The sequence below is a fragment of the Sorex fumeus genome, unplaced genomic scaffold (genome assembly GCF_029834395.1).
Source record: "Sorex fumeus unplaced genomic scaffold, SorFum_2.1 ptg000055l, whole genome shotgun sequence".
Classification (NCBI taxonomy): domain Eukaryota; kingdom Metazoa; phylum Chordata; class Mammalia; order Eulipotyphla; family Soricidae; genus Sorex; species Sorex fumeus.
This window is the reverse complement of record NW_026606112.1, coordinates 3,820,154-4,047,832: the sequence shown is the minus strand read 5'-3', so window position 1 is coordinate 4,047,832 and position 227,679 is coordinate 3,820,154. Positions and strand designations below refer to the sequence as shown.

At 45.7% G+C, this 227,679-nt stretch overlaps 5 protein-coding genes across 7 annotated transcripts; 3 read left to right on the top strand and 2 right to left on the bottom strand.

Annotated features, from left to right (window-relative positions):
* The first annotated feature begins 14,191 nt into the window (after positions 1-14,191).
* Positions 14,192-84,061, top strand: WDR19 (WD repeat domain 19). The gene is made up of 37 exons (XM_056125621.1): positions 14,192-14,259; positions 17,367-17,458; positions 17,741-17,806; positions 18,988-19,113; positions 22,450-22,565; positions 27,389-27,504; positions 34,257-34,337; positions 35,630-35,742; positions 36,079-36,252; positions 38,019-38,089; positions 38,562-38,734; positions 38,829-38,943; positions 40,166-40,272; positions 41,089-41,211; positions 44,537-44,686; positions 45,761-45,908; positions 46,681-46,885; positions 48,731-48,890; positions 49,266-49,376; positions 50,952-51,061; positions 55,021-55,078; positions 62,181-62,321; positions 62,401-62,483; positions 63,380-63,463; positions 66,081-66,227; positions 66,731-66,855; positions 68,108-68,220; positions 70,592-70,660; positions 71,872-71,949; positions 73,093-73,189; positions 74,273-74,397; positions 75,062-75,143; positions 76,457-76,607; positions 78,305-78,428; positions 78,959-79,035; positions 79,556-79,676; positions 83,776-84,061. The coding sequence occupies exons 1-36, from the start codon at positions 14,254-14,256 to the stop codon at positions 79,665-79,667; spliced, it is 4,029 nt and encodes a 1,342-aa protein (XP_055981596.1). The 5' UTR covers positions 14,192-14,253; the 3' UTR covers positions 79,668-79,676; positions 83,776-84,061.
* Positions 84,062-85,832: 1,771 nt separating this feature from the next.
* Positions 85,833-147,228, bottom strand: RFC1 (replication factor C subunit 1). 2 transcript variants are annotated; one of them, XM_056125614.1, is made up of 25 exons: positions 147,110-147,228; positions 134,495-134,623; positions 132,120-132,192; positions 130,439-130,561; positions 115,360-115,592; positions 114,196-114,273; positions 112,538-112,615; positions 110,900-110,987; positions 109,413-109,696; positions 106,732-106,839; positions 104,133-104,312; positions 102,777-102,881; positions 101,291-101,693; positions 100,576-100,688; positions 98,205-98,319; positions 96,271-96,359; positions 95,951-96,088; positions 95,740-95,835; positions 95,526-95,624; positions 92,257-92,411; positions 92,051-92,168; positions 89,963-90,108; positions 89,389-89,602; positions 87,693-87,887; positions 85,833-86,670 (listed from the first exon to the last, which is right to left on the bottom strand). In XM_056125614.1, exons 1-25 carry the CDS (start codon positions 147,110-147,112, stop codon positions 86,584-86,586), a joined length of 3,450 nt encoding a protein of 1,149 aa, XP_055981589.1. In that variant the 5' UTR covers positions 147,113-147,228; the 3' UTR covers positions 85,833-86,583. The 2 variants fall into 2 exon arrangements, with proteins under 2 accessions (XP_055981589.1, XP_055981590.1); XM_056125615.1 differs by having other exon boundaries at positions 85,835-86,667.
* A 19,471-nt stretch (positions 147,229-166,699) lies between these two features.
* KLB (klotho beta) lies at positions 166,700-197,504 on the top strand. The gene is made up of 5 exons (XM_056125598.1): positions 166,700-167,524; positions 188,926-189,436; positions 190,985-191,253; positions 194,352-195,489; positions 197,116-197,504. The coding sequence occupies exons 1-5, from the start codon at positions 166,700-166,702 to the stop codon at positions 197,502-197,504; spliced, it is 3,132 nt and encodes a 1,043-aa protein (XP_055981573.1).
* Positions 197,505-202,234: 4,730 nt separating this feature from the next.
* On the bottom strand, positions 202,235-207,199 carry RPL9 (ribosomal protein L9). Its single transcript, XM_056125537.1, has 8 exons — positions 207,139-207,199; positions 206,819-206,865; positions 206,613-206,728; positions 205,663-205,758; positions 204,515-204,647; positions 203,100-203,180; positions 202,713-202,827; positions 202,235-202,326 (listed from the first exon to the last, which is right to left on the bottom strand). The coding sequence occupies exons 2-7, from the start codon at positions 206,862-206,864 to the stop codon at positions 202,721-202,723; spliced, it is 579 nt and encodes a 192-aa protein (XP_055981512.1). The 5' UTR covers position 206,865; positions 207,139-207,199; the 3' UTR covers positions 202,235-202,326; positions 202,713-202,720.
* Positions 207,200-207,278: 79 nt separating this feature from the next.
* On the top strand, positions 207,279-227,345 carry LIAS (lipoic acid synthetase). Of its 2 annotated transcripts, XM_056125535.1 has the most exons (11): positions 207,280-207,443; positions 209,304-209,476; positions 212,350-212,443; positions 213,214-213,294; positions 215,564-215,720; positions 215,802-215,859; positions 217,674-217,802; positions 219,493-219,638; positions 221,739-221,809; positions 224,607-224,718; positions 227,010-227,345. In XM_056125535.1, exons 1-11 carry the CDS (start codon positions 207,399-207,401, stop codon positions 227,060-227,062), a joined length of 1,119 nt encoding a protein of 372 aa, XP_055981510.1. In that variant the 5' UTR covers positions 207,280-207,398; the 3' UTR covers positions 227,063-227,345. The 2 variants fall into 2 exon arrangements, with proteins under 2 accessions (XP_055981511.1, XP_055981510.1); XM_056125536.1 differs by lacking the exons at positions 212,350-212,443; positions 215,564-215,720; positions 215,802-215,859 and having other exon boundaries at positions 207,279-207,443.
* The last annotated feature ends 334 nt before the right edge of the window (positions 227,346-227,679 follow it).

Genomic DNA, 227,679 nt, shown 5'->3' with positions numbered 1-227,679 from the left:
AAGCTGAATTCCCTTCCCTGCCTGACATCTATTTGCCAGTTATCAACCGTTAGTGCTTCTTTGTAGTCAAGCAGTTTGGGAAAATTGGATCTATTGAATGCTTAAAAAAATCAGTATAAAGTGTTTATTATCCAAAGTTTTGTACATTTGTAAACTCTAACCACATAGGTGAATGTTAATACTCTCAGTGAATTGTTTATTGTTTGCAAAAATGCACTGAGCAGTAACATTTTGTGATAAATCCTTTTAGATATAAGTCATTAACTTATATCTTAATATAAAATGAATATAAACTTTCATCTTTTAAAATGTCGTGGTATAGTGTTTTTACTTTTTTTACATCAGGGTTGCCTTTATTTTAGTTGCTTTCTTTAAAAACTAAGGCAAATTTTAAAACGTGAGCAAATGCTGAATGCTCATGATGTGTTTCTGTCGTGAAACTGAACTGAAAGTCAAGAAGCTGAACACTTGTATTCCAGGAAAAACTGTGCTCATTTTGCTTCTGTTCTTGCTAAGAAAGTAATAATGAGTATGAGAAATGTACTAGTGCTTCACTTATTCCTTGTGTTAGGAATTTCAGTTATTTTACTGCCAAGGAGGGAGATTGTATTTACGTAAGACAGAAGAGGAAAAGGTATTGGAAGCAAATTTCAAAGCCAGATACATGTTTATTTGGTATTGGGTCCACACCTGCCTGTGCGCAAAGCTTACTCCTGGCTCTGTGCTCAGGTGTCACTCCTGGCAGCACTCGGGGAGCATATGTGGTGCTGGGGATCGAACCCAGGGCAACCACATACAAGGCAAGTGCCTAAAACTAGACACTTGTTTAATAACTACATCATCACCATCTTTGTCACTTTTGTGAAACCTTACACCTACGACCGAAAGCAAGTACTTAAACTTGACATATTCTTCTAAAATACTCTTATGACCAGTTCCTGGATCCCTGTGGCCCTTGGGAGAGACCAGGTTCACATTAAAGAAATGATTCTCCTTTCCTAGGGTCTTCCTTTTCTCTATTTCTCTGTGGGACAGTCAGGACAGTTCCTTTCTGGACAGGATAATCTAGATGAATACAGCTGGTTTTTTTTTTCTAGTGACAGATTCCTCTCTGACACTGGGGAGACTTATATGATGGGGAAATTAGTAATGGATGCTTATTCTGTCTCAGAATTTGCTACAAAGAAACTAATAAGAATTTGAACACATTATTGCACTTCATCCTTAACCTTAAGATTCCTTTCTTCCTGATGACAGACATGGAGGTTACCCCCACGTTATATATGGCAAGAACATTGCAAAGCAGGGCTTCTGGTGCAGGTAATCTGGTATAAGAGTCAGTGTTTCTAAATAGGAAAGATTTATCATTTAATAAGAAAAGTAAATATTTACACATTTTAGAAGTAAAACTTATACCAGCAGCACCTTTATCAGAAATTCGGTTTCCAGGGTCAGTGCATCTGTAGAGTGGTAGGATGCTTTCCTTGCACATGGCCAATCCAGGTTGAATCCCCAGCATCCCATATAGTCCCCTGAGACCTCCAGGAGTAATTCCTGAGCCAGCAGTAACCACTGAGCACTGCCAGATGTAACCCAAAAACAAAACAAACAAAAACCTGGCTTAGAAATTGAATAACAGGATTTAAAACACAGTGCCTCAAACTATTTAAATAAGAAATGTAAGTGGCCTGAGAGAGAGTACAAGGGTTAAAGCACATGCTTCTGTATGGCTGACCCCTGTTCTAATCCCTGGCACTGCATATGGCCCCCTGAATTCCTCCAGGCATGATCCCTTTGTACAACTGGGTATAGTTCAAAATTTAAAATATTAGACCTATACCAGGTAAAGGAATTGAATTGGCCATCAAATATGCCTTCCAACAGAATTTAGGAATAAGTTTATTGGTGAATTCTGCCCTCCATTGCAAGAATAAATGCTAAATTTACTCTTAATCTTTCCCCTCAAATAGAGGAGTGAATACCTCTAAATCATTATATAAGATCACCAATACCTTGATAGCAAAGTTAGACTAAAGATCATACACCAAATGGCTGGAGCGATAGCACAACGGGTAAGGCGTTTGCCTTGCATGCGGCCATCCCGGGTTCGATTCCCAGCATCCCATAAGGTCCCTCGAGCACTGCCAGGAGTAATTCCTGAGTGCAGAGCCAGGAGTAACCCCTGAGCATCGCTGGGTATGAACCAAAAAGCAAAAAAAAAAAAAATTACACACCAAGACAAACTTAAGGGGCAGGAGGGAGTGTGGGGTTATGTACATGCCTTGCACACAGCCAATTCAGTTTCATCTCTGGTTCCCTGAGCACTGAGTAATCCCTGAGCACCACCAAGTATGACCCAAAAAGTCACAAACACAAAACAAACCTGAGACCAAAGGAATGCCAACATGGTTCAATATTGAAAAAAAAATCTAAGATATACCATATTATAGAATGAAAGGGGGTGGGGAACATAATTATCTCAATAGCACTGCACTGTAGCACTGTCCTCCCGTTGTTCATCAATTTGCTCGAGCGGGCCCAGTAACGTCTCCATCGTGAGACTCGTTACTGTGTTTGGCATATCGAATACGTCACAGGTAGCTTGCCAGGCTTTGCCAAGTGGGCGAGATACTCTCGGTAGCTTGCCAGGCTCCTCAAGAGGGGCAGAGGAATTGAACCCGGCTCCACCGTGTGCAAGGCAAACGCCCTACCTCTGTGCTCTCTCTCTAACCCCAATTATCTCAGTAGGCAAAAAATGGAAAAAAACAACTGGTTTTTTTTTTCCTTTGGATTCATGGGACCCTACCCAGCAGTGCTTAGGGCTTACTCCTGATTCCACTTAAAGGTCACTCCTAGCAGCATCAGGAGACCCTGTGGGGTGCCAGGGGTTGAAAGTGGGTTGGACAAGTGTAAAGCAAGCGCCCTACTCACTGTACTATCACTCTGACCCTAAAGTCTAACTTTTATGATTTAAAAAAAGAAGAGAAAGGAAAATTTTCATTTGTTAAAATCACTCAACAGATTGGAATAAATCCTGAGCACCTCCAGGCCTGACCATCCCCTAGAAAACAAACAAACAAAGGCATTCACAAAAGGGACCAAAAAGCTAGCTCAAAAAGCTGAGTGCACGCATTGCATCCAGAGTCCTGGATTTAATGATTGAATCTTCAAGTACCACGGAAGTTGGCACCAAACCCCCTGCACTGACAGGTATGACCCAGAAGCAACAAAAACACACTTATAAAAAATCCCCACTAGCACCATATTGAATGGTAAAAGGAGTTTCCCCTCTAAAATCAGGAACATTTCCTCTTACAACTAACTGTATCAGAACAATTGAACAAGAGAAAAAGAATCCTAATTAGGAAAAAGACTATCTTGTTGGCAGTTGACATGTTCTTATATAATAAAAATCTTTAGCCCTGCATCAGCAGCGTGATGGTGCCTTCAGGTTTCCTGACACCCCAAAATTGCCACTGTGCCTTTGGCCGGACCCCAACAACTTGGGACCAAGTTTACCAAGAAATTAAAAGGCCAAAAGTTTGGTATGTGGGAGCCATGCCCACAAACCACCTCCAGCTCAGCTACAAAAGCTTATTTATTGGCTTTATCTCAGAGACCCATAGATAAATCTCTAAGGAGACCAAAAGCCAAATTAATCTCGGACCCGTGCATGGCTGAACAGACTGGGGTAAATTGGAGGGGGGCAGGTTGGCCTGTGCCTGCTGAAGCAGAGCCCCCAGCAGCCGCTTGCTTCCAAATCCAAAATTGCCACCATACTCCTGGCCTGACTCAACCATCTTAAGATGGACCTCACAAAGATGTAATCTGCTGAAAATTCTGGTATGCGGGTTTTGTGACTGAAATCTCCAGGCTTTCACGGAGTTGGGGTGGGCTGCCTCCCCCTACTTCCCAATACACGTGGAAGCAGTCACCCCCACAAACCAACTCCAGCGCCACCCTGTAAAGTATTACTTGCCTTGCTTCAGAGACTCATAAATAAATCTCAAAAGAGATCAAAAGCCAGAGACACAGCAGCGAGTCCTTCAAGACATCACAGAGCGGAAGATCTCTCAGGGCCCCGTACAAGCTAATTTCACCAGAGCACCTCAGATGGAGCAGGTGCACCCTCCCCGCCTACTCCAGATGGAATCCTGGCAACCAAGAGCTTCCACAAGCAAGGCCCAGGTATGCAGGTTCCAGGACTAAATCTCCAGGCGACATGGCAGCAGAGGTCATTGACCTGGATGTCACACCCACAATGTTCCTCCGGGCGCCATCTTCGTGCACCAATAGCCCTGGTCCAGAGACCCCCAATTGAATCCCAAAATGTATTAGTGCCCTGTAAAAATGTCTCTGGAACCCAACATCTACAATCTAGGATTCTAGAAGTGTGTGGCTGCGACACCCAAGATATTCAAAATGAGCAATGGACAATAAATGATTTAGCATCTGCCCTGGCAGGCAGGCTTGAATGGTGTTGGGAAAATTTGAGCAAAACATAATGCCCAAAAGTAGAGAAAAATTGCCTGTCATGGAGGCAGGGTGAGGACTGGGATGGGGGGGGGGGGGGTGCAGTTAGGGCATATTCTAGGGACACTGGTGATGGGAACTGTGCATTGGTGGAGGGATGGCTGTTCGATCATTGTACAGCTGAATCTTGAACATGACAGCTTTGTAACTGTATCTCACAGTGATTTAATTAAAAAAGAAAAAGTAATGTGGAGTTCATGCCCAATTCAAACAGCTTAATCAATGGCTGAATAAATAGCAGTACCCCTAACTTAAAAAAAAATATTTAGCCCCAAGAAAATCTATTCACACTAATAAATTCAATACTGTTGCAAGATACAGAGTAAACACAAATCTGTTGATTATTGTGTACTGAAAGTATATAAGAAGGAAATTTAAATATTGCCAAAAGGAAGAAGGCCTAAGTAAATGGAAAGATACCTTATGTTCATGAAATGAGTTGAAAGGCAACAATACTCCTCAAACTAGCCTACAAATTTATTACAACTTCTATCAAAATCCCAATGGTCTATTTTTTTTAGGGTCTGTACCTGGTTAGGCTCAGGGCTTACTTCTGGCTCAGTGCTCAGGGATTATTCCTGGCAATGCCAGGAGACAGAGGGCAGTTGGGGTGGGGTGCATATACAGTGCTGGGAACTGAACCCAGGTGAGCTGTGCACAAGACCTTTCCTGCTATATTAGCCACCCCACCTCCTTCCACTGGCCTCTAAAAATAAAGTTACAGCGATGGAAAACCCAAATGACCATTTGGGATACTGGATAATCAAATTACAGTGTATACATATAATGGATTGCTTTTTCAGACACAAAAATTAAGTTCTAATAAGCCCCCACGAATAGCTAAAGCAATTCTTGGGAAAAAGAAAATGGGAGGAATCAACCTACCTAACTTCAAGCTCTACTACAAAGCAGTAATAATTAAAACAGCATGGTACTGGAACAAAGGCAGAGCTGCAGACCAATGGAACAGAGTTGAATATACTGACATCTCCTCCCAAACATATAATCATCTAATTGTCGATAAGGGGGCAAGAAAAGTGAAATGGAGCAGGGAAAGCCTCTTTAATAAATTGTGCTGGCAAAACTGGACGGCTACATGCAAAAAAGTGGGCTCAGATCTCTGCCTAACACCATGCACAAAAGTAAGATCGAAATGGATTTATGACCTCAACATCAGACCGGAATCCATAATGTTTATTGAAGACAAAGTTGGCAAAACTCTCCATGATATTGAAGCTAATGGTATCTTCAAAGATGTCATGCCACTGGCCGAGCAAGTGAAAACAGAGATAGACAAATGGGGCTATCTTAAACTAAGAAGCTTCTGCATCTCAAAAGAAAGTGACCAAAATACAAAGACAGCCTACAGAATGGGAAAGGATATTCACCAAATACACATCCAACAAGGGGTTGATATCAAGGATATACAAGGTACTGGTTGAACTCCACAAGAAGAAATCACCCAACCCCATCAAAAAATGGGGCGAGGAAATGAACAGAAACTTCCGCAAAGAAGAAATCCGAATGGCAAAAAGGCACGTGAGAAAATGCTCTACATCACTAATCATCAGAGAGATGCAGATCAAAACGACAATGAGATATCATTTCACACCACAGAGACTGGCCCACATCCAAAAGAACAAAAGCAACCGGTGCTGGCACAGATGTGGCGAGAAAGGGACCCTTCTTCACTGCTGGTGGGAATGCCGGCTGGTCCAAATATTTTTGGAAAACAGTATGGACGATTCTCAAAAAATTAGAATTTGATCTCCCATTTGACCCAGCTATAGCACTCCTGGGAATATATCCCAGAGAGGCAAAAAGGTATAGTCGAAGTGACATCTGCAATTGTTTGTTCATTGCAGCACTCTTTTACAATAGCCAGTATCTGAAAGAAACCTGAGTGCCCGAGAACAGATGACTGGTTAAAGAAGCTTTGGTACATTTACACAATGGAGTACTATGTAGCTGTTAGAAAAGATGATGTTATGAAATTTACATACAAGTGGTACTACATGGAAAGTATCATGTTAAGCGAAATGAGTCAGAAAAAGTGGGATAGACACAGAAAGATTGCATTCATCTGGGGAACATAAAGCAACAAAACGTGAGACTAACACCCAGGAATGGCTGAGATTAGTACCAGGAATTTTGCTCCATGACTTGGAAGCCAGCCACAAGTGCTAGGTGAAAAGTAAGCTCAGATAGAGAAGAGAGCACCAAATAAAGGGTGTTGTGAGGCCCCTCCCAGGGTGGGAGAAGCATGCTAAAAGTAGTCTATAGACCAAACATGATTGCCACTCAATGCCTTTCTTGCGAAACACAGTACCCAAAAGAAGAGAGAGAGAACAAGGGGGAATTCCCTGCCACAGAGGCAGGGTGGGACGAGGGGGATGGGGGGTGGGAGGGATGCTGGGACCCGTGGTGGTGGAGGATGGGCACTGGTGGAGGGATGGGTACTTGATCATTGTATAACTGAAACCCAAGCACAAATATTTATAAGTCTATAACTGTACCTCATGGTGTTTCACCAATAAAAAAAATTAAGTTCTAATACTTGCTACAACATGAGTTGTCGCATCTAAGAAACACTCTTAAGAGAAGCCAAACACAAGAGCCCACACACTATATGATTTCACTAGTATGAAATGTCCAAAATAAGCAAATTCCTGGGACAGAAAGCAGATGGACGGATGCCAAGGCCAAGAAAGCCATGGGGAATGCTGGGACTGCCGAATTTCCTCAAAGGGCTGGAGCGGATACTTTGCCTGTGGGAGGAGGCCTGATTCAACCCTCACACTGGATAGGCCCCTGCTCTGCTGGATGTATCCCCAAGGTATTTAAAATATAGCACTGTAGCATTGTAGCACTGTCCTCCCATTGTTTATCGATTTGCTTGAGCGGGCACCAGTACCGTCTCCATTGTGAGACTTTTTGTTTCTGTTTTTGGCATATCGAATATGCCACGGGGAGTTTGCCAGTCTCTGCCATGCGGGCGGGATACTCTCAGTAGGTTGCCAGGCTCTCAGAGAGGGACGAAGGAATCGAACCTGGGTTGGCCGTGTGCAAAGCAAACACCCTACCTGCTGTGCTATACAGCCCTTAAATAATATACTTGCAATTAAATAGACAACTCAATTTTTGAATGTTTTCTTTATGAATCTAAATACACATGATGCACTGAGCTGCTCAGAAGTGACATGAAGTCAATTCTGAGGAAGATTGGAGTCTTTGCTTTGTGGTGGCTGGAGGGAACCAGAGGGTAGAATCAAGAAGATGTCATTCAAAGAGCTGTGTCTGTGTCAGTGACAAAAATAGCCATGCTGAGAACTTCAGAGCAAGGCAATGCTGGCAAAAACTGACCTACTTAATCTGTGGGGGGTTTTTTTTGGTTTGTTTATTTTTTTTTTAAATCAGAGTCTTAGCAGCAAAGCTGCAGAGCAAGACTCAGGAAGTAAAATAATCCTTTTGAGAATTCATTTATCTCAGGTACTTTCTGATCAATGAGACATTGAACAAAGCAATAAGGTTACTAAAATCATGCAGGCGGGGAATGTAGTCTCAGAGGACAATAGAGATTGCATGTCAGTTTTAGAATGAACTATTGGGGTATTTTTCTATATCCCCTGCAAGATTCAGCATTTTAGCTATTATACTTAAATATATATTGAATATATTATGCTTTCACATAAGAGACTCTTGCTAATTACTGGTCCTCTGATCTTTGAGTTAAATCATTTCAGAAACACTGGAATGAGGTGTGCACAGTATTACAGATTTTGAAACAGACTGGGAAGAATGTGTAGGTTTTCCTCATGCATTTTTGGAGGGTGAAGGAAGTGGGGGGGTAAAAACAGGAGTGGTGAGTGTGGGCCAGGAGTAGGAGGGGCCAGACTGTCCAGATAGAGGCAGCTGAGACTGGCTGTAACAGCTACACTGGGCAGAGGAATGCAGGAAAATGTCAGCTAATTGAGCATTTGGTTCTAACTCCTGAGACAGTACATGACCCCAAAATAATATGACAAAGCTCCGGAAGGCTGGAGTCACAGATGCGGTCTGCATACAAATGCTCCTCCACTGAGTCTCCCACTCCTGCCCATCCCTCCCCCTCGCCACCACCACCACTGTTTCTTTCCAACCTTAAATAGTCGGTGGACCACTCTGAGCTCAGAGATGTAAAAAAAAAAACGATGGCCTATTTTCTCTTAGCATTTTCAAAAGTTATGGACGTTCTGCTCAGTATGTGAGTGGGAGGGAAACGTTGCAATCATTAATGTTACCTAAGTCTTTCCTAAGAAGAAATAATCATTGAAAAGATTATACTAGATGGTGTTAAAATGTAAGTCCTTTTCCTCTCCAATAAAAATTATGTACATTGGGGCATAGGGGTTAAGTTGCATGCTTGTATCCCACTGACCCTGGTTCAATCCCCAATACCCCATATGATCCCCCAAGCACTGCCAGAAGTCACTCAGCACAGACCCAGGAATGGCTCCTGAGCAGTGCTGATGTTATTAAATTTAACCAATAATGATAATATACATTGAATATATGGCAAAGCCTGGCAAGCTAACCAAGACATATTCAATATGCCAAAAACAGTAACAAGTCTCACAATGGAGACTTGTAACTGGTGCCTGCTCCAGCGGGCAACAGTGCTACAGTGCTACATTGAATATCATCTGAACAGCTCTTGATGTCCGTAAATAGACGTCAAGATATGGACGTCAAAGATATGGCAACTGATGGGTCCATCTCACCTTTGTTTCTTGTTTCTTTGTTTCTTTGTCTACCACATAAATCATCTGTTACTTATTCTCCCTCTTACTTAGCTTTAAAACCTACCCTCTCATATAGTTGAATCCAAGTTGTAGCAAAGTACCAAACTGTCTTTCCTTATAGCTGAGTAGTATTATTCCCTTGTGTATATAATAACATATATGTGTGTATGTGTATATGTGTGTCCATATATATATATATCTATATATTTCACAATTTCTTTAATCCTCTGTTGTTGGGCATTTGGCTGGTTGACTGAAACAGAAATATAAGTGCATTATCTCAGGTTCAAGGCACCTGTGCATCTCTCTCTCTCTCTCTCTCTGTCTCTCTCTCTTTCTGTCACCTTTTGGGCATTATGGTTTGTAATACAGGTACTGCAAGGTTATCATGTACATCCCTTGACCACTTTCAGCACTCAGTTCTTGTCCAGAGTGATCATTTCCAACTATTATTATCATGGTGGTCCCTTCTTCATCCTAACTGTCCTCCACCCCTACATACTTGTGGCAAGCTTCCAACCATGGACCAATCCGGCCATGGGTTGGAGCGATAGCACAGCGGGCAGGGTGTTTGCCTTGCACACGGCTGACCTGGGTTCGATTCCCCCGTCCCTCTCAGAGAGCCCGGAAAGCTAACAAGAGTGTCCCGCCCGCACAGCAGAGCCTGCCAAGCTCCTCGTGGTGTATTCGATATGCCAAAATATCCTGGCTCCTGTTTCTTCTATCCTTGAGTAATAGAATCATACTGTATTTTTTCATATCCCACAAATGAGTGTGATAATTCTATACTTGTCCCTCTCCTTCTGACTCATTTCATTCAGCACTATACTCTCCATGACCCTCTTTTCCTTATCTATCTTTCAAAATCCTACCTCATCAGTCAATTGAATGAGAGAAACAGCAGTATATAATAAATAGAAAAGTAGGCACTAATTAGGGCCCCTAGAGGCTGGAGCGATAGCACAGGGGGTAGGGCGTTTGCCCTGCACACGGCAGACCCAGGTTCAATTCCCAGCATCCCATATGGTCCCCCGAGCACCACCAGGAGTAACTCCTGAGTGCATGAGCCAGGAGTAACCCCTGTGCATCATCAGGTGTGACCCAAAAAAGCAAAAATAAAAAAAAATGGGACCCCTAATTTATATAGAATAAAACAGCTCACAGCTTATGAATACTAAATTAAAAATTGACTTTGAAGGCATGTACTAAGGAAGAATTTGTTGCTTTGTAAACATAAGAAAAAAGAATCTGCGTGTTTTTAGTCTAACACATACAATCAGCAAAGGAGATTTGAGAATATTACCTAAAGATCAGTGGCCTCAAAGTGCAACTGGCATAAAAAAACATCACCTGGGAAGGTGTTAAAAATGCAAATTACTAAGTTCCACTCTGGAACTCCTAAGTCAGACCCTAAGACAAAGCCTCCACAGCCCTCTAGGTGATTCCAATACTAATACACTCCGAACGTATCAGACATGAACACACACCAGAAAAACCCAGTCAAAATTATTGTATCTCAGAAGAGGAAGGGAACTGATGAGAACATTAACTTATTTTGTCTGTGAAAATGAAAACTCCATTCTATTAGGACTGTTCGCGTTCCTGCTGCTCATCTCCAGGCAGGCTCATTCTTATTTGACCTAAATGAATGTGTTAAACACACGCATCCATAAATATAAATGCATAAAAAATAAGTGGCCCAACCTAGAAGGAAGTGGGGGGGAAATGTTGATAGTGGGAGTGTATATTTTCTTTCTTATGAACTAATTTGGGCTGGAGCGATAGCACAGCATGTAGGGCGTTTGCCTTACATGCCGCCAACATGGCCGATCTGAGTTCGATTCCCTCGCCCCCCTCAGAGAGCCCAGCAAGCTTCCAAGAGTATCTTGCCCGCACGGCAAAGCCTGGCAAGCTACCCGTGACGTATTCGATATGCCAAACACAGTAACAACAAGTCTCATGATGGAGATGTTGCTGGGCCCACTCGAGCAAATCGATGAATAACGGGAAGACCGTGACCGTGACTGTGATGAACTAATTTAACGTCCCCAAAAATCAAATTAGGAGGTGTTATTCCCACTTTAGACTGGAGGGGACAGACTCAGAGGGAGTCATTGGCCCAAGGTTCTTATCGAAGAACTGATCACTGTATCACTGTCATCCTGTTATTCATTGATTTACTCAAGTGGGTGCCCATAATGTCCCCATTCATCCCAGCACTGAGGTTTTAGCAGCTTCTCCTTACTCAGCTTTCCCAATGCTGCCTTATTGGAGGCTCTTTCAGGGTCAGGGTAATGAGACCTGTTATTGTTACTGTTTTTGGCATGTCGAATACGCCACAAGGAGCTTGCCAGGCACTCTGTGCAGGAGGGATACTCTCGGTAGCTTTCTGGGCTCTCCAAGATGCATATATATATATATATATATATATATATATATATATATATATATATATATATCCCTCTATGATTTGTTCTTCCTCAGACAGTAGGCAACAAATCATAGAGGGAAGAACTGATAAATGTCATAAATTAAGTTTAAACTGGAAGTTTAAGAGAAAATTTAATCTTCTATTATCTCATGTATTTCTTTTTGTGTTTGTTTGCTTTTTGCCTTTATTTCGTTTTGCGGTCACACCCGGCAGTTCTACAGCTCACTTCTGGCTCTGTGCTCAGGAATCATTCCAGGCAGTGATTGGAGAAACCATATGTGGTGCTGGATATTGAAGGCAGGTTAGCCATGTGCAAGGCAAATGCTTTACCCACAGTATCACTCTGACCCCTATCTCTTGCATTTCTTAAGAGAATCACTGTCACTGTCACTGTCCTCCCGTTGTTCATCGATTTGCTTGAGCAGATCCAGTAGCGTCTCCATTGTGACAATTGTTAGGCATATAGAATACGTCATGGGTAGCTTGCCAGGCTTTGCTATGCAGGCGAGATACTCTCGGTAGCTTGCCAGGCTCTCCAAGAAGGGCGGAGGAATCGAACTCGGGTCAGCCATGTTGGCCGCTTGCAAGGCAAACGCCCTACCCGCTGTGCTATCGCTCCAGCCCATATTTTACAATAGAATAGCACTTGAAAGATATGAACACATCCTAGGAGGTACACACTGTTTTGAAAAGAAACAAAAAGATGGATTGTTTCAACAACAACTGATGCTTATGGGAAGAAGCTCTTCAAAACAGGAATGTAGTATAAATACTATGGTGCACTACTTTGGAAACATTGCCAGATCCAAGGTCTAAAGAGATACAACTGGACCTGTGAAAAGGTCAGAAGTGGGGTCTGGAGCTACAGCACATGGGGAGGGCACTTGTCTTGCAGCAGCAGACCTGGGGTTGATCCCTGGCACCGCATATGGTCCTCTGAGCCCTGTCAGGAATAATCCCTGATTGCAGAGCCAGGAAGATGCCCTGAGAATCTCTGAGTGTGATCAAAACAAAACAATAAAATGAAAAACATTTTAAAAAATTTTCAGAAGTAACAGAAGTAAAACTAAGGAACCACAGAAGTAGTAATTAATAAAAAGCTTTTGTGCACACAGCAACACAATTTACAGACTAGGAAAATCAAAAATAGAAAGAACTAGTGGGTGGAGGTGGTGGTAAGGGAAATAGCTCAAGGGGCTGAACAAAGTATTAGGTGGGTTTGGTCCCCCAGCAATATATATATATATATATATATATATATATATATATATATATGACTCTAACTTTAACATGTTACTAATCTCTTATAGAAGGGCTTAATGGCTCCTGGGTGCAATCTTCACCCACTTTCCTCTAAGAAATATTTTTTTGGATCATTTTTAGCGGATCATTCATAACAAGCAATATAAAATAGATTTCAGTTCTGCTTTGAGGGCAGGGTTTGGGGTTTAAGTTGAAAATATGGTGTGGGAAGTTGTAATGCTGGTGGGACTGGTATTGAAATATTAAATATGATCAAATATTGTGAACAACCTTAAATAAATTTAAATTTTAAAATAAATTTAAAATGTACCAGTTTGAGGCCGGGAAAATTGCTCTCAATGCCTATTCTGTATGTGATAGGCGTAGATTTCTGTCCCCACATACTCTTCACAACCACTACAACCACCAAATGATCCTGGACTACTCAAAGCACCACTGGCTGCGGCCCTGGTGGGCTCCAATATGCAGAAACCTAGCACTGAAGCATCATGTCAGCACAGCTGGGCTGAGTATGGCTGCGTGTGGTCCCCAGACACACCCCCCCTTCCCAGTATAAAAAATTTAAAACTCCAAACTAATTTTTACTTTTATTTTATTTTTTAAATAAATTTTTATTAGCGAAACACCATAAGGTACAGTTGTAGACTTACAAATTTTAGTGCTTGGGTTTCAGTTATACAATGATCGAGTACGCATCCCTCCACCAGTGCCCATTTTCCACCACCACTGATCCCAGCATCCCTCCCCAAACTAATTTTTATATCCCATCCCTTCAAGTCCAAAAAATCGGAAAGGGAGAAATAAGATAATACATGAGCTCTTCCAGGCCCTTTCCGTGGTCTCTATAGGAGTGTTTGTTCCGTGAGCCAAGTCCCACCTCCCTTAGCCCAACACTTAGCAAATCTCCTCGCCCCACTGGGCCAAGGTAAGTTGGTAGCAGAGGGCAGAGCAGTCATTTACGCAGGCGCCTTCAGAAACTCACGGAGTCCGCCTTCCCCCCCCCCCCACGTGTCAACCAATCAGAACCCAAGAACTAGCGCAGGCACCGCCTCCCGGATGCCACGTCCCAGTGCCGGGAGCCGGCGACGTCACGTGCTCCCCAGGCCCGGCCTTTCGCCCGCCCCTCCTTTCGGCTGGCGCTCGCTGATTGGCTGCCGCCGCCCGGTAGCCTGGGTGACGGAACGCTTGGAGGAGAGTGGGTGCGCCTGCGCGCTTGCTAGTTCGCGCGGCCTCTCGAGCTTTGCGATGAAGGTAAATAACTCAGAAACCCCGTGGGGGCGGGAAGCCGCGACCCCTGGCCTCCTCTCGGCCCGTCGGACCTCGCCTTCGAGCACAGGGTAGTGACTCGGGTGGAGGGAGAGCGAGGGCGATGTGGCCGGAGAGAGAGGAGAGGAAGGAGGAGGCGGAGGGGGAGGCCTCCCTTGCCCGGGTGCGGGCGGCGGGAGCCCCTCCACGCCGGGAAACGAGCGGGCTGCAATGGGGGGAACCCGATCCTCGGCGCGTCATAAGGAACGGAGGGTCGCAGTGGAAAGGACACAGGTGGGCTTCCCGGACTGCCTTGTTTCTTGCTGCGACCCTCCGGCAAGTCTTTGCACAAGTCCCGGCTAGTCTTTGCACGACCCCCCCCCAGCGCCCCCTAAAACGAGTGGAAAGTCTAGGGGAAATCTCCCATCTCAAATGTGATGGCCCGAGAGCTGTCCAAAGAGTCGGTCCCAAGAGCATCTTTCTCCGCCTTCTGGGTGCCCAGTGAACTCCAACTCCCAGGTCACGCCGCCTTTTGCTTTCCGTTGGCAATCACCCGGTTCACAGACCTGGGGGGCTCGCTGCAGCAATCAGGCGTCCCGAGCCTCCCCCGTTAGAGTGGGCTTTGAAATCGATCCTGTCTTCGGACCAGAAACTTTGGACCTGACTTAGGAGTTCTTATCGCTTGAGGCGTTTAGAGTGTTTTTGCTGTAATCCCCCGCAGCTGAACAACAAGCAAAATGTAAGCTACGGTTTCTGGGTTTCTGGCCACGAGGCCGGCACCTCTTCTCCCTGCACTGTGTCGAGGTGAAGCATCTGTATCGTTCCATCGGAGAAAACTGTGAGAACACAGCCAGACATGGTCTAACATGAGGTTCATGAAATTCCACCTCAGTGGTCCCTCCTAAGCGTGCAGCGCCTTTGCGCGGTGGGGGGGGGGGGGGGGGTCTAGCGCACAGCCGGCCACGAAACTGCCCAAGGGGATCCTTCTATTGCATTTCACTCATCCTTGTACTATGATACTTGGATGCATCATGGTTAAACACTTTAGTTTTCAGTAGAGACGGATTTTGTCTCTCACTTTGGAAATACATGTTGATGGATGTCTAATTTTGAACATTGGGAGAGTTTTCTGTTATTATTCAAACTGTCAGTGTCCCCGGTAGTGGTATTGAAAAAAATTTATGTAGAGCAGAGCGTTAGTACAGATAGTACAGTGGGGAGTCCCGCCAGCAGTGATCCCTGAGCACAGAGTCAGGAGCCAACCCTGAGTATTGCTGGGCGTGGCCCCAGAACAACAACAAGGAAAGTTAAAACTTCATGTGCTTAGGTATGGACATCACTGTATAATCTGACCATTAAAATCGAGATGTTTTTCATTCAAGGTCTATGTTCCTAGATGTTCTATTACCTGAATACGGTGCTATCTGATATAACTTAAAGTTTTAGTAGGTACACTAAATTTGAAAAATAAAAGGATAGGGGGCTGGAGCGATAGCACAGTGGGTAGGGCGTTTGCCTTGCACGCAGCCGACCCTAGTTCAATTCCCAGCATCCCATATGGTCCCCGAGCACCGCCGGGAGTAATTCCTGAATGCATGAGCCAGGAGTAACCCCTGTGCATCGCCGGGTGTGACCCCCCCCAAAAAATAAAATAAAAAGGTAAAATTAAATTATTAAGTTAGTTTTACCAAAATCCAAAATGTTATAATTTTAACGTGCAATTGGTACTCAAAATTATCAATAAAATAGATCAGCATTATTTTTCAACATCTTTGAAATCTGATACATGTTTTATGTTTGAGCATATCTAAATTCCAACTATCCACATTTCAAGACCTCAATAAATTTTCAAAACAATTTGTGGCTTGTGTCTACTATGCCACAAATTAAGATTGTCAAGGTGGAAATTAACCATTAAACCATTAAACAGTTAATGGTGAAGAGAGTATATCTAATGGGTGAATGAAGAAAATAACTTTTTCATTTAGTTTTGGGCTACATTGGGTGGTGCTCAGAGATTACTTCTGACTGCTGTCTTCAGGGAGTCATTCTTCATAGGATCAGGGGACCATATATGATTCTGTGAATTGAACCCCAGGTGGACCTTCTGCATGACAAGTGCCGTACTTGATGTCTTGACACTCTGTCATCTGAAGAAAATAACTTTGAAGGGAAGTGTAGATATTTTTTATTTCTATATCATTCCTAAGATTTTGTAAAAAGCAGTTTTCAATTTTTAAAAATCTATTCTGGGGACTGGAGCAATAGCACAGCAGGTAGGATGTTGCCATGCACACGGCCAACCCAGGTTCGATTCCCAGCATCCCAAATGATCCCCTGAGCACTGCCAGGAGAAATTCCTGAGTACAGAGCCAGGAGTAACCCCTGAATATTGCTGGGTGTGACCCAAAAAGAAAAAAAAATCTATGCTGCTAATAATTAGCTAAATTCTGTTTAAGCTCTATGTTTAGCAGCTTTCAGATATTATGTATTTTTAGAAAATTGATGTTCACAAATATTCAAAAATAAAAAAAACTGCTAACAAATGCTCTCCTGTATATTACTGAGGCCAGGCCAGATTGTGGTTTTCATTGATTATTTTATTTGCTGCATTGTGGACCTCTCTCAGGTGTATTCTAAGAAGATTTTACCATTCTTTTTAAGTTTTGGGTTTTTGTTTTTGAGCCCCACCCAGCAGCACTCAGGACTTATTCCTGGCTCTGTGCACAGAATCACTGCTGGCAGTGCTAGGGGATCATGTGGGGTGCCCGGGATAGAATTTGGGTCAGCCACTCACAAGGCAAAGGATCGATCGACCTACTGTACTGTCCCTCTGGCCCTACTGTTCTGTTTAAGTTCCAGGGCCCATATCCAGCTGTGCTCGGGGCTTACTCTTTGCTCTGTGCTCAGGGATTACTCCTGGCAAGATTTAGGTGATCATATGGGTGCCACGGATCAAATCTGGCTTGGTTGTATACAAGGCAAGTGCCCTACCCACTGAACTGTCTGTCCAGCCCCAAACCTACAGTTTTTATGATCATGCTTGGGCAATTTTCCAGCTCCATCATTGCTTGCCTGTCTTGAAAATATGAAAATTGTGTTTTCTTTTTAAGCGTGTTTTCTCACTTCTCGACAAGTCTTGGCTTGGTTCTCCAATACAGTTTGCCTGGCAAAAAACCTCAGGGAACTACCTGGCTGTAACAGGGTAAGTAAACCATCCTGACTTTATGTGGCTCTGGGACTGTGTAATTCACCACCTCTTCATTAGAAATTCCAGTGGGATGGTGGGAAAAGGAGTGTATTTATCACACTAACATAAAATTTCAGAGACTTCTTCTTTGTTAATATGGTAACTTTTTAGATACAGATAATGAAACTGGCATGAGATAAAGCTGAAGTTACTTAGATGGCAGTTTTATTTCTTCTTTTTCTATCATACAGAGACAAAAACATTTCAGTCCCACTTTTGTGTTGTAATTGCTTTTAGAGCTGATCACATTGTGAAAATCTTTGATCGCCATGGCCAAAAGAGAAGCAAAATTAATTTACCTGGGTAAGTGCAGAGATGTATTAAAATTTTTTTTCATAATTTGATCCCTTGAAGATAAAAATGTCCTCTCTTAAAGCTAGAAGCAAATGGAATTTTATAAAATATATAATCTGCATCTCCTTTTGATTTCTTCTTTGCAAAGTGTTTTTATTTGACACCAAAAGTAGTTAATGAGGGGGCTGGAGAGAGAATACAGCAAGAAGGATTCAAATATTCAAGTGTCTGCGGATCACTAAAATGCTCTTACCTGTTGTCATTAATTGCAGGTGATTCTATCAACAGTTTGAAAGTTTTCCTTTTCTGTATCTTCTGAAATCTCTGAGAATGCTCACTTGAACAGTCTGAAGAATAAAACAATTTTCCTAGGCCAGAGTGATGGTACAGTGGATAGAGCACTTGCCTTGCATGGGGCCAATCTAGATTTGATTCCCAGCATCCCATGGGGTCCTCTGAGCCCAACAGGCATGATTCCTGAGCACAGAACTAGGCATAAACCCTGAGCACAATAGAGTGTGGCCTCCGAATAAAACAAGTCACAATTCATTCTTTTGTTATTATTATTATCTTTTAATTATTATTATTATTATTATAATTATTATTATTATCTTTTAGATAAACAATTCATCTGGGTTTAATTCTATTTAAATTTTTTTTTTGAACGTTTCAGGCTACACATGGCTGTGCTCACAGGGTCTATTGGGGGCTGCTCCTTGCTGTACGCAAGTGACCATGCGGTACTGGTGATTAACCCAGGGTTCCCACATGCAAAACATGTCCTCCAGACCCTGGAGCTGTCTCCTGAGCCCAGATTTAACTTAATTTATTGTCAGAACCTTTTTCCTCTCTGTAAATCTGAAATAACCTTTCAGAACGACTCTACCCATTGTCCTCTTTCCCGCCCAAAACTTGATCATACATGTTAACTCTTGATTCTTTTGGTAGAGATGTTTGGTGAGTTTGTTTTAATTAAAGGCCGGGTTGTGTTGATGATTCGAGGAAATGCTGTCTTCTTAGATATTATGTTATGAAATAAGTGAAAATGAGATTTGAAATGTAAAGTTATTTTCCCTTCCACCTCCCAACAACAGAAATGAAGATATTATAAAAGCAATGAGTAGATGCGTTCCCCCATTAAAAAAATAATGCATATTGATGATTGATGTTTTGTTCTTTTTTTTTTTAAGTAACTGTGTTGCTATGGATTGGGATAAAGATGGAGACATCCTAGCAGTGATTGCTGAGACATCTAGTTGCATTTACCTGTGGGATGCCAACAAAAACAAAACCTGCCAGTTAGACAGTGGCCTGAGGTAAGGATAACTTTATTTTGTGGATCTGTACTTAGAAACATGATGATTTGTAGGTGTAATGCTATCCATACTTAGTCCTTTCATTATTAAGATGCACTGGTTATAAAATTTCTTATAGAAGTTCATTTTAGAGACTGAGTGATAGCACAGCAGGTAGGGTGTTTGCTGGTATGTGGCCAACCCGGGTGGGATTCCCAGCATTCCATATGGTCCCCCGAGCACTGCCACGAGTGATTCCTGAGTGCAGAGCCAGGAGTGACCCCTATGCATTGCCAGTGTGACCCAAAAAGGGGGAAAAAAAAAGAAGTTCATTTTATTGTTATATGTGATCCTATTGGTTTTGGAAGGTGTTTGGGGCCAGAGCAATAGTACAGCAGGAATAGTACAGCCTTATACCTGGCTGACTGGGTTTGATCCCCAGTATCCCTTATGGTCCCCAGAGCACCGCCAGGTGTGAACCAAACCCCCCTCCCCCCAAATAAATTATTTTTCAAAAAAAGTTGTTTTACTGGTAGTGGTATATACTGAAAAGACCTTTGTATAATCTGAGTCTCCTGGCTGGATTTTGTTTTTTGTTTATTTTATTTTATTTTGTGGACTGGAGCGATAGCACAGCAGGTAGGGTGTTTGCCTTTGCACGCGGCCAACCCGGGTTCAATTCCTCCGTCCCTCTCCGAGAGCCTGGCAACCTACCGAGTGTATCCCGCCCGCATGGCAGAGCCTGGCAAGCTCCCTGTGGCATATTCAATATGCCAGAAACAGTAACAACAAATCTCAATGGAGACATTACTGGTGCCCGCTGGAGCAAATCAATGAAAAATGGGAGGACAGTGTTACAGTGTTTATTTTTGAGCCGCCCAAGCAGTGTTGGTTGGGGAGGCCTGGGACCACATCTGACTGGGTTGGCCATTCAGTGCAAAAGTCTGAGAATTATCCAGATGGTTAGCTGTTTAGGAGGGTCTTCAGGACTACACGGGCAATGCTCAGGGTACTGTGTGGTGCTGGAGATTGAGCTGAGTTCAGCTGCAAGCAGGCGTGCACCATAAACCCTGTATTCTCTCTTGTTCTTTTTTTTTTAATGGTCAATATACTATCTACAGATAGTTAACAAACAGAATTTTGACTATCATCTTCTCTTAAATATTTTTATATCACATACTTACCCTAAACAACTTAAATTCCATTTATATTTTAATTTTATTTGAGTCCCTTGAGTCAAAGGACCTTAAATGGCAATTAAATAGTACATAAAACATCTTCCAAGATAGTCATACAAAACTTCCAATAGAGCCACTCAGGTCATTATGTTAACACAATTGTTGGATTTGCTTCATTTTTTACTAAATATATTTGTTATGCACCCTTGTAGGATTATAGTGGTACTTACCTGAACCTTCCGAGGCTTGCAGAAGTCATCATATAAAAAACAAAACTTTCATTGTTGTTCATTTGTTTGAGGTGCTGTGATTTGAACTCAGGGCCTCACACATGTAAAGCAAAAACCCTGTCACTGAACTACCTCAATCCGTATTTATGTATATATGATGTAGCAGTACCTTTTGGAAGAAACTCAAGATACAAACTCATCATCTACTTGCTTGGATCATAGTATAAGGCCACTGGACTTGATCACTCACTCACTCACACACTCACTCACTCATCATTCCACTCTGCTGCTCTTTTAGCTGGCCTTCAATTGTCCTATCAGCAGTACCTTTTAATTTTAATTTCTTACTTTTAGGTTCATACCTGGCAGTGCTCAGGTCTTGCTCCTGGTGGACAGGGAGACCATATGGGGTGCTGGGGATTGAACTCGGGTTGGCCATGTGCAAAGCAAGCACCCTCTGTTGTATTATTGCTCCGGCCCCAAACAGGACCTTTTAGAAGCCTGCGACTTGGAGAATTTGCCTTGTTTTTTAACCTGCTGCATTTCCCTAGAATGGTGTGTTTTGTTTTGTTGTGATGCCAGGGTTCAAACCCATGCGAGGCATGAGCTGCATCCCAGGCCCCCAGTATAATGTATCCTGCATTAAGTTTTGCTTGGCCAGAAATATGTACTATTATTTAACACTAACTAAATCTAGTAGTATTACTGGAAAGTTATGTGTGCCTTAGTATCTAGACACTTCTACAGTTCTTGTGTTTGAAGAAAAGAGAGTTGGGGCTGGAGCAATAGCACAGCAGGTAGGGTGTTTGCCTTGCATGTGGCCAACCTGGGTTCAATTCCCAGCATCCCATATGGTCCCCCCAGCCCCGCCAGGAGTAATTCCTGAGTTCGGAGCCAGGAGTAATCCTGTGCATCTTTGGGTGTGACCCAAAAATTAAAAAAAAAAAAAAGAGAGAGTTGTTTTTCAATTGATTCTTCTTTTAAGGGTATTTAAGTAACCTTGGACTACACCATTTACTCCTCTTTCTCGTTGGTGGTTATGTGATAGTTTGTATTTGCAAACCATTGTCTTGTCTAATGTTACACTTCCAGAGTTGCTTGGCACACACTTCCTTTCTCTGATATTATTCAGCTCACATATCCAGTTTACAGCTTTCACCTTGTGTTTTAGAGCAGCGGAGTTCAAAATAGGGTTACATTGGCCAGCAAGATAGTACAACGGGTAGGTTGCTTGCATTGCACGCAGCCAGTGGGGACCTGGATTTAGTTTTTAGCAGCACACACAGTCCCCTGAGTCCGCAGATCCCTGGGCACAACTGTACGTCGCCCCCCAAACCAAAAGCCAAAAACCAAAACCCTGAAAACAAACTAGGGTGAAATGAATTAGGAGATTTATGACAGGAAATGCCTTTGGGGGAACAATGAGGAGGAGAGAAGAAATCTGAAGATCCCCAGACCCCAGAGTCCATGTGATCCTGGCAAGGGAAAAGGGAAGGAAGAAAGGCTGGATAGAGCATCTTAGACCGCAGCCAGGTCCAAACAAGGCATATCTGAGCCACATTCACACATTGGAAGAACCTCTGTCTCCCAAGAATGGGCTGCTGCAGTATGCCTCGCTCGGTCACCTGCTGAGAGACCCCCCTAGCCCCACCAGGAGTAATTCCTGGGTGCAGAGCCCGTAGTAACTGCTAAGTATGGCCAGGTGTGGCTCAAAAACCAAACCAAACCAAATCAAACCAAAGACATAGTGTCTTCAAGATGTGTTGCGTTTCATTTTTGTCCTTTTCTTTAATGTTTAATTTTGTGTTTAATTTTTGTCCTAAAACATCAAGTTGTAATTTTGTAACCTTAAGTGTGTTACAACCATTCATGAAATACTTTCCTTTAAAGATTTTTAAGGTATAGATTTTGATTGTACATGTGTAAGTGTTTGTATCTTAATGTTACAGGGATCAAATGTCTTTTCTTCTGTGGTCAAAAGTTGGAAGTTACCTGGCTGTTGGAACTGTTAAAGGAAATCTGCTTATTTATAACCATCAGACATCTCGAAAGATTCCAGTCCTTGGTAGGTCATAGCTGGAAACACTGTTAAATATTTGTACAAATGTACATCTTGATGCTTCCTGTTTCCCTGCATATTTCAAGGAACATTTTGTGTCAGATTCCCCTATCTAGCTTAGAAACTCCCTTTCCAGGCTGTTTGGAGTAGATTGAGCCAAGGTCAACCTTGTTGTGCCTTTGGATCCAGCATTTTAATGTCATGGCTTCTGAACCTTCCATTCTCACCCATATGGTACCTCTGGTGTGGAATAACTAGTGTATCTGCCCCTTAACAGATGGGCTGAGCATTTGCTGACTCAAAGCACTCTCATCCTGCCTTCTGACTCTCACCAAACTCCGTTTACCTGGGCATGGACTAGGAGCTGTATTTGCCAGAGGATATGTGATGGGGCGGGGTGGGGGTGGGGTGGCTGCCTTTGTTCCTTGTTGGACCCTCTTGTTTCAGTTTCTCATTTGAGTCCCCTAACTCTGGTCACTGAGCGTCTGCCCCCTGGAGACCAGAGGATAACAGTGTCGGTGATGTGATATCACCTGGCGAGTGAGACCACTGGCTCATTTGCATCAGGAGCCCAGGGAAAGTCATTTACTTCTTATTCCTTAAAAGATGTTTAGTCATCATGGATTACACACATTTACTTCTTTTTTTGTTCGCTTTTGGGCCCACACTCAGGGCTCGTTCCTGGCTCTGTGCTCAGGGCACCATATGGGGTGACAGGGATCAAAGTCAGGCTGGCCAGAGTCAAGGCAAGACTGGACCATCTCTCCAGCCCGAAAGTCCTTTACTTCTCATTGAGGATTTAAACTCTAGTGCCCTAGAATATTTGAGCCTGTGCCTTGCATTTAAGGATGCTTCATCGTTTCCAAATCCTTATCTCTGAACACTTTGGATGTTACTATTTTCCATGCTGCTGCTGAAAGAAGTAATGTCACTGATTCGTTTGAAAATGTTCACTAGGGGCTGGAGCAATAGTACAGCGGGTGGGGTGTTTGCCTTGCACAGGGCCGACCCAGGTTTGATTCCCAACATCCCTTATGGTCTCCTGAGCACTGCCAGGAATAATTCTTGAGTGCATGAGCCAGGAGTAACCTCTGTGCATCACCGGGTGTGACCCAAAAAAGCAAAAAAAAAAAAAAAAAGTTCACTAAAAATTTAGAAATCAGCTGCTGCTCTCCAGACTACTCTGTTTGATATTGTGGCATGTTCTGCCCCCTCCTTCATCAAAAGGTGTTTCATCAGTCAGCCTGGGAGCCCCAGAAAATTGGCCTCTTGAGGTGTAAGAAAATAACTCATCAAAGCATGCTTATTTCATGCCAGGTATTTAGTCCTATGTACATGATTTTAGATGTGATCTTTGGAGTTGGTGTGAATGTTTATCCTGCTCACAGACTGGTCATTAAATCGAGCCTGGAAAGATCCCAGTGCAATGGGTCCCTTAGCTAAATATAGCTGCCTAGTTCGGAGTATGTTTGATTTCCAGATATGGCCCCTCTGCCCGCACCCTTTTTAAACAATTTACTTTCCTCACTCCAAGCTGTTCTGCGTTTGGCAGAGCCATAATAGTGTGACCTGGCAGCACTTTACCATCACCCAGTGACCCCTGTTTTCTCTTGCTTTGCTTTGTTCCCCTGAATGAGGGGAGGCGCAGGCCCAGCGTGGTCTAGACATGCAGGAATTTCACTTACCGGTGGCTCAGCTCAGTGTCCCCAGTCTCCTGACAGCACAGTTGAAAGCCCAACTGTCTTAGAGTGTCATGGTTTAATATTAATCAAAGGAGCCGGTTCCTGGAAAGGGCCCCACCACACGGCACATGTCAGCTGGCGTTAAGACAATTCTAAGCTGTGGAAGGAAGGTGAGCTTGGTGTTCATGGGAAAAAAGAAAAGAACACTTCTCCCTCTCATAGATACATGGGGTTGGTCTCTGGAAACTTTGACATCCTCACATAGTTTTCCCTTCTGAGTTGCCTACCTCACTTCATTTATGATCAGCAAAATCTCTTATCTACCCATCTATTCACTGAATGTTGTTTTCACTTTGTGTCCAGTAGCTAGTATTGTGAAATACTAGCCATCTCCTGACAGTCCCAGCTTTCTGTCTTTCACACTCAGGACTCTGTAGCACCAACATGCTTTCGCAAGCTCTCCCGAGAGAGGTTAGGGGACACTGCCTCTTTTGGCCCCGAGTTGTCCTTCTTGCTGTGAATAATGTTCCCTTCTTTCACATCTTCAAACCAAACCTTCAGGTCCTCTTCGACCTCTTTTTCTCATCCCTTCCATGTCTGGTTTGCCAGGAAATCTAAAAGGAATTCCCTGCGAGTATTTTCCAAATCAATCTTGCAAATAATGCTCCTGTCTTCACATGGGCCCGAAATTTTTGCCGTCTCTTAACCCGTTGCACTTCTTAAACTTTTGCTTTGCTGAAGAATATCCTGTCTTGGGGCTGGAGCAATAGCACAGCATGTAGGGTGTTTGCCTTGCACGCGGCAGACACGGGTTCGATTCCCAGCATCCCCTGAGCACCACCAGAAGTATTTCCTGAGTGTATGAGCCAGGAGTAACTCCTGTGCATCGCCGGGTGTGACCCAAAAAGAAAAAAAAAGAAAGAAAAAAGAACATCCTGTCTCAATGCCAGAATGAACGTTCTGGTCAGGATTTTCCAGCGGCCCTCCATCTCACAGATGGCTGAAGCTGGAGTCCTCACAGTGCCCACCCCCACCCCCCACCTGCGGTGACCTGGCCCTGCAGACTCAGACTGCGTCACACACTCCTCTTCCCTGGCTTCCTCTCCCCGGCCGCACCGTCCTTCTCCTGAGACTGTAAGACTCCAGGTACACTTCTGAGATGTGTTATCCTCACCCACTCCACTGGTGTTGGTAAATAACCTATTAACTAGTTAACTGATATTAACTAGTCAATGAGTGTAATAGTACCAAAAGTCTCATCAGGGCACACTTATATTTGCACTGGATTATCACACAAATCTTTTAATATGGAGAGCCAAATGGCTTAGTTAAAATGAAGTCAAAGGGCCAGAGAGGTGGTACAGCAGGCAGGGCACTTTCCTTGCATGCGACTGACTGGGTTTGATCTCTGGCACCACCTGTGGTCCCCAAGCACCCCCAGAAGTGATTTCTGAGTGCAGAGCCAGAAGTAAGCCCTGAGCACAGCCAGGTGTGGCCCTCAAACGAAACAAAAACAAAAAAATGAATAAATAAAACTGAATATTGAATTCATTTATGCCAAGGACCCACCACACAGTGAAGCTAATATGACAAAGATGACTTTAGTGCCTTGGGAATTACTTCTCTAAAGTGTTAGCATTGCAGCTTTGGTTTATAGGGCATACGAACTTGCTAAGGAGTAAAATGCCTTTATAAATTAGGGCCCGTGTTCTAGATTGGAAGTTAGAAAATAATATTTATTACATTTATGTATAGTTTCCTTGACTTAAGACTTAGTATGTTATAAGCAAAGTTAGTAAACTTTTAAAGAAGCTTTCTTTCTATAACTGTATTCTAAATTTCAGAATTCCCAGACCTTTCATACTCTAGCCCCCTGATGTACCAAAAGTAGCACACATTCATTTGGGCTTAACATACATGCCTGAAATCTCTTATACAAGGGCTTAAATGGTTCCAGGATGAAATGCAACAATCGTCACACACTTTCCTCTTATGGTGATGGGAAGGTACACGCTGGTGGGATTTGTTGTTTTTTTTTTTAATTTTTATTAGTGAAACACCATGAGGTACAGTTGTAGACTTACAAATTTTTGTGCTTGGGTTTCAGTTATACAATGATCGAGTTCCCATCCCTCCGCCAGTGTCCATTCTTCACCACCACTGATCCCAGTATCCCTCCCACCCCCCCACCCCCCTATCCCATCCCACCTCTGTGGCAGGGCATTCCCTTTTGTTCTCTCTCTCCTTTTGGGTTCTGTGGTTTGCAAAAGAGGCATTGATTGGAAATCATGGTCAGTCTATAGTCTACTTTCAGCATGCATCTCCCATCCTGGGAGGATCCTCCCAACACCCTTTATTTGGTGCTCCCTTCTCTATCTGAGCTGCCTTTTCCCCTAACGTGTGCGGCTGGCCTCCAAGCCATGGAGTGAACCTCCTGGTACTTATCTCAGCTGTTCTTGGGTGTTAGTCTCCTATTGTGTTACTTTATATTCCACAGATGAATGCAATCTTTCTATGTCTGTCCCTCTCTTTCTGACTCATTTCACTTAGCATACTTTCCATGTAGTACCACTTGTATGTAAATTTCATGACTTCATCTTTTCTAACTGCTGCATAGTACTCTACTGTGTAGATGTACCAAAGTTTCTTTAACCAGTCATCTGTTCTCGGGCACTTGGGGTTTTTCCAGATTTTGGCTATTGTGAACAGTGCAGCAATGAACAAAGAAGTACAGATATCGTTTTGATTATACTTTTTTGCCTCTCCGGGATATATTCCCAGGAGTGGTATTGCTGGGTCAAATGGGAGCTCAATTTCTAATTTTTTGAGATACTGTTTTCCAAAAGGGCTGAACCAGTCGGCATTCTAATAAGATTGGTGTTTGAATATTATCTGTAATGAACTGCTGTGAACAACTTTATAAAAATTAAAAGCAAACTCAAAGTAAATAAATAAGGCTTCTTAGTGCTGTAATGAAAAGTGAAATTCCTAATTTTGCTTAATTTCTACAATATCTCACATAACCTTTCAATTGACAGCACAGATTAAGAGGGATGGGTGTGTGTGTATGTGTGTGTGTGTGTGTGTGTGTGTGTGTGTGTGTGTTGAGAAATTCATGTGTCTGTACAACAATCATCTCTCTTTCAGGAAAACATACTAAGAGAATCACATGCGGCTGTTGGAACATGGAAAATTTGCTTGCTCTGGGTGGTGAAGACAAGTTGATTACAGTTAGCAATCAGGAAGGGGACACAATAAGACAGGTAATATGCTGACTTCAGTACCTGATGCAGTCCACATTTTTCCCAAATAAAAATTGCCTATGAAGGGCCAGAGCAATAGTACAGTGAGCAGTGCACATACCTTGCATGTAGCCAACCCATGTTTGATCCCTGGTACCACTCCTGAGTCCCACCAGGAGTGATCCCTAAGCACTACTAGGTGTGGCATCCTGCAAAAAAGGTATTATCTATCTGCTGAAGCCATAAGAAATTTTAAATATCGGGGCCAGAGCAATAGTACAGTGGCTAGGGCCTTGCAGGGAGCCGACCATGGTTTGATCCCCAGCATCCCATGTGGTCTCCTGAGCATCGCCAGGAGTGATTCCTGAGGCAGAGTTAGGAGTAAGGCCTGTGTTCTAGATCTTAGAAGTTAGACTATCCCCATCCCCATCACCTGAGCATCAACAGGTGTGGCCCCAAACCAGAAACAAAAAAAAAAATTGTTAAAAATGTAAAATTCATCTCTCGCCCCCAGCTTGAATGAATAAAAAACTTTAAAAAAATGTTTTTTTTTAATCTCAATGTGAAATAGATATACAATAACTTAATACCCTAAGCATCAGAAACGTTGTTTCTTGTGGTGGGGAGTGTAACGCAGGGGTGAGGTAGTTGGTGCATAGGTGAGGGCCTGGGTTTGATTCCCCAGCACTACCAAAATTTTTTTTTCTCTTTTTATGTACCAGAACATTTTTCTTCTCGGTGAGGTGGGAGGCCTCCCCAGGGGGTCTGGCGCTCGTGGAAGCTATACCCAGAGGTGCTCGGGAGGCCGTCTGGGGCCAGAGACCAAACCTGGGGCCCTGTGCATGCCAATATGTGCTCCTCTTGCTCCTCCTGGGCACAAGAATATGCTTCTTTGAAAAGAACTTTCGGTCTGAAAGAAGAACTCTGTACATTCCCCTTTTCTACCCTTACCACAGACTGTCTGCTCTAAGGGTTACACTCAAGCTGTGTCTTTGTGAAATAAATAAAAATATTACTCTACATACGTATACCTAGACCATAAATATCAGTAACCTGACTGAGACTTTGATCTGTCATTCTAAGTCATATTCCTTTAACATGATGCCAAATTAACCCTAATTAAATTTAATTCTTGAGTTCAATTTTACTGTTCAAGTTCCTCACAATTAATTAGATCTTTAGTTAAAAGATTAAACTCTTTCTTTCTTTCTTTTTTTCTTTCTTTCTTTCTTTCTTTCTCTTTTTCTCCTTCCTTTCTTTCTTGAAGGAATTTGCATTAATAGTAGCACTTAATCTCATGAAAGGGTATTCCACTGCACTACTTGGCTTATGGTTTAGCATTTCTGGAATAATATTGACTAACACATTTGGGCTTTCTTTTGGGGGTGGGGGAGCTACCTGGTAGTACTCAGGGCTTCCTCTGGGCTCTCTGCTTAGAGAGCCATGCAGTACTGGAAATTGAATCTGCGCCTCTCACCTGCCAAGCATGTTCTTGGTGCTTAGAGCTGTCTTTCAGATGTTCTTTCTCTCTGTCTTTCTCTCTCTCTCTCTTTCTTTCTTTCTTTTTCATTCTCTCTCTTTTTCTTTCTTTCATTCTCTTGTCCTCCCTCCCTTCCTTCCTTCCTCCCTTCCTTCCTTCTTTCCTTCCTTCCTTCCTTCCTTCCTTCCTTCCTTCCTTCCTTCCTTCCTTCTTTCCTTCCTTCCTTCCTTCCTTCCTTCCTTTTTCCTTCCCTTCCTTCTTTCCTTCCTTCCTTTTTCCCTCCTTTTCTTTCTCCCTCCCTCCCTCCTTCTCTCCCTCCCTCCCTCCCTCCCCTCCCTCACTCCCGCCTTTCTTTCTTTCTTCCTTTCTTCCTTCCTTCCTTCCTTCCTTCCTTCCTTCCTTCCTTCCTTCCTTCCCTCCCTCCCTCCCTCCCGCCTTTCTTTCTTTCTTTCTTCCTTCCTTCCTTCCTTCCTTCCTTCCTTTCCATTTTGTTTTTTGTTTTGGGGCCATACCCAGCAGTGCTCAAGACTTAATCCTGACTTTGTTCTCAGGAATTACTCTTGGTGGTGCTCAGGGGACCATATGGGATGCCAGGGATTAAACACATTCGGCTGCATACAAAGCAAATGCCCAACCTCCTGTACTATTACTCTACCCCTCAATATGTTCTTTAAATATCTGCCAAGTATGTAGTATTGGTCTGTGTATGTTAGAAGTCAGAAGGGCTGGGAGTCAGAGCAGATAGGGCGCTTGCCTTGAATGCAACCAGGTGGGTTCTGTCTCCAGCATCTCATATGGTCCCCTGAGCCTGCCAGGAATAATTCCTGAGTGCAGCAACAGGAGTAACTCAGGTGTGGCACAAAAACAAACGAAAAAGAGATTCCCCCATGAAAAAAATATATGGGTTGTGTTAGTTATTGTTGTTTGCCAAATGACAACCCCCATCCCAAACTCAACAGGTTAATGAACGCTGGGTCTGGGAACTTAGCTCAAAGAGCCTGCGAGGTTCCAGAGCAAGCTACAGCAGGTGGTGTGGGCATATACCCCACCAAGTTTCAATCCCCGACATTTCATATGGACCCCAGAGCACCACCAGGAGTAATTCCTGAGTGCAGAGCCAGGAGTAGCCCCTGAGCATTGCTGGGTGTGGCCAAAAAAAGCAAAATAATAATTAAAAAAAAAAAACCAAGGGTCAGCGAGGCTGAGGTTTTGGTCTTTGCACTGTGTGACCCAGAACTGTGGGGCCGAGTGGCGAGTAGGTGGGAGTAGCCCCAGGTCCTGGGTGCTGCTGGGCAGCCCACTCCCATCCCCCTTGCCTCCTATAGGTGAAATAAACTAAATATCAGTCATTGCTTCTGGGATTTTGCAGATAAGGAATCCAAGCCAAGCGAGTGGCTGCATACTTCTGCCTGATGGTTTCTCTGGAGACTGTTGTAAACATTTTATCCATCAGCACTGACTCATGGCAGATCTGTGTCTGTGCACCGTGCCTCAACTCCTCTCTGTTGCCTGGAATAACCCCTTCCAGCCCTCCCCATGGAGGGACCCACAGTCCAGCAGCTGGTGGGGGCAAGCCCACCACGGATGTGATGAGTCCGGAGGCCCAGCCCACATCAGAGGGGAGGGGATGGGGCTGACGTGCAGGCAGGAGACCCTGGGAGGCTGCCCACCACCAGCCCCTGTTCTCCAGAAGACAGAACCCCCCCCCCCCCCCATGCTGAGACACCCTTGGTCCCATGGAACCACCCATTTCAGATAACCATTTTGTGAATGAAAATCCTGGAGCACAGGTGCTTTGTGGAGTTGGCCAAGCATTGCAATCTTTTTCTTCTTTCCTTTTTGTTCTTGGGGCACACCTAGCAGTGCTCAGGGCTTACTTCCCCAGTGCTGGGGATTGAATCAGGGGCAGCCACATGCCAGGCAGGTCCCTTAACCCCTACACTATTTCTCTAACCCCTGAAATTGGATTTTATGATTGTTTGTTTGTGGGGGGAGGGGGCACACTTGGAGATATTCTGGGCTCGCTCCTGGCTCTCTGCTCAGGGATCACTCCTGGTGGGTTTGGGAGATCCTGTGGGGTACCTGGAATCTACTGAGGGTCAGTTGCATGGAAGGCGGGCTCCTTTCTCGCGGTACCATTGCTCCAGTCCCAGGATCTGAATCTTAAAGGAGACCTGGAGTGATCTGCTGGGTTCCAGGTGAAACTGGTGTGACTGAGAGCCCCAGCACAGTCTCGGAGCCCTGGCTGTGTGCTTGCTGTCCTCCGTTCCCTCTCGAGACAGCCGGCTGTCTGTGTATCCTGCACCGCAGCTTCCTTCCATCTTCCTCCCAGCCAGCATGGCCACATCTCACCAGCCTACCGTCCCAGAGAAGGGAGGAAAGGAAGGGCTGGGCTGGTGGTGGGATGCTCTGCTGTTTCTGTTTCTGTCATGTAACCCCACCCTGCTCAGAGGGTCACACAGCTCACTGCTGTCAAGCAGCTGCGATTCAGGCCACCTCGCGACCTTGGTCCTGGCAAGTTTGCTTTCAAGGGGACTGCAGGAAAGCGCATCGTCCCGGACACTCCCCCAAGTAAAACGGCCTCCACAAAGTAGGAAGACGTACTGCCGTCGCCCTGGTTGGCTCCAGACTTACCTGACTGAAGATCAGGGCTTTGAGGGGAAAAGGTTGAAGATGAACGTTGGTGGGGCTGGAGTGATAGCACAGCAGGTAGGGCGTTTGCCTTGCATGTGGCCGACCCAGGTTTGATTCCCAGCATCCCATATGGTCCCCTAGGTACCGCCAGGGGTATTTCCTGAGTGCAGAGCCAGGAGTGACCCCTGTGCATCACTGGGTGTGACCCAAAAAGAAAAAAAGATGAAAGTTGGTTTCTGTATCTGGAAAGCTTTGAAAATTGGGCAGAACCATTACTGATTTCAGTGGTTTTTAGGGAAGGTTAACCTGGAATTACTGTTTTTAAAAAAAGAAGTTTCCAGAGGCTATACAGGTAGTACAGCTATACTTGCACTCTGCACCTGACCCAGGTTTGATCCCCAGCATCCCATATGGACCCCCAAGCCCTCAGGAGTGATCCCTGAGTTCAGAGCTGGGAGCAAGCCCTGCGCACTGGCAGGTGTGACCCAAAAGCCGAAACAAAAAAGAAAGTTTTCAGATATCGTATAATTCTGATGTGTACTGGTTACTTTTGGAGCAGATTGATAGATAAATAGTACCAAATGCTATACACAGCTCCCCACTCTCATATCAATAGCAGATATCATTAGTAGATACTGACATTTCTCCCCTGTTAATCAAGACATGGTCTGATTCTTCATGAATATTTCTTCATGTAACATCTCAGTAAATCTCTACAAGATAAACATTCTCCATGTTTACTCTCTAAGATGCATGCTTCTGAGTTAGACAGACTGCCATGTCTAATTAGACTGCCGTGTGGCAAGCAAAGCGTGCATTTCAAGTATTGCTTGGTTCAGTTTTTTTTTTCTCTGAATTACTCTGGCTTTGCAATTCCACGTGTCACCCCAATCTTACCTGTTCATTTTTACTTATCCTCTTTGCTGTCTTTGAGAACCTGCCTTTGCTTCCTGAATTGGAAGATTGCAGTCTTTCATCCCTCTTTTTCATCACTGTGCAACCTTCTGGAAAATATATCAAATTGATTCACTTTTTTTTCTTGAAATTCGGCTAATCTGTCTATCCCATTGAGTCTTTAATTTTAATGGTTCTACTTTTTAATGATTCTAACTTTTATTCATAGAACTTCGTAGAGGTTGCATGTCTGACTGTGCTTGGGGGTTACTCTCAGCTGTGCTCAGGAGGCCAAGCATCGCTCCGGCCCTGCTGTTCTGGAAAGATAGGCCAAGGCATAGAGCATTGGCCTGGCATGTGCGCAGCTTTGAGTTTGACTTCTGGCACTGCATGACGCTCAGAGCACCACTGGAGCGGCCCCTGTTAAAAAATGAATAAGTGTAATATACGTTAAATATGTTTGGATTTTTTAATTTTTTTTCATATATTATTTTGAGTTTTATGTCTTTAATTATATAAAAGATTTCCTTTATGATTGTTCTCTCTCAGCTATTTTAAAAATCTATGGAGTCTTGGGGCTGGAGAAATAGTACAGTGGATAAGGCATTTGCCCTTGCACACGGCTGACCAGCCTCGATCCCCAGCACCCCGTATGGTCCTCTGAGCCCAGGAGTGATCCCTAAGTGCGGAGCTAGAAGGAACCCCTGAGCACAACTGAGTGGCCCAAAACCTCAAAAATAAATAAATAAATAAATAAATAATATAAATATATGCTAACTCTTGTGCTCTTGCCACAATACACATTTGTCTCATTTTATTTTTTTTAATTTAATTTTATTTTTTCTTTTTGGGTCACAGCCGGCGATGCACAGGGGTTACTCCTGACTCTGCACTCAGGATTTACCCGTGGCAGTGCTCAGGGGACCATACGGTCGCTGGGAATCGAACCTGGCTTGGCCATGTGCAAGGCAAACGCCCTACCCGCTGTGCTATATTGCTCTAGCCCTCATTTGTCTCATTTTAAATAAGTTGTGAACTCATCTTCATTGGATTAATCTGTGGAAATGTTTACAGCCTTTCAAGAGACCTTGAGAATTATTTTTTTTCCAAAGACTGCTGAGAGTTTCTGGAATACTTCAAGCATAAATTTGAACCTCAGAATATAAGGGAAGAGAGACCATGTTTGATCTAAAATGAGTGTTTTTAAGGTTTTGTCTGACCTGAAACTCACCCCTAGTCAAATGGGTTTTGTCATTCCCCTTGTGCTATACCAGATGGCACCCATAAGTGTCTGCATACACTTTGATTTTTCAGTCGGAACCTGCCTAATGGTCCCTGGAAATGTGCCTTCTTTCAAGTTTATCTAGCCATGTAATACGATATAAGTTCTCTTTCTTTACTTTTGAATAATGAATTGTTTTTATTTGTTTTTTGGGCCATATCCAGCTGTGCTCAGGCTTACCCCTGACTTTGATTCAGGGATCACTCCTGGAGGTTTTCGGGGGATCATAGGAGTGCCAGGGACCCAACCCAGATGGACGCTTGCAAGGCACACTCCCTACCTGCTGTACTGTCACTCCGACCCCAGTCTGTATTTTCTTCCCCTCTGAGTTTCTAGACGTGTGTAGCAGGGGGCTTTCTAGGCTCTTGCTACACCCCTCATCCAGACTGCAGTAGGGTTGATGGGGCAGGGAGCAGCTGCTGGTCGCTGTAAGGGGATGGGTCCAACGGTTGCGCTTCTCACTGCAGATACCTTCCCCCGCAGACAGCCTTGCGGTCGGAGCCCAGCAACATGCAGTTTTCCACCATGCGGACAGATGACTGGACGGCCACCTCAGAAAACACGGTGAGGGTTCCAGAGCTGATACTGGCCAGGGGATTGGCCATTGCGTCGCAGATGCAACCCTATTTATGGTGCTTGCACATGTTCTAGTTGTGCTCGCTGGGGGTTGCATACTTCAGTTGTGGAGCTCACATACACACACACACACATACACACACACACACACACACACCCTGGTTGTGATCACACACTCTACTGCAGTGCTGCTAGGGGGCGGGGGCCCAAAGAGCACAGCCACCAGAATTATGTGCCAGGGTCTCCAGGGATCTAACTCAGGGCCTTGCACCTATGAGGGGAGCACTTTTGCCTCCAGGCCACCCCCAGACCCAGCTTTTTAAAAAATCCTTAATAACTTAAGATACATTTTCTCTGCCATATTTTAACATTGTGGGCCTAGGAGTAATCCCGTAATCCTACACTGGTCAGAACCCGAATGATTTTTTAAAAACCCACCTGAATATATTTAATGAAGTGGTATTTATTTCTTTAAAAGCTGCTCATAAATTGATGGTGACTTTCATTTAATAGCATCCTAGGATCAAGGAGGTGGTTCATGTGTGTGTGTGTATATGTGTGTGTTTGTGTGTGTAAGCATACACATCCATTCATTCACAGAGTATGTATGAATAAGGTGTTTACTTTCCAATAGTCACTTCCTTTGCTAAAATTAAATATTAACTTGTCTGAGTTACATAGCTAGGACACATAGCTAGTCACATTGATGACCTGTCAGTGCTGAAAATTTGATGATCCAGCAGGCCCAGCTGGAATACCCACATGAGTATGGGCCTGTGATCCCAGCTGGCTCAGCATCAGACTGTCTCAGAGAATGGGAGGCTCTAAATTCCAGCTCTGCATTCCTTTTCAGTGGAATTCTGTCAGACGACATTCTAATGGGGCTCTTTCTCTAGGAGGTACATAGAGAATTCTTTGGGAGCTCATGCCTGGCAGCTCTTGGGGGTAACGTCTGATGGTATTTGGGAATCATACAGTGTGGGGGGATTGAACACTGGACTTTCACAGGCCGACCAAGTACTCGAACCCCTTTGGGGCCATCTTTTCACTCGGAGGATTTCAACAAGGTTTACCACACAGCCAGTTTCTGGATCCAAAGAGTATATTGATATATTGGATCTAGTCCGTACCACTACGATGTGCTTTTGGAGTTTGTCACACAGTTATGCTAACAATAGCATCTGACATATCCAAATTTGACCCGTTGCTTTTATCCTATTTGAAGTTGCTTATTGGTCTGATCATAAAGTATTAACTCATTTCATACTTTCTTCTTGTAGATAAGTGTGTTGGTTGGCAAGAAAAATTTATTTCTTTTTAAACTAAATGAACCAGAAAACCCAATTGATCTGGAATTTCAGCAGCGCTATGGCAGCATTGTCTGCTACAGTTGGTAGGTACAAAAAGGTCAGACAGAAAGATAGCCACGTGCTCTTTCCTAATAATTGTGATATTCCATTTGTCGCAGTTTTGCTTCTGGATAGAACTCTATCGTATAGTCTGTGGTTCAGTATGCAAAATTATTCAGCATAGTTTTGGTTACATAGACTAAGGTAGATTCTATTTATATTATAAAACAAGTATATTAATTTTGTGGAACCTATTTTCTAAATTTCCTATGATAATTTATTTTTTAAGGGCTATGTGTTGATTTATAGCAATACATTGGTTCTCAATCTATAACTTCAGTCTCCTTTTTTTTTCTGTTTTATTTCTTTCATTTTTATAGGTATGGTAATGGCTACATAATGATTGGTTTTTCCCGTGGAACTTTTGTGGTGATTTCCACTCATATTCGAGAGATTGGTCAAGAGGTAATTCAGGCTTGTGACCATAAAGATAATTTAACCAGTATTGCAGTATCACAGACCCTTAACAAAGCAGCTACGTGTGGTGATAACTGGTAAGTTAGATTCCCGAATTCTCAGGAAAGCCTCTACATTCCTTTTCAGTAGGATTCTGTCAGACACACATCCTAGTGGAGCACTTTCTCTAGGAGGTACATAGAAAATTCTTTGTTTGGGAGCTCATTCCTGGCGGTTCTTGGGGGGATGACTCCTGGTGGGAGTCAAGAGATTTAACAAGACATTGATAGCTAATTTGAATCTGACATCCAGAATTTCTTGCACTCTTAGAATATATTTGCAGTAGAAGTTTTCTTTTATTTTCCTTTCTTTTTTTGGGGGGGACACACCCAGTGTGATGCTCAGGGGTTACTTCTGGCTCTGCATTCAGGGATCACTCCTGGCAATGCTCAGGAGACTGTATGGGACACCAGGAATCGAACCCAGCTCAGCCATGTGCAAGGCAGACACTGTACACTATACTATCTGTCCAGCCCCTGAAATAAAAATATTCTAAGATTCTTTTACCACTACCTTTGCTATTCAGGGTAAAACTTCAAAAACAAAATGTACATTAAGTATAAAGCCTTAACTGAAATGTACTCTTTAATTTATTTATTTATTTATTTTTTAAGTAGGTTTGTTAGTGGAGTTGCATAGCAGAAGCATGCTGGACCCATTAAAAAATAAATAAATAAATAGAAGTAGGCATTTCTGTACCAGAGAGATAGTATAGTAGGTAAGGTCCTTTCCTGGACACAGCTGACCTCTAAGGTTTCCTGTTGCCACATATACTTCCCCAAGCACCATCAGGAGAGATCTCTGAGCACAGAACCAGGAGTAAGACCTGAGATTTTCCAAGTATAACCCGAAATTGTTTTAAAAAGGAGCCCCAGGGCCCGAGGAAGTGCCAGGGGCAGGTTCCTGAGAGGAAAGAGCTCTGCAGAGTAGCCATACACAGCCAGGTTGAGGGGTGGGAACCAAAGAAGGGTTAAGTGGCATTTACATGACCCAGACTGCAGTTTTACCCTCAGTACCACCTGGTCCCCCAGGCATTACTGGATACAGCTGTGAAAGCTCCCAAGTGTTATATATGTGACCCACAGGACCCCAGCACCACTGGGGTAGCCCTACAAGCACCTGAGCACTGCTGGGATGGCCCCAGGTAACTTCCAACATTGCGGGGCCCCAACTTCCGCCCCTGGAACTCCACTTGGGAAGTGGAAAAAAAAAAAAAGCAACAGCAGCAACTGGGCCAGAGATAATACAGAGATAATACAGCAGATTGGGCACTTGTCTTGCATGCAGTTGACCCATGTTTGATCCCCAACACCCCGTATGATCCCCCAAGCCCACCAGGAGTGACAGGAGTGATCTCTAAGTGCAGAACCAGGAGAAGGCCTTGAGCACTGCCATTGTGACCCCAAAATAGACAAACACACACACACACACACACAACCAAAAAGAGTAAAATGAAAGAAACCATTCCATCTCGTGTTAAAGTTTATTGCATCCCTATGATCACCAAGATCTGGTGCTGGGACCCACCCCTGACTGGTAGAGTGCAAGGCAAGACCCTCACGTGCCATACTATCCCCAGCCCCAAAGTGTTGTTTACCCAGTAGCTCATTTGGTACATCTCTTTTGAAGATGAGTGATCTATTATATAGCCTATCATTGTGAACAAATATGATTTTGCTTAAAATTCATATTTAAGACATCTTTGTTGTTGTTTTCAGCATTAAAATCCATAACTTAAGACATTTTTTAGTTTTTGTTTTTCAGCATCCATGACTGATCAGACTTTTTTTGTTGTTTTTTTCAGCATTAAAATTCATGACTTATCAGAATTAAAAGACATGTATGCGATCATCAACCTGGATGATGAAAATAAAGGTATTTGATCTGGGGGAAGCATATTGTCATTTTATCTTTTCTTTTACAAAGAGTAATGTTTATTCTTCTGTGAGTTACATCGGTTGTAGGAAATGTAAAATCAATATCAGTACCCTTCTCTAGAGTTCTCTGTAATAGCCTCCTTATTTTGACCAGAAGGTAAAGTTAAATTCCTCAACTAGAAGGATACAGGTCCATTGAGAGTCAAAGATTTTTCAGTGAATTTTATTCCAATTCTGGTGATATAAGTGAGATGCTTCCACATGTCTGTTTTGCCCTCCTGTTAACTGCCTCACTGCTCATGTCTGCTCTGCCAGCCACTCGAGAATGTCCTAGTCTCTGTACAGGCTCCAAAGCTACAGAAAGTCTCTGAAACTTGCAAGGGCTCCTGTAGCCGGTATGGACATACCAGCTTCTCTGCCCATTGGGAGCCTGTTTGCTGAAGGATGTGTTCTTTTATGCGTGATTTCAGGGCTGGGCACCTTGTCCTGGACAGACGATGGCCAGTTGCTGGCGTTGTCCACCCAGCGGGGCGCCCTGCACGTCTTCCTGACCAAGCTGCCCATCCTCGGGGACGCCTGCAGCACGAGGATCGCCTACCTCACCTCCCTCCTGGAAGTCACCGTCGCCAACCCCGTGGAAGGAGTGAGCTGACTCTTCCTCTTGTTTCTGAGCCCCGCGTGGGTGGCTGCTGGCTGATTGACTGTCTGCCCTTCCTTTCCTCTGTCCTCTGCCCCAGGAGCTCCCAGTCACGGTTTTCGTGGACGTGGAACCCAACTTCGTGGCCGTGGGGCTCTTTCACCTGGCTGTGGGGATGAATAACCGCGCCTGGTTCTATGTCCTCGGGGAGAATGGCAAGTCTGGAGCCGCTGGTTGCCTCAGCCAGTAATTGCCTTGACTCTTTCCGGAAGGGGCCAGCGTTTCTCGCATCGCTCAGTCTTTCACTGGTGTTTCCCTGGGACATCTCTCGTTTAGGTTCAGTGGGTTTGTGAATCTGCTAAGAAATTTGCATCGCTTGGGACAAGATACGATTTTTCCCCCTTTTGCTGGGGTGGCAGGATAGGGAAACACAGTCTCCAAATGTCCCTCAGCTGGGCCCAGAGTGATAGGATAGGGGGAGGGTGCTGGCCTTGCATGTGGCCAACCTGGGTTCAATCCCTGGCACCCCATATGGTCCCCTGAGCAATTAGGAATGATCCCTGAGCATCTTTGAGTATGCCTCTCCCCCCTCCCCCAACCAAGGAACAAAAGAAAGAGAGAGAAATACTCTTGTAAACCAACATGACTTCATCATAATGAAATAAATGAGATGGGTCTGGGACAGATGGGTCTGGTAGTGGATAAATAGCAGAAACTAGGACTAGCGTGATGGGATAGCAGGTAGGGCATTTGCCTCATATGCAGCCGACCTGGAATCGATCCCACGTACCACCTGTGGTCCCCTTGGCTCAGAGCCAAGAGTAAGTCCTGAGCACCGCCAGGTGTTGCCCACAAATCAGGAAAAAAAATATGCCCCATGCCTGACTTAGGCAGGCGACTGCAGGCAGTTGCCCCTCTGGACCTTGGTTTGCTCGACTGGAATATGAGGAGCTGCGCGGCCTTGTGGAGTCCTGAAACGAACCCTGTCATTTTGTCCTTGCACAGAAACTTTCAGGGACTCCTCTGTCCCGTAGGTACTTAGTAAGTGCTGCTTCTCTCCTGCCTTGTTTTCCTTTGAAGAGCGACCTACAGCACCCAAAGGGCACCCTGCCTTCACTTCCCTTCCTTCTCTCTCCTGCCTCCGGCCTGAGACATACTCTTGAGATTGACAACTGATCACCTGTTGTCACTAGAGTCTAATTTTTGGTCATGTGACTTTGTTTTCCATTGGTTTCCTGTGAATGGTTAAGGAAGTCCCCAAAGAAAATTTCTATGGCCACTAAGATCTTTTTTTAGAAATGATGCCACCCCCCCAAAAAAAAAAATTTGTAGAGAAGGGTTGAGATACCCTGGCAGAGGTCCTTCCATTTAAATGTTATTTACAAATGTTTATGTCATCTTGTTGCTGTTCTAATGGTTTTTTCTCAATCCTTACAGCTGTGAAAAGGTTGAAAGATGTGGAGTACCTGGGGACAGTGGCCAGCGTGTGCCTGCATTCTGACTATGCCGCAGCTCTTTTTGAAGGCAAAGTCCAGTTGCATTTGGTAAGTGTCCCACTTCGCCGAGGCCTGCTCGGGAAGTGCTGATGACCAGCCTGCTGGCCAGCTCTCTAGGACTTTGATCTGGAAAAAAGCCTCATAGGCCATTCAGGCACCGGACGTGGGCCTACCGATGATAGCTCTCTCCCAAGTGGGTGCGGCCTCAGGTCCTTCCTTCTGGTCCTTCCCCGGAAATCTATCTCCCCACCGCATGGCCTTTGCTAGAGAAAGACCCTGTTGTTGCCAGCTTCTGGGAGGAACTACAGCAAAGAGGACGCTGTCCTGTGGGGCCTCCTGGTGGAACTCCCATTACCGATAGTGTCCTTTTGTGGAGAGCTGCGAAACTAGGCCCTGCTGCCTGTTAGGGTCTGGGAGCTGTCAGCCTCTGGAATAGAGGCCCAAAACCTTCTCAGCTGATAGGCCAGAGCAGATAGGGAGTTTACCTTGACACAGCTGACCTAGGTTCCATCCCCCACATCCTCCATAGTCCCCTGAACACCACTAGCTGTAATCCCTGAGTTCAGAGCCAGGACTAACCCCGGAGCATCACAGGGTGTGGCCCAAAAGACAAAACCAGACTAAGCATAAACTCAACTGAGTTTCCTCTCTCTCCTCTCTGTGTCTGGAAGGACCCTGGCGTCAGATCCTAAAGAGCGGCAGAGCCTGCTGAGAGATGAGTTCCCACCACAAGGAGGGGGATCCAGTGCCTAGGAGTTAGGGCCCTGTGGGCATCCACAGAAAGTGCCCTGTGGGAGTATTGTGTGTCTGAGCTCAGCCCTGTTGGCTCTGATCTCTAAGCCCCTCTTGTTTTCTGTGATTTAGATAGAAAGTGAAATCTCAGACACTCAGGAAGAACGCGAGACACGGCTTTTCCCTGCTGTGGACGATAAGTGCCGGATTTTATGCCATGCGCTCACCGCAGACTTCCTCGTCTACGGGACAGATGTACGTATAGAATACAGAGAGGGCTTGTTTTTACTTTGCATTACAAATTACAATTGCTATATTTAAACATCTGTGCAGCTGTATATTATATGTAAACCAATAATATTAAAATCCGTGACATATAGCATAAAATATTTAGAATAATATATACTCACATCAAGCCCAAAGGTAGCCTGATTTGGTAGCATGACAGTGCTTGTGTGATAGCTAATTTTGAGGGCAGGGAAAGGGGCAAACTTTATCAGGACTCAGATGCCAATTTCATTACTTTTTAGCTGTTACTTAACACCTTCAAGCCTCATTTTTCTTGTCTTGATTCTTAAGGATTTAATTTAAGGAGTTAATTCAACTTTCTCTAATGTGGGGCCTCCTGGTGGAACTCCCACTACCGAGAGTGTCCTTTGTGGAGAACTACAAAACGACGCCCTAGTTTAGTTGGTGTTCATAAATACTAACACTGTAGCACTGTAGCACTATTCTCCCATTGTTCGTTGATTTGCTTGAGCAGGCCCAGTAACGTCTCCATTGTGTTGTTACTGTGTTTGGCATTTCGAATACATCACGGACGGGTAGCTTGCCAGGCTTTGCTGTGCAGGTGAGATACTCTCAGTAGCTTGCCGGGCTCTCCAAGAGGGGTGGAGGAATCAAATCTGGGTCAGCCAGGTCAGCCTTGTGCAAGGCAAACACCCTACCCGCTGTGCTATCGCCCCAGCCCCATAAATATTAAATTTAATTAAATGTTGAAAATCCACTTTTGTCTATTGCTATTTTGAATCATCGATAACTTGTACCTCTATTACATTAGCATATTATAATTATATCCTTTAATATGATGTTGGCATCTTATTATAATTACCTTATAAGTAATATAATAATCAACTGTATAAAATTTATATGATATATAGTATCTATAGTATAATGTAAATAACATTTTATGTAGCTGTATATATATGTGTGTGTGTGTGTGTGTGTGTGTGTGTGTGTGTGTGTGTTAGATAGCACCTATATAGAATATAGTAATAGCACCTTATATTTAGAAAAAGTTTTCAAGGATGTTTTCAAAGTATATAAGACCTAGTATTTATTTGTGTGAGCGTTTGGGTAACACCAGCAGTGCTCAGGGATTACTCCTTGCTCTATACTCAGTGACCATTCCTGATGGGACTCAGAGGTCCACAGGGGCTTTTGGAGGTTGACGCTAGTCAAGGGTGTGCAAAGCCAGCATCTTACCCTCTGCACTGTTGCTCTAGCTCCCCCCCCATTATTTTGTTCAGTCCCTAAAATAATACAATAAAGTTTTTGTAGAAAGTCATTATTCTACACTGAAAAGCATTGCATGTTGTTTCAAACACTCCATTTTATCACATAAAATGTATCTTTTAAGAGCATCTTTTTACTACAGCATGTGTTGTATTTAAAAAGTGAGTGCATAGTGTGCCTGCCTTGTATGTGCTGACCTGGATCCATTCTCTGGCAGCATCTGCCTCTCCAGACACTGCCTGAGGGATTCCTCAGCACAAAGCTAAAAGTGAGCCCCAAACAATGCTGGGTATGGCCCAAATACAAGAGGTGGGGGGGAAAAGAGCATCTTTTGCAGGGATGTAAATTTATGGTACCACATATGTTTTGCCTATTTGAAGCCCTGGGTTCAATACCCAACACCACACCAAACAAGAAAATAAACCAAATTTTCTTTTTTCTTAAAGCATGTGCTTATTACCATAAGAACAATTTTTTGAAATTAAGTTTGGGGCCAGGGAGGTAGATCAGAATTCGATTCCAGATCTCACGTGCGCCCTGAGCATCATGTGCCCTGGTGCCCCCAGCCCTGCTGAAACATCAGGTCCACTCAGCCAGGAGGGCCTCAGGCCCCTGGATCGCTGCTTGGTCAGTTCTCTAGCACCCTGAAATTAAGTGTCTCTATGCTGTTATATGGCAGAATGGTGTAGGGTAGGTTTCATGTATTGGTAGAACAAAACAGATAGAACAGTGCTTTAACCCTCCCCCTCCCCTGTCCCCCCATACTATCCAGTAAGTTTAAACTTGGGAAATGTTGAGGATGAGGACACTGCCAAAGGAGAGGGCAGTATGTTTATGGCAGAGGCAGAAACCTGAATAAGACTTCCTGATAGAGACATTACTCTTTTGCTATGCACGTGGCTTTTTATTTAGTTAGCTATGTTATATCTGGGCTGGGGCGATAGAACAGCAGGTAGGGCGTTTGCCTTGCACACGGCCAACGTGGGTTCGATTCCTCCATCCCTCTTGAAGAGCCCGGCAAGCTACCGAGGGTATCCCGCCTGCATGGCAGAGCCTGGCAAGCTCCCGTAGCGTATTCGATATGCCAAAAACAGTAACAACAAATCTCACAACAGAGACTTTTCTGGTGCCTGCTCAAGCAAATCGATGAACAATGGAAGGACAGTGCTACAGTGCAGCTATGGAGTTAGTTATTTTTTGCCTCCATGCTATGGAGACCCTGGGCTAAGGATGTGGTGCTGATATAGCCCTGAGGTGCTGGAGATCACCTGGGCCACCCTTGGCATGCTGGGGGCATCTAGCGCTGTACCTGATGATGTTTGGGACCTCCAGAACTCCCCCTCACCATGCTTTAACCAGAGTCAGCCTCGTGCAAGGCAAGCACCTGACCTCTGCGCTGTCAGTCTCTGCCCTCAGAGTCACTCTGAACTAATTAGCAGGAGATTTTCTGCAAGTGGAATGTCTAAAAAATCCATTAAGATTTACTATTAGAGGGGCTGGAGAAATAGCACAGCGGGTAGGGCATTTACCTTGCATGCGGCCGACCCAGGTTCGATTCCCAGCATCCATTATGGTCCCCCGAGCACCACCAGGAGTAATTCCTGAGTACAGAACCAGGAGTAACCCCTGTGCATCGCTGGGTGTGACCCCTCCCTCCAAAAAATAAAGATTTACGATTAGAGGGGGCTGGAGCAATAGCACAGCGGGTAGGGCATTTGCCTTGCATGCAGCTGACCCAGGTTCAATTCCCAGCATCCTATATGGTTCCCTGAGCACTGCTAGGAGTAATTCCTGAATGCAGAGCTAGGAGTAACCCCTGTGCATCACCGGGTGTGACCCCCCCAAAAAAAAGGCAAAAAGACTTACTATTAGAATTATTGAATCACATGAGCATTCTCATTTTGGTTATTTTCTTGGCTCTATACCTTATATGTTTACTAAATGTTATTTAGACTCATCAAAAATATGAATTTATTTTTTTTAAATTAGGAAGTATGTTTAATTTAAATGCTGAGAATATTTTCTTGACATTTTATATGGCTGACTCTTTTTTTTTCCCCCCCAGACTGGTGTGATTCAGTATTTCTACATTGAAGACTGGCAATTTGTGAATGATTATCGACATTCTGTCGGCGTGAAAAAGATTTTTCCTGACCCAAATGGGACCAGATTAGTTTTCATTGATGAGAAGAGCGAGGGATTTGTCTACTGTCCAGTAAGTTTAAAACTTGTTAAAATGCTTTATTTGCGGGTTATTTAACTGCCATCTTTATGCAGTGCTGTGATTTCTGATACCATCAGTAAAGGTTTCATGCCCACTCCATGTTTCATCACACTTTCCATTAGAGTGTCTTGTTTCCCTCCACCAGTGTCCCAGGGACCCCTCGAAGACATCCCGCCCACACCATCAGCCCAGGTCGGAAGGCCAGCTCTTCCATCTCCTTGCCTTTGGCGTGTTGCTCTTTGTTGCTCCCTAAGAGTGTTTTGCTATTAAACTTAAAAAAAAAATCAGCATGTGAAGAAAGGTATATTTTATGTATTATCATATATTTTTAAAATAAGTCTCATATATAAGATCATTTTCCTGGGCCAGATAGTACAGGGTTTAAGGTACCTGCCTTGTATGCTGCCAATCCAGGTTTGATCCCCTGCGCTGCAGATGGTCCCCTGGGTGTCACCAGGAGAGATCCCTGAGCACAGAACTGGGAATCAACCTGAGCCCTGATGGGTGGATTCCAGTCCCTCATCCCCACCCTGCGCCACCCCATAAATAATAATCAAATCATTTTTCCCACCAGTGCCAAGGGTACCTTTTTGTTATGTTTTTGCCTCCTTTTTTTTTTCTTTTTAGGTCACACCCAGCGATGCACAGGGGTTACTCCTGGCTCATACACTCAGGAGTTACTCCTGGCGGTGCTCAGGGAATGATGGGAAATATGGGATGCTGAGAATCAAACCCGGGTCAGCTGCGTGCAAGGCACATGCCCTACCTGCTGTGCTATCGCTCCAGCCCCCTGGATCTGAAATTTTATGCCTAACTTGATATTTTTTAATTGGGTATTTTCGAGATTTTAGATTTTTTAAAAACCTAATAGAAGCCGTAGGGTTGTTGGGGGAGTTGTTTCTTTTATGAAAGCTTTAGCATGGGAATGGGAGAAGAAACTTTCCCTCCTGTTGGTTAACATGTTAGGCTGACTGAACTGAGGCTGGTGAGCGGCTCGGCTGTCTGAAAGCCCAGGACGATGCCTTCAGGATTGACTCAGGCAAGTCTGAAAACCCTGTGTTGCAGGTTAACGACACTACCTACGAGATTCCAGATTTCCCCCCTACCATTAAAGGCATCCTTTGGGAAAACTGGCCCATGGACAAAGGTGTCTTTATCGCCTATGATGATGATAAAGTGTACACTTATGTCTTTCACAAGGACACCATACAAGGTACCTCATTTAAAAAAATTTTTTTAATATATATATATTTTTTATTATCATAAAGGTAATTCACAGTAGTTCATTACAGATAATATTCAAGCACAAATCCCACCACCAAGCACCTTCCCACCATGGAATAAAAGGGAAGTGTGTGAACGTTGTTGTATTTCATTCTGGCGCCATTTAAGCCCATAGATAAGAGAATACAAGTACGTAACAAATATGTGCTACTTTTGATAAATAAGTGAGCTAGAGTGTAAGAGGTCCAGAAAATTCTGCGTCACTCTCTTCCAGGAGCTTTAGTTTATAGTCTCTGGTTCTTGGCCATTAAGGAGATTACATGGCGTTGGGGCAGTTTGTGCATGTGACTGCCAAGCTATTGGAAAACTGGGGACCTGGGGAAGGAGGCCCAGTCCCGATCTGAGAGGGCTTGGAGATCTCAGTCATGGGTTCCCGTATATCTGGGTTTTTCTGCCATTCCCATCTTAGGTGAGGCTCATCCCCTCTTGGGTGAGGCTCATCTGAACATGTGGAGAGTGACCTTGAGCATGGCAGTTGGGTTCTGGAGGTTTTCATCTGCCAGGGTTTCGCTTGGGATGGGGAGGAAAACTCAACCCACCCCTCCTCCAAGGTGCCCCGGATACCCCATTTTTTGTTTGTTTGTTTGTTTGTTTGATTTGTTTTGTGCTGCTGTGGATAAATGAATTTCCACCGCTATGAAACGGAAGCGTCTTTTTCTGCCAAGTACTTGCTCTCCGCATCTGTTCTTATCCCTGACTAGGCTCCAAGGTCGTTTTGGTCGGCAGCACCAAAGTTCCCTTCTTGAATAAGCCTCTGCTCCTGTACAATGGGGAGTTGACCTGCCAGACCCAGAGCGGAAAGATCAACAACCTCTACCTGAGCACGCACAGCTTCCTGGACAGCATCGAGGACGTCAAGCCCGAGGAGCTGAGACGGATGCTTTCAGAGACGCTGATGCTCAAAAGGTAGCACGTCTCCGGGCCCTTCTCCACGAGTCACTCGCGGTGCTTGGTGGCATTTAAAGCTCACATCCTGCGGGAATAGATGGCGTATAGCAGTGTTTTCCCTATTCTCCTGCAGACTTATGGAGAGGCCCAGAGCAGGCCAAGGATCTGAGCCTGTGCATAAGGCCTTGAGGAAGGGCCATTGTGCTGTCAGTGCTGTGTACCCCCAAAACCCGAGGAATAAAAAATCGAACTCCTGACATAACGCCACAGGTGGCCAAGTCCAGTAAGCCTAAGTAGTTGGCAATTTTCTCAGTTTCATCTGAGTGCAGTTGGGTTTTTGCCTTGATTGAGATTTCCAGTTCCTGCCTTTTTCTCTTCCCTCTCTTTTTTTTTTTGCTCAGGGTTGGTGGAGGGTGGGACGGGGCATCATGTGGTGCCAAGGATTAGACCTGGGTTTTCTCCATATACAACATCTGCTCTTGCCCTTTGAGCTGTCTCTCCAGCCCCTGGGTCTCATTCTTATTACCGTTTCTCTTATTTTTCATTTATTATTATTTTGAGTTTAGGGACACACCCAACAATTCTCAGGGGTAAATCCTAGCTCTAAGCTCAAGAATTACTCCTGGCAGTGCTGGGGGGGGGGGGAGGGGCACTAGATGGGGTGTCAGGGATTGAACCTGGGTCGGCCACATGTATGGCAAATGCCCTCCCTGCTGTACTATCACTCAAGCCCCAGCAAACTTTCTGTGGCAGGTTGAATGGTAACTATTTCAGCCCTTGAGGGCCATTGGGCTCCTGTCAAAATCCTTAAGGCTAGCTGTTGTATAGAGGACAGCCCCAGACCATTCATAAACCAATGGGCAGACAAGCTGTAGTGTCCTCTCAAATTTTATTCAGAGAGGGATGGGTGTTCAACCATTGTATGACTGAAACTCAAACGTGAAAGCTTTGAAACTGTATCTCATGGTGATTGAATTAAAAAAAAATTTATTCAGAAAAAATACATCTGTCTGGGCTTGGACTCAGAGCCATAGCTTGCTGGCGCCAGTTTGAAACCTCTAAATGTGTAGGAATATTGTGCTAATTTCATTAGACTTAAGTGAGAACAAAAACAGTTTTCATTGACATGTGGTATAAAGTTAGTAAACCATGGTAGAATGATATTATTGGCTTTAAAATTTATTTCATTGCCTCAAGTTTCTGATTTAACGCTGTTTTTGTATTCTTCACCATGCTTTCCACAATTAACAACATATTACAATCTCTTGAATCAAAATTATGAGTCAGTGGGATTATTCATGCCTATACCTTCAGTGCTTTTTGAATTTTTTTTGTTTGGGGCCACACCCAGCTGTGCTCAGGCCTTACTCCTGGCTTTGCACTCAGGGGTCACTCTGAACAGGGCTTTGGGACCTGCCTTGGATGCCCTACCTGCTGTACTATCACTCCAGTCCCTGAGAACCTTTTGAATTTGTAGAAAATCTAAATATTATCAGTGAACTTATTTTGCTGCTAGGAATATGTGAATTTTATGACCCAGTTACTGAAACAAGCCTATTGTGTTTATTAATATGTGTAAAAAACGAAATTCAAAAATAATAAAAAGAAATGAGTAAAATTAGTTCAGAGCAGATGGTCAATACACAGCGTAGATTCCAAGTAATTAAAAAAGATTAAAAAAAATTATCCCAAGGAAGGTAAGTTATAGAGTTTTTCATTTCTCAGCATCATTTGCCAATTACTGAGACAGAAATGGTTTTCAAGTGTTGTATAGGAGGCACCTGGCCTTAATCTCTGTGGATTTGGCACTCACACTCCGGGGTGGGAGAGCGCCCTGTTGAAGCTTCTGCACTCACCTCCTAGGTTTCCTGATGCCTGGGAGATTTGCCGGGTTCTCAACGATCACACCGCCTGGAATGAGCTAGGCAGAGCTTGCCTCCATCACATGGAAGTGGAGTTTGCCATTCGCGTTTATCGGGCCATTGGAAACGTCGGCATGGTCATGTCCTTGGAACAAATAAAGGTAAACTGCATCTGGTGTGAATCTTCAGCCTGAGCTACAAAGGCTTTTGATGGAAAGCCTCTGTAGTAAACCTTACCTGGCTCATCAAGGTAATGGACAGAACACGCTGTTTCCTACTGAGCAGTCTTTAAAATTTTGTTTGGAAAAAGAAAAAAAAAGGAGAGGGGGTCTGAACTATAATACAGCAGGGAGGCTGTTCCAGGTTCCATCCCCGGCATCCCATATGGTCCCCCAAGCACCACCAGGTGTGATTACTGAACTCAGAGCCAGGAGGAACCCCTGACTATCACCTGGTATGGCCCCCAAAACAAAACAAAACAAAAGAGTTAAAGTCTGCTTTTTTTTTTTCCCCATGAAAACTGCTTTTATTTGTAGGGGATCGAGGACTACAATCTCTTAGCAGGACACCTTGCCATGTTTACCAGCGATTTCAACCTGGCTCAAGACCTGTACCTGGCATCCAGCTGCCCTATTGCTGCTCTGGAGGTAGGGGGCATGGGAGGTGGGGGGAGGAACTGGCCAGGGAGGGTTACCCACTTTCAGTGTTAAAATTTCAGGATAGCAGCTGGAGAGATACACAGGTCAAGGCGCTTCTCTTGACCCACGTTCAGTCCCTGGCACCTCATACGCCACCTTCGAGCCCCACCAGGACTCAGCCCTGAACACCGAGCCAGGAGTCTCCCGGTGTCACCCCAAAACCAAACCAAGCCAAAACAGACCAGGGATATGGTGCAGCAGTAATGCAGTTGTCTTGCACGTACAAGACCCGGGTTGGAGCCCTAGCACCACATGCCTCCACACACAATTAAGGACAAGTTTCACAGCACCCTTTCCCCTCCTGGAACCTTGGCTTTCAACTCCACACACCTCTGAGTACTTACGAATATCAGAAATATTTCCCTTCTGCATTCTGGCAACCCGTTCTAGGCTTGTAACATGACATGCAATTTAAATGTCTTAATGTCTCTGAAGAGATTTACCAAAACTCACACTGATAAAAAGGTCCGTGTTCCTGGGTGCCCGTGCAGTTGGGCAGTCACCTGAGCCCTTCGCTCCTTCAACTCTCATGGCCACCCCATGAGGTCATGATGGTAGTTTTCTGTTCTCCAAATGGAGAAAAGAGGGTGCGTGTGCCTCTGATGATAGGACATCTCAAGTTTGTGTGGAGGAGGACTCGAGACTCACATAGCTCCCCTGGGACCCAGCGAAGGGGATCCTGTGCGATAGCCACTCAGAACGTAGGGTCCCCCGAGTGAGAGTACAGTAGAATTACATCAGTTTCCACAGTAAGGTTTTCTCTAAAGTTTTCTAAACGTTCTAAAATCTTCCCTCTAAGAAAAAATAATTTATGGGACACCATAAAAGAGAGAGAGAAAAATCAATTTTAATATAATGGTTGAATTAAATTTTTTCCCTACTGAGAAAAATCAAATACCAAGGAATGGGATTCTGTTAGGTAGAATTGAATTTTAGAGGGTCACAGATCATTGTAACAGCCAAGATGTTCCGTTTTTATTTTGGTTTTTGGGTTTTGGTAACAGCTGGCAATGCTTAGGGTTACTTCTGGCTCTGCACTCAGGAATTACTCCTAGCAATGCTCAGCAGACCATATGGGATGCCGGGGATGCAAGGCAAGCAGCCTCCCTCGTCTATTATCTCTCCGGCACCCAGCAGCTGCCATGTTTTACTCCCCAAGGCATGACCTTCACCAATTATGGGCTCTAATGTAATTAATCCACACTGAGAATTCTATCGCTAGACATTCTCTTGCAAAGATCAAATTTCATTGTGGGGTTGTAGGATGTGACCGTGGCTCACACCTGCAGTGCTGGGGTTAATGTCTGGTTCCATGCCCAGAAACGACCTCTGGTGGTGCATAGGGGACCATTTTGTGGCACCACGGGTCCGAACCCAGCTGGGCTGTCTGCAAGGCAAATGCCTTTCCCTCCTGCATTGACTCTCGGGCCCAAGCTTCCCTTTGCAGTCACTCCCACTCGCGCTGCTGTCCGTGAGGATGGATACTCTACTCATCGGAAGTGAGCGTTTCTCTGGTTTCCCTAGATGAGGAAAGACCTGCAGCACTGGGACAGTGCACTGCAGCTGGCCAAGCGCCTGGCCCCCGAGCAGATGCCGCTGATATCCAAAGAATATGCTATTCAGCTGGAGTTCACGTAAGTCTCGGTCTCAGTTTTTCTCTGCTTCTGTCAGTAGGTAACCACAGGAAATCCCCAGGGCTACACTATCCCTTATCACCAGGCCTGCCATTGATTTCAGCACTGCTTTTTTTTTAACAGGATGGAGGGGAGAGGTGCTAGGGGAGGAGCCTTATTGAAGGAACATCTCCCACACACACACACTCCCAAATGCACTTTCTAACTAATAGTGTCTTGCCCATTTTTTAAAATTTTTTAATTTTTATTAGAGAGACACCATGAGGTACAATTGTAGACTTACAAATTTTTGTGCTTGGGTTTCAATTATACAGTGATCAAGTACCCATCCCTCCACCAGTGCCCATTTCCCACCACCATGGATCCCAGTATCCCTCCCACCCCCCATCCCCATCTTGCCCATTTTTGTCAGCCCTTATTATCAGCCCTCCGATCCTAACTGTGAGTCTTAACCTGCCCTACATTTACAGTACATGTTGCGGGGCATCACAGTTGGCACACAGGCTTTACGAAGTGATGGCACCAGGGAACCTGCAGTTTCTCAGAACCTGCTCATGGCCTTTTGCACTCATTGAGGATTTGTGGGGTGATTTCCAGGTGGCGAGAGGAATACGCGGTTTTGGCCTGCATCTTCTACTGGCTTAAAAGTAGTGGTTTTGCTTTTTTTCTCCTTCTCCCTTCCTTCTCCTTCTCCTTCTTCTCCTCCTCTGCTTCCTCCTCCTCCTCCTCCCCCTCACACTCCCTTCTTTCCTCCTCTTCCTCCTCCTCCTCTCCTCCTCCCTTTGCTACCTCCCTCCTTCCTTCTTCTCCTCCCTCTTTCCCCCCTTTTCCCTCCTTCTCATTTCTTCTTCATCTTTGGCACCACACCCAGCAATGCTCAGGGGGTACTCCTGGCTCAGGAATCACTTGTGGCAGTACTCAGGGGAGCACCTGAGGTGCCAGGGATCAAACCCAGATCAGCTGCATGCAAGACAAGTGCCCTACCCCACTATGCCATCACTCAAGCCCCAAAGGTGGATATTTTTCAACCCTTCCTGTTCAACATGACTGTGGAACTGTTAATTTCCCAAGCTCTCACTGATGCTTGTTTGCTGACCCCCACTGCCACCTTGTATCCTGACCCCCAATAATTGAAACATTTATCCTTGTGATAATAATAACTGGCTAGGTATATCTCCCTTTCATTGGCCAGTGTCCTGTTTGGACACCTTCGAGCCTCAGCCTTTGCCCAGTCCCAATTCTTGTCTGTTATACATCTCGGACCTTGATGAGGTCAGAGCCAGGGGAACCTCTGAGCTATGGGAACTTGAGTCTCTTGAATCTGGGAGTAAACAAACGGGCTAGAGCAGCACGAGAGTTACAAAATAAAAGGATTAAAAAGCATAGGAGTGAAGAGCACCTAAAATTAAAGTGAGGGTCAAGGGTGTGGCTCAGATTGGTGGGGCGTGTGAGAGGGTTTGAGGTCAGTTCCCAGCACCACTGGGGGTGGCCCAATAGTGAATACTGACCCACCAGAGCAGCCTGAGTAGACTTGCCCAGGCCCCTTGGGTCCCTGCCAGGTGAGGCCCTGCAGACAGAAATCAAGCAAATAAGGAAACTATGGAATTCTACTCAGCCACAAGAAAAGATGAACTCTTGCAGCTTGCTGAAACCTGCATGGAACTGGAAGGCGTCATGCTAAGTGGAGTAAGAGAATCACAATCACAATCACAACCATCCTGTTATTTGTCGATTGCCTCGAGCAGGCCCCAGTAACGTCTCTTCGTCCTAGCCCTGAGATTTTTTTTTTTTAAAGTGCCATATTCAAGGCTCTTTCAGAGTTAGGAGAATGAGACCCTTCATTGTTACTGATATTTGGCATATTGGGTATGCCACGGGGAGTTTGCCAGACTCTGCCGTGTGGGCAGGTTACATTCGGTAGCCTGCCAGTTTGTCTAAAGTAGGAATGAGATGATAAGATGTTGCGTGGCCGCAAATGCGGCCGCGCGCTTCCAGGAGCTGGGTTTTATAGTCTCTGAATCTTAGCCGTTGATGGGATTACACGGGCGCCAGGGGGCCAGTTGGTGGGTGTGACCCCCGCCTACTGGAATTTGGAGGATCTGGGTGGAGGATGCCCAGCCCCAATCCGAGTAGACTTGGAGTAAGAGAGTTAGAGACTAATACCGGGTGATGTTGTTTATATGCAGGGCATAAAGAAACAAAACAAAGAATTAGACCATCCCTGATGCACACAGACCCCGAGGCAGGCTCATAGGACTGGGAACCGGGAGCTAAAGTGTGCGTAGGGAGCGGGACAGGGAGGTGGGACTCTGGTGGGGGAATCACCCAGACTCTGGCGAAGGGATTAGAGTAGTGGCTCTGCACGTAGGAAGCAGTGGTTTCAGGATTACTGTCTGCTGTGATATTTCAATTTAAAAATAGATTCAAAGCAGACAGTGAGGATCTGGAGTGGTCACAGCGGGTAGGGCACTTGCCTTGCATGTGGCCAACCCAGATTTGATCCCCGGCATCCCGTATGGTCCCCTGAGCACCTCCAGGAGTGATTCCTGAGTGCAGAGCCAGGAGTATCACCTTGAGCATCACTGGGTGTGGCCCAAAGACAAAAGCAACAGCAAAGGAGTGAGCATGCTGAAGCCTTAACTCAAAACATCTCCAGTTTGGATTTGCCTACGGACAGCATTGGGCGCCTGAAGGAGGGACCCTCATTCTTGTCAGGACACACTTCCTGTAGTGTGGAGGTAACTGGGCCCACATGTGAGAAGCTCCCTCTGCCCCACACTGGCCGGAAAAGCCACTGGCTGCCTTCGAACTAAGTTCTCAGTTGAAATAACAGCATATCTACCCCCAAAAGTCCCCGCACAACCAACAAGTGGGAAAAATGAGTGAAGCCTAGAAACTGAGGAATTAGCCGAAGCTGACAAGGCCAAGCTCAGAAAGTGCCGTTCTCAGCGTTGATTCACTATTCTGAGGAAGATGGTGTGTTAGTGGGAGTAGAGGGAGAAGGATTTCCAGGTGGGTCTTGGGCAAATCCATTATGTCCCGACAGAGACCAAACTGAGATATAAGTGACTTCTGGGCTTGATCCATGTATTAGCATCAGTCACAGGAATAGGCAGTATTATTATTTTTATTATGTACAATCATTTTTTTTGGTTAATGGGTCACACCCAGCAGTGCTGAGGGCTTACTACTGGCTCTGTGCTCAGGAATCATTCTGGGTGGGCCTCAGGAGACCGTGTGGGGTGCTGGGGATTTTATTTTATTTTATTTTTTTGCTTTTTGGGTCACACCTGGCAATGCACAGGGGTTATTCCTGGCTCTGCACTCAGGAGTTACTCCTGGCAGTGCTCAGGGGACCATATGGGATGCTGGGAATCGAATCCGAGTCGGCCGCGTGCAAGGCAAATGCCCTACCCGCTGTGCTATCTCTCCAGCCCCCATGCTGGGGATTTTAAACCCAGCCAGCTATGTACAAGACAAGTTCCCTGCCCTCTGAATTTCTCCAGCCCCAATGTACAAGACTTTTTTTTAAAAAATCAAACTAAGAGCCAGGGCCCTAAATACTGTAAATCCTAATATGAACTTCCATTTTTACCCAGAATCTCTCAATACATATTCTTAGAAATACTGAACCTTTGTGAAATACATTGGCTTTTATGGTCGCATGATTTCCTTTAGTACCCCAAAGAATAGAATTAACCAAAAATAGCTCACAAGTTGAATAGAGTTTGCAAAAATGCCTGTCATACCTTCTGTAAGAAAATACAGTCAAACATAATCCAACTTAATACTTTTAAGTTTTAAAATAATAATTGATTGTAAAGAATGCATGCATTTATGTTTATCACAACTTTTATTAATTCAAGCTGTTCTTGGGCAAATATTGCATTACTTTCAAGTCTTATATATATAGAGAGGATTCTTCAGTGTGTGTTAAAGTTCACTCATTTTTCTTTCAGGGGTGATTATGTAAATGCTTTGGCTCATTACGAGAAAGGGATAACAGGTGATAATAAGGTAAACTTTAATAAAAATAAGGTATACACGACTCTTTTTGTGAATGCATTAGTTTCATTTAAAAAGTATGTTCTTATTTGCATTGTATTCAGTGTCTAGCTGGTGAGCCTTTTCTCAGCTTATTAACAGCTTGCCTTAGGGTGTTCTTCTGTGCTGGGACCACACAATGAAGCTCAGGGACTCTAGCACAGGGCTGTAGCTCAGCCCCTACATCATTCTGAGTACTTTCAGCTCTCCAAGGTTCAACATGACAATATAGTCTGTTTTATTTTATTATTATTTTGTTATTAGTGAAACACCATGAGGTACAGTTATAGACTTAAAATTTTTGTGCTTGGGTTTCAGTTATACAATGATCAAGTACCCATCCCTCTACCAGTGCCCATCCTCCACCACCACAGGTCCCAGCATCCCTCCCATCCCACCCTGCCTCTGTTTCAGGGCATTCCCTTTTGTTCTCTCTCTCTCCTTTTGAGTCCTGTGGTTTGCAAGAGAGGTATTGAGTGGCAATCATGTTTGATCTATAGTCTACTTTCAGCATGCTTCTCCCACCCTGGGAGGATCCTCCCAACACCCTTTATTTGGTGCTCTCTTCCCTGTCTGAGCTTCCTTTCCCCCTAGCACGTGTGGCTGGCCTCCAAGTCATGGAGCAAAACTCCTGGTACTAATCTCGGCCACTCCTGGGTGTTAGTGTCCCATTTTGTTGCTTTATGTTCCCCAGATGAATGCAATCTTTCTGTGTCTATCCCGCTCTTTCTGACTCATTTCGCTTAACATGATACTTTCCATGTAGTACCACTTGTATGTGAATTTCATGACTTCATCTTTTCTAACAGCTACATAGTACTCCATTTTGTAAATATACCAAAGTTTCTTTAACCAGTCATCTGTTCTCGGGCACTCAGGTTTTTTCCAGATTGTGGCTATTGTAAAGAGTGCTGCAATGAACAAACAAGTGCAGATGTCACTTCGGCTATACTTTTTTGCCTTTCTGAGATATATTCCTAGTAGTGGTATTGCTGGGTCAAATGGGAGATCAAATTCCAATTTTTTGAGAATCGTCCATACTGTTTTCCAAAAGGGTTGGACCAGTCGACATTCCCACCAGCAGTGAAGGAGGGTCCCTTTCTCGCCACATCCGTGCCAGCATTGGTTGCTTTTGTTCTTTTGGATGTGGGCCAGTCTCTGTGGTGTGAAATGATATCTCATTGTTGTTTTGATCTGCATCTCCTTGATGATTAGTGATGTAGAGCATTTTCTCATGTGCCTTTTAGCCATTCGGATTTCTTTGCGAAAGTTTCTGTTCATTTCCTCTCCCCATTTTTGATGGGGTTGGGTGTTTTCTTCTTGTGAAGTTCAATCAGTACCTTGTATATCCTTGGTATCAACCCCTTGTCGGATGTGTATTTGGTGAATATCCTTTCCCATTCTGTAGACTGTCTTTGTATTTTGGTCACTGTTTCTTTTGAGGTGCTGAAGCTTCTTAGTTTAAGATAGTCCCATTTGTCTATCTCTGTTTTCACTTGCTTGGCCAGTGGTGTGACATCTTTGAAGATACCATTAGCTTCAATATCATGGAGGGTTTTGCCAACATTGTCTGCAATGAACTTTATGGATTCTAGTCTGATGTTGAGGTCATAAATCCATTTTGATCTTACTTTTGTGCATAGCATTAGGCAGAGATCTGAGCCCACTTTTTTGCATGTAGCCATCCAGTTTTGCCAGCACAATTTATTAAAGAGGCTTTCCCTGCTCCATTTCATTTTTCTTGCCCCCTTATCGAAGATTAGATGATCATATGCTTGGGAGGAGATGTCAGTATATTCAACTCTCTTCCATTGGTCTGCAGCTCTTCCTTTGTTCCAGTACCATGCTGTTTTAATTATTACTGCTTTGTAGTAGAGCTTGAAGTTGGGGAGGTTAATTCCTCCCATTTTCTTTTTCCCAAGAATTGCTTTAGCTATTTGTGGGGGCTTATTGTTCCATATAAATTTCAGGAGTGTTTGCTCCATTTCTTTGAAGAATGTCACGGGTATCCTTATAGGGATCGCATTGAATTTGTACAGTGCTTTGGGAAGTATTGCCATTTTGAATATAGTCTGTTTTAAAAGTGTACATTTTCCATTGCAGCCTAAAGATGTCCTTCTTACTAAGGATGGGAGCAAGGAATTTTTGTTTGGTCGAGGGCCACACCTGGCAGTGCTTAGGATTTATTCCTGGCTCTACGTGTAGGAACCACACCTGATGAACTGTATGGACTGACAGGGATAGAACCTAGGTCATTTACAAGCAAGGCAAGTGCCCTACCGGCTGTTTTATCGCTTTGTTTTTCAGAATAAGACTTTTATCCCATCCTATTTACAGGCTTTGATTTCCTGAAACATTTCCTTTTTCTTTGAAAGAATTCCAGTAATTTTTTCTGGAAAGTGAAAGTGAATTCCTAATCCTTTCCATCATTATGTGCTCCTGGTGTAATTTTTATCATGAACCTGGAACTTCAGCTCCAGGAACTAATTTCTGTAATAAAAATGAAGATTTTTAAGCTGTGTGAAACCTTGTGAAGACAAAGCTTTTTCTGTTTTCTGTTTTAACACTTTTTATTACAGATTATTGTAATAATTGCAGTGTATTGAAGATTTATTATAGGGGCTGAAAAGATAGCACAGCAGGTAAGGCGTTTGCCTTGCACGCAGCCGACCTGGGTTCAATTCCCAGCATCCCGTATGGTCCCCTGAGCACCACCAGGGGTAATTCCTGAGTGCAGAGCCAGGAATTACCCCTGGTGACCCAAAAAAGAAAAAAAAAGATTTATTATAGTTGATTTGAAAAGTCAACAAACTTTATGGTAACATAAAAACATTTTCTCTTCCATCAACACCTCTTTAATGGTAGCAATTGTTCATAAATATTTTATATGTCTATTAATCCAGACATTCTTCTGGAGATAAATAAGCATGTTACTCTGCATATAATGTGGGTTTTTACTAAAAATGAAATCATTTCTATTCATTCAGCCAAAATAACTGAATTCAGTCCATGAAAAGACTTTTTTTTTAGCTTTTTTAATAGTCTTTCCAAGTCAATACATATGAATTTGTTTTAATATTTTTAAAGCCTCTGATATTTCATTGTTTGGATATGCCACAGTTTTAAAAAAAAAAAACCAAACTCCAATTCCTAACAAATTATTGTCAGTTATGACTTTTTTCCCTAAAAAAAACACTGCAGTGGATGTTCTACTAGTATCTTTGCCTAGCATCTTTCTGAAGATTTCTGAAGGATGTAGCCTGGCAGGCAGGATTTCAGATTGTAATATGTATGCCTTTAACTGAATTGCTCCTCCTGAAGAAACTGGGGTGGTGGAGGCCGTCACCATTTAGGGAACTGTCCTTCCCCCCACTTTCCTCAGCAACACTGATGTAATCAGTTGTCTTACCTCTACCAACTTGATCATTTTGTTTGTTTGGTTTTGGTTTTCATTTGGGGGAGACCACACCTGACTCTGCTCAGGAGTTACTCCTGGCAGTGCTCAGGGGACCATATGGGATGCAGGGAATAGATCCCAGGCTACTATGATCCACTCTTGAAATAGCCACTGTGGCTCTCCCATTGGGCTGGGCAGATGGGCGATTGTTAACTCTCATGGCATGGCTTCCTAGCTGTGTTACTCACTTCACATGAACTGTAACCCAACATTCCATTTGCTAGAGAAGATGTGTCCTTTGAAAGGATGGGTTAAATGATTCTAAAGAAATTTTATATGGTTAGTCATGAAGAGAATTCTTCAGTTTGGGAAGTAGGTTTCCTTCTATGTATTTTTTAAGTGCACAACCTGTGCTAGGTGTCGAGCATATTGATTCTTAGAGAAAACTTACATCAAGATGACACACAAAGATATGTAAAGATATTATTACCAGGGTAGTAAAATTATGCTTGTGTGCCTAAAAGATCTAGGCTTTTGAAAAGAAAAGAACCTGGTAACAGGTGATATTAAAAAGATGTTCTTCTTGGGGCTGGAAGTGATAGTCCAGCAGGGTATGCTCTTATTCTCAGACTCTTTCTTAACTTTTTTATTGAATCAGTGTGAGATAGCCCCTTACAAAGCTGTTCATGATTGGATTTCAGTCATAAAGTATTCCAACACCCATCCCTCCACCAGTGTACATTTCCCAACACCAATGTCCCCAGGTTCCCTCCCATCACTCCCACCTCGACCCACCTGCCTGCCTCTGTCTGTCTCTGTCTGTGTGTATGTGTGTCTCTCTTGCTCTCTCTCTCTCTCCCCTTTTGGGCATCGTGGCTTGCAATATTGATACTGAAAGGTTATCAAGAATATCCCTTCACCTACTTTTAACTCTCAGATCTTGTCCAGTATGATCATTCCCTGCTATTATTGTCATACTGGTTCTTATCTATATTACTGCCCTCAGCCCCACACATACTTTTTGGTTAGTTCCAAGCATTGACCAGTCCTTCTAGTCCCTGGTTTCCCTGGCCATGGATATTATTCTTCTACTATATATATATATATTTTATATACCACACATGAATGCAGTCATTCTATATCTGTCCCTTTCACTCAGCGTGATACTCTCTATGTCCATTCATTGATAGGCAAATTTCATGACTTCATTTTTCCTGACAGCTGCATACTATTCCATTCTAAAGATGTGCCATAGTTTCTTTATTCATTTGTCTGTTCTTGGACACTTAGGTTATTTCCATATTCTTTCTATGGTGAATAGTGATGCAATGAACAAAGGAGTGCAGGTAGTGTTTCTGCTGTGTGTTTTTGGGCCCCAGGGTATATTCCCACAAGTGCTATTGCTGGGTCAAATGGAAGCTCAATTTCTAGTTTTTTTGAGAAACGTCCATGTTGTTTTTCAAAAAGGCTGGACCAGTCGGCATTCCCACCAACAGTGAAGGAGAGTCCCTTTCTCCCCACATCCACACCAACACTGGTTGCTTTTGTTCTTTTTGGCTGTGTGCCAGTCTCTGTGGTGTGAGATGATATCTCATTGTTGTTTTGATCTGGATCTCACTGATGATTAGTGATGAAGAGCATTTTTTCATATACCTTTTGGCCATTCAAATTTCTTCTTTGAGAAAATTTCTACTCATTTCATCGCCCTATTTTCTTATAATATTGAATTTTTTTTTCTTGTAGAGTTCAACCAGTGCCTTGTAGATCTTTGATATTTACCCCTTATCAAAAGGGTATTAGGTGAATATCCTTTCCTATTCTTTAGCCTGTCTTTCTTGGTTGCTGTTTTGTTTGAGGTGCAGAAGCGTCTTAGTTTAATGTAGTCTCATTTGTTTATCTTTGCTTCCACTTGCTTGGTCAATGGCATTTCATCTTTGAAGATAGTTTTAGCTTCAATTTCGTGGAGTGTTTTGCTGATCTTTTCCTCAGTGTACTTTATGGATTCTGGTCTGATGTTAAGGTCTTTATACCATTTGGATCTGACTTTTGTGCATGGTGTTAGGTAGAGGTCTGAGCCTTTTTTTTTTTTTGCATGTAGCTATTTAGTTTTGCCACCATCATTTGTTAAGGAGGCTTTTCTTGCTCCACTTTGTATTTCTTGCTCTCTTATCAAAGATTACATTATCATGTATTTGAGGGTGTGTGCAAGGATATTCCATTGGTCTGAGGATCTGGCTTTATTCCAGTGCCATGCTGTTTTAATTATTAGTGCTTTGTAGTATAATTTGAGGTTGAGGACAGTGATGCGTCCCATCTTTTTCCCCTAAGAATTGCTTTAGCTATTCATGAGGGTTTATTATTCCATATGAATTTCAGGAGTGTCTGATCAATTTCTTTGGAAAATGTCATGGGTATCCTTAAAAGAATTGCATTGCATCTGTATAATGCTTTGGAAAGTATTGCCATTTTGACAATGTTAATTCTCCTGATCCATGAGCAGGGGATATATTTCCATTTCCTCGTGTCCTCTTTTATTTCATGAAAGTAGTGTTTTGTAGTTTTCTTTGTACAGGTCCTTTACCTCCTTAGTTAAGCTGATTCCGAGGTACTTGATTTTCTGAAGCATGATTGTGAACAAGATTTTTTTTTCATATCACTTTCTTTCCTTTCATTATTTGCATATTGGAAAGCCATGAACTTTTGGGTTTTGATTTTATAGCCTGCAACTTTACTATACAAATCTATTGTTTTCAGTAGCTTTTTGGTAGAGGCTTTAGGGTTCTCTAAGTATAATATAATGTCATCTGCAAATAGTGAGAGCTTGATTTCTTCCTTTCCTATATGGATGCCTTTATTATCTTTTTCTTCCCTAACTGATATGGCAGATATTTCCAGTACTATATTGAATAGAAGTGGTGAGAGTGGCATCCTTGTCTTGTCCCTGATCTTAGAGGGAAAGCTTTTAGTTTTTCTCCATTGAGAATAATGCTTGCTATGGGCTTGTGGTAGATGGCTATATTGAGGAAAGTTCCTTCAGTTCCCATTTTGCTGAGAGTTTGCATCATAAACGGGTGCTGGATCTTGTCCCACGCTTTCTCTGCATCTATGATCATATGGTTTTTATCTTTTCTTTTATTGATATGGTGGATTGTGTTGATTGACTTGCAAATGTTAAATCATCCTTGCATCCCCTCTTGCTCATCATGTATGATCCTTTTTTTTTCTATTGGGGTCACACCCAGCAATGCACAGGAGTTACTGCCTGCTCATGCACTCAGAAATTACCCCTGGCGGTGCTCAGGGGACAATATGGGATGCTGAGAATCGAACCTGGGTCATCCATGTGCAAGGCACATGCCCTACCCTCTCTGTGTTATCACTCCAGCCCTTGTGTGATCTTTTTGATTGAGTTGTTGGATTCTATTTGCTAATATTTTGTTCAGGATCTTTGCATTCATGTTCACCAGGGGTAACAGCCTGTAATTTTCTTTTATTGTGGTGTCTCTGTCTGTCTTTGGTATTAGGGTGATATGTGCCTCATAGAAACTTACTTTTAGACTCTTGAGGTTGATGAAAGTGAATCACAACATCAGGCTTGTTTTAGAGTTGCATGACTGGCTTGCTGAAGTCTCCCGCTGGGAGCAGCATTTTCGTTAGCTGCCCGCCCTGTTGGCACAGGAGCACGATGAAGTGTGTCTGGCGGGCGTGGCCCAGATGTCCATAAGGATGGGTGACATCCGACGCGGCGTGAGCCAGGCCCTCAAGCATCCCAGCCGGGTCCTGAAAAGAGACTGTGGGGCCATCCTGGAGAGTATGAAGGTAGGCTGTTCCCGGTGTGCATGTCCACAGGGTGGAAAGCGCTCAGGAAATGGGTCTTTGAGCCATCCTGTGTTTCCAGCAATTCTCCGAGGCGGCGCAGCTATACGAAAAGGGCCTGTACTACGACAAGGCAGCATCTGTGTACATCCGCTGTAAGAACTGGTAAGCACGGGAGATGAACACGTTCCCCTCGCGCCCCCAGCCCCTTGGCCCTGCTACCTGGCCCTGCCCTACATCACCTTTTCTTCTCAGACAAGTTCACATGAGTAGCTTTTCTGGGTTGCTTTGGTTTGCGGAAGTTCCTGATCAGATAAAATTCCTCAGGGAAGGAAGAGCCTGGGAATGGTTGAACTGAACTTACCTTCTTTACCACCCCTGGCAAGAGAAAAGAGAACATGGTAGCTGGTTTTTACTTTTATTCATTTGTTTATTTTATTAAAGTACGGTGAGTTACAAAGTTATTGATAGTTGAATGTTTTGGTTTTGTTTAGGGGTCACACTCAGTGGTACTCCGGGTGTACTCCTGGCGGTGCTCAGGGAACCATAAGGATGCCAGGAATTGAACGCTGGTGGGCTGCATGCAAGGCAGATGCCCTGCCCGCTATACTGTCTCTCTGGCCTCCTGGTAGTTGAGCTTTGGGCATATATCAGTACCAATCCCACCACCAGTGTCAGCTTCCCTCCAGCAGTGTTCCCATGTTCCCTCCCCACCCCAACCCCCATCCCATGTTCCATCCCCACCTGACTGGGTTTTTTTGGTTATTATTATTATTGTTGTTGTTGTTGTTATTGTTGTTGTTATTATTGCTTTTGGGGTCACAGCTGGTGATGCTCAGGGGTTACTCCTGGCTCTGCACTCAGGAGTTACTCCTGGCAGTGCTTGGACAATCATATGGGATGCTGGGGATTGAACCCAGGGTGGCCATGTGCAAGGCAAATGCCCTACCCGCTGTCCTATGACTTTCTGGTTTTTAAATTCTAAAAGCTCTCACTTGCTCTTAGGAAGTTATTTTCTGAGAGAAGAGGGTGCTGCTACTCTTCTAAAAACGTCTTTCTAGGGTGAAAGTTGGAGAGCTTCTGCCACACGTGTCTTCTCCGAAGATCCACCTGCAGTATGCCAAAGCTAAAGAAGCAGATGGAAGGTTTGTGTGCTTCTCAGTGTATCTCAATTTAAAGGAATATGAGCGAGAGGCAAAAACAGAGAAAGACAGAAAGCTTATTTATCCCTAGCCTGGTCTGAAGTTACAGGGTACTATTAAATTTTTCCCAGACCTTGGAAATTTGAATAATTTTATGTATTCAAATGTAGATTACTCTCTTCTTTTGAGGTGCAAATACTCAGTTGACATTCTTACTGAATATGGCATGAAAATGAACTTATGCAACAGTCACTTAATTGGCTTTATATTCATAATGTTGGAATGCGGAAGGAAAGTGAATAGGAATTCCATCCTTGTGGCAGCACTGTTTAAGCCACAAAGCAGTATTGAAATATAGCAATGATAGTTCATACCCTCAATTTGTAAAGATCTGCAACTTAATAAGGAGCTCAAGGATGTAGAAGGACATGGGCTGAAGGCCAGAAATCCCGGAGAGGAAATAATTATGAAGCTGTATTTAATGCACACCTGAAAAGATCTCCCTCACTAATAATAATGGAAGCAGCAGTCTTACCCTATACCACAGTAAGGATTTATGTTATTTATTTATTTTACTTTTGATGAAGCAAGATAATTTTTATTGAATGAATCTTATTAAGATGTGAGGGGAGGGGCTGGAGCAGTAGCACAGTGGGTAAGGCGTTTGGTTTGCATGTAGCCGACCCAGATTCGATTCCCAGCATCCCATATGGTCCCCTGAGCGCCGCCAGGGGTAATTCCTGAGTGCAGAGCCAGGAGCAACCCCTGTGCATGGCCGAGTGTGACCCAAAAAGCAAAAAAAAAAAAAGTGAGGGGAGAGAAGGAGAGGAAGTATGGGGCTCGAGCCATAGGACAGTGGGTAGGGCACTTGTCCATTATTTGACCGACCAGCTTTCCATCCTGGGCTGGAGCTCTACCAGGAGTGACCCCTGAGAGCAGAGTCTGGAGTAAACACTGAGCACTGCTGGGTGTGGCTAAAGGAAGGAAGAACTTGATCAAGAGAGAACATGGGCCAAACAGACTTAGAGATATGCAAACAAAATTTGCATGTTCAAGGAAAACCCAAAATGTATGACTGGTGGAAGTATAAATATTTTTAATAACATTTGGCAGTATGCATGAAGATATTTTTAAAGGTTACTTGCTTACCCTTCAACTTTTTAAAACAGTAACCATAGGAACTTGAAATTTTATCATTTTTGCTTTTCTTTTTTGGGGGCCCCACCCAGCTTTGCTTAGGGCTCTGCACACAGGGATCATTCTTGGCAGGGCTTGGGGGACCATATGGGGCACTGGGAGTCAAACCCAAGTCAGCCTTGTGCAAGGCAAGCACCCTACCCACTGTACTATCTCTCCAGCCCCCTCTAAAATTCCGTCTTGAAATTGGGAAATGCCTGAGAGTGGGCAGAGACCTAAACTGTCCAGTTCCATCTAAAGGTCGCACAAAGATTCTACTTGTTACTACTGAAGGGTTTAAAAGGATAGAATTTTCTGTGTCCTCTAAAGTAAGTCTAGGTTACTGCTACAGTATTTCCCCTCCAAAAGACAAAAAACTGAAATTTTTTTGTCTTCGTTAGTTTGGGGGCTCCACCTGGCAGTGCTCTAAGCTTACTCCTAGCTCTGTCCTCAGCAATCACTCCTGACATTGCTCAGGAGGACCATATGGGGTGCCAGGAATTGAACCAGGACTGATCCATGCAAGCCAATCACCTTAACCCCTACATTATCTTTTAAGTTCCAAAAGATGAGTGAAATGTAAATGTATAGCCCCATGGTTCAGATAACACCATTTAGTACTGATATTTTATTGTTAGTTTATGAAGCCCTGAGAAGAACGTGTTTGGGTTTTGTTTGTTATTGTTTGCGACCCAACCAGTGTGTTTAGAGGCTACTACTAGGTGCTCAGGTGGCATCAGGGTTAGAACCGGGACCTCCAGTGTGCAGTGTATGAGCCCCTACGCCAAATATTTGCCTCTAAGAAAAACATACTTGGTGGGGCACAGAGGGAGGGGGCAGGAAAATGTCCAGTAGTGCTCGGGGCTGATTCCTGACTCGATCCTGAGATCTCCTCTGGTGGGGTTCAGGGAGCCACATGTGGTGCTAGGGATCAAACCTGGGTCGGGCATATGTTAGACAAGTGTCTCACTCTCTGTGCTCATCTCTGGTCCAGGAGAGCTTGCTTTTTTTTTGCGGGGGGGGGAGGTTGTCACATCCAGTTATACTCAGGGTTTACTCCTGGCTCTGCTCTCAGTAATCACTCCTGGTGGTGCTCGGAGAACTATATGGGATGCCAGGAATCAAACCTGTATCAGCCATGTACAAGGCAAATACCCAAATGCCCTACCTGCTCTACTATTGCTCCAGCCCCCAGAATATACATTAATGAAATGGTTCCTGGTGTTTGTTTGTTTGTTTGTTTCCAGTGAAAGAAAAAGCAGCTCAGGAAAATGAGCAGCCACATAGATAAAGAAAATACCCCTGTTGTTTATTGGAATCCACTCCCCCCTCAACATACACACACACACACACACACACACACACACACACACACACACACACACACACACACACAATGTGTCAGCGTTAAGAAAGTTTTTCTAAAACTAGGTACTTCTTGTAGATACAAAGAAGCTGTTGTGGCTTATGAGAATGCAAAGCAGTGGAACAGCGTCATCCGCATCTACCTGGATCAGCTCAATAACCCCGAGAAGGCCGTCAGTATCGTCAGAGAGACCCAGTCCCTGGATGGAGCCAAAATGGTAGCCAGGTAATGTCAGGCACCCCTAGGCTGGACCGCCCTGAAGCCAAGCCCCCAGTCAAGGAAAGACATTCAGATGGACTATTTTTATTAGGTCTAAGTGTTTAAATACAAAAGCTGCATCTTTTTCATTATTGGACGTGGGGATATACCTAACAGTGCTTAGGAGATACTCCAGGCTTTTTGCCTGAGGTCACACCCAGCAGTGCTCAGGGAACCTGTGTGGTGCCAGGGATCAGATCAGATTCAGGCCTCCCACATGCAGAGCCTGCACTCAACCCAGGGAATCTCTTTCTTTGTTCCCTAAAAGTCATTTATGAGGGTCAGTGTATGATTTTCATATTGTACATATTGTAAGCCTGTTCTTAAGAATTGCAGTTTACCCAAAAAAAGAAAAAGTTATTTTCAGTAGATTCTTCAGGGTGGAAGAAGATTTTACTTTGTAAATCACATTTACAAATTAAATTTGTTTTAAAAGAGAAGCCAAAGCTAATTAATGTGCGTTCTTGCAGGTTTTTCCTTCAGCTTGGTGACTATGGATCCGCCATCCAATTTCTTGTCATGTCCAAATGCTACATTGAGGCTTTCACGCTGGCTCAGCAGCACAACAAGATGGAAATCTATGCAGACATTATCGGTGAGGACTACTGCTCGCCCTGTTGCCTCTTTCAAGACTTTCAGCATACACATTTACTTTTAAAGCCCAGTAATAAGATTGCTGTCCCCCAAGCACATACACACAAATCATTTATACACAGACACACACATCTATTAAATACGACCACATACATGTTAAATAGAAATGTCTTTACTATCACCTTCGAAGTGATGGGAAATCGGAGGCCAGAGCAATAGTTCCAGAGGGAGGGCATTTGCCTTGCACACTGCCAACCCAGGTTCAATCCCCAGCATCCCATATGGTCCCCAAAGCACCATCAGGAGTAATGATTCCTGAGTGCAGAGCCAGGAGGAACCCTGAGCAGTGCCAGGTGTAGCAGGGCTATACACCAATGTGAAATTATCGGGTAAAAGATTTGGGGGCCTTGGAAGTGGCTCATGTTTCCCAGGTATGAGGCCCTGGGTTTGGTCCTCTGCACCTTCCCCTCAAAAAATAAGGGCCCTTTTTTCAAAAATTAGGGTCCTAGAGTTCTAGCTAGACTTCCACTCTAGGCCACATTCTCCCAAATCCTGCTATGTGTCACCTAGCAATAAGTTTCCACAATGATGTGTTTTCAAAACACAGAATGGTTTTGAAAAAGTAAAACTTTTCAAGGTGTTTTTAAAAATTGAGTTCAGGGGGCTGGAGTAATAGCACAGCGGGTAGGGCATTTGCCTTGCACGTGGCTGACCCAGGTTCGATACTCAGCATCCAGTATGGTCCCCCCTGAGCACCGCCAGGGATAATTCCTGAGTGCAGAGCCAGGAGTAACCCCTGTACATCCCCGCGTGTGACCCAAAAAGCAAAAAAAAAAAAAAAAATTGAGTTCAGTGGGTAGACACTTGCTGTGCATGTGACTGACTCAGGTTCTGTCCCTGGTGCCCCATATGGTCCCCTGAGCATACCGGGAGTGATCTGTGAATGCAGAGCCAGGAGTAAGCCTGAGCACTGCTTGGGTATGGCTGGAGAAAAAAATATGCAGGGTCACCTGGTGTATCAAAAGCCTCAGTTCCTTTCCTGACGCCTGCCCCACGGGAAAGGAACATGAGCAGTGTTTTGGCCCTGGGGTGATGTTGACGGCTTATGACGAATGTGGACGGTGGTAATAAGATTGATGTTTGCAGCCTGTTGGTAGAAGTTGCTAGCAGCCTGTTTGTGGATCGCTTGTTCTGTGATCCTTAGGGTAAGCAGGTGTTGTTCAGATGTCTCACTCGCCGACCTTCTGTTGTAGGTTCTGAAGATACGGCTAACGAAGACTACCAGAGCATCGCCTTGTATTTTGAAGGCGAGAAGAGATATTTTCAGGCAGGAAAGTTCTTCCTGCTGTGTGGCCAATACGCACGAGTTAGTATTTGCCAAGAAAATAGCTACTGGACCCCCAGTTACTGAAAATGTTTCAAAATATTTCGAAATGGTTGTTCCCAGATGTGACCCAGATTTAAAAATCTCAATGACCTTTAAAATTGGCCCATCCTGCAGTCAGGGAAATGCTGAGGTTTTATATGCGGGAGCCCTGGGTTCGCCTTGTGGTCTCCTGAGCCCCACCAGGGAGCAGCACCCAAGCACCACCAGCCCCACCCCACCCCCAACAGTGCCAACAGATTGTCCTGTCCCTCCCCCCAGCAAACCCTTAATCATCGCTCTCCTCTCTCTCTTCTTTAATTCTAGCTACCATAAGCCTCATCCAAACCATGGTCAGTTCACTCTGGATCATGGAGGGGTTTATTTTGATAAGTGAGGGGCACACCCAGCAGTGCTCAGGGCTTCTTCCTCCTATCTCTGTGCTCAGGGAATCACTCCTAGCAGTGCTCAGGAGATAATCTGTCATGCTGGGTATCAGATCGGGGTTAAGCATGTACAAGGCAAACACCTTACCCCGCCTCTCTCCCCCCCCATGCTCCCTCTCTCCTGCCCTTTTGATTATTGCGGTAGATTTTAGTTTCTTATTCCTGCCTTTCAGTTTCTTCTCATAATAGTTCAGCAGCTTCCTTGACCCCAAAAAGTGCTTGTTTTCTCTGCTGAACATCCCCTCACTGGGAACAGTGATGTTCAAGCAAGTGAAGGATGCTAGTAGGGCCATGGGGCCAAGTTCGGGCGGAAGCTGAGGACGGCCCCTGTGTGGGAGGAGTCACTGCTGTCACCAAGGAGCCTGACCTCTCAGGAGTCCGGGCCAGGAGAGCCACAGCAGATGGCGTTTCACAGGAACAAGTCTTGGTCCCCTGTTTCAGAGTTATGGCCCAGCGTGAGGAGATGGTCCAAGGGACTAAAGTGTATGCTGTGGTTACAGGTTTAGCTGCTGGTACCACATGGTCCCCTGAGCACCATTGAGTGTGGCCCCAAAACAAGTCAGAAAACAAAACTAGAGGCCCAGGGTTGGAGAAATAATTCAGCGGGTAGGACATTTACCCTGTACATGTCCAACCTGGGTTCATTCTCTGGTATCCCATATGGACACCCCACCCCCACCCCAGCTCTGCAAGGAGTGATTCCTGAGCACAGAGCCAAGAGCCCTGGTGTGACACGAAAAATAGTCAACCAAAAAATAGGGGCCCAGAGGTTTGTAAAATAGTGACCAAAAAACATGCCCTTTTGTGAGTTCAGCTTTTCGGTCGCCCGTGTCCTGCTTCTGACCTAGATCAAGTCCAGACTTCTGGGCCTTCTGCTCAGGGTGACCAGCTGGCCTGAGCTTCCCAGTCTGGCGTCCAACAGCATCCAGGAAAGAGCCCCACAGTCCCTCTTGCCTTTTCCCCTCCTTGTTCTCCACCTAGATTCCTCTCAGCGCTCTTGGCCACCGACACAATCCTTGTCCATCACTCAGGTCCTTTTCCAGAAGCTCAGACTCCTCCCCGGGCCTAACCTGCCTGCCCCAGATAGCGCCTGTGAAATGGGCCGTTGGCACTGCCCACTTACCCTTTAAGCTTTTAAGTCGGGACCACACCAGAGATTCTCGGGAGCTCTTCTTGGTTCTGTGCTCAGGAGTGATCCCTGGTGGTATTTACGGAACCATATGTTGGGGGGGGAGTGGGGGGAGGCAGGTTGGTTGAGAGGGGATCCAGCCAGGGTTTGCAGCAAATAAGCCAAGTGCCTTAGTCCCTGTTCTATCTCTCCAGTCCCTTGTCCTTTCAGCTTCTACTTAGTGTTTATTTTCGGGTGCTGGGGGTTGAACTTACTGCCCACGCATGCAAGGCATCCTCTTTACTGGCTGGCATCGCTGTCTCTTTAAGCTTTTAGAATCTTAAATGACCCTCGTGGTGCTGCTGGCTATTCAGGAATCAGACAGTCGCAGCTTAAAGTAATTTCCCTTAAGTTATCATCATCATACCCCACAGATGCAGATCACTTCATGTACCTAATACCAAAAAGGGCCAGACTTATCCTTCTCTGTAGCATATATACCTAGCTGAAAGTTTTCAGTTAATATTTGCCATAAATAAATGAACATAATTAAGTTTCCTATTCCAGGAAAGCATGATTTTCATTTCATCAGAAGCCAGAATCTGTTGGTTCACATGGTTTAATTTGGTTTTTCAGTTTTTAGGCTATACTCGGCCTTATAACTCTCTGTTATAAGACCTCCCACCATGTAACCCCGCTAGTTGAGACAAAATTATTTTCACAACTGTAACTACCTTGCTTGTGTGGAAGCTTTGCTTTTCCTGATGTAAAACAGTCTGGGAGTGTAACAAGTGTAACTGCTGTTCAATTTTCATTTCAGGCACTTAAACATTTCCTGAAATGTCCAAGCTCAGAAGAGAACATGGCCATAGAAATGGCCATTGAAACTGTGAGTAAATTCTGTGATGAAACTCTCAAGATTGCCGTACTTCAAAAAACTTCTTGAAGAAATCTCGCGTGCACGCAAAAGGGCACCGAGCAGTGTCCCATAGCTGCCCCCCGTATTACTTACCCTTAGTATGCCCTACCCCCGAGTGCTCACCCAGTACCTGCATCAAGCTCCTGCCGTCCCCAGCATGGGGCCAGCCTTCTCTCATTCCTACCCCACCCTCTCTCCAGGGACTATGTTTTTTTCTTTTTGGGTCACACCCGGTGATGCAGAGGGATTACTCCTGCTCTGCACTCAGGAACAACTACCTGGCGGTGCTCGGGGGACCATATGGGGGATACTGGGAATTGCACCCAGGTCTACCATGTGCAAGGCAAACGTCCTGCCCGCTGTGCTATCGCTCCAGCCCCCAAGGACTATTTTTAATCAATGATAAATACCTTATCTTTTTATTTGTCGATTACAAAGAAGCGGGAAAGATCTTTTAGGTATGACCTGTGTATAGTTAAGTGCCTGAACTTTACTGAGCACATCGATGGATTTTTCCTACATGTACATCCATCCCTTCACCTGTGTACATTTCCCACCACCAATGCCCCCAGTTTTCTTCTTGCCATCCCCCAACCCCCCCCTTTCTGGTAGTCACTTTCCCCCTCCCCTCTCCTTTTTCTTTTGGACATTATGCAGTACAGATACTGAGAGGTTATCAGGTATATCCCTTTAACGTTACAACTTTTAAACACAGTTGGCCTTCCTTCCTTCCTTCCCTTCTTCCTTCCTTCCTTCCTTCCTTCCTTCCTTCCTTCCTTCCCCTTTCCTTCTTCCCTCTCCCTCCCTTTTCTCTTCCTTCATCTCTCGCTCCCTCCCTCTCGCCGCCCTCCTTCCTCCTTTCTCTCCCCCTTTCTTTCTTTCTTTCTTTCTTTCTTTCTTTGTTTTTTTTTTCTTTCTTTCTGGGCCACACACAGCTGTGCTCAGGGCTTCCTCCTGGCTCTGCACTCAGGGATCACTCCTGGCGGGCTGGAGGACCACATGGAGTGCCAGGGATTGAACCCAGGTCAGCTGCATGCAAGGCCAGCTTCCTACCCACTGTCCTGTCTCCTCAGCTCCAGGTCTTTCTTTCTGTGGCAGATGATCATCCTTCCAGACCTCTCTCCTGTCCGATGTTCTGGTAGGAGATACAGCATTTACTGGTTTCTCTCTTACTAAAACAGGTCGGCCAGGCCAAAGATGAGGTGCTGACCACTCAGCTGATAGACCACCTCATGGGCGAGAGTGACGGCATGCCCAAGGTAGGGCGCGGAGCTGGGAGGTGGCTCCACTTCTGACCTGGGAGGGCTTTTAGAGGGACCTCGCATTTCAGAGGGCACTGCATTCCCATGCCAACCCTGTGCTGTGACCCGCTCATATCCAGGGACATTCCCCCATACCCACCTTGTTTTTCCTCAAATATCACTGAGTATCTTTTACAACGGACACTCCCAAAGCTGATGGTTAGAACATGGATCAGCTTCTGAAATACCAGCACATACTTCACTCCTCCTTGAGAAATGACAGCACCGGGAAGAGGCCCTGCTTGGCGCTGAGGGAAAAGCGCAGTGTAGACACACACCAGTCAGAACCGGCTTTCAAACAGCTCCCCGCGTCGGTCTGGGAGGCAGCCTCCTCGGAGTGGGCTCCCTGCTCAGAGAGACCCTGAGCTGCCCCTGCCCCTCCCCCCTCCCCGCCCTGCCACCTCTTGGAGCTCTGGGAGAGCTGCTGGCGAAGGAAGTGAGGATCACAGGTGTGAGTGAAGGAGCGAGAACAGTGGCGGCCAAAAAGGGCTGTGGCAGTCCCCGTCCCGCAAGGCCTTTCTCTGACAAAGATACAGAGTCTGGGTGGGCCGGGAGTCACCTCGGATGCCCCATCCAGCCATGTCCCCTCATTCTCTTCACGGGCAGCCTGTGACAAGGCTGTCGGTCACAGCATCAGGAAATGGGCAGAGGCCACAGAGCGTGGGACAGGCCGGAACACTTCCATGTCAGTGTGGAAAACCCTGGGGGTCCGCAGGTCTGGCCCCTCGTGTCCAAAGACGGGCCGTGTGCGAGCACTGAGAGAGACCGTGGAGTTGGGCAGGACTGCGGCCACCAAGGCGCTCCTGGGTCTGGAGAATTCCCGCTGGGCTTTCTCTTTCTCCCTGATGAGCCAGGTCCACTCCCCACCTCCCTCCCATGGAGGCTCTGGGGCCAAAAAGCAGTATTTAGGATGCTCCCGGCCGCGTCAAAGCATCAGTGCTTGATAAATGAATACTTGATCCACTGCGCTTTGCGATGCCACTTCCCCCTCCCATGAGGGGAGCTGCCAGTGATTCTCACTGACAAGGCCAAAGTGGTAGGTGCTTCCACCCCACGCTGATGAAGAAGACAGTGACATTTCCCTCGTGGTCTGTGTGGCAGGACGCCAAGTACCTGTTCCGCCTGTACATGGCGCTGAAGCAGTACCGGGAGGCGGCCCGCACAGCCATCATCATTGCCCGCGAGGAGCAGTCGGCAGGTATCCGACCCCCTCTCGTTCGCGGCCGGGTCCCCCGTCCCTACCTCGCTGCCCGGGAAGGGGCGCCCTTTCCTGACAGGAGCCTCACCTCACAGGTTCTTTGGTTTCAAGTTTTGGTGCCACACCCGTGGTGGTCCGGGACCCTCTGTGGTGCCAGGATTGAACCAGGGTTGGCTAGAGGTGGGCCGCGTGCCTGAGCCCTGTGCAGTCTGTCCAGCCCCTGAGAAGGCTGCTTGGAGCACAGAAGGCTGGAGAGAGGACAGTGGAATAACAACAGAAACCACTTTACGCTGCAATTCTTCTTTTTTTTCTTCTTTTTTTAAAATTTTTATTAGTGAAACACCATGAGGTAAAGTTGTAGACTTACAAATTTTTGTGCTTGGGTTTCAGTTATACAATGGTCGAGTATACCCATTCCTCCACCAGTGTTCATTCTCCACCAACACTGATCCTGGTATCCCTCCTATACCCCCGCCCCCAACCTGCCTCTTTGGCAGAGCATTCCCTTTTGTTCTCTCTCTCCTTTCGGGTGTTGTGGTTTGCAAAAGAAGCATTGAGTGGCAGTCATGTTTGGGCTATAGTCTACTTTCAGCATGCATCTCCCACCCCTGGAGGATCCTCCCAACACCCTTTATTTGGTGCTCCCTTCTTTATCTGAGCTGCCTTTTCCCCCAGCATGTGCGGCTGGCCTCCAAGCCATGGAGTGAACCTCCTGGTACTTATCTTGGCTATTCTTGGGTGTTAGTCTCCTATTTTGTTACTTTATGTTCCCCAGATGAATGCAATCTTTCTATGTCTGTCTCTCTCTATCTGACTCATTTCGCTTAACAAGATACTTTCCATGTAGTACCACTTGTATGTAAGTTTCATGACTTTGTCTTTTCTAACGGCTACATAGTACTCCATTGTGTAGATGTACCAAAGTTTCTTTAACCAGTCATCTGTTCTCAGGCACTCGGGTTTTTTCCAGATTCTGGCTATTGTGAACAGTGCATCTGATGCAGTTCTTGAGGGGCTGCAGAAAGTGCACGGGTCTCATGCTCTGCCATAAGGTCACCCTCCCCTTGCCCTGCCTCTCCTAAGGAAACTATCGGAATGCACACGACGTCCTCTTCAGTATGTACGCGGAGCTGAAATCCCAGAAGATCAAAATCCCCTCAGAGATGGCCACCAACCTCATGATCCTGCACAGCTACAGACTCGTGAAGGTGAGGCGAGGGGCAGCAGGTGCCGTCAAGTACAGGCGAAAAAGGCGCCTGGAGAAATGACAATAGCCTTCAGGAACAGCAGCCGGAGGGGTGGGGGTGGGGTGCAGGGCCGGGCACTAGCCAGCATGGGCGGGAGGAGGGGACCGGACAGCACTACTTCCGCGGGCCCTTGTGTGAACTGAGGGCCCAGTGCACCAAGAATCATTGGTTGGGCCTGCAGGATCCCTGGGGTGGTGTCCCCATCCCTCACGCTCAGCAGACGGCACCTGCTCCCAGAGGTGCGCCCAGTGTACCCCCTCCTCATCACAGACCCCCTACACTCCTCCAGCCCCGGTGCTCCCCAGCCACTGCCACCCCATCGCCTCCCACACTCACCCCCAGCTCTGCTCCGTTGGCAGGACCCGCACCCAGCAGTGCCCAGTCACGGGCGGACTTGGGGGCTGAGTCCTGTCAAGGGTCCAGGGCAGCGTTTCCCAGCCTAGGGCACCCCGTGTCAGGGAGGGGCCATGGGACCAGACACGGGGCTTGGGGGGGGCGGGGGGAGGGAACAGCAGGAAGGGAACAGGGTGGGCCCAGGGGACCCTTGCGCGCAAAGGGGGATGGGCACCCCCCTTGGAACACGCTTCGGGGACGCTGACGGGCGCTCTGGCCGTCTGTGTTCCAGATCCACGTGAAGAGCGGAGACCACATGAAGGGGGCGCGCATGCTCATCCGCGTGGCCAACAACATCAGCAAGTTCCCGTCCCGTAAGTGGCGGGACTCGCCCCGCGCGGCACGCACCGGGGGCCCCGGGGGACGTCCAGGCGCTTCCATTAGTGTCCCCTCGAAGGGGTCCTCCGGGAGTGTAGAATGGGGGTGCTGACCACACACACACACCCTGCCCGGCCACCAGGAAGTAGGTGCTGGACATACGCCGCTGCTCTGCCCGAGGCCTGGTCCAGCTGGGACCGTCACAGCCGCCCCCAGTGCAGGTGCCCGAGGGGCGCACGCAGGGCCACCAACTGGGCACGCATGCGCGCTACTGTGATCTGCGCCTCTTTTTCAGGTCAGCAAATGGGTCTGGGGGCTTGGGGGGAGAAAAAAATCGAGCCCCCGGCCCAGAGTCACACTGTCAGCTGACAGTCCACTGTCATCTTCAGGGATGTGTCACTGCAGCGTTCTGCAGGAAGGAGGCGTTGGTCACAGCCCCTGTTCTCTACGATTCCCGAGTAAACTGAGGATGTATCAGTGCGCGCAGCTGTCTGCTGATAACAGCTCTACTTTTTTTTTTTTTCCTTTTTTGGCTCAGCGATGCTCAAAGGTTCCTTCTGGCTCTGTACTCAGGAGTTACTCATGGTGATGCTCGGGGGACCATATGTGATACCAGGGATTGATCCCAGGTCGGCCATGTACAAGCAAGCACCCTTCCCACTGGACTCCAGCTCTATTTATTTATTTATTTTTAAAGAACAGCAAAATTTAAACATAGTTTTCACAGATCACAATATAGCACTTTTACCCCACCTGCTTTAAAAGTGTGGAAACCATATTCTGAGTGCACGAGTTGCCCACCTCTGCTTTCACTTCTTTGTTCTTTGTTACAAGAAAGATTTGGAAATCAGTTGTAGGCCCCGCTGGCACCGGGCAGACTCGCGCATGGCCGCTGCTGGGAATGGAAGGGGTTATGGCCTTTCCAGAGGGCAGCCGGGGCCCAGTGCTCAGAGCAGTCCTCGTTCCTCGGGCCAAGAAGTCAACTTCTGGGCTAGCTGTCCTGTGGAAATAACTAGATGTGTGGAGAGAGGTTGTGCAGGAAGTCATTCTGCTCCCTCCCCCATGCCTCAGTGCAGGCCTGTCTGATGCCTAGTGTCTCTGGGGAGGCTGGAAGGGTGTTGGTGAGGGGCTGGCATCAGGGTAAGGATCACGTGGAACAGGTCTGCAGGGCAACGGGCCTGAGGCCGCATGGTGGGGCTCCTTGCCCTTGAGCAGGGAACGGGCCTCTGCAGGGGCTGCGGGGTGGTGAGTGGCGTGAGCTGCATCCCCGCGGGCGAGGCCAGACCCTCAGCTCCCCGTTGTGCTGCAGACGTCGTCCCCATTCTGACGTCCACGGTCATCGAGTGCCACAGAGCCGGCCTGAGGAACTCGGCGTTCGTCTTCGCGGCTATCCTGATGAGGCCCGAGCACCGCAACAAGATAGATGCCAAGTACAAAAAGAAGATCGAGGCGATGGTCAGGTGGGCAGGGTCACCCCCCCACCCAGCAGCGAGTCACGTGTCACAGTGGCTCACGCACACGCTGCATGGACAGAGAGTGGTGGGAGACGGTGCAGCTGCCCGCAGAGACGAGTCAGAGCTGCCTGGCCCGGTCAGGGGCCACCTAGCCCAGTTAGGGGCCACCTAGCCCGGTTAGGAACTACCATACCCAGTCAGGGACTGCTTTGCCCGATCAAGGACCGCCTAGCCTGGTCAGGGGCCACCACCCTGGTCAGGGACCGTCTTTCCCAGTCAGGGACTGCTTTGCCTTGTCCAGGACCACCTGGCCCGTCAGGGGCCCTGGGAACCACACAGTGGTGGAGCCCAGGACCATGGCCACTGTCTTGTTGCCACCAGGGACAGATCCCCTCTTGTAGCTTGGCCCTGGGGAGCAGGTTTCTCACCTGCTGGGGCCACAGGAAGGCCACAGGGTTGGAGCGGGAAGCACAAGGTGACAGGTGGGGAAACACTGGTCTGCAGCTTAGAATGGCACATGGGGCGGTGTGCCCTGGTGTCGAGGGGGGTGGGGAAGGGGAAGGAAGAGCACCTCCCCCAGGCCTGCCGTCCCCTCTCACTGGCCATCACCCACACCCTGCTGAGACCCGACAGGCAACAAAGAGCACAAGAGCAGCTCTGTCTGTCCAAAAGGAGAAGTTCCTAGGTAGACAGGTAATAACTGCAGGGCCTGTACCCAGAGGGAATTCACTTCCCACTCTGTGGAGATGCCAGGCCTCTGGCTGGGAAGGAGGTGGGGGGGGGGGGGAGCAGTAGCTCCAATGTAGACAGAAAGGAAGACTCACTGCAGGCCTGCGCTGGTCAGGTGCAAACGTGTTCCAGGTAGAGATGGCATTTGGGCTGCCAGGGGGACCTCAGGCATCCCTGGACCATGACCCAGACTTCTGCCAAGGGATGGCCACACCAGGAGGGCAGGTGGCAGGACTTTATCATTAATGGGGCTCCGGGCAGCTTCTCCAGGCAGAGAACATGAAGCTGGAGAGGGCTCCGTGTGGCCGTCAGCCCTTTTAAAACAGCCGATCAGTTTCAGACCCATGATGAGGGAGCGAGGAAGTGCCCAAGCAGTGGCCTGTCGGGTCCTCCCTGCAAGAGAGTGCTCTCAGGGACTGAGTCCCAGCTAGAGAGAGAGCTCTGTCAGCCGTGGGCTTTCAGGGACTGAGGCCCAGTTGGATTTCAGCTCCTCCCTGTCTTCAGAGGCTCCAAAGCTTCCCATGGTTCCTGGCCAGCCCAGTGAGACGCACGGTGGTCACGGGAAGTTGGCTGGACAGTACTGGGGAGTCTCAACGGCATCCGTGCCCACTAGTGACAAGGCAGCAGCCAGCCAGCAGTCTGGAGGTCTGGCAAGAGAACCACCACCTCCTGCCACTTACAAGAGGCCGTGAGCTGAGCTCCCAGGCATGGGGCCAGCCCTAGTTTCACCCCCTTCCCTGTGTGGGGGCTGGAGCGCTGTGAGCCCGCCTGGCCCAGACCTCGGCTCTCTACGCAGCGGTGGGGCTGCTCGGCTGCTGCAGGCCAGCCGTCCAGTTCCTTCCCCCTTCCCTGCGGGGGGCTGGCGCATGGTGAGCCCAGTCTCAGGATCTCCGAGCCAGCAGCCATGGCCGTGCTCTCGGTTTCCAAAGGCGCCTTCCTGAGGGTTGAATTAAAACAATGCCTGGCTCTTCCAGGAGACCAGATACCTCAGAGACAGAAGAGGTCACCACCCCATGCCCCTTCTGCGACTTTCTTCTCCCAGAGTGTGGACTCCTCTGCCCCGGGTGTAAGAACAGCCTCCCATACTGCATCGCCACAGTAAGTGTCTTCATGATGAAATGCACCAGGCAGCAGGGCCCAGCCCGCAGATGGCCCAGCTGAAAGCTGGGTTTGTGTGCTTAAATACACAGCACTCAGGCCCAGGGCAGCGCCGCTCTCAGCTGCCGAGTCTGCCACGCGACAGCCGTCCATGGCACCAGCCACCTCCTGGGGGGACTGCTGAGGGGACATGCTCAGGAATGACTCGGTGCATGGGGGGATCATATGGGCTGATGCACATGGCTCCGGTTGGTGGCTGACGCACTGTACTGTCCCCTTCCCCTAAGTGGAGGGTCTCACCAGTCTTACCATCAGGGCTCATTATTAGAAAACTTAGAAGGGAAACATCAAGGCACTCGTGTCACAAAAACAAGGACCACACAACTGACAGGCCCTGGCTTCATCCCTGGTTAGCTACCCACCCACATGACACCCCCCCCCCCCCCCCGAACCATGCAGCAGGTCATTGGGCCATGGGCACTTCACACATCACAGACAGCCTGACTTGCATGGACTTGTCCCACCCCCAGGGTCGTCACATGGTGAAGAATGACTGGACGGTGTGTCCCCACTGTGACTTCCCTGCACTGTACTCAGAATTTAAAATGTAAGTGTGCTTCATTCCACTCGGTGAGTCTCTCCAAAGGCGGAGCCCCCCTCCTCCACCCCCTCCCAGAAAATCCCAGCCTTTGCTTCTGAAGTCTCGGGGCATGTGCCCGTTCCTGACAAGCTCTGAAGACCCCGGGTCTTTCTAGAAGAGCCGCCTCTGGTGTTTTACTTTTTTTTATTGTTTTTTTTTTTTTTTTTTTTTGCTCTTTGGGTCACACCCAGCGATGCACAGGGGTTACTCCTGGCTCTACACTCAGGAATTACCCCTGGCGGTGCTCAGGGGACCATATGGGATGCTGCAAATTGAACCCGGGTCAGTTGCGTGCAAGGCAAACACCCTACCCACTGTGCTATTGCTTCAGCCCCGCCTCTGGTGTTTTAACACGTCAGCCAGCAAAGGGGATCTTGCCCACATCTGAATATTCCTGATTGAGTCCCATGAGGAGCCACCCGGGAGCGGCCTGGCAGGGTCCGAAGGGAAGGGGCCATGCCCGCTAAGCTGCTTTTCCTCCCCCCAGCCTGCTACACACCGAGAGCACCTGTCCCATGTGCTCCGAGAGGTTGAAGCCCACCCAGCTGAAGAGAGTCACAGACTGCGCCCCGTACCTGAAGGCAGAGGTGGAGCAGTAGCTGGCCCAGGTGAGTGCCTGCCCCATTCCCGTCCGTCCCAGTAGCTCCCTGTGCAGCTAGGGGTAGGAATAGCCCGGTGGCTCTTGGCTGTATTAAGATGCTGGGCCGGGAGTGGAGCTCAGTGGTAGAGCACTCGCCGTGTGTGTGTAAGGCCCGGGGTTTGATCTCTCGCACCCAAAACAAAACAAAAAAATGCCAAAAATATTGTGTAGTGCAAGGCACGTGTTCCGGTAAGTAATCTAAAAGTTTTTAATCTAGAAAAGGAGCATAATAATGCTTCATCTATTTCATTAAAAAAATGTTTTTGAGCCATACCTGGCAATGCTCAGGGATTTTTTTTCCAGTGTGCCTGGAGTCACCCATACGCAAGGTCAGCCATGTACAAGATACTTACTCTTTGTACTGTCTTTCTTACCCCAAATAACTCATTTTAAAAGAAAAAAGAAAAAAAAAAGAATCAAATCAGAAACAGAAAACCAATGAAGCCAAAAGATTTTTTGGGAAAAAAAAGTCAAGGAAACTGATAAATCTCTAACAAGCTATAAAAGGAGAAAAGAGAAACAGTTATCAGTGTCAGAGATGAAATTGAAGAGTTCACTATTCTAGGTCAGAAAACTGCTATAAACTTGGATGAAATGAACTTATTCCTTGAAAAACACAAACTACCATTCTTACCACAATGAAACAGGTAAATTCTGAAGAGTTCTACTTGTTTTGTTTTTTAAATTTTCAATAAAGTGAAATAATTTTTCTTTCCTTTCTTTCTCTCCGTCTCTCTTTCTCCCTCTCTGCCTTACCTGGTTGTGCTTAGAGCTTGCAGTTTTCACTAATTTTTTTTTTTTTAAGCAACGTGAGGGGGAAAGAGGGAAATAAATGTTCAGAGATAACACAGGCTTCTCCAGAGGGAAAAAAATCTTAAAATTTTTAACAAAAGTAAAGGCCCTCCCGTTGATCATCGATTTGCTCGAGCGGGCCCAGTAACGTCTCCATTGGAGACTTTGTTGTTACTGTGTTTGGCATATCGAATACGTCACGGGGAGCTTGCCAGGCTCTGCCCTGCGGGCGAGATACTCTCGGTAGCTTGCCGGGCTCTCCGAGAGGGGCGGAGGAATCGAACTCGGGTCGGCCATGTTGGCCGTTTGTAAGGCGAATGCCCTACCCGCTGTGCTATCGCTCCAGCCCCAAAATTTAGTGAGTGGTCCCAAGGTCAACCTAAAGTCAACCTGCAGCAAAATTTTTAACAAAAAAGATCAATTTTTACATTAAAAGTTCTGAAATTTTAAGTTGTCTACATTTAACAGAGTGGAGATAGTAAGAATCAATAATTTCTAAATGGAGTTCCATTTCCTTTCATAGAAGCCCGCCAAGTATTTGTCGGAGGGCCAGCTTAGTGGCCACAGTTCCTTTAACCACTGTGCCAAAAGCTCCTTACGACTTCCACAAAAATGCAAGTGGTTTTCTTGGTCAGAAGATCTTTTTCTCCTCATTTGTACCCTTCTGGTCTGCAGTGTTTCTGTAGTGAGATGTGCTTGAGTCTTATGTGGGGGTAGGGGGTGTGGCTTCCCTTATTTCTCTCAGCAGTAGTAAGATGCAGTGGCTGGGGTCAAACCCGGCCCCCCATGTAAAGTGTGCACTCTTCACCCCTACAACCTTCTCCCCAGCCCCCTGGGAATTCCTTTCTATGTGGCTGCTTGCTTTTTCACTTCTTGCTTTGAATCTCTTTGATTTTTGCATTTCAGTCAAAAACAAGTCTTGATGCATATCTACTGATGCTTTGTTATTAGAACTCTTTAAGCCCCTGACATGGATGTCTAATCCCTTCTCAACTTGGGGCAATTTTCCTACAATTTCCTCAAATGGAAATTCTGCACATTGGGACCAGAAACATAGTATAGCCGGTAGGGCACTTGCTGTGCATGTGGCCAACCTGAATTCAATCCCCGGCATCCCATATGGTCTCCCAAACATCACTAGGAGTAATTCCCGAGTGCAGGCAGGAGAGCCCAAGCATCACGGTGTGGTCTAAAGTCAAAACAAAAAAATTCTGCACAGGCCCCAATGTGAATTTAGTTCCTCTTGAGACTGTCTCATACAGCTCCCCCCCCCCACCCAGTCCCCCAAATTGAATCGCCATGAATTACAACTTTACAGTCATTCATAAGTTTCAGTATACGTTCCAGCAACCAATCCCTTCACTAGTGTCCACTCTCTTCCACTCATGCCCGAGTTTCCCTCCCACCCCGCAGAGGCTCCCCTCCATCAGCCTTACTGTTCCCTCCCACCGCCACCCTAGTGGCAAGCTTCCTCCTGCAGAACAGCTCTCCTGCTCAGTTCTATTCCTTTGTGCATTTGTTGTTCCCCTGTGTTTTTTTATAAACTGCATATGAGAGCAATCACTCATCAGCCATCTCCCTTTGACTACCTTTCCAGATCCATCCATGGAGCAATAAGCTGCATGACCTCATCTTCTCTTATGGTCAAGTAGTATTTCATCGTGTGTGTGTGTACCATAGATGATCCATCTTCCAGATTTGTATATCTGAACACATATTTTAAACCTTCTGCTTTAGGTTAAGAAAATTATATGTACTTTTTTTGTTGTTGTTTTTTATCAGCACTTGCGATGTTTCTTAATAGAAGCATTAATCATAGTTCTGGCGTGGTATTCACTGTCACTTGTCTCTAAATAAATTTTTCTTCTTTTGATTTCTTCTTTACCCCATTGGTTATTCAGCAGCAAATTTAATCTCCACATATTTGTAAACTCTTCTTGTAAAATATGTCTAGTTTCATACCAGCAGAACCGGAAGATATGACTGTCAGCTGAAGTCTGAGCTCGTGTTGCCACCTAATCTAAGACCTGTCTTAGGCTATGTATGTTATGTATGTTCTGTAAAGCACAGCTGGCAGCTCTCCTTACTGACCTATCTGGATGCTCTCGTACTGACTGAAGAGGGATATTTAAGTGCACCTCTGCTATTATTGCCATCTCTCCCTGTATCTGTGTGCAGTTCCTATGTTAGGTGCATAAATGTACACTCTTGTGGAAATACCCTTTTATTATTATATAATGACTTTTTTGTCAGTGATAAGAGCCAACCTCGGTTTCATTTGCATGGCCTATCTTTTTCTGTTCCTTTACTTTGTGTCCTTACATCTAAACTGAGTCTCTTATAGACAGCATAGGTGGATGCTGGGTGTTCCCCCCCCCCCCCCCGGCTTTCAACTCTTCTGAGACTTAGTCCATTTATATTAACAGGAATTGTAATTAGAAAGTAATTGCATTAAGCTCTACTATCCCTCCAGCCCCTCACACACGACCTTAACCAACAGAGTTCTCTTCTTTCAAGAGTTCACACCTCTCTAATTTCTACCTGCTTTTAACTATTCACCAATGCCTTTGAATAGTTACTGTATTGTTTCCTTAGGCTCATAAGTAATATCCACTAGCGATTTAATTTATAACTTTACCACTTCTAATACCAGAACCTGGCTTATGCTTTTAATCTCCATAGACTCTGCTGCTCCCTTCATTAGCACTCGGTCGGTCTCCGTGAGTCTGGAAAGTTCCTAGGTACCTTCTTCTTATGTAGTGATAGAGATGGAACCCATTGTTCATGGACTTGTTTTCAGACAAGTGACTAACGGGGTTTAATTTTGAGAAAAACTAGTTACAAATTTCTAAATACCTACCTTGTATTTTCTCATTCTTCCCAATGAGATCATCTTCCTCTTCCTTCCTTTATAAGATTCAACAGTTTACTCACATAATTATAATTGTGTCAGGTGCCAGCAAGCAAAGCCAGAGTTGAGGATTGGAATTCAATAGTGATTACAGACCGGCCATTTCGTTGATGGCTTTGCACCAGGTCCCCAGTACTTGCTCTTGGCTCTGTGCTTGGGGAACCATATGATTCTGGGATCACACTCGAACACACTTCAGCCTATTAAGCCTCTGAGCCCCGCCGACATGGGACAGCCTGCCTGGAGGGTACACTTCTGTTCCCGTTCCTCATCCCAGAAACCAGCAATATGCCTGGTTTTTTACCTGATGCCAGTTCTTACCGACAACCCTTCTGAAGGCATGTGAATTTTTTGTCCTTTCTAGATAAAATGTTCCTGAGAAGATACCATTTTGTCCATAACAGACTGTTTCTAGCCTCGCTGGACTGAGAGATGGCCCTTCCTGGATACAGAAAAATAAAGGCACCCCTCCAGCTCACTGCTTGCAAGTTCTGTAGCTCATGACATGTCACCTGTCTTTTGTATATTTCCTCTTCAAAGCCTTACAATCTACACCTGTACTATATAGTAACCTATCATTGTAAATATTAAGCTTTTTGATAACTTTTATATTTTAAAATATTTCCTTTAAAATAAAATTGTTAGCTAGATATTTACAATGTTTTTTTTTTTACCCACTGGATTTGGAGACAGAAAGAAATGACGGAAAATAGCTTTTGAAACACACAGTAAAGTTTGGGCAGCACAAAAGTTTATACAAATCAAGCTATTTAACATTATCAGTCCTATAAAACATCAAGTCAATTAAATCAACATTTGAAAGAATGTATAAGCTCTTGTATATCCTGAGTTGTTACACTACATTTGTGGGTTCCTTTCACAAAATTAAATCCTTCAGTTTCCTTGAAGGTGAGATCCTCCCCCAATCACATACATGCCGTAATTTTATCCTTGCCATTCAAGGCAGTGCCACCCAAGGCAGAGCAGACAGAAGCTGTTACATGGTGTGACATGAAACGAACCAGACAGTATTTCCAGGGTGGGGCCCTGAGCATCACAGGCCTGCAGTCAGAGCACCAGTAATGTCTCCCAGCATCCTCACACACAATGTCGCCAGTCTTCAGAACCATCCTTGCCTCCCAAAGGCTGGCAAGGAAAGGGGAGAAGCTGCTGCCTTCCTGGTACCCTCATTTTCCTGTCATCACTGGTGGGATGTGGAAGGCTGGGAGGGCAGCCACAGGCACTTGGGATTTGTGAGGCTATGTACGTGAGTGGCGGGTGTAGTAACTGCACCAGTACCCCGTTTAGGAAGGGCACCTGGACCCAGAGTGACATGCTCCTTGTTAACCATTTTAAGAGGCCAAATAATACGGCTGCAAATCACAGACAAGAACTACTAAGTCAAGCGGCTAGGAAATGACTTAGACTCAATGGCTCTCACAGGAAGCAAGGACATCCTTTCATGCAAACAGACGCAGGATTCAGTTGCTCCCATGCAGATCTACCAGTCACCCCGGTATTCACAATCACCCCACTGAAGATCCAGTCCCAACACAGGCCACCTGGATTAGCCACCAAACTTGTGAACTCACCAAGGCCTACTGCCCTGAATAGCAGCCAGACACATCATGGCCATGCGAGCTCAGACAAGACCCCTTCTGTCTTCAGTCACTGCCTCGAATCCCACAAAAAACTAAAATATCATTATTATGCCAACCACACATGGCAGAAGTGCATTAGTCATTAAAAACAACCCTAAATGAACACACGTGGGGACCCAACTCACATATCCTCCTGCAAGGAGAGGCAGTCTCCTGCCCGTCCTCGAAGAGGTATGAGGCTGAGTGACTGGCTACCCAAAAGCAACCAAAAGAGGAAAACAAGCAGAGGAAAACCACATTCATCCCATCAATCAGGAATCTGTCCCCGAAGGTGAGGGCTTCAACAAAGAATAGCATGGCTGGGTGGGCAAAAATTTAAGGCACGTTTTCCACTCCCACAAGCATAGAATCTTCATGAAAGACATTTTCCACTCTGGCAAATACATTTGAACAGACTAAGAACTTCATGCCTCGTCTCCCAAAGATGATGATCAGCTCCTCTAGGGCAGGGGGCGGTATCCGGACTTTAGCATCCTTCCGGCATGCTTGACCCACAGGGAGCACATCCCACCGGAGCATTTCCCAACAAGATGGAAACAGCAGGACAACACAGCTCCGGGCAGCTTCCCTGGCACAGAGAACTGAACAAGTCCCATGAAGGGAGCCCCCGCAGGGGATAACAACAGACCCAAACCTCCCAGGACCAGACCAAAGCCAGTGTTCACTTAGTCCCAGGTCACAGTGGAACTGAGTCTGCCCCAGCCTAGCCCCAAAAGGTCTGAACTGACAGGGGAGAGCTGGGAAGTGCAATGCTCTTGCAGCCAAAAGCCACGCCTTGTCTTGGTAACATGGCGCGGGAAAGGGGTCCCAGACACAGGCAGCAGCACTCAGAGGTCAGTGCAAGGTGATAGAGCGGGAGTGCAGGACCTGACTTCAACTGCCAAACTACTGGATTTTGTGTAAAATAGCGGGAGTTTTTTTGTTTTTGGTATCCAGTCATCTCCAAGTGAACAACGAATGTAATAGATCAATAATATTTTACAAGATGAGATCTTAAAAATCTGTACATGGACCACCACGGGGATCATTTTTCCTTCCTCACTGTGAGATAGCTGACAGGGTACAAATACTCAGCTCTATGTGGTGAATGTTTTGTATCATAATTTATTTACAAAATTTCACCGTGTTGATAGTTAACTCCCTTTAAAATATTTGCTGTTGGTCCTATAAAGGCCATCTGAAGTTCTTAAACCTGTAAAAGTTCCCGTAGTACCCACCACTGCTCCTGGGGATATTCTTAACTGAAACCTAATACCGAACTAACATGTGGTTCTGAGTTGTGGTTTCTACAGTCATTTGGAAACAAACCCTCGCTGGACAGGCCAGCAGTGGGGGCCAGCAGTTCTCTCAGCCTGTGAGAGGAGAGCCTGGGCCTGCTGGTGCTGTGCTCCCAGCAGTGCCACGTCCACTGCTGATGCCACCAGGTGGCCCGTCATGCACAAACACAGCACCCTCCAGACCAGGGCCAATGGGGACAAGGATAAAGTGGCCGACAGCAGTGAAAAGCAGGTTCATTTCTTGGAACTTTTTCCTTTTCCTTTTCTGGGCTCCTTATCTTTTTCTGATTTGGAAGGCTTTGGAGCTTTCGTCTTTTTCTGCTGGAAGGAAAACACACAAAAACAGTTAATACGGGACCAGGGACTAAGACCCCAAGCCACATGGCAGCGGGGTGTGCCGTCCCTCCCCATCTGCCGGCCCCTGGGGGTCCCAGCTGTCACACCCACTAACTGCCTCTGGATGCCATTTAACGGCCTTGATCCAGAGACTCACAAATGAATCCTGGAATGGATTAGCTCACTGCAGCTCCGGACCCCAATCATTTACAATTTTAGAATTCCGGGACATCTCATGATATTCATAATAAGCAATAGAAAATAAATTATCTAGCATCTGCCTGTGACAGGCAGGCCTGAGTGGTGGCGGGAAAATTCAAAATAATGGTGGTGGAAAGGTGTAAAGGTGGTGGGATTAATGTTGAAGTATTGAATGTAATCAATTAATGGAAACAACCTTATGAAAATAAAATTTAAAAATTAAAAAAAAAAAACCAAAAAACAAAAACATACACATGTCACCTCATAGGGCAAATGGGAGACTGGGCTTATGGCATAAATGGTTTCCATCTTTCCTCCCACAGTTGAGGATGTTTTACTCCGGGGAACTCTGACAGGCAGTTCAACGACTATAGCAAAGTAGAAGCAGAATGGCTGGGTTATAAATGCCATTCTTGGTCATGCTGGGAAAAAAAATGTGTGTTGGTGGATAAAACACCAATAGCCAAATAGGTGCATTCTGACCTCTAAAAAGTCAAAAAAAGTAAGTCACTCTTCTGAGCAAGCAGTCTGTGACTATTAAGACGATGGCCTACTTTCTTGGCACCCGGCTCTTCCACTGCTGTGAGAAGTTGATCACCTCTACGAATGTAAAAAACCAGAACAAAACAAGAAAAACCTTCGAAATAGTATTTCTGGCCTATTCTGCTACTGAAATTTTGGAGGACATGTCTTCTGACACAGAGAAAAATTAAGTATTCCGAGGCCGCGCAGGGACTTGCATGTGTGTGTGTGTGTGGGGGGGGGGGGGGGGGGTGCAGGGAGGTGGCCGCAGGGGGTAACACGACCTTGATCATGGCATCACTCTCCATGGCATTGGGGTCCTTGTCGTCGGCCTGAGAGTCCTCATCGTTCAGCTCCTCGCTGTACTCCAAGTCCTGCGCCAGCCCCACACTGCTGTGCCGGGAGGGCTTCAGACTCTGCAGCGAGTACGGGGTGAGGTGGGCTTCTCTGTTGTAAGCCCTAGTGAAGGCTGCTTTCACCTGAGGACAAGGAAGGAGGGAGTGTTTCAGCTGGAAGCTCCCTACGATGCCAGTGCACAGACACTTGGTGTCACTTCTCTTAAGAGAAGTTCTGTGCATTTCTTTTCTCCCCATGACAATCTTTACAGAGCTCAGGAGTCAAAAAGGTAAGGAGCACAGCCGGAGAGACTGAGACAAAGAGAAAAGTGAGCAGACGGGGCCGGACAGACAGCACAGTGAATGAGATGCTGCCTTGCATGCATCACGGGAGGGAGGGAGAGAGGGAAGGAACAAAAGAAGGTGACTTGATGTCATTGATTTTCATCTGTCTTCCATGTTCTCCACAATTCTGCAATGATATGCAGTGATGCACACATGAAACTGATATGTTATGACTCCATCTCACTTCCATAAAAGGCAATAAACAAATCCAGACAGTGAATTAATATGTTTTAAAAGGCTCACAATAAGGTACAAGCTAAAGCTGGTCTTTAATTACCAACTACATAAATTACCTTTACCATAATATTGGTTACTTCAAAAGATAAACTTGAAAAGCTTTAATTTCCAGCTTCTAAACATAACTGTAGGACAAGTCCATGAATTCTGTCTGAAGACGTCTGCTAGAAGTTACCTTCACCATTAAATCAGGCCAAAATTCTAAAGACAATATATAGAGAATCTTTTCAAGATAGGTTGTTTTCAAGATACTGGATATAACCTATTCACACTGTGTCACTTGTTTTTCATGTTTATTGCATTAAGTAGCAATGCACTATTATGTTAGAATGTGTGGCTGAAATAAACACTGAACCCCAAGGTTTGGCAGGCTAAGAAAAAGTTAACAGGGCTACTGCCACAGAGGCGGGGTGGGGTGGTGGGAAGGATGCTGAGACCATTGGTAGTGGAGAATGGGCACTGGTGGAGGGATGGGTACTCGGTCATTGTATGACTGAAACGCAAGCATGAAAGTTTGTAACTCTGTAGCTGTACCTCATGGTGATTCACTAATAAAAAATTAAAAAAAAAAAAAGATGCATAACAATTAAAAAAATTAATACAAAAGAAAAGAAAAAGTTTACAGGGCTAGAAAGATAGTACACTGTGTAGGGCACTTGCCTTGTATGTGACTGACCCAGGCTCAATTCCCAGTACCCCACACGGTGCCTGAGCACAGAACCAGGCCTAAGTCCTAAGCACCTTCAGTATAGCCCAATATAAAAGAAGCAAAAAAACAAAAGCTTACAATTCTTCAGCATCAAATACACTTTCTTTTCACAATTACATTCGATACCACCTAACTCTGACATTTGCTTCTCAAATCTTGCAGCAAACATAAATTTAAACTGTTAAGTTAAACCTCGGTATCTATTCTTTTTGTGCCCAGTCAGTACCTTTGGAAAGCACGGGCTATTTAAGAAGTAGCAAGCCTCTCGTGTGAGAAAAAAGCTTAAAAGCTTCCAAAACCCTGAGCGATGACAGGTGACCCACCAATGGATGAGCCGGTGGCTGCACGATTTACCTTGGGGTCCAGCTTGGAGAAGGGGCTGGGTTTGCCTCCCCAGCTGCTCAATTCCATTATGTTCTCAAAGTCCTCCTTCATCAGGTAATACGTGTCCATGAGAGCGACAACATCCTGGGCTCCTTCAACCCCTTGTGAAATCAAGGGCTGCACAAGTGCATCCCGTATGTGGGACAAATAGTCCAGATTCACAGTCCTCTTACTGGAGTGAGTTCTGAAACCAGAACAAGAGGCACACACACAGTCAGTGGCAGCCTCCCACCCACTCAACTGACCTGCCCGCACAGCAGGGGGCTCATTCCAATGGCTCAGCCTGGACAACAATCGCAGAATGGAACCGTCTTCAGCATGACCTTAAAGTCACGGCACCTCTACCACATGGCTTTCCTCCACAAATTAGTCAAGTGATAGAACAAGTGTGATGGTGATCATGCAAAATCAGGATCACAAAATAAGAGGCAATCCCCTCCTTGAGCCTTCAGTCAAGGCCAACAGCCGAACCTGTGATGGGTTTTGCTGGTCACGGAGAAGGGCTGAGCTTGGCACACGGCCACCCGGGTGCAGGCGCACTCACCTGAGGCTCATGTGCAAAGCCAGGTCCTGAACAATGCGGTCGTGCCTGCCCGTGGACGAGTGCTTGCCCAGCCAGCTGGGGAAGGAGGGAAACTGGGTCATGAAGCCCCTCATGAGCTCTCCAGGAAGAACACTGGCATAAATGGCCTGAAAAAGGAAGTGGCAGTCCAGAGCTTAAAGGCAGCGGAGTGGACAGCCTGGGAAAACAAGGCCATGCCGGCCGAGTCCCTGAGCCCTCACGGGGCTGACCGGAAGCACCCCCTTGATGTGGCTGGAGAGACCGTTCAGGGTCCAGGGCGCCTGCCTTGCACGCAGCCGACCCAAGCATGGCACCGCGTACGGTCCCGAGCCAGCCAGGAGTGACCCCAGAGCAGAGCAAGGTGTGCCTCCCCCTCCCCACAGAAACCCAGACCCAACCCGTTAGGCCTGTCGGAGATGTCACCCTCCCAGCTCAGCCTGCTCAGCGGAGTGTCACAGCATCCGAGTGACCAGAAAGATGTTCCCCAGTACAGTCACCACAGCATGCGAGAGCTGAGCATGGGTGGTCTAAGGGTCACAGAAGAAAGGAAACTCGCACTCAAGAGCGGACAGAGTAAGGGGCCGCTTTAGGGCCAGCTGCGCCCTGAGCTTCTACTGCGGTGCCCCTGCCAAGACTGAAACCCAGGGCTGCACAAATAAGGACACGGCATCGACGCCAGCTACACGCCATCCGCTGAAGGGGGATATCAGGTAAATGTCACGCCCTGCTTATTTTATCAGTACCCCTCACAAACTTTCCTGAACAGAGCCTTATTTGGGGGGCTGATGTTCGGGAGCCCCCTAAGCCACACTGGCAGTATGGGAGAAGATCGCGGGCCCTGTTCAAGCACACCAGCCTTTTGCACTATCTTCCCAGCTGCTCACACTAAGTCAACTTCACGATAATCTTGCTTTTTGAATTTTTTTTTTTTTGAGGGGATGGTGTCTTCTGGGCTGGAGTGACAGCACAGAGGGTAGGGGTTTGCCTTGCATGCAGCCGACCCAGGTCCGATTCCTCCGACCCTCTCGGAGAGCCCGGCAAGCTACCGAGAGTATCCCGCCTGCACAGCAGAGCCTGGCAAGCTCCCTGTGGCGTATTCGATATGCCAAAACCAGTAACAACAAGTCTCACAGTGGAGACGTTACTGGTGCCCGCTTGAGCAAATCGATGAACAACAGGGAGGATAGTGATGCAGTGGGTGTCTCCCAAGCAATACTCAGGAAAAATCATTTTAAAGCTGGCTTAGCATCAAGAGGATTTACCGGAAACTCACTGGCCACCTATCACTGCCCAAATCAATTCCAACACTGTGCTATCAAAAGCTAATCATTTATAGGATTGTCTTGTGGCTCAGGCTTTCCCTGTGTTTCATATTATTTCTCTAGTATGACTTCTCAAAGGTATGATTATTAGATAAAGAAAAAAGAAAACATCCAAAAGATGACAAGGAGGTCTTTAAAGTCAGAATGAGTCTCTAGTCAATATAATCGATGAGGAGAACTAAAAGAGGAGGAAGCCTTCCAGACTCAGGCCATAATACTCTTATTAAAAATACAAAAAAACAAGAACAGATCATTTACAAATTTTTACAGCACTGGGCTTCTGGGAGGGCCCTCTGAGGCACAGCTTATGCAGGGAGACCATCAGCTATCTCCCTGAACCCACAAACCTCTGTTCGGGGTAAAAGATACATCTAAGGAATGGAGCTGCCAATCTCAAGCGTCTCCCTCCAGCACGAAAGAAGAAAATCAGAATTCATCCATCAGGAACCACATGGGAGAGCGAAAACAATGAAACAAAGAAATGAACTCAAAGTAAAACAGCAAATGAGGAGACTTCTGACTCTAAATTTAATGACCCAAATCAAATTTCCACTTACTGAAAGCAGCTTGAAACAATGAAAAATAAGGCTGATTCAATAAGCAACAGACTGTGAAGTGCTTTATCCTCTAACAGATTGCAGTTTTGCCATAAGAGCCATAACCAGCGGTTGCATCAGAATTTTAAAGATTCCAGGAACCGAAAGCAGTTCTGGGCTCTTGAGCCAAAGCCGTGGCCACACCTGCTTACCTGTGTGGGCAGAAGGTTCCAGTTCTGCATACTCCGGATCTGACGGTCCACAAGGTCCCCGTCACAGATGCTGTCAGCAGCCCTGCTCAGCAGCATCAAGTGCTTTTTCATGTCACCTCTGTGGAAGGGGGACGGCGTCACGCCCCGCCCAGCCTGAGGTCACAGGAGGGGGCCCAGTCCACCCCTGGCGCGGCCGGAACACTCACCCCGCAGCAACAGGCTTCACGTGGACGTAGTTCTCCTGGACAAACAGTGGTGCTATGGAATAATCATGGAAGAAGAGATCCGACTTATCTACCAACGACATGTGAGCTGTCTCCTCACCGGCCGCAAACACTTTCCGGGCAACATCAAACGGACCCTGGAAAGAGAAAAGGACATGCCCGGTAATAACCAACACCCCGGCAGTGGCAGCACCAACGGGCACTCGGCTGTCGATGGGGATGCAGAGCAGATCAGCCACTGTGGATGACAACAGCTGGGTGGTTCCTTACAAAACTGAAATCCAGCAGTCAGGCTCTGCGGTGATTATCTTAAAAAATAGGAAACTTCTGGGCAAAGGAAAAGCCTGACAAGGAGACTTATGGCAACTTTATTTAAAATTGCCAAAACTTGAGGCTAGAACAATAGTACAGCAGATAGGGAGCTTGCCTTGCACACGGCTAACCTGGGTTCGATCCTGTGTGGTTCCCCATGCCTACCAGGAGTAATCTCTGAGTACAGAGCCAGGGGTAAACCCGAAGCACCAACCAGGGATGATTCCAAAATCAAAAATAATAACAATAAAATTGCCGAAACTTGAAAGCAACCAAGATGTCCATCGATAGGTGAATGCAAACTGTAGCACATGCAGGTTCCAGAACTGACCACCAAGGGCGAGGAAGGAGGAAGGAAGGGACTTTATGTAACACAAGGCGTCTGGGTAGGGTGGGGGTGCGTGGGGGGCTGTCTTGTGCACTTTGGTGACAGTAAGATGTGGTAATTAAGGTATACATCAAAACCATAAGCTTTAATATTACTGTAACCATGTTGCCTAAACTATAATATCTTAATACTCTCTTTCACTTTTAATTAAAAAACAAAACAAAACAGATTCACAACCAGATGATGAAATAAGTGGGTCGCCGGGGGGAAATAAGGAGGAGCCTTAAATAGACACTGCAGAGTATCGAAAGGCAACAGCTGCTCAGTTCCAGCTGTTTCAGCTAAGTGACAGTTTGAGAAAGGGGCCTAGGAAAACATGGGTTCAGGGGAAGGGGGAGAGAAACAGAAGATTGTGAAGCGGTAAAAGGATTTTGTACGCAGTTACAAAGGGAGATGTCGGTCCACAAGAACAAAAGCAACCGGTGCTGGCGCGGATGTGGCGAGAAAGGGACCCTCCTTCACTGCTGGTGGGAATGCCGGCTGGTCCAACCCTTTTGGAAAACAGTATGGACGACTCTCAAAAAATTAGAATTTGATCTGCCATTTGACCCAGCTATAGCACTCCTGGGAATATATCCCAGAGAGGCAAAAAGGTATAGTCGAAGTGACATCTGCAATTGTTTGTTCATTGCTGCACTCTTTACAATAGCCAGAATCTGGAAAAAACCTGAGTGCCCAAGAACAGATGACTGGTTAAAGAAACTTTGGTACATTTACACAATGGAGTACTATGTAGCTGTTAGAAAAGATGAAGTTATGAAATTTACATACAAGTGGTACTACATGGAAAGTATCATGTTAAGCGAAATGAGTCAGAAAGAGCGGGATAGACACAGAAAGATTGCATTCATCTGGGGAACATAAAGCAACAAAAAGGGAGAGTAACACCCAGGAATGGCTGAGATTAGTACCAGGAATTTTGCTCCATGAATGGAAGGCCAGCCACAGGCTCTAGGTGAAAAGGAAGCTCAGATAGAGAAGAGAGTACCAAATGAAGGGTGTTGTGAGGGTCCTCCCAGGGTGGGAGAAGCATGCTAAAAGTAGTCGATAGACCAAACATGATTGCCACTCAAAGCCTCTCTTGCAAAACACAGTACCCAAAAGAAGAGAGAGAGAACAAGGGGGAATACCCTGCCACAGAGGCAGGATGGGAGGGGGGGGGATGAGGGGGGGGGGATGCTGGGACCCATGGGGATGGATGACGGGCACTGGTGGAGGGATGGGCACATGATCATTGTATAACTGAAACCCAAGCACAAAATTTGTAAGCCTGTAACTGTACCTCATGGTTTTTCACTAATAAAAAAAGAAAAAAAAAATCATGGGCAAAAAAAAAAAAAAAACACAAAGGGAGATGTCGGGTGCACGGCATCATATGGGTGTTAACCCCGCGTGGAAGCCACGGAGACAACTCAACAGACTGAGTGCATGTTGCAGCCCCAGGTCCAATGCCTGTCACCACAAGGTCTCCTAAGCCATCATCCAGGAGCAGCTCTTGAGCTCCACTGGGTGGGCACCCAAACCAAAGCAAACAAAAGAGCCCGTAAGATAAACAACACCAAGAATAGAGACTAAATATAAACTATAAAGATTTTATGAAGGGCAGGAGTGTATAGAAAATCTTCATGTCACCCCTGCAACACCAAAAATTGCCAAGTCCCTGAGCCCTGGGAGTCAGGCTGTCCCTTTCCTACTCCCACCCCACGCCAGCTCTCGTGGGGCTGACCGGAAGCACCCCCTCAGAGTGGCCAGAGAGACCGTTCAGGACCCAGGGCGCCTGCCTAGCACACAGTCGACCCAGGCCTGGCGTTAAACTTGAAAGGATGGCTAGGAGTGAAATGCGTTCACTAGGCTGATGTCTTTCTGTTTTAAAAAACAATTTTACCTTGAAAAAAGTTATGGAGGGGCCGGAGGCAGGAGCAATAGCACAGCAGGTAGGGCGTTTGTCTTGCACACAGCCGACCCGGGTTCGATTCCTCCACCCCTCTTGGAGAGCCCAGCAAGCTACTGAGAGTATCTAGCCTGCACGGCAGAGCCTGGCAAGCTCCCCGTGGCGTATTCGATATGCCAAAAACAGTAACAACAAATCTCACAATGGAGACGTTACTGGTGCCTGCTCGAGCAAATCGATGAACAACGGGACGACAGTGCTACAGTGCTACATGGAAAATATTCACTGAAATTAGAAACAGTTTTTATGGGGCCAAAGAGATAGCAGAGTGGGCAGGGTGCTTGCTTTGCATGCTGCCAACCCAAGTTCAATTCCCAGCAGAGGGTGTATGGTCCCCCACGCCTGCCAGGATTGAGTCCAGAGCACAGAGCCAAAAGTAAGCCCTGAGCACTGCCAGGGCTTGACCAAAAACAAAAACCAGAAGTTTTTTAAAAGGGGAAAAGAAGGAAACACAGCTGCATGTATCTCTGATTATAAATAAGCATAGATTCCACAGACATATCAAAGAACTATAATAACTATTTCAATTGAGCTACTAGCTACAAAGTAAGTGCTTTGTAGCTTGAGGATAATCCTTTAAAAATGAACATTTATTTTTACCAGTTTGATGTCCTTTTTGGCTCTGTGAGAGTCAGCCTTGGCCTGGTCATAGGTTAGTGCCTTATTTTCTGCACACCACATACTCAGATTGTGTAAAACCTGGAAGAATCGTAAATAAGATACTGTCAAAATGGAAAATACAGCCCCATGCCCCACTCAACAGGCTGAGAGATTAAATAGGAAAAAAACGTCAATCACAACATATTCAATTTACCTGTCTGATATCTTGATTGGCCCCTAAAATTATTTCATTCATTGCTGGAGGAGGAATCTTTAAGCCTTCTTTAAATGCAATAGATAGCATAGCGCCCTGAAATGGACCAAGGGGATACAAAACGCAGTCAGATATTCTTAAAACATTTAACAGGTAGCTTAAAAAACTAACGGTAATAAAACTGATGGAGAAAAAAACCCAAACATCATACCTTAATCTGCTCAACCCGAGGTCTTTGAAAACGAAGATCAAAACAATAATGAACCAAAGAGCGAATCTTGGGATGATTTCTATCATTGCACATACAAATAATGGGGATTTTTGTGTGTTTTATCAGGCCAATTAATTCCTAGAAGGCAGATTCACAGCACAAGAGTCATTATTAAAACAAGCCATTTCATCTAGGCATTTTTCAGTTTTTAAAAACCCCTCAAGCCTCCAATGCCACCAGTATCACAGTGTAGTTAGCTCTTGAAGCTCTTTTTGCAAATGAACAGCTGGCGGCTCCCTGGCAGGGCTCTGCTACCTTACCTGGATCCCGCCCCTGTCCTCGTTCCCTGCCATGCCGTCCACTTCGTCCATGATGAGCGCGTGTTTCAAGCTCCCGGGAGAACCGCCACCTGCCCACAGGGAAAAGCAACCGGATGGGGCACAGATAAAGTGCGGCACAAAAACGGCTTTGTTAAGAAAAAAAAAAAATCAAAAACACAGATGCCAGGCTGCTTTCCGGGACAAAGTGAGTCAGAGGAGACTGCAGAGGAGGAGCCCCAAGGTCCCTCTGTGGGAGAAGTCGGCGGCCAGTCCACCTCCCCCCTTCAGAGCTGGTCTCCACCTACAAACACATGGGCCCCAACGCAGGTACCTGGTCTGCACCCACTCTGACGATCAGGCCTCTCATCAGTTTTTAAAGGTAAACATGTTGGTTTAACATTTCTTTTTTCTGTAAGGAGCCTTACTAAGGGAGGAGAGGAACTGGAAGGGAAACACGGGATTCTCTGAGAGAGAAGCAATGTTGGGAACACTTGCCCCGAGGAAGGACTTGGGCAGCTCCAGGTTGGAGAGCTGTGAAGTGGTCAATGCTGCAGCTGGAGCCGGGGGCAGGGCCCCAGGTACACGGCGCTGTGGAGCACCACACACCCCACTAGTCACCAGCACAGAGCAGGACAGTGTGCCCATCTTCTGCTCGTATGTGCAACACTATGTCCTTGAGCACACATGTACACATAGAGACATTGTCAGATACATCTGTGTGTCAGTCACTTCTGTTGCTATGTGTCTGCACAGACAGTGAATTCAGCTTCTGCTGCTATCCTAGAAATGGGATTTCTGGCCTACATGGAGTGTTTCGTGTGCGTTGGAGAACCGCAACCAGACTGCTTTCCCGCCTTGCCCCAACTTACCTTCCACCAGCTGACCCGAGAGTGCCATTTCCTGAGCAACTCATATCTAGTCAGGATTTTCTGCCGTGGCAAGAACAAACAATGCAGGTGCACCTGACGCCTGTCGCAGGTTCTAACTACACAGTGTGTGTGTGTAACTCGGGCAGCCATCTGCCCCGTCAGTTCTGCCCCACCCCCACCAGCTACCCTGGGAAATACCCGCACCTTGCCTTGAGTTTCCCGGTGGCTAGGCTGGAACCCAGAACCTCATGCGTAAGAGCAAACTAGCCGGAGCTACGTGCTCAAAGCCTGTTCCCTTCTCCACTACCTTCCTCCGGAAACAAACTCTCCTGCCCACAGACAAGTCTTGGTCATTTTTAGGCACCCTCGATGTTGCCCTTTCCCTATGGCTCTCCCCAATGTCCCACAGAGAACTGCTGTTTAACAGACAAGTGTCGCCTATCTCAAATCTCACACTGTTATTTCCTTTCACTTTCCATAGGATTCACCTGTGAATCCTCTAAAGTCAAAGGTAAAATGCATTTTAAATTCTGTATGTAGGGACAAAGAAATAGTCCAGCGAGAAGGCGCTAGCCTGCCCTGCATGCACCCATGGGTTAGAGCCCCTGCACTGCATGGTCCCCCAAGCACTGTCAGAAGTAGCAAAAACAACAACAAAACCTTTGTGTATACATTATCTTTTTTTTTTGGGGGGGGGGTCCTAGGGGGCATACCCAGGGGTATACACCTGGTTCTACACTCAGGAAACACTCCTGGAAGGGTTTGGTAGACCACTGGTGATACCAGAGCTCAAACCCACATTGGCCACATGGAAGGCAAACATCCTACCTGCTGTACTGTGTCTCCAGGCCCCTGAACATACATTTCTATTACATTCTCATAAAACTTTGAAACCTAAAACAAGGTGACCGGTCCTACATGAATTACATCGAAGGCTTTTCTAATTCGATCATTGACCACAGTGAATTTAGCAAAGCGCCACGCATCGGCCATTCCTAAATATTGAAATGAATTTGGCTTTCTTGCATAACCGAAAGGGGGAAAAAAGTTCAAAAAGCCACATACTTGAATAAAAGCCTTTGATGCTGGTATTATTCAGTGACTCGGCCACAATCTCCTTCAAACTGCTCCTACTCCGAGTGTCACTTGCATTCAGTTCCACGTAGCTATATCCCAATTCCTAATCAAAACACGAAAACCACAATCACAATGCAAATCAGGATCAGAAAAAAAAGATGATGAATAATTAAACAGGATAGGTGATGAAAGAAAAGTAATGCAGCACGACACTAATAATAAGATTAGCTATAATAGAACTCACAATATTAGGACCTTAGAAAATATACAAACACTCACAGCTCGGTCTCAGAAGTCTCTACAGATGACTCACTAATTATCAGAGCATATTTATGGAGACCTTCTTAAGGTCTGCTGCTTAAAACTATATCCATCCTTGGGATCTGATAGTACCATGGGTACACGTGTGTGGCTGTTGATCGCCGGGACCGCCTATGTTTCCCTGTGCCCCTCCGGGAGCTCTACTCCTCCCCAAGTACCAAGTAAACAAAAACAAAGCAAAACAAATATCCACACAAGATTTCAATATCATATACAGAAATGAGCTATTCCAAGACACAGTATTTTACTTTTTGTTTATGAGCCACACCCAGTGGTTTCTGCTCCCCACCCCCCTTCCCCTCACAAGTGTATTTTTATTTTAAAACAGAGCAGAGAGTCAGGAACAGATAGGGTGTTTGCCTTGCACATGACCAACCAGAGTTTGATTCCTGGCACCCCTTACGGTTTCCAAAGCCCAATAGGAGTGATCCCTGAATGCTGAGACAGGAGCTCCTCAGCATCGCTGGGTGTGGCCCCGAAGCAAAAATAAACAGTCAAAATGCATATAATACTTAAACCAACAACAAAAAAAATTATGTGGTGGTTCTCACAACAAGAAGGGTGATGGGGCAGAGCTCAAAGATCCAGCAGTAAGTTAAAACCTCTCATCTTTTCATCCTGCCACCATGCACGGAGTGGTCTAACATGTGGATTGTTTGAGGTCATTCCGACACATGGACTCTGGTTGACCTTAGTGTCTCATCTCTAACAACGTAGTGGCCAAAGAGACACTAGCCCAGCAGGTCCCCACTGGCTAGCCACACACACTGTGCCTCCAGCAACTAAGCCCACTTCCCTGGCCATAGTGGTCGCACATGACTGGAAACTACATGGAGTTTAGCGTATAGAACAATCATGAGGGCACAGAAGATACTTGTACCTGTAAGGGTCCATTAAATGCATTCCTATAAAACCACATACCCAGCTGGGGAGAGGTGCTATGCATTTGGGAGGCCCGGGCTTGGTCCCAAGTATTGCCAGGAGGAGATCTCGAGCACCAATGTGGCCCAAAATGCAAGAATAATAAAAACTGAAATGGTAGGTCCTGAGCCAGAGCCACAGTACAGCGGGTAGGGTGCTAGGCTAGCACATGGCCAACCGGGTTAAACCCCCGGCATCTCCTGTGATCCCAATGGCCTGGGTTTGATCCTTGGTACACTTCCTTGTTCCCGAGCACCACCAGGAGTGAGCCCTGAGCACTGCAAGGTATAGCTCAAAAACCAAACCAATAATAATGGTAACAGGTCCTACACAGAAACTTAGCACACCGCCTGGTACATAAATACTACCTGCTATTAAAATTAACCATTTGCTTTTTTGAAAATGAAGATGACAAATTTCCCCACAACCCAAGCAAATTTGACAGATCTGATTTTCAAGCCAGAGAGGCTATTGAACTGACGTACTGCACACCCAGGTTGGTTCCCTGGGCACTGCCAACAGTGACTCCTGAGCACAGACAGAGCCAGGAGCCCTGAGAACCACTGTGTGCAATCCAAAAGCAGAAACAAAACCAGGGGCTGAAGAGATAGTATAGCGGGTAGGGCACTTGCCTTGCATGCAGGCGACATGCATTCAATTCCCAGCATCCCATATGGTCCTCCGAGCCACCGCCAGGAGGAATTCCTGAGTGCAAAGCTAGGAGTAACCCCTGTGCATCGCCAGGTGTGACCCAAAAAGCAAAAAAAAAACCAAAAAAACAAAAAACCAACACTGGGCCTGGCACGATAGCATGGGGCAAGGCACAGCATGGCGAGGGGCAGCCCCAGAAGCCCCTGGCACCACACAGTGGTCACACAGCAGGGCCTGAGCAGCACCACACTCTTACGCCCTCGTACTGAGCCATTGTCCAGACTGGTTGAGAAGTGGCAGGAGGGGTCCCCGGGCCTCCTGAGCATCATCTGAACCCCCAACCCACTCCAGAAGACTTAGCTTTAGAAAAGCCGATGCGCACAAGACTGAAACACAGCTGCCATCTCCAGACGGCACACAGGCACGCTCACCTTGGCCCTCTCCCACGGGGCCCACCAACACCCACCTGACAAACCAGAGAGGCCGTGGTGGTTTTGCCAACACCCGGAGGGCCCGAGAGCAACGCAGCCTTAAAACTGGAGCCGTCGTCTTTGCCGGCAAATTTACCGAACTTCGTCGCTAGGAAAAACATAAGTTCCAGAGGTTAACCTCGATTACCTACAACAGAGGGATAACTGCACATCCACTTAGCACTGAGCACCATTCTCCAGTTCTAAATGAGCAGAGTATGTTCTAGAAAGCATCAGGGGGAGCTTTCTGCGATGCTGAGAGAGATTCTGCTCGGCAGCTCACCTCCACCCCGGAGGGCAATCAAAACAAAAAGGAAACTTTAGAACTCCACATGTGCGTGCGGTTTCCTTTCCTACCCAGGCACAGGTCATGGCGTGGCGACATGGGCTCCTGCGCCAGGTCCACTGGCAGGCCCACGGCAGACGACATTCGGAAGCAGACCCCCTCCCCCAGAGAAGCAAGGGGAGTCAGAGAAACGGCCCTGGTCAGGACGTTATGGCCAGTAAGAACAGCCGTGCGGTCACAGAGGAGTGAGTGGAAGGGGTCTGTGGCACCTAACACGGCCCAGCCCACGCGCTCCCATCCTCCCTGCCTCTTGCGGCATCTACAGCTCTGAGCCTTCCTCCCGCAGGGCACCGGACACACACACGCACACACAGAGACACAAGTGCATGCAGCATGCAAACGCCAGCACGGGGCTGCTCAGTCACCGTGTTTCTTCTCTTCCGAGGGTGCCCGGTGCCAGCCCTGCAGCCAGCGCAGGAGCTTGTTGGCGCAGCTCTGCTCGCCCTGCTGCCCAATGATGGTCCTGAGTGAGGTCGGCTTGTACTTGTCCACCCAGAGTAAAAACTCTGCTCCGGTCGCTCCGCTGCCCTCAGCCTCGCTCGTCGGCCTGCGGCCGCCCCGTGACTCCTGGGCCAGCGGCTCCCTGCCCCGTGGGCCCCGCTGAGACGGGCTCCGCGCCTGTCTTGCTGGCGTGAGGGAGTCGCCCTTTTGGGGAGTCAGTCTGGTCCTTTTAGATTCCGACTCCTTCTTAGGGGTCAGACTCATATTCCTTTTCCCTGGGCTGTTTTTCTGGGGTGTCCGCTCCAATTTAGACTTTTCTTTCTTCATCTGGGGAAGAAAAGACGGGAACACAGGGGGAAAGGAGCCAGGTGAGACGCACAGCACCTCCATCCCAAGGTACAGATGCCAGAACAGGCTGAGAAGGGTGAGAAGCACGTGCCAGAAGGCAGGTGGAGGGGCGCCAAGGCCCACTTCTCTCCTTCCACAAAGGCCTCGTGAGCTGAGGGACCATGAGCAGCAAACTCAACCAAAGGCACCCAAACAAAAAGAGAGAACTACAGGTTGGGCACTTGCTTGCATGGGGACCTGGGTTTGAAGTTCGGCATCCCCTATGGTCCCCAGAGCATGCTGGTCTCCAAACGGCTCTGGCAGAAAACCCCAGAGTCCAAGGTTTGTTAGTAAGTTGGCATCTCCCCCTTTCCCAGAGAGCTAATGTGGGTTGGGTTTCTGTCACAACTGGGAAAAAAAAAAAAACCCAAATACAGTTCTGACTGAAAATAAGCTTATCATGCTGATATGCATGACACAACTTTTAAAAAATGATTAGCCCAGCAAGTGGGCAAAAAGCATGGGAAATGTAGTAGGGAGACAGGTAACCACACGGCAAATGTATTAGGTAGATGGAGTAACTGCATAGGAAAGGCAGTAGGTAGATGGGTACCCTCATGGGAAACACAGTAGGTAGATGGTAACAGGGTAACTGTGTGAGAAATATAGCAAATAGGTAGGGTAACTGCAGTCTTTTGTGTTCTCTTCACATTCCTTTGAGAACGGTAAGACTAAAGCATAGCCTACTATTTAAAAGGAAATAGGGAAGTTCAACTGTAATTTAAAAAGGGGGGGAGATTAATTTTACAGCCAATAGGCCCACGTGTATCCAAGAAATGTCTCCATAAAACATCAACAAAGTTATAAAACATCAAAATATAAATAAGTCCTTTTAAAAAAAATTTGGAAGCAGGGACTTTGTTGGTTTTGTTTATTTGGGGAATGGGGGCAAAGGGAGGATTGTGTCCCTGCTCCCAATCCAGTGCTCAGAGGACTCTGGAACTGGGGAGCCCGCGAGCCACACCTGTGCCCCAGCCCTCTGAACCATCTCCCCAGCCCATACCAGTCTCATTTTAAACAGACCTCAGCTTCAACTGCTATTTCGTACTTGGACTTCTTGCCTGGCATGGTTCGAATCAGATTCAGTAGGCCATCCTCATCAATAATTTTGGTCCCCAAGGCTGCTGCCTATTGATGAAAACATGCAAATCATTAAAACTCCACCCATACCCTTTACTATTCGGAAGAAAAGCAAGAAAAATACGTCTATATATACACACGACTGTAGGGAGGTGAAAAACCACACCTTAAGTAAGTTAACTGACTGAAGCATTCTCTAAAAATAAACAGGCACCCTTCAAAAAGAAAAAACACCAGATGTGCCCCTGAACTCGGCCAGCACCTGATGCACATGACAGGGCTTCTGCAGAGAGCCTGACCCTCCCCACCTCTCATCCTCTCCCCAGGACTGAATCAGCAGACTGCCCCCCACCTTCTTCCTGCTAAACAGGCTCCTGCCCGGAGAGTGCTACTTAGAGACATCTCCAAGGGGCACTCAGATGGTGCTGGGTCCAAGAACTGGCAAAGAGGCTGGAGCGATAGCACAGTGAGTAGGGTGTTTGCCTTGCCTTGGAAGCGGCCAACCCGGGTTCGATTCCCAGCATCCCATATGGTCCCAAGCACCGCCAGGAGTAATTCCTGAGTGCAGAGCCAGGAGTGACCCCTGAGCATCGCTAGGATTGACTCAGGGTCTCATGCATGCAAAGCATGCACTGGCTACTTCACCCCATTCCCTGCCTTTCTAGGAAGACTCCCAACAGAGCTGCTTCTGGGAAGACTCACTGGAGGTTTAGGGATGGAGGCTTGTGAAAAGCAGGCTCTTTATCACTCAGGGACATGCCAGGAACCTCCCACAGGGAAAGCCACTGCTGCTGCCTGCGTTGGCTCAGTCTTTCAGCCTGGCGAGGCAGCTTCCCTGCAGTGCTAGGTGACATGCATGAAGGTGAATTGGCCCCAGCTCATGACGAGCCAAGCTATACCACTGAGCCACTGGATCACCCTTGTTGACCTCTCTGGGTCCCCCGTTAGGTGCAGAAAAGCAGCAGTCCAACAGCTGAGGCCAGGGTGAGCCATGGATCATTATTTAGTGCTAAACACCATCTTGACAGACCCAAGCACTCCCAATAAGAACACAGCCACTCTCAAGGCCAACTGAGAAGGAAATGGCATTTGCTCTGATCTTCAGTAAAAAATAGAAAAAAAAAATAATAAATCCTACACTAAGCTAGCCAGAGAATCAGTGAGACTCGGTCTTCATCTGGAAACACCCAAACCTGAGGTAGACACCAACACTGCTCTGTGGAGAATTAGAAATGACACTGATAGGTGACTGTCACTGTCACTTGGCCTGGTAAAGGGCGCGAGTCCGGAGGTTCCTACCTTGTCACTCTTGGACTGGCCACTGTCACGGCCCATGACCAAGTAGTTGGTTTTCTTGCTGACGTTGCCTGTTACTTTGCCCCCATACCGCTCAATCAGAGCCTTGGCCTCGTCCCGCTCAATGGACTCCAGCACGCCGGTGATCACAAACGTAAGCCCTTCCAAGCAATTCTCAGCTCCCTAAAGCAAAATATTCAAGCAAAGAGGAAATTACAGTCACTTTCCAAAGAAGGATCTGGCACCCAACTACAGGAGACTGACTCTTCTCATTTGACACGCTGTTTGAGGCATGAAAAACGGGCTGATGAGCCACCTCTAGCTCTCACCAGATAATCTCATCATCGGCCACCATGCAGATTGCACATCCTTCTCTCCCGGAACGAAACAGAACATGACACTTGCCATAAACAAGTCAGGTTGTTTCACTTGGGGTGCCCCAGAGGGGGGCAGGTGCAACCCTCCCCCAAAGGACCCAGGCCCGGCAGCCAAAAACCTCCCGAACCCAGCCGCCGCCACGCTGAGCCGCTCTCCACACACTCAGGCAGAACATCACCCACGAGTAAACCTATTCCTGGACCTTCAAACCATACACCATACCCATATTCCAAGATTATCCCACCACATTTGATAGGGTTCAAAGTAGGAAGCAACCAATCTTAGAGGGAAATAAACTTTTTTTTACAGATATATATCACTGTAACACCTGTAACTCTGCACTGTAGCACTGTCATCCCAATGTTCATCAATTTGCTTGAGTGGGCACCAGTAATGTCTCCATTCATCCCTGTCTCGTGCAAGTACCAATGGCATCTGCTCGCTCCAAGAACACGAAGTGAGACTTGTTGTTACTGTTTCTGACATATCAAATACGCCACGGGTAGCTTGCCAAGCTCTGCCGTGCAGGAAATATATATATACAGACACACACACACACACGTGTGTGTGTATGTGTATGTGTATATATAAAGCATACAAGGCTCAACCTTTAACAACATGTAAGTGATCTCTTATTGAAGGGCTTAATGGCCCCTGGGTGAAATACAACAATCTCCACACTCTTTCCTCTAAGGACACTTTTTTGTAGCGTTTTCAGTGGTTTTTCCTAACAGAAAATAAAAAATATATTATTTCGGTTCTGCTTTGGGGCAGGGATTGGGGTTCGGGATGGAAACATCCAAAATATGGTGGTGGGGGAGGTGTAATGGTGGTGGGATTGGTGTTTGAATATTAAATGCAATAAAATACTGTGAATTACTTTATAAAATAATATTATAAAAAAGAAAAAATGGGTTGGACATTTTCAGCATGGCAGAACTTGAAATTGAATCCCAAGAACACCTTCTATAGGCTAACATTAAATAAACTAATAAAATCAGCAATAAAAGACATTCCCAATACAGCTAATACAGCCTTTTAAGCTATCCACTCATACTTTTTCTTCCTTTTGGAGGGACTGAGCCCAAAGATTCAGACAACCAAGTATGAACTCTATCAGAGCGACAGTCTCAGACCCCGTGTTCATTACTTTCCAAAATATTTAACCTAGATATTTAAACAAAACAGTTAAATTAGATATTTAAATATCTAATTAACTTGATCATTTTAATTAAGCAATCAGATGAAACCCACTGACAGAATTCCCTGTTGTTTGAATTTGAAGAACTAAGCAAGGCTTTTGTTCCACCACTTCTCTGCCTGACTACCCACCAAGTAAATCTCACCACTTTCCCCTTCCGTAAAAAAAAATCAAAGGCCACTCAATTCCTCTTTTGCAAACCACAGCACCCAAAAGGAGAGAGAGAACAAAAGGGAATGCCCTGCCACAGAGGCATGGTGGGATGGAGGGGTGGGAGGGATACTGGGATCCGTGGTGGTGGGAAATGGGCACTGGTGGAGGGATGGGTACTCGATCACTGTATAACTGAAACCCAAGCACAAAAATCTGTAACACTACAACTGTACCTCATGGTATTTCACTAATAAAAATTTTTTAAAAAATCAAAGGTCAGATTATCTTATCTAAGGAAATAATACAAAGGACAATGGCCAGAGAGAGGTGGAAGCGAGACATTTTTCATTAGAACCATGCATACATGTCTTATAACTTTTTTGCTGTTTTATTTTTTTGCAATGGCTCGATAAAATTATGCTATCATATAAAATGGAATTCATGTAAACCATTCCAAGACACTTCCAACTCCTTGAATAGAACATTGAGACCAATACAGACTTCAAGCAGGCTCGAAAAGCAGCTGCGAAACAAAACTCAGCACCCCAATACAAGTGAGTTCAATGCTTCAACGTCCAGGCAATAATACTTGCTTAGGAGAAATAAAACACAGCTAAGAATCTGGGTGAAGGGAAAGATGTGACTAACAGCACCTGGGGGTCCTTTTAAGTCTTAGAATTCTTGGCTTGAAACAACCAAAAATGCATGCGCCTAAAACCTCCTCCACATTCAAAATAACCCCGAGTGCCAGTACTGAATCATGATGTCCATGAGCATGTGCTCTCCTGCTGCCGGTGTATGACTGCCCGTCCGCTGCTGCTGGAAACAAGGGCAATAATCCCGGGCCTCCGCTCCCCATAGTCCTCTTACCGTTGGAATTTCCTTGGACCCGAGAGCTTTGGGGCCCTCTCGATTCAAGTAGCTCCGATAAGCCTGATAATTGGTGCGTCTCTTTTCAGAATCCTCAGGACTGATAGACTGTGGGAGTAAGAAATCAAACAAGATCATGCAGAACTCATATAAAAGTGAAACTAACAACACACTAATAATCAAACAGTTGTAGGTGTCTGGTTCTGAAATCAACATGTTAGCCCCAAAATTGCTCCTGGATTTCCACCTTCATGGCAAAGAAATATCCCTGCACTAGCCTTCCTCAAACCTCTCTGTGCTTTACCGAGGAAGGGCACATGAGATGCCTGAATCCAAGTTGCCAGCCCCAAGCAAAGAAATAAAAAGCAGAGCTTCTAAAACTCACTTGGATTTTATTTAAGTTCTATTCCATAATATACCGATGTGTATTTTAACGGGAAAATCAAATTCTTCCCAAGTAAACCTTATCACATGAGAAGATACCCTATACAGGACACACCCCTAAAACACTGGCCTAACCTTCACCCCCACACACCCCTTCCCCGAAACACACACAACTGGGGCACAAGCAGGCCAAGGTGAGAATTAAAGGCTTCATGGGACCAGCTGGCTAAAGCCAGGGGCAAGCATTCCTCCCCAAAGCACACACATTGGTCATCCTAGCACTGTCTCCTCAAGCTATAATCTCTCCCAGGCAGCTTCTCCAAGGCGATCTAGACCTGGTGTCTCTCAGGAAATCCTGGAGGGATGGTGTAAATTATATAAGCCCAGATAAATTTCCAAGTTTCTAGTTAAAAGAAATGAGGTATGGCAGAGCTTGTGTACAGAAGGGAAAAACATCTCAGATCACTCTGAGAAGGGCTTACAGGATAGTCTGTCTCCTCCCCACCTCTATTTTACATTGCTCTTGTAAGTCACTTCAAATAGTTTTGTGGGGTTGGGTGGAACTAGGCCATACACCCAGTGCTCAGGGGGCTACTATTCCTGGCTCTATGTGCACAAGTGACCCCTGGTGGTGCTCAGGGAACCGTATGCGCTACCAGGAATTCAAAGTGGGGTGAAGTGGAATGCAAGGCAAGTGCTGAGCCCATTACTTATCTCTCCTGTTTCAAATACCTTAGAGTAGACAAACTTCTACATAAAAACATGATTTAACCAACAAAAGAAGCTGCTTTAGTCATGCTGAAAGTTAAATACAACCTCCCAGGATGGTCCTGGTGCACAAGTCCTACCACACCCCATTTCTTTGAACAACTCTGCCTTTTCAGCAAAGTTCTCCGAGGACCACATGCTTTCAGGGAACTAGAGAGCTTATTAAAATGCTGCTGTCTGGATTACATACTCTGGAAAAGCAGGCTTTAAACAAGCTTCGCAGGAGAGTCTAATGCAAAACCAAATAGGAAATTAGTCACATAAAACACTGATTCGATGACAGTAGTAAGTAACTATGACCTACAAACTTAAGCTTTGATGGAAACACATTTATGAAACCAGAATTGTTTGAACAAGATAAATTAAATGTATTAAATACACTTGATTCCCCTCAAGCTGCTTAACTTTTCTAAGTCATTTGTGCACCAACATTGAAAACTGTAGTGAAGAGAATCACTTCAAGATTCTCTCTCCTTTAATGAGAAAAGCCTCTGTAAATGAACACATTTAGAATGTGCCTAGAGAAAAACATTCATCCACCAGATAAGTATTTAGAGAAGAAAAATCTGAGACTAAAATGTTAATTGTTCCCTTAGGCGTATTTATTATGGATGTGCACTGACCATAAACAAAAGCATCTGGAATCATTACCACTTCACAGTCCTGCACTAAAAATAATGGCAATGAGCAGCTAAAACAGACAAAAGTCTACATTTAGTTCTAAGTGCCTAAGAGGCTTGAAGAAACTGTGATTTTGCATTATAAATCTAAGGTGGGTACAAACTGGTCATTTTAAGAGGCCATTTGCTTTTTCAAGTATTTTGGGAAACTTCCAAAAACTGTTCTCCAATATTTCACTAATTTTTCCCCCTTGGGAAAAGTGATTGTATGTCAACCCTATCATTCAAAACAAAAAGGAATATACACAAGGGCCAGGGAGGTGCCACACAGGATGGGAGCAGTGGCCTGGCATGCAGCAGCTCCCAGCACTACATCCTCTGATCACTGCCAGAAACCAACCCTCTTCTCCCAGCACTTAGCTGGGAATAGACCCCAAGCACCGCCAAGTGTGGTCCAAAAGCAAGAGGAAATTTTTTAAGAAAGGGTATACCATTCAGGACAAATCCAAACACAGATTTCTTCTGCACCGGGATATTATAGCAGGTCGTTATATGCATAACCTTAAGAGGTTCTGTTACTATTTCTATTTTGCAAGCGAGGGAGTCAAAAGCAGAGAAAGAAGTAACTGGACCAAGGACCCACATAGGAATAAAACTCTCTCAACCTGTTTTCTCATCTTGAAAATTTCAAGTGCCTCGCTGACTTCTTATGAAGATTACAAGATACCATGTGAAGTAGCACAGTAAGCAATCATAATAAATGAGTCTACCTAATGTAACTATACTAACGATCTATAGTCTGCAAGAACTTCTCAACATGATAACAATTTATAAAGGCAGCAGTGAACCTGGAAATAATCAAACCGAGATCAAGACACAGCTCCAAGATAATGTATACTTTTAGAGTACCTCTTTTTTAGCTGGAGAACCTTTGGTTTTCTTAGGAGTTTTTGTCTCTCCTTTCAATTCATTAGCATTTTCTTTTCTTTTTGAGGCCAAAGGTGCTGTTCCTTTATAAACATGCTCTTCTTTTTGTTTCAAAAGGGTCAACTTGGAACTGATATTTGGAGAAGATGGCTCTCCTATTTTGTGAGCTAATGACTTGGAATGTTGTTGAGGTTTTTTTGGACTTTCACATTTAATTTGTTTCTCGGGACTACAGAACATTTCATCTGAAAATTTTTCAGCTTTTACTAGAAAGAAGGACAAGATGATGACTATTGTTTAAGAAAAATGACAGTATCATGATCATATTTTCAACTAGATCATCTTAGTACTGCAAGCTATGACATGCTGATTTCCCAACACATGAAGATTCCAATGTTTACACTCAGTTTATACAGCACATTTTTGGTTCTTTTTTTTTCTTTTGGCTTTTTCAAGTATTGTATTGCTCAGGGGTCACTCCTGACTCTGCACTCAGGAATTATTCCTGGTGGTGCTCGGGGGACTATATGGGATGCTAGGAATTGAACCTGGGTCGGCCGCGTGCAAGGCAAACATCCTACCCGCTGAGCTTTCGCTCCAGCCCAGCAGCACATTTATTTTTAGAGAGTAAATATTAACACTATTTCTTCATATCACCAGTTCAAATTAAGAGATGTTTGTTTTTGTTCTCTGGGCCACACCTGACGATGCTCAGGGTTTACTCCTGGCTCTACACTCAGGAATTGCTCCTAGTGTCTGGGGGACCGTATGGGATGCAGAGGATTAAATCTGGGTAAGCTGTGTACCTCTCTCCAGTAGTACTGGAGGCCACCAGGATTAAACCCACTGATGCTCAGGTGGTCATGTGGTGCCAAGGATTGAACCCAGATTGTGTATGTGCCAGGCATGTGCTCCAGCCCTGTGAGACATCATCCGATTCCAAAATCTCTTTAATAGTAAATTTAAGGGACCTGAGAGGTAGCTCACAGGGCTGAGCACGCAGTCCTGCCTAAAGGGAGCCGGGGTTCAATCCCTAGTACCACCAGGAGTGACCCTCCAACAATGAGCCAGGAGTATCCCCTTAGCACCCTTGGGTCAGGCCAAAAATAGCTGGGAAAAAAATATACCAAATACAATCATCAGCAAAGTGTCAGATAACCTGGCCAACTATGGACCAATTCTACAAACCTCGCTCTACTAAGCTCAACACATCCAATACTTGTCTCCATAAGGTGAAGTCACAAGAAGCTAAGAATTATAATACATCTCAGAGGTCTCACAAAGCAAATGTTCTGTCCCTTTTGGATAAAGGCTTTCAGAATATCAAAGCTGAAATGCTCCAAAAGGCATATGAAAACAATGCCTGCCTGACACAATAGGAAACTATCAAATAAAATTTTAAAACAAGTTTAACAAGTGAATTTTCTTTCATAAAGATAAATGCCCCAGCTTAATTCTGCTAATATTACCTTTGTGAGGATATTTATGTTTTTCTGCTTTACTTAAATTGGCTTGAAGAGGTAACAATGTTTCTCTCTCTTCTGGGTCCTTTCGAGCCTAAGCAAATTTAGAAAGTGTCAAATGTGAGAAATGGCAGGAACTGTCACCAAAAATACATTTGTTAAAACCGACCAACGTTTTCATTTAATTCATTTAACACAGTTAAGATCGAGGATCACATTACAAACTAGTGGGTCAACAGGGATTAATTTATTTTCATCCCCAAAATTCCCCAAAATGGGGAAAATAAAACATGCTTTATTACCTTTAACATAAGGAAACAAAAACTCTTTTAAACAAAGAACTATTTTTAAACTATTATCTGAGAAGCCAGAGAACTAGTACAGCAGGTAGGGCACTTGCCTTGCACACGGCTAACCCAGGCTCAATCCCAGGGACCACATACAGTCCCCGGGCCCAGCCAAAAGGGATCCTTACGATTTATACAATATGACAGTACAGCAGGTAGGACATTTGCCTTGCACATGGCCATCCTGGGTTTGATCCCCAGCATCCCATACAGTCCCCTGAGCACTGCCAGAAGTAATACCTGAGAGCAGAACCACATATGACCCAAAAAAGTGATTCTTAAGCACTGTTGGGCAGGGCCCAAAAGACAAAAACAGAATTATCTCAGTTCTTCCTATCCTATGACTCTACACGTGGAAGACGTGGAATCCCATTTGCTTTTCTTATCTCAATCCTCAAACTGTTAGCATTATATGCTTAAAAACTAAAAAAGGCCAAAATTAAAATAACCAAAAGCTCCAAAGAAACATGAGAGCACTTTTTCTAGGGAAAGAAACACAATTCCCTCCACTGGTGCTCAATGTGATCAGTTTCACAGAGGTCACACACTGGAGTGGGTGACACGGTGTTTTTTTCAAAACAATTCTAAGCGGAATGCTTTATGATAGGATTTTTCAAAGGACAAAACTCCCCCAATATCCTACTGTCGTAAACCTGACTTCTGTAAGATGTTTTAAACAGATCATGATAATGACAAATATATTAATAGGCTGTGATTCACAGAAATAACATGAAAAAGTGTGCATCACAAAAATACAATGATAATACAATGATTACTATCAAAGTTACCACTTAGCTCGTATGCCATAGGAATACCCGTGAGTGCTCTTTCTAACCAAGTACAAAAGAACCCCTCTAATGAAAAAGCTGTAATTGGGGTTTTGTTGGAAAAGTGTTCTGGTCAGCCTGGAACCACAACCTTCTTTTAGGAAGATATTTCTCAAGAACTTCTCCAGAAACCATTTTTTTAATTAAAGCAAAAATTAATTTCTTCCTAAAAGATTTGAGTTGGTGGTCTGGCATGCGCACAAGGCCCCAGGCCAGATGCCCAGCATAGTCCCTCACTTCCATCTCCCCACCAGCCCGAGGACTGAACTGCTGATTGAGAATTGTCAAGAATGGCCCCAGGCTCCCTGGCATTGCTTGGGAGGCCCACCATGGAAAACAAGAAAAAAGCCACTCAAGGAGATAGCAGCAGAACCGAGGCGCCTCCAATATGAAAGAAAATTAGAACGCCCGGAAACGGCAGAGTACGCCCGCGTGACTGTGTACTCAGAGGGCAGCCTGCATCTCCCTACCTTCCTATTCTTGGGCTCTTCGTCCAACATGGCTAAAGTCCGGGCAAACTCTTCATCCTCATGCAGCTGCCGCTCCAGCTAAAAAACATGTCGACAACCGTGAGTTCCTTCTGCGCATTTTGCAAAAGCAAGCTTTAAAGTATCTGATTTACATTACTTAGAAGGACCCATCTCCAGAATTACATAAGAAAATATAAATTTTATTTAACAGTCAAGTCTCATCAGGCTTATTTCAGGGAGCCAAATTAGACTTTAGAACATGGAATTTGAGGTGAGCGGGCATGACGGATAAACCGTGCGCGGATTTATCCGGGGAAGGGGACACTCTGAGCACCAAGTACTAAGGCCAATTCCGGCTACACCAGGCAATGCTGGGCTGTGGGCGAGCACACAGTGCAGGGATCAGACCCACAACCTCCACACGCACACACTGCTCTCAGCCCACACCCATCTGAGTGGGTTACACCACATCACAGAAAAAAGCAGAGACGAAAACCCTCACATTTGTACCATGGCTCCGGCTCAGAGAATTCTCCATACCTCTGGGAGTGTTCCACTCTGGAAAAATGGTATCACAATTCATCCAGTGGTTTAGACCGATCAACCAACCAAGAATTCGTTTTCTTGAGACCAGAGCAAGAGTACAGTGGGGAGGGCATTTGCCTTTCACGCAGCCAACCCGGGTTTGATCCCAAGTACCTTCAGGAAAGCAATTCCTGAGTGCAGAACTAGGAGTAACCCCTGAGCATTGCCAGGTGTGGTCCATAAATTATATGTGTATGTATGTATATAGAGAGAGCCTTCTTGCTCTCTTTTCTCCTTACTGTACATTCAGTGGGGATATAAGCAACAAGCTGAATGTGATACCTTCAAACCTCGTATGAGTATGGCCATTTCTCAATCCTCCTCATTCCTGTCCCAGTTCAAGTCAGCATCTCTTACCCTCCCGGTCTCCAAACCAACCTGTTCTTGCTCTTGCCCACCACGGGGATTAGCAGCCCCTTTTCTTCACAGCACTTACAATATGGCATTATTTTTAAGAATCTTGACTGGAGTACTGTGATCTGCTGGTTTCACTCATGCATCATTCCAACATCACACCCATCACCAGCACACCTGCTTCCCTCCATCAAAGTCCCAAAGGTCCCTCCCATTCAACCCCCCACCTCCACAATATAGTATTTTTTAACTGATAGCATCCTGAATACTAAAGCTGTACCACCATCAGTAAATGCTCATTAATGATCATTCAGCTCATTGCTGAAAGGATACACACGTTTGCCATCTGAGAGAAAAAACACTGTAGATTGGAGATATTTAGGACTCATCAGTATAAACTGTAATTAAGTCCAAAGAATATATGAAATTTCCCATAATAAAAAAACTGGACCAAATTAAATCATTTTAACGATAGGAAACTTCCATTTAAAAACACAGAGAGAGAAAGAGAGAGAAAGAAAAAGAAAGAGATCTTATATCCCCCAAGCTCATCATTTTATCTTTTATATAGATTTGTCTTTCACAATAGGTTTTGTCTTACTGTGCATGTAAGATTTTACAATCCAAAACTGGACTAACAATCTTGCTTGTTTGCCTGAACAAACCAACTACAAGTCCCGACACATAGTTCTCAGCAGTATCTCCAGTGAAGCCAGTACCTCTGCATCCTCCTCAAGCTGGAGCTGCTGGGCGATGGCCTCGTCATTTATCCTGGCATCGTCGGGACTGAGTGAAGGCTATGTGGCAAAGAAAACCAAGCAAGACTGGTATGAACTCAAGTTAAAAACTTTTTTCTTGACTGCAGTTGATTAAATATACTGATGAGAGAGAGTCTCAGTGAACCACAGTGACAGCCATTCCCTGATCATGTCCAATTTCCTAAAGAGCACGCAGAGGGCAATATATTTGACAGATGATTCTGACTCCACTGAAATGGCAACGGAAGTAAAAGTAAGAATAAATCTGGAGATTAATGTCATGCCTTGAGAAGTGTCTAGAACATTGGGTACACAGTCTGTGGAAATGATTATACTGTCAAACAGAAGCAGTGATGAAAACACCAGGCACACCGTCTGGCAGCCATTAACTCGTGAAACTATGATCAGTATAATCTATCTCCATTTCTGTTTCCTCAACATCCAGATAAAGATGAACTCTAACATCAGCCAAAATGTACAAGGTCCAGAGTATTGGGGCTGGAGCAACAGCACAGTGGGGAGGGCACTAGCCTTGCATGTGGCTGCCGTGGGTCCAATTCCCGACATCCCATATAGCTACTCAAGCACTGTCAGGAGTGATCCCTGAGTGCGGGGCCAGGAGTAACACCTGAGCATCACTGGATGTGGCCCCAAAACAAAACAAATCAACAACAAAAAGTATAGTATATGTAGGCTCTATTTTATGTTTTTATTATCTTATTTGAGAACAAATCTGTTGTCCAATTTTGTCTGCTGGGGTCAGTAATAAAATATAGGTGCATTAGTTAAGTTGTAAGGATTTTAAGTTGTCCTGAACATTTTAATCTATAAACATAGGACAACTGCTTTCATCCATAAAATAAGCTGACGAAGAGCCAGGGAGATGGATCAAAGAACTGGTGCACATGCTTTGCATGTGGCAGGCTGGGCTCAATCTGCCCACAATACATGTCCTCCCCCATGCATCCACTGCCAAATGCATGCCCCCACACCCTCTGCACCCAAAACCATAGTGGGAGTAGCCCCTGAGTACTGCTAAGTGTGGCCAAACATACATATATATTCATATATATATATATGTATAATGGGCATCTATTCTAACCTTTCCTGTTGGTATTCACTCACCTCTTTTCTTTTGCTTGCCACCATCTTCTTATCTGATCGCTGAATACTTCCAGTTCCAAAATAGTCCAGCACTGATGTGGGAGTAAGTTTTATTGGTGACAAAGGTTTATTCTTGATCTTAGTGTTTTCTTCACCCTTCTTCATATTGGCTACTCCAAGATAACTGACCACAGATCCTCCATTCTCTTTTGCTTTCGAGGCTGCTTTCTTACATACAAAATCATCTTCTTCATCTTAAATAAAATGTAATATTGTTTGATAGAACATCAATTCTAAATATATTAAGCAAAGTATTTCCTCCTGCTTTATAAGACATGGAAGCTCTGGAATGCTTAAGAATGTTTGCTCTTCCTAACTCTTGAATTTAAGAGTCAACTTCACATTTACCAGTGCCAGGTCTAAAATATTCTACTCCTATCAGAGTACACAAATACACTTATTCCTGGGGGCTGGAGCAATAGTACAGCAGCAAAGCACTTGCCTAGCATGCAGCTGACCCAGGTTCAATCCCAGGTTCAAGTCCCCCAAGCATTACCAGGAGTGATCCCTCAGCATTGCCTGGTGTGGCCCAAAACCGAAAACAAGTAAATATATGCACTTATTCATGTATTTACTAGTATGTGTACCACAAATATTCAGGGCCACTATACGCCACAAAAGTGAGGACAAGGGGTATGGTGCCGCCAGCAGGTCAATTTGTACCTGTGAGGCGAGTGTATCAGCAGCCTGATGGTGCCTTCAGACTTCCAGATACCCCAAAATTGCTGCTGTGTCTTTGGCAAGACCCCCAAAACTTAGGGCAAAGTTTACCAAGAAAGTAAATGGCCAAAAGTTAGGTATACAGGAGACATACCCACAAACCACCTCCAGCTCAGCTATATAATTGGAGGCAAGGTCTCTCTGGTTCTTGATCGAACTGCTTAACGGCCATAATCCTAGAGACCCAGAAACTCAGAGACAAATCTCAGAACCCAGTGGCTTTTGGCAGAGATGCGTCCGGTCCCTTCAAAGATTTATTTTGTGAGTCTCAATCATGGCCATTAATGCACTTATATGACGTCCAGAGGCAGTTTGTGGGTCTGACTGCAGGGAACCGGAAGCACAGGAGATGGGAGGAGGGGGCCCATTTCTGACTCCTTGGGAGCCTGGAGATTTTAGTCACAAGTCCCATATATCTGGGATTTCCAGCGGATTCATTATCATGCACAGGGAGCTCGGGAGGAGCCTGTAATTCACTCTTCTTTTAAGAACTATTTTATGTAATTTGTTTCAGTTGCTAAGTAGAGCAGCTTATTGTTCAATTCTGCTAGTTCTTTTCTCTTTTTTTAAATTTATTTATTTTGCTTTTTGGGTCACACCTGGCAATGCACAGGGGTTACTCCTGGCTCTGCACTCAGGAATTACCCCTGGCGGTGCTCAGGGGACCACATGGAATGCTGGGAATCGAACCAGGGTAGGCCGCGTGCAAGGCAAATGCCCTACCCGCTATACTATCACTCCAGCTCCTCTGCTAGTTCTTTTATACTACTACTTATCTGAACATAAGGGCTTAAATAGACAAGTTTATAAGTAACAAAAATTCAGGACTCTTTCCCTGCCTAATCTATAGAAAGAAGCACCTTTCATTTCAATTCTTAATTATTCCATTCTGTTTCATCATTTCTTTACAGCACTTAAACCTGGGAAGTTTGCATGTATTTATTTCCATATGTTTTTGCTGCTGTGTAAGAGCAGGGATTTGGTTCTGTATTCACTGCTGTGTTCTCACTTTTTTTTTTAAATGTAGAGATGTCTGCAGAGATGCTGCAACATGCTGCAGAGATGTCTCCTCACCGTATGCCAGGCTGATTTCATGCTCGGGGCAGGGCAGGTATGCCCCTGTCCCAAAAGAACCCCAGCAGCCTCAAATCTCCAGAACCCAATCACTGTCATGTTCACAGCCAACCTTCATGTCCTCGAGCCCCCCACGCACGACAATGAACCCATTGAAACACCCAGGCCCTTCCAAACAGAGTAAAGTTATGAATACTCTTATCAGAAAATACTCCATAAAGATAGAATTCTGTAATTGCCATTCATCAATTAACCAGGGAGAATTGGAATACCAAAGATCATAGCAAGCTGTGGCATCAGGATTACTCAAATTGGGATTTGTCATGGCATTATAGTGAGGAAGAAATTTTATTAAATCCCTTTATTCATAAATAAGTAGTTCAGAAGCTTTGAAAAAGGTAAGCCTGCCATCTTGAATTTTCAACTCAAGACAAAGGTTGAATTCAGAAAGTGTCTATGGTGACTTCCAAAGAATTTGCTGTTTCCACTAGAAAACTACTGAGGATGCGACAGCTATTCTGCCAAATTTCACCCCCTCATCTCTCATTGTTTTCAGTTACATTCCATAGTGAGAGACTATTTGCATGACATTACAGTCACTTCTTAAATTTAACTTACTGTTGCAAGGATAGAAAAGAGTTATAATAGAGAAATCAGAGCACACTTCAAATGATTAAAATAAATATCACCTGGGCCAGAGAGAAAGAACAGAAGCCTTGCACAGAGCTGACCTCAGTTTGAAGCCCCACTCAGCATTGTATATGGTCCCCGGAGTACCACCAGGGGCCACTCTCAGAGACACTGGAATAGCCCAACTACTTCCAGCTGTGGCCCCCAAAACCGAAAAAAAATAAATCAACATCACCAATGTGAGGTAGATAAACAATACGTGCCTACATAATACAAGCCTGAGAAGGATCAGTGCCTTTATAATACCCCATGTTGGACTGCATAACTGAACCAACTTTAATAAGGATCATGTAAACCCAAGTGGCAGAATTTTTTATTTAAAACAAAACAAAGATCTGTGCTCTCTTTGAAAAGTCAATGTTATACCAAGGATGTGGCTCAGTGGTAGAGCATTTGCCTTGAATGTGTGAAGCTCTGGGTTCAATAACTAGAACCACATGGTCCCCCAAGTATTTCCGGGAGCAATCCTCAATACAGAGCTGGGAGTAAATCCTGAGTCATGTGTGGTGAAAAAATAAAAATCAATGTCATAAAACACAAAGAAGACTGTGGCTATAATCCAGACTAAGGGTGCTTGTGAAATAAGTGATCCAAAACTGATTATTAAAAGGGGGAAATGTTATAAAAGACATTAGTGGGTCGATTTTTTATAGATTAGAGGCGACAGGGTAGATAAAACTATTTTATTAAACTTAAGATTACTGAATTGTATAAGAGAATATCCATATTCTCAGAGAAATGATCCTGTGATTATTTTCCTGTAGTTATTCTCAACAACAAAAAGAACCTAGCACTGGCTCCATGACTAACAGAGTAGATGTCACTGTGCAGGAAAGGTTAAGCACAAGTCTCACGTCCACTCCCCAAAGCCACCACCCAGGAGTGGCATGGAGAGAACTCAAAGTGGCAGCACATTAGGCCTGGTTTCAACCCTCTAGAACCACATGGTCCCTGAACAGTATAATGTGGTCAAAAACCACACTGCAGGGTGACATTTTGAATCATCAGGTCCACAATATCAGGCAGAGCATCACTGAAGCCTGAGCCGTGTGTAGCCCGGTTCATAATGAGAGAAAGCACTTTGGGGCCAGGGTAATAGTACAGCAGGTCGGGCAGCCTTGCGTGCAGCCAACCAGGGTTAAATCCCACATAGTTCCCCAGGAGTAATTACTGAATGCAGAACCAGGAATAACCCTTTAAGTATCTACAGGTATAGACCCAAGAAAAGAAAGTACCTGGAATTATTCAATTTTGTTGAAATAGCACTGTGGCACTGTCGCCTGTTGTTCATCAATTTGTTGGGGTGGGCACCAGTAACGTCTCCATTGTAAGACTTGTTGTTACTGTTTTTGGCATATTGAATAAGCCACAGGGAGCTTCCCTTGCTCTGTTGTGGGGGTGGGATACTCTCGGTAGCTTGCAAGACTCTCCGAGAGGGACGAAGGAATCGAACCTGGGTCGGCCACGTGCAAGGCAAACACCCTTCCTGCCCGCTGTACTATGCTCCTTGTTGAAATAGTAAAACAAAGTAACACTGCTGCCTTAAGGGAGGTATGGGAATTAATCCATCGACAGATACTTGAAAATATCAAAAACCTAGTCAAACTTCCATGCCTCCAGCCAGATCCATTGTCTCAGGATTGAGCCTCACCCAGAAACTAACCCATATGCAGGATCTTTATCATTGGAATCTCCAGGCTTTCCTGGACGAGTAGGATGGGCTAACTCCCCCATCTTTCTGTACTTCTAGAAACCCTGGCAGTCTCTCGTCCACACCCAAAACCACTGCCCAGTTATAAGTTTAACTCCAGCTGCACCACCCAGTGAAAAATTCTGGACGTCCTAAATCATGTGGTCATGGTCATCTCCAAACTCCACACACTGGTAATTCACCAGTGGACTTACAAAGAAGACTTAAACTATAACAACATTTTAATAAGTCCTCATACAAGGACTTAATGTCTCCATGATGATACAATAATTTATTCACTAATTTTCTTCTAAGGAAATATTTTTTGATCATTCTGCTAGCAATTTATTGATAACAAGCAATATAAAACAAATAACTGTGGGCCTAATATGGAGGGAGGCTTGAGGGGTGATTGGGAAAATTGGAGAGGTTGGTGGAGGGAAGGTGATAACGGTGCTGGGACTGGTATTGGAATATTAAAAGCCTTAACAAATCATCATTAACAACTTTGTAAACCACAGTGCTCATATAAAGTGTAGAGGGGAAATTTTCATAAGTAGGCCTCACTATTCCGTGTTGACTCCAAACTATATTAGCACAAAATTCCTTTGAAAGTTTTATTAATGATACATGGCATGACTATTACCAGAAGAGATCCAAATATAAACTTAACGTAATGCAATATACTTTATAGACTCCAGAGATGAAAACTTACTTTGTAAAAAGAGAATAAGCATTTTATTATATTGATTAAAGGGTTTTATTTTCCTCATTTACATAGGTTAAAATCATATAACAATCACAAATTGGCTCTTACTGGCTTATTTCCTGATCATTCTATTTGCCATTTCATAAAGTTTTGTTGGGACAAGTAGGGGTCAGATTGGGGATGGAAGGAAATCAGGGATACTCTTGGAGGGAAGGTCACACTGGTTGTGTTGAAACACTGCCTGAAACAACAGTATAAAGGTAAAAAGTTAAAGGTAAAGGCCCTCCCGTTGTTCATCGATTTGCTCGAGCGGGCCCAGTAACGTCTCCATTGGAGACTTTGTTGTTACTGTGTCTGGCATATCCAATACGTCACGGGGAGCTTGCCAGGCTCTGCCGTGCGGGCGAGATACTCTCCGTAGCTTGCCGGGCTCTCCGAGAGGGGCGGAGGAATCGAACTCCGGTCAGCCATGTTGGCTGTGTGCAAGGCAAACACCCTACTACCACTGTGCTATTGCTCCAGCCCGAACAACAGTATAATGAATGATTTCATAAATCAAGGTGTTTTAAATAAAAGTAAAATTTTAAAAAAGAGTGAATGAGAATGGAGTAGTAGACCCCAATTCTGAAGGCCCAGCCATCTCCTCCCTGAATACCTGACAGACCACTCAAACCCAATACTTAAAATTCTAGGAGGCAATGAGTGAGGAGTTATAAACAGGAGTCAGAATCACTGGCAGGGTCACCAGGGATTGGCGTGCAGAAGCGCACCCTGGGGGGGCTGAGGGGGGCCACCACTCCCAAGTGCTGGGGGTCAAACTCAGCACCTCAGGCCTGTCTGAGTGCAACTCTGCCACTGGGCAGTATCCCTGACTTTTTTTTTTTTAAGTGAAACAAGACAGATTTTATTTCTAAAATTTGTAACAAAATTTTGTTATAACCAAAAGTTTGATACTTACAACAAGAACTTAATTAAGTTAGGGGAAAGAAAGAGAAGAAGAAGGCCACATTCAAGAGAGAACAGGGTCTCTCCTGAGACAGAGACAAGCAAGCCTGAGGCTGTTTCAGGGAGAACAGGGGCTTGAAGAGCAAGCCAGGGAAGTATTTTTAAAACAACAGCCTCTTCACACTACAGACAAGAATGCGCACTGTACCTAAACTCACATAATTCTGTAAGTGTTCTCATAACTTTTGAGTAAACAGAAAAAATATGTGATCAGACTTCTGAGATATGAAAACATGGAAATGCTTCTCTGCATGAAATTTCAAGTATGTATACCAACCAAAATCCCCATAAGACTCAGCTTTCTTGGCAAACCACTATGTAAAAAACTCTCCAGACCCACTGAAGCCTAAGCAAAGCCAGCGAGACCCTGTTGTAAAGACAGATGGCTTCCCGAGGGCTGTGCGACTGTGTGGCTCTTTGTATTTAGTTACGGGAACATCACGACAAAAGTGAATTCGTGATGACCCTCAGCATGGTGGTGTTTCTTGCGGAGGCAGAGGGCTTGACGAAGGATAAAGATGAAGAGAGAAAAAGAAGATGGTGAGCTTATCTGCAAACAGGCGTCCTCTTAGCCTGGGGAGACCCGAAGACCCCAAGGGAGCAGCACCTTCCTAGCCCTGCATCGAGCGTCCTGAACCAGCTGCCCTAAGCCCCTGCACCTGGCGTTTCAAAGGTTAGACCAATACCTCGTGGAGAAGGAAAGCAGGATTAGGACGACGTGACTGGCTCTTCTGTCGTGACCCTCCTCACGTAAAACAAACATTTTACAATCCCACACAGCAGGCAGAGATGAAACATTCCCAATAAAGTTACCAGGGTTTTACATTCATTCTTGTTCCCTAATTTTTATGTCATTTTCCACCTTGTCAGAGCCAAAGGCAAACCCTGTTCTCTTCTCCCTGGAAACTCATAATAAAATAATGACAAATAGATCTAAGGCAAATTCTAAGAACTAGCTGAAAATCATGAGCAATTGAACCTTCAAATTTCCCTTCTGGGATATGTGCCTCCTCATAAAAATGACACTTATCGTTATTTATATGCTCTATAACCTAAAATATAGCCTCAAATGTGGTAGCAATCTCAGAGTGAAGTAACATTATCTTACATAAGGCAGCAAAATTGCCTTGAGAGATTATTTTGCTATCTGGAATTATATCTATTCATTTATTAGAAGGACAGCAAAGAAAAGAGAAAGGAAAAAATATGCAGGGCCTTAATAAAAACCTATTTATAAGCCAGAAAAGGGGGGAAAATCTGCAATTCATATTGCTGAGAGTTTAAGATTCTAATTTTTTCCCCTTTGGTCAGTAATGCAAAGGAATCAAACTAATGGATGCCAAGATAAGAGAGATCTAGTGAAGGACGATGTATTTAGGCAGCGTAACAAGGAAACCAGGGTATTTTAGCAAATCTTTTTCCTACAAAGTTCCTTTTCACTAATTCCTGTGCCAAAACCCTACATCTTTATTTTGGTTTCAGTAGTACAGAAACATTTATGCACATGCCAAGCCTTCATAAAAATCTCTAAGTGCAAGGAGTTGAAGCAAAATACATCGACATTGTCCGTGGTTATAGGGTAAATCAGGCATTCTAATTGCTTCAGTATAAAACTTGAACCTGTTTCATCTTTAATCTGGGAACTAAAGATACATATGATTAATTTACCAATAAATCCTTAGAATCAAAATGAAGCCAGTGAGACATGAGTGATCACAAAAGGATAAATACTGGAGTGTCCTGTAATACTATCCACACGGAGCTGCCAAGTTCCCATCACAGCAGGAACATTTTGTGGAAAATCATTCTGGTTTCACTTACTACGATATGAAGGCCTGACATGGGAGGGAAAGTGAACATTGTACAGGTTTCTCCCCTTTCTAAAGTAGAACACTATTCCCATTCATTTAAATGGAAAATATTCTAGCACTGAGACGCCCAAAATAACCTAACAAACCATACCAACCAAGAACATCCCACTTTGGGAGAGCAGGGGAAATCTGTATTACTCGCTCTCTTTCCTTCCTGCCCCTTGTATCTCACAAAGAAAGGGGAACCGGGGAGGGAGGCTTGATGGTCTGGATAACCGGTTATAGGTGCATTTCTTCCAAGGCACGGAACAGGGAACAGCAGAAAACTGGCCCAAAAGGCAGAGAGAGTGGGTCTGAGGCTAGGGAGCTCAGCAGGTTCAGTTGACTACCCATTGTATCCTGAGCAGTGCCAGACGTAGCCCTTAAAACAAAATCAAAAAGAGAGAGGTCCAAGAGATGACTGCAGGCACTGGCACCAGGCAGCCTTACTGAGGCAACTTGGAGGGGGGGTAGGTGAGGCCCCTCCCGGCCCCAAGGGACCCAACCCCAGCAGCCGAAAACCTCCAGAACTCAAATCACTGCCATGCTCATGACCACGCTCCACAGGCTCAGACAAGCCTCAACCATGAGTGAATCTGCTGAAAAACCTAGGTATGTGGGACCTGTGACTGAAATCTCCAAGCTCACACAGAATGGGAATGGGTGACCTCCCCATCTCCCTAGTTTACCAGTAGCTTGCAGTTACACTCAGGAATTGCCCCTGGTGCCATATAATCTCATCAACAGCCATGATCCAGGCTCAGAAATAAAGCTCTTGGAAGAGAGCAACATAGAACATTCTGACCCCACACCAGGCTGTCTTCACTGGGATAACTAGGAGGGGGACAGGTGAGTTCCCCTCTGTGGCCCAGCGGAACCCCGGCAGCTGAAAACCTCCAGAACTCAATCACTGCAATGCTCATGGCCGCTCTCCACAGGCTTGGATGAGACTCATCCATGAGTGAATCTGCTGTATTTTAACTTTTAGAACTCCTGGAGCATGACATCACATACTACACCACTGATATACCAAAAGCAGCACACCATATTTGTGGGATTTAAAGTAGAAGGCAAACAATTTCATGGGAAAAAAATAAATATTTAAAGGCTCAACCTTTAACAAACATGTTAGTAATCTCTTATACAAGGGCTTAATGGCTCCAGGGTGAAATACAACAACCTTCACACACTTTCCGCTAAGGAAACTTACTGGAGCACTTTCAGTAGATTATTCATAACAAGTAATACAAAATTAATTGTCAGTTCTGCCTTGGGGGTCACTTGGGATTTGGGGTGGAAACATTTAAATATCGTGGTGGGAAGGTGCAAATGTAGTGGGAATGGTACTCGAATATTAAATGTAATGAATTATTGTGAACAACTTTATAAAAATTTAATTTAATTTTCAAAAAAGAGAGAGAGGTTGGACAATGAGATCCCCACTTGCCTTCACATACCACTTCTCTGTGCATAAGAGGAGGTAACAACACAGGCACCAACAACAAAAGTAAGTGTTATATTTCATGACATTATTTCTATGGCCTTCTGGAATGCACTCCTGTGTCAGTGCATGACAGCCACATATGTATGGCCAAGTCAAACAACAGTCTGCCCATTTCCAGAGATGCTTCAGAATCTCCAAGCACAGCAGATACTCCAAGTTTCACTCACCCTGTCTCCTTCTCAAGTCCGCCTTTCCACGTGCCACTTAAATTTTATTTTGGGTCTTGTAAGAGTTGTTATCAAAGATCTAGAGTGATAGTACAGCAGGCAGGGCAACTGTCTTACAGGCAGTCAGCTGACCTGGGTTTGATTCAACCTTAACTGAAAGCACTAACTTGTGGGGCGACGGAAAAGAAATAACAGAGGTTAGGAGGCTATGAGCACATCACTGGGAACCAACCTGCTGTATCCGGCTACAGACCACACGGGCCATACAGTTTGGGGAAGGTCCTTTAAAGCTAAAAAATTCCAGTCAAAACTCACAAATACAAAGAAGATTCTACCAAATGTAGAAAAGATAAGAAATCAAATTGTGCCAAACATTTTTTAAATAAATGGATGAAAAGAACATGGACTCTTAAAAAGCAAAACTTTGTGTCTCTTTCAGTTACAAATTATGTAAAGGCCTGGGTTCAACTCTTGACACCTCAAAAACAACAACAAAGAATGTATTACTTAGTATTACTAGATCACTAAAATAATAGAAATCCAAGTACTTCACTCATTCACAAGAACCCTAAACTCTGTGGAAGTTTATTTTCTGCTGCTACTTTTTCAAGTCACAAATAGTACAAGGTAGCCTAACAACTCAAAACTCTCAATTTTCTTCCCATTCACCGTCCTCCAAATAACCGTAACTTTGGAAGCACTAACTGCCTCTGGAATAATGTGCTTGATTAAAATAAGCACAAGAAACCATTTTTAAGATGGGAAAACCCCACCCATTCTTAACAGGTCCTGCCCCTGATGAAACTGCATCATAAAAGTTCATCTTTGCCAAACAAACCTCAAGGTCTGTCCCTTCATTAAACAGCTAAAAGCAAATATATTTACCCAGCACAACAAGTATTTGGGTATTTATCAACCTAAAAGAACATTTTGCCAGAGTTGGTGGCTAGCTATGAAAGTATTTATAAGCAATCTTCCCTTCCCTGTAATTTGAGAGATTAGTGTAGATAAATTATTTTAAAAGCAGTGAATAGAAGACAGATCTAATCAAAGCGTTGATAAAAAATATGCCATGAAGCAAGTCAAAAACCTAAACATCTATTTAAATAACAAAAGAACCTGAAGCCTAATTTTAAATTATTTTCTACATGTTTTGCATTGTTTAAAAAGCACTGTGCAAAAGGAATAAACTGAGTCATATATGTAATTCCAAATTTTTTTATAGCCATTGGTAAAAAAGGTAAAAGTAAGCAAGTGAAGCATTTTAATATAGTTTAACTATCTTTTATTTAAACCCAACGGGCTGGAGAGATAGTATAGCAGGAAAGGAGTTTGCCTTGCATGTGACTCACCTGGGTTTGATCCCCAGCATTCTAAATGGTCCCCCTGTGCCCTACTAGGAGTGATCCCTGAGCACAGGACAAGGACTAAGCCCTGAACACTTCCAGGTATGACCCAAAAACCAAAAAGAAAAGAAAGTAATTTTTCAAGCTTTATCCAAGCATAATGTGAGCTGGAGCGATAGCACAGCGGTAGGGTGTTTGCCTTGCACGCAGCCAACATGGCCGACTCGAGTTCGATTCCTCCGCCCCTCTCGGAGAGCCCGGCAAGCTACCGAGAGTATCTCGCATGCATGGCAGAGCCTGGCAAGCTACCCGTGACGTACTCAATATGCCAAACACAATAACAACAAGTCTCATGATGGAGACATTACTGGGCCCGCTCGAGCAAATCGTTGAACAACGGGAGGACCGTGGACCGTGACTTCATCCAAGAATAATCACACAGAATGAGGAACATCTCCATTCATTATAAGAATGTAAGGCACGAGGAATATATATATGAAGATTTCATTCAGGCAGTATAACTAAAGATTTAAACACTACACATGCAATACCAAAAAAAAAGTTTGTTTTATAAAAGAAAAAAATTAAAACATGATAATGAAATGCAAAAGTCTTCATTTAGTCTAAAAGGCTTTTTGAAACTAAATCATGACATATAATCCTTTTCCATAAGAAGCTCTAATCTCCAAATAAAAATATGAAATTTAAAAATATATACATATAAAATTTTAGGTTATAAATTGTACTTACTTATTTTTGGTTTTAAGGCCCCATCTCAGCAGTGCTCTGTGCTCAGGGGACCATGCAGTGCCAAGGCATCCAGTCAGGCCTTCATGCATGCAAAATGTGTGCTCAACATATCTGACCCAAATTTTGTTTTTAAGCTGATTACTACAAGTATTTCATTGACCCTGACACTGATAAAATATTTAATTTTCATTGTGTCTGTTTATTCGTAAATATTAAAAAGTCATAGCTTTAGGGGCTGGAGTGATAGTACATCAGGTAGGCTAACTCCAGTTAGATCCCTGCATCCCATATGGTGCCTGAGCCACACCGGGAGTGACCCTGAATGCAGAGCCTGGAGTTAGCCCTGAGCACCACTAGAAGTAATTCCTGAGTACAAAGTCAGGAGTAAACCCTGAGCAAGCCCCCCACCCCCCCACCTCAAAAAAAAAAAAAACAACCCTTACAAGTCTGAGATGCAAGGCTGGGTCTCTGGCTGAGAGCAAGTCCTGTGGGTAAGGAAGCCCAGGTCTAGGCTGTGCCTGTGTACTGGGAGCCCTGACCAGTGGGGAAAGATCAAGGCTCTCAGCACACTCAGCAGCCTCAGGGCGTCACTGGGAAGCCTCCTCACCACACCTCTGGTCATGCCCTAACCCTCTCACTGGCCTCTCCACCTCCTCCTCTCGGCTCTGGGAAGGGGGCCTATTTGCAAATGAACCTGAGCAGGTATTCAGCAACAGAACAAAAAGGTTCAGGAGTTCTAGGAACTGCTCCAAGCAGAAGACAGCACCTCGGCTCACAAGGCTCTCACTCTGCCAGCGAGCACAGTTTCACCAAGTCAGCATGCGCGCCTCCTCCCACATCCCCGCTGGCCCCCGCAGGGCTTCTCTCTATCCACAACCACAGGAGGACTCAGCACTGGAAGAAAGACGGACTCACTGAGCTGGAGCCCTGGGTCAGACGGGTAGAAGGGAAGAAGGAAACCAAGGTCAGGTCCAGGGAGGACTTTGACTCCAGCCTCCAGTTCCATCCACAGCACAACAGACTTCCTGCTTGCATTCCCCCATTACTGGCCAGTTATCCCTCCCTCGACCCTCTATCAGAGTCTCAAGCGATGGCCAATGCTCCCCTAGCTTTGCTTGAACCACAAATTCCACTTATGTGCAAACTGTCTGGTATGTGAATTCTACTGCGAAAAAGCTGTTGTTGGGCAGAAGAGCTTGACAAGCAGAGCAGAGCCCCATGCGGTCCTACCAGGAGAGGCCCCTGAGCTGGGCTGCAAACAGCTCCCCAAGACTAATGTGGCCCAAAAATAACAACCACTGTCACTCAAAAAATCTAAAAAAGGAGGACACACGTCCACCATCTTCCAACCTGCTGGGTTGCTGTTAATGCTTTCTTTACCAAACAACTGTGTAGAGCAATAAAAGCAGCATGCTAGGGACCAGAGTGATAGCATAGCGGGTAGGGTGTTTGCCTTGCATGCGGCCGACCCGGGTTCAATCCCCGGCATCCCATATGGTCCTCCAAGCAATTCCTGAGGGCAGGAGTAATTCCTGAGCAGAGTCAGGAATAACCCCTGAGCATCACTGAGTATAACCCAAAAAGCAAAAAAAAAAAAAAAAAACCAGCATGCTCACGACATGAACTCTGCAATTATCCTAACAAATCAAAACTCTGCAATTCATCTCACAAATTCCTGATAAATCAGTCCCTGACTATTACTCATTTTGTTTGTTTTTTAGTACACACAAGCAGAGCTCAGGGCTTACCCCTGGCTCTGTGCTCAGGGGGTCGTATGTGATACCAGGAATCAAATCCAGTCAGCTGCATGCCAAGGCACAAGGCAAGGGCTCCTTACTTGCTGTGTTATCTCTCAGTTTTTATTTTTCTTTAGTGAAACAAAGTAGCTTTTAATTGAGGGAAACTTGCTTAGAAAGTTATGAGAGGAAAAAGAGGGGAAATGTGTCCAAGAGAGAACACAGGCTTCTCTGCGGGGGAAATAAGCCTGCGAAGAAACACAGAGGCCAGCAAGCAAGAAAGGTACGTGTTCAAGAGAGAACCCGGGCTTGAAGAGCAAGACCCATCGCACTTTTTAGAACTCTTCCATTACTTTAACTGCCTCAACCTCCCCAGTGATGGCTTCTCTCCTTGTCATCCCACCCTGACAGTCATCCGGAAATACTACCTATACCATTCCACGGCTGGTCAGAAACTTGAGTGGTTCCTCTGGCTTGTGATAAACTTAAATTCAGGGGCCTTGCTCCCCAGCCACTGCTAACCTGTCTTCATCGACCTCCTCAACCAAACCAGCCTTGGACAACCAGCCTGCAAGAGTCCTGTCACCCACTTCCCAGGACACCGCCCCATCCATTTGACTGGCAGTTGCCAGAGTCTATCAAACTTCGCCCGGCTGCAGTCTCAGATAATTCTCACAGTACTGGGAGGGTTTCATTCCTGCTGCTTTTCTCAGCACTTACTAGTTGGGACATGAAAGGTACTCATGTGTCTACTCTAGGAACTGCAAATGATTAAAATCATTCTGTGGCCTTTACCCTATCTCTTCAAAACATCTATTTATTTTACCACTAATACAAAAGTGAGTGCTAAACATAATGGTGAAAAAAATCATGCAGTATCTCAAGCATTGCTCATAGGAACCAGTTCAACAGGCTCTTGAGGTTTGAAGATGAAGAGAGCAGACCTATTATGGTCTCCTTGGGAACTGAGCAGTGCTAGGAAAAATAAAAAGAGCTTATAAACAATTCCCATGCTAAGATGACAATGTAATTCAGAGATCCTCACCATCAAAGAACACCCCCTGTGCTACAATTATTTACAATATCATAAAACTCCAGGCTTAGTGTACAATTATTTACAAACATTTACAAAAGTCCTGTTTCCCAACCAGTCAAAATAAGAAGGAATAAATATAAGTACAAAAGCAATCAGAGGGCTAGAGTGATAGCACAGTGGGTAGGGCGTTAGCCTTACACGAGGCCAACCCAGGTTCGATTCCCAGCATCCCATATGGTCCCCCGGCACTATCAGGAGTAATTCCTGAGTGCATGAGCCAGGAGTAACCTCTGAGCACTGCCGGGTATGACCCAAAAAGAGAGAAAAAAAAAAAGAAAAAGCAAAATCAATTTTCTTAAAAGCTAAGAATAAGTTACCACAGAATACAAGAAATTAAGGTTACATCTGTACAGAATTATAAATCATAAATATGAATAATTAAGTATTTACACTTATTATAATCCTGATATGCAAGATTTTTTTAACATACATTAGAAAGTCTAAAATCAGTCCTACAGTATTTTAATAAATGAACTGAAAATTTCAAATAAAATGATTCAACATAAAGCTTTTTTAATTTCAAGGGCCAATTCCCCTGTAACTAGTCCTAACCCACAGAAAATGCCAATGATGTTTAATTTCCCTGATAATATATTTCCATAAAGGCAATCTAATTTGGAGAGGAAGACACCAACACAAAGTACAAGAAAACAACACAAGCTGTTTCTCTCTGAAACCTGAAACAAGGTCCTTGAATCCTTACCTGTTTCTGAAATGTATGTAACAGGATCCCGCCGGAGAGTTTTACCAGGCTTAGCAGACAATGGCAATTTTTCTGCTTGCTTTTTGGCATTTTTACCCTGCACAGTCTCCTCTGAATCTGAATCTGTACATTACAGAAAAACAAAGCTTTAAAAGAAAAACACAACAGTGTGTTTGAAGAGGTCACTGTTAAACCAATTCCCCAAGGTCCTTTTCCAATCACTTCTCTTTAATGAATTCCCACAGTTTACACCCAGTATTAAACCACTGGGCTGGAGAGATAGCACAGCGGTAGGGCGTTTGCCTTGCACGCAGCCAACATGGCCGACCCGAGTTCAATTCCTCCGCCCCTCTCGGAGAGCCCGGCAAGCTACCGAGAGTATCTCACCCGCACGGCAGAGCCTGGCAAGCTACCTGTGACGTATTCAATATGCCAAACACAGTAACAAGTCTCACGATGGAGAAGTTACTGGGCCAGCTCGAGCAAATCAATGAACAACAGGAGGACCGTGACCGTGACTGTGATTATACCAGTCTTACTTTTTTTTTATTCCTAATTAACAAAAGACCACAATCTAAGTGGCTTGAAACAACACAAAAATAGACTGTCCTCATCAGACTCTGTAGGTCAGAAATCCAATCCAAAGCACAGGGGCACCAGGCCGTGGCCGTACACGCTGATGAAGTTCAGATCCTGCTGGCTGCCATCCCCAACCTCCTGGTTCTGCTCACAACCCAAAACACACGCGGCATCTCGAGAGCACCCGAGCAGTAATGTGCAGGCCTTACAGAGCCCCAGCCAGGAGCTGCAGTCTCAGGACTGCACATCTCGGGGAGCAACACACAGAAGCACAAGCACCCAGATGAAAAGGCGCAGGCCTCAGTTGTCACAATATTAGCAAGGATCAAGGAAAGGAGGGAGTGAATTTTAAAAACTCTATTTCAAAAAAGCCAATGAGGTTTGGGGGGAAGGTGGAGGCTGATGGCAAGAAGTAGAAGACAGAAGTAAGGGAGGACGGGAAGGGGTGAGGAGCCTCGGTGCATGGGTGGTGGAGAGGGCAGGTACAGTGAGAGCAGGAGATCCAAACCACAACAACCAAATTTTTTAATGTGGCTATCAAATAAGAGGGCTGGTGGGTGTGGGTGGGAGGGAACCAGGGGACACGGGTGGGGGAAAGTGACACTGGTGGTAGGACTGGTACTGGGACACAGTTTGCCTACAACTCAACTAGGGAGAACTATACATCATGGCATCTTAATAAGAAAACACTTTCTTCTGAGCCGACACCGGTCTCCCTGGTCCCGCAGGTGGAGCTCCTCTCTGGATCCTCCGATAGTCATTTGTAGAACTATCAGCGCAGCAAGAAAGCTAAGCCCCTTTCATCTACACCCCTGGGGACAGCCAGGCTCTCTCAGTCTATCTCAACTCCTCTGCCCTGCCTTGTAACCTTAACTCACCCAGACTGTGGGGGGTGGGGGGGTGCTCCCTATTTTCAGGTTAGTAACCTTGAATCTGACTGGCAGCCTTACAACACAACCTACAGGTTGAATTTCCCTCAGCAGATGATCTTCTCCAGAGAAACAAAACCTAGAATGTTTTGAATGCTGCCATTATTCCCACGCCCCTCCCTTTGGTTGCTGTTTGCAATGTGTGGGGGAAACCTCCTCAGAAGATACACTACCTGAATCATAGATGATCCTCTTTTTCTTATTTGGTTGCTTCTGTTTAGCATCATCTTCTTTACAAGTATTTACCTATAAATATCACAGTATAAGATTAGAGCAGGCCAGAGACACACAGACACTTGCCACCTTTTCCTCAGAAGACCTGAGCTCAGTGACTCTCAACCAGGAGATATTCTGCCCCCCCAGAAGTGTGTTTACTTGCAAAAACTGAAGAGCAGGGAGTGATCGGCAGGGAAGATTTACTGGCACCCAAGGGTTCTCCAGGCTTACAATAAACATCCTGCAAAGCATCAAACAGCCCTCCACAGCCAGGGATTACTCAGCCCAAAGTGTTAATAATGTGTTGACTAGGCTAACAAGTAAGCCAGAATAAATGCATCGGCTGGCGAAGAATCGCAGCAGAAAGTTGTAATATTCAGTCCTCTATGCAACAGTAACCAATGTATTAAAAAGGAGGGGGGGTGAGGCTAGTAGGGAAACTGGGGGCATTGGTGGTGGGAAATGTACACCAGTGAAGGGATGGGTTTGGGAACATTATATGACTGAAACCTAATCTGAACAACTTGGCAATTCTGTATCTCACTGTGATTCAATTTAAAACACTTTTTTAATTTTTTAAAAAATAATAAAATTAGTAATTTTATTATTTTATTATATTATTATATTATTTTATTATATTAGTAAAAGTAATTTTATTATTTTAAAATTACGGGGCTGGAGCGATAGCACAGCGGGTAGGGCGTTTGCCTTGCACGCAGCCAACATGGCCGACCCGAGTTCGATTCCTCCGCCCCTCTCGGAGAGCCTGGCAAGCTACCGAGAGTATTCGATATGCCAGACACAGTAACAACAAAGTCTCCAATGGAGACGTTACTGGGCCCGCTCGAGCAAATCGATGATCAACGGGAGGGCCTTTACTTTACTTTTAATAAAATTAGGGGCTGGAGAGATAGCACAGCAGGTAGGGCGTTTGCCTTGCACGCGGCCGACCCGGGTTTGATTCCCAGCATCCCATATGGTCCCCTGAGCACCGCCAAAGGTAACTCCTGAGTGCATGAGCCAGGAGTAGCCCCTGAGCATCACCAGGTGTGACCCAAAAAGCCAAAAACAAATTAAATAAATAAATAAATAAAATTAAAAATCCATTTAATTGGGAAAAAAAGGAGAAAGGGATACCATATAAAAGGCGATGCTGCCTAAAAACGAGAGATGAAAAGGCTACGAATTGAGTTCACCAGTACACGATGTCTGTCGAAATGCTAAATAAACCAAAGCAGAAAGTTTTTATTTTTTCAGCTATGTATCATACTGATAACACTGTGAAAGGTACTGCCAATGTTTTGTAGTTAGACAACATATTTTTAACATAGCCAAATTCTCCTAAAAAGTGCCCAAAAAAGAAACAAAAGCAGGTAATCAGTAAGGGAGAGGGGGTGGAGCAATAATACAGTGGGGAGGGCAACTGCCTTGCACGAGGCCAGCCCAGGTTCGATCCTCAGCACCCCCCATCGTCAAGTCCTGCCAGGAGTGAGTCCTGAATGCAGAGCCAGGAGTAACCCGACCGTTGCTGGGTGTGGCCATAAAAAAGAAGTTAAAACAAACCAAAAAATCAATACGGGAGAATTGTTTCAATACATTACTGTAAAATGGAGGCACAATTAAGAAAAGTTATCAGCATAACTTTTATCAGCAGTTATATAACCGTTATATAACATATCATAACAGTTATCAGCACACTAAAGGGCTAAGGGACAGTTAAAAACTACTATAATAATTCAAAAAGAGAGGGAAAAGCGGGTGTCTCAGAAGGAAAAGCCGCAGACGGGAAGCACCCATCTCTGCCCGGAAGCTAAGTCCCCATCTGTCCCTTGAGCAACCTTGCTACGGTGAGAGGAATGGCCCCCAGACCTCAGTGCTTCCCAACACAGCAGCTAAGAGTGATGCACAGCAGAAGGGTGCGCGCCCTGAAAGCGGCTTTCAATCCCAGGCATCTCATATAGAGCCCCAGGCCAGGGTGATCAGGTGTGACCCAATGCTCCCCACCCCTCAAGGAAAATAAATATCAAAGTTTTTCTTCTTTCAGGACTGGAGTGATAGCACAGCAGGTAGGGGGTTTGCCTTGCATGCGGCCAACCCGGGTTCAAGTCCCAGCATCCCATATGGTCCCCCGAGCACCACCAAGAGTAATTCCTGAGTGCAGAGCCAAGAGTAACCCCTGTGCATCGCTGGGTGTGACCCAAAAAGCAAAACAAAGTTTTTCGTCTTTCTCAATAAAAGTTCTAGGCAGCATTTACGAGGCTCCCAGTACACCAACAGGGAGCTGGGCCCATGGGCCTTCTACGCACAGCCACGCTGCAGCTGGGAAACCAACCTTGCCTTCCTTTTTGCCTCTCTTGGCTTTCGGGGTGTCTTCGATACCCTTTGTTTTCTCATTCTTCTTCACTGCTTCGCTCACAATCTTCTTGCTACTTGGTATAACCCCAAAGAATTTTCGAATATCCTAAAAGGAAAAAGGGAGCTTCATAAGGAACAGAAACACCATGCAATTCTGATTCCAGTTGTAAAAATGGACATTTCTGCACACACGTTGGTGTGCCCAGAGCCCTTTCTTCATAGTGAGACACATCAAGTGTGAGGCCGCATTCCCCATGCACAAGTAACTGCTAAAACCACAGGAAGATGTGAAGGGAAAAAAAATCAACACTCTCCTGCCTATCATGCAAACACACACATACACACACACACACACACACACAAACACAGACACACACGAATGTATATACATATATATGTGTGTATATATATATGTATGTATATTTGTGGCTAAGCAATAACCAAATCAGATAAATGAGGAACCAGGACATGTTCAAGTTGTTTTACTTAATATATATACATATATATGTATATATATATACACAAATATATATAAATATAAATATATGTATAATATATATTTATATATACATATAAATATATACATATATACAAATACATATATACATATATATGTATATATATATATATTTGTGGCTAAGCAATAACCAAATCAGATAAATGAGGAACCAGGACATGTTCAAGTTGTTTTACTTAAAAAAAAAAAATTAAAGAGCACCCTAATTGTATGACTCTTAAAAATTTCCTGTGAAAAAGCCCACAATTTCATCCTCGGAAAAATCACATTCTAAGAAATGCTGCCGATGGCACGGAGCCCTCGGCCAGGAAGCGGAGGCATGAACATCAGAGATCAAATGAACTTGGACATGGGGCTGGTGAGGGGGGCCCAAAGGCTGAAGCATGTGTCCTACACACAGAAGCCTCAGGTGCAATCAGCAGCTCTGAGTGGTCCCTGAGCACCGCCAGGAGTGGCCCTGGGGCCCCCAGCACTGCCCAAGCGGTACTGAATTGCCAGCAGCCCCACACAGCCAAGCCCGAGAGGTGGCCCTGCAGCCTCCTGAGCTTGGCTTGGGAGGATCTCCCAGAAAAAGAAACTGGCAATAAAGAAAGCCACAGTGGAGACTCACAAACGAATCTCCGAAGAGCAACACACCACAGAGATGCCTCCGGATCCCTAAATCACCATCCAGTTAAAAAATTTAACTCCAGCTCTAGCATCCTATTTAAAATTTTAGAATTCATGGAATACTATGCAGCTGTTAGGAGAGATGAAGTCATGAAATTTGCTTATAAATGGACAGACATGGAGAATATCATGCTAAGTGAAATGAGTCAGAGAGGGACAGACATAGAAGGACTGCACTCATTTGTGAAGTATGAAACAACATATCATGAAGCTGACACCTAAGGACAGTAGATACACGGGCCAGGAAGATTGCTCCATAGCTGGAAGCCTGCCTCATGAGCAAAGGGGAGAAGGCAGCTGGAATAGAGAAGGGATCACTAAGTAAATGATGCCTGGAGGAACCGGTCGGGATGGGAGATGTGTGCTGAAAGTAGATAATGAACCAAACATGATAACCTCTCAGTGTCTGTACTGCAAACCATAATGCCCCAAAGTAGAGAGAGTATGGGGAATACTGTCTGCCATGGAGGCAGGGGGAGGGTGGGAAAGGGGGGTTATACCAGGGATATTGGTGGTGGGGAATGTGCACTGGTGGAGGGATGGGTGTTTGATCACTGTGTGATTGTAACCCAAACATGAAAGCTTATAACTATCTCACGGTGATTCAATAAAATTTAAATAAATAAATAAATAAAATTTTAGACTTCAAGGAGCACACGGACCACAACATCTCATATTTTATGTCACTGATATACAAAGAGTAGCACACCACATTTGATGGGGTATAAGGTACAAGACAACCAATCTTGAGATGTACATGCATATATAATAGATAGCTATATAGCACACAAAGGCTTAAACTAATAACATTTTTTATAAAGTAGTTCATAATATTTGATTACATTTAATATTCGAACATCAATCCCACCACCATTACACCTTCCCACCACATTTCGGATGTTTCCATCCCGAATCCCAAACCCTGCTCCAAAACAGAACCAAAATAATTTATTTTGTATTGTTTGTTATAAAAAACAGCTGAAAATGCTCCCAAAAAGTTTCCTTAGAGGAGAGAGTATAAAATGATCTCTTATAAAGGGGCTTAATGGCTCCAAGATGAGATACAACAATTTTCACACATTTTCTTCTAACGAAATCTTTGGATCATTTTTAGTCAATTATTCATAACAAGCAATACAAAATAAATTATTTAGCATCTGCCTGTGAGGAAGGCTTGGGTGGCGGTGAGAAAATTCTAAATAATGGTGGTGGGAAGGTGGGACTGGCATTGAAATATTGAACATAATCATGTATCGTGAACAACTTCATGAAAATAAAATTTTAAAAATAAAAAAAAATTTAAATTTTAAAAAAAGAAAGCCACAATGTTTGGTAAAGCCTGTGTGTGAGGTTGAGTTACTTAATTGCTTCAGAAAGTGAAAGTTTCACATTGGAGTTTCACTCTTAAAATTACCAAGTTTTTTCAAGCAACGGTGCCATTGTTGGAGGGGTGGAGGGTTTGGGGTGTGAGGTTTGGGGACTCAATGGTTATTGATGTGGAGAGGGACACACCCAGCTGTGTTCGGGAACTACTTTCAGCTCAGTGCTTGGAGGGCATTCCTGGCAGGAGTTGAGAGAACATGAGACCATCACACATGCATAGCAAATGATCTTCCACTGTCCAGAGTGGTGATTTCTGGGTTTTGGTGTTTTTTTTGTTTGTTTGTTTTGAGACGGGTTAGGTCACAAGGTACACTTCTTAGGAGGTACTCTTGGCTCTCATACAGGAATTACTCCTGGCCGTGCTTGGGGACCACACAAGATGCCAGGGACTGAACCCAGGTCGGCTTCTCTCCCCAAGTGCCCATACCTTCAAAGTCTCAAGACAGCAGCAGAGTTAAGTTGCAGCGGCCTGCTCTTCTTCAAGAATCCACAAAACATCTGATGTCAAAATTCGGCAAAACTAAGAACATTTCCCTCACCCTCCAGGGCTGCCTCCCCACTGAGCTGCCATTCCCACACAGAAACCCAGAGGGAAGGACACAGCTTGGCCTGCATTTACGGAGTGTGACTTGCGCCCCTCTTCAACAAACGACATTCTCCCTTCATGTTCCAAGTCTGCCAAGACTTCATGAAATGCAGAAGAGCAGGTCTGGTGGCTGATTATAGTCTCCAATAATGGATCTCAATATCATGCTTACAATTCTGGCTGAGTGTGTGAGTAGGAAAAGGAACACATCTCAAAATGTACTTTCATAACCTTGGCAAAGGGAAGGCCTTTCCTAAGCAAAACACTGAAACTAGAAATCACCCATAAAAAACAAGCGAGATCTGTTTTTAAACCTAAAAGATGCTATATACAAATAGTGAAGCCAATAACTTGGAAATCACTGTGATATGTCATATAAAAAAAAATTCATGGCTGGAGCTATAGCTCAGCGGGTAGGGCATTTGCCTTGCACGCGGCTAACCCGGGTTCAATTCCCAGCATCCCATGTGGTCCCCTGAGCATCACCAGGAGTAATTCCTGAGTGCAGAGCCAGGAGTAACCCCTGTGTATTGCCGGTTGTGACACAAAAAGCAAAAAAACAAAAACAAAAAAAAGTTTCTACAAGTCTGTAAAAGACAAACCATTGAAGGGCCAGGGATGTGGCCCAGGGATACAGCAGCTGCTTTCCACAGGTGAAGGGGGGGCGGGGGGGGGGGGGAGAGAAGGGGAGAAAGGAAGAGGGAAAGAGGGAAGGAAGGAAGGGAGAGAGGGAGGGAGGGAGGGGGAAGGGAGGGAGGGAGCTGAGTGAGTCAACAGTGAATAAAAGCTGCTAGGAGGCAAATAATAAGAGGCCCAAATCTGCAGATAATGGAAGCACTAGAGTAGAGCAATAGTACAGTGGGTAGTGCAGGCACTTGCCTTGCACATGGCTGATCTGGGTTCAAGCCCGAGCATCCCACAGAGTCACCCACGCACTGCAAAAAGTGATTCCTAAGCACAGAGCTAGGAGTAACACCTGAGCATTACCAGGTATGGCCCAAAAGTCAAAAAAAAAAAAAATGAATAGATAAAACCTTTTTCTTAAAGCTTAAAGAATTTTGATTAATGACCACATTCATCAAGGGTTTAGGGAAACATACTCAAACATGTAACACAACTAGGAAAAGTAAAACTTGGGGGCCAGGGACATAGCTCAAGTGGCTGAGCAAATGTCTTGCATGCCAAGATCCTGAATTCCATCCCTGGTACCCCATGGCACCCCTGGCACTGCCAGGTATGAGCTCCCCAACTAACAACAAAAAGATGTGGCACAACCTCAGTGCAGGGCAACCCAGCAGTACTTACCAAAATGGCAGATGGACCAGCCCCTGTGATTTCAGTTCTAAATGGTGGGGCCCAGAGAGGGAGCTGAGCAGGCATGAGACAGAAGGGTCAACCTCAGCATCGCCTCACATGTGCTGTGGCCTGGGGGGCACTGCCATTGGATCTTATGAGTCAGCATGAGCTCAAAAGCATGCTGCCATTGGGGCTGGAGTGATAGCACGGGGGTAGGGCATTTGCCTTGCACACAGCTGACCCGGGTTCAATTCTCAGCATCCCATATGGTCCCCCGAGCACCACCAGGAGTAATCCCCGAGTGCATGAGCCAGAAGTAACCCTTGAGCAACACCAGATGTGACCCAAAAAGCAAAAAAAAAAAAAAAGCATGCTGCCATGAGTGAGAAAAGAAAGAAAGAAAGAAAGAAAGAAAGAAAGAAAGAAAGAAAGAGAGAGAGAGAAAGACAGAGAGAAAAAACTGTCTGTCTGAACACCACGATCAACCTGCCAACTGTGTAGCCCACCTCCAGTGTATATACAAGCAGGGAAGTGAGTCCTGGGCATCACCATAACCACAGCAAACAAAGCCCCAGACTCCCAGACTCCTCCAGGTGTTACCTAAACAAGTCAGCTCAAACATGGTATCAACAACAAAATGTGTACAAACCACCTAAGGGCTGAGCATTGAAACTCAAGGCTGGAAAGCATAAGGTCCCAGGATCAATCCCCAGCACCACAGGGCCCTAAGGATGCAAACCACCCACTCCCCTGCTGGGAAGGCCCAACACAAAGAAAACAAATGCAAAGCTGAATGAAATCAAAACCACAATGCAGAAAAGACATCTCCACTCGGCTGTAAGAAAAGATGAAATCACACAATTTGTTGATACGTGGATGGTTCTGGAGAGTACCACACTGAGTGAAAAAGAGTCAGAGGAGAGGTACAAAGAATGATCTCACAAACGTGCAGGATATAAACAGAAGGGGGATCATAAATAATGCCGAAAAGCATTAGAAACAAAGATGGGAACTGGTTCCTCAGGAGAAAGCCTCCAATGGGGGCGGGGCAGAGGGAAGGTGGAGACAGGTCAGGGAAAGGACCTCTGTGACGAAGACATGAGGAACGTGGTCACTCTGGACAAGGACTGGGCTCCGAAAGGAAGTGAAGTGATATGCATGATACCCTCTCAAAAACAGTATAGTAAACCATCGTGCCTAAAGAAAAAAAGACAAAAGTGCCTGCCATAGAGGCAAGCTGGGGGAAGGAAACTGGGAACCCTGGCGGAGAAATGTGGACACTGGTGAAGGGATGGTTACGGGAACATGGTAGGTCTGAAACTCAATCAAGAGTAACTTGTAACTTTGTAATTCACTGAAATTCAATGGGAAGCAAAAGGAAACAAAAATTGTCTGTCCTTAGGGAGCCCACATTTGACGTCATACTCCAGGTCTGTAAGAAACAAAGTAAAACTGAAATAAAGCCCAGCGAGAGAAAAGAAATAAGGAGAGATTATTTTGTTCCCTCAGTCACCCTGGGATACAGCTACCTGGGGAACGGCAATCAAGATGGTGCAAAAAGACCCGTTTCCATCCTCGACTGGACTGAGCAAGATGTGTAAAGTCATGCGTCATATTACCTCTAGACTATTCTTTTGATTTTACTGGCTTGGGGCCACAGCCAGTAGTGCTCAGGGTTTACTCCTGGCATTGCTCCGTATGTGATACCAGGTGTACAAGGTGCCTGTGTGCAAGACAAATGCCCAACCCACGGTACCATCTCTCTGGACTCTCGTATTTTGGTCTCTAGACTCTCTTTCCGTATTTTGGGTCTGTTTGTTTGGGGCACCACTGGTGATGCTCAAGGATTACTCCTGGCTCTGCACTCAGGTATCATTCCTGGCAGTGCTCAGCAGACCATATGGAAAGCCACGTGCAAAGCAAGCACCTTACTATACTGTACTATCTCTCTGGACCCCTCTTTTCACATTTTGGTGGGGCCATATAATCTGTTGGTTGAGCTTATCAGTAATGGAAAGAATTAAAGCTGTTCAGTTATATATTAAAGTAAATATATATCAGCTTTTGTACTTTGACCTCTCAATTTAAGATAATTGTGATACATGATGTGTGAGTTTAGGAATATTCACTATATATTTTTTTCTCATCTCCAACTGCTGACAGGTTTAAAGCTGACACTTTGGAACTTTCTTGGTGCCTGCCAATCACATTTCTGTATTGGCCAAGTCTGGTGGTTTATCTCCACATATGCATATTAAATCTCCCTGGGCTGCCTAATGCCCCCCTTCTAACAGTGTTGTAGAAATGTCAGTTACACCTCTGGAAAATGCAAGGTGCAGAGGGTTTTGTTTGGAGGGTCTTTCTTTTACTTATTACTTGGGGGTTGAAGGGGCATATTAGCATGCTCAGAGACCGTGCCAGTAATCAAACCTGGGCCACTACAAAGCACAAGCTCCAGTCTGTTACAAATTCTCTGTCGATACCTGTTGAGATCTCTGTTGAGATCTCTGTTGAGATATCTGTTGCGATATCTCTCTGGTTCCTTTTTTGCCTTCATTTTTCATTTCAGTATCGGGGAGGGGATACAGTGCTCATAATCAGGGAACCACTGAGCAGTGTCAGAGAGCACACCTGTGCCATCCGCACACTCAGTCAACCAAACGTATCTCTACGGCCCTACTTATATACTTAGCAGTATTTTACATTTCAGAACTTCCTACAGAACATTTCGTTGGCATCTCAATTTTCTTGCCTGAGAATTAAGGTTAAAAACTTCATCGGAGGCGAAAGATAGTATAGTGGGTAGGCAGCTGGCCTTGCATGCAGCAGACCTGTGTTCAATCCTAAATACCCTATGCAGTCTCCCAGACTCTGCAGGAGCGATCCCTGAATACAGAACCAGGAATAAGCCCTGAGCACCACTGGGTGTGCCCTCCCCCATTAAATAAATAAACAAAAAACCTTCATTAGGGTAGGGAGAGACAGTAAAAGGTTTAAGGCAAAGGCCCTGCACGCTGCCAACCCCAGTTTGATTCCCAGCACTGCAAGGTCCTTTGCACACTGCTGGGTGAGGCTGTGGAGGTGCCCTTGTATGCTGCTGATGCACCCCAGAGGCCTGGAAGCATCACCAGTGTGGACCAGGTAACTCCAGTACTGTGCCACCCTTACCCCAAACCTAGAAACAAAGTATCACTGGCCTTCATGATGGGGATACAGATTAAATGAAAGTGTCTCACAACAGCTGAAATCCTTGCTTGGCACAGAGTAAATTTTGTGTAAGGGTCTGTTTAATAAGTTAAAGAAACCCTAAATCAGGCAGTGTTAGAAAAAGGTTAGCAGCATTTGAGACAGGTTGGATGCCATGATTTGATGGAGGTCAGAATGAAGAGGAAAAAGAATGCATTTCTAATTTTTGATAAATGGTGGTAGTGTATGTTGAAGTGAGAAATAAAGAGGGGGAAAAAATGGAGGAATACCGGCCTACTTGTGGTTCTTAAAAATTGGGGGGCACTTTGGGGATATTTGGACAGAGAAATATCTGGCAGGCTACTGACACCATGGATTATGGAGTTTAGGAGTCTGGAGTAAAGAAAGGGCTTAGATAGAATCCGCATATGGGGGGAGAGAGGGAACCTGAAATTGCAACAGGTCTGAGTTCCTGCAGAATCCATGTGTGAATCAGAAGTCTTATTTCTTTGAGTAGGTTCCTCCCAACAGCTCTGGTTAGCAGTGCTCCAAGGTCACTTGGTAGTGCTCTGAGGACCTTGTGGTGCCAGGGATCAAAACCAGGGTTGCTAACATGCAAAGCGTATATACTCTTAACATTTCAAAACACATCCCTAGACTCAAAACCTGTGCTCTGAAAACTGCGATATTATTTATCACTGTCACTATCACACTGTCCTCCCGTTGTTCATTGATTTGCTCGAGCTGGCCCAGTAACGTCTCCATTTTGAGACTTGTTACTGTGTTTGGCATATCGAATACGTCACGGGGAGCTTGCCAGGCTTTGCTGTGTGGGCGAGATACTCTCGGTAGCTTGCCGGGCTCTCCAAGAGGGGCGGAGGAATCGAACTCGGGTCGGCCATGTTGGCTGCGTGCAAGGCAAACGCCCTACCACTGTGCTATTGCTCCAGCCCAACATTATCTGAAGAAAAAGTATCTAAATAATTTATGGAAACGTTTATGGGTCAGAAGTTTTAGAAGTGTTAACATGACAGTATTACCCAAAATGGTCCACAGATTCAAAAATAATACCAGCAGGTTTTGTGCTGATACCAACATTTACCTGAAAATTCAAGGAACCCTGATTAGGTAAAATATCAAGCAGGTAACATGATATTAAAGGGGCTAAGTGCTAGAGGGCATGTTCTGCATGGCAGATGTCCCAGGTTCAATCCTGGGCACGACATGGTTACTCGAGCACCACTGAAGTGATCACCAACCCAGTAGCAGCCCCTGAGCACTGCTGAGTGTGGCCCAAAATGCAAACGAAAATCTTGGGAAAAAACAAAGTTGGAGACTCACACTTTACAAGTTCAAAACTCACCACAAAGCAACCATCATAAAAGCTACCAGTGTTTTACTGGCACCAGAACAGACACAGACATCAATGGTACAGAAGTGAGTCTGAAAAAACCCTTCAGACTCAGAAGCAACTAAATTTTGGCAAGAGAATCTAAAGAATTTAATGGGAAAATAATGGTTTGCAAATGGCGCAAATGACTCAATATTCACATTCCAAAGAATAATCGTTTCCCATTGCAGCAGAAACTAACCCAAAATGGATCAGTCCCAAAAGAAAGAGCTAAAATTATTTTTAGACTTTTAGGAGAAAACACAGGCATAAATCTCCTCAACACTGGAGTAGGCCGGGATGTCTTTACCTACAACCAAAAGCTCTGACGAAGTTAAATGAGACTTAAGTGATGAGAAAAAGAAGTCAAGCAAGGATCTGGAGGTTGACTATTCCAAGGAAATGGCAGGAATGGAAGCTGAAACAGAATCAGCTTGATACTCACATTTAGACATATTAAGACACATTAAGAACGTGATAAGGAGAAAAAAGTGCAGAGAAGTAGGGGGGAGCTTTATAGGCCACATGCTGGTACACATAACCAAAGCCCCTCTGCAGAAGGATGAAGGCTCCATTCATGAGAGTGAGGGTTCAGAGTAAGCTGCCACATGGGAGGGATATCCTGGAGTGGAGCCAAGTAGTGGGTCTGATCCTACCTAGGGTGTTCACATGAAGTGACCTGCCCTTCCAAAAGGCTAGTCCTTCACTCTCACATGCATTTGACTCAACCTTATGTTGTTTTTTAACAAATAATTTTAGCAACCAATGAATTAGATATGGTGGCTTTTAAAAAACAACATCTCAGGGCCAGGGAGATAGCTCAAGAGGGTCAGAACTGGAGAGATAACACACAGTGAACAGAGTTTGTCTTCAACATGGCCAAGTCGGCTTTGATCCCTGGCTCTCCATATGGTTCCCTGACCACCAGCAGGAGTGATTCCGGAGTGTAGAGCCAGGAGAAACCTCTGAGCACCACCAGGTGTGGCCCAAAAACAAAAAAATTTCAATTACAAAAACAGGGTGATGTGAAATTGAAGAGTACAGCTGGTAGGACACTTGCCCTGAACATAGCCAACCCAGGTTTAATCCCTGGCATCCCATATGGTCCCCAAGCATTGCCAGAAATTATTTCTGAGTGCAAAGCCAGAAGTAACCCCTGAGCATCAATGGGCCTGGACCCAAAACAAAACAAAACCAAAAACACCCACGAAATTCAAGAGTCCATCTTTCTCCCACATATAAAATACCTAGCTCTGGAGATAACAAATATTATAAGTTCTGTGTATCTTTCCAGAGATTTCAAGTAAATATGTGCAGATTCTTATCTTAGAAGTAGGGATTGCATCCAAAGAATCAAGAGGCCCAGGGCCTGGAGCACAGTGGCTAGAGTGCTTGCCTTACATGCAGCTGAACCAGGTTCAATCCCCAGCACCCCATATGGCCCCCCAAGCCCACCAGGAGTGATACTTGACTGCAGAGTCAGCAGTAAAGCCTTGAACATGGCTAGGTGTGACCCAAAAACAAAATAATAAAAAACAAGAGTCCTGGGACGATGGATGCATGCTGCTCCAATACTGAGGGGCCAATAATCCCCAGGTCACACTGGCAGTACTCCAGGGGGTTCTCAACCATGGGGGTTACCTTGTGGTGCTAGGGTTATTCCTGGTTTATTACCAGAATGGGTACATTCAAGGCATGTGCCTTAACTCCTGTTCTATCTCTCCCACCCTCTTTTTCTACATACTGTTCTGCCTTTCTTCTCACCGAATTTTCTTGACATCCCATCAAGGCAGAGTTTTCCTTTTTTTTTTTTAATTTAAAAGAATGATCGCTTAGTATTGCATTCAGTGGGATTGGTATTTCATTCCCTTATCAATAACATTGAATCGGAATAGGTAAGTTCCTGGAGCAAGGTTTCTGGAAGGGCTTCAGAAGATGCAAGAATCCCGTAGGATGACAGGCAGTTACCCAAACATCATGGTGGGCAGGAAATTTACATACCACTTACCACATTACCAAAGGGAAGTGAGAACCAAACTTAGGGCCTGCAACCCCATAGCAAGCCCAAGTGTCCAATAAACATCAGAATGGAATTCTGATTCAGGTTTTCACCAACTTTTGTGCTATAGACTTAAATACCAACATAACCCAAAATTATACACTTTGTACACCATTAATTTAACAGCAAAACTGACCAATTCAAGACTACTTCCTTTCTGACAAGTTTGGAGTTTTTTTCATTTGCACCATGAACAAAAAAGGAGTACTAAAGAAAAAAAGTATGTAAGTACTTAAATGTTTCCGCAATGAGCATTCAAGCCCTGGTTCATGTTACTGACAAACTTAGAAATCTATGAAGCCTCCAATACTCGTGTGCCATTGGCAGCTTCATAGCTGTGCACACCTGCCCAAAACAGACAGATGATTCTTTCATGGAGGCAGAATGCAGTGATCAGAAAAAGTTTGAGGTTCTAATTCTACTTCATTACAAGTTGTTGGGCAAAGTGTTTCCACTCTAGAAGACTCCTATGGCCATGCGTACAACTGGATCTCTGTGAGGCCTAATGTGAACACATATCCAAAAGAAAACAGCTTACATAATTCTTCTCAAGGAGATACTAGGGACCAGGTAGGTGGCCAGTATTATTAGTTTATCCTTGCTTGAGAAGAAACACCAAAGGCAACAAGGGTGGCATAAAATCTCCTCCCATAAAATCTGGAACCCAACTTGGCATTGCATCCAATGGCAATGGCACTGCATACAATAAAGAATGAGTTGATGTGTTTAATCATCCAAAATCTCCTGCCTTAACTAAAAACCTAAACTACCCTTTAAATGGGAATATTTCATTTTACCTATTACTGTACCAGCCTGGATGTTTTGAAGGCTGCGTAATCACCCTCCTCTCAACTTAAAGTCTGTGCAGAATTCTATAGTGAGGTTGGCAAGTAGTTGTCAAGTGTCTTAACATGAGCTGATACAACAAGCGATGACAGCTGTCAAATGTTATCACATCTGCCTCTCGTCCGTCCGTGGTGTTTATCTGCTGCAGGATAACTAAGGGGTCATTCCTCCGCTGTTCACAAACACATCTGCACGTCCTCGCTAGGACACAGCTCTCGGACCCCAAAGGTGGTGGTGGTGGGGGGGGACCCGCGACAACGCGGCCACCGGGCCCCGGAAGCGCGTGACGTTCTTCTCCCCCCGCGGTTCCACGCCGGAAATCAAATGCTTCGGGCCGAATTCAAACCCACGTTCCGCGCAACGCGCGGCCCAGGAACGCGGGCTTGCGTGCTGCGCGGGGCGCCCCCCAGGGCCCGCGTCTTCCTCCCCTCCCTCGTCCTCGCACCCCCCCGTACCCTTCCCCCCATGAAGAAATTTAAAAAATAATAATTTTTTAAAAAAGTGCCAAAGCGCCACGGCAGCAGCGGTCCCCCGGCCGGCGCCCGAGCCGCCAGCCGCGTCAGCCCGCGCGGAAAGTGGCCCCCGCGCCGGGCCCGGCCACGCCCGTCGCCCCGGCCGCGGCGCTGCAGGCTCCCCCGCCCGCCCCCCGCCGCCGCTCACCATCGCAGCCCGCGGGGCCCCGGCGCCGGGCTGGTGGACCGGCCGGCGAGGTGAATCCGTTAGCGGAGGTCGGCATCCATTGGCGCCAACAACTTCTCCCGCGAAGTGCAGGGAGGCGGAGAGGCGCGCGGCGCGCGCTGATGACGTCACGCGCCGACCCACTTCACCCCCCCGCCGCCCGCGCGCCCGGACTTCCGGGCGGCGTTTCCGAGGCGCGCGCGCGAGAGTGCGGGTGGGCGTCTCGGACTGACGCTTCTCCCAGGGCGCGCGCGGGATGGCCCCCTCCGAGACCGGCCTGGACACGCAGTGTCTTAGCGGTGGTCGTTGTTTCCTTGTCGCTATTTGATCCGCAGCTTTGGGTTTGCGCCGCCCAGGAAGTGGGCTTTGAAACCCACCAGGCCAAAGCACAAGCTATTATTGCAGAATTTAAAAAAAAAACAAAACACGGGGACTGGAGCGATAGCACAGTGGGGAGGGTGTTTGCCTTGACGCGGACGGCCTAGGTTCGATTCCTAGCGCATCCCATATGGTCCCCCGAGCACACCCCCCCCCCCCCAGGAGTGATTCCTTGAGGGCATGAGCCAGGAGTAACCCCTGTGCATCCCCGGGTGTGACCCAAAAAGAAAAAAAGGGAAAAAAAGGGAGAGAATAGGGACGCCAGAGTAGTGGTATAATGGGTAGGGAGTTTGCCTGTTTGGCTTGCACACAGCCCACCTAGGTTCAATCTCTGCCACCCTATATGGGACCCAGAGCCCACGGGAGTGCAGAGCCAGGAACAAGCCCTGAGCACCGCAGGGTGTGGGTGTGTGTTTGGGGGGGAGGGGGACCGGGAAGGTATCAAGCCATTGCCACCAACTCACGCTTTATATATGAAAAAAGGATGAAGCCTGAAGAAGTAATTATGTGCAGAATTACCAGCCCTGCTCGGCTAATAAATCCCTCAGCGGTGAAACTTGCGTGAACTGAACTAAGGTGCCTCTTGGGGGAAAAATAAGATATATTTGAATAAATGAGCCACTGAATTAAGGAATGGAATGTGACATTTGCACGCAATTTTAAAGAGAAAGCATGAGACCCTTAAAGTATAGGGAGGGGGTATGGTGCTGCAGACAGAGACAGGTCAACCTGTACCAGCGGGACAAATACATCAGCAGCCTCATGGTGCCTTCTGGCTTCCTGACACCCCAAAAATTGCCACTGTGCCTTTGGCCACAACCCAACAACTTGGGAACAAGTTTACCAAGAACTTAAGTGGCCAAAAGTTAGGTATGTGGGAACCATGCCCCCACCACAAACCACCTCTGGCTCAGCGATATAAGCTCTTTAATTGACTTTATTTCAGAGACCCATAGATAAATCTCGAAAAAGATCGAAAGCCACAGTTGACCCCGGGCCCACACATGGCTGAACAGACAGGTGTAAATTGGAGGAGGGTGGGTTGGCCTGTGCCTGCCCAATCAGTATTCCCAGCAGCCACTTGCTTCCACAGTCCAAAATCGCGGCCATATCCCTGACCTATCTCTACCGGTAGTCTCAGAACGGGACACACCAAGACACAATCTGTTGAAAATTCAGGTATGCGGGTTTTGTGACTGAAATTTCCAGGCTTTCACAGAGTTGGAATGGGCTACCTCCCCCCCCCCACTTTCCAATATATACATGGAAGCACTGGCAGTCACCCCCACAATCCAACTCCCCTGCCACCCTATAAACTCTATTACTGGCCTTGCTTCAGAGACCCATAAATAAATCTTGAAAGAGATCAAAAGCCAGAGACACAGCAGCAAGTCCTGGAAGACACCACAGAGCCAGAGATCTCTCGGGGCCCCATACTGAACCAATTTCACTGGGGCACCCCAGATGGAGCAGATGCAGTCTCCCTGCCTACTCCAGATGGAATCCCGGAGTCCAGGAGCTTTGACAAACAAGACCGAGGTACGCGGGTTCCAGGACTAAATCTTCATGCCGCATGGCGGCAAGGCACCAGGCTGTCCCTCCCTGACTCCCTACCCACTCCTTGGCTTGGCTGTCATGTCCATAATGTGCCTCCGGGCTCCATCTTAGCACACCAACAGCCCTGGTTTAGAGACACACAGTTGAATCCCAAAATGGATTAGTGCCCTCCAGAAATGTCTCTGGAACTCAACCACCTACAATCTAGGATTCCAGAAGCACCTGGCCATAGCACCCATGATATTTTAAACGAGCAATGAACAATAAATTATCTAGCATCTGCCCCTGGCAGGCAGGCTTGAATGATGGTGGGGGAATTCGAGCAAAACATAATGCCCAAAGATAGAGAGAGAGTATGGGGGAAATTGTCTGCCGTGGAGGCAGGGTGAGGACTGGGAGGGGGGGGGGATATACTGGGGACACTGATTGTGAAAACTGTGAACTGGTGGAGGGATGGGTGTTCGATCATTGTACGGCTGAATCTCAAACATGAAATCTTTATAACTATATCTCACTGTGATTCAATTAAAAAAAAGTATGTGGAGTTCATGCCCAATTCAATCAACTTAATCAATGACTGAATAAATAGCAGTACTTCTACATTAAAAAAAATTATATGGGGAGAAAAATGTCTCCAGCTTTGGGCCTTTCAAATCTATACCCACCTACCCAAGGCTGGTCTTGTGTCTGTTGCACCATCATCATAACCCTGAGAGCAAAGCCTTCTGGGCTTGCAACAGAGGTGAAACAGGGAGGGCTTGTATTCATTAAACAGCCACTGCGGGGCTGGAGCAATAGCACCACGGGTAGAGCGTTTGCCTTGCACGTGGCCAACCCAGGTTCTATTCCCAGCATCCCATATATATGGTCCCCTGAGCACCGCCAGGAGTAATTCCTGAGTGCAGAGCCAGGAGTAATTCCCCTGTGCATTGCCGGGTGTGACCCAAAAAATGGAAAAAAAAAGCCACTGTTAGACATGTTACAAGGGATTTAATCCAGCACCGACGCCAACTATTCTGTCCTGCCCCGTTCTCAAAGGAAATAAACTAATGCTCTGGCAATATCAGAGGGGAGGCCGTTTTCCTTGCACTGGGAAGTTGACCCCACTTTGATCCTCAGCATCCCATCTTGAGCACAGTCAGAAGAAATTTCTGCGTGCAGAGCCAGTAGTTACCTCCTAAGCATCGCAGGGTGTGCACCCCCCAAAAAAAATCATAACAGATATTTGATATATGTTCCTTCTCTCCCACGTGCCTGGTATAGTGGAAATGGTACTGTGCCAGTGCTAGAAATTAGCTCTGAAAGGGCTAATAGCTCCCACTTTTCTCTGAGTCTTTGAGACAGCATATGGGACGCTGGGGATTGAACCTGGGTCTGCCGTGTGTAAGGCAAATGCCCTACCCTCTGTTCTGTCGCTGCAGCCCTGATTTATCTTTTGATTTATCTTTTAAAATACTAAATTTGGGGGTGGCTTGTTGTGAAGTAATATGTTACCAGATGTGCTGAGGGCCAGCTCCTGACTCTGTGCTAAGGGATCACTCCCAGCAGGGCTCAAGGATCCACATGGGGTGCTGGAGATAGAACCCAGGTCAGCCACATGCAAGGCATTGCCCTACCTATCCCTCCTGCCCAGAAGACACATTGTTTTTGGTTTGGGACCACACCCAGCGGTACTCAGAAATTACTCCTATCTCTGTGTTCAGATTTCACTCCTGTAGTATTCAGGGGACCCTATGAATTGAACCCGGCTCAGCTGCATGCAAGGGAAATGCCCTACCCACTGTACTCTCACTCCAAGCCCCAGAAGATACAATATTGAAGAACATATTATATGTTGGATCAGATACCTGATGGCTCTCTGGTCTTATCTTAATGTTTTAAAAAGGAACCCCAGGAAAAAAGCTAAGTCAATTTTTTAATCTCTTTACCTCCCTCTCCTGAGGAATTATCACTGCTGGCAGCACTGTTTACATCCCATGAAGTACACTGTGCCCCAAAAGCTAGAATATTTTAGCATACTTATTACAATATTTCTAAACTTGTGCATCCTCGGATTGTATGTATAATAACTGACTCTTCCTGTAGCAGGCAGAGTCCTTTGGTTGCCCTCCTGGTATGATTGGAGACTACATGTGGGTTGGAGAGAGCAGGATTTGAATCTGCTGGTCCTTTACAAGCGAACCCCTGCTGTGTAGCAGTGAAGACATGCTGAGATCAATGTCAGTGCTGAGTGTCAGTGCCTGGGCCTTAGGTGACCTACCTGTGCTGTGAGGAATGAGTCCAGGCACGCTAAATCTTTTTCAGGGCCACAGTAATTGCATTGTCTTTTCATAGACTTGTAGAAAGCCAAGAAATCAATCGAATCCTTACTGTGTAACCAACCACCAATGTGACTTTCTGCCCTTTGGATAAATATTAGCATGGCCTACTTTGTCAAGGTTTACTGGAACAGGCTCCTTATAGAAAACAGTCCTCTGGGCCAGCTCTCCTCTGCTGTGTTTGTCATGACGGCGGATCCAGACTGTCGATGCCGGTCTCGTAATCCATTTATGAGCAGAGTCCTGAAGTCATAATCTGTCGCCATTAAAGCGCACATATTCTCATTTAGGAAATTAACTCTGTTATGTATCTTTATTCCTGGATGATATCCAGTTCACCTTCTTAATGTGATTATGCTTGAGTCATCTAAATTTATAGAAACTTGCCTGACAATTTGAATGTCCTACCAACAACAGAAAGTTTCCCACCAAGCAGAAAATGCATTTAAAAGAATTGTAACCAAAAGCATATAACATTACTTGTGACATACACAGTTGATTAGATATGTGTGTTTATATAGATTATGGTTTGTATAATTGGGGGGTTGATTTAGGGGCCACACTTGGTGGTGTGAAGAGTTTACTACTGGCTCAGAACTCAGGGATCACTCCTGGTGGGGCTCAGGGGACTACATAGAGGGCCAGGGATTGAACACGGGTCAGCCACGTGGAAGGAAAGTAAGTGCCCTATCCATTGTACTATTGTTCTGGCCCCTAATGTGAGCTAATTCTTTTAAAATATTCACAGGCAATTGAAGACAGCAACAAATTGTCAACAGCCTTGCAGATTGTGTAACTACGTTATTGGAGCACTACCACCATGGCAAGAATGACAAGATAGCTTTTATTTATTATCTATTTATTTATTTTGGTTTTTGGGTCATACCTGATGTTACTCAGGGGCTACTACTGGCTTTGTGCTTGGGTTGCTCCCAGGAGCATCCCAGAGGACCATATGGTGCTGCGAATGGAACCCAGGTCTCCTGCAGGTCATTCATAAGCTCAGCCCATTGGGCTCTCCAGCCCACCTTTAGTATTTTTTTAAGCAGTGCTGGGAGCCAGAGTGGCTACTCCTAGTGATGATGAGGTGGTGGGAGTTAGGGAGAGGGAGCATCAAACTTAAGACCCTGCAGGCAGAGCACATGCTCCCACCCTTTGAGCTGACCCCTGGCCAGAAGCCTCGTTCACATTCCTTCCCCTTCCCTGCCCTTTAGTGCAGGTGTGTGACAACAGGACAGTGGGATTCCACTGGACAGTGGGATTTCACAGCTCACAGCGGAGCCACTCCCCAGCTGGTAACACGCATGGGCTGTCTGGGAGTTGCGCTCAGTCTGTGGAGTGCCCTGGGGCTTTCCAGATGTAATGCTTGCCAGAGGCTGCTGTAGCACTCACACATGCTCCCGCTGGAGGGTTCCCTCCTGGCTGCAGTGCTCCAACACCTCTTAGTTGTGTTTGTCAGGGTCACCCACTGGAGCTGCAATCCTACAACACACCTGATGGGGCAGCGCTAGCGGGCCCCAGAGCAGAGCTCAGGATCATCCTTGGAACGTGTGGGCAACCTCGGGACGATAATTCAGCCTCATATTTAAGGCAGGTGTGTTTAACCACTGCCACAACCCATGATCTCTTCATAAAGCAAAAAGGCTTAAAACAAAAAAAATTATTTGATGCAGGAATGTGGCAAGCACTAGCCCAGCGTGAGACCCTGGGTACAATCCCTGGCACCACCAGATTGAAAAACAAAAAAATGTTGTGGGCCAGAGCGACAGTGGGTAGGGCGTTTGCCTTGCAGGCGACCAAGCCAGGTTCAATCCCCGGCATATGGTCCCTTAGATACTGCCAAGAATAATTCCTGAGCGTAGAGCCAGAAGTAACCCTTAAGTTCTACTGGGCATGGCCTCCAAATTTAATATATATATACATATGTATATATATAGTTGTTGTTGTTGTTTGAAAGTCCATGAAAATTCCATTTTTCTCAACACGAAGTTTAAATTGAATTAAATATGGGCCAGAGAGATAGTAGAGCAAGTCGGGTACTTGCCTTGCACACAGCTGAGCCAGGTTCTATCCCTGGCACCACATATGGTCCCTCAAGCCTCATCAGGAGTTATCCCTAAGAACAACCCCAGGACTAACCCCACAGCACTGCCAGTGTGGCACCCCCAAAAGAAAAATATTGTAAATAAACTCATCAGAATAAAAAAGGCACTCATAAATTCTAAAAAATTCACATCTTCCATAAAAGGTACCATTAAAATATTACATAAAGCTAAATGATTACTATGAAAAGGATATAAATAATACTTTTTAACATTTTTGTTTAAAGTTTTATATATTCATTTTATCTCTAAGTGGCTATGGAGAAGCTAACTTTGCTTTGAGACAAATAAGATCAAGTGCTTTGGACTCTGCGTTTAAAAATATTCTATCAACAGGCTGAGGAGATAAGGTTAAGGCACTTATCTTGCCTACAACCAAGCCCAGTTCAAATTCCCTGCAACACATATGGCCCCCAGCACAAGCAGGAACAACCCCTGAGTGGAAAGCCAGGAAGATCCTCTGAATATTGCCAGCCGGGGTCCAAAATGAAACAAAATTATAATTACTCTACTTGGGAGGCTGGAGTGAATACAGTGGGTAAGGCACTTTCCTTGCATACAGCTAACTAGGGTTCAATTCCCAGCACCTCATATAGTCCCCTGAGCACTGCCTGGAATGATCCCTGAGTGCAGAGCCAGGAATAATCCCTGAAGACTGCCAGGTGTGGCAGAAAAAGGAAGGAAGGAAGGAAGGAAGAAAGGAAGGAAGGAAGGAAGGAAGGAAGGAAGGAAGGAAGGAAGGAAGAAAGAAAGAAAGAAAGAAAGAAAGAAAGAAAGAAAGAAAGAAAGAAAGAAAGAAAGATCTACCTGGACTGGGGAGAGTGTTCAAAGGACTGAGTTGTATGCTTTACATGCAGAAGACCCAAGTTCAATTCCCACCATTGCTAGTACCCCCAGCTCCATCATGAATGATCAGTGAGGATTACACCAGAAGGAGCCTCTGAGTGATGTCATGTTTGACACCCCCTAAAAATATTAAAAGTTAAAAATACAGCAGGACTGGAGAGATAGTACAGCGAGTAGGGCACTTGCCTTGCATGCAGCTGGTCCAGGTTCTATCCCTGCACCCCAGAAGTAACTCTTGAGTGTAGAGCCAGGAATAACATCTGAGAATCACTGGGAATGGCACCCCCAAAAGTTAAAAATATTAGATCTGATTTGAAGTCTTTCTATACATATTATGATTAACTCTGGAACAGAGAGAAACATTATAATTTAAAGGATTAATATTGTATATCATTTTAACTGAGATTCCCTGAACATGTATTAGAAAACATTTATTTCAGTTCAAAAATATAATTTTTTAAAACCTAATCTTATGATATTTATGGTAAAATTCTTATCACTAAATGACACCATTCACTGACCTACTCTAGCACCATGGCTGATTATTAAATTTGCTTACAATAGAGACAAAAAGAAGCTAAAATGATTTTCACCAAGTGAGAGTTAAAGAAATTGTTTTCTCAGAGATGTGTCTTACTTAGAGTTGTTATAGTTTCTTCACCCCACAATCCTTGCTCTCTATTTGTGTCCTATAAACATTTTCACTAGAATTTCTATTGGCTACAAAGTTTCCTAATATAATTATAGATGAATGGGTAGATAAAATGATTGAGTAAGTAAAACCTCTAAAAGGAAAAAAAGGGTTTGGTTTTGGGTCACACCCAGTGGTGCTCAGAGATTACTCCCGGCTCTGTGCTTAGGGATCACTCCTGGTAGGGTTTGGAGCACCATATGGGTGCCAGGGATCAAACCCCTGAGTCAGCCACATACAAGGCAAACACTCACTGTACTATCACTCCAGCTGCTAAATGAAATGTTTAATTCTACGTAGTTACTGTCAGCTCTTGAATCCATTATGCTCTAAGGGGTGATAGGGAGGGGCTGAGAGACAGTGGTGGAGGGACCAGGCACTGTGTAGCAGGCCTGGTGTGGTGATATCGTATTCCAGATACATTAATACTCAAGCTACTATAAGTCCCAATGCCTACGCTTGTTTTCCTTTTGGGGCCATATCTGACAACGCTCAGAGGTTACTCCTGACTCTACACTCAGGAATTACTCCTAGTAGTGCAAAGGGAGCCATAGGGGACACTGCAAATCAAACCCGGGTTGGCCACATGTAAGGCAAGCGCTCTACCTGCTGAACTATCACACCATCTCCACGATGCATGCATTTAAAAATTATAATTAGTACAATACACTAAAATAAGGACCAGAGCGATAGCATAGCAGATAGAATGTTTGCCTCGCACATGGCCGACCCGGGTTCGATTCCTCCACCTCTCTCGGAGAGCCTGGCAAGCTACCGAGAGTATCCCACCTGCACGGCAGAGTCTGGCAAGCTCCCCGTGGCATATTCGATATGCCAAAAACAGTAACAACAAGTCTCACAATGGAGAGGTTACCGGTGCCCACTCGAGCAAATCGATGAACAACTGGAGGACAGTTCTACAGTGCTACACTAAAATAATTATTTCATCTATTTAATTATTCCATTGCCATCTACTTCACAAAAATATAAGGATAATTATTTTTATATACTGTCAAAATATTTATTTTTGTTTTGGGGAGAGTGCCATATCCTGAAGTGCTCAGGGCTTACTCCTGGCTCTGCACTCAGGGATCACTCCTGGAAAGACTTAAAAGACCACATGGGATGTCAGGGATAGAATCTGGGTCAGCTGCATGCAATTCAAGCTCCCTACCAGCTGCACTATAGCTCTGGTCGCACTGCCAAAATACTTGATCTCAACCTATTCTCATGTTCACCAAAGGAGAGGAGATTATAGAGTTTTTTTCACCCATCTGACAGATGCCATTTCTTCCTTTCCTGATCCCAGCCTACACCTCCTCCACTATAGTCAATCACTGACCTGATCTTCACAATTAAAACTTCTATTACATGGGCCAGAGAGGTAGTCTAATGGGTAAGGTGCTTGTCTTGCACATGGCTGACCCAAATTGGATCCCCAGCACCCCATGTGGATCCCTGAGTACTGTTGCTGGAATCCCTGAGCACAGAGTCAGGAGTAAGCCCTGAGAACCACTGGGTGTGGTTCAAAAACAAAAACAACATCCATTGCTTTTATTTATAACCCTAGATGCATCCATAAAGTCTACATAGTCAAGCTTTGTTTATTTTTTTAGAACTTCGTATCTGTAAATTACTTGTTGAAAAATAACATTGATTTGCTTTTTTACTCTGTTTCATTGCTATATGAATATATTTCAAATTTTCCATTTTATCAATAATCAAAACCTTAAATGTTTGCTGTTTTAGGCTATTATAACATACTTGCTACAAAAGATATGTAGCACTGTAGCACTGTCCTCCCGTTGTTCATCGATTTGCTCGAGGGGGCACCAGTAATGTCTCCATTGTGAGATTATTACTATTTTTGGCATATTGAATATGTCACGGGTAGCTTGCCAAACTTTGCCGTGTGAGCGGGATACTCTCGGTAGCTTGCCAGGCTCTCCGAGAGGGGCAGAGGAATTGAACCCAGGTTGGCCATGTGCAAGGCAAAGGTCCTACCTGCTGTGCTATCGCTCCAGCCCACAAAAGATATGTTTGTTATATATTATTAAACATTATATATTACATATATTCTGATTGACAGGAGCTTACATTTCAAGGATATGAGTCCACATCCTTTACTTTGGTTGGCAAAGTAAAAAATACAGATAGCAGACATTGTGACTGAAATCTCCAGGCTTTCTCGGAGTTGGGGTGGACTACCTCTCCCACTTCCCTATACTCCTGGAAGCACTGGCAGTCACCCGAACGAACCAACTCCAGAGCTACCATGTAAGCTCTTCTACTGGCCTTGCTTCAGAGATCTATCAATAAATCTTGAAAGTGATCAAAATCTGCAGTTAATCTTGGACCCACACAAAGCTGAACAGACTGGGGTACATTGAAGGCGGGTGGATCAGCCTGGTGCCCACCCAAGCAGCGCCCCTGGCAGCCACCTGCTTCCACAGTCCAAAATTGCCGCCATACCCCCAGCGTGGCTCCACTGTCTTGGGTCGGACCTCACCAAGATATAATCTGCTGAAAGTTCGGGTATGCAGGTTTTGTGACCAAAATCTTCAGGCTTTCTCAGGGTCAGGAAGGGCTACCTCCTCTCACCTCCCTGAACTTCCAGAAGCCTTGGCAGTCACATCTACTTTCTAAAGCTGCCACCCAGTCAAAAGCTACTCCAGCCTTACCATCCCAATAAAAATACTGAATGCCCTGAACAAACACCATGGCCTCTTAGTACCTGTATTGCAAACCATAATGCACAAAAGAAAAAAGAAAGAGACAGAATAAGAAGAAAAATGCCTCCCATAGAAAGAGTCTGGGGGTGGGGGGTGGGGTGTTGGGGGATGGTGGTAGGGAAACAGAGGACACTGGTGTTGGTGGTGGAAAATGCACACTGGTGGAGGGATGGGTGTTGGATTATTGTATGATTGAAACCCAATATGAACAGCTTTATAAAGGTCTATCTCACAGATATTTAAAAAAAAATTTTTTTAAAGTAATGTGGGGGGTATGGTGCTGCCAGCAGGTCAATCTATACCTGTGGGGCGAGTGCATCAGCAGCCTGATGACGCCTTCAGACTTCCAGATACCCCAAAATTGCTGCTGTGCCTTTGGCCAGACCCCAAAATCTTAGGGCAAAGTTTACTAAGAAAGTAAACAGCCAAAAGTTAGGTACGTGGGAGACACACCCACAAACCACCTCCAGCTCAGTATCTAATTGGAGCCATGGCCTCTCTGGTTCCTGATCGAACTGCTTAACGGCCATGATCCCAGAGACTCAGAAACAAATCTCGAAACCACAAGGCTTTTGGCAGAAATGCGTCCAGACCCCACAGTAGGTTACTGTCGCTGGGCCACCCCAGGAAGGAAAGGGTGCTAGCCCTCTGCCTGTTCCCCCTTGGCGGCTTGGTGGCCGTCATCTGCCAGAGGCCATTGGACAGTCAGGTTCGGGCCTGCAGTGATGAGACACGTGGGGCCTCCCGGGATGGAGGTGAAGCTGACCCTTCTCGAAACTCAGGGCAGAAATGTATCCGGTTCCTGCAGTAGGTTACTGGCGCCGGGCCACACCAGGTGGGAATAGGTTTCGTGCCTTGGCCTGTTCCCCCTGGCAGCCCAGTGGCCATCATCCTCCAGAGGCCACTGGACAGTCAGGCTTGGGCCCGCAGTGACGAGACACGTGGGGCCTCATGGGATGGGGGGTGAAGCCGATCCTTTCCTTCTCGTCCCAATGAGACCCTGAGTCACCGCCCACTAACGGCCTCTCTGGCTCCTGATCAAGCTGCTAAACGACCATGATCCCAGAGACTCAGGAGCAAATCTCGGAACCCAGCAGGTTTTGGCAGAAATCCCTCCAGATTTAAGTGTTAAAATTTTGGAATTTCAAAATCACGTGGCCACTGTTGCAGCCACACAACATCATATGTTATTCATAACCAGCAATAGAAAACAAATTGTCTACTGTTGCCTTTGCAGCAGATCTGAGTGTTGGGGTAAAATCCCAAATAATAATGGTGGGTCTGGTTTCAAAATATTGAATGTAATCAAAGTAGAGAGAGAGTACTGTGGAAATCATCTGCCCCACAGGTAGGAGGAGGCTGTGGGTTGGGAGGTATACTGCGGTTTTGGGTCGTGGAGAATGGGCACTGGGGAAGGCACGAGTGTTTCATTGTATGACCAAGACTTAAACTTTAAAGCTTTGTAATTGCTCTCACGGTGATTCAATTAATAAAATAATAAAAAATGGAAAAAAAAAGTAAGGTGGAGTTCATGCCCAATTCAATCAGCCTAATCAGTGGCTGAATAAATAGCAGTACTCCTACATTAAAAAAAATAAAATAAAATAAGATAAAAAAAATGAAATAAAAAGTAATGTGGAGTTCATGCCAGCTTCAGTGAGCTGTATAAATAGCAGTATTGAATAAATAGCAGTACTCCTACATTTAAAAAAAATACAGATAATGGTGAAACATTTTGTGTCACAAAATAATGAAGTGATCAAAAAAGGATCAGAATATGTGAAAAAGATACAAAGACTCAACAAAAAAGAGTTCCAAAGCCAAAGCTATTTTATTATTATTTCACGGGAATAGCTGTTATAGGCATGATCAGAACAATAAATAGTATAGCTGATAGAGCACTTTCCTTGCACACAGCCAACCTGGGACTGATTCCTGGCACCATATATAGTCCCTCGAGCCTTATATATGGTCTCCTGAACCATTCCAGGAGTAATATCTGAGCACAGATTCAAGAGTAAACTCTGAGCACTGCAGGGTGTGGCCCCAAACAAAACAAAACAAAATTATTGTAGACAATACTTATCAACAGACCAATGAACAAAAGTGTGAAGAGTAACAGAAGAGTCTTGAGTTATCTCTTCTGAGGTTTTTATCAATAATAAAGGGAGAAGTGATCATTTTAGGGGCAACTACAGAGAGAGAAGGTAGACATTCTCCAGGTTAACATTGTCTGCAATAAGTTTTTTTTTTTCTTTTTGAGTCACACCCAGCGATGCACAGGGATTACTCCTAGCTCATACACTCAGGAATTATTCCTGGCGGTGCTCGGGGGACCATATGGGATGCTGGGGATTGAACCCGGATTGGCCGCATGCAAGACAAACACTCTACCTGCTGTGCTATCACTCCAGCCCCTGTCTGTAATAAGCTGTATCGATGCTATGTTTCCCCTGATATGATGCATGAGGAAGGACATATTACCACTTTGGGTGTTTTTTTTTTACTTTGTTTTGCTTTGTTTTGTTTTGGGGCCACACCCAGGGACTGTTCTGCAGTTACTCCTGGCTCTGCACTCAGAAATCACTCCTGGCTGTGCTCAGGGGACCCTATGAAACGCCAGGGATCAAACCCAGGAAGGCTGCATGCAAGTACCCACTGTACCATCTCTCTGACCCTCCATATCACCATTTCTATGGTATTCTAACCTCAATCATGAGAAAATATCAAACAAAAAAAGTTGGGGGTAACATGCCACAAGATACCAGATTAGAGAAGGAAGTTATAGTTCAGTGTTAGAAAAGTTACCTTACATGTATGAAGCCCACTTCTGCAGAAAGCCAAAAACATCACAAGATTGAGGCACTCTTTCAGATTGGGGAAGACTAAAGCAGTACAGTAATTGTAATTTGGGATCATGACTAGACAAAAGATATTAGAAGAAAATGCATAATATCTGAGGGATTTGGGGGAGTGTTTGTTAGGGGGCCACACCTAGTGTGATGCTCAGGGGCACCTCCTCCTATACTTCCTGATCTGTATCTGAAGGTGCTTGGGGGCCAGGTATTGAACCTGAAACAATGGGTAAAATTTGAATGATTTTCCCTCAAGTTGTTATTTTCAAATATTTTAAATTAATTAGATAAACAAAATAAGCAAGGTTATAAAACTGATATATTTTATAGTTTAATGTATACTTCTGTTTTCTAGAGTTTAGGGTTTTCTTTTTTTCCCCACTGTGACATGGATCAAACCCAGGGCCTCACACCTGTAAGGTAAGTGCTCTATTGCTGAGCTACATCCCTAGCCCTGTTTTCCAGTTTTATGTATCCAAATATATATCATTAAGTAAAGATGTATATTATTGTTATTGCTTTGGGTTTTGATTTGGAGTCAAGCCTGCTGATGCTCAGAGGAAGGTTTTTTTTTTGGGGGGGGGGTTACATCCAGTGATGCTCAGGGATTACTCCTGGCTCTACACTCAGGAATTACTCCTGGCTGTGCTTGGAGGACCATATGGGTTGCCAGGGATTGAACCCGGGTTGGCCGCATACAAGGCAAACACCCTACCTGCCGTACTATCACTCTGGCCTCAGAGGAACATTTGGTGCTGAGAAAGGAACCCAGACCTCCTGCACATATAGCATGAGCCCAACCTACTGAACTATCAATTGCTGAAATATATGTAGCACTGTAGCACTGTCCTCCCATTGTTCACTGATTTGCTCGAGCAGGCACCAGTAACGTCTCCATTGTGAGACTTGTTACTGTTTTTGGCATAACGAATACACCACAGGGAGCTTGCCAGGCTGTGCTGTGCATGTATATATGTCACGTAACGTCTCCATTTTTTTGGGGACTTATTGTTACTGTGTTTGGCATATTGAATACGTCACGGGTAGCTTGCCAGGCTTTGCCGTGCAGGCGAGATACTCTCAATATCTTGCGGGGCTCTCTGAAAGGGGCGAAGGAACTGAACCCAGCTCGGCCGGGCTGGCTGCATGCAAGACAAATGCCCTACCACTGTGCTATCGCTCCAGCCCATGTATATATGTAACGTATGTATATATGTTTTATATATATATATACGAAATATATGTAACATAAAATTTTCCATTTTAACCATTTTTATGACTTTGTAGTTTTGAATCAAGTAGGTTAATGAATATATAAGTTACTGCACTTGAAAATTTTCTTTTTCGGGGCTGAAGCAATAACACAGTTGGTAGAGCGCTTGCCTTGCACACAGCCGACCCAGGTTCAATTCCCAGTATCCTATATGGTCTCCTGAGCACCGCCAGGAATAATTCCTGAGTGCATGAGCCAGGAGTAACCCCTGTGCACCTCCGGGTGTGACCCAAAAAGAAAAAAAAAAGCTTCCTTTTCCTTTCTTTTCTATTTTTGTTTTGGTGCCACATCTGGCAGTGCTCAAGACTCCTGGCTCTGCATTCAGGGATCACTCCCAGCAGGGCTAGGGACCATAAGGGATGCTGGGAATTGGACCCAGGTCAGCCATGTGCAACAAGGTAAGAACCCTGTTCATGGTATTCTCTCCAGCCCCTACAATTTTTTTTCTAATAATTATTTTATAATATATAAATATATCTAATCATTGTTCTAAACACCTTAAACACCTAGTGTTATATCTCGATTAGATCTTCAGAAATCTGAAAATTTCTATAAAGAGTGAAGATGTACTAACTCCATTCATTCAATAGACAATGCTTAAGTATTTACTCTGATAACTGATGATAAAAAAATAATTAGATAAGAGCTAATCTTCCAGTCTAGTGGAGGAAGCAAACAATTGCAGGATTCTGAGATAAATGCAGTGACAGAAGTATACGTCATACACTCTGGGGACATTCTTTCATCCAACACTGTGGAAAGTCACAGATATGAACAAGGAACAAGCAGTTGAGGCCCCTGCTTTTTAGAGAAAGTGAACAATCATAGATGAGTACCGGAAGTATGGACAGTGCAGTCTGTGACTCACTGATTTATTATGTGATGAATGTATGTCATAATAGAGAAAGCAGAGGTTGCGTGGGAACACAGTGGAGATACAGCCAAATCTAATCAAACTAGCTTCTCTTCTCCCTGGCTGCCTGGGGCTGGGCCACCATCATGAATGATATAGCAACTGTACAGCTCTAGACATTCCTGAGCAGCTGACATCTTTCCCAGGGGAATTTAGATATGGACAACCTTCTTGCCTGGAAAGTAGCAGAACCTGACACAGAAAGGGGAGGGGAGAAAAGTAGCCAACATGGACATGTCACCACCTCTGGGGTAACATGGTTTTGGATGAAGAACTCATTTTGGTGATGGGCAGACTGGCAGCAGCTTTAGCAGGACTGGTACTTCAGTAGATTAGACAGAGAAAAAGAAGCCCTAATACAGACTTGTGAAATATGACCAGCGTGAGAAGAGTGAGGCCTTACGTGAAAATGGACCAGAGAGATGACTCCATGGGCTTTGCTTGCAGGAGGCCTAGGGGAGCCCTGCCATTGCACGGTTCCCCTGAGCCACGCTTAGAGTGACACCTGAACATAAAGGCGGTAGTCGACCCTGAACCCCACCAGGTGTGGCCCCCAAACAAAAACAGAATGAACAATCAAACAAAAAAATACCCCCAAACCTTCCTGGAATTGATTCCTGAGTTCAGAGCCAAGTGCAATCCCTGAGCACTGCCGGATGTGGCCCCAAAATGAATAAAAACGACAACAATAACAAAGGACATCTGGCAGACAGTGTTGGCACTAGCGAAAGGGATCTGGAGACTGGACAATAGTCGGAACTCTGTATTCGCTTTATCTGGGGAAGTTATGCTGAGTTTCATGAGAGCCCATATTTTTAATACATTGCAATTTTTTTTTTTTAGTTTAAACAGATTCAAATCAAAGTGAAGATTCAGACTTCAGACAAGGTAGCTAAGTTTTGAAAAACACAAAGACATAAGCTAGATGACAGAGAGAAAACACAACCTATAAGAAAACACACATTCAAGAGCCAGGGACAAGAGGGGCAGCTGATGTACGAATTATGCAAAATTGTTTGCTGTGCCTGGGAGAAAGTACAGCAGTAGGTGCTTGCCTGGAATCTTGCCAATTCCACTTTGAATCCCAGGTGCTGCATGAAGTCCCCTGAGCACCACCAGAGGTCGCTCCTGAGCACAGAGCCAGGGATGGTCCCTGCCTATTGCAGCCTGTGCCCTCCACTCTCACCAAGGAAATTTTTTTTTCTTTTTGGGTCAGACCCGGAAATGCACAGGGGTTACTCCTGGCTCTTCACTCAGGAATTACTCCTGGTGGTGCTCAGGGGACCAGATGGGATGCTGGGAATCAAACCTGGGTCAGCCGCGTGCAAGACAAACGCCCTACCTGCTGTTTTATCACTCCAGCCCCTCACCAAGGAAATTAAGAATAAAAACTGGGATTTTATTTACTGTTGTGGGGGGATACAGTAGAGGCCCTGCCTTGCATGCCCAAGACCTGTTTCAGTCTCAGGCAGGCACTCCCCATCTCACCAAAAAAGCATTATCTCTGATGGCTGGAGAAAGGGTATTATTTGTAGTTAATAAGCGAGAAGGGTAAAAATGTAAGTAGGAGTCAAAACCGAGTGCCTCTGTGCTGGATTTTAACAATACTTCCTGAATAACAGTTTCCCTTCACGTGAATATAAGAGTTCATGGGCTGGAGCAGTATGACAGCAGGAAGGGCGTTTGTCTTGCACCTGGCTGACCCAGTTTGATTCCTAGCAGCCCAGATGGTCCCTGAGCTCCACCAAGATTGATCCCTGAGTTCAGAGTCAGGGATCCTGAACACTCACTGGGTGTGGCCACTCTCACTCCATGAGAATGAAAAGAAGAGTTCAACCTGCTGATCTCTTAATAGGTGTCAGCCTGTGCTGTCGGACCTGGGTCACTTTATTGGGCCTCGAAGCAGCCCAAGCAGTGACTCTCCTCATTTAAGAGGAAACTGGGTTGCAAAAAGGTTAGCTGACTTTCCCCAAGGTACACAACTACATGTACACTCGGTCACTGGAGTTGGGATGCCACACTCGTCAGCACTGTGGCTCTCAGCTCTCTAATTTAAGGTGGAATCCTGCAAATATTTAAGACATGACTTTTGAGGGTGGGTGGCCACACCCAGCAGTGCTCAGGGATCACTCCTGGTGGGACTTCTTGGGGGTGCCGGGGATTAAACCCAGGTTGGATATGTGCAAGGTAAGAGCTCTATCCACTCTATCTCTCTGGCCTGTGACCTTTTTTTACCCATCTCCTGTCTTTAATGATTACCAATCAATTTTGTTTGTTTTTGCTTTCTTGTATGTAGACCACACCCTGCAGTGCTAAGACCACTCCCGGCTCTGTGCTCAGAGGTCATGTACAGCAGTGCTCTGGGTGAACTGGTCGCCGTAGATAAAACCTGGACCTCCTGCATGCAAAGCTCAGCCCAATGGGCTAACTCTCCAACCTCTAACTGGTTGATCTGGTATTTATGCTTCTCCTTGGGCCAACTAGCCATTTAAATTTACACACACACACACACACACACACACACACAGCCCTCTCTCTAATCTCCACAGCTCACTCCAAACCCTTTTCCTCAGGAAATCTTCTGTCAAGGCCCACTGGTTTGTCTTTTCATTTTATTTTTATCCATAGCGATAGCACAGTGAGTAGGGCGTTAGCCTTACAAGCGGCCAACATGGCCGACCCGAGTTCGATTCCTCCGCCCCTCTCGGAGAGCCCGGCAAGCTACCGAGAGTATTCGATATGCCAGACACAGTAACAACAAAGTCTCCAATGGAGACGTTACTGGGCCCGCTCAAGCAAATCGACGATCAGCGGGAGGGCCTTTACCTTTACCTTTTATTCAATTATGCATTCTTGTATTGCATGCAATAGGGAAACTACCTAATACTTGCCTTTTTTCTTCTGACTTGTTTGGCTTCACAAAAACATTAAGATTTTTAAAGGTTATTTTGAAATTATGGATTCTGTACAATATTATCTATTATTGTCCCAGAATCATGTGCTTTATCATGTTTTCCTGCTTGAAGGTAGTCTATGCCTTCACTCTTTTATTTTACAGAGGTTTTTTTTCTTTTTGTGATTATTGCCTATTTATTCTTCAAGTGAACTTTCACAATAATTCTGTTGTTTCATTTTTTGGCCCACAGCCAGCTATGCTTAAGGGCCACTCCTGCTTCTGAGCTCATAGGCGCCCCTGGTGCTCAGGCAGTACTGGGGATCAAACCCAGACATCCTGCATGCAAAACTCATGCTCAGTTATCTATCCAGTCCAATAATTTTGAACTAAAATTTGGCAAGAAAGGATTTTGGTCAAAAGTGTCATAAATTCAGAAATTTTCAAATTGTAAAGTGGTGGGTACTTCCATCCATGAAGTGTTACATATGTTCATTCCATCCTTCTTTCAAAAACAATGTACTTTGCCATTTTCCTACAATATCTCATATCTCATATGTTCCTTTTGTGGAAGTATAATATCTTCTTATGCTTTCTGCCTTAGTCTTGATATAGAGAAATGCTATTTACTTGCAAATAGGATCCCTTTCCCTGGATATGCAGTGATAACCATTCAAAAAAGCTCAGAAACAGAGAAGGAATATGTGCGTGATTCAATCACATTCAAACCATCCTGAAAAGATCTAAAAATCTACACAGGAAAAAACACATTCATTGTTTATGCATGTTTTGGTAACACACTTACAATGGTTGTGGCTGACGTGTTTTTATTCTGCTTCTCCCATCAGGAGAGAGAGCAAAACATGCGGGACTCTTGGAGTGCCACCTCCCTCAGATTACGTTGCTCTCCCCGAACCATTCTGAACCTCACAGAGCAGGCTAATCATTGACAGAGCTTTACAATCACCAGCTCTTAAGGGAGCGTTGATAAGACGGTGGAGCAGTCAGTGGCAAATGAAGCCAGGCTGTGCAGCAGAATCTCCAGGGAATGAATGGGTTCTCCTCAGCCCTGATGCAGGCAGCGCACGCTATAGGAAAACAATGTCCACCCGCGGACGGCACACATCTGTCATTCTGTCAGCCTTTATGCTCCTGCGAGCTGTTATTGGATTCTCTGGAGATGGAAGAGCCATCTGGGCTAAAGATCCTCATCTTAGCCTGGTAAATGAAAGTCAGCTGTTTGTCTATGACACTTTTCCTAAAAACTTTCTTTGGGGTGTTGGGACTGGAGCGTTTCAAGTGGAAGGCACCTGGACAGCAGATGGAAAAGGACCATCGATATGGGACCATTTCATCCAGACGCACCTGAAAGATGTTCACAGCCAGAATAGTTCCAGTGACAGCTATCACTTTCTGGAAAAAGACTTGTCGGCCCTGGATTTTATTGGCGTTTCTTTCTATCAGTTTTCGATTTCCTGGCCAAGACTGTTCCCCAATGGAATAGTAGCCGAGGCGAATGTGAAAGGTCTTCAGTATTATAATTCACTTCTGGACGCTCTTGTCCTTAGACGCATTGAACCTATAGTGACTTTGTACCATTGGGATTTGCCGTTGGTGCTACAAGAAAAATATGGGGGGTGGAAAAATGAAACCTTGATCAATCTCTTCAATGACTACGCCACATACTGTTTCCAGATGTTCGGGGACCGTGTCAAGTACTGGATTACAATTCACAACCCATACCTAGTTGCCTGGCATGGATATGGGACAGGGATGCATGCCCCTGGTGAGAAGGGGAATTTAGCAGCTGTCTACACTGTGGGACACAACTTGATCAAGGTATTGTACAGTGGGATCAGTGTTGTAGTTTCAGAATATAAGGAGCAGGAGCTCAAACACACGTGTGTCTTTTGCTGAAATAATTCTTTATTAATATTAAATAATAAAGGTCCTCAGCTTAGCCTAGCCTGATTCTTTAGTATTAGTCTTGGCTTTCGTATTGAAAGTAGTATGGATTCAGTTATCTAAGAAACTATGAAAGTATCTAGTCAGTGTTCCCAAAACTGTGCACTTTGAGACTATTTTTAAGACAACTGTAAGTTAGAGCGAGAGTATATGTTTACTTTCAATCTGTGGGGAAGCAGTTCCTTATTAATTTGATTGTTGAAAGCCTTTTCCGATAACATGCAACTATTTCAGAATTGTACTTAAGGCATAGCCACTTAAAAATGAATTTGTTACTATTGCTATTCTTGGTTTTGTTTGCTTTTGTTTCTGTTGCTGTTTTTCATGATATAATAAGCTAAACAAATGTTAGCTGACACATATTAAGCACAGAAATTGAAATAACTAAAGTTCACCCATTGGTTTTGTTTATGTTACATGGCAGAGTAAATACGATTGTTTTAAGAGCTAAAATTAAACTACTAAAATAAAACCTGGAAAGAATATGCTCCATTAAGCAGTCTATCTCAAAAGCAAGAGCTTATGTTAGAAATGATATGTTACTGAGACAATAGTGAAAATAGCAAATAAGAGCTAATAATATTCATTGAGCTCCTAATTCTGCACCACCGACTAGCCTGAGCATTTAATGTGCATTATCATATGTAACCTTCATGATAACCTTATGAACTATGTCCAACTCTTATCCCAGTGTTAAAGATGAGCCTGGAGATCAGTGAGATTAAATAACTTACCCCAGGTTTGAGACTAAACTGTAGCTATTTGAACATGGAATTTATAAATGACTTTGTATACTAAACAATAAGTGTCCTTGTTTGAAAAGATTTTTAAAAGGCAACCTTGCAGACATTCTCATGAGATTTTGCCTGACATGTTGGTTATTCTCTAGAATTAGGTTACTTTGAAAAATCAGGTAGTATACTTAGAAAAAATTACTCTGAATACTTATTTTTTGAAGATGAAAAAACTTTACTAATGCCATCATGTGTTAGAAGTGGTCATTTGGTTTTCCTTACCCTCCAGTAATTAGATTCTTATTTAGAAAAGTGAACCTTTAAGAACATTTAAAAAATGTTAAATTCCTGGAATTTTTTAAAGTCTAGGAACATAAAATTACTCCATGTCTAACTTTATATAGAAAAATATCTCCTAGGCTGGAGACAGTATGGGGGTAAGGCACTTGCCTCCTACACATTCTACCCAGGTTAGGTCCCCAGCCTTACAGCTATCACTGTCAGCAGGAGTGATCCCTGACCACAGAGCCAGGAATAAATCCTGAGCACCACCAGGTGTGGCCTAAAAACCAAAAGGAAAAAAAAAAACAGAAAAATATCTCTTAATGCCTCTTTTCTTTTTGAACTTTCTGGATTATTGGACATTGTGCATGTATAACACATCATACAATGTAATGTGTGTTATACTATGGTTTCAATCACATCTGCTTTGCAGTAAAAAAATTGCATTACGATTACCAGGTCATTTATATATCTTTGAACAGAATTATATTATGGACATATTACTAATATGATATTGTGACTTGGCAAAACAAGAAAAGCTTTAATGGGAAGAAAACTCATAGCTGTTATGTCTGAAGATTATGCACATATCAATTAAATTTTATTTTATTTGGCTAATTTAACTTTAAATACAACACACTCGTGTAAATTTAGAAACATCAAACTGTATCAAAGAGGGGCTGAAGCGATAGTACAGCGTGTAGGACATTTGCCTTGCACACAGCCAACTCGGGTTCGATCCCCAGCATCCCATATGGTCCCCCAAACACCACCAGGAGTAATTCCTGAGTGCAGAGCCAGGAGTAACCACTGAGCATCACTGAGTGTGACTCAAAAGGAAAAAATCTGTGTTTAAATTGTATCAAAGAATGAAAAGTGAAATCTTTTGGTTGCTAAATAAATGATGTTAGTAATGAGAACATTCATAAAAAATATTCTGGTAGTTAACTTAAATTCTTAAAACCTGGTTTATCCAGAGGCAAGAAATAGTACAAGAGTCAAAGCACTTGCTTTGCATATGGCTAACTTTGGTTCAATCCTTCACAACACATATGGTCCCCCAAACACCACCAGGAATGATTCCCTGAGTACAGGGTCATGAGTAAGCTCTGATCACAGCCAGGGCTGGACCAAAAACCAAAATCTGGGGCCAGAGCAATGGTACAGTGGGTAGGGCACTTGCCTTGCATTTGGCCCATGCAGGTTGGATCCCACAAGGTTCCCCGAACCCCACCAGGATTGATTGCTGACACTGAACCAGGAGAAAGCCCTGAGCACAGCTGAATGTGGCCCAAAAACAAAACAAAAAATCCAAAACATCCATAGACACACACACACACACACACACACACACACACACACACAAATTGAGGCCAGAGCGATAGTACAGAAGGTAGGGAATTTATCTTGCATGTATGTGGCAGACTCAGGCTTACCCCATGGCATCACATATGGTCCACGGAGCACCGCCAGTAATGATTCCTGAGTGCAGAGTCTAGAGTAAGCCCTGAGTGTCACAGGGTATGATGACCTCCTCCCCCCAAAAAAATAAAAGCAAATAAACAAGCAAACAAAAAACCTGGTTATCTAACGAAGAGTCATAGGAGACCAAAAAGTATGTAATGTTGTGAACCAAGGATAAATTGGTACAATTGTATTTTTTTTATTGAATCACTATGAAGTACAGTTACAAGACTTTCATGTTTGAGTTTCAATCATACAATTATCCAACACCCATCCCTACACCAGTGAACATTTTCCACCCCCAATGTCCCCAGTATCCCTCCCCCCAACCCTGGTACAATTATATTTTTTAAATAACTTTCTCCTGATAAACATAAACAGAAGAAGTTCTAACAAGTAGATATTGCTCCTGAACAGCATAGGAAGTGCTGTTTCCAAGAGATAGTACGGTGGGTAGGGGCATTTGCTTTGCACACATCCGACCTGTATTCAATCTCCGACATCCCCTATGGTTCTCTGCATCCCTCCAAGAGTGATCCCTGAGTAAGTCCTGAGCAAAGTCAGGTGTGGCCCCAAAACAAGAAACAAAAAAGTGTTTTCAGATGTGTTGCCTCCAGGTTGAGGTAGATTCTGCCTGTCATACAAAGGAAGTGCTCTGGTTTGATTTGGTTTTGTTTTATTTTATTGGGGGGCACACCAGCTGTACTCAGGACTTACTCCTGGCTTTGCACTCAGGGATCATTCCTGGTGGGCTTGGGGAACCATACAGGATGCCAGGAATTGAACCCTTCTCCACAGTGTGCAAGACAAGCACCCTACCTGTTGTATTATCACTCTGGCCCACAAAGTAAGAACTCTGAAGGTGAGAGAGATGTCACTGTTTGAAATGGAGGGATGAAATTTTTAAGTTATGTTTTTCACATAATTTCTATCTCTTTAAAATTTCGGAATCGTTCACCTAACTCAGGAATGTAAAGGGTTTCATGAAATCAGTCAGGAAATGGAACCTGCTCCATCACCCAGGGGCTGGAGAGAGAAACCTTGCGTGCCTGGGAACCCAGAGGGAACTCATTTTCCCAAATGCCCCTCTGTCCTCCGGTTAACATGGGATACAATCGTTCGATTCTTGTATGTTGCAATCAAGGCTTATCTCCTTATTGGCTGCTTCTTGACCCAGAAGCAGCAATCTCAGGATTTATCTTCAGTCCAAGAACGTAGGTCTAAATGTTTTTTGAAAATCTAGTATAAAACAAAAATTCATGAGATGGTAGTAGGAGAAGGGGGCACGAAGCTACAGTACAGTAGGTCAGTCTCTTGCCTTGCAACCTGACTTTGAACCCCAGCATCCCATATGGTCGCCCAAGCACTGCCAGGTGTAATTCCTGAGTGCAGAGCCAGGAGTGATCCCTGACAAAATCAGGATATGGCCCAGAAAAAAAAACCCTAAACTAAATTAAAACTAAATTTATGGATGATCAGAGACCACTTTCTTCTCCCATCCCCAGATACTGGTAAGATTTCATAGGCGCTGTTGGGATCTTTTTAGTTCTGGGAGAATCCTTTTGGAAGGTGAAGCGGGAACACTCCCAACAGTGCTCAGGTCTTACTCCTAGTTCTGTGCTCAGGTATCACTCCTGGTGGGGTTCAGCAACTCCTGTGTGGTGCTGGGTATCAAACTGGGACTGGCTGCATGCAAGGCAAGTGCTTTACACGCTAGATTCTCTCTCCAGCCCCAGATTCATCTTTAAAAAACTCCATCTGAAATGTCCTGGCTTGACAGAAACCTGAATGGTGCAGTCTGTTCTGACACTGACCTGGAATTTAGATGTCACTATTAATCATCAGAAGGCAAATCTAAGCCTCTGAGGAAATTTTGCCATGATCCCAGACCCTAATAGATGATCCCCTCTGAAATTTTTGGCCTGACTATGGTGACCATCACCTCAAATATTTTCTTTCAGTGCTGAAGCAATAGCACAGCAGGTAGGGCATTTGCCTTGCACGTGGCCAACCAGGGTTTGACTCCCAGCATCCCATATGGTCCCCTGAGCACTGCCAGGGGTGTATTCAGGAGTGTAGAGCCAGGAGTAACCCCTGTGTATCGCCGGGTATGACCCCAAAAGCAAAAAAATATATTTTTTCTCTATAATTTGGTGGGGGGAAGCACCTGGCAGTGTCCAGGGGTTACTCCTGGCTCTGCACTCAGATCACTCCTGGCGGAGCTTGGGGGATCATATGGGATGTCGGAGATCAAACCCAGGTCAGCCATGTGCAAGGCAAGCCCCACCCCTAAATATCACCTTTGCCAGCATCCTATCCGGTACCTTGTATTAGATCTCATTTTACTGAGAATGATTATTTTTTTTTTTCTTTTTGGGTCACACCTGGTGATGCACAGGGGTTACTCCTGGCTCTGCACTCAGGAATCACCCCTGGCAGGGCTCAGGGGACCATATGGGATGCTGGGAATCGAACCCGGGTTGGCCACGTGCAAGGCCCTACTTGCTATGCTATTGCTCCAGCCCCGAGAATGATTATTTCTAAGGTGTCATGTGTCACTTCCCCTCTTTGCAGAGAAGTTGTTAAGTGACTCCCCAAGGATCTGAGGATGAGGTCCTGACCTGTCAAGCGAATCTTGAAGAAACTAGATTTCCACCTGCCCCCCCCCCCTCCTTTCGTGACCACTCTCCCATGCCCTTTCCTGGCATCCTGGAACCCCCACACTGCCCCTCAGGCCCTTCCTGGCACTGTCTGGCTTATTTTTATTTTATTTCCACTCAGCTTCCACTGTGCCCTCCCTAGTGAGTGTTCCATGTGCCTTTATTTTCCAGCTTCTAGCATATCAGGCACAAACCGGGTGCCTGGTTGGATGGTTAGCCCTGCAGGCTTTCTTTTTTAAGCCTTTCCATTCAAGAACCAGTATCAGGTGCCATACTCCTAAGTCAGTGCACTGTAACTAGTTCTTTTTATTTTCAGTGGAGGGACACACACCTGACAGTGCTCAGGGCTTAATCCTGGCTCTGTGGTCAGGGATCATGCCTGGCAGGGTCAGGGACCCTATGAGATGCTGAGGTTGGCATTGTGAAAGCCAAGCACCTTACCCTTATACCATCTCTCTGTCCCCTGATTCTTATAAAATCACCTGTAGCGATGCAATGCTTGAGTCAGAACTATGAGTTGCAGGTGACAGAAACAGTTCAAGTCGGCTCCCACAAAAATGACTCATAGTCTGGCTCCATAACCAACAGGCAGGGACAGGGGGGCAGGGTAAGAAGGACCTTTATCTCAGCCTCTCAAATCATTTCTTCTTGTGGGTGGAAGTCCAATGCTGTCCTAAGGGGAGGGAAGAGTCCTGTGGCTGTTTTCAATAAGGAAGACCTCTGCCCTCCAGCTTAGAGGAGCCTCACATTTGTCAAGGCAGAAATGCTGCCTGTCTTCAAATCAATAGATATGCATCTATCACAATTTAAACACGGAAACTTCCCCCCCCACCCCCCACCTCCCCTTCTGAGGGAACATTTGAGAGACTCTGAGGATACAGGCACAAAAGTTGAGGGAGGTGAATTCACTCATGGAATGGTGACTCGTTTCATTCATTTCTACACTAAATACTGCCAGCCTCCATCACCGTTTTGGCTTCCTTTCTTTATGGTGTTGGGAATCCAGGCATTGGGAATCCAAGACCTTGCATGTGCTCAGCAAACACTCTACTCATTACCTCCCCACTCTCCATCATGGTTCTGATCATGTCATGAGTCCAGAATATTATCCTTCAGAGACAGGAACCATGTGCCCATCTATGAAGCACCAGTAGTACCCTTGGCACTACTGACCTTTGGGGGTCAGATAATCCTTTCTTGGAAGCTGCAAGGGGAGGAAGGGGCTTGCCTGTGCACCGTAGGATGGATGGCAGTACTTCCAGCCTTTACCAACTAGATTAGTACCTTTGTCCTTTGGATCCTGCCAAAAGGCTGGAGAGCTAGTACAGTGGGTAGGGTGCTTCCCTTACATGCAGCTGACCCAGGCTCAATCCCCAGCACCCCATATGATCCCCTGAGTATTGCCAGGAGTGTTATCTGAATTCAGAACCAGTAGTAAATCCTGACCACTGCTGGGTGTGGTCCAAAAACCTAAATCAAAAACTAACATTGTCATCTGTGTTTCACCCCATGTCACGTCCCATTCAAAATGAGGTAGTGGCCTGGGCAATACTACTGTGGAGAGGGTGCTTGCCTGGCATCCCATATGAACCCCCCAAGTCTGTCAGGTGTGTTCCCTGAGAAAAAGACAGGATTAAACCCTGGAGCACTGCCAGGTGTGGCCTCCCTGCTATCTCCTCAACCCCCCCCCCCAAAAAAAAGAGGGAGAAAGATGTATGAGACTTAGCAGGCTTCACTGAGTATGTAAAACTTCAGTCTGCATGTTCACAGTTAGCCTTAACAACTAACCCAGGGTGTCATTTAAAAATAGGTCATAGGGGTTGGAAAGTTAGTACAGCACGTAGGGCACTTGCCCTGCACACAGTTCAGCCAGGTTCTGTCCCTGAAACCCCATGTGGTCCCTCAAGCCTGCCAGGAATGATCCCTAAGCACTGAGCCAGGAGTAAGCCCTAAGCAGAGCCAGGTGTGCCTCCCACCAAAAAACAAAACCAAACAAACAAACAAAAAAACAGGTCATAAATGCTTTTCCATATACAATAAAATGATTTAAATATTGTAATATTTAATGGGAAAATGCCAATTTTCTTTTACATATAAACACTGAAACAGTGCAATTATTTCTAAATACCAAAAATTTGTTTAAAATAAACCTTACAGGGGTTTGGGGGGGGGGATGGGGGAGGGATACTGGGATCATCAGTGGTGGAGAATGGGCACTGGTGGAGGGATGAGTACTCAAGCATTGTATGCCTGAAACACAAGCACAAAAGTTTGTAAGTCTATAACTGTGCCTCACGATGATTTACCAATAAAAAATTTTTAAAAATTAAAACATAAACCTTAAAATACTATCTCAAATTTTAAAAAAAGGACTTCCACAGAAGAAAATATATGCTCTTTTTGTAGACCAAACACCAATGATGAAATAGAGTTTTAAATTCCTCAGGGATTCAAGAGGTTGCTTCATAGTGTAGAAGAGGCTTTCAGGACAAGCAGTGTTGGGAAACCAACACAAAATCAAGGTCTGAACAACTATTCCTGGACATGGACCTCAGTTCTATTGCTTCCCAATTTTTCCACCTCTGAGAACCCTGACTTAGCATTTCTCTTTCTGTCAGAGACACTCACAGAAGGCTGCGTGTGTTTTCTTTTCCAGAAATAATTCCATCAGATATTTTCTTTTTAAGGAAGATCCAACTTGGTCGAGAAAGGATTTTTACCCGTGACTGAGCAATCAGGAATGTAGTTCAATGGCAGGGCATTTGCCTTGAGTTCTTGGATTCCATTCCCAGCACCACAAAACTAACACAACAACAAATTGCAATTGAATAGAAGTGAATTTCTGGACCAGAGAGATAGTAAAGTGGCAGGGCCTTTGCCTTGCATATGGCTGACCCAGGTTCAATCCCTAGCATGCCAGATGTTCCCCCGAGCCTGCCAGCAGTGAGCCCTGAGCACTATCAGGTATGGCTCAAAAAACAAGGGGGAAAAAATGTGAATTTCAGACATACAGGCTTCCCTAAAAACCCCATATGGTCCCCTGAGCCCCACCAGAAGTGATCCTTGAGCACAAAGACATGAATACTGCTGGGTGCAACCCCAAAACAAAACTAAGCAAACAAAAAAGTGTTACCTTAATGAACTGGACAAACAGTATAGGGGTTAAGGCACTTATCTGGCAAACAACCAACCCTGGTTTGATCCCCAGTGCTGTAAAAACCCCTTAGTACACAAAGCCAGGAGCCATTTCAGAGCACTCCAAATAGGGACCAACCCCCTCAAATAAAATGTTACCTTAAAAGTCCATCTTAAAACAAGCTGTAGCATGCTGATGACTCGTGAGATGTGTTGTTTGTTTGCTTGTTTGTTTGTTTGTTTGTTTTGAGGGATATGTTATTGAGGGGTCAGTTGTAGTCTCCTATTTTTAAGTGATGACTATTTCCATAATTAAAAGTAACATAAGGGGCCGGAGCAATAGCATAGCGGGTAGGGCGTTTGCCTTGCACGCGGCCAACCTGGGTTTGATCCCTGACATCCCATATGGTCCCCCAAGCACCGCCAGGAGTAATTCCTGAGTGCAGAGCCAGTAATAACCCCTGAGCATCACTGGTTGTGACCCAAAAAGCAAAAAAAAAAAAAAAAGTAACATAAAAATAAGAGGCTAGAGATAATATCACACATGCACACATATATTAGCTTCTGGGCCATACCAGCAGGCCCAGGCCTCCTTCCCCCTGGAGAGCTTATGGTTTCAGGGATAGAAGCTGGACCTTTCCCATGAGAAGCAAGTGCTCACGAAGTTATTGTTCTGGCTCTCAGAATTTTATATATAGGTTTTGGGGCCACATCCTACAATGTTCAGACTTATTCCTGGCTCAGCACTCAGAAATTACTCCTGGAAGTACTCAGGGGACCATATGGGGTGTCAGGGATCAAACCCAGGTTGATCACATACAAGACAAATGCCGTATCTGCTGTGCTACTACTCTGACCCTATGTTTTATATTTTATTTTAAAAAAGAAAAAAGAAAACCATCACCTCTATATATAATTTGCTTGTTAAGTGGCAGCAAAAAAAATAATAATGTTTTTCTATTTTAAGTGCAGCTGCTAGAAATGGAGTCTCAGGCTTCACACTCACAAGGCAGGTGTCCTCTGGCTCAGTCACATCCTGGCCTACTGTTGACGTTCTTAACCAAAATTAAGTGTGAACATGGTAAGAACAGTGTGAAAGAGCCATCATCCACAGGACTCGGAGCTGTGTCTTCTCTGCCAGTGGGCTGTTGCAACAGCTTTCTCAGGCAAGAAGTCTGCAGTATTGCAAGACCCCTGAAAACAGATCAAATGTCATCAGTGAACTTCTACCCAACCCACCACCTAGATCTGGAAGACTGGAAGAACAATATTTATAAATGGAAATGCCAGCAAGAGCCTTCTTTAGCTTTATTTGGTTTGAGAGATATCTTCAAGAATGTCCTCAATGAATAGTATTTTCATTTAAAAAAAAAAGGAATGAAAAAAACTCCTTTGTTAAATTTGGTTTGCAAGAGCATAACATATCAAAATTAACTTTTGCTAAATCGTTTCATAACACATACACACAGAATTAGCGATCTGCATATTTTTTTTGGTCAATGAAGGACAGAAAAATGAAAGTTAAAAATGAAGGTTAAAAAAGGTTACTCTGGAGAACTTGGCAGGCTACCGAAAGTATCCTACCCGCACAGCAGAGTCTGGTAAACTCCCCATGGCGTATTCAATATACCAAAAACCAGTAACAATGATGGGTCTCATTCTCCTGACCCTGAAAGAGCCTCGAATGTGGCTTTCTAAAATCTCAGGGCTAGGACGAACCAGACGTTACTGGTGCCTGCTCGAGGAAATCGATGAACAACAGGATGACAGTGATACAGTGATAGAGTGAAAAAAGAACACATATGGGGGCTGGAGCGATAGCAGGCAGGTAGGGCGTTTGCCTTGCACGCGGCTGACCTGGGTTCCATTCCCAGCATCCCATATGGTACCCTGAGCACCGCCAGGAGTAATTCCTGAGTGCAGAGCCAAGAGTAACCCTTGTGCATTGCTGGGTATGACACAAAAAGAAAAAAAAAAAAAAAGAATACATATGGTGCCAGAGCAATGGTATAGCAGGTAGCATTTGCCACCCCCTGCCAGGTAACTCAATTCTATAGAAAAAAATCTCCAGTTTTGATGCCTTTGCCAATTGTTGCCCCCTTACTATTTTTCTTTATATCCTACATAAGAGAGAGCTTTTTTTTTTAATGTGGAGAGGTGAAACCTATATACATATAGATAGGACAATCCGTGTGCTTTATTTAATGTCAGAAACAACCTGTGTGCTTCTTTATTTGTCCATCAAAATGTCTGAACATACTTACCTGGCAGGGGAGAGACCCCAAACCTGAGGGGGCTTCCCAGGGCAGGGCTTATCCACTGCACTCGGTGCTGCTGACCCTGTGATTTCCCCAAATGTGGGAAACTGCGTTCACACTCTCCCCTGGGGGAAATGTCTGAACAATTTATCTCCTGATTTAGACAGTATCCCTTTTGTTTTGTTTTGTTTGTTTTGGGCCACACCTGGCATTGCTCAGGGCTTACTCCTGGCTCTGTGCTCAGGGATCACTTCTAGAGGGGCTCGGAGGATCATTTGTGGTGCTGGGGATTGAACCCAGGTTAGCTGCATGCTAGGCAAGCATCTTACCCACTGTACTATCTCTCCGGCTCCATGAATTTTTTTTAAAGTAGTCCCTATGATTTTAATATTAGTTCAAAACTTAAGCGTCCCATTAGTGTCCCTAGTAATCTCATCTAAAATTAAAGTGTATACTAACATTATTCTTTATTCAATTAGCTAAGGCATAGCACCTACACTATAATAAAGACTTATTTCTGTTAGGACCTGAGATGCCTTTAGAAAAATATACAAGTGATAATTAAATAAGTTAAAATTAAACAAGTTAAAATTAGCATCTTTCAGATATATCTAAATTAGCTTTTTATTTATTTATTTAATTTTTTTTTTTGCTTTTTTTGGTCACATCCAGCGATGCACAGGGGTTATTCCTGGCTCATGCACTCAGGAATTACTCCTGGCTGTCCTAGGGGGACCATATGGGATGCTGGGAACTGAACCCTGGTCGGCCGCATACAAGGCAAATGCTCTACCCACTGTGCTATCGCTCCAGTCCCTAACTGAATAAATTATGAAAACTGCTTGCTCATAAAAATTTCCAAAGGCCATTACTATACCAGAATATCATTGTTACATGAAAGAGAATCATGTAGAAAACCTATCTGTAGCCTATAAGCAGTATTTGAAAACCTTCCAAAGAACAATATTTACCTTTTCTAACCATTAAGCAGAAAAAGTTATGCTTCAGTGAATGATTAACAAGAGCTTAAATAAATGTAATTATAAATGCCCAGAGAATAATGCTTGTGGTCATATTTAAACAGCTTGATTTGGTATGGACACTCTCATGCATGGAAACTTAGATCCAAGTAGGTATCAGAAAACATCATAATGAAAACAAGGCAATGACGCAACTACGAACAGACAGGAATTTCACGTTACTTAATAGTTTTCTGCTGTTGCCTTGCCTTGCCCCTGATAATGCACAGGGGTTACTCATGGTTGGTGCTCAGGGGTCCCCACTCCTGGCAGTGTTCTGGGGACCATCAGTGCTGGGGCTGGGAACCAGGCCTCCTGCATACAAAGCATGAGCATTTGCCCTAGCCCTAGAGCTTCAAGGAAGTCATTTTATAGTTTTGAGTAAGTCATAAAAATGTCTCACTGAGAAAACTCAGCATTACAAAATGGTACAAAAAAATGGTGCAGTGCTCAGATACAAATGGTTCCATTGCTGCAGGGATACTGGAAATATGCTGGAACCCTCCAACTTATTCCCCAAGAAAGAAGTCCTCCAAAGGGATTCAAGTGGTTCCAGGGTAATCTAGTGGTATTACTTGAGAATGTTTTTGGAGAGATGTGAGGTTGGAGAAAACCAGGATCTGTTAGTATTTGGTGGAGTGGTTCCTCCGACTATGGTATCTGGCCCAGAGATTATGTGACTAAGTCTCAAGCAAAGGACAGGGCTTACTGCTATCGAAACTTCTTTCATGTTAATCACGTAGGAATTGCAGAATCTCCTCCTTTTGCCTTTGAACATCAACACATTATTAAGGATTTAAAGAAAAACTTTCTTTAATATGTAATGAAAAAAACATTCTTTAATATGTAATGAAATACAGAACAACTGAACTTAAAGATAAAATCTGTTTTTTCCTTTGAGGCTTTTTTGTTTTTTTGTTTTTTTGGGTTTTTTTAGACCTTTGGAGAAGAATGGTCTCAGAGACCAATGAAACTCACTGACACAGAACTGTTTTTTCTTGAGTTATTTTAGTTATAAAAAGAACCTAAACTGAAAACCATCTAAACAATACAGAAAGACATAAAAACGAAAAGGTGGGATCAGAGAGCAGTACAGTGGGTTGGCGCTTACCTTGCATAGAGGCTGACCGGGTTCCAGGCCCAGCACTACACAGGATCCCCAAGACCCACTGCTATGATTCCGAAGCACAGCCAGGAGTAAACCCTGAGCTTAGCGGGTGTGCTATCCCCAAAAAGAAAAGGATTCTCTCCCTCCCGAACTCTACCCCAGAAGTAACAACCACTTGCAGTTGTTCAGTGGCCAAGTTTTTCTGTGTCTATATAAACATAAATTACATTTTAATAAAAGTTTGATTATACCACCTTTAGTTCTTCTTATCACTTCTGATTGTTGAAATATGAAAATACTTTGGTTTTCTGTCTGTTTTGGATTTGGGGCCACACCCGGCTATGCTCCGAGCTTACTCCCAGCTCTGAGCTCAGGAATCACTCCTGGTGGTATTCAGGGGACCACATAGAGTGCCAGAGATCGAACCCGGTTGGCGAAGTACAAGGCAAGCATCCTACCCACTGTACTATCTCTCTAACCCCAAGTATATAATTTTTTTCTTGGCTTTTTGGGTCACACCCGGTGATGAACAGGGGTTACTCCTGGCTCTGCACTCAGGAATTACTCCTGGTGATGCTTGGGGGACCATATGGGGTGCCAGTGATCAAGCCCAAGAGGGCCGTGTGCAAAGCAAAACACGCTCTGCTATTGCTCAGACCCAAGTATATACTTTTTTGTTTGCTTATTTATTTGGTTTTTGAGTCACACCTGGTGTTACTCAAGGGTTACTCCTGACTCTGTGCTCAGGAATTACTCTTGGCATACTTGGGGGTCCATACTGGGTGCCAAGGATTGAATCTGGGTCGGCGTGTGCACGGCGTGTGCAAGACAAACACCCTCCCGACTATACTATCACTCGTCCTGTATATTATTTTTATGATACTTTTTTCTGTATTCCTCTTTCCTGTTAGAGGTCATAGGTTATCTGAAGGCAAATTAGTGACTTGTTAAAATAATTTGAAAATATAATAATTGAAAAGAAATTGGGGAAAATTCATTAAGGTGAATTTTCATATGATCATTACTGAGCTTTAGAAAATGTGAATCTAAACTGTTAAAAATAAGATGGGTTAAGGAAGCCAGAGATTTAAAAAAAAGAAAGAAAGAAAGAAAGAAAAAACAGCCGACAGGAGGTTTGTCTTGCTAGCAACTGACCCAGGTTTAATCCTCAACTCTACATAAGATTCCCGACCAGGAGTAATCCTTGAGCACAGAGACAGGAGTAAACCCTGAACACCACTGGATATGGCCCAACACCCCCGTAAAAAAATAGAATGAGTAAAAAAAGTTTGTTTGTTTTTTTTTGTCCCACCCAGTGATGCTCAGGGGTTACTCCTGGTTCTGCATTCGGGAATTACTCCTGGTAGTGCTCAGGGACCATATGGGATGCCAGGGATGGAACTAGGGTAGGCTACATGCAAGGCAAATGCCCTACCCACTGTACTAGCACTCTGGCCCCAAGTAAAATATTTTGTTTATAAAAGGTGTCGTCCAAAAGACCACACCTGGCAATGCTCAGGAATAACTCCTGGTTCAGTGCTGGGGTTTCACTCCTGGAAGTGCTCAGGGAACCTTGTGCCATTTTGAGGACTGAATAAGGGTTGGCTGCATGCCTTGCCACTATATTATCTTTCTAATCCTGAAATTCGTCTTTTTTTAAATGTTCTACCAATGTAATTTATTTCTTTTCAGCCAAATTTCCTTGGACCCTGGCTGGGGGTGCGGGGAGGGGAACAGTAACTTTTGTTAATATTTAAGTTTTCTCCTAAGAGAGTAAGATAGTGTTTTTATGAGTTCAAGATTACCCCAAAAAAAAAAAAGGTTGCTTTAAAGCCTAAAATGTTCTTAGGCTGAAATTGTTGTGGGTGGGTTGCTCCCGGGCTGTGCTCAGGGGCCCTCGGGCCAGTCCCTCTGATACTCAGCCCAGCCATGTGGGTGTGGGTGTGGTCCAGGGCTTGGGCCTGGAGCCTCAGTGCAGGGCTCTCCAGAGCCACACGCAGCAGAGTTAGCACCACGTAGTGCTGGGGATGGAACTCCTGGCTCTGGGAATTCACAGGATGCTCCGAGCCCTGGGAGCACTCTCTCCAGTCCAAAGGCTGATATTATTGCAGACCACTTTGAACAACTAAATTGTCCAGGTGGCTGAATATGTGTAAGAAGCCCTGGGTTCAATCTTTGACAAAACCACCCCTCCCCCCTCCAAAAAAAAACAACAATGTTTAATCACAACATTATTGATCAGAGAGAAGAGAGAAAAGAAAACAAACAAATTATCAAAAGAGAGAGTGAAGGGAGGGCTGGAATGATAACACAATGGGTAGGGTGTTTTCCTTACACGTACAGACCCTGGTTTGATTCCCAGCATCCCATATGGTCCCCCAGCACCACGAGGAGTAATTTCTGAGTGCAGAGCCAGGAGTAACCCCTGTGCATCGCCAGGTGTGACCCAAAAAGCGATAAAAAAAAAAGAGAGAGAGAGAGAGTGATGTGCGCTAGGGAGATAGTATAGTAAGCAGGACACTTTGCTTGCCAGCTGCTAAGCCAGGTTCAGTCCCCACCAGGAGGGAGTTCTTTTATTTTATTTATTTATTTATTTATTTTTATTATTATTATTATTATTTTGCTTTTTGAGTCACACCCGACAATGCACAGGGGTTACTCCTGGCTCTGCACTCAGAAATTACCCCTGGCGGTGCTCGGGGGACCATATGGGATGCTGGGAATTGAACCTGGGTCAGTTGCATGCAGGCAAATGCCCTACCTGCTATACTATAGCTCCAGCCCCGGGAGGGATTTCTGAATGCAGTAAGGAGTAATCCCGGAGCATGGCTGGGGTGGCCCAAAAAGCAAAATGAGAGAGAGAGACAGAGAGAAAGAGAGAGAGAGAAAGAGAGAGAGAGAGAACAATATTTCATGAGATTAGTAAAAACTGCTACATTGTTTAGATATTCCTGAAGATTAACAACAACAACAGAAAAGAGTAAAAAAATTACTTTTGCTGGGAAAGATACTTGGAAACACTGACAGGAAACCCAGAAAATATGAAAACAGTTTGCTATGATTGTGGAGTTTTAGAATAAGCTTTTAGTTTTTCTTTTTTCTTTTTTTTTTTTTTGTCACACCCACTGATATTCAGGACTTAATACTCCTGGATCTGTGCTCAAGGATCACTCCTGGAAATGCTCAGGGGACCCTATGGTATACCGGGCATCGAGCCTGGGTTGTCCACGTGCACGGCAAGCACCCGACTCTCTGTACTGCAATACTACACAAATAACAGGGTTTCTGAAAAAACCAGGACAAATCTGGCCAGGTCCGTCCATCTGTTTTCAGTCGATCCTTTCCCGGAGGAGTGTCCCTGTCAGATTTTCCTACCCTCTCACTTTTATTTATTTATTTATTTATTTATTTTGGTTTCTAAAGATACACAAGTTGGGGGCTGGAGAGATAGGACGGAGGGTAGGTAAGGTGCTTGCTTCTTTAGTTCAACCCATGGCACCTGAGCACAGCCGGGTGTGGCCCCGAACCCCAAGTAAATAATTAAATAAACCATCCAGAAGTGCAAGCCAGCTTCTTGGTTCCCATCACTGAGCCATCAAGTCTGGATTCCGGGGCCCACGGTACATAGCTGCCAGCTCCTGCCCGAGGGAGACAGGAAAGGGAGCTCGGGACAGGGGTGTCTCGCTGCCAGCACGCCCTGAGAACTGGCTGGGAAAGCAAAACTTGCTGGCTTCCCCCGCTAAGCTACTGAAGGTAAAGAACAAAGGTTGACGCTCCCTTCAATCAATCATTCCAAAGGTGGATGGCCTTGTCCAGGAGAGAGGGTGACCTTGGAAAAGCACCCGGAGTCTGTTGTGCAAGGCTGTGGGGTGGCTCGGCTCAGGTGACCTCCTAGTCCCACCAGGTTCCCTCCACGGGGCTCAGGTAGATGTTTCACCCAGACTGCGGCTCGTGCAGAGTCTGACTGTTTCCTTGCAGCCCTGGCTGTAGGCGTCAGGGCTGCCTCATGGGGCCTCCCCGCCATCTCCCTGGAGAATGAAGAGGCCAGCCTGCCACCAGAGAGTGCACAGATAACCCTGGATACCTTGATAGCCAGTGCAAACAGCAGCCAACGGGAAAGAGACCCCAGGACTGTGAAGGTCACCTTGGGGGTTGACCAGCACATGCTGACATCTCTCTCCCAAAAACTCCAAGGAAAGGTGTGGCCGAGATAAATGTCTTTCCTCTCCCATGCTGTCTTACTTCTCTTTAAAATGCTGGTGATGCAGCCAAGCATTTAGGTGGTCTTTCAGACAACCCTGAAATACATCACAGAACATCTGTTGTAGTGTGTTTGGGGGGGGGGCACACCCATTGGTGTTGAGGGGTTACTCAGGCTGGTGCTTAGGGACCTGTGTGGTGCTGAGTATTGAACCCCAGCCTCTCACATGCAAAACTTGCATCAGTCCTTTGAGCCATCTCTTGGGCTTGGGTAGAACATCTATTTTAAAGAAACATTCCCTGCCCTAACTCCAACTAGGAATAGCTTCATGCATTTAAAGCAATTGCACCCCTTCCTTCCTCCTTCCTCCCTCCCTCCCTTCCTTCTGTCCTTCCTTCCTTCCTTCCTGTTTTTGGGCCACACTGAATGGTGCTCAGGGCTCACTCTTGGCTCTGTGCTCAGTGTATCATATGGGGTGCCAGGGATCAAACCCGGGGTGTGCCCTACCCCTTGTACGATCTCCCCAGCTCTCACACACTATCCATTTAACGTCTGATGGTATCCATTTGCAAGGTAGCTGGTAAATCAATGCCCAGAGTCTTATATATACATTCAGTGCTCTACAATTTATACACTGGAGGTGCACAATAGCCCTGAAGATAGGAGCTGAGGCTTTTAAAGAAGAAAGATCTGCGGCTCCAAGGGATTAAGCAGCTGATTAGACTAAAGCAAAGAATGCCCCCTTTGAATTTCAGCAATGCACAATTGTTTCTGTTTTGAAACACGAAGGGGGGCAGGGGAGCTGTTCTCAAGATTTTCCATTGTGGTTCCAGTCCCAGAAAAACCAAGGGGTGGGGATGTGACGCAGCAGCAAAGCATGTGTAAAGCACCTACCTTGCCTGCATAAGACCTGGGTTCTGTTCTTGGAATCATGAAAAACAAATAAAGAAACTGAAGGCCCTCTAAGAGCTGTTTGGGGATGGGGATGGAGCTCAGTAGGGCATTTGTCTTCTCTGTGCGAGGCCCCAGATTCAATCCCAGGTAACACATGAAAGAAAAGGAGAGAAGAGGGGAGGAGAGGGCACGGAAGAGGAGGGGAGGGGAGGGGACTGGAATAGAAGAGGAGAGAAGCTTCGCATGTGGGCGACCTGGATTCTCCAGTAGCAAAAAAAAAGCTCATGGTCAGAGCTGAAAGCCGACTCCATGGGTTCAGCCAGGATTTGGGGTTGGAAGATAATACAGTGGGTAGGGCGTTTGCCCTGGATGTGGCCAACACGGGTTCCATCCCCGCCAGCACCAGATGGTCCCTTATACCTGTCAGAAGTAATCCCTGAGGGGGTTGGAGCAATAGCACAGCGGGTAGGGCATTTGCCTTGCATGCGGCTGACCTGGGTTCGATTCCCAGCATCCCATATGGTTCCCTGAGCACCGCCAGGTGTAACTGCTGAGTGCAGAGCCAGGAGTAACCCCTGTGCATCGCCAGGTGTGACCCAAAAAGCCAAAAAAAAAAAAGAAAAAAGTAATCCCTGAGAACATCAGGAATAAGCCCTGAGCACCACCAAAACAAAAATAGATTCAGTGTTTGTGCACTTGCCTTAGGAGCATCCAGAGAGGCAAGCTGGGAGGTTTGTGAAGTGGTAAAGAGACAAATCGGATGCTGGACAGGGCAGGGATGGGTGGGACCAAGAAGTGGCTTTGGGCATTGTTGACTAGCCTAGAGAACCTATTTACTGATTCTGGGGATGAAGCCAGACCTTCAGACAGGCAAAGAGTCTTGTGCTCCACCATTGCACCACCACCCAATCCTAGGATCATTGTTTGAGGAAAAAAAAAAAAAAACAACTGGAGGGGGTTGTGTGCAACGGGGTTATTAGATCACATCCAGCAGTGCTCTTGGCTCTGTGCTCAAGAATTGCTCCTAGCTCTGTGCGCAAAAATCACTCCTGGAAGGGGCTTGGTGGACCATAAGCGGTGCCAGCTATGGAACATGCATAAGCATCTTAACTCCTGGACTCTCAATTTCTCTTGCCCCTAGAATCATTGTTCGGAATGCATTTTTTTTCCTATTTTTAATTGAGGTGAGATGCCAGTCTGAGGATTTAGTGCTGCTTGGGCCTGCAGTGCTGCGGACCACCAATGGTGTCCTTTAGGGCCTACACCTGGCTCTGTACTCAGCAATCGCTCTTTTTTTAAAAAAAAATCTTTTTATTTATTTTTTTCTTTTTGGGTCACACCTGGCAATGCACAGGGGTTACTCCTGGCTCATACATTCAGGAATTACTCTTGGCAGTGCTCGGGGGACTGCTGGGAATCGAACCCAGGTTGACTGCGTGCAAGGCAAATGCCCTATCTGCTGCGCTATCACTCCAGTCCCTCAGCAATCGCTCTTGGTGGGCTCGGGCAACATATGGGATGCTGGGCATGAAACCCGGGGATGGACCCTGGCCATGTGCAAGGCGAGTACCCAGTACTGACTGGCACTCCAGTCCCTGTAACTCGTGGCTTTTTATGAACGATGCTTTATGTTTTTCTTGACTTTTCTCATCATGCCCCATGTTATGCAATTGACATGTTTCTGTTCAACACTTCTTAGTCTTATGTTCCCAGGGAAAGTGTTATGACCTGTGATGGGAGCAATGGCTCAAGGGACTGGAGCACATGCTCTGCATGTAGGAAGCCCAGATTTGAACCCCAACACTGTGACCCCCACCCCCAGCACCAAGGCGCCTGTTACTCTGGGTCTGGCCCCAAAAACAATCAAAAAAGATTATTTTTGCCTCTGACTGGGAGCAAGGCAGGCATTCATCACTGGCTCAGTACATGTATTAGAAATAGACTGGGAACAGATCGTGAGGTTCTGCTTATGAGTGCTCAGCTGCAAATGTGAAGTATAGGAGAAACAGTAATTATAACATCCTGTCCTGGGGGGAGTGGTGGGTAGCATGCCCAGCAATGCTCAGGGCTTACTCATAGCTCTGTGCTCAGGGACCATTTCTGGTGGCACTCAGAGGAACACGTGTGATGCCACGAACTGAACCTAGGTCACCACTTACAAAGCAAGTGCCTCCTGGTGAAGGGATGGGTTTTCATCATTGTATGACTGAGACTTAGACCTGAAAGCTTTGTAACTTCTCTCACAGTGATTTAATAAATAAATTTATAAAAAGAAAAAAAAACGTAAGGCAGAATTCATGCCCAATTCAATCAGCCTAATCAATGGCTGAATAAATAGCAATACTCCTACATTTAAAAAAAAAAAAAAAGCAAGTGCCTCAACCCTGTTTTATCTCTCTGGTCCCAAGGATTTTTTTGTTTATTTGTTTATTTGTTTTTTTGGGCTATATCTAAGGATTTTTAGGGCTTACTTCTGCTCTGGGCTCAGGGGACCATATGGACCCAAGGACAGGCAGGGTCAGCCACATACACGGCAAAGCACATTACCCTGTACTGTGTCTCCAATGCCACATCCATCCTGTTCCCCTCCCCAACCCAGGGCACCCCATTCCTGGAGGCACTGTTCCACATTAAGTGGAGTGGGTTGATAATCAAACAACCTTTTATTTCATTTCCTTGCTCCAAAAATCCACTTGACATTGTTTCCCTTGGGGCCAAGGGATTAGTTTGAAGGACTGAAACTTTGCATGCTGGTGGCCCTGGTTTGAACCCTGACATTGCATGGTCTCCCAAGCATTGCAGGGAGTGACCCCAGAGCACCACTAGGTGTGGCCTGAAAACCAGATACTTCATTAATGTGGTCCATAAGAAGGTCTTCTACCAGTAAAGTGACAACCCTGGTAAGGACACAAAGATCTTTTTTAAACTTTTTAATTTTTAAATTGAATCACTGTGAGATACAAAGTTTTCATAATTGAGTTTCAGTTATACAATGATCAAATACCCATCCCTCCACCAGTGTGCATTTTCCACCCCCAATGTCCCCAGCATTCCTCCTGTCACCCCCACCCCATTCCACTCTCTGCCTCTGTGGCAGGCACCTTCCTACTCTCTACTTTGGGGCATCATGGTTTTCAACAGATCATGTTTGGTCCTTAGTCTACTTTCAGCACACATCCCCCATTCCAAGCGATCCCTCCAACCATCATTGACTTAGTGGTACCTTCTCCATCCCAAATGCCTGGCAGCCCTGGTTTGAATTGTTCCCAGGGAAAGTATTATGACCTGATGGGGGCAATGGCTCAATGGCTCATTGTCTCATGTTATAAGACAAGCTTCTAACCATGGAGTGGTCCACCTGCCCCATGTCTCTACTGTCCTTGGATGTTAGTCTCATGTTATTTTATATTCCACAAATGAGTGCAGTCATTCTATGTCTGTCCTCTCTCTCTGACTCATGTCACTTAGCATGATACTCTCCACAGGACACTAAAGATTAATGATCCTTTCTTCTTATCAGGCTCATTCGAAAGTCTGGCATAACTACCACATAAATTTCCGTCCGCAACAGAAGGGCTGGTTATCCATCACACTGGGCTCCCACTGGATTGAGCCAAATCGATCTGAAGATGCGATGGATGTCCTCAAATGCCAACAGTCCATGGCGTCAGTGCTTGGGTGGTTCGCCAGCCCCATCCACGGGGAAGGAGATTATCCCGAGCTCATGAAGAAGAAGTTGCTCTCCATTCTGCCCCACTTCTCCGAGGCAGAGAAGAATGAGATCAGGGGCACAGCTGACTTCTTTGCCTTTTCCTTTGGACCCAACAATTTCAAACCCCAGAACACCATGGCAAAAATGGGACAAGCGGTGTCCCTCAATTTACGGGAAGTGCTGAACTGGATCAAACTGGAATATGACAATCCCCGAATCTTGATTGCTGAGAACGGCTGGTTCACAGACAGTCATGTGAAGACAGAGGATACCACTGCCATCTACATGATGAAGAATTTCATCAACCAGGTTCTTCGAGGTGGGTTGGATATTAGTTCATTAAAAAAAATTTTTGTTTGTTTTTGAGTCATACCTGGCAATGCTCAGGGGCCACTCCTAATTCTGCACCCAAGAATTACTAGGGGGTACCAGGGGTTGAACCCAGATCAGCCAAGTGCAAGGAAAGCACCCTATCTGCTATGCTATTTCTCTGGCCCTCATTTAAAAAGAATTTTTAAAAATATCTTATGAGTGGGCTGGAGCGATAGCACAGCAGGTAGGACGTTTGCCTTGCATGCAGCCAACATGGCCGACCCGAGTTCAACTCCTCCACCCCTCTCGGAGAGCCCAGCAAGCTTCCGAGAGTATCTCGCCCACATGGCAAAGCCTGGAAAGCTACCCATGACGTATTCAATATGCCAAACACAATAACAAGTCTCACAAAGTTACTGGGCCCACTAGAACAAATCGATGAACAACGGGAGGACAGTGACAGTGACATCTTATGAGTATTTAAAGCCACCTTTGAATCAAGCTACACCTGGTTGTGCTCAGGTCTTACTCTTCTCTGTGCCAGGATCACTCCTTGTGGGGCTTGGGGGCCTGGAGGACCATCTCGGTTGCCAGGAATTGAACTCTGTAGTCAGTTTTTGTGTGCCTTAGCCATTTTCTATTTCTCTGGCCCCTGTCATTTCTTTTTTTATAATTTTTTGGGGGGTGTGGTTTGGGCAGGGGGCTGGGCCACATCCGGTGATGCATAGGGGTTCCTCCTGGCTCTGCACTCAGGAATCACTCCTGGCGGTACTCAGGGGACCATGTGGGATGCTGGGAATCAAACCTGGGTCGGCCGTGTGCAACCCTACCCGCTGTGCTATCGCTCCAGCCCCTCGTTTTTTTTTTAAACCATCTCCTGGAAGTTACTGAATCGCAGAGTCACAGTGAGGTCCAGGAGATCCTGTGTGCCCACCTTCCCTGTTCACTAGCTTGAGGGGACTGAGCTCAGGAGCCGAGCAAGGTGGGCCCAGCGCCTGCCCCTCGGCCCAGTCAGCATGGCCTTACATCACAGCACTCCTCCCGCCTCCCCCCTGCCCATGTCTGCATGCTGTCCCTGAGGGTTGCTTCTAAGAAGAGTCTGTCCAAAATGGGAACCAAGCCAACCCTGGGCTGGGAAATTCTTGGTCAAGATCCTACATCTGTACAGGGCTGGCAACAACCATGCCTTGTGACACAGATTTGCACCATAAGTCTCAGGAATATTTTTGTTTTGGTTTGGGGATTACTACTCCCAGCGGTGCTCAGGGCTCATTCCTGGCTCTGGGTTCAGGAATTACTCCTGTCTGTTCAGGGGACCATGTGAGGTGCCAAGATTCGAACCTGTGTAAGCTACAAGCAAGGCACGCACCTCACCTGCTCTACTATGTCTCCCACAGCCACTTTTCAAGTGCAGAACTATCGCCTGTATCACAGAAGGGCTTGGAAATGAGAGACATTTAGTTCGTTTCATGATGTGCTGTTCCCTAGCGTGTCAATGAAGTTGGGGTGTCAAGTCCTCCAAACATCTCTGCTTTTTCCCTCCCTCTCTGCACAGCAATAAGGTTTGATAAAGTACAAGTGTTTGGTTACACAGCCTGGTCTCTTCTGGATGGCTTTGAATGGCAGGACGCTTACACCACTCGCCGAGGATTATTTTACGTGGATTTTGATAGTGAACAAAAAGAAAGGAAGCCCAAGTCTTCAGCACATTACTACAAACAGATCATACAAGATAATGGTTTTACTTTAAGAGAGTCCACACCGGCAGTGCAAGGCCAGTTTCCCTGTGACTTCTCCTGGGGTGTCACTGAATCTGTCCTTAAGGTAAGTGACTACTTACAAATCAACTATAGGCATGGAGAGATGATAAGAATAATAAAAGTGGACACACCTACTGGACTTGGGGTGCGGAGAGCGGGCCTCACTCTTGGCAGCAGTCTGAAGCAGTCTGGCCTGGGGGACAGGCCTGACGTTCAGTGCTGGGCTGGTGCTGCGGAGCTGGGGCCTGGCTATGCTCAGTGGCTACCTAGGGGTTCTAGGTAAGGCATGTGGTGCCAAGTTTCCAGTACTTCACACATGCTGCACATGCGTTCTACCACTCTGAGTCATCTCTCCACCCCACATTTACTTTGTATGTGTGTGTATACTAACATATACTATATATATATAATATATATATATTTACACAAACATATACTACTTATATATTCTCTCTCATATGGTTTACTATCACTCTGGCCCCCAGTCAAGATAGACTATTTTTTAAAATTTTTCCTTTTGTTTTGGAGCCACACCTGGTGATGCTCAGGGGTTATTCCTGGCTCTGCACTTAGAAATTACTCTTGGCAGTGCTCAGGGGACCAGACAGGATTAAACCTGGGTTGGCCGTGTTGAAAGCAAACGTCCTACTCACTGCACTATCACTCTGGCCCCCAAGACAGACTTTTCAAAATACCCTTTCAGGGGACATAGCAGCAATACAGCAGGTAGGGCGCTTGCCTTGCGCACAGTCAACCCAGGTTCTACACCCGGCATGCCATATCTGACCCCCTAAGCTTGCCAGGAGTGGTCCCTGAATACAGAGCTAGGACTGAGCACTGCTGAATGTAGACCAAAACAACAAGAAAACACCCTTTCAATATCATGATGCTCTGAGGTTTCACAACCCTAAACTGGACAACCAAACTAGGAGGATTTTACGTCAAGGGCTATATACAGGTTTAACTTTGTCCTGACATGACCACTGTTGCCTTGGTTTAATGTTCTAGATAACTGACTGGCAGATGGCACGTGGGTAGTGATATGGTCTGGTAATTATGCTATGAAAGATGACATACAAGGAAACAATTAGGAAAATGTTTACCAAAGGTTCATTATCCAGGTGCATTACAATTCAAACATGGGGGGGGAACCAGTAGGTTAAAATCAGTGCAGAACTTCTGCTTCTTGATCATACATTTAGAAACGAGATTTTATTTTTGTGACTTTTTTTTTGGGGGGGGGGCCACACATGGAGATACCCAGGGGTTACTCCTGGCTCTGCACTCAGGAATCAATTCTGGCAGTGCATACGGGACCCATATGGGATGCCAGGAATTAAACCCGGGTCTGCCTCAAGCAAGGCAAGTGCTCTATTCACTGTGCTATGGGTTCAGCCCCCCAAATATTTTTTTCTTATGTCCTTATCTGTTTTAATTTAGACTCTGGAGCCAAGGAGAAATATTCTGCCACCAAGGAGAACTAAGCACATCACTACTGCTTACGTTGGTAGACTGCATGTCTTAGAGCTCACTGAGCACTTTCCCAAAACCCTTAGTACCTCCCAGCACATCTGCTCTATCACTTCAATGGGATCGAGCCTGGAGTCTAAAGCAGTAGCTTGAGGGCTGGAGAAAGTAGAGCAGTTAGGGCGCAACTTGGAATGCACCCAACACAGGTTTGATTTCCAGAGCATGGTCCCCCAAATATTGCCAGGTGCTGCTCTGGAGCCGTCCCCCAACAACCCCACAAGCACCGCCAGGCTGGTCTGCGGGTCCCCAGTACTGGGGGGGTCCAAGCAGCATCCCATTCTCAGATCCTGGCTGGCTGAGAATCTCTGGTAGGCCCCAGATCTCCTAGCACTACTTGGGAGGCCCCCCAAATTTAAATAAAAGAGAAGACAGAACCAGAAACTGGAGATCAGAGTTGTGACCAGGGTGGAGGCGTAGCGGGTGAGACACCATCAGATCCAATAATCAATGGAGGAGATTTTGAGAAGGAGCCCGGGGTGTCGTTCAGCAATCAAGGGCTTGCTGTGTGTGTGTGTGTGTGTGTGTGTGTGTGTGAGGCCCTGGGTTTGACCCCCAGCATATCACAGAGACATTTAGTTAGTTATCTGACACAGATACAGATACAGATACACAGATACAGATACAGACACACACACACACACGCACGCACGCACGCACGCACGCACACTGCAGGAAAAGAAAAGTGTAGGGCCAGCATTGTGGCTTACTGGCAGAATACGTGCTGTGCATGTATAAGGCCCTGGATCCATAGGCTCAGTACTGCAAACACCAAAACAAAAGCAAAATACATGAGGGGGCTGGAGTGATAGCACAGCGGGTAGGGCGTTTGCCTTGCACACAAGCAACCCAGGTTTGATTCCCAGCATCCCACATGGTCCCCCGAGTACTGCCAGGAGTAATTCCTGAGTACATGAGCCAGGAGTAACCCCTGTGCATATCGCCGGGTGTGACCCAAAAAGCAAAAAAAAAAAAAAAAAAAAACCCACGAAATAAGGGAGTTTCAGGGAGGATCTGACAGCCTTTTCTATCACAATCCAAGTGCCAAAGAAAGTGGTGAGGGAATACAGGCTCTGTCCTCAAGGCACAAAGGTGGCAGAGAGGGGCTGGGGCCTGAGTACAGAGGGTAAGACTCTTGCCTCGCTTGAGGTTGACTCGGTGCCCGGCACCTCATGTGGTCCTTCCAGTCAGCCAGGAGTAATTCCTGAGTGCAGAGCCAAGAGTCAGCCCTGAGCCCTGCTCGGTCTGCCCCCTGTTTCCCCTCGCCACCCTCAGCCCCACCCTCCAGAAAGAAGAGTTGGAAAGGAAGATATGCCGTCAAGAGGTTCTTCCTCCCACCTCCCGGGAGGCAGCACAAAAAAAGCTCCTGTGAACGACACAGGGGTCCTTTTTGGGTGTTTTTATTTTTGGGATTTTGATTTTGTTTGTTGGGCCACACCAGGTGGCGGTACGCGGATCTTACTCAGGGATCACACCTGGAGGTGTGTGGATCCTAAGTGGCTCTGGAAATCAAACCCGGGTGGACTGAGGACAAGACGAGCGAGTGCCCTGCCCACTGGGCTATGCTCGGGCCAAGGGCTCATTCCTTTTCTCAGTCTCGTGCTCTCCTGAACGAGCATTTTTGCTTCTCCCCAGCCGGAGTCCGTGGCTTCGTCCCCGCAGTTCAGCGACCCTCACCTGTACGTGTGGAACGTGACGGGCAACAGGCTGCTGCAGCGCGTGGACGGCGTGAGGCTCAAGACGCGGCCGGCGCAGTGCACGGACTTCGTCAGCATCAAGCGGCAGCTGGAGATGCTGTCCCGCCTGAAGGTCACCCACTACAGGTTCGCGCTGGACTGGCCCTCCATCCTGCCCACGGGCGACGTGTCGAGCGCCAGCCGCGCCGCCCTGCGCTACTACCGCTGCGTGATCAGCGAGGCCCTGAAGCTGCGCATCGCACCGATGGTCACGCTCTACCACCCGACCCACGCGCACCCGGGGCTCCCCGCGCCCCTGCAGCGCCGCGGCGGCTGGCTGAACCCGGCCACCGTGCAGGCCTTCCAGGACTACGCCGGGCTGTGCTTCCAGGAGCTGGGCGACCTGGTGCGCCTCTGGATCACCATCAACGAGCCCAACAGGCTGAGCGATGCTTACGGCGGCCGCGCGGGTAACGCCACGTACCTGGCGGCGCACCACCTGCTGCTGGCACACGCGCGCGCCTGGCGCCTGTACGACGCGCACTTCCGCGGGGCGCAGCGGGGAGCGCTGGCGCTGGCCCTGCACGCCGACTGGGCCGAGCCCGCCGACCCGTACGCGCCGTCGCACGCGCGGGCGGCCGAGCGCTTCCTGCAGTTCGAGCTGGCCTGGTTCGCCGACCCGCTCTTCGGGGACGGCGACTACCCGCGGGCCCTGCGCGAGCACCTGGCGGAGCGGCGGCGCCAGGGACTGTCCAGCGCGGAGCTGCCCGCCTTCAGCGACGCCGAGCGGCGGCTGGTGCGCGGCGCTGCCGACTTCTGCGCGCTCAACCACTTCACCACCCGCTTCGTGATGCACGCGCGCCCGCGCCACGACGGCGACCGCGACGTGCAGTTCCTGCAGGACATCACCCGTCTCAGCTCGCCCAGCCGCCTGGCCGTGCTGCCCTGGGGCCAGCGCAAGGTGCTGCGCTGGGTGCGCGAGCGCTACGGCGACGTGGACGTGTACATCACGGCCGGGGGCATCGACGACCCGGCCCCGCTCGACGACCGGCTCCGGAAGCACTACGTGGAGAAATACGTCCAGGAGGCGCTAAAAGGTGGGGCGGAGAGGGCCCCCCAAAGCACCTGTCCTCTCACTCTTCCCCGGCAGGCACCGCCGATGCAGCTTTGCTAGCTAGTTGGCTCCAGCAGTTGCAAGTTTTTGGTTTTGGTTGGGGGCCATACCTAGCGGTGTTCAGGGCTTATTCCTGACTCTGAGCCGAAATAGGGATCATTCCTGGCCATGCTCAAGGGACCTAATATAGAATCAGTCAGTCATGTGCAGAGGAAACGCTCTACCCATTGTTCTATTGCTGTGGCCCTTGGCACATTGTTTTTCGTTGTTGTTTCTTTTTGGCCACCACTGGCTCTGCATTCAGGAATTATTCCTGGTGGTGCTCAGAGCATAGAACCCGGTCAGCCACCTACAAGGCAAGCGCTCTACCAGCTGCACCATCTCTCCATTTGAAGGTAAACTCACTGAGATTAGACGGAGGAGCGAGAGATGAGTGGGAATGATAGCAAGTCTTTGGTTGGCGCAACTGAAACAATGAGTGGCCATTTGCCAGGTTGGGGGAACGAGCAGGACAGGTTTGGGAAATGGATTGTTGGTTCGCCATCAGTTTAAGCTGAAGGTGTCAGTTGGACATCCAGTTAGCACATGTCGGGTATGCTGGTGAACCCCCCCTTAGGTTTAGAGATCTGGGGCAGAGGTAGTAACCGGACTGAAGAGTGCACTGATGGTCTTTGAAACAGGGCAAATGAGCTAGGAAGAGAGCGGCATACAGAGTGCTGAGCTCTGGAGCACTTCAATATTTAGGAGTCAAAAAATCAGTCAGAAATGGACAAACACCAGTGCTGAGAGCTATGGACAGAAATTCCGCCCTGTTGATATGGAAATGATCCGGCAGGGGCAAAGGAACTTGCAGTATATAGGGAAGGAGCCTGGCCCTGCCTGGACCAGGGGAAGTGCAGAGGCCAGTGCTGGGTGATGTGACCACAGGACTGCAGACCCCTCCAGTCTCTCAGTGGCTGAAAAGACAGGTCAGTTCAAAGCATCAGGATGAAGAGTAGTGAGGGATCAGAAGAAACCAAGTGTAGTCACTGGGCAGTACCAAGGGCACATGAAATCTGAGACCTGGCCAGATACGCTCATTTTTTGTGTCTGACAGAAACTTAATGCTCCACTTTTTGGGAGCCATTTTTGGGGGTGCAGGGATGAAGCACCCCCAGCACTGCTCAGTACCATGTGGTACTGGTCAAGCCCCTGCCCCAATTCTTGGTTCCTTTTCTCAAATTTTTGTTTTGTTTTTTTTTTTTGGGTCACGCCCGGCGATGCTCAGGGGTTACTCCAGGCTCTGCACTCAGAAATTACTCCTGGCAGTGCTCAGAGGACCATATGGGATGCTGGGAATCGACCCAGGTTGGCCACATTTAAGGCAAACGCCCTACCTGCTGTGCTATCGCTCCAGCCCCTCTCAAATGTTTTTAATCATTTATGAATCCAAATTTTACTTCAGATCTCTTTGTGGGGTTTCCTTCTTTATATCAATCATAACAGTATCCAAGACCCCCGTAATAAGAATCACTACTTTTTAGGCCACAACTTTAGCTTGTTTCAGTAAACTAAAACATTATTCAAGATAATCCTAAAAAAATAATAATCTTTCTGAATTTTTTTCCAGCACACCTAATTGATAAAGTCAAAGTCAAAGGCTATTATGCATTCAAATTGACTGAAGAAAAATCTAAACCCAGATTTGGGTTCTTCACATCTGACTTCAAAGCTAAATCCTCAGTTCAGCTTTACAACAAGCTCATCAGTGACAATGGCTTTCCCTCTGAGGACAGTGAGCCGCACTGCAGACCGAATGCAAGAAGTACAGAGTGTGTCGTCTGCCTATTCCTGGTGCAGAAGAAGCCGCTGATATTCTTTACCTGTTGCTTCTTCTCCACTCTGGTTCTGCTTCTGTCAATTACCATCTTTCACAAGCAAAAGAAAAGAAAATTTTGGAAGGCAAAGAACTTGCAACACATGCCGTTGAAGAAAGGGCAGAAGAGAGTTCTTAGCTAACTGATCCTATTCGTCTGCATGGTAAAGGTTTAAAAGTTCACTCCAGTTCTATATACAGAAGATCTAATTGGGTACAGAGTGACAATGTGAGAGTAACAACACCTCAGTGTTACTTGTGAGCAAGCTGACATTGTCTCTGCTTTATGTTTCTCAAAGGACTCCATTCTGGTTGGTGACAGAGAATTCAGCTCTTCAATGTGAAGATACAGCCTCTGCCTAGCTGTACAATACGCTTGGTGGCTGTCTTTCCCTGCTTCATGTTTGATGAGCTGTTCCCACCAATCTCTAGCTTTCTCTAGAGCTACCAGTAGCTATTTGGAAAGGTACTTCACAGCAGAGATTTAAAGCTCTTTAATATTGGACAGTGACATTTTCTAATAAGGTGCTTTTCCCTTTGTTGGGGTAGTTGGTCCCCAGAAGAGAAGATTATATAGTACTGTTTCTCATCTATGGCACTTTTAGCCTTGCCTCTCCCCCCAAAACCTCTCGCTCTACCAGCTGGCCCCTTAATCTTGTGCTGTGGTCCTCCATTTACATTTTATGGCCCCCTTGGAATATCCAGGGGGCCCACCCAGTTGACGAATGTTGATGTAGTATGTATCTATAGCCACATTACAGCAAACTGAAGCACAGCAATTCCTCAGTTCTCAATAAAAACAAGCATTTCTGAAACATCAAATTTTGTGATGTCTTTCATTTAATCAGATCTGATACTACAAAAACACATAGGGCCAGAGATATGGTGGGTGGTGCTTGCTTTGCATGTGGCCGAACCAGGGTTTTATTCCCAGCATCCCATATGGACCCTGACCACCACCAGGAGTGATCCCTGAGTAGACCCAGGAGAAAGCTCTGAGCACAGCTGGGTGTGACCCCAAAACCAAGAAGAGTCCAAAATGACAGTAACAGCAGGTGTTTGCCTTACATATGGCAACCCAAGTTTGATCCCTGGCATTGCATGATTTCCAAGTAGAGCCAGAAGTAACTCCTGAGCATTGCCAGGTGTGGTCCCCAAACCAAATAAATAAAACATGTAGGGCTGAAGATGAAGTTCAAATGGCAAAGTACACATTTTGCATGGGAGAAAGACAAAAGCCTGGATCCTACCTTCAGCACATTGGACCTTAAGTTATGCCAGGACTGCCCTCTTATCCAAACCCCACTACCAGATCCATGCAGTTTACATAACTCATCTTATGGAAGGATCTGGGACTAATCTAGGGCTGGAGATAGTCCAGCAAGTAGGGCACTTGCTAAGCACACAACTGACCACAGCACCACCTAATGGTCCCTGTGCTTTACCAGGAGTGATCTCTGAACAGCCCTGAGCAACTCTGGGTGTGGTCTAAAAAACAAACACCCACACACACTTGCCAGCAACAGGATTCTGGGTCCTAGAACCTTTTGCATCATTCTACCTCACTTGATTTCTATGGTAATAAATAAATGGTAGCAGTTAGATCTGATTAAGAAGAGTTAACACTCTAAAATGACAGTTTGTTCACTCATGAAGTAACATTTAATTCCACAAAACCTGCTTTCTGCCTGAGGAACTTCACTGCTGCACCGTATGTGTAAGATTCCCTCCAAGGTACAGAATGCAGATCAGTTACAAACTGTTTTCATACTATAAATCTTGACCTTGGAAAGTTTGACTTTAACTCCTTAAAACTGGAGTTGGAGGCTTGGTCCTCAAGCCCATGTTCTCTCTCAAACACCTTATCTCATCTCTATGGTTTTTTGCTGCCCCTGTTCTCTCTGAAACACAACTCTATCCTCTCACAAGTCTCAATAAAAACTATCTTGTTTTACTCAAAAAAGTTGGAAGAGAAAATGCACACTCCTTTCTCCCCATTCTTTGATTGCACACAGCAGTCAGCCACTGTCCACCCTCTCAGGAGTCAAACCATGATTTTTAGAGGGGAAAAAAAGCCCTTGAATTACGGCAATTTTGTTTTCTGGGTCCTCTGCAAACTGGATTTTGTACCTAACAGATTCCAATCAGCAACATTTCAAGGTACTGTTCAACTAGATCCATGTGGGAGGAAATCAATTTGCTCTCTATGGTTGGGTTTGGCTGCTGAGCAGTGCTCAGCTGGCGACCTAGTAGATTGGGCTTCAGTTCTACAGCCTTAGGGCAACTTGCTTTTTCCAAATGCAGTCACTCTAAGAAATAAAACTTTTCTATCATACTGCAACTTTTGGTAGTTTTCTTTCCCTTCTTTGGGTCACACCTGGCCATGTACAGGGGCTACTCCTGGCTCTGCACTCAGGAATTACTCCTGGTGGTGCTCAGGGAACCACATGGGATGCTGAGAATCCACCCTGGATCAGCCACTTGCAAGGCAAGTAAGTGCCTTACCCAGTATCTTAGGCCCCTGATCTGCAAATATACTTTGTGTATGGTGTCAGGACCCCATACTTGTGAGGCACGCATTCTTTTGTTCAAGCTTAACATAGCCTTGCTGTAAGCTTCAAATACTGTAGTTCATGCTTGCAGACCTTTGTCACTTACAACATGCTTTTAAAACCATTGCAATATACTTCTTCAGTAAATAATTTGGCTCATTAAAAATCATACTCCTCAGGGCTGGAGAGGTATTATTGTACCAGCAGGTAAGGTCCTTGCCTTACACAAAGCATTCCATATGGGCTCAGAAACACCATGATTAATTCCTGAGCACAGAACCAGAATAAACATTGCTGGTGTGGCCCAAACACAGAAAAATTGTACTTGCTCTAATTACAATACTGGCACTGAATTGTTAAGCCACATTAAAAGTGAGTCACTGGGTGGTATATTACACCAGCTTCAATGTGTTAAAGATCCTGAAAAATGAGGTCAGCACATTGTTGCAAAATGTTTTTTTTTTGCTTTTGGGGTCACACTCAGCATGCTCAGGGGTTATTCCTGGCTTTGCACTCAGGAATTACTCCTGGCGGTGCTTTGGGGACCATATGGGATGCCGGAAATCGAACCTGGGTCGGCTGTGTACAAGGCAAACGCCCTACCCACTGTACTATCGCTCTGGCCCCACAAAATGTTTAATTTTCGATGTAATGTATTCCAAATAAACTCGTTTATTCCTATTGCCCTTGCAAGTGTTTTATGAAATGTGCAGGTAAGATGCTGGGAGAGAAACAAAAAATTGCTTGGGGGGCTGGAGCGATAGCACAGCGGGTAGGGCATTTGCCTTGCACGCGGCCGACCCGGGTTCAATTCCCAGCATCCCATATGGTCCCCTGAGCACCGCCAGGGGTAATTCCTGAGCGCAGAGCCAGGAGTGACCCCTGTGCATTGCCGGGTGTGACCCAAAAAGCAAAAAAAAAAAAAAAAAAATGCTTGGAAATTAATTACTTGAAAAAAAAAAATCACTCCCTTGGTGGCTACTATTGCCTGTATACTAATGCTTTGAATTCAGCCTGAAAAATCTCATCACTTTGGGAGAGGTTGGAGCACCACACACAGCAGTACTCAGGGGTTCTTTCTGGCTCTTTTCAGGAGTGACCCCTGGCTAGGCTGACCATGCAGTGCTGGAGATCAAAGCAGGATTGCCAGCTTGCAATGCAAGAACCAAAACCTCAGGACCATCTCTTAGCTCCCAGTGCCATCAACGTCATGAGTCTTGTAATGGACCAAAATCACTGTGGGTACTTGCAATGTCCCTGGGTTCACCCCATATGGCCCTGAGCACAGCTAGGTGTGGACCCAAAACAAAAGCAAAAAAAAAACAAACTCAGACAAGCTGTGCTTAAAGGGAGATATCTCAAAGGGTTAACTCTTATGCTCTACATGTGGGGGTCTAGGTTAGATCCTTAAAACTGATTGAGCGCATGTTAGCACAAGTTTATTGAAGTTACCACTTCAAAAGACCACTTAAGGGGCAATATTCAGGAACAAGCAGCTCTTTGGTCACAATACTGTAGTCAAACTGAGCAGAATCAGGAGCCAAGTTCCTATTTTTCAGATTCAATACCAATTTATAGACCTAGCCTAGTGACTGTTCTGTGCTTCCCACTCATCTCTCCCCCACGCCTGCTTGTCAAAGTCAATCCCAGATTCATATTTTAAGTTAACCATCATGGGGTCAGAGCAATAGTACAGCAGGTAGTGTTTGCCTTGCACATGGCCAACGCAGGTTTAATCCTCAGCATCACAAGCCAGGTAATACTGAGAGGATGGACACAGGGCCACAGCCACAAGGTGTATCATAAACAGTGAACCGCAGCTTCAGAACCATCTGTCTGCTTCTTGGCCACTTTCCCAGTTACAGCATAAACAAGTGACTCAGGTGTACCTGCCTCAAATGCCTGTTGATGTTCTACAAAGTAAGACACCTGTAGGACCTCCGCCAATGCCTACATCCACTGATGAGCATAGAGCCTGTCATGGACAGGCTATTCACAGCACTGATGTATTCCAAGTATTACTTCACAGAACTTAAGCTACTCCTCCGGTGAGATTTTAATACTTGGGATAGGGTGAGATACAGCCGATCCAAGGTACATGCCCCACAACAGTGACTCCTCCCCGCCCAACAGAAAATAAAATACATGGGTCAGAGTTAATCCAGAGGATCAAGTGTTTGCCTTGCCTGTGGCTGATCCTGAGAGTAATCCTGAGCACTGCTAGCTGTAGTCTAAACCACCTTTCCACCCCAATGAATACTACTCCATTTCTTCATACATATTAGACTTCAATTCTGCTCTTGTAAAGGATAATGACTCAATGTAAGATGGTAGTCATAGTTTTATTGCGTCTCGTTATCACAAATAGGTGTGAAGAATCATCCTGTATATCCTGCTTTCTGTAGGCAGAAAACTGTAAAAAAGAAATGAAGAAAACTGTAAAAAAAAGAAAATGTGTGAACCAAGTACTTTCATTTACTATCAAAACTGTTACACCCAAGAAATTTTTCATTAAGCCTAAATAAACAGATCAAATATTTACTAATAAATTCAAGAATTTATTAAACTTCTTCCGCATATTCACATAATCCCATGAGGTTCGAGCTCAGTTTTAGAAGTTAGGCTCTAAATAATCTAAAATGTATTTTAAAATTATGGTTTAGTGGTCCACATTTAAAAAAAAATCCTCCCAAATTAATACTCTTCCAGTTACTGTACACTTAAATGCAAATTTTTACTATTTCCAGTCTAGCTTAAGCAACTAGCAAATTAATAAAATTTACAGCAATAAGAAAATACCTTGGATCTTATTCATCAGCCTGCTGTACAGTTCCTTTTTCAGAAACATAGATACCATCCAAAAACTTTCGGATATCCTTGTTTTTTACTGTTGTGGCTTGCTGAATCAAAGCAGCTAATAAGGGGAAAAAAGACAAAGACCTATCAGTCCAACACACCTCAAAAACCTAACATGCAATACTAAAAACATGAGTATTTTCAACTTAAGTTCTTGGGCCATAGAGCTCAAAGGACTTAGTGATGATCTGCATGCAGGTGTGGGTTTAGTCCCTGACATGTGTCCCCAAAGAGCTGGAAGCAGAAGCCCGAGCACCCCACCATTCAACTAATGTAAAGAAACAACTATTTACTTACAAGGTTGAGGCAAAACCCATACAGTCTACACACCTGAGTTTGATACAAGTTCAATGTCATTTCCTTCAAGAATCAACTCATCTTTCTGGGCCTGAGAGACAGAACAAGCAACACCTACAAGAGAAAGGGCATTTGCATGTCAATATAAAAGTTAATTTGAGGCCATGCTCCTGGCTCTGTAATCACTTCTGGCACTCAGGGGACCATATGGGATGCTGAGGATTGAACCAGGCTGGCTGCACTCAGGGCAAATACTTTACCCGCTGCATAATCCCTCTGGCTGAGATTTTGGTTTTATATAAACCTGACTTCTCTGGACCAAACTCATGTGTCCCAGCTTTAATTTGTCCCAAGTGGTGATTTGCGTACCGTCATTCAACTAAGAAACACCAGGGCTGGAGAAAGAGCACAGGGATTATAGTGCTTGCACATATCCTGCTTCCACTGCCAGCACCACAGAGGGTTCTCTAAGTACTACCAGGAACAATCAAGCAGAGCCAGGAATAAGCCCGGAGTAGCTGGTGTAGGCTAAGAAACCCTCACCCCTAAGAACATAAACTAGCATTTGGCTAGGGCTAGTTTTATTTCTAACATATATCTGGCATCACTCAACAGGTTAACTTTTACACAAGTTATCATAAAAATAACTATTGCCAACATGGAGTCTAGGGAGCAGCCTAAAGGCTGTAGGGCGTACTTTAGAAATAGACGCCTGAAGATCAGGCCCCACAAAGTATGGCTTCCAAGCCCTAAAAGCAAGCCAGGATACCCTCACCTCTGCAGGGGATGGTCCCCCAAACCAACCAAAACTAAAACAGGTAACTTGCCCATGACGGACAGAACAAGATTAAGATCTGAATTTAAGCAGCCAACACTATAAACCACCATGATTTATTACTGGGGCGACACCTGGCAATGCTCAGGAGTTACTCCTGGCTTTGCACTAAGGAATTCACTCTTGGAGGGCTTGGGGACCATATGGGATATGCCAGGGATCAAACAAGTACAAGGCAAGTGCCCTACATACCGTACTCTCTCTACAGCCCCAAATGACTTATTTTCTAATGAGCAATTACATAGATGTCATTCCTGCAAATTACAGCTTAAAATTCTTTAAGAATTACAATTGGTAGAATCAGAAAGGGGAAAGTTGGAGATGCTTGTGCCTTGCAGGCTTCATTTCGGGCAACACATATAGTCCCTCACCGTAACATCATCAGGAGTGATCCCTGACACAGAACCAGCCAGGCCTGCCCATCAACCCAACCAGCAAAACCAACAAAAGAATTACAACAACTGGAACAAAGATAATGTTAAGTCCTAACATTAGAATCTTAAGAATACACATACAACCAACTCTGCTATAAAGCAAATCTGGTTAGTAGCCAACCCAAAACACTAGTGTTAACTGAAATTTTTCATAACATCATCTGAAAGTATCCACATACCTGACCTCATACGAACCCTCCGGATATATTTTTCACCGAGGAAATTTCGGATTTCAACAAGAGACCCATTCTCCTGAATAACCACGTTGATAGGGAAATGGGCATACACAGACCTCATCTTGTAGCGGAAGCCCTGTTAAGTAAATCAATCATTAGCAATGCTGAGAAATCTGAAAGAAAGCTCTTTAGGAGATAGAGATAATTCAGTACAGGGGTTAAAGGGCTGGTATTGCATGCAGCGACCTGGATTCTACTCCCAGCATCACTTACGTTCTCCAGAGCACTGCAAGGAATGATCTGAGCATAACTGGGTGTAGTTCAACCCCTAATGCATCTTAAAACCTTAAACTTACAATTTTAAAGACCCAGACCAACAATTTAGAAAAAACCAGGGATGACTGGAGCAACAGTACAGTGGGTAGGGCATATGCCTTGCAGGCAGCCAAACTGGTCTATCCCAGACATCCCACATGGTTCCCTAAGCATTGCCAGGAGTAATTTCAGAGTGCAGAGTTGGGAGTAACCCCTGAGCATCATCAGGTGTGCTCTGCCTCCCCCCTCCAAAAAAAGCTCTTTATGAAGTTTTAAAATAAGTCACCTCAACCATGACTTAGAAAAATTTTATCCACATTTGTCTCATCACCGAACTGTACAGATCCTTAAGCATTTTTTTTACTATTTCCTATGCCCACAATAATCAAATTATTTGCAGTACAGATAAAATTCCCCCTCCAGGTATGAATAATACCAAAAAACAGAAAAAGAAAAAAAAAGCCTAACCTGATGAGTTGTAGTCAGTAACATTAAAGGCTTTTAAAGAAATAGATGGCAAGTTCAAACAGATGCTTCCTTCCTTGCCCTTGGGTTTACCAACTGGGCTTACCAGTGAGTAAACAAAACCCATTCAAACAAAATTCCTGAAAGCTCCATCCATTTGTGAGGGATGAAGGATGCTTTCAGGCTACTTTCAAGTCTACCCACCTTCCCTAAATCCTAAAGCCCTAGAACCTAGGGATGGTTTCAGTGGAGATCACAACACTTAGATCTGTCTAGGCTTCAAGTATCTCCCCAAATACATACTGAACGATTACTCAAAGTGGCATCCCTTTTGCATACAAAAAATGCAGCCATAGCGACCGTCCACTTACCAGCGTGACCCCCTTGATCATGTTCTGCACATGACTGCAGATGGTGCGGACCGTGGCCAGTTCCTTCCGATTGCCCCACCATTTGTCAACCCGGAGCTGTGTAAGAGAACAAGAAGTTTGACACCCTCCATTCCAGAAACAGGTGTGGAAGTCAACAGTTCACTGACATATACCATTTGGATTTTACTCTAGTTTCTGGGATCAGCCCAAATGAAGCTAAAGGTCTTCAAAATATCGTAAGACTAAGTTGCCACAATCCTGAAACGGTTCAAATATGCTGCACCAAACCTCACTTCCAGAAGAGCTAAAATGCCTAAATAAGACCAACACTGGGGCTGGAGCAATAACCCAGAGGGGGTTTGCCCTGCACATTGCAAACCTGGGTACAATCCCCTCCATCTCATGTACTGCCCTGAGTTCCCCCAGTATAACCTCGGAGCATCTCCAGGTACGACCCAAAAACAAACTAAAGAACCAACACTGGTTCTCCAAAGTCATGCAAAAACAAGCTTGTAGCATCAACAAGAACTGACACCAACGACTGCATGTGGAGCTTTATTATGCATTGCAGAATTTGGGCTGCCACTTCCACTAAAGCCTAACACCCAATCTACCTGTAAGTAACTTTTCTTTAGATTTTTGGGTCGCACCCAGTGGTGCTTGAGGATCTCGCTCAAGTATCTCTCCTGGTAGGGCTCAAGGGACCTTCTACAGTGCAGGGTTCCAACCAGGGTTAGCTGCGTGCCAGAGAAGTACCCAAGCCAGGGCACTGGAGCATCCAAAATGTTCATGCTCTGGACGCTCATGTTTCATGCCTACCCGGCCCCGGAGCAAACACCCTATTATTTCGAGCCTGTCTGCCTAAAACTCCCTCCCGCCCTGGCCCTCGCACCCCCACCCCCGCAAGCAGCACCGTGCAACCCTGCGGAGGTAAGAGAAAGGCGTCTCACCCTCTTCTTCTTCTTGCCGAGGAGGCTGAGCTCCACGTTGATGTGGTTGAAGTCCCTCCGCAGGGTCCCTCGGGGACCCTTCACGATGACCGTGCGACCCTTGAGGGAGATGTCCACTGCAAGAGAAGGAAGTGCATAAGGGCTGGGTGCAGCGGGGCCCGGGGGCGGCCAGATGGGGCGGGGGGCGCGGGCACCGCGGCTCCTACCATTCTCGGGGATGTCCACGGTCTGGTTGCTGAGGATGGTCTTCATCCTGAAACACACAACACTCGGGGTCAGGCGCGGCGGGCAGAGCTCCCCGGGCCCAGGGCGGAGGCGCCGGGGCCCGACCAGGCGGCCAGGCCAGGGCGGCAGGCCCCAAGCCCCCGGAGAACGGGCGGGCCGGCGCCCGCAGCTCCATCCCGGGGTCGCCGCGCGAGGACCCGGCCGGGGCAAAGCGGCGCGAGCGCCAAACGCAAGTTGTCGCCTTCCCCCGACCCGATGGCTCCGGATTCCCCAGCACCACCGAGCAAGGAGGGCACCTCACCTCGCAGTAGATGCGGCAAAGAGAGAGCGTCATGTCGTCATCACGCTCTTGTAGCCCGTCGCGGGCCCTTGCGTATGGCGTCATGAGCGCGCGCCACTGCCAGGCGAAAGCAGCCGATCGCGGAGCGGCGCGAGTGCCTCCGGGTCGGCGGCGCCGCGGGATGACGTCAGAGAACGAGCGCCGCCTGGTCGAGCCGTCCGTTCCCGGGGAGTTGGCATCCCTCCGGCGTGCTAGGGGAAAAATCAAATACTAGTAGGGGGATGTCTCTACGCTGCGGGGGCGCAGCCCGCAGGCTGGGGCCCCGGGTGAGCGGCGGGGCGTGCAGGGGCCGCGGGTGCGGATGGGTGTCGGTGGGGATCCCATCCTTGCAGGGCTTGCAGGGGTCGACACGAGCCTTAACTTCTTGCCAGGACGATTCAGATTTCTTTTTTGATTGATCTGTTGGTTCTCCCGACACCCTTCCCCCCCCCAAAACACACACACACACACACACGAGTTAGTGTCTCCTGTGTCGGGTTGTTTCTAAGTCTCGGACCTGCGCCAAAAGCCATTTGCCTGCTAATCAGTGACTTGCACCCTGTATGTGTTGGAGCACTAGAATAAGCACCCCCGAATTACCGTCCTACTTGTCTTTTGCTGCCCACTGGGCGCCTCTCCGGCCTCTTGACAATGCTTAAGTCTGTGTTCTAGACCTTTGCGAGGGTTCCAGCAGTTCCAGCAGCACCAACAACAGGCACGCGGAATTGTTAAAGGGCGTTCGCTGTAGTGACGTGCACCGACTAGTGAATCTTCACACTGTTTCAGATCTCTTGGGCGCGTCTGTGTTGTCCTCTGCGATTCAGTGGCTTCCTATGATCGACCAGTGATGTGCCATGTTCAAATGCGAAAACGAGGGTGGTGGGCACAGTGGACTGAGTGCATGATTTGCAAGTGGGAGGCCTGGGTTGGTCCCTGTACAGCCTGACCGCCTGGAGCGCTCCTGGGTGCCTCCCAAAAATCAAATTTAAAAGAAAATGCAAAGTAATGTAACCTAGAAAATTAATTTGCTGGCTTTATTTGCATCCTTCCAGGTCTCTGAAACTACTGACTGGGGGTTAGCTCAATGCTTTTCTGTTGTTTGTTTTGTTTCTTGCTTTTTGGGTCACACCTGGCAATGCTCAGGGGTTACTCCTGGCTCTGCACTCAGGAATTACTCCTGGTGGTGCTCGGGGGACCAGAAAGGGTCCTGGGGGTCGACCTTGGGTCAGCCACGTACAAGGCAGATACCCAATCCGCTATACTATCACTCTGACTCCTAGCTCTGTGTTTTACATCTCTTCTAAATTGTAATGTCCCTGACTTGGATTAGGAATAGATGGGCAGGGAGGGGGCAGGACGTGCTTCACATGGCGGTTGGTTCTCAGTGCTTACCCATGAGTCTGTGCTCAAGAATCACTCCTGGTGATGCTTGGGAAACCAGCTATATGTGATGGCAGGGATAAATCCCTGGTTGGCCATGTGCAAGGCAAGCACCCTATCCACAGTACTGTTGCTGCAGCCCCAGTAATAGATTTGAAGTTGGCGTGTGGCATATGTTAGCCAATTCCAAAGCTTTCCCTATCTTTGGGAGCCAGGTTAACATCTGGACAACTTCAGATTTGCTTTATTCCCATTAAGTCCTCCTTATTCTTAGAGCCTAAACTCTTGCACAGTTTGAGCTTGTTGATAGTTTGGCATAATTTTAGAATCTGCTCACTTCTAGGAAATAAGGCATATTATAAAAAGGAAAAAAAATGGGTGGTTGAAGCAATAGTGCAGCAGGTAAGGCTCTTACCTTGCACGTGGCCAAGCTGGATATGATCCTCTACACCACATATGGTCCCTCTCCCCCAAGCCCCACCAGGAGTGATCCCTGAGTGCAAAGCCAGAAGTAAGCCCAGAGCACATCTGGGTGTGCCCCCCAAAAAACAACAAAAAATTTCCAAGTCTCACACAATGAATTGTTTGGGGGCGCTAGAGCAGTAGTACATTGGATAGGACGTTCTGACCATGGTTTACTTCCTGGGATCCCATATGGTCCTCTGAGTTCCGCCAGGAGTGATTCCTGAGTGCCCAGCCAGGAATAACTCCTAAGCATCACTGAATATGGCTCTCACTTCAAAAAATAATAATAATTGTTTCACTAGGTATTTGGGAGATATTTATGCAGTCCAGTCAAATCACTAAGTTCCCTGCCAGATGAGAAAAAGGAATCTTTACATAATGGACCAGACCTTCAAGATTTCATATCTGGGGACCTTGCGGACAAGAGCACCTGGAATGAATATAAAGGAAATTTAAAACGCCAGAAAGGAGAAAGGTAATGGAAATTTGAAGCTGACATGCCCACTCCTTCATCATGCATTTTCAGGTATAATCAAGGCCTAGAGTATATTTTTAATCTTGTTAAATTAGTGAAAAATCATTAGGCTCAATGATAATAGGAATAGATGGAGCAGGTGAGACAGTTGAGGTGTTTTGTGGGTTTTATTTTTATTTTTTTATTTTTTTGGCTCTTTCATGGTTTCTTTTTGACTTTCTTTGGACTTAAAAACCCTACATTGCCATCTTCATTTTTTTTCTCTCAAGCCTCAGATTTCTTTTTTTAAGAAATTTATTATATTAAAACATTGTGAACTACAAAGTTATTTATAGGATTTTTTTTTTTAACTTTTTGGGTCACATCTGGCGATGCTCCGGGATTACTTCTGGTTCTGCACTCAGGAATTACTACTGGCAGTGCTCGGGGGAACCATATGGGATGCCGGGATTAAACCTGGGTCAGCCCTGTGCAAGACAAATGCCCTACCCCCTGTACTATTGCTCCGGCTCCAGGCCTCAGATATTTTTAGTGAGTAAAGCTTATCACCTTGCCAGTTCATTAGACTTTGATCGAGTTTTCATTTTTACCTGGTGTTGATGATCAAAATTGTTCTTAGTGTACATTAAAACAAAAAAAATTAAATATATATATATATATATATGGGGCCCGGAGCAATAGGGAGTGGGTAGGGCATTTGCCTTGCATGAAGCTGACCTGGGTTTGATCCCTGGCATCCCATATGGTCCCCCAAGCACCGCCAAGAATAGTTCCTGAGTGCAGAGCCAGGAATAAGCCCTGTGCATCGCTGGATATGACCCAAAAAGCAAAAAAAAAAAAAAAAAAAAAAACTATGAATGTCAGGGCTTGCGGGAACCATATGGGTTTGCACACAGCCAACTTAGGTTCTGTCCCCTGCACTCCCTTTGGTCACCCAAGCCCAGCCAGAAGCACCTATGGTCACCTTAGCCCCTGAGCATAGACCTAGGAGTAAGCCCTGAGCACTGCCGGATATGGCCCCAAATTTAAAAAATAAAAATAACTATGACTCTTTCTCCTTGAGAGACTCTGAGGGCCAGGAAAGCTAGGTCAAGGAGTGGGAGCATGTACTCTGCAAGCAGCAGCCATGGGTTCATTCCCCAGCACCACTAGGACTGACCCCTCCCCCCATTCATCAGAGAGGAGCCCCTGAGCATCGTCTGATGTGATCCACAGAATATACAAAAAAAGGGGGGCCAGAGCGATAATACAGTGGGGAGGGTGTTTGCCTTGCATGTGGCTGACCTGGGTTCAATCCCCAGCATTCCATATGGTCCATGGTCCCCCAAGTATTACCAGGAGTAATTCCTGAGTACAGGGCTAGGAGTAACCCCTGAGCATCACAAGGTATGACCCCAAAAAGCCAATACACACACACACACACATAGATGTGTGTGTGTGTGTGTGTGTGTGTGTGTATACACCAAAAATTAAGAAAAGACTGATGAGAGGATATCATGCAGAGGGAAAATTGTTCTGCAGGATTGTTTGCCCAACAATTCCTAGATCAGATGGGTAGAGGTAAAGTATACAGTGTAGAACAGAATGTAGAATTGGAAGTAAACTTGTGGGATCTCTCCTTACTCAGAACAAATGTAGAAGGGGCTTGCCTTGCATGCGGCCAGACTGGCTGGATTGGATTCCCAGCAGTCTGGATTCCCAGACTGGCTGGATTGGTCCCCTGAGCCCCAGCAGGACCTAGGTCATACTCAGCAGTGTTTAGAGGTTATTCTTAGCTCTGTGCTTGGCAGTACTCGGGACTGTATGTGGTCTGTGAATAGAAGCAGTGTTGGGGGCTGGAGCGATAGCACAGCAGGTAGGGCATTTGCCTTGCACACTGCCAACCTGTGTTCGATTCCCAGCATCCCATATGGTCCCCTGAGCACCCGCCAGGAGTGATTCCTGAATCCATGAACCAGGAGTAACCCCTGTGCATCGCCAGGTGTGACCAAAAAAAAAAAAGAAGAAGAAGCAGCAGTGTTGGCCACATGGAAGGCAGGAGCCTTCGCCCCTGTAAAGTCTCTCCGACCATTTTGTCAGCATTTTGACAAAACTTATGGGCCAGAGCAATAGTACAATGGGTAAGGCGCTTGTCTTGCATGTGGTCGACCTGGGTTCCATTCCCAGCATCCCATATGGTCCCCAGAGCACTGCCATGAGTGATTCCTGAGTACAGAGCCAGGAGTAACCCCTGAACATCACTGATGTGACTCAAAAAGCTGAACAAATTACAAAATATATAAAGTTAAAAAAAACCTGGGGCTGGAGTGATAGCACAGTGGGTAGGGCGTTTGTCTTGCACGCGGTCAACCCGGGTTTGATTCCCAGCATCCCATATGGTCCCCCGAGCACCGCCAGGGGTAATTCCTGAGTGCATGAGCCAGGAGTAACCCCTGTGCAACGCCGGTGTGACCTAAAAAGCCCAAAAAAAAAAAAAAAAACTTGCTTATATGGGGACATGAAGGTTTGGCCTTGCTAAGCATGGTCCCCCAGGAGCAACTCTCAAACTCATAGCCAAGAGTAGCTCAGAGCCAGGTGTGACCCCAAAATCAGAAAACCCCAAACTTCATTTTTTAAAATTAGGGTAGTATAATTCTATGCCTTTACCAAATGTAGCTGAGATCTTATTCCAGTTGGCTTTTGTTATTAGTTTGAGCAAAACCAAATTTGATTCTTTGTCTTCTTTTGAAGAAATTATAAGAATTTGTTTAGAATTATGGCTAGAGAAAAAGTCCCCCTTAACTAGAAATTGTAAATAGAGCAAAGTAGTTTCGGAGCTGTGTGATTGTTCAGGAACAAACTTGCTAATGAACAGAGTGTTTCACTTTCCTCAGGCTAAGACTCCCCCCATGGCTAAAGACAGAGATTCCCATTGGGAAAAATTACAATAAACTGAAAAATACACTGCGGAACTTAAATCTCCACACAGTAAGTTGTCAAAATTTTAAATATTCTTTAACCAAAAAGCATAAACATTTCTACATAGGTGTAACTTAAAATTGGTGAAAGTAATTGTTTTTTGTGTTTCTGAGCATATTAACAGCACACATACACACACACACACACACACACACACACACCACACACTCCTTGGGTGTATGTGTGTAGTAATGCCTTGGGTGTCTGTGTGTGGCCCTGGATTTAATGCAAGGCTCCACCCATCCCCACACCCTTCAGAAAAATCCCTTTAGCTTAGGAGATGAGAATTTGTTACAAATAAAATATGTGCTTGTTGGAAAGAGTATAAATGTTAGATGTTAAATATGAAATGTCACATACTTGCCTCTAGACATTAAACATTTAATATATGTTCTTCTAGACTTTTTTTCTTTGCACATGAAATATATGCATGCATGGATTTTTTTTTTTAAATGTAAAAGTGAAATCCTGACACATAGAACTTGGCATTTTCACATTTTTAAAAGTCAGTGTTGGGGAATTGGAGCGATAGTACATTAGGGAAGGTACTAAACTTCGACTTGTCCAACCTGGATTCAGTCCCAGCATCCCATTGAGTCCCCAGCCACTGCCAGGAATAATTTGCAGGTACAGAATCAGAAGTAAGCCCTGCGCATCACTGGGTGTGCCCCCCCAAAAAAAAACAAGCAAAAAATTAAGTACACGTGAATGTCTTCACAAGAGTGTTGTGTAGGGTGCCACTGAGACCATGTGCCCTGCGCGTCTCTTTTCTCCCCCAGGTGTGCGAGGAGGCCCGCTGTCCCAACATCGGAGAGTGCTGGGGAGGGGGCGAGTATGCCACTGCCACCGCCACGATCATGGTAAGGCCAGCTCCGCGCGCCAGGGTCAGTCCAGAAGCCTTTCTCCTGAAGAAAGGACACCGGTCAGGAGTTTTCTACCACACGGGGCTGTGAGGCGTTTGGGGGCAAAACCTACACAGGCTTTTCCAGCCATTATGCTCTCACCCTTCTTTCACTGAACAATCTGTCATTGATTCTTCCATCTCTCAGTCATTTACTGCCTTCGGTGCCATTTCGGGGGGCTGGGGTGATAGCACAGCAGGCAGGGTGTTGCCTTGCATATAAGCAAGCCCACTTCATCCCCAGCATCACATACAATCACCAGAGCCGCACCGGGTATAATCCCTGGGTACCGCCAGTTGTGGCCCGGCCCAAAACCAACGGTAACAGGTGTCGCTTCTGTAGATTCCTGGAGCTGCTATTGCTAGTTGCTTCCCTCCCCCTGTACTCCCCCACGACACACACTCACGGTTCTGTCCTGTGGGTCTTCTCCTTGACTGCATCAGCTCTCCTTTGGGCCAGGCTGGATTCCAGAGGTAGGATATGGGTTCGGGTTTGCTCCTTAGAGCCTCATTCTGCTTGGACTAGCAGCTTTCCAAGGCGTAGTAAAACTTGGAAAATGGAAGCACAGGAGGGCTAACAGGCCCATCGTCCATGCCTCCCCAAGGCTTCTGGGTCGTGACTGCTGTGGTCATTCTGCTGGCCAAGGTCAGTCTCCTAGCCAAGCCAAAGAGCAGCGGGAGAGCCCTGTCAGTTACAGGCCAAGGATGGGAGAGATAACCTGAGTATTGTATGGGGAAGTGAGAACTGGGCTCAGTGCAGTTTGTCATACTCACCTGGAGGGGCTCGGAGAGCCAGCATTTGGGGCTGAATCTAAATAATACACAACTGGGGCTGAAGCAATAGCACAGCGGGTAGGGCATTTGCCCTGCCTGCGGCCAACCCAGGTTCGACTCCCAGCATCCCATCTGGTCCCCTGAGCACGCCAAGAGTAACTCCTGAGTGCAAAGCCAGGAGTAACCCCTGTGCATCACTGGGTGTGACCCAAAAAGCAAAAATAAAAAGGTAAAGGTAAAAGCCCTCCCGTTGTTCATCGATTTGCTCGAGCGGGCCCAGTAACGTCTCCGTTGGAGACTTTGTTGTTACTGTGTTTGGCATATCGAATACGTCACGGGGAGCTTGCCAGGCTCTGCCGTGCGGGCGAGATACTCTCGGTAGCTTGCCGGGCTCTCCGAGAGGGGTGGAGGAATCGAACTCGGGTCGGCCATGTTGGCTGCGTGCAAGGCAAACGCCCTACCACTGTGCTATCGCTCCAGCCCAAAAAGCAAAAATAAATAAAAATAAACTAAATGATACGCAACCGAAGGCTGAGACCTTCCTGGGAACATCTGACAGACTGGGGAGCTCTACTGCAGGAAGCTCACTGTTACCACGAGGAACTGGGACTTCTGAGAAAGCTCGTTCTGGCAGCTGCTTACCCAAGTCACGAAGCCAATTTTTCAGGGAGGGGGTGATTGAGAGCTTCTTGATGGATGTCGGTGACTTCTTCCCCACAGCTGTTGGCTCCCCAGGCCACCAGGAGCACCCTAGGTGAGGTGGCCGGGGAAGAGCATTCTCTTGTGGCCTGCTTGGTCACGCACAGAGCTCTGAAATGCTGGCCTGGATGAGCCCACAGTTCATCAAGAGAATAAGGCCAGCTGAAAGCTGGAGCCATGGGTAGGGACAGCCGGCTTCTGCCGGCCCTTGGAAGGGCTCCTGAAGAGGCCATCCATGTGCAGAATGGACTCTGGCCCCACTTCAGGCTCCTGGGTGCCACTGGGGAGTGTTCTTGGCATGGGGAAGGCAAGAGGTTTGCCTTATGGGGCTGAGGGGAAGGGTGGTGGTGGTTTGGGCTACACCTGGTGCTGTTCAGGGCTTATTCCTGGCTTTTGTGCTGAGGGATCACTCCAGGAGGTACTCAGAGAACCATATGGGGTGCTGGGGATCAAAACCTGGTTGGCCACATGCAAGGCAAGAACCCTACCCACTGTACTATCTTTTCTGGTTCCTCAAAAGTACGTTTCGGGGGGGGGGGGCAAAGAAGGCGCCACACCCAGAGGTGCTCGGGGGTTACCTCTGGCTGTGCATTTGGGAATCACTCCTGGTGGGGCTTGGGGGACCATATGGGATGCCGGGGATGGCCATGTGCAAGCCACGCATCCTCCCTGCTGTCCTGTCACTCTGGCCCCCTCGAAAGTGCATTCCTGAGGGTGACTCCTGTTTGATTTGAATGGTGACATCTCTGTTCCAGTTGATGGGGGACACGTGTACGAGGGGTTGCAGGTTCTGTTCTGTGAAGACAGCAAAAGCCCCGCCACCCCTGGACCCCAAAGAGCCCTACAACACCGCCGAGGCCATCGCCGCGTGGGGTCTGGATTACGTGGTCCTCACATCCGTGGACCGAGACGGTCAGTGCGCCAGCACCTGCCCAGACTCCGGCCCTCCTTGAGGCGTGCGCCCACCTGAGCTCTGGCTTCTTTTGTCTCTAGATCTGCCCGATGGAGGAGCCGAGCACTTTGCAAAGACCGTGTCATTCCTGAAAGAGAGGTACTTGGCTTTTGCCTTCACTGGTCCTTGAGGAACTTTGGAGGGAGGATCCCTATAAATTTGGCTCATGTAGGATCATTACCTCAAGACGGCGCTCATCAACCTCTTGGGGGATTTCCTTTCCTGATGCCTGCAGGGAATAGTCTCCTCTTCTCTCTCCCCACCAAAAAGTAGCAGTCAAGTATGCAGGCCTATATGCACAGAAGTTTTAGGGGCACAGAGATGTATCTCCACAGAGAGGAGTTGATGAAGCCCCTCCTTTACAGTTGATTGTCGGTGGATTTTGGGAGGGAGTTGTTTAAGGCAGTGTAAAATGCTGGCTGGAGAGCTCAGAGGGCCAGAGCGCTTGCACTGCATGCAGAAGATCCGAATTCAAGGATTCAATCGCCAGCACTGCCAGATGTGGTCCAGACACTTGACATACACCTAAGAGAAGGGCCAGGCTAGAGCTCACGAAGCCTAGCCCAGGCGTCCCTGAGCACCGCCGGTGTTCCAATGACAAACCACATGCTAAGTCATGATCGTTAACCGATGTCCTTGGGGTTCAGAATCTACATTCTTATCAGTACTTGAGGCCTGTCTCTTAATGAGCACAAAAAAGAGAGTCAGTTGTACTTAGGTAGCATCTCAGTACTTAGTGTTTTCTCAGTGGTTTCACCACTCTTTGATATTTTTTAATGTACCAATATTTGATATTTTTTAACATTTGATTTGTGGCTGGAATACATGCTCTGTGCGGGAGGCCTGGGCTCAGATACCAGCACCGCATGGTCCCCTGAACTCCGCCAAGGACAGGGCCAGGAGCAACACTCGAGCACCTCCGGATGTGGCACCAAAATGAAAAGGAATTAAGCCTACTGCAAAGCCTACTGAACTGATTTTACGAGATACTTACGAGTGTCTCAGTTTGCAGTTGGAACCAGTCAGGCTTCATTCTGGAATTATCAGCCCTGCCTGGGGTCTTCCTTTCTCTGCTTCATGGGCTTTTTCTCTCTCCTTCTTTGTATTTCCTAAGTAGAATCATTTTATTTAAAAATATAAAACCCAGAGAGTGCTCGGATGTATCCTGTTTTTGTTTGGTTGGTTTGGATGTTTGGGCCGCTCTCAGCAGCGTTCTGGGATCAGTCCCAGCAGTGCTTGGGCCCGCGTGGGGCAGGGAGCTCGCCCAGGCCCCCCACGGACATGGCCTGTGCTCCCCAGGCAGAGGAAGTATCTTCCTACGTTTCTCCATGGGAGGAGAGATCTGTTTCCTCTCTACATGAGTGTTTCTTAGGAAACCGCTCCAGAAACATTATCATGGGTTTATGAAAGCTATCAATTGTCCCAATCTTTCCTACTCCTATCAAAGGGAATAACAACTCTATTTTTAAAAGTTTTGGCGGGGATGGGGGGGGCAGTTTTTAGGGCCACACCCAGCAGTTCTCAGAGATTACTCGTGGCTCTGCACTCAGGAATTACTCCTGGAGGTGCTCGGTGGGGCCCAGATGGGATGCCAGGGATCGAACCCAGGTCAGCTATGTGCAAGGCAAATGCCCCACTCGCTGTACTATCACTCCTGCCCAGTAACTTCATTCTCTCAAGATTCTAAAAATTGAGGGTTCTGAGAGACAGTGCGGGAGCTAACGCACTTGCCTGTGTGCAGCCTACCCTGGTCAGTCTGCTGCCACATAGTTCCCTGAACACAGCCAGGCGTGAGCCCTGAGCACAGCTGGCGGGGGGTCGAAACTGATACCGAATCAGTGCTCTTTATTTCTGTCTGAGCAGTAGTTACCTCAATTCCTTTCTCAATTTGATTCTCGCCTTTCCCCCTCAAGGAACCCAAAGATTCTTGTGGAATGCCTCACCCCTGATTTCCGAGGAGATCTCACAGCAGTAGGAAAAGTTGCTCTGTCAGGATTAGATGTGTATGCACATAATGTAGAAACGGTTCCAGAATTACAGAGGTAATTTTATGTAAGGATAACCGTGGGAGGTTGGGAGGGTCAAACTCTGAAGTCAGAGGAATATTTGTTATTGACTCTTAGAAAAATGAAACACTTTTAAGTACTATATATATTATTTAATAATTAATATTATTTAAATATATATTAACGGTGTCATCTATTCATGAAAACCATAAACAATAAAGGTAAAGGTAAAGGTAAAGGCCCTCCCGTTGATCGTCGATTTGCTCAAGCGGGCCCAGTAACGTCTCCATTGGAGACTTTGTTGTTACTGTGTCTGGCATATCGAATACTCTTGGTAGCTTGCCGGGCTCTCCAAGAGGGGCGGAGGAATCGAACTCGGGTCGGCCATGTTGGCCGCTTGTAAGGCCAACGCCCTACCGCTGTGCTATGCCAAACACAGTAACAACAAAGTCTCCAATGGAGACGTTACTGGGCCCGCTCAAGCAAATCGACGATCAACGGGAGGGCCTTTACCTTTATAAACAATACCCATAACATTATTAACTCCTGATAGTATCTTTGTGTAAATATGTGTTTATATGTTTTTGTTTATTCACATAATGAGAGCCTTTTTTTCTTTTTTTTCTTTTTTCTTTTTGGCGGGGGGTGGGGGGGTTACACCTGGCGATGCTCAGGGTCACTCGTGGCTCTGCACTCAGGAATTACTCCTGGCATTGCCCAGAGAATCATATGGGATGCTGGGAATCATACCCGGGTCGACCGTGTACAACGCAAACGCCCTCCCCACTGTACTATCACTCCAGCCCGAGCATATTTTTTTTTAAAGGCTCATATAGTACCGCAGGAGAGGCATGCACAGCTGACCTGGGTTTGATCTTTGACACCTGCATATGGTCCCTCAAGCCCTGAGCACACGCATGAACCCTGAGCACAGCTGGGTATGGTCCAAAAACAAAAGAAGAAAAATAAGATAAAATAACAGCCGCAGATCAGTTTCACAAAATGCATATCAGAGAGGGTCATGTTTAACCTAAGTGACTCTCTGTCCTTCACGTCATGTCACATCTGCGCACAGTGGTTGGGCCACTGCTGAAACCCAGCACACTGCCTGCTCTCACCCTGCCGTATCTCATGGTACCACCACCAGTAGGTGCCAGCCAAACCGGGTTTCACCCTTGAAACATTCTCTCCAGTGAAAATTCCAGAAAACTGCCTTTTTTTTTTTTTAAACCCCAGTGGTTTCCCTTTCTACGCTCACCAGCAGAGGGCAGCTTAGTCTTTTAGAAAAGAAAGCATAAAAGTTTCAGCCCTCTGAAATGCGGATTTGGGTTAAACCGTTTTTCTTTGTTCACGGTGAAGATTTTATTTTCAGTAATCTTTCACTCCCTTTTGCCAATTTCTTACAGTCACCCAACCTCAGCTTCAGAATTTTGGTTTCTCAATAAGCAATTCATTAACAGAATTACTTGCATTTTAATATAAACATTTTATAAACATTTTTGTCCTGGGTTTAAAGGCCTTAAAAGTCAAGAACAAGGAGGTCCCACGAGACCTTATTTCCTGTTCTAAAGAAGTAGGCCTTGGCGTGCGGACCACTGCCGAGCCGCGGGGTACACCCGACTGTCCAGAACATGCTTTTCCGGTCTCCCGGGCGCTTGCACAGTCAGATATTTACTCAGTTGAGCCCGTGACCGTTCTTGCTGACAGCAGCTCTGCTCTTTTCAAGGAAAGTTCGCGATCCCCGGGCCAATTTCGACCAGTCTCTCCGTGTCCTGAAACATGCCAAGGAGGTCCGACCCGACGTTATTTCTAAAACGTCTATAATGCTGGGTTTAGGCGAGAGCGATGAGCAAGTCTATGCGACGATGAAAGGTAAAAGAATTGAGACACGCTAGGGGGCGGGGCACTTGCCTGCTCGAGGCTGACCGAGTCCAATCCCCACCACCATATACAGGCCCCAGAGCACTGCCAGCAGTGGGGGCCCTTCACTTCCCACCCACCCCCCAAATAATGTCTGGAAGAGGAAGAGAGAGAGTGAAGGGGTTAGAGAGGCAGTACATGAGTTGCACGTGGCCAACCTGAGTCCCAACCCCTGGGACCACCCCCAGCTACACCGTGCTTGCTAAAGGAAAAAGTGCTCTGAGTGAGGACTGGGGTGGGGCAGAGCTTCAGGCTCATGCCCCTGGGCCTGACGTCAGTCCCAGCACTTGAAGCAAAAACAAAAACAAAAACCAGCTCTCTTGTTTTTAAAGGGGAGTTTGGGATAGGGGTGTGTTTTTCTTACTTGTTTTGGGGGCTGCTGGGGATTAGACTAGAGCCTTGTCCTTGGTCCACAGAGCTGCATCCTCACCCTCAGGCTGCCTTTACCTGTGGGTCTTTGACCTCCAACTATTTATCAGTGTCCTTTTAGTCCTGCCTCCAGCAAATCAATGAACAATGGGAGGACAGTGCTACAGTTTTTCTGTTTGTCTTTTGGGCCACACCCAGCGGTGCTCAGGGCTTACTCCTGGCTCTGTGCTCAGGAGTCACTCCTGGCAGGCTCAGTGATGCTGGGGATTTAACCTGGGCTGGCCGTTTGCAAGGCAGACGCCCTCCCCACTGTATTGCTGCTCCAGCCCCAGTCTTTACCTTTGAAATCAGGTGAGACTTTTCCTTCTTCAGTAGTTGGACAGTGTACATGCAGGAGTTCTGATGGACGGGGACAGCTCAGATGAGTGAGAGCCAGGCCCTGAGGAACGGCTGACTTGGGGCACTTGTCACAGACACAGGGTACTGTGTGGTATTATGTGCTATGTATCCTATAGGCCCTGTTTCTTTCTGATTCTTGGGCATTTAACATTTTTTCAATGTAAAGGCTATTTTACCTGAGCCTCTTTGACCTACTTGCAATTATTTATTTATTAGCGCAAGTTGTAACTGAAAGCTAGTCTTCGCTACAGCACGTTAGAAAAATTCTAATAGATCAAAGACCAAATCGCATCTCCCTGAGCATGTCTTATATGTTTAGTATAAGCCTATAAAGCATGTCTTTTAGATCTGTTTTGTTTTGTTTTTATTTATTTTTTTGCTTTTTAGGTCACACCCGGCAATGCTCAGGGGTTACTCCTGGCTCTGCACTCAGGGGTTACTCCTGGTGGTGCTCAGGGGACCATATGGGATGCTGGGAATCGAACCCGGGTCACCGCGTGCAAGGCAAACGCCCTACCCGCTGTCCTATCTCTCCAGCCTCTGTTTTTATTTTTATGGATGTCTGTTCCTCTTCTGGCAGCTTCGGCTTGAGAATACATCACCCATGTCCGGCTCTTAATATGGATGTTCTCAGGCCCTTCGTGAACTGTTCCTTTCAACTGTTCTGCCTAACAGACTCCCACTCTAAAAGCCCTCTACCTCTGTTTTAGTGGCTGGAAAAATAGTGGGAAAGGCACTTGCCTTGCACTGCCTTATGAGCCCCTGAGCCCAGCAGGAGGGATTCTTGAGCACAGACCAGGGGCACAGCTGGGTAGAGCCCCAAAACAAAAATATTAAAAATAGAGGCCCTGTGCCGGACAGTACAGCGGGTAGGTGTTTGCCTTGCACATGGCTGACCAGAGTTTGATCTGCAACATCCCATATGGTTCCCCGAGCACTACCAGGAGTGATCCCTGAGTATCGCTGATGTGGCCCCAAAAGCAAAATAATAATAATAATAATAGTAATAGTAATAAACCCTCCCCCTCTAGTTTAGCACATGCTTTATAATATCAGGGTTAATTTAAGCCTTATGTCTGCCAACCCCTGTGGGTTTTTGGATCGTGGATATGTTTTCAGTCTTTACGTGCTTCCTGGCATGGAAATGCTTGGGGTGGCAGAGTCGGACTCCAGAAAGAGGATTATTGGCTAATGGAAGTTCACAGTGTTCTGAAGTAGAATTTTGTCTAACTCACAGTTGTCACTTCACTGAGACTTCTAATGTCACATGTGCTTCCCCCCCAGCCCTTCGTGAGGCAGATGTGGATTGTTTGACCTTGGGACAATATATGCAGCCAACAAAGCGCCACCTTAAGGTACGTCGGTCATGGAAGGGCAACTGTTGGCCCAGAGCTATGGACAGTGGTTTGGGCCACTGACCTGGGTGCGATCCCCGAATCCCCCATGGTCTACGGAGCCTGCCAGGGGGTTCCTGAGCACAGAGCCAGGAGTAAGCCGTGAGCATGCCAGGCGTGGCCCAAAAATAAACAGAAAGAAAGAGCAGCTGTTGGTGGATGGTTGGGGTGAGTAGGTCAGAGTAAGCTGCTGGCAGGGCCCGGAATACAACACGCAGCACAGGCTTCACAGGTGTGAGGCCCTGGGCTCACCCCATCCCCAAAAGTGAAGGAAAAGGAAGAAGTGCTGGCCTTTTAGTGTAATGTTACTTTTCTTTTTTAAGATTTAAAACAGATCTGGGACTAGAGAGAGAGTACAGGGGCGTAAGGCTGTTGCCTTGCATGTGGCTGACCTGGATTGATTTGCGTCCTGAGCACAGCCAGAAGTAGCCCCCAAAACCAAAATAAATAAAGGTGTAAAACAGGGCTAGAAGATAAGGCACTCACCTTACATGTAGCAGCCAACCCAAGTGTTGGATCCTCAAGCCTCACCAGGAGTAAAGCCTGAGCACAGCCAGGTATGGCTACAAAACAACAAAAATAAATAAATAAATAAATAAAAACCAAAAAAGGTGAAAACACCCATTGTTGCCTTTGTGGAGCCACCTCAGCAGTGCTTAGGGACTATTTCTTCAGGTTTTTGGGGGTTTTTTTGGCAGGTGGAGGTGGCCCACCAGCAGTGTTTAAACCCCTGCCCTACTGACCAGACTCTCTTTCTCTGGCCCCAGGGCTTTTCCTGGTTTCCTTGGGGACTGCCATGCAGAAACCTCACCGGGGGGTCCCCAGGCTGACCATATGCTCACACTGGGAGCTGTCTCCTGACCCTCAGTGTGTCTGTTTAAATAACTCCCTGGTGGGGCTGGAGTGATAGCACAGCAGGTAGGACGTTTGTCTTGCACGTGGCCGACTTGGGTTCGATTCCCAGCATCCCATATGGTCCCCCGAGCACCGCCAAGAGTAATTTGTGAGTGCAGAGCCAGGAGTAACCACTGTGCATCACCGGCTGTGACCCAAAAAGCAAAAATAATAATAATAATAATAAATAACTCCCTGGTGGTTCCAGAATGCTTTTGTGCCAGCCTCTAAAGTTGCAGTCCTTTTTACACACCTGGCTTTCCTTCAAACCTGGGAAAGCACAGCGTATTTTCCAACAGACTGTTTACACCCCTTTCCCTTGCAGACACACTTTCAAGGGTCCCTCAGTCAAGCAGATGTTCAAGTTCCACTTTCCATTTTCTCATCCTGTGTCCGTCAGCTAGCCGGGCACTCTCCCGCCCTCAAGATTGTGCAACTTCAGTGAACACACAGAAAAAGAATGTGAAATTGGGAAATTGGTCTGGGATGATAGCATCAGGGGCTGGAATCCATGCCGTGGATACGGGAGGCCCAGAGCTTCCACCCTGCCACCACCTTCCCACCCGCCACGACCCTGCCTTTTAGTCCTGGTGACACCAAGCTCCACCAGGACATCGCTGTGCCAGCCTGCACCTCCAGGTGTGGCGTCACTGAGAGAGGTCCGTAGGTGCCCCAGGATCACTGCAGAAGTCCCTGTAAAAATAAGTGGAGAAATTACATTAATTCACACTAAGTGATATTGTGGTTTATTTTTGGGTTACAGTACTGGGCCTGCTCGAGCAAATCAACGAACAACGAGAGGGCCTTTACCTTTACCTTTAGGCAAGCCAGAAATGAAGTTAGTCTCGCTATTCCTTCCTGTATTTCTGGAATGGTCATTTATTCTTTTATTCAAAACACTTGTTCACAGTATCACGCTAAATGAAATGAGTCAGAAAGAGAGGGACAGACATAGAAGGAATGCAGTCATTTGTGGAATATAAAGTAACAGAATGGAAGACTAACACCCAAGGATAGTAGAGATAAGGACCAGGAGGATTGCTCCACAGTTTGGAAGCCGGTCTCGCATACGGGGGACAAGGCAACTCAGATAGAGAAGGGAACACCAAGTAAAGGGTGCTAGTAGGGCCCGCTTGGGATGGGAGATGTGTGCTGAAAGTAGACTATAGACTGACCATGATGGCCACTTAATGCCTGTATTGCACACCACCACAACAACCCAAAGGAGAGACAGAGTAAAAGGGAATATGCCTGCCACAGTGAGGGGTGGTGGTGGGAGGGATACTGGGATCATTGGTAGTGGAGAATGGGCATTAGGGGAGGGATGGGTACTCAATCATTGTATAACTGAAATGTAAGCACGAAAGTTTCTAAGTCTATAACTGTACCTCACGTTGATTCACTAAAAAAAAATTATATATACATATGCATATGTATATGTATGTATATATGTACATATGTATATATATAAAAATATGCAATTACTTGATGGCAATTCCAAAAAAAAACCCCACTTGCTCGTGCCAGACACCAGGAAGAGCAGGAGATAGACAGGATGAGTCTCGGGCACAGTCATCTCGGACCTGACTAATCCTCGGTATCTGGACACTCACGTACTCACCTCTGAGGTCATCTCAGACTCCCTTCCTGTCCTTCGAATTATCATACAGCTGTTCCCCTCCCTCCTGCTGGTGGGACTTCAGGAAGAGGAAGCCCGGGAGCTGGGAGCAGGCGCCAGGCGCCGTGGAGTCCCTGGGCAATTGGGAAGCGAAGCCATCAAAGGCTGGGTGTGCGTTTTTTATAGAATGAAAATTATTTTAGGGAATTTCTAAAATCAGTTAGAATTTATTCTTTACATATCTAGGTTGAAGAATACATTACTCCTGAAAAGTTCAAATACTGGGAAAAAGTAGGAAATGAACTTGGATTTCATTACACTGCCAGTGGCCCTCTGGTGCGCTCTTCATACAAAGCAGGTAAGGACTGGAGGCGGGGGCGGGGGGGGCACATCATTTTAAATGGTTTTTCTAAAGTTCAGGCACCTTGATTTACAGGGCTTTAGATTTTATGTTAGTGCATACACCACCCCCGCCTCGGTGACATTGTCCCCCCACCACTGCCCGGGGTCCCTTCTCGTTTGCCGCTTGTCCCTTGGTGAACCCTGCTCTGTTAGCAGAATCTGTGAGTTTGTTTTCCTTGGCCATTGTCTCGCCCCTTGCTTTGTTTCCTTACGTATTACACATGCCAGCGAGACCATCCAATATTTGTCTTTCTCCACCTGACCTATTTTGCTTAACATGACCTGCTCCTGTTCTATCCCAAGTTGTTAGCAAAACGCACAATTTCCTCTTTCATAACTGATTAAAATTCTGCTGTGTCTGTAAAGAACAAAGGGCATAGTTTTGTTTAAACTATACCTCTCCACATTAACTTCTACTCCAGATCCCAAAGTCCCAGGGTAAATTATAATGGCTTTGGTTATCTTTTGTGGGGGAAATAAAAATTGCTTTTCTGGAACATTCTTAGGAGATTTGCTTCATAGGGATCATAATAAAGAGGGTGGGGAATCTCTTGGGACCAGAGAGGCAGCACAGCAGTACAGCAAGTAGGGCACTTGTATGCGGCCAGCCCCAATTTAATCTCCAGCAGCAAGTATAGACCTTCAGGTACTGCTGGATAAGACCCCTGGCATAGATCCAAGCCAGGAGTGAGCCCTGAGCACTGCAGGTGTAACATAATTCCCCTCTCCCACCCCTCCAGTCTCTTATGCCTAGTTTGTCTCATAAATAAAGAGTCACTCATTCTCTTCATGACTCATCTGTTGTGATGAAAACAGAAATAATCCATTTATTCAGTGTGGATTTCAATGGCAGGTTATTCAGAAATGATAAATATCAGTTAAACATATGACATGGTTTTCTGAAAAATCTATCTTTTGACAGTGATGCTAGTTAGGTCTCCAGGGTCCCAATTTCACATCAGTTTAATGTCTGAAGAGTATATTACTGATAGCATTGTTGTTTGCATCAGTAATATCTCAGAGCAACAAAAACTATTCCGTAAAATTTTTCTTTTTCTTTTTTTTTGTGGGGGGGTCACACCCAGCGATACTCAGGGGTTACCCCTGGATCTGCACTCAGGAATTACTTCTGGTAGTGCTCAGGGGACCATATGGGATGCTGGGGATTGGACCCAGGTCAGCCGCATGCAAGGCAAATGCCCTACCTGCTGTAATATCGTGGAGTAATTCCTGAGTGCAAGCCAGGATATGTTCGGGCCAAGTGCTATTGGTTTTGCTCCCCTCAGTTTTGCATGAGGTGTGGAAGAGCAGAGATTATACACTCTATTCCCTGGCTGGATTGTCAGCCTTGGGGTTCTTAATGACTGTGTACAGATAATGTCAAGACAACCCTGTATTTAGGTCCCAAAGAGGAGTCTATCAGGCTGCTGGTAAACTCAGACCTGCCTGCCAGCGCTACTGATAGATAGGGCAGATGCGGGTAGAGTATTTGCTTTGCCTGTGGCCGTCCGGGTTTCATCCCCTGAATCCCACATAGTCCCCTGAGCACTGCCAGAAGAAATTCCAGGAGTCACCCTTGAGCATCACTGTGTGTGATTCCAAAAGCAAAAATAAACAAATAAACAAAAAAAAAGAAAAAACCTCAGCCCTGTTGTAACAACAAGGAACATTGAAGGCCTGGGCCGAGCAGGGGTGCCTGTATGCAGAGGTGTGCACCCGTGGGCTGGAGAGAGGCTAATGTGAGTGACTCTCCCCTGAGGGGGGCAGCGCGGGAGATGCCAGCAGTTGGGGGTGGGGGGGAGGGCACTGGGCTACTCTGGGGCTGTGTTGCTTGTATCAGTTGGTGGGACAAGGGGGGATGAGCAGTGCATCAAGCGGGCAGAAGCTGACCCTCATCCACAGAATTACTCGCTCCTGCTGGGCTACTAGGAAGGGCCAGGAGACCCAAGCAACGACAGCAGGGAGGCCAGAGTGCTCGAGGGTCTGTCTGGGGCCTGGGTTCAGTCACCAGCCTCAGAGAGGGGAAGACTCACGGTGCATAATTAGTGTTGGGGGAAGGGCCCGAGAAGGGGGGTCTCTGAGGTCGGAAACCGAGTGCCACTGAGATGGAGACCAGGGTTCAGTGGGTTCCAGGGTCCTCCCCGGAAGGAGGGGACCTCACCTTCTCCCCGGAAGAACACCGTGAGGTGATGATGCCGCAGGGAACTTCTAAACTGTAACTAACGCATTTTCATTTTCCCTAAATAGGTGAGTTTTTCCTGAAAAATCTAGTGGCTAAAAGAAAAACAAAAGCTCTCTAATGCACACAGCCTCCCAGGACACAGAGCCTCTTCTGAGCTGATCCCAGTCAGCAGTGCAGGGCTTGCAGAAGGCCTCAGCTTCAGCGATGAGCCCCGGCTGCCTGCTCTTAGAACAGTGTCCATGTACCGTCGTGAGAAAAGGTCACTCAGCTTCTACCTTCTTGATCCCACTAAGCAATCGCTTGCTATGATGTAATCATAATGTGATATGAGAGTTTGCTGTTAATTTAAAAATACATTTAAAAACTGTGATTAACAGTATTGTAAACACTGGCACCTTAATAAAAATGATTGAAAAATACATTTTTAACTCTGTAAGATCTTCTGAGTCACGCATGTGTGTCTGTGAACTGCAGTTTTCACAGTACCCAATTGTAAAATAATTATAATAGTGTTTTAGTAGCACATAGATATGTTAATATTTCAGATTTAGGGCCAGAGACAGCTTAGAGGGTATGCGTGTTGCCTTTCATGCAGAAGGCAGGGCTCAATTCCTGCCTCTCGGTGACCAGAACAGTGGGTGTGGCCAGCCCGAGTTCCATCCCCAGCACCGCATATGGTCCCCCAAGCCCTGCCAGGACTGATCCCTGAGCTCAGAGCCAGGATTAAGCTCTGAG

Coding starts and splice junctions, on each gene's coding strand:
- WDR19 (XM_056125621.1), top strand. Junction 19,114..22,449: donor CAGTTAGACAGTGGCCTGAG/GTAAGGATAACT, acceptor TTAATGTTACAG/GGATCAAATGTCTTTTCTTC. Junction 41,212..44,536: donor TCCTCGTCTACGGGACAGAT/GTACGTATAGAA, acceptor TTTCCCCCCCAG/ACTGGTGTGATTCAGTATTT.
- RFC1 (XM_056125614.1), bottom strand. Junction 130,562..132,119: donor GAGGATCATCTATGATTCAG/GTAGTGTATCTT, acceptor TGTAATGTACAG/ATTCAGATTCAGAGGAGACT. Junction 101,694..102,776: donor AAATAGCAGTTGAAGCTGAG/GTCTGTTTAAAA, acceptor TTTCTTCCCCAG/ATGAAGAAAGAAAAGTCTAA.
- KLB (XM_056125598.1), top strand. CDS start 166,700: ATGAAGCCAGGCTGTGCAGCAGAATCTCCAGGGAATGAATGGGTTCTC. Junction 189,437..190,984: donor CATCAACCAGGTTCTTCGAG/GTGGGTTGGATA, acceptor CTCTCTGCACAG/CAATAAGGTTTGATAAAGTA. Junction 191,254..194,351: donor TCACTGAATCTGTCCTTAAG/GTAAGTGACTAC, acceptor GCTTCTCCCCAG/CCGGAGTCCGTGGCTTCGTC.
- RPL9 (XM_056125537.1), bottom strand. CDS start 206,864: ATGAAGACCATCCTCAGCAACCAGACCGTGGACATCCCCGAGAATG. Junction 205,759..206,612: donor TCGGCAAGAAGAAGAAGAGG/GTGAGACGCCTT, acceptor TCTCTTACACAG/CTCCGGGTTGACAAATGGTG. Junction 204,648..205,662: donor TGATCAAGGGGGTCACGCTG/GTAAGTGGACGG, acceptor TTTACTTAACAG/GGCTTCCGCTACAAGATGAG.
- LIAS (XM_056125535.1), top strand. CDS start 207,399: ATGTCTCTACGCTGCGGGGGCGCAGCCCGCAGGCTGGGGCCCCGG. Junction 209,477..212,349: donor AAACGCCAGAAAGGAGAAAG/GTAATGGAAATT, acceptor CACTTTCCTCAG/GCTAAGACTCCCCCCATGGC. Junction 215,860..217,673: donor GTGTCATTCCTGAAAGAGAG/GTACTTGGCTTT, acceptor TTCCCCCTCAAG/GAACCCAAAGATTCTTGTGG.